The 251,932-nt window shown below is 45.6% G+C and overlaps 10 protein-coding genes and 1 pseudogene across 26 annotated transcripts; 10 read left to right on the top strand and 1 right to left on the bottom strand.

Annotated features, from left to right (window-relative positions):
• The first annotated feature begins 19,878 nt into the window (after positions 1-19,878).
• On the top strand, positions 19,879-29,038 carry LOC130297703 (probable N-acetyltransferase camello). Its single transcript, XM_056550509.1, has 2 exons — positions 19,879-20,261; positions 28,049-29,038. Exon 2 carries the CDS (start codon positions 28,051-28,053, stop codon positions 28,714-28,716), a length of 666 nt encoding a protein of 221 aa, XP_056406484.1. The 5' UTR covers positions 19,879-20,261; positions 28,049-28,050; the 3' UTR covers positions 28,717-29,038.
• A 17,040-nt stretch (positions 29,039-46,078) lies between these two features.
• On the top strand, positions 46,079-58,244 carry LOC130297451 (N-acetyltransferase 8-like). 3 transcript variants are annotated; one of them, XM_056550040.1, is made up of 2 exons: positions 46,079-46,198; positions 57,451-58,244. In XM_056550040.1, the coding sequence occupies exon 2, from the start codon at positions 57,460-57,462 to the stop codon at positions 58,129-58,131; it is 672 nt and encodes a 223-aa protein (XP_056406015.1). In that variant the 5' UTR covers positions 46,079-46,198; positions 57,451-57,459; the 3' UTR covers positions 58,132-58,244. The 3 variants fall into 3 exon arrangements, with proteins under 3 accessions (XP_056406015.1, XP_056405945.1, XP_056406080.1); XM_056549970.1 differs by lacking the exon at positions 46,079-46,198 and adding an exon at positions 46,269-46,583; XM_056550105.1 differs by lacking the exon at positions 46,079-46,198 and adding an exon at positions 53,750-53,885.
• A 2,663-nt stretch (positions 58,245-60,907) lies between these two features.
• LOC130297101 (probable N-acetyltransferase CML5) lies at positions 60,908-84,036 on the top strand. 6 transcript variants are annotated; one of them, XM_056549660.1, is made up of 2 exons: positions 60,908-60,928; positions 83,250-84,036. In XM_056549660.1, exon 2 carries the CDS (start codon positions 83,256-83,258, stop codon positions 83,913-83,915), a length of 660 nt encoding a protein of 219 aa, XP_056405635.1. In that variant the 5' UTR covers positions 60,908-60,928; positions 83,250-83,255; the 3' UTR covers positions 83,916-84,036. The 6 variants fall into 6 exon arrangements, with proteins under 6 accessions (XP_056405635.1, XP_056405714.1, XP_056405394.1 ...); XM_056549739.1 differs by lacking the exon at positions 60,908-60,928 and adding an exon at positions 77,013-77,037; XM_056549419.1 differs by lacking the exon at positions 60,908-60,928 and adding an exon at positions 77,941-77,973.
• Positions 71,795-75,360, top strand: LOC130297386 (N-acetyltransferase 8-like). The gene is made up of 2 exons (XM_056549850.1): positions 71,795-71,846; positions 73,467-75,360. The coding sequence occupies exon 2, from the start codon at positions 73,476-73,478 to the stop codon at positions 74,148-74,150; it is 675 nt and encodes a 224-aa protein (XP_056405825.1). The 5' UTR covers positions 71,795-71,846; positions 73,467-73,475; the 3' UTR covers positions 74,151-75,360.
• Positions 84,037-88,352: 4,316 nt separating the features above from the next.
• On the top strand, positions 88,353-93,553 carry LOC130297012 (probable N-acetyltransferase CML1). Of its 2 annotated transcripts, none has more exons than XM_056549193.1 (2): positions 88,353-88,417; positions 92,762-93,553. In XM_056549193.1, exon 2 carries the CDS (start codon positions 92,768-92,770, stop codon positions 93,431-93,433), a length of 666 nt encoding a protein of 221 aa, XP_056405168.1. In that variant the 5' UTR covers positions 88,353-88,417; positions 92,762-92,767; the 3' UTR covers positions 93,434-93,553. The 2 variants fall into 2 exon arrangements, with proteins under 2 accessions (XP_056405168.1, XP_056405252.1); XM_056549277.1 differs by having other exon boundaries at positions 88,377-88,424.
• A 5,131-nt stretch (positions 93,554-98,684) lies between these two features.
• Positions 98,685-121,346, top strand: LOC130296822 (probable N-acetyltransferase CML5). Of its 4 annotated transcripts, none has more exons than XM_056548855.1 (3): positions 98,685-98,899; positions 105,691-106,294; positions 107,227-107,374. In XM_056548855.1, the coding sequence occupies exons 2-3, from the start codon at positions 105,697-105,699 to the stop codon at positions 107,319-107,321; spliced, it is 693 nt and encodes a 230-aa protein (XP_056404830.1). In that variant the 5' UTR covers positions 98,685-98,899; positions 105,691-105,696; the 3' UTR covers positions 107,322-107,374. The 4 variants fall into 4 exon arrangements, with proteins under 4 accessions (XP_056404830.1, XP_056404978.1, XP_056405058.1 ...); XM_056548930.1 differs by lacking the exon at positions 98,685-98,899 and adding an exon at positions 102,338-102,375 and having other exon boundaries at positions 105,691-106,358; positions 107,227-107,362; XM_056549003.1 differs by lacking the exons at positions 105,691-106,294; positions 107,227-107,374 and adding an exon at positions 120,646-121,346.
• A 13,920-nt stretch (positions 121,347-135,266) lies between these two features.
• LOC130296463 (putative N-acetyltransferase 8B) lies at positions 135,267-193,584 on the top strand. 4 transcript variants are annotated; one of them, XM_056548207.1, is made up of 3 exons: positions 190,215-190,227; positions 190,856-191,021; positions 191,911-193,584. In XM_056548207.1, the coding sequence occupies exon 3, from the start codon at positions 191,920-191,922 to the stop codon at positions 192,580-192,582; it is 663 nt and encodes a 220-aa protein (XP_056404182.1). In that variant the 5' UTR covers positions 190,215-190,227; positions 190,856-191,021; positions 191,911-191,919; the 3' UTR covers positions 192,583-193,584. The 4 variants fall into 4 exon arrangements, with proteins under 4 accessions (XP_056404017.1, XP_056404269.1, XP_056404102.1 ...); XM_056548042.1 differs by lacking the exons at positions 190,215-190,227; positions 190,856-191,021 and adding an exon at positions 135,267-135,382; XM_056548294.1 differs by lacking the exons at positions 190,215-190,227; positions 190,856-191,021 and adding an exon at positions 167,505-167,598.
• Positions 152,989-157,202, top strand: LOC130296629 (probable N-acetyltransferase camello; annotated as a pseudogene).
• Positions 160,953-164,027, bottom strand: LOC130296368 (N-acetyltransferase 8-like). Of its 2 annotated transcripts, none has more exons than XM_056547926.1 (2): positions 164,000-164,027; positions 160,953-162,040 (listed from the first exon to the last, which is right to left on the bottom strand). In XM_056547926.1, exon 2 carries the CDS (start codon positions 162,026-162,028, stop codon positions 161,363-161,365), a length of 666 nt encoding a protein of 221 aa, XP_056403901.1. In that variant the 5' UTR covers positions 162,029-162,040; positions 164,000-164,027; the 3' UTR covers positions 160,953-161,362. The 2 variants fall into 2 exon arrangements, with proteins under 2 accessions (XP_056403901.1, XP_056403825.1); XM_056547850.1 differs by lacking the exon at positions 164,000-164,027 and adding an exon at positions 163,107-163,231.
• A 7,069-nt stretch (positions 193,585-200,653) lies between the features above and the next one.
• On the top strand, positions 200,654-222,447 carry LOC130296687 (probable N-acetyltransferase camello). 2 transcript variants are annotated; one of them, XM_056548616.1, is made up of 2 exons: positions 200,654-200,748; positions 221,440-222,447. In XM_056548616.1, exon 2 carries the CDS (start codon positions 221,463-221,465, stop codon positions 222,120-222,122), a length of 660 nt encoding a protein of 219 aa, XP_056404591.1. In that variant the 5' UTR covers positions 200,654-200,748; positions 221,440-221,462; the 3' UTR covers positions 222,123-222,447. The 2 variants fall into 2 exon arrangements, with proteins under 2 accessions (XP_056404591.1, XP_056404517.1); XM_056548542.1 differs by lacking the exon at positions 200,654-200,748 and adding an exon at positions 214,286-214,374.
• Positions 222,448-224,573: 2,126 nt separating this feature from the next.
• On the top strand, positions 224,574-247,494 carry LOC130300101 (probable N-acetyltransferase camello). The gene is made up of 3 exons (XM_056551519.1): positions 224,574-224,678; positions 229,900-230,029; positions 246,811-247,494. The coding sequence occupies exon 3, from the start codon at positions 246,835-246,837 to the stop codon at positions 247,492-247,494; it is 660 nt and encodes a 219-aa protein (XP_056407494.1). The 5' UTR covers positions 224,574-224,678; positions 229,900-230,029; positions 246,811-246,834.
• The last annotated feature ends 4,438 nt before the right edge of the window (positions 247,495-251,932 follow it).

The following is a 251,932-nucleotide window of genomic DNA, read 5'->3' as shown; positions in this document are numbered from 1 at the left end:
AAAAGTGAGCAGTGACCGCAATATGCATTATTTTATCAAAGAAGAATGTAAGCTTGATGAACAAAAAACTGGGTATGTTCAGGGGGCAGATGATCCCCTTTAATAGTGTTAAGGTCCTGTTCTGTGACATCAGCAGAGCCTGTCCATAAGATCCCATCCTGTGAAATCAGCAGAGCCTGTCCATGAAATCCCATCCTGTGACATCAGCAGAGCCTGTCCATAAGATCCCATCCTGTGACATCAGTAGAGCCTGTCCATAAGATCCCATCCTGTGACATCAGTAGAGCCTGTCCATAAGATCCCATCCTGTGACATCAGCAGAGCCTGTCCATAAGATCCCATCCTGTGACATCAGCAGAGCCTGTCCATAAGATCCCATCCTGTGAAATCAGCAGAGCCTGTCCATGAAATCCCATCCTGTGACATCAGCAGAGCCTGTCCATAAGATCCCATCCTGTGACATCAGTAGAGCCTGTCCATAAGATCCCATCCTGTGACATCAGTAGAGCCTGTCCATAAGATCCCATCCTGTGACATCAGCAGAGCCTGTCCATAAGATCCCATCCTGTGACATCAGTAGAGCCTGTCCATAAGATCCCATCCTGTGACATCAGTAGAGCCTGTCCATAAGATCTCATCCTGTGACATCAGCAGAGCCTGTCCATAAGATCCCATCCTGTGACATCAGCAGAGCCTGTCCATAAGATCCCATCCTGTGACATCAGCAGAGCCTGTCCATAAGATCCCATCCTGTGACATCAGCAGAGCCTGTCCATAAGATCCCATCCTGTGACATCAGCAGAGCCTGTCCATAAGATCCCATCCTGTGACATCAGTAGAGCCTGTCCATAAGATCCCATCCTGTGACATCAGTAGAGCCTGTCCATAAGATCCCATCCTGTGACATCAGCAGAGCCTGTCCATAAGATCCCATCCTGTGACATCAGCAGAGCCTGTCCATAAGATCCCATCCTGTGACATCAGTAGAGCCTGTCCATAAGATCTCATCCTGTGACATCAGCAGAGCCTGTCCATAAGATCCCATCCTGTGACATCAGCAGAGCCTGTCCATAAGATCCCATCCTGTGACATCAGCAGAGCCTGTCCATAAGATCCCATCCTGTGACATCAGCAGAGCCTGTCCATAAGATCCCATCCTGTGACATCAGTAGAGCCTGTCCATAAGATCCCATCCTGTGACATCAGCAGAGCCTGTCCATAAGATCCCATCCTGTGACAACAGCAGAGCTTGTCCATAAGATCCCATCCTGTGATATTAGCAGAGCCTGTCCATAAGATCCCATCCTGTGACATCAGCAGAGCCTGTCCATAAGATCCCATCCTGTGACATCAGCATAGCCTGTCCATAAGATCCCATCCTGTGACAACAGCATAGCCTGTCCATAAGATCCCATCCTGTGACATCAGATGATCCTGTAAGTGGGCACCATTTGTGCTCCACTCACTGGCCACTATCAGCTTTAGTTTTTCTTGTATCACTTTGTGTAGTTTAGACTCTTTGATCCCTTGTTATTTATTTTTTAGGGAAAGAGATGTGATGATGTGATCAAAAATCAGCAAGTGGGGGGGGGGGGGGTGTTAACCCCTTAAGGTTCATTTTTGTCCTTTCGTTAAGTCACCTAGACTCATATGAGGCTTAATTTTGGGGGCTTAATGGGAATGGTTGGTGATAACTTCCTGTTTCTGGCACATTTGTATATGTGAGGGGGGAAAACTTTTCAAGATGGGTGGTGACCATGGCGGCCATTTTGAAATTGGCCATTTTGAATCCAACTTTTGCTTTTTCAATAGGAAGAGGGTCATGTGACGCATCAAACTTATTGGGAATTTCACAAGAAAAACAATGATGTTCTTGGTTTTAACATAACTTTATTCTTTCATGAGTTATTTACAAGTTTCTGACCACTTATAAAATGTGTTCAATGTGCTGCCCATTGTGTTGGATTGTCAATGCAACCCTCTTCTCTATATACTGCTATATACTACTATATACACCGCAGGAGAAAAGCTAGCACAGGCTTCCAGTATCTGTATACACTGCTATATACTACTATATACACCGCAGGAGAAATGCTAGCACAGGCTTCCAGTATCCGTATATACTACTATATACACTGCAGGAGAAATGCTAGCACAGGCTTCCAGTATCCGTATACACCTCTATATACTACTATATACACCGCAGGAGAAATGCTAGCACAGGCTTCCAGTATCCGTATACACTGCTATATACTACTATATACACCGCAGGAGAAATGCTAGCACAGGCTTCCAGTATCCGTATACACTGCTATATACTACTATATACACCGCAGGAGAAATGCTAGCACAGGCTTCCAGTATCCGTATACACCGCTATATACTACTATATACACCGCAGGAGAAATGCTAGCACAGGCTTCCAGTATCCGTATACACTGCTATATACTACTATATACACCGCAGGAGAAATGCTAGCACTGGCTTCCAGTATCTGTATACACTACTATATACTACTATATACACCGCAGGAGAAATGCTAGCACAGGCTTCCGGTATCCGTATACACTGCTATATACTACTATATACACCGCAGGAGAAATGCTAGCACAGGCTTCCAGTATCTGTATACACTGCTATATACTACTATATACACCGCAGGAGAAATGCTAGCACAGGCTTCCAGTATCCGTATACACTGCTATATACTACTATATACACCACAGGAGAAATGCTAGCACAGGCTTCCAGTATCCGTATACACTGCTATATACTACTATATACACCACAGGAGAAATGCTAGCACAGGCTTCCAGTATCCGTATACACTGCTATATACTACTATATACACCACAGGAGAAATGGGAGCACAGGCTTCCAGTATCCGTATACACTGCTATATACTACTATATACACCGCAGGAGAAATGCTAGCACAGGCTTCCAGTATCCGTATACACTGCTATATACTACTATATACACCACAGGAGAAATGCTAGCACAGGCTTCCGGTATCCGTATACACTGCTATATACTACTATATACACCACAGGAGAAATGCTAGCACAGGCTTCCAGTATCCGTATACACTGCTATATACTACTATATACACCACAGGAGAAATGCTAGCACAGGCTTCCAGTATCCGTATACACTGCTATATACTACTATATACACCACAGGAGAAATGGGAGCACAGGCTTCCAGTATCCGTATACACTGCTATATACTACTATATACACTGCAGGAGAAATGCTAGCACAGGCTTCCTTCCAGTATCCGTAGTTTCAGGTGCTGCAGAATGGGCAAAACAAAAATTGGAACAGGACCCTCAGTTTACGCAGAAGATTTTGTTCAGTGATGAGGCAAACTTTGGTTTAAATAATTTTTATTAGATTTTTTTGAGAAATTTACAACAAAGGAAAGATTGGCCAAGGAAAACAACGTGGCCAAGGAACAATACATAACAAATATAACACAGTTATATAAATATTACTAAAGCGATCACTCAGCTGTATGTAGAAATATTAATTTGCAGAATGATGTCTTTGGATGTTGCGGATATTATAGACATATCCGGTAGATCATTATAGGTCATCTTGAAAAATAAAAACGTCACATAAGCAGTTTTATAAAGTATTTTATAGTCATACCTATAACTCTGCGGCGAAGAATAGGATTTTTCATGACTAGATCCCGTAGTCCTCCCCTCTCTCGTCACAGGAAGACTCACCGGAAATATGTGCAAAGTGTGACACCCAGTAATCATAAGTAGTAATGGGTAGTTAGAGTAGTACCATTTAATAATATAGGATGAACATAACTTAATGGAATGGATCCCAGAACAGCATGAAATCTAATAAAACCGCGATAGAAGTGATGTGAAGGGTTAATTAGCAACACCTAGGCCAGTGGATATTGCTTCGTCCAGGTCTTCCATCTCGACTCGCAGGTCCGTCTGTTGTTTAGCTTCCAAGCGTACGTCGTTTCGTAAAAACAATTGGACTTGACTGCTTCTAAAATGTCGGCTGTAGAAGGGACAGAAGAGGATATCCAAAGTTGGGATCTGTAGGTTATTAGGATATGGCATTAAGGTGTTCTATAAGTGGCGTCTGCTGTGTGACGGCCTTTTAAAAGTTCAAGTTTGCTGGATATAGATAATGACTTGTGTGAAACCAGTTGTACTAATTCCTCCACATCTTTCTTCAATGTGTGAAGTGCAGGACACGACCAGAAAATGTGACTTATGGTGCCTGTCAACCCGCATCCCCTCCAACATAGTTGGGAACATGAGGGGATCATGTAATGCAATTTGGCCGGGGTATAGTACCACATAGAGACCATCTTGAAAAGTAGTCCTCTATGGCCTAAACACGATGCGTGTTTATTTAAAGATTTAAGAGCCTGAGCCCATTCATAGTTAGAGATTGTCAGGTTTAATTCTTTTTCCCACTTAGAATGCTGTGTCCCATTATTTATATATAGGTCGTTATTGTAGAACTGATATAATGGCTTAAGGGTAATTTTCGAGATGGAGTCAGAGGATAGGTTCATGAGGTCTACAAGTGTTTGATATTAGAAGTAGAGCAGGAAAAAAACCCTCAGGTATGGCGCTGCAGACTCTTGTAGACAGATGAGGCGGATGCCAAAGGTAATAGGAAAGTCCTCAGCAGGACATTTTATAAAAAAAAAACTATAAAATGGACAAGATTACACGTTTCGGGAGGATCCCTCCCTTCCTCAGATCAAGATCAGGATCCTGATCTGAGGAAGGGAGGGATCCTCCTGAAACGCATAATCTTGTTCATTTTATTGTTTTTTTTTTAATAAAATGTCCTGCTGAGGACTTTCCTATTACCTTTGGCATCCGCCTCATCTGTCTACAAGAGTCTGCAGCGCCATACCTGAGGGGTTTTTCCTGCTCTACTTCTAATATTGACTCCTAGGACGACTTGTTTCCTCTGGCAACCCATTGGCATAGCAGCGACTCACACTACAGTACCCCGATTATATTGTGGGTGATATGCTTTTTTGCATAGATCTCAAGGTGAACGGCCATCTATAAGCCCCGTGGGATTGCCCCCCGCCCACCACCCGATCTATTGAGGGTAAATACACGAGGCGCCGTCCGTCGGTCCTTTCTTTTCTTTTCTCTACAGATTCTACAAGTGTTCGATTGGAGTTCTTCAAAAAGATATTAGTTTATTATCGCTGTACAAATGTTTCAGTAAAGTAATGCCTCTATCTGTCCAAGTTTGAAGGTCGGAGAGTGGAGTATAGAGTAGAACAGATTGTATGGTCAGGTTGATTGAGCAATCAGTAGCAGTATCATTGTTTGCAGTGGGCCTTATATTCCACATTTTTATGTTGTCCGAGACTATTTTGTTTATTCTAAGTTTAGTTTTGTTTATTTTATAAGCGTTTAATAATAATGGTGTCCAGTCTTCAATACCGCATAAAGATTCCTCTAGAAGTACCCATGGCTTTTTGTCAATGGGAGGCTTCAGCCACTCTAATGACTGTTTCAGTAGTGTGGCTTGAAGATATGCCGACAAGTTACGTAGCCCAGTTCCTCCGTTTTCACCTTTTTTAGTCATAAGTGATGGTGACAATCTCGGTTTAGATTTTTGCCAAACAAAGTCTGACATTTGTCTCCTAAATTTATTCAGTAAGCTCACGGGTAATGCCAGAGGAATGGTTCGCATAAGGTACAGAAGCTTTGGGAGGGTGAACATCTTGTAAATGCTAATCCTTCCAAACCAACTCCAAGAGTATCTACCAAATGATGTCAAGTCTTTCTGGATGGAAGAATAAAGCTCATGGTAATTTTCCGGTATCAAATTATTGATGTCTATTGTTAGGTTAATGCCTAAATAGGAAAGAGAAGTTGTTTCCCATTTATACGGAAATGATTGTTGGATGTGTGAAGTGAGTTGTTTGGAAGGATCTTGAGGATGTGAGATTTGGTAACGTTAACTTTGTAATAGGATACTGTACTGTAATTTTGCAGTTCTATAGAGAGTTCAGGAAGGGAATGTTGTGGGTCAGAGAGTAATAGTAGGATGTCGTCTGCGAAAAGGCTGATTTTTTTGATCCCGTGTTCTGATGCTAAACCATATATTGAATTGTTATTTCTAATTTTAATAGCAAGGGGTTCTACGACAAGTACAAATAGAAGTGGAGAAAGTGGGCTACCTTGCCTAGTCCCATTGGTTATGGGGAAGGGGTCGGAAAAATAGTTGTTTATGAACAGCCTAGCAGACGGGTTAGTATATAGAGCAAAAACTGAATTTATAAATTCTTCAGGGAATCCGTTATGGTGCAGGACTCTACTCATGAACGCCCAATTGACTCTGTCGAATGCCTTCTCTGTGTCCAGTGATAGGAGGCATACTTTTATGTGAACGGTGAAGTTAACAAACAAAACCACCGCTACTGGTCTGACACTAACCCACATTGGATAGATCCCTCCAAGACTGTGGGAACACAAAAATTGAAGGTATGGTGTGGTATATGGGGTGCAAAGATAGTGGGGCCATTCTTCATCAATGGAAACCCCAAGGCCACTGGATATGCGAAATTGCTACATGATGATGTGTTTCCCTCTTTATGCGTTGAAGCTGCACGTTCCCTGAGTTTTTCCAGCAAGATGGTGACCACCACATTATGGGTGTCAGGTCCGAGCATTCCTAGATGAACAGTTTCCTGGAAAGTGGATTAGTCGTCGTGGGCCAGTTGAATGGCCCCCAATGTCTCCCGATCTGACCCCCTTAGACTTTTATCTTTGGGGTCATCTGAAGGTAATTGTCTATGCTGTGAAGATACGAGATGTGCAGCACCTGAAACTACGGATACTGGAAGCCTGTGCTAGCATTTCTCCTGCGGTGTATATATAGTAGTATATAGCAGTGTATACAGATATTGGAAGCCTGTGCTAGCATTTCTCCTGCGGTGTATATAGTAGTATATAGCAGTGTATATGGATACTGGAAGCCTGTGCTAGCATTTCTCCTGCGGTGTATATAGTAGTATATAGCAATGTATACAGATACTGGAAGCCTGTGCTAGCATTTCTCCTGCGGTGTATATAGTAGTATATAGCAGTGTATACGGATACTGGAAGCCTGTGCTAGCATTTCTCCTGCGGTGTATATAGTAGTATATAGCAGTATATAGAGAAGAGGGTTGCATTGACAATCCAACACAATGGGCCGCACATTGAACACATTTTATAAGTGGTCAGAAACTTGTAAATAACTCATGAAAGAATAAAGTTACGTTAAAACCAAGCACATCATTGTTTTTCTTGTGAAATTCCCAAGAGGTTTGATGTGTCACATGACCCTCCTGCTATTGAAAAAAACTAAAAGTTGGATTCAAAATGTCCGACTTCAAAATGGCCGCCATGGTCACCACCCATCTTGAAAAGTCCCCCCCCCCCTCATATATACTAATGTGCCACAAACAGGAAGTTATTATCACCAACCATTCCCATTTTATTAAGGTGTATCCATATAAATGGCCCACCCTGTAGTTGTCTGGGCACAGCTCTTCCTCCTAGACAAAGCCACACTCCTGGACGGGGCGATGGTGCCGTTTTGCGCGCAGGGGCGCTACGACTGGCCGTTTGCATCATCACGTTAGTAGATACGTGTTATACGCTCCGAGCACCGGTAGCTATGGTGATGGATAAACAAATCACATATAAAGTGACGGCTGTACACAGAGAGAGAACATCTAAAAACCAAAAACGAGCTACAGAGAATTACAATAATACATTCATCTCATTGCGCTCGATGAGGCTCAATAGCCTCAAGCGCAAGATCCACCTAGCTTTTTTTTATTAGAGCTGATGTCTATCCACCCCCCCCCCCCCGCCAGCATGTTCGCCTCGTTCCAGATAGAGCGTTTGTATGACCATTATGCACGTCATTCATGTGCTTGATAAAGCATCAACTCCGATTTTAATGGATCGGTCATGCTCGCGGATACGATGGAACAACGGGCGCTTCGTTTTACCAGGTTCATACCAGGCTGTATACAATAAATGTGGATCTACATGTGATAAACTGTTGGTTGGTGATATTATGTCCGACCAATATGATATTTTTAGCTCCTGAATTTAAATGACGGAAGGCACAAGACCCACATTTAAAATTTCCCGTTGGTCCAGATTTGGAAAACCAATCTACTTATTTGCTGTTTTCCATCTAGTGTTTTTGTTTGTTTAAAAATCCTCTAATTGTAATGTTTCTTTTATATGTAATAATTGGCTTGGCTTTAGAGGGGTACTCCGGCGTTAAGATATCTTATCCCCTATCCAAAGGATAGGGGATAAGATGCCTGATCGCGGGGGTCCCCCGTAATCTTCCACGCTGCACCCCGTTAGAACCAGCCCCCGGAGCATGCTCGCTCCGGGTATGATTACTGGCGATCACGGGGATGGAGCATAGTGACATCACGGCTCCGCCCCCGTGTGACATCACGCTCTGCCCCCTCAATGCAAGCCTATGGGAGGGGGAGTGGCAGGCTCCGCCCCGTGTGACATCACACTCCGCCCCCTCAATGCAAGCCTATGGAGGGGGCGTCACGCATTGAGGGGGGCGGAGCGTGACATCACACGGGGGCGGAGCCGAGACGTCACTATACTCTGGTGAAAACCTTTTTTCTTTTAAATCAACTGGTGGCAAAAAGTTAAACATATTTGTATATTACTTCTATTAAAAAATCTTAACCCTTCCAGTACTTATTAGCTGCTGAAATCTCTGTCCATTTTAGCAACCATGCATAGCAGATGCATAGCAGATGTATGCTAAGGGCAGCATGGGGGCTCAGTGGTTAGCACTGCTGCCTTGCAGTGCTGGGGACTTGGGTTCAAATCCCACTAAGGACAACAATAAATAAAGTGTTGTTATTATTATTATAATAACGTCAGCAGAGAGAACTGTGGTCGTGATGTCATCAGAGAGCATTCCAAAAAGAAAATAATTTCCTCTGTACTATTCAGCAGCTAATAAGTACAGGAAGGATTAAGATTTTTTTAATAGAAGTAATTTACAAATATGTTTAACTTTCTGCCACCAGTTTGTTTAAAAGAAAAAATGTTTTCACTGGAGTACCCCTTTAATATCTTCATCTCCTTGTAGGATGTACCAATTGTTACACTTAGCATTACGTATAGTTTTATTTAGGGGGGGGTATTATTGAACGAGAAAATGAATCTGTTTTCAATCTCAGTTTTTTCTTTTTTTTCTCTTTTTTTTTTTCTGGCTTCCTGGATCACTTTTAGGGTGCGTTCCCACCTGGCGTAGACGCAGCGTATTTGACGCTGCGCAAAATTTACGGCAGCAGCGGGAAATACGCTGCGTATTCCTCGCTCACTATACACACAGGGCTTTCCGGCGGCAGCCCAATGTGTACAGTGAGTCTTGGAGGCGGAGCCGCGCGTCACAGACACGCCGGCACATGGCCCCGCCTCCAAAACTCACTATACACATAGGGCTGCTGCCGGAAAGCCCTGTGTGTATAGTGAGCGAGGAATACGCAGCGTATTTCCCGCTGCTGCCATAAATTTTGCGCAGCGTCAAATACGCTGCGTATACGCCCTGTGGGAACGCACCCTTAAAGGGTACCCTTGCTGGAGCAAGCGGTCTTGTAATTCATTGACTTGAGTCAGGTAAGTTCCATCCTTATTTTTAACCCTTTTAAGTCGCAACATCTGACTAAAAGGGATACTCTGCTTGACGTGGGTGGGGTGGGAGGAGTTAAAGTGTAAAATAGAATTTTTAGAAATATTCTTTCTGTACCCCGAAGTAACAATTTCATTATTCTTGATGTCAATTTGGACATCAAGAAACTCCAAGTGATCTCCCCCAAATTGGGAAGTGAACCTCATGTTCACGTTATTCACTTGGTTAAAGGGGTACTCCGGTGAAAACCTTTTTTCTTTTAAATCAACTGGTGGCAGAAAGTTAAACATATTTGTAAATTACTTCTATTAAAAAATCTTAATCCTTCCAGTACTTATTAGTTGCTGAATGCTACAGAGGAAATTCCTTTCTTTTTGGAACACTGATGACATCACGAGCACAGTGCTCTCTGCTGACATCTCTGTCCATTTTAGCATCCGTGCATAGCAGATGTATGCTAAGGGCAGCATGGTGGCTCAGTGGTTAGTACTGCTGCCTTGCAGTGCTGGGGACTTGGGTTCAAATCCCACTAAGGACAACAATAAATAAAGTGTTATTATTATTATAATAACGTCAGCAGAGAGATCTGTGGTCGTGATGTCATCAGAGAGCATTCCAAAAAGAAAAGAATTTCCTCTGTAGTATTCAGCAGCTAATAAGTACAGGAAGGATTAAGATTTTTTTAATAGAAGTAATTTACAAATATGTTTAACTTTCTGCCACCAGTTGATTTAAAAGAAAAAAGGTTTTCACCGGAGTACCCCTTTAAGGCAATCAACAAAATTGTAAACTTCTTCCTCACTCCCGTCCCACACGACGAACAGATCGTCAACGAACCTTAAAAATAACCTTATTTTACTGATAAATGGATTTGGTGACGTAAAAATGAAGTTTCTTTAGAACACGGCGAGGAATAGCTTAGTGTACGAGCAAGATGTGGGCGTTCCCATTGCTGTACCACTCCCCGCCATGTTCAAAAGCGTTGTTGTTCAGGATAAATAGAGCATCAGGGTGTACAGGCTCTCAACATCTATAGAAGTAGGGCTGGGCGGTAGAGATGAGCGAACTTACAGTAAATTTGATTCGTCACGAACTTCTCGGCTCGGCGGTTGATGACTTATCCTGCATAAATTAGTTCAGTTTTCAGGTGCTTCCGTGGGCTGGAAAAGGTGGATACAGTCCTAGGAGACTCTTTCCTAGGATTGTATCCACCTTTTCCAGCCCACCGGCGCACCGGAAAGCTGAACTAATTTATGCAGGAAAAGTCATCAACTGCCGAGCCGAGAAGTTCGTGACGAATCGAATTTACTGTAAGTTCGCTCATCTCTACTGGGCGGTATACCGGTTCATACCGAATACCAAATTTTTTGGGCTGCACGATATGGATTTTCCCCCATACCGCAATACCGGTTGGGCCCCTCCCCCTCGGGAATGTATTATCAGCCTAGCGCTGCGTTGGCCCCACATCGGGGAACTAATCCTATGTTACCCGCCAGCACTGTTCTGCCCAGCCCAGCGGGGTACTACTCACAGATGCCACCCGCAAGCACTGCCCTCCTCCTCTTTGTTGGGGGCCACCGGCGCTGGAACTCTATACTGTACGCCAATGGTCTCCAACCTGCGGACCTCCAGATGTTGCAAAACTACAACTCCCAGCATGCCCGGACAGCCAACGGCTGTCCGGGCATGCTGGGAGTTGTAGTTTTGCAACAACTGGAGGTCCACAGGTTTGAGACCACTGCTGTACACTGTATCCCTATGCCCGGGTTGCAAAAGATAAACAAAATAAACTGTAACTCTTTTACCTACGTCGGCCACACGCTGGGGACGGGAACGTCGGACAGCCATCAGCCTATCACCGGCCGCAGCGATGCCCCGCCCCGGCCAGTGATAGGCTGAGCCCACTGTCATGTAAGGAGCTCTGGACGGCTTCTTACATGATAGTGGGCTCAGCCTATCACTGGCCGGGGCGGGACATCGCTGCGGCCGGTGATAGGCTGGCGGCTGTCCGACGTTCTAGCCCCAAGGAACAGCGTGTGGCCGGCGTAGGTAAGTTAAAGGGGTATTCCAGGCAAAACCTTTTTATATATATATATATATATATATATTAACTGGCTCTGGAAAGTTAAACAGATTTGTAAATTACTTCTATTAAAAAATCTTAATCCTTCCAATAGTTATTAGCTTCTGAAGTTTTCTATCTAACTGCTCAATGATGATGTCACGTCCCGGGAGCTGTGCATGATGGGAAAATATCCCCATAGGAACTGCACAGCTCCCGGGACGTGAGTCATCAGAGAGCAGTTAGACAGAAAACAATGACTCAACTTCAGAAGCTAATAACTATTGGAAGGGTTAAGATTTTTTAATAGAAGTAATTTACAAATCTGTTTAACTTTCTTGAGCCAGTTGATATATAAAAAAAAAAAGTTTTGGCCTGGAATACCCCTTTAAAGGAGTAGTCCAGTGGTGACTCAGTGGTTTACAACTTATCCCCTATCTTAAGGATAGGGGATAAGTTGCAGATCGCAGGGGGTCCGACCCCTGGGGCCCCCCGCGATCTCCTGTATGGAGCCCCGACAGCCCGCACGAGGCGGCAGCCGACACTCCCCCATCAATACAAGTCTATGGCAGAGCCGAAGCCCTGCCTTCGGCAATCTCCGGCTCTGCCATTGAGATGTATTGAGGGGGCGTGTCGGCCGCCGCCACGTGCGGGGGTCGACACCCGCTATCTCGGCGGAGAGCCGGGGCCCCATACAGAGAGATCGCAGGGGGCCCCAGCAGTCGGACCCCCCGCGATCTCAAACTTATCCCCTATCCTTAGGATAGGGGATAAGTTTTTCACCACTGGACTACCCCTTTAAAGTTTTTCTGTATCTTTTGCTGCCAGGGCATAGGGATACAGCGTACAGCAGTGGTCTCCAACCTGCGGACCTCCAGCTGTTGCAAAACTACAACTCCCAGCATGGTCCGCAGGTTGGAGACCATTGGCGTACAGTATAGAGTTCCAGCGCCCGGCGGCTCCCAACAAAGAGGAGGAGGGCAGTGCTTGCGGGTGACATATGTGAGTAGTACCCCGCTGGGCTGATCATTAATTGGGGGGAGCAGAACAGTGCTGGCGGGTCACATGATTTGGGGGGGAAGCCGAACACCGCGCACGGGTCACATGATTGGGGCGGGGGGACGGGCAGAACAGCGCTGGCGGGTCACATGATTTGGGGGGGGGGGGTGAAAATACCGTTATATACCGTGGAACCGCTGTAAGTTAAAAAAAAATACTGTGATACACATATTTGGTCATACCGCCCAGCCCTATATAGAAGTGAGATTGTATCCAGGTCGTCACTCAAATCCTGCAAGGATCCCCAGTATCTCTCATAGAAGAGGGAACATATTTAAAGAGTACCTGTCATCAACTAAACTTTCCCTGATCCCCCTCCCCATCTGTCCCTTACTCTCCCTGTGTTTATTGAGGTTTAAAATGCTGTGGAAATACCTTTTTTTATCCCTCTTCATTAGCTCGGGAGCACTGTCTTTCTGAGGGGTGGAAGGAGGCGGGTCCCGGCAGGCATGATGTCACATGAAGCCTGGCCGGGACTCTGCTTCTGCCAGTCTTCCTGTATGCTGCTCTCCCTCTGCAGCAGTGTTTCCCAACCAGGGTACCTCCAGCTGTTGCAAAACTACAACTCCCAGCATGCCCAGACAGCCAACAGCTGTCCAGGCCTGCTGGGAGTTGTAGTTTTGCAACAGCTGGAGGCACCCTGGTTGGGAAACACTGCTCTGCTCAGTGTGCATACAGACTAAGTACAGGGGAGGGACAGCAGCCTCTGTCTCTCTCTCTCTCCTGTGTCTCTCCACTAAAAAGGTCAATTCTGAGAACCAGGGGCGGTGGGAGCAATTAGAGAGGCAGTAATGAAGATGAATGTCAGGGGGGGGGGGGGGACACAGAGCAGGGTGTGCAGTGAGATAATACAATGTATAAGATAACGTGTGGTGAGGGGCAGGGAGAACACAGAGCAGGGGGGAGGGGGAGGTGACTGGCCTCTGTTATATGAGAGGCATGTGCAGGCTTGTAGCTCACAGTGCTGCTCCAGGCTGGGAGCGAGTCCTGAGCTGAGAGGACTGAACTTCCGGTGGAAGGACCAGAGCCCTTCAGCATTAGTCCTAAAAGCTGTACACTTACTATGAAAAGCATAGAAAGCTGCCTGCAGACCAGGCATAGAAGAGTGACCCCTAGTGGCCAAAAGTATAAAATGAAAAAACTGGTATAAATATTAATATTTTTTAATGAAGATATATTACAATATGTCTTCATTAATGATTATGAACAACATATTACAAGTTTTTGTTGATGACAGGTAATCTTTAAGTAAAGGAGAAATTAACCAATCGATGAAACTAGACAAAAATTCAGTAGGTTTTCCTATACCCGCTACTATTGGGCAATCTGGAGGCTGTTTAGTGGTCTTGTGGATTTTTGGCAATATATACCATGTTGGCTTTTTAGGGGACTTAGAGATAACATTATTTTCTGTGGATTTTCTCTTCCGGCTTCTCAACTTTCCAATAATTTTACTTGCTGGATCAGATTTAAATTTTTCATAAACCATAACGTTCCCTGGTTGATTATTTGCTTCAAAATCATGGGCCTAGATTTATCAAAGTTTGTAGAGCTTATGTTTCCATATATTTGGCGCAACTTTGGCGCAACTCTGCTTCCTTGCGACTTTTTCTTTGTTTACATCCCACCGCAGCAACGATGATAAATGTCCCCCATGGTCTTTGCGGCTCCTCACTACCGCTGCGCCCCCTTTTTCGGCCTTGGTAACAATGATGTCATCTCTTTTACTCGATCTTGTTAAAGCAGCTTTTTCTGCCCCAGAAATATTACTTTTGGATGAATAAGGACTTTATAACCTCTTTTTCATCTGCTTTCATGAAGATATCAATGTTACCACCCGGTACCAAAGGGGGACAGAGTGTAGATGGATTAACCCCCCTGAAAGCGCTTATCTATGTTGGTGCTACCAAAATCATTGTCTGCGCATTCCATCAGGGCTATTCAATCCCTCTGTTTCTTCTCTGTCAAATTCCTTGGGGATAAATAAAAATATATAAAATACCTAACGGGCCAACACTGCAGGGGGAATCACTTTCATTTTTTGTCTGCTCATATTTATTTTCAGTGTGATTGGGAAAAATGTTTTTTTTTAACTTATTCCCTTGTATAGATCTTCCTAGAACCTGGTGAAATTAAAGGAGTTATCCAGGAAAAACATAAAAACATAAAAACATATATATATATATATATCTCTCAACTGGTTCCAGAAAGTTAAACAGATTTGTAAATGACTTCTATTAAAAAATCTTAATCCTTTCAGTACTTATGAGCTGCTGAAGTTGAGTTGTTCTTTTCTGTCTAAGTGCTCTCTGATGACACCTGTCTCGGGAACTGTCCAGAGTAGAAGCAAATCCCCATAGCAAACCTCTTCTACTCTGTGCAGTTCCTGAGACAAGCAGAGATGTCAGCAGAGAGCACTATGGCCAGACAGAAAAGAACAACTCTACTTCAGCAGCTGATAATTATTGAAAGGATTAAGATTTTTTTTAATAGAAGTAATTTACTTTCTGGACCCAGTTGATATATTAAAAAAAAAAGTTTTTTTTCCTGGAAGTCCTCAGAGAGTCCAAAACTAAGTCCCCTATTCAGTACTGCCGTCTCTGTATCATCCAGAGGTTTGTCCGTAAGATTTAGGACGACGTTCACATTGCTCACTTGCGCCAGGTCACTGACTTCTTCCGAGGGGTGCGTCTTCTGGTTTTATTTTTCTCCCTCTGCCTCTCCTTTTTTGTTTCCTAAAGGGAGTGCAGGTTGAGGATTAGGTTCGCCTGTAGATTTTTGCGGTCTCTCATAAAAGAGACTACTGTCTGACTCTGTGGTCATAAAATCGGAACTTTTAAGTGTTTTTTTCGGAGTCGCTATTTTTTTTTCTTCCATATCTTTGGTTCTTGTTACTGTTGGATTTATTCTTATTTTTTTTGTCAGGTGAAAATTTGTCCCGATTCAAAATCCCTCTTGTGGCTTAGAAACTGGTCTCGTTTCACGTCTTTGATGGTAGCTGGTTTTCTCTCTGTGTACAGCCGTCACTTTAAATGTGATTTGTTTATCCATCACCATAGCTACCGGTGCTCGGAGTGTATAACACGTATCTTCTAACTAGGGATCGACCGATATCGGTTTTTTAGGGCCGATACCGATAAGGGTGGGTTCACACCACGATTTTCTATACAGTTTTTGGATACGGTTTAAAAAAAACAAAACAAAAAAACGTACGCAACTGTACAGAAGCCCGTGCGTATAGACTTCCCATTCAAAACCGTATGCACCATATTGCATACTGTTGTCTCCGTTTTTCACACCACACGGTTTTTTACTTTTTTTTCTGGACAAAAAAAACGTGGCCTACCACAGTTTTTGGTCCAGGTAAAAAACCGTATAGACCTGTATACGTTTTTTTTTTTTTTTTACATGGGAGTCAATGGGAACCGTACAGAACTATAAGTGCGTACGGTTCCATCCAGTTTTTACCGTACGGTTTTGGACTTTGCACAGTTTTTTTTCTTGGAATTTCAATCAAACAAGTGAAACTTTATTCATAATGGAATGAAAAGTTCAAAACGTATACGTTTTTTTTCTTAAAAAACGGATGCAACCGGACATCACTTTTCAAACCGAATACAGATATAACTTTGTACACACGTTTTGATACAGTTTAGTCAGGTTTTGAGAAATCCGTTCTTTTATCAAAAACCTGAAAAAAAAAACTGTATTGCAAAAACGTGGTGTGAACCCAGCCTAAGGCTGGGTTCACACTACGTTTTTGCCATACTGTTTTCAATCCGTTTTTCTAAAGAAAACCGTATGGCAAAAAAACGGATGGAACAGTATGGAAAAAAGTAAACCGTGTGCGTTTTTAAACAGTATACAGTTTTTAAAAGTGCATACAGTTCCCTCAGTTTTTATTTAAAAAAAAACATAAGTTTTTGAAAATGTTGTCCATTTTTAATGGGAGGGGTCTTGGGTGGGGACTTAAGGATTCAAATGCGCATGTGCAAAGTAAAAACGTATACGTTTTTCCCGTATGGAACCGTATACATGTGCGTTTCCCATTGACGTCCATGTTAAAAAAAACGTATGCGGTTGCAGTACGGTTTTTAAACCGGAGTCAAAACCGTGGTTGACCACAATTTTGTCTCCGGTTTAAAAATCGTACTGCAACCGCATAAGTTTTTTTTAACATGGACGTCAATGGGAAACGCACATGGATACGGTTCCATACGGGAAAAACGTATACGTTTTTACTTTGCACATGCGCATTTGAATCCTTAAGTCCCCACCCAAGACCCCGCCCATTAAAAATGGACAACATTTTCAAAAACTTATGTTTTTTTTAAATAAAAACTGACGGAACTGTATGTACTTTTAAAAACAATATACTGTTTAAAAACGCATACGGTTTACTTTTTTCCATACTGTTCCATCCGTTTTTTTGCCATACGATTTTCTTTAGAAAAACGGATTGAAAACAGTATGGCAAAAACGTGATGTGAACCCTGCCTAATCTGTGGTGGTTAGGGCCGATAGCCGATAACTTATACCGATATTCCGGTATAAGTTATCGGCTATTTATCTCCCCCCCCCCCCCTCCAGCACTGTGCTGCAGATCATTGATTTAAAGCGGGCGCCTTAAATCAATGAACTGCAGCGGCTTTTGCGGGGCCAGAGACCGCCGCCGCCGCCACCCGCTTCTGTCACCCTGCCTGTCCGGGGGTCCTCCTGAGTCCTATCACCGCCACTGCCCCCCCCCCCCCCATCCCCAGTTTTATAATTACCTGTTCCCGGGGTCCACGCTACATCTGGCTCCGGTGGCGTCATCCTGAGCTGTCACTGTGCGCACTGACAGTGACGTCGCGTTGAGTACGTCACTCGTCATTGCGCAGCGCACAGCATAACACAGGACGCCGCAGGAGCCAGAAGTAGCGCGGACCCTGGGAACAGGTAATTATAAAACCGGGGATGGGGGAGGCAATGGGGCTGGGGCGGTAAGGTGGGTTGGTGGGGCAGTCGTGGTGCGGTGGGTCGGTGGGGCAGTCGCGGTGCGGTGGGTGGTGCGGGGCATTATCGGATTATCAGCAAGGTAATTGCCGATAACACCCAAAATCGTGAATATCGGCCGATCCCTACTTCTAACGTGATGACGCAAAGGGCCAGTCGAAGCGCCACTGCGTGCGAAACGGCACCGTCGCCCGCCCAGGTAGCCCTGCTGCTGCTCACCTGTCCGTCCTGCACTGAAGTTCTGTAAGCTGTTTATGAAAAGTCTTTAATAAAGTTATCCGCTTTACGACCAGCCTGGCGAGTACGCATAAAGGGGTATTCCAGGAAAAACTTTTTTTTATATATCAACTGGCTCCAGAAAGTTAAACAGATTTGTAAATTATTTCTATTTAAAAAATCTTAATCCTTTCAGTTAGGGATCGACCGATTATCGGTATGGCCGATATTATCGGCCGATAATCACGATTTTGGGCATTATCGGTATCGGCAATTATCTTGCCGATAATGCCCCCCCGCCGCACCGCGACCGCCACCCCCTCGACCCGCCGCACCGCCGACCCACCGCACCACGTTGAAACCCCCCACCGTGATGCTAGGCGGTATACCGGTATGGATTTTTTACCATAACGCTATACCGGTCGGGCCCCTCCCCCACCCTCCCAGTCAATAAAAAAATTAAACTTACCCGTAATGGGGGTGGTCCGGGTCATCCATCCATCGTTCCTGTAGCATCCGGGGGCGTTCCGGGTGGAGGGTGGTCCGCTGCGGGCTGTCCTTCTTCTCCCACGGTCTTCTTCTCCACTCCGGGCAGGCTCCGGCCTAGTACGCTGCATAGACGCCGCTATGCCGTGACGTCAGGTGCGTCGCTGCGCACGGGCGTCACTGCGCAGCGGCGTCTATGCAGCGTACTAGGCCGGAGCCTGCCCGGAGTGGAGAAGAAGACCGTGGGAGAAGAAGGACAGCCCGGACCGGACCACCCTCCACCCGGAACGCCCCCGGACACTACAGGAACGATGGATGGATGGCCCGGACCAGCCTGACAGGTAAGGGGAGAGAAGCGGGTGGTGGCGGCGGCCTATGGCACCGCAAAAGCCACTGCAGATCATTGATTTAAAGCTCCCGCTTTAGGGGGTTAAATAGCCGATAACTTATACCGGAATATCGGTATAAGTTATCGGCTATCGGCCATAACCTCCACCGATTATCGGTATCGGCCCTAAAAAACCGATATCGGTCGATCCCTACTTTCAGTACTTATGAGCTTCTGAAGTTAAGGTTGTTCTTTTCTGTCTAAGTGCTCTCTGATGACACCTGTCTCGGGAACCGCCCAGTTTAGAAGAGGTTTGCTATGGGGATTTGCTTCTAAACTGGGCGGTTCCCGAGACACGTGTCATCAGAGAGCACTTAGACAGAAAAGGACAACCTTAACTTCAGAAGCTCATAAGTACTGAAGGGATTAAGATTTTTTTTTATAGAAATAATTTACAAATCTGTTTAACTTTCTGGAGCCAGTTGATATATAAAAAAAAAAAAGTTTTTCCTGGAATACCCCTTTAATAAAGTTATCTGCTTTACGACCAGCCTGGCGAGTGCGCTTAAATTGTCATCTACGGCGCTATATGAGAGATCATTTCTTGCGCCGTTTAGTTTTTATATGGAACATTTTTTTGTTTTGATGGGACTGTTTTGATCGCTTTTAAATATATATTTTTTTTCCTGGTATATGAAGTGACCAAAAATTCTGGATTTGCCACCGGCCAAAAAATAATAATTCCTTTGAAGGGCGACGTCATCTGAAAAAGTAACAGGCGGTAGAAAAAATGGTGGAAAAGACGGAAACCGTCTACAATGTGAGACACCAGTGCAGTGTTTCCCAACCAGGGTGCCTCCAGCTGTTTCAAAACTACAACTCCCAGCATGCCCGGACAGCCTTCGGCTGTCCGGGCATGCTGGGAGTTGTAGTTTTGAAACTGCTGGAGGCACCCTGGTTGGGAACTACTGCTCTAGTGTGAACAGTCACCAGCATCTCATGGGATTCATTTAACCCATAATAGATGGCATAGGACCCTTACTGTGTAGTGCTGCCCCCCTGTATTGTGCGGCCCTAAGGTAACACCACAACCCCCAGTACCGACCACCACCGTCTCCTGTACGCGCGGGATCTGCACACGTGATCAAGTCACCCGTTGCTAAGCAACGACAGAATACAGGCGTCCCCCGCCGTTCTAACTCATTACACCGCTCACGTGACCACACCGTCACAATCTAATACACCTGGGGGATATATAGCGATAATACACAGGCAGCGCCTCGGTACACAGCGCCCGCTACCGGTCACTAAGAGGATTGCAGGGCCTGACGACAAGCAACGCCCGCAGTTCCGTCCAGTAACCACGTGACGTCACTAGTGACGTGTATGTGCCGCGCCGGAAGTGAAGAGGCAGTAGAGGAGCGCAGGTGAGAGAGGGTGTAGTGTATAGTGTGCACTGTCCTCTATGTGTCCTGTATATAACATACATCCACCTGTGTACAGTACTGTATACTCTCCTCCCTGTATACTATATACCTCCTCATATATACTGTATACTCTCCTCCCTGTATACTATATACCTCCTCATATATACTGTATACTCTCCTCCCTGTATACTATATACCTCCTCATATATACTGTATACTCTCCTCCCTGTATACTATATACCTCCTCATATATACTGTATACTCTCCTCCCTGTATACTATATACCTCCTCATATATACTGTATACTCTCCTCCCTGTATACCTCCTCATATACTGTATACTCTCCTCCCTGTATACTATATACCTCCTCATATACTGTATACTCTCCTCCCTGTATGCTATATACCTCCTCATATATACTGTATACTCTCCTCCCTGTATACTATATACCTCCTCATATATACTGTATACTCTCCTCCCTGTATACTATATACCTCCTCATATACTGTATACTCTCCTCCCTGTATACTATATACTCTCCTCCCTGTATACTATATACCTCCTCATATATACTGTATACTCTCCTCCCTGTATACTATATACCTCCTCATATATACTGTATACTCTCCTCCCTGTATACTATATACTTCCTAATATATACTGTATACTCTCCTCCCTGTATACTATATACCTCCTCATATATACTGTATACTCTCCTCCCTGTATACCTCCTCATATACTGTATACTCTCCTCCCTGTATACCTCCTCATATACTGTATACTCTCCTCCCTGTATACCTCCTCATATACTGTATACTCTCCTCCCTGTATACCTCCTCATATACTGTATACTCTCCTCCCTGTATACTATATACCTCCTCATATATACTGTATACTCTCCTCCCTGTATACTATATACCTCCTCATATATACTGTATACTCTCCTCCCTGTATACTATATACCTCCTCATATATACTGTATACTCTCCTCCCTGTATACTATATACCTCCTCATATACTGTATACTCTCCTCCCTGTATACTATATACTCTCCTCCCTGTATACTATATACCTCCTCATATATACTGTATACTCTCCTCCCTGTATACTATATACCTCCTCATATATACTGTAGACTCTCCTCCCTGTATACTATATACTTCCTAATATATACTGTATACTCTCCTCCCTGTATACTATATACCTCCTAATATATACTGTATACTCTCCTCCCTGTATACCTCCTCATATACTGTATACTCTCCTCCCTGTATACCTCCTCATATACTGTATACTCTCCTCCCTGTATACCTCCTCATATACTGTATACTCTCCTCCCTGTATACCTCCTCATATACTGTATACTCTCCTCCCTGTATACTATATACCTCCTCATATACACTGTATACTCTCCTCCCTGTATACTATATACCTCCTCATATATACTGTATACTCTCCTCCCTGTATACTATATACCTCCTCATATATACTGTATACTCTCCTCCCTGTATACTATATACCTCCTCATATACTGTATACTCTCCTCCCTGTATACCTCCTCATATATACTGTATACTCTCCTCCCTGTATACTATATACCTACTCATATATACTGTATACTCTCCTCCCTGTATACTATATACCTCCTCATATATACTGTATACTCTCCTCCCTGTATACTATATACCTCCTCATATACTGTATACTCTCCTCCCTGTATACCTCCTCATATATACTGTATACTCTCCTCCCTGTATACTATATACTTCCTCATATATACTGTATACTCTCCTCCCTGTATACTATATACCTCCTCATATATACTGTATACTCTCCTCCCTGTATACCTCCTCATATATACTGTATACTCTCCTCCCTGTATACTATATACCTCCTCATATACTGTATACTCTCCTCCCTGTATACCTCCTCATATATACTGTATACTCTCCTCCCTGTATACTATATACTTCCTCATATATACTGTATACTCTCCTCCATGTATACTATATACCTCCTCATATATACTGTATACTCTCCTCCCTGTATACTATATACCTCCTAATATATACTGTATACTCTCCTCCCTGTATACTATATACCTCCTAATATATACTGTATTCTCTCCTCCCTGTATAACTCCTCATACTGTATACTCTCCTCCCTGTATACTATATACCTCCTCATATATACTGTATACTCTCCTCCCTGTATACTATATACCTCCTCATATATACTGTATACTCTCCTCCCTGTATACTATATACCTCCTCATATATACTGTATACTCTCCTCCCTGTATACTATATACTTCCTCATATATACTGTATACTCTCCTCCCTGTATACTATATACCTCCTCATATATACTGTATACTCTCCTCCCTGTATACTATATACCTCCTAATATATACTGTATACTCTCCTCCCTGTATACTATATACCTCCTAATATATACTGTATTCTCTCCTCCCTGTATAACTCCTCATACTGTATACTCTCCTCCCTGTATACTATATACCTCCTCATATATACTGTATACACTCATCCCTGTATACTATATACCTCCTCATATATACTGTATACTCTCCTCCCTGTATACTATATACCTCCTCATATATACTGTATACTCTCCTCCCTGTATACTATATACTTCCTAATATATACTGTATACTTTCCTCCCTGTATAACTCCTCATATATACTGTATACTCTCCTCCCTGTATACTATATACCTCCTCATATATACTGTATACTCTCCTCCCTGTATACTATATACCTCCTCATATATACTGTATACTCTCCTCCCTGTATACTATATACCTCCTCATATATACTGTATACTCTCCTCCCTGTATACTATATACCTCCTCATATATACTGTATACTCTCCTCCCTGTATACTATATACCTCCTCATATATACTGTATACTCTCCTCCCTGTATACCTCCTCATATACTGTATACTCTCCTCCCTGTATACTATATACCTCCTCATATATACTGTATACTCTCCTCCCTGTATACTATATACCTCCTCATATACTGTATACTCTCCTCCCTGTATACTATATACCTCCTCATATACTGTATACTCTCCTCCCTGTATACCTCCTCATATATACTGTATACTCTCCTCCCTGTATACTATATACCTCCTCATATATACTGTATACTCTCCTCCCTGTATACTATATACTTCCTAATATATACTGTATTCTCTCCTCCCTGTATAACTCCTCATATATACTGTATACTCTCCTCCCTGTATACTATATACCTCCTCATATATACTGTATACTCTCCTCCCTGTATACTATATACCTCCTCATATATACTGTATACTCTCCTCCCTGTATACTATATACCTCCTCATATACTGTATACTCTCCTCCCTGTATAACTCCTCATATATACTGTATACTCTCCTCCCTGTATACTATATACCTCCTCATATACTGTATACCTCCTCATATACTGTATACTCTCCTCCCTGTATACTATATACCGCCTCATATACTGTATACTCTCCTCCCTATATACTGTATACTCTCCTCCCTGTATACTATATACTTCCTCATATATACTGTATACTCTCCTCCCTGTATAACTCCTCATATATACTGTATACTCTCCTCCCTGTATACTATAGCTCCTCATATATACTGTATACTCTCCTCCCTGTATACTATAGCTCCTCATATATACTGTATACTCTCCTCCCTGTATACTATAGCTCCTCATATATACTGTATACTCTCCTCCCTGTATACCTCCTCATATATACTGTATACTCTCCTCCCTGTATACTATAAACCTCGTCATATATACTGTATACACTCCTCCATGTATACTATATACCTCCTCATATACTGTATACTCTCCTCCCTGTATACTATATACCTCCTCATATATACTGTATACTCTCCTCCCTGTATACTATATACCTCCTCATATATACTGTATACTCTCCTCCCTGTATACTATATACCTCCTCATATACTGTATACCTCCTCATATATACACAAGAAAAAAGAAAGATAGCCGGCACAACAGCCTAATACATGGGTGCACATTCCTCATATATACTGTATACTCTCCTCCCTGTATACCTCCTCATATACTGTATACTCTCCTCCCTGTATACCTCCTCATATACTGTATACTCTCCTCCCTGTATACTATATACCGCCTCATATACTGTATACTCTCCTCCCTGTATACTATATACCTCCTCATATATACTGTATACTCTCCTCCCTGTATACTATATACTTCCTCATATATACTGTATACTCTCCTCCCTGTATACCTCCTCATATATACTGTATACTCTCCTCCCTGTATACTATATACCTACTCATATATACTGTATACTCTCCTCCCTGTATACTATATACCTCCTCATATATACTGTATACTCTCCTCCCTGTATACCTCCTCATATATACTGTATACTCTCCTCCCTGTATACTATATACCTCCTCATATATACTGTATACTCTCCTCCCTGTATACTATATACTTCCTCATATATACTGTATACTCTCCTCCATGTATACCTCCTCATATATACTGTATACTCTCCTCCCTGTATACTATATACTTCCTAATATATACTGTATACTCTCCTCCCTGTATACTCTCCTCCCTGTATACTATATACTTCCTAATATATACTGTATTCTCTCCTCCCTGTATACTATATACTTCCTAATATATACTGTATTCTCTCCTCCCTGTATAACTCCTCATACTGTATACTCTCCTCCCTGTATACTATATACCTCCTCATATATACTGTATACTCTCCTCCCTGTATACTATATACTTCCTAATATATACTGTATACTCTCCTCCCTGTATAACTCCTCATATATACTGTATACTCTCCTCCCTGTATACTATATACCTCCTCATATACTGTATACTCTCCTCCCTGTATACTATATACCGCCTCATATACTGTATACTCTCCTCCCTGTATACTATATACTTCCTCATATATACTGTATACTTTCCTCCCTGTATAACTCCTCATATATACTGTATACTCTCCTCCCTGTATACTATAGCTCCTCATATATACTGTATACTCTCCTCCCTGTATACCTCCTCATATATACTGTATACTCTCCTCCCTGTATACTATATACCTCCTCATATATACTGTATACTCTCCTCCATGTATACCTCCTCATATATACTGTATACTCTCCTCCATGTATACTATATACTTCCTCATATATACTGTATACTCTCCTCCATGTATACTATATACCTCCTCATATATACTGTATACTCTCCTCCATGTATACTATATACCTCCTCATATACTGTATACTCTCCTCCCTGTATAACTCCTCATATATACTGTATACTCTCCTCCCTGTATACTATATACCTCCTCATATACTGTATACCTCCTCATATATACACAAGAAAAAAGAAAGATAGCCGGCACAACAGCCTAATACATGGGTGCACATTCCTCATATATACTGTATACTCTCCTCCCTGTATACCTCCTCATATACTGTATACTCTCCTCCCTGTATACTATATACCGCCTCATATACTGTATACTCTCCTCCCTGTATACTATATACCTCCTCATATATACTGTATACTCTCCTCCCTGTATACTATATACCTCCTCATATATACTGTATACTCTCCTTCCTGTATACTATATACCTCCTCATATATACTGTATACTCTCCTCCCTGTATACTATATACTTCCTCATATATACTGTATACTCTCCTCCCTGTATACTATATACTTCCTCATATATACTGTATACTCTCCTCCCTGTATACTATATACCTCCTCATATACTGTATACTCTCCTCACTGTATACCTCCTCATATACTGTATACTCTCCTCCCTGTATACTACATACCTCCTCCTGTATACTCTCCTCTCTGTATACTATATACCTCCCCCATATACTCTCCTCCTTGTATATTATATACCTCCTCCTGTATACTTTCCTTCCTTTATATTATATACCTCTTCCTATATACTGTATACTCTCCTCCCTTTAGGAACAGAATATTTGACAGTATCTGTGTAGTATACTACATGTTCCTATTTCTATGGATTGAGTAGAGCTGGGCGGTATGACCAAATATGTGTATCACTGTATTTTTGTAACTTATGGCGGATCCGCGGTATATAACAGTATTTCTTTCACCCCCACCCCAAATCATGTTACCCGCCAGCGCTGTTCTGCTCCCCCCCCCAATTATCAGCCCAGCAGGGTACTACTCACATGTCACCCGCAAGCACTGCCCTCCTCCTCTTTGTTGGGGGCCGCTGGCGCTGGAACTCTATACTGTACGCCAGTGGTCTCCAACCTGCGGACCTCCAGCTGTTGCAAAACTACAACTCCCAGCATGCCCGGACAGCCGTTGTTTGTCCGGGCATTCTGGGAGTTGTAGTTTTGCAACAGCTGGAGGTCCGCAGGTTGGAGACCCCTGCTGTACGCTGTATCCCTATGCCCTGGCTGCAAAAGATAAACAAAATAAACTTTAACTTACCTATGTTGGCCTCACACTGTTCCTGGGGACTGGAACGTTGGACAGCCGTCAGCCCCGGCCGGTGATAGGCTGAGCCCACTGTCATGTAAGGAGCTCTGTCCGGCTTCTTACATGACAGTGCGTTTAACCTATCACTGGCCGGGGCGGGACATTACTGCGGCTGGTGATAGGCTGACGGCTGTCCGATGTTCCAGTCCCCAGGAACAGCGTAAGGATGACGTAGGTAAGTTAAAGTTTATTTTGTTTATCTTTTGCAGCCCGGGCATAGGGATACAGCATTGGTCTCCAACCTGCGGACCTCCAGCTGTAGCAAAACTACAACTCCCAGCATGCTAGGAGTTGTAGTTTTGCAACAGCTGGAGGTCCACAGGTTGGAGACCACTGGCGTACAGTATAGAGTTCCAGTGCCAGCAGCCCCCAACAAAGAGGAGGAGGGCAGTGCTTGCGGGTGACATATGTGAGTAGTACCCTGCTGGGCTGATCATTAATTGGGGGGGGGGAGTAGAACAGCGCTGGCGGGTCACATGACTTGGGGGGGGAGCAGAACAGCGCTCGCAGGTAACATGATTTGGGGGGAGCAGAACAGCGCTGGCTGGTCACATATGATTAGTTCCCCGATGTGGGGACAGTGCAGCGCTGGGCTGATAATTCATTCATTCCCAAGGGGGAGGGGCCCAACCGGTATTGCGGTATGGGGAAAAATTCATATCGTGCAGCACAAAAATTTTGGTATTCAGTATGAACCAGTATACTGCCCAGCCCTAGGATTGAGTATTAATAATTCCCCCTCATTAGGGTCCTATGATTCTCCCATTGTTCCAACACTAGGTTGTTGATTAAAACACAGTCTTTAGTAACCCCGCGACGTTTTGCCGGAAAGAACCGGCTTTCTCAAGGTGCAGGACGCTAATGCGGAAACTATGATGCTATGAAAATACCTCCAACTTATTAGAGGTCCAGAAGGACCTAAAACCAACACTAAGGTTGTGTTTTTAATGCTCTTTTTTTTTTATTTTTTTTTTATTTATTTTTTTTGCACTTTCTTTGGGGAATTTTTTAAAGTAAAACAATAAAAGTAATATTTTCAGGGGTAACCCTAGTAAAGGGCTTAGTCCTGGAGGGGTTTTTATGCCCTGAAGGGAATTGTAATAGAAATTGTATACCCTGGGTACTCTATGGGATAACTTAATAAACATTGTTCTCCATACGTCACCCTAACCTCCTCTAATCTTTCTTCATACAGTAATGGTGGAGTACAAGATACGCAGTTATGTTGGCCCTGACTACGAGGTGGTGCGGGATCTGTTCTCTCACGGGATGAGCGAGTACGTCCCTGCCGTCTGTATCCACGTGGTGACGCGCCCCTGGGTCCTGTTCGTCATGGCCTGTATGTTCCTGTCCCTGCTCGTCAGCTCTAAGTCTATCATCCTTCCGATCTTGGCCATCACCCTCTCCCTGGCCTTGGGCCGCCAACTCCTCGGCTACATCTGGAACATGTACATTGACCATTGCTTGAAGGAAGATCTGCAGGACATCCAGAAGACCTACATGGAGGACCAGGGCTCCCACTTCTGGGTGGCGGAGGTCGAGGACAATGTGGTTGGGACAGTGGCGGCCAAACCTTGCGACGAGAACCCAGATGAGCTCGTGCTGAAGCGAATGTCTGTGAGGAAAGATTTCCGGGGTCACGGCATCGCCAAGGCCTTGTCCCGGGAGGTGATCGGGTTCGCTCGGCAGCGAGGTTACAGGCGGGTCATACTGAACACACTGATGGTTCAGCACGAGGCGCAGAGGATGTACGAGAGCGTCGGCTTCAGAAAGTACACGGAGTTTGTGCTGCCCACCGTGTACGGTCAACTGGTCAACTTCACCATTTCCAAGTATTGTTACGATATATTACCAATAAACTGACGCTGCCTCAAGACGCTGCCGCAATTCTGGAACTCAGGGGACTGGCGGGCTATGCCGCCATTACATGTCCTAGTGTGAGCCTGTATAGAGCTGTATATGATTTATTTTATGGACTTCTGTTTTTTTTTTTATCTATCGATGTGATTAAATGCACAGAACTGTCCACATCTGTTATAGAGATGCTATATTGGAGTATCTCAGCGAAAATAAATGTATGACTCCATATCACATGGCTTTATGAGGGATCGGTCCTGTAAAACTAACCTGATCAGCTTTTATGAGGAGGGGAGCTCCAGACTGGACCAGGGGCAATCGCTGGATATCGTATATCTGGATTTTTCTAAAGTATTTGATACTTTATACACATAAAAGATTGGTGCATAAAATGAGAAGGATCGGGCTGGGGGAGAATGTGTGTAAGTAACTGGCTCAGTGATAGGAAATAGGGGGTGGTTATTAAAGGGGTACTCCGGTGGAAAACTTTTTTTTTTTTTTTTTTTTTTAATCAACTGGTGCCAGAAAGTTAAAGGGGTACTCCTGCCCCAATACATCTTTTCACCTATACAAAGGATAGGGGATAAGATGTCTGATCGCGGGGTCCCATCGCTGGGGACCCCACGATACTCCGTCCCCGTGTCGGGAGGCATAACCCTGAGAGCCTGCAGGGCTTACAGGTGGGGGCTGCATGCTAGATTACGGGGGTCCCCAGCGGCGGGACCCCACGATCAGACATCTTATCCCCTATCCTTTGTATAGGTGATAAGATGTCTTGGGGCCGGAGTACCCCTTTAACCCCTTAAGGACCAAGGACGTACCGGTACGTCCTTGGTCCTGCTCTCCTGATATAACGCGGGGTTACACAGTAACCCCGCATCATATCAGGGCGGGCCCGGCGTCATAGTGAATCCGGGACCCGCCGCTAATAACGTGCAGCGCCAATCGCGGCGCCGCGCGCTATTAACCCTTTAGCCGCGCGCTCAGGTTTCGGCTAAAACCGAAAGTGAAAGCTGCAGGTTAACTCTGGGCTGTTCGGGATAGCCGCGGCGAAATCGCAGCATCCCGAACAGCTTACAGGACAGCGGGAGGGCCCCTACCTGCCTCCTCGCGGTCCGATCGCCGAATGACTGCTCGGTGCCTGAGATCCATGCGGCAGAATCATCGATCACTGGTTTCCTTTGAGAAACCAGGGATCAATGATGAAGATCAGTGTGCGCAGTGTTATAGGTCCCTATGGGAGCTATAACATTGCAAAAAAAAAGTGAATAAAGATCATTTAACCCCTCCCATATTAAAAGTTTGAATCACCCCCCTTTTCCCATAAAAAAAAAAAAAACTGTGTAAATAAAAATAAACATATGTGGTATCACCGCGTGCAGAAATGTCCGAATTATAAAAATATATCATTAATTAAACCGCACGGTCAATGGCGTGCGCGCAAAAAAATTCCAAAGTCCAAAATAGTGCATTTTTGGTCACTTTTTATATCATTTAAAAATGAATAAAAAGCGATCAATAAGTCCTATCAATGCAAAAATGGTACCGTTAAAAACTTCAGATCACGGCGCAAAAAATTAGCCCCATACTGCCCCATACACAGAAAAATAAAAAGTTATAGGGGTCAGAAGATGACAATTTTAAATGTATTAATTTTCATGCATGTAGTTATGATTTTTTCCAGAAGTGCGACAAAATCACCTATATAAGTAGGGTATCATTTTAATCGTATGGACCTACAGAATAATGATAAGGTGTCATTTTTACCCAAAAATGTACTATGTAGAAATGGAAGCCCCCAAAAGTTACAAAACAGCGTTTTTTTTTTTTCAATTTTGTCGCACAATGATTTTTTTTCCGTTTCACCGTAGATTTTTGGGCAAAATGACTGACGTCATTACAAAGTAGAATTGGTGGCGCAAAAAAATAAGCCATATGGATTTTTAGGTGCAAAATTGAAAGTTATGATTTTTTAAAGGCAAGGAGCAAAAAACGAAAATGCAAAAACGGAAAAAACCCCGGTCCTTAAGGGGTTAAACAGATTTGTAAATTACTTCTATTAAAAAATATTAGTCCTTCCAGTACTTATTAGCTGCTGAATACTACAGAGGAAATTATTTTCTTTTTGCAACACAGAGCTCTCTGCTGACATCTCTGTCCATTTTAGGAACTGTCAAGGGTAGGAGAAAATCCCCATAGCAAACATAAGTTGCTCTGGACAGTTCCTAAAATGGACAGAGATGTCAGCAGAGAGCACTGTGTTCCAAAAAGAAAATAATTTCCTCTGTAGTATTCAGCAGCTAATATGTACAGGAAGGATTAAGGTTTTTTTTTTTAATAGAAGTCATTTACAAATCATCTGTTTTAACTTTTGGCACCAGTTGATTTAAAAAAAAAAAAAAAAAAAATTTTTTACCCCTTTAATGGTACATACTCTGAGTGGGTGACTGTTGTTAGGAGGGCAGAACTGGGTCCTATTCTTTTTAATACATTTATTAAAAGAGAACTCCAGCTAAAATGAACCTATCTCTATCCACATGATGGGGGATAAGTAGCTGATTGTGGGGGGGGGGCGACCGCTGGGACCTCCCGCAAGCACCAGAATGGGACCCTGCTGTCAGTGAGCAGCGCGTGAGGTAGAAAGCATGCACTATATTCATTTCTATAGGAGCGCCGAAGAGACTCGAGTACAGAACTTCAACATCATCGGCAATCCCATAGAAATGAATGGAGCAAGGGCCGTCTAGCAAAGGGATGAAGCTGTCTGCTCTATACCAAGGACCTGCGATGCACAACTGCGCAACCGGTCCCGCCCCGGCTTCACAGAAGCAATCCAAAGAAGAAAAGATGTCCAGTGCTGGGACTGCACTTAAAACTTGCTTTATTTGCCTGACAGGAGTCACAGTACAGGTAAGGAACGTCTGACGCGTGCCGTCTAGCAGTAGATAACACACGCTCCTCACTAAACGAGTCAGGGTCCCGTTCCGGAGATGGTAAGGGAGGGGGTCCCCGCAGTTCCAGAGATGGTAAGGGAGGGGGTCCCAGTGGTCGGAGCCCACGCAATCAGCTACTTATCCCCTATCGTGGATAGGGGATAGGTTAATTTTGGCTGGAGTTCTCACTTAATGCCCTTGTAGAGGGCCTTGTATATAACTTTGTATAGTAAAGTATCAATCTTTGCAGATGATGCCAAGGTCTGCAAAGTTAACACTATAGAGGACAGTGCACTGTGTATAGTAGATAACACACTAGAGGACAGTGTATAGTAGATAACACAGTAGAGGACAGTGCACTGTATATAGTAGATAACACATTAGAGCCTGGTTTCTCAACCCAGGGTACGCCATGGGTTGTTTGGGGGGGTACGCGAAAGTGCTGACAAATACCGGCCATGCATTGGCCAGTATTTGTCAGCGCATGGCCGTGGTAGCTCACTGTACAGTAGCTCGGCCCGAACTGCAGCCACGGCTACTGTAAGTGAGTTGCGTGGTTGCCGGGTAGATGTGTGACCTCCCCTGACGTTGCGCGGAGTTGCCGTACAGCGCAGGGGAATGTCGCACGTCAGTGCAGCCCCACCAAACGGCATGCGCTGCGTGAAGGAACACCTAACGGGACCGCAGGACGCCAGGTAAAAAAAAAAGTTAAAAACTACTGTATGGGATGGAGCACAAGGCATTAAGATGGAGGGGGAGAGGGATAATGGCGGAGGGGGATGGGGAGTAATAAAGCACAAGGCATTAAAATGAAATGCCTTGTGCTTTATTACTCCTCATCCCCCCCCCTCCGCCATTATCCCTCTCCACTTCCATCTCAATCTCTTGCGCCATTTCCCCTCCCTCCATCTTAATCCCCTATTGCCATTATCCCCCCTCCATCTTAATCCCCTTGTGCGATTATTCCCCCCATCCATATTCTTCCCCTTGTGCCTTTATTTCTACCTCCCTCTGATCCTCTTGTGCCATTGTTCCATCCTCCATTTTAATCCTCTTGCGCCATTCCTCCTTCCTCTGATAACCCTTTTGCCATATCAGATAATACTGGCAAAAGGGTATTAGAGGAAGGGGGGAATATTGACACAAGGGGATTAATATGGAGGGGAGGGGGGGGGGGTTGTTTCCCTTTCGCCATTATTCCCCCCCCCCCCCCCATCTTAATCCCCTTGTGCCATTCCCCCTTCCTCTGATCCCCTTTTGCCATATCGGATAATAATGGAACAAGGTGATTAAGATGGAGGGGGGAAAATGGCAAAAGGGGATTCATATGGAGGGGCGGGGGGTTGATTATTCCCCTCCATCTTAATCCCCTTGTGCCATTATTATCCAATATGGCAAAAGGGGATCAGAGGAAGGGGGAATGGCACAAGGGGATTAAGATGGGGGGGGGGGATAATGGCACAAGGGGATTAAGATGGAGGGGGGAATGCATTAGTATAAAGGTAAGAACACGCCTTTTGTCCGTGGGTACCCCTCGCGTGCAAGTTCCGCGCGAGGGGGTACTCGCGAACATACTTTAGCCTTTGGGGGTACAGTCGCCAAAAAGAACCACTGCAATAGAGGACAGTGCACTGTGTATAGTAGATAACACTATAGAGGACAGTGCACTGTTACAAATGGATCTGGATAGGTTGGAAGTTTGGGCTGGGAAGTGGAAGATGAGGTTCAACACTGATAAATGTAAGGTAATGCACATGTGGAAGAAAAATCAGGGCTGGGATTATGTATTAAATGGGAGAACACTTGGGACGACTGACTTGGAAAAGGACTTGGGAGTCTTAGTTAATAATAAATTTAGCTGTAGTGACCAGTGTCGGGCAACTGCTGCCAAGGCTAATAAAATCATGGGGTGCATCAATAGGGGCATAGATGCTCACGACAAGGAAATAATTCTACCACTGTACATATCCCTAGTCAGGCCACACATAGAATACTGTGTACAGTACTGGTCAGACCACACATAGAATACTGTGTACAGTACTGGTCAGACCACACATAGAATACTGTGTACAGTACTGGTCAGACCACACATGGAATACTGTGTACAGTACTGGTCAGACCACACATAGAATACTGTGTACAGTACTGGGCACCAGTGTACAAGAAAGATATAGTGGAGCTGGAGAGGGTTCAAAGACGGGCAACCAGAGTAATATGGGGAATGGGAGGACTACATATATCAGTATAATGGCTGGGTAGGTCACTGTGAGCTCTCATTAGTGTACAAGTAATGACCTCATGTTGATGAGCTTTGTATACAATTGCAAAGAAAAAGTAAGTGAACCCTTTCAATTTCCCTACATTTCTTCTTTGGCCTCTAATAAAGGGTGGATATAATCATTGTGTAAGTGACAATTATAGACAAACACAAAGTAACTAAACTAATAACACACCGGAAAACATCCTATCCCCCATAGACATGAATGGAGGAGTCTGTGGTCGCCGGTCATCCGACACAGAGCGGAGTTCGCTCCGTGCTTTGGATGACTGGGGTGCCGCAGTCACCCTTTGGATAGGGGATAAGATGTCTAGGGGTGGAGTACCCCTTTATGCCCATTATTTTCTTTTCTTTTAGTAATCACTACTGGATGTAAGAAGACGACTGTTCCTAGAGATCTGGTTTGTCAGCCTTGGTTGACGATTCTGTGTGAGTTTCATAAATGTATCTATTGTAAATTATTTCATTTTTGTTCTTTGATCTGTTTAAAGGAGTATTCCAGGTATCAGAAAATTGTTTTTATATGAAAACAATCACCCCAAGATATATAACCTACTAATATAGTGTTATCACTCATTATACTGTCTTCAGCATATTTTTGCTTGTTGTACCCCTGACAATAAGTTGTGTAGTCCTTTCATTGTCAGTTTGGTGTTGTCTCAGGAATTTGTGTAGTCCTCTCGTCAATTTGGTGTTGTCTTAGCAGCTCCCGGCCCCTCCCTTTTCTCCTGGCAGGATGTTGTGTAGTCCTTTCATTGTCAGTCTGGTGATGTCTCAGCAGCTCACTGGCTCCTCCCTCTCTCCTGAAAGGAAGTTGTGTAGTTTTCTCCTTTTCAGTGATGTGCTGTGTCAAATTCCTGTAGTCCTTTCTTTGTCAATATGGTAGTGTCTCAGCAGCTCCGTGGCTTCTCCCTTTCTACTGACTGGAAGTTGTGTAGTCCTCTCATTGTTAGTGTGGTGTTGTCTCAGCAGCTTCCTGGCTCCAACTTCTCTCCTTTATTGGGACAGGTATAAGGTGTGGTTACAGGATGCTGCGTTGTGCGGGACAATATCCAGGCAGAGGAGTAGACGAAATGAATACAGCAGATGCTGCAGCCTGTTCTGCTCTGTAGTGCAATGTTCTGAAGCAGCTATGGACAGGGAACTGGCAGGAGTGCTGTGGGAAAGGAGTAGGCTGGGTGGACTGTGATGAAGAGCTTAGAGAAACCAGTGCATTCTGGTAATTGTAGTACTTTTTTTTAATTTTACCTGATGTCATAGTAATTATTTTTATTATTATTATTATTATTTTTTAAAGGAATGCATCTTATTTGTTGTGGCTCCATAATAAAATAAAGCCCTGATGCTAAATCCAATAGACCAATGAGGTCAATAGGAGTCCTCCTTATATCCCTTCTACCCTGTGTGACCCTGGGAATCCTCATATCTTGCATGTGGCACTGTCACTTTAAGAATGTTTGACCTAGTCCAAGGAAAGAGTTTTAGCCTCAGTGCATAGACCCCCACCTATTGTTAGAAGTAGTGAGGATTAGTGATCTCCAAGCGCATTCTGTCCCGGCAGGAGAAGGACTTCTATAAAAGTCTACGGGACTATCTCCTGCACAGAGACAAGGGCTAAGTCATGCTCCCTGCTGGCTCCACCCATCGGCGGTGTGGGAATCAGTCTAAAACCCCCAGACCCCGACTGCACTTCTGAATTAATTAATTAAAGGGGTACTCCGCTGCTCAGCGTTTGGAACAAACTGTTCCGAATGCTGGAGCCAGCGCCGGGAGCTTGTGACGTCCTAGCCCCCCGCCCCCTCATGATGTCACACCCCACACCCTCAATGCAAGTCTATGTGAGGGGGCGTGACAGCCGTCACGCCCCCTCCCATAGACTTGCATTGATGGGGCGGGGCTATGACGTCACTAGCTACCGCCTCCAGCGTTTGGAACGGTTTGTTTCAAACACTGAGCAACGGAGTACTCCTTTAAAGCCCATAGACTGGTAGAGAAGGATCTGGGTGACCTGTAGATCATAGACTACAGAATAGCACAATGTCAGGCTGCTGCTTCTAAGGCCAGCCAGGATGTTGTCCTGTATCAAAAGAGGCATGGACTCAAGGGACATAATACTCCCCCTTTTATAAAGCATTGGTACGGCCTCACCTGGAATATGCTGTTCAGTTCTGGGCACCAGTTCATAAATGGGACGTTGTGGAGCTGGAGAAGGTGCAGAGACGCGCGACTAAACTAATATGGGGCATGGAACATCTTAGCTATGAGGAAAGATTAAAAGAATTTAAGGTGGGGATATGATCAGACGTTTAAGGGGGGGGGGGGATATGATCAACGTATATAAATGGCCCAAACGAAAATATAGGAAAAACTGTTTCAGGTTAAACCCCCCTCAAAAGACCCAAGGGGAAGGTAGGGAAAAAATCCGGGTTCTCTGGCGCGTGCCGCAAGAAAGGAAGGGTATCAGGTATTAGGATAAATATTCTTTATTGTGCCGGTTTAGGCGCGTTTCTAGGCTTCTGCCTCTTTCTCAGTGAACAATGGCTTTGTTCATTGAGAAAGAGGCGGAAGCCTAGAAACGCGTCTGAACCGGCACAATAAAGATATTTATCCTAATACCTGATACCCTTCCTTTCTTGCGGCACGCGCCAGAGAACCCGGATTTTTTCCCTACCTTCCACTTGATGTCCAAGATCAACCGAGAGACTCCGAGACTGATCCCCGGGAGGCAGCTCCGCAATTGTATATTTGCAAGCGCTGTATGGTGGTTGTGTCTGGCACACAACCCAATAAGGTGAGCACACATCTGTTACATGCTACCTCAGCTGTCTGCTACTTACCGTATTTTTCGCCGTATAAGACGCACTTTTTCTTCCCCAAAACTGGGGGGAAAAAGTCGGTGCGTCTTATACGGCGAATACACCCCTATCGCGGCGGTCCCTGTGGCCATCAACGGCCGGGACCCGCGGCTAATACAGGACATCACCGATCGCGGTGATGCCCTGTATTAACCCTTCAGACGCGGCAATCAAAGCTGACCGCCGCGTCTGAAGGGAAAGTGACACTAACCCGGCTGTTCAGTCGGGCTGTTCGGGACCGCCGCGATCTCACCGCGGCGGTCCCGAATAGCCTGACTGAATAGCCGGGTTAGTGCTTACAGGACACCGGGAGGGACCTTACCTGCCGCCTCGGTGTCTTCTCCATTAAGGGATCCCCTATATGGCCGGCGCTCTCCTTCCTCGTCGTCGCGTACGTGCGTCGGCGTGCGTAACAACGTGATGGCGGCGACGGAGAGCGAGGATACCCGGCCGGCAGCAGAGACGTTCCGGAGCGATGGCGACAGCGATGGAGCGACATCCAGGGCAGCGGTGACGGGTCCGGAGCGGCGGGGACACGTATTACCTCCTATACCAGTGGTCTTCAATCTGCGGACCTCCAGATGTTGCAAAACTACAACTCCCAGCATGCACGGCGACAGCGATGGAGCGACATCCAGGGCAGCGGTGACAGGTCCAGAGTGGCGGGGACACGTGAGTATTACCTCCTATGCAGTGGTCTTCAATCTGCGGACCTCCAGATGTTGCAAAACTACGACTCCCAGCATGCCCGGACAGCCAACGGCTGTCCGGGCATGCTGGGAGTTGTAGTTTTGCAACATCTGGAGGTCCGCAGGTTGAAGACCACTATTGGGTTCAAAATCTTTTTTTTTTTTAGATTTTGCACCTATAAATTGGGTGCGTCTTATACGCCGGTGCGTCCTATAGGGCGAAAAATACGGTATCTTCGCAAACTACTGCCCTTAGAGGAAGCTTTGCTCTTTCTTTTTCCCTTGCATTAGATACATCAAAGGACGAGGGGGCACTCCCTCCATCTGGAGAAGAAAAGGTTTGGTCTCAATGGGCGACACGCCTTCTTTACCATAAGAACTGTGAATTTATGGAACAGTCTACCTCAGGAACTGGTCACAGCAGAAACAGTTGAAAGCTTTAAAACAGGGTTAGATACATTCCTAGAACAAAATAACATTAATGCTTATGCAGAAATATAGTCACATCCCTTCCCCTTCATCCCACCATACCCTTTCCCTTCAATTCCTTGGTTGAACTTTGATGGACATATGTCTATTTTCGACCACGTAGTTCCATTCACACTTTTAAATTTCCGTTTGCAGAATTCCACTTTAAATTTAAGCCCATAGACTTTTATGGGATTCCGCACTCCCATTCACACTTCTCAATTTCCGCTTGCGGAATTCTGCCTTAACCCCTTCCCTCTTTGGCGATTTTTAATTTTTGCACTTTTAAAAATCATAACTTTTAAAATGTTCCCACCTAAAAATCCATATGAGGGCTTGTTCTTTGCGCAAACAATTTTACTTTGTAATACCATTAAGAAATCTCACTACAAAATCTACGGCGAAACCAGAAAAAAAATTATTTGTGGGGCTAAATTGAAAAATAAAAAGCCATTTTGTAATTTTTAGCGGCTTCCGTTTCTACGCAGTACAGTTTTCGGTAAAAATTGTACCATATATTTATTCTGTAGGTCCATACGGTTGCAACTTATATACTGTATTTTCCAGGGAATAAGAAAACTGGGCGTATAAGACGACCCCACACTTTTAAAGTTAAAATATAGAGTTTGGGATATACTCGCCGTATAAGACTGCCCCTCTACCGCGATGTACTTTGCTCCCCCACACTAGATAGGCAGCATAGTTCCCCCACATTAGGTTGGCAGTATAGTTCCCCCACATTAGGTTGTAGTTGCCCCACATTAGGTTGGCAGTACAGTTCCCCCACATTAGGTTGGCAGTATAGTTCCCCCACATTAGGTTGGCAGTATAGTTCCCCCACATTAGGTGTAGTATAGTCCCCCACATTAGGTTGGCAGTATAGTTCCCCCACATTAGGTGTAGTATAGTCCCCCACATTAGGTTGGCAGTATAGTTCTCCCACATTGGGCTGGCAGTATAGTTCCCTCACATTAGGTGTAGTATAGTCCCCCACATTAGGTTGGCAGTATAGTTCCCCACATTAGGTTGTAGTTCCCCCACATTAGGTTGGCAGTATATGGTAGTTCCCCCACATTAGGTTGGCAGTATATGGTAGTTCCCCCACATTAGGTTGGCAGTATAGTTCCCCTACATTAGGTTGTAGTTCCCCCACATTAGGTTGGCAGCATATGGTAGTTCCCCCACATTAGGTTGGCAGTATAGTTCTTCCACATTAGGTTGTAGTTCCCACACATTAGGTTGGCAGTATAGTTCCCCCCACATTATGTTGTCAGTATAGGTCCCCCACATTAGGTTGGCAGTATAGGTCCCCCACATTAGGTAGGCAGTATAGTTCCCCCACATTAGGTTGGCAGTATAGGTCCCCCACATTAGGTTTGCAATACAGTTCCCCCACATTAGGTTGTAGTTCCCACACATTAGGTTGGCAGTATAGTTCCCCCCACATTATGTTGGCAGTATAGATCCCCCACATTAGGTTTGCAGTACAGTTCCCCCACATTAGGTGGTAGTTCCCCCACATTAGGTTGGCAGTATAGTTCCCCCCACATTAGGTTGTAGTTCCCCCACATTAGGTTGGCAGTATAGTTCCCCCCCATTAGGTGCAGTATAGTTCCCCCACATTAGGTTGGCAGTATAGTTCCCCCACATTAGGTTGGCAGTATAGTTCCCCCACATTAGGTTGGCAGTATAGTTCCCTCAAATTAGGTTGGCAGTATAGTTCCCCCACAGCAGTGGGTCACGCGATCGTAGGAGCGGTGATTTGAGCTATAACACTGCAAAAAAAAAAAAAGTGGAAAAAAAAGTTAACAAAGGTCATTTAATAATACAAAAATGGTCCCGCTAAAAACTTCAGATCATGGCGCAAAAAATTAGTCCTCATACCGGCCCGTACGCAGAAAAATAAAAACGTTATAGGGGTCAGAAGATGAGAATTTTTAACGTATACATGACTAGGGGATCCGCTACCTGCGCTGTGACCCATACCACCCAACATCTTACTTAACAACCACACTACAAAACGTTTTGGTGGAAAAGGCAACAGCGGCCGCATTTATTAAATAACCATCATAAAATAAATATAAATACTTTTTAACTTTACAAAAACCAAAGTCGGGTAAACGTTACCCATTAACATTGCAACATTTTAAGACATAGTGCATAAACAGTGCAAACAATTTTTTCACTCTCCCAAACATAAGGGGACCTGAAGGCAACCTGAGATATTCCCCGGGCTTTTACTTTGCCCTTGGCCGTAAATCAACGGCCCAAGGACACCCCCTTCGGAGCCCACCATTTTGCAACCTCAACCGCTGAGGTATCACCAGTGACTGGGGCACCGCCCCAGCCCTACCACCATTCTGTTTGAACCTCCACTCCAATTCTCCATCAAGTGCCTCCAAGTCCCCCAACCCCCCCCCCCCCAATACCTGCCGCTGCGACAAAACCCAGCTACAAAGACCCCGGGGTGGGCGGGCAACTTCTTCCTTCCAACTTCTTCCTCGTGGGTCCCGGTCAGAAAGGAACCTTTTCTGGTTCCGGACCCTTTTAAACCCCCTTTAGCCCCCCCCCCTCCCTCTTTCCCCTCCGTTTGCCCTATCCTTCCTCCCCTCGCTACCTGTTAACCCTTTCCTCCTAGCTGAGCTGCCCCCTGTCATGGGCCCCTTCCTCTCCCACTTCATGTCCGATCCGTGGGCTTTCTTTTTCCTGCATGTAGTTATGATTTTTTTCCGAAGTACGACAATATCCAACCTATATAAGTAGGGGATCATTTTAACCGTATGGACCTACAGAATAAAGATAAGGTGTTATTTTTACTGAAAAATGCACTGCGTAGAAACGGAAGCCCCCAAAAGTTACAAAATGACATTTTTTCTTCAATTTTGTCGCACAATTAATTTTTTTTCCGTTTCGCTGTGGATTTTTTGGTAAAATGACTAATGTCACTGCAAAGTAGAATTGGTGGCGCAAAAAATAAGCCATCGGATGGAATGTTATGTGCACAATTGAAAGTGTTATGATTTTTAGAAGGTGATGAGGCATGGACTCGAGGGGCAGGGACATAATACTCCCCCTTTATAAAGCATTGGTACGGCCTCACCTGGAATATGCTGTTCAGTTTTTGTCGCCTGTTCATAAAAGGGACACTGCGGAGTTGGAAAGGGTGCAGAGACGCGCGACTAAACTAATATGGGGCATGGAACATCTTAGCTATGAGGAGCGATTAAGGGAGTTACAATTGTTTAGTCTTGAGAAGAGACGTTTAAGGGGGGATATGATAAACGTATATAAGTATATAAATGGCCCATACAAAAAATATGGAGAAAAACTGTTCCAGGTTAAACCCCCCCAAAGGACGAGGGGGCACTCCCTCCGCCTGGAGAAGAAAAGGTTTAGTCTAAAGGGGCGACACGCCTTCTTTACCGTGAGGACTGTGAATTTATGGAACGGTCTACCTCAGGAACTGGTCACAGCAGGAACAATTAACAGCTTTAAAGCAGGGTTAGATACATTCCTGGAACAAAATAACATTAATGCTTATGCAGAATTATAAAACTACATCCCTTTCCCTTATCCCCTTACACCCTTCCCTTCAATTCCCTGGTTGGACTTGATGGACGTATGTCTTTTTTCAACCATACTAACTATGTAACTATGTAACTATGAGGAAAAAATGAAAATGCAAAAACTGAAAAACCCTGCGTCCTTAAGGGGTTAAAGTCTATAGAATTCTATGGGATTCCGCACTCCCATTCACACTTCTGAATTTCCGCTTGCGGAATTCCGACTTAAATTAAAGCCCCTAGACTTCTGTGGGATTCCGCACTCCCATTCACACTTCTGAATTTCCGCAAGCGGAAATTCAGAAGTGTGAATGGGAGTGCGGAATCCCATAGAAGTCTATGGGCTTTAATGTGATGCGGAATTCCGCAATTTCAAAGCAGAATTGCAGGCAGAAATTCCGTAGTGCGAACCTAGCCTTAGTGGAGCCCTTTTACTGCAACTCAATGGAGATCCTATGTGTACGGCTAGCTTTTAGGCTAAGTTTCCACTTGTTTTTTTTTCTGGCAGTTTTTGTAAAACTGCCACTGCAATTTTTGAGCCAAAGCCAGAAATGTATTCAAAAGGAATAGGACATATAAAGGAAGGACTTACACTTCTCCTCTCTTATGGATCCACTTCTGACTTTGGCTCAAAAACTGCAGTGGCAGTATTCCAAAAACTGAGAGAGAAAAAAAACAAGTGAAAGGGTCGATAATCATAAATGGGTGCAGATAGTGGACCTTGTGATCAGGACGCAGGTCACTACATAATTAATCGTTAATTTCTAACGATAATTTGTTTTCCCTTAGTCCTAACAGTAGCACAGATGGGGTATTCCACCCCCCGCGAACTGGTGAGGACAGATGGAAGTTTTATTGAACTATATTAATTAATCAGTGAAAACACACCCACAATACCCTGTATAAGTAAGAGGGTCACCCTCTGTCCCCTTGTGTAGTAACAAGAAGAACTAAAAACAAAAGAATAGTAAAATAAAATAATAACTTAACTAGGGAGGGAAAGTTGTGCTACTGTTAGGACTAAGGGAAAACAAATTATCGTTAGAAATTAACGATTCCCTTACGTCCTAACCAGTAGCACAGATGGGGAAATGGCAAGCAGAAACCCTATGAGGGAGGGCTCTCATGCCTAACGGCAGATAATACTGTCCGTCTAAAAGAGGAGAAATCGGCCAATCTACTGTCAAGTCTGTAGTGGGTGATAAATGTGGAGAGTGAACTCCAGGATGCAGCTTTGCATATATGTTCCAAGGGAACAAGACTCCTTTCCGCAAAGGAGGTAGATACAGACCTGGTGGAATGAGCCTTTACAAACTCAGGAGGCTCTTTACCTTGGGATACCATGGAAATACGAATGGCATCCTTTACCCATCTACTGATGGAGGGCTTTGAAGCTTTAAGATCTCTCTTGGGTCCTGCAAAGAGAATTAGCAGATTTTCATCCTTCCTAAACTCCAAAGATCTCCTTATATAGATCTGGAGGCATCTCGAGATATCTAGGCAATGAAGAGCACTATCTTCATCAGAGGATGGATGAGGAGAAAATACTGGCAGGGATATCACTTGATTTATATTTTGGAATGATGGAACCTTAGGTATAAAGAATGGCATAAATCTGAGTAACACTCGATCCGGCAAAAATTTAGTATACGGTTCAAGTGCCGAGAGCGCTTGAAGTTCCCCAATCCTCTTGGCTGACGTAATTGCCAGTAAAAAAGTTATTTTAATGGTAACAAATTTCATGTCCACCTCCTCCAAGGGCCTTAAAGGGGGGAGATGCCAACCCCTTGAGCACCACCGATAAGTCCCATGCTGGGACAGGTTGTATAATTGTAGGTTTTAATCGTGAGGATCCCCTCAAGAATGTTTTGACTAGTGGGTCTTGAGACAACGGTTTATTGAGAAAGGCAGAGATGGCTGACACTTGAACTCTGAGTGTGGAAGGGGATAGATTCTTGTCTAATCCATCCTGAAGAAAGATGAGAATTGTGGCAACAGCTGGATTCTGTCCAGGAAGTTGTTTCTTGGAGCACCAAGACTGAAAGATTGTCCAGATTCTTTTATAGGCTTTGTTAGTGGACTCCGCTCTGGAATGCGAGAGAGTATTCAAGACGGCACTAGAAAGCCCTTCTAGATGTGGAAGGGACTGGTCAACCTCCAGGCTGTCAGGTTGAACATTTGAAGATTTGAGCAGCTGTGAGTGTCCCCCGACACTAGTGCTTGCTCTGGGGGAAGCCTCCAGAATTGTCCCTGACTCATTTGCAAGAGTTGGGTAAACCAAGCTCTCGGGCCAAAATGGAATTATGGCTATGACAGAGGCTTGGTCCTGCCTGATTTTCATCAATACCCTTGGGATCAAGGAAATTGGAGGGAAGATGTAGGCCAGCCTGAACCTCCATGGGATTGAGAGAGCATCGATTGCTACTGGGTTGTCTTCCCTGTACAGGGAGCAAAATCTCACCACTTTGGTGTTGAACCTTGTTGCCATAAGATCTATTTCTGGCATACCCCACCTGAGTGTTATTTGTTTGAATATCTCTGGATGGAGAGACCATTCTCCAGTTGAAAGTCCTCTGCTCAGGCGGTCGGCGATCACATTGAGAGATCCCCGAATGTGAACTGCCGGCAGATGGGCATACCGGATGAATAGGAATATGAAGGTAAGCATCCTTTAGATCCAGAGTAGCCAGGTAATCCCTTGGTGAGATGAGGTTGACTACAGATTGAATAGTTTCCATACGAAAGCATTTGTGCTTTACGTACTGATTGAGATATCTCAGATCTATAATCATCCGCCAGTCTCCTGTTACCTTGGGAACTAGGAAGACTGGAAAATAAATTCCTGACCCCCGGTCCGCAAGAGGAACTTCCTCTAAGGCATTCTTCTGAATGTATTCCAGAATGTAAGTTTCTAGCGCCACCTGTTTGATTGGTGGAAGAACTCTTGTCTTCACATATTTGGATGGAGGAATTGATTCGAGGTCTATCAAATAACCATCCGAGATTAATCTCAGGACCCAAGGGTCCTGAATGTGGAGGGACCAGGCGCTTAAAAAATGGTGAAGACGACCACCAACCGGAATCTGGGGGGCAGGATGAGAAACTGGAAAGGTCACCTCGGGAGGGAACCCAGAGCTTAGTAGAAGCCCGTAGTCAGAGCTTTCTGTTGTCTTTGGGGCCACGGAGCATTTTCCGCCCAGGCGTTGATTACCCCAGTCTCTCTGAGGTTTAGGCTGGGGGGCTGATCCGCCCCCAGAACGCCGCCCCCGTCCAAGAAAGGAGGAATAAGGAAGGGATTTGCCTTTCTTATCCGAAAGTCCCTCCATAATGCGGTCCAACTCCGCTCCGAAAAGAATGCCGGGTTCGTAAGGCATAGCACATAAGGTGTTCTTGGAAGAGTTGTCGACCTTCCAAGGTTTTAACCACAGAGGACGTCGTCCAGCGGAAGCCAGGGCCATAGACTTGGAGGCCAACTTAAGATGCTGGGTGGAAGCATCACACAAAAAAATCAACAGCCAGATTGGCCGTCTTGAAGGATGAAAGGATTTCATCCCTAGGAACCCCCTGGTCCAAATCCGACTGGATGTTAGAAAGGCGGGTCTTTAAAAAGTTTGCTACCTCTGAGCAAGCTATCGCCACTGATGCAGACGCAGAAGCAGTGGAGTAGGAGCGCCTCATGGCACAGTCAGCCTTCCGATCCATTGGATCCTGCAAGGAAGACCCATCCTCAGCAGAGACCACTGTCCTCTTGGATAGTTTGGCAACTGCCATGTCAACTTTCGGGACAGGGCCCCAGGAAGAAAGCTGAGATTCCTGTATAGGAAACATGGTCTTAAATCTTTTGGTTAAGACCGGACCCTTTTCTGTTTTTTTCCACTCCCTTCTAAGTACGGACAGAAGGGTATCATCAGCTTTAAAGACCCTAGGTCCCTTAGAGGTGGAGGTAGAGGCTTCCCCAGGATCAACATCCTGGTCCCCCAACCAGATGGATCTCAGAAGACGCTGGGTCTTTTCCAAAGGAAAAAAATAGGAGGCAGCGACCTCCTCATCCGAAGAGGAGGACTTGGAATCTTCTCTCTCTTGATCCACAGACGTCTCCATTCTGGGAGGTGAAGAAGGTCTGGCGCGTTTCTGAGAGACAACGTGTTTCAGCTCCTGAATAGAGGCTTGCATGGCCGACATATTAGAGGAGACCCACACATACATGTCTTGGACTGTAGGCTCAGTTTGGTGGGAAGGTAGAGCTTTAGCCCTACAAGGAGGGCACCTGGAAAATTCATAACTATCCTCACACACACACTCATATAACAGGAGTAAGGGGGTCACCATCTGTCCCACTGTCCGGGAGGACAGAAAATAACACAAGGGGACAGAGGGTGACCCTCTTACTTATACAGGGTATTGTGGGTGTGTTTCACTGATTAATTAATTAAGTTTAATAAAACTTCCATCTGTCCTAACCAGTTCGCGGGGGGTGGAATACCCCATCTGTGCTACTGGTTAGGACGTAAGGGAATAGAGCTTTACAAGCTGCTGCCTAACCTGTATGATTGGAGAGGAAGTGAGGAGGGATCAAGGAAGAGGCTGAGCCCTGCAGGATGGAAACTCTCCGGATATAGATAAGGGGCCTCTGGTATACGGTGGCCCCTACAGAAAGACTCCCCTTCCTATGTAAACGTATTCGCCTCAGCTCAGAAGCCGGGTAAATACTTTTCTGCCTCTGGCTACACTTAGTTTTAACTATTGAGTGACTGCTGTAGTCTACAAGTTTGCAGACGACTTAAATGTATTTCCCTGGAAGTTTCAATTAGTTGTGCAATAAAGTATCAGTAGGTGCCAGCAGAGTCAGCAGAATTCTGTGATTAACCCCTTTACTGCTCCGTATAGCAACGTTATAGGGAAGGACATTGTCTATTGAGACTTTGTGTGTTACCATAGACGTGCACCAAATACCAACCAGTGGAACGACAGGAGGTAGTGAATGTCCCCAGTTAACCTTTGATCAGTTTGCGTTTTAATCTCAGAGGGTACAACGTATGCAACGGTCCGCATTTTATCGAGGGGAATCACTAGGAGCACCTTGTCAGGTACAGAAGATCAACAAGAGACTTATATCTACTCTCATGAGCTGCAAAATGTATCCCCATAGGTACCAAGTATTACAGGGTAACTAGAATGTTGCTGTGGCAGAATACACATTCAAACTCTTGGATACTTAGTAGACTGCTCGCTTAGCTGATTTAGGTGGTGACAGTGTTGGGGAGATGATGTAGGTGGTGACAGTGTTCAGGAGATGATGTATATGGTGCAGTGTTGAGGAGCTGATGTATGTGGTGACAGTGTTGAGGAGCTGATGTATGTGGTGACAGTGTTGAGGAGCTGATGTAGGTGGTGACAGTGTTGAGGAGCTGATGTAGGTGGTGACAGTGTTGAGGAGCTGATGTAGGTAGTGGCAGTGTTGAGGAGCTGATGTAGGTGGTGACAGTGTTGAGGAGCTGATTTAGGTGGTGACCGTGTTGAGGAGCTGATGTATGTGGTGACAGTGTTGAGGAGTTGATGTATGTGGTGACAGTGTTGAGGAGCTGATGTAGATGGTGACAGTGTTGAGGAGCTGATGTAGGTAACGGCAGTGTTGAGGAGCTAATGTAGGTGGTGACAGTGTTGAGGAGTTGATGTATGTGGTGACAGTGTTGAGGAGCTGATGTAGTTGGTGCTGGTGCTGAGGAGCTGATGTAGTTGGTGCTGGTGCTGAGGAGCTGATTTAGTTGGTGATGGTGTTGAGGAGCTGATGTAGGTGGGGCAAGTGTTGGGGAGATTATGTTGTTAGTGCAGGTGTTGAGGAGCTGACGTAGGTGGTGGCAGTGTTGAGGAGCTGACGTAGGTGGTGACAGTATTGAGGAGCTGGTGAAGATGGTGGCAGTTTTGAGGAGCTGACGAAGGTGATGGCAGTGTTGAGAAGCTGATGTAGGTAGTGGCAGTGTTGAGGAGCTGATGTAGATGGTGGCAGTGTTGAGGAGCTGATGTAGTTGGTGCCGGTGTTGAGGAGCTGACATAGGTTGTGGCAGTGTTGAGGAGCTGACATAGTTGGTGGCAGTGTTGAGGAGCTGATGTAGGTGGGGCAAGTGTTGGGGTGATGATGTTGTTGGTGCAGGTGTTGAGGAGCTAATGTAGGTGGTGGCAGTGTTGAGGAGCTGATGTAGGTAGTGGCAGTGTTGAGGAGCTGACAAAGGTGATGGCAGTGTTGAGAAGCTGATGTAGGTAGTGGCAGTAATGAAAAGCTGATGTAGGTAGTGGCAGTGTTGAGGAGCTGATGTAGGTGGTGGCAGTGTTAAGAAGCTGATGTAGGTGGGGGCAGTGTTGAGAAGATGATGTAGGTGTTGGCAGTGTTGAGAAGCTGATGTAGGTGGTGGCAGTGTTGAGAAGCTGATGTAGGTGGTGGCAGTGTTGAGGAGCTGATGTAGGTGGGGGCAGTGTTGAGAAGCTGATGTAGGTGGTGGCAGTGTTGAGAAGCTGATGTAGGTGTTGGCAGTGTTGAGATGCTGATATAGGTGGGGCTGGTGTTGAGCTACTGATGATGATGATGGCAGTGTTGAGGTGCTGTTATAGATGGCACTAGTGTTGAGGAGCTGATGTAGGTGGAGGCAGTGTTGAGAAGCTGATGTAGGTAGTGGCAGTGTTGAGAAGCTGATGTAGGTGGTGACAGTGTTGAGGAGCTGATGTAGTTGGTGCTGGTGCTGAGGAGCTGATGTAGTTGGTGCTGGTGCTGAGGAGCTGATTTAGTTGGTGATGGTGTTGAGGAGCTGATGTAGGTGGGGCAAGTGTTGGGGAGATTATGTTGTTAGTGCAGGTGTTGAGGAGCTGACGTAGGTGGTGGCAGTGTTGAGGAGCTGACGTAGGTGGTGACAGTATTGAGGAGCTGGTGAAGATGGTGGCAGTTTTGAGGAGCTGACGAAGGTGATGGCAGTGTTGAGAAGCTGATGTAGGTAGTGGCAGTGTTGAGGAGCTGATGTAGATGGTGGCAGTGTTGAGGAGCTGATGTAGTTGGTGCCGGTGTTGAGGAGCTGACATAGGTTGTGGCAGTGTTGAGGAGCTGACATAGTTGGTGGCAGTGTTGAGGAGCTGATGTAGGTGGGGCAAGTGTTGGGGTGATGATGTTGTTGGTGCAGGTGTTGAGGAGCTAATGTAGGTGGTGGCAGTGTTGAGGAGCTGATGTAGGTAGTGGCAGTGTTGAGGAGCTGACAAAGGTGATGGCAGTGTTGAGAAGCTGATGTAGGTAGTGGCAGTAATGAAAAGCTGATGTAGGTAGTGGCAGTGTTGAGGAGCTGATGTAGGTGGTGGCAGTGTTAAGAAGCTGATGTAGGTGGGGGCAGTGTTGAGAAGATGATGTAGGTGTTGGCAGTGTTGAGAAGCTGATGTAGGTGGTGGCAGTGTTGAGAAGCTGATGTAGGTGGTGGCAGTGTTGAGGAGCTGATGTAGGTGGGGGCAGTGTTGAGAAGCTGATGTAGGTGGTGGCAGTGTTGAGAAGCTGATGTAGGTGTTGGCAGTGTTGAGATGCTGATATAGGTGGGGCTGGTGTTGAGCTACTGATGATGATGATGGCAGTGTTGAGGTGCTGTTATAGATGGCACTAGTGTTGAGGAGCTGATGTAGGTGGAGGCAGTGTTGAGAAGCTGATGTAGGTAGTGGCAGTGTTGAGAAGCTGATGTAGGTGGTGACAGTGTTGAGGAGCTGATGTAGGTGGTGACAGTGTTGAGAAGCTGATGTAGTTGGTGGCAGTGTTGAGAAGCTGATGTAGGTGGTGACAGTGTTGAGGAGCTGATGTAGGTGGGGGTAGTGTTGAGAAGCTGATGTAGGTGATGGCAGTGTTGAGAAGCTGATGTAGGTGGTGACAGTGTTGAGAAGCTGATGTAGTTGTTGGCAGTGTTGAGATGCTGATATAGGTGGGGCTGGTGTTGAGCTACTGATGATGATGATGGCAGTGTTGAGGTGCTGTTATAGATGGCACTAGTGTTGAGGAGCTGATGTAGGTGGAGGCAGTGTTGAGAAGCTGATGTAGGTAGTGGCAGTGTTGAGAAGCTGATGTAGGTGGTGACAGTGTTGAGGAGCTGATGTAGGTGGTGACAGTGTTGAGAAGCTGATGTAGTTGGTGGCAGTGTTGAGAAGCTGATGTAGGTGTTGGCAGTGTTGAGGAGCTGACGAAGGTGATGGCAGTGTTGAGAAGCTGATGTAGGTGGTGACAGTGTTGAGCAGCTGATATAGGTGGTGGCAGTTTTGAGATGCTGATATAGGTTAAGCTGGTGTTGAGCTACTGATGAAGATGATGGCAGTGTTGAGGTGCTGATATAGATGGCACTAGTGTTGAGGAGCTGGGGTTAGTGGTGACGGTGTTGAGGAGCTGATGTAGGTGGGGGCAGTGTTGAGAAGCTGATGTAGATGGTGGCAGTCTTGAGGAGCTGATGAAGGTAGTGGCAGTGTTGAGGAGCTGATGTATGTGGTGGCAGTGTTGAGGAGCTGATGTATGTGGTGACAGTGTTGAGGAGCTGATGTAGGTGTTGGCAGTGTTGAGGAGCTGACGAAGGTGATGGCAGTGTTGAGAAGCTGATGTAGGTATTGGCAGTGTTGAGGAGCTGACGAAGGTGATGGCAGTGTTGAGAAGCTGATGTAGGTAGTGGCAGTGTTGAGAAGCTGATGTAGGTGGTGACAGTGTTTAGGAGCTGACATAGTTGGTGGCAGTGCTGAGGAACTGATGTAGGTGGGGCAAGTGTTGGGGTGATGATGTTGTTGGTGCAGGAGTTGAGGAGCTGAAGTAGGTGGTGGCAGTGTTGAGGAGCTGACGTAGGTGGTGGCAGCGTTGAGGAGCTGACTTAGGTGGTGGCAGTGTTGAAGAGCTTATGTAGGTGCTACCAGTGTTGAGATGCTGATATAGGTGGGGCTGGTGTTGAGGTACTGATGAAGATGATGGCAGTGTTGAGGTGCTGATATAGGTGGCACTAGTGTTGAGGAGCTGGGGTTAGTGGTGCCGGTGTTGAGGAGCTGATGTAGGTGGGGGCAGTGTTGAGAAGCTGATGTAGGTGGGGGCAGTGTTGAGAAGCTGATGTAGGTGGTGGCAGTGTTGAGGAGCTGATGAAGATGGTGGGAGTGTTGAGGAGCTGACGAAGGTGATGGCAGTGTTGAGGAGCTGATTTAGGTGGTGGCAGTGTTGAGGAGCTGACATAGTTGGTGGCAGTGTTCAGGGGCTGATGTAAGTGGTGGCAGTGTTGAGGAGCTGACACAGGTGGTGGCAGTGTTGAAGAGCTGATGTAGGTGCTACCAGTGTTGAGATGCCGATATAGGTGGGGCTGATGTTGAGGTACTGATGATGATGGCAGTGTTGAGGTGCTGATATAGGTGGCACTAGTGTTGAGGAGCTGGGGTTGGTGGTGTCAGTGTTGAGGAGCTGATGTAGGTGGGGGCAGTGTTGAGAAGCTGATGTAGGTAGTGGCAGTGTTGAGAAGCTGATGTAGGTGGGGGCAGTGTTGAGGAGCTGATGTAGGTGGGGGCTGTGTTGAGAAGCTGATGTAGGTGGGGGCTGTGTTGAGAAGCTGATGTAGGTGGTGGCAGTGTTGAGAAGCTGATGTAGGTGGTGGCAGTGTTCAGAGGCTGATGTAGGTGGTGGCAGAGTTGAGAAGCTGATGTAGGTGGGGGCAGTGTTGAGAAGCAGCTGATGTAGGTGGTGGCAGTGTTGAGAAGCTGATGTAGGTGGGGGATGTGTTGAGAAGCTGATGTAGGTGGTGGCAGTGTCGAGAAGCTGATGTAGATAGTGGCAGTGTCGAGAAGCTGATGTAGGTGGTGGCAGTGTCGAGAAGCTGATGTAGGGGGTGGCAGTGTTGAGAAGCTGATGTAGGTGGTGGCTGTGTTGAGAAGCTGATGTAGGTGGTGGCAGTGTTGAGAAGCTGATGTAGGTGGTGGCAGTGTTTAGAAGCTGATGTAGGTGAGGGCAGTGTTTAGAAGCTGATGTAGGTGGTGGCAGCGTTGAGAAGCTGATGTAGGTGGTGGCAGCGTTGAGAAGCTGATGTAGGGTGTGGCAGTGTTGAGAAGCTGATGTAGGTGGTGGCAGTGTTGAGAAGCTGATGTAGATGGTGGCAGTGTTGAGAAGCTGATGTAGATGGTGGCAGTGTTTAGAAGCTGATGTAGGTGGTGGCAGTGTTGAGAAGCTGATGTAGGGTGTGGCAGTGTTTAGAAGCTGATGTAGATGGTGGCAGTGTTGAGAAGCTGATGTACGTGGGGGCAGTGTTGAGGAGCTGATGTAGGTGGGGGCTGTGTTGAGAAGCTGATGTAGGTGGGGGCAGTGTTGAGAAGCTGACATGGGTGGTTGCAGTGTTGAAGAGCTGATGTAGGTGCTACCAGTGTTGAGATGCCGATATAGGTGAGGCTGATGTTGAGGTACTGATGAAGATGATGGCAGTGTTGAGGTGCTGATATAGGTGGCACTAGTGTTGAGGAGCTGGGCTTGGTGGTGTCAGTGTTGAGGAGCTGATGTAGGTGGGGGCGGTGTTGAGAAGCTGATGTATGTAGTGGCATTGTTGAGAAGCTGATGTACGTGGGGGCAGTGTTGAGGAGCTGATGTAGGTGGTGGCAGTGTTGAGAAGCTGATGTAGGTGGGGGCAGTGTTGAGAAGCTGATGTAGGTGGTGGCAGTGTTGAGAAGCTGATGTAGGTGGGGCAGTGTTGAGAAGCTGATGTAGGTGGTGGCAGTGTTTAGAAGCTGATGTAGGGGGTGGCAGTGTTGAGAAGCTGATGTAGGTGGTGGCAGTGTTGAGAAGCTGATGTAGGTGGTGGCAGTGTTGAGAAGCTGATGTAGGTGGTGGCAGTGTTGAGAAGCTGATGTAGGTGGTGGCAGTGTTGAGAAGCTGATGTACGTGGGGGCAGTGTTGAGGAGCGGATGTAGGTGGGGGCTGTGTTGAGAAGCTGATGTAGGTGGTGGCAGTGTTTAGAACCTTATGTAGGTGGTAGCAGCGTTGAGAAGCTGATGTAGGTGGTGGCAGTGTTGAGAAGCTGATGTAGGTGGGGGCAGTGTTGAGAAGCTGATGTAGGTGGTGGCAGTGTTTAGAACCTTATGTAGGTGGTGGCAGCGTTGAGAAGCTGATGTAGGGGGTGGCAGTGTTGAGAAGCTTATGTAGGGGGTGGCAGTGTTGAGAAGCTGATGTAGGTGGTGACAGTGTTGAGGAGCTGATGTAGGTGGTGGCGGTGTTGAGGAGCTGATGTAGGTGGTGGCAGTGTTGAGAAGCTGATGTAGGGGGTGGCAGTGTTGAGAAGCTGATGTAGGGGGTGGCAGTGTTAAGAAGCTGATGTAGGGGGTGGCAGTGATGAGAAGCTGATGTAGGGGGTGGCAGTGATGAGAAGCTGATGTAGATGGTGGCAGTGTTGAGAAGCTGATGTAGGGGGTGGCAGTGTTGAGAAGCTGATGTAGGGGGTGGCAGTGATGAGAAGCTGATGTAGATGGTGGCAGTGTTGAGAAGCTGATGTAGGGGGTGGCAGTGTTGAGAAGCTGATGTAGGGGGTGGCAGTGTTGAGAAGCTGATGTAGGGGGTGGCAGTGTTGAGAAGCTGATGTAGGTGGTGACAGTGTCGAGAAGCTGATGTAGGTGGTGGCAGTGTTGAGGAGCTGATGTAGGTGGTGGCAGTGTTGAGGAGCTGATGTAGGTGGTGACAGTGTTGAGAAGCTGATGTAGGTGGTGACAGTGTTGAGAAGCTGATGTAGGTGGTGACAGTGTTGAGAAGCTGATGTATGTGGTGACAGTGTTGAGGAGCTGATGTAGGTGGTGGCAGTGTTGAGAAGCTGATGTAGGTGGTGACAGTGTTGAGAAGCTGATGTAGGTGGTGATGGTGCTAGTGATGAGTAGATGTATATTGTGCCAGTGCAGAGGAGATGATGTAGGTCTTGCCAGTGTTGAGTTGAAGTAGGTGGTGCCAGTGCCGAGAAGCTTCTGTAGGTGGTGCAAGTGTTGAGGAACTATCAGACCCTGAGGAATAGAAATAGGACATATAAAGGAAGGACTTACACTTCTCCTCTCTTATGGATCCACTTCTGACTTTGGCTCAAAAACTGCAGTGGCAGTATTCCAAAAACTGAGAGAGAAAAAAAAACAAGTGAAAGGGTTAATAATCATAAATGGGTGCAGATAGTGGACTTTGTGATCAGGACACAGGTCACTACATAATTAATAGAGCTTTACAAGCTGCTGCCTGACCTGTACGATTGGAGAGGAAGTGAGGAGGGATCAAGGAAGAGGCTGAGCCCTGCAGGATGGAAACTCTCCGGATATAGATAAGGGGCCTCTGGTATACGGTGGCCCCTACAGACAGACTTCCCTTCCTATGTAAATGTATTTCGCCTCAGCTCAGGAGCCGGGTAAATACTTTTCTTCCTCTCGCTACGCTTAGTTTTAACTATTGAGTGACTGCTGCAGTCTACAAGTTTGCAGACGACTTAAATGTATTTCCCTGGAAGTTTCAATCAGTTGTGCTACAAAGTATCAGTAGGTGCCAGCAGAGTGAGGACTATTCGGTTATTAACCCCTTTACTGCTCCGTATAGCAACGTTATAGGGAAGGACATTGTCTATTGTAGTGGTATGATGAGATTTTGTGTGTTACTGTAGACGTGCACCAAATACCAACCAGTGGAATGAGAAGAGGTAGTGAATGTCCCCAGTTAACCTTTGATCAGTTTGCGTTTTAATCTCAGAGGGTACAACGTATGCGGCGGTCCGCATTTTATCGAGGGGAATCACTAGGAGCACCTTGTTGTCAGATACAGAAGATCAACAAGAGACTTATATCTACTCTCATGAACTGCAAAATGTATCCCCATAGGTACCAAGTATTACAGGGTAACTAGAATGTTGCGGTGGCAGAATACACATTCAAACTCCTGGCAACTTGGTAGACCGCTCGCTTTAGCTGATGTAGGTGTTGGCAGTGTTGAGGAAGCAATGTAGGTGTTGACAGTGTTGAGGAGCTGATGTAGGTGGTGCCGGTGTTGAGGAGCTGATGTAGGTGGTGCCAGTGTTGAGTAGCTGATGTAGTTGGTGACAGTGTTGAGGAGCTGATGTAGGTGGTGACAGTGTTGAGGAGCTGATGTATGTGGTGCCGGTGTTGAGGAGCTGATGTAGGTGGTGACAGTGTTGAGAAGCTGATGTAGGTGGTGACAGTGTTGAGGAGCTGATGTATGTGGTGACAGTGTTGAGGAGCTGATGTAGGTGGTGACAGTGTTGAGGAGCTGATGTAGGTGGTGACAGTGTTGAGAAGCTGATGTAGGTGGTGACAGTGTTGAGGAGCTGATGTATGTGGTGACAGTGTTGAGGAGCTGATGTATGTGGTGACAGTGTGGAGGAGCTGATGTATGTGGTGACAGTGTTGAGGAGCTGATGTAGGTGGTGACAGTGTTGAGGAGCTGATGTAGGTGGTGACAGTGTTGAGGAGCTGATGTATGTGGTGATAGTGTTGAGGAGCTGATGTAGGTGGTGACAGTGTTGAGGAGCTGATGTAGGTGGTGACAGTGTTGAGGAGCTGATGTAGGTGGTGACAGTGTTGAGGAGCTGATGTAGGTGGTGACAGTGTTGAGGAGCTGATGTAGGTGGTGACAGTGTTGAGGAGCTGATGTAGGTGGTGACAGTGTTGAGAAGCTGATGTAGGTGGTGACAGTGTTGAGGAGCTGATGTATGTGGTGACAGTGTTGAGGAGCTGATGTATGTGGTGACAGTGTGGAGGAGCTGATGTATGTGGTGACAGTGTTGAGGAGCTGATGTAGGTGGTGACAGTGTTGAGGAGCTGATGTAGGTGGTGACAGTGTTGAGGAGCTGATGTATGTGGTGATAGTGTTGAGGAGCTGATGTAGGTGGTGACAGTGTTGAGGAGCTGATGTAGGTGGTGACAGTGTTGAGGAGCTGATGTAGGTGGTGACAGTGTTGAGGAGCTGATGTAGGTGGTGACAGTGTTGAGGAGCTGGTGTAGGTGGTGACAGTGTTGAGGAGCTGATGTAGGTGGTGACAGTGTTGAGGAGTAGTGTTGAGTGGCATAGGCCATATTCGAGTTTGCGATATTTCACGAATATATGGACGAATATTCGTCATATATTTGCTTAATTCGCATATTCGTAATATTCACGTTTTATTTTCGCATATGCAAAAATTCGCGTATGCGAAAATTAGCATAAGCGAAAATTAGCATATCCCAAAACTTGTATATGCAAAAATTTGCACGCCAGTCTCACACAGTAGTATTAGAGCCTTCTTTACACCACACAAGCTGGAAGCAAAGAGGGATGATCACTGTGATGTGTACTGTGAAAAAAAAAAAAGAATATTCGTAATTACGAATATATAGTGCTATATTCGCGAATATGCAATATTCGCAAATAAAATTTGCATTGCGAATATTCGCGAGCAACACTATTGAGGAGCTGATGTAGTTGGTGCAGGTGTTGAGGAGCTGACGTAGGTGGTGACAGTGTTGAGGAGCTGATGAAGATGGTGGCAGTGTTGAGGAGCTGATTTAGGTGGTGGCAGTGTTGAGGAGCTGACATAGTTGGTGGCAGTGTTGAGGAGCTGATTTAGGTGGTGGCAGTGTTGAGGAGCTGACATAGGTGGTGGCAGTGTTGAGGAGCTGACATAGGTGGTGGCAGTGTTGAGGAGCTGATGTAGGTGGTGGCAGTGTTGAGGAGCTCACATAGGTGGTGGCAGTGTTGAGGAGCTGATTTAGGTGGGGCAAGTGTTGGGGAGATGATGTTGTTGGTTCAGGTGTTGAGGAGCTGACGTAGGCGGTGGCAGTGTTGAGGAGCTGACATAGGTGGTGGCAGTGTTGAGGAGCTGATGTAGATGGTGGCAGTGTTGAGGAGCTCACATAGGTGGTGGCAGTGTTGAGGAGCTGATTTAGGTGGGGCAAATGTTGGGGAGATGATGTTGGTGCAGGTGTTGAGGAGCTGACGTAGGTTGTGGCAGTGTTGAGGAGCTGACATAGGTGGTGGCAGTGTTGAGGAGCTGATGTAGGTAGTGGCAGTGTTGAGGAGCTGATGTAGGTGGTGGCAGTGTTGAGGAGCTGACATAGGTGGTGGCAGTGTTAAGGAGCTGATGTAGGTGTTGGCAGTGTTGAGATGCTGATATAGGTGGGGCTGGTGTTGAGGTACTGATGAAGATGATGGCAGTGTTGAGGTGCTGATATAGGTGGCACTAGTGTTGAGGAGCTGGGGTTGGTGGTGTCGGTGTTGAGGAGCTGATGTAGGTGGTGGCAGTGTTGAGAAGCTGATGTAGGTGGTGGCAGTGTTGAGAAGCTGATGTAGGTGGTGGCAGTGTTGAGAAGCTGATGTAGGTGGTGGCAGTGTTGAGAAGCTGATGTAGGTGGTGGCAGTGTTGAGAAGCTAATGTAGGTGGGGGCTGTGTTGAGAAGCTGATGTAGGTGGTACTGCTGCTAGTGATGAGTTAATGTATATTGTGCCAGTGTTGAGAAGCTGATGTAGGTGGTGATGGTGCTAGTGATGAGTAGATGTATATTGTGCCAGTGCAGAGGATGTGATGTAGGTCTTGCCAGTGTTGAGTTGAAGTAGGTGGTGCCAGTGCCATAGAAGCTTCTGTAGGTGGTGCAAGTGTTGAGAAACTATCAGACCCCGAAGGTTCTTCACTGTTAGATCTGTAAATCTGTAGAAGTCATCTCAGAATTGGTCACAGCAGAAACAGGTTTAGATGACTTTTCCTTTTTTAGGGCAGATTGGTTTATGCTGGTGTTTTTTTTTTTTTTAACTTTAACACACCCTGGATCAATAAAGAAGTTACCAATAACCATCACCTTCATCCACATCTTCTCCCCACCCTTGGTTCATTTGTTGGTTCCTCAATAGTGGCTTTACCCAAATCAGACCTGTCTTTTTTTTTTTTTTTAGCTATGTAACTGTGTAAGATTCCATGTTGCTCTTTTTTACAGAGCGCCAACATGTCTGACTACGTTATCCGACTCTACAAGGACTCCGACTACGATGTGTCCAGGGACCTGTTCGCTGAGGGACTCGTAGAGCACACCAATAAAGCCTTTCAACACGCCATACGACTGCCCCACATCTGGCTCCCAGTATTGGCGGTGTTACTCCTTCCTGCACTAAACCTTTTGTCTATCGCAATGTCCATTCTGATGGCTGTCACAGCTATAGTTGTTGTGTATTATTGTTCCCGTTACATGTACACATCCTACATAGATTACTCTCTCTCCGATGACATGCTGGACATTCGTAAATATTACCTGCAGCGGGAGGGCTACAGCTTCTGGGTGGCCGAGTCAACAAGCGGTGAAGTCATGGGTACGATCGCTGCTCTGCCTTCTTCTGACCCCGGAGGAGAAAAACATCTGGAACTGAGACGACTATCGGTGGCCAAACATCACAGAGGGAAAGGGATTGGCTCAGTGTTATGCAGAACGCTCATTGACTTTGCCCGGAAGAGAGGTTACGAGGCCGTGGTCCTGACCACCACCTTATCACAAGTTAATGCTCAAAAAATGTACGAGAAGCTCGGCTTCAGGCATACACAAACCTTGTACCTACTGGGTCCCCTGAGTAAGGTCCTGGGCTTCAGTTTCCTTGCCTATAAATATGACATCCCAGCGGCTTAGTGGTACTTAGTGGTAATCTCGGTTATAGTATCTAATTCACATTAGTTGATTTAAGTCTTGCTGATTTCACTGTTACCTCAGATTGTACTTCATAAATAATGTTAATATTTAAAGGGTATACTTGGAGTATTTCACTCTATAATTCTTCATACTAGTGTAGTTGTGAGGTTGTGGAGTTCTCATACAATTTAACCCGGAGTCAGAATCCCAGCAGGGCTAGTGGTTTAAATAGTATCCTTGATAGTGTAGCAGTGGTGGCTAGTTTTCCAAATATTCCTGGTAGCCCAGATATATTTATAATTTCCCTGGTGGTCTAATGATATTTATAATGACCCTGATGGTCCAGTAATATTTACAATGTCCCTGGTGGTCCAGTGGTATTTATAATGTCCCTGGTGGTCTAATGATATTTATAATGACCCTGATTGTCCAGTGGTAATAATAATGCCCCTGTTGTTCCAGCTGTCCTAATAATATCCCTGGTGGTCCAGCTGTCATTATAATGTCCCTGGTGGTCCAGTGATATTTATAATGTTCCTAGTGGTCCAGTAATATTTATAATGTCCCTGGTGATCCAGTGGTATTTATAATGTCCCTGGTGATCCATTAGTATTTATAATGTCCCTTGTGATCCAGTGATATTTATAATATCCCTGGTGATCCATTGGTATTTATAATGTCCCTGGTGATCCAGTGGTATTTATAATGTCCCTGGTGATCCATTGGTATTTATAATGTCCCTTGTGATCCATTGGTATTTATAATGTCTCTGGTGATCCATTGGTATTTATAATGTACCACTTGATCCAGTGATATTTATAATGTCCCTGGTGATCCATTGGTATTTATAATATCCCTGGTGATCCAGTGGTATTTATAATGTCTCTGGTGATCTAGTGATATTTATACTGTCCTTGGTGATCCAGTGGTATTAATAATGTCCCTGGTGATCCAGTGATATTTTTAATGACCACTATAGTCCATGTGGTATTTATTTGCCTTTCGTTGGTCATGTGATAACAGTTCTCATCCCTGGTGCAGTAATAAACATTATGAAAGCAAAAGTTTTGGCCCCCCCTCGAAATCATCTAATCTTTAAAAGTTCATGCTCTAAGGCAATGTTTATGTGTCCTTTTTGGCCTTCATAAGGCTGCTATGCTTGGAGACCTGCAGGTGCAGGACAGGCTGCCCAGGTATGCCGTAGGACCCACCATGTTTTAAAAAAATAATAATATGGTGCTAGGGGTGGAAATCGAAAAAAAGGCATATTTAACCAGCCCTAGTTGCTCCCGTATACCTTCATCTGGTCCCCCAATCTTATGTCTTTCTGCTTCCAAACAAACCTGTTTTTCAGGACCTTACCACTTAGCCAATCACTGGCCAAGACAAGACACCTCTGCAGCCAGTGATTGGCTGAGCTGGCAGGTCCTGCACCGAGTGCCTGTCTAGCCCCCCAAAAAGTTCCATATCACACTTCAACATGTAGACCACATTTGTGGAACCACATGTAAAGGGGCTAAAGTCATAAGATACATTTCCAAACATTTATTGCTCCAAGCAGTTATAAAACTTAGGAGGTCAGGTCACTTACCAGTCTACGTTTCATGGCGATGCTTTCCTTTGGCGGTTGCGTGTCCATACTTAAAGGTGTACTCCGCCCCTAGAGATGTTATACCTTATCAAAAGTATAGGAGATAAGATATCTGATCACGGGGGACCCCAGCGATCTTGGCTGTGCCCCCCCCCCCAGACATCCGGTGCACGGAGCGAAGTGCACCGGATGTCAGGGGGGGGCGCAGCCATGATGTACGGGTTAGTGGCAATGCGGGGCGGAGGCTCGTGAAATCACGGTCACGCCCCTTCAATGCAAGTCTATGGAAGGGGGCATGGCGGCCTCCCATAGACTTGCATTGAGGGGGCATGGCCATGGCATCACGAGCAGGGCGCGACCTCTGGAACTGCGACCGATGCTCTAAACGAATGCCAGGTGCAACAGGGAGATCGTGGGGTCCCACCCCTGGGGATGAGACATTTTATCCCCTATTCAAAGGATGTCTAGGGGCGGAGTACCCCATTAACACTGTAGGCCACAACAATACCTAGAAGTTGTTCTTTAAATTAACTCAACATGACAATCATAAAATTTCTAATCTTGTTTTTGTGACCCTCCACCTATTGTACATGCTCCCTAGGTACGGGCACAAAGGGGTTATCAGGGAATAGAAAAACAGCTAATTTATTTAAAAAAGAAAAACAACTGCACGTCTTTCCCCAGGTCGTGTGTCTCCTCAAACAAGGCCAATAAAGATATTGGCAAGACGTGGACTCCGTCGAAGTCCCCCGGTAGTCCTCCCCATATCTGAAGCCTTTCATTTTCTGGCCCAGGCTTTGGGCCGGCCCTGCATCTACTCAAGTTGTGTTTCCATGTGTTGCTAAGGGAAGGTTTTTTCCATGTTCTACATTCCTTGGGACTTTGGTGCCTATAAGAAGATTATCTGATGAATATTATTAAGAAGTTATTAGCTAGGATAGCTGTGTACTGATGGGTTTATACTATCAGTTCCCTCCCCTCTGGGGCATGAACCAGGTGTGAAGTGGCTCATCCTTGAGAGAACCTTGTCACCTCACCAGCCATGCTTCATATCCACCACTCCACGGGCTGGAAGTTTATATCATCGTAAATCATTTGCTGTATGCAACAATATATAATGTATGTATTTATGGCCTGAAGTAGTCCGAAGGGCAGCAGTATTGAAGTGCGGAGTATCATACACAGTGGAGTCCGGGCTCTGGTTAGGTAAGTGAAGAATATTATACAATGCTGGGCCCGGGGTCTAATGTGGGGACTATAGAGTATTATACAGAGTGGAGCCCAGCGCACTGTGCAGTGTATGGAGGGGCACTCTGTCTGGTAGTAAGTATTGGGCACTTTCTGGCTGGTAGTATGTATGGTGGACTCTATTGGTATGTATGGAGTCATTTCTGTCTGGTAGTCTCTAGTAGTATAAATGGGACACTCTATAGCTGACAGTGTGCATGAAAGGGTAATATCTGACTGGCAGTGTGTATGAGGGGCACTCTCTGGATGACCTTGTGCATGAGAGACACCCTTTGGCTGGCATTGTTGATGGGGCACTCTCTGGCTGCTAGTGGGTATGGGACAATCTCAGGCTGGTATTTTTTTTGAGGCTCCTCTCTGATGGATTCTGTGTATGAGTGGTCCTTTCTCACTGGTAGTGGGTATGGGGCACTCTCTGGCACTTTGTATGGGGGGTACTCTCTGGTTGGTAGTGGATATGGAGCAGTCTCTGGCACTGTGCATGAGGGGCACTCTCTGACTGCTAGTGGGTATGGGACAGTCTCTGAAACTGTGTATGGGGGTCACTCTGGCTGGAAGTGTGTATGGGACAGTCTCTGGCACTGTGTATGTGGGGCACTTTCTGGTAAGGGGTATGGGAAGCTCTCTGGCTCTCATTCTGTGTGGGGCACTCTTTATCTTGCACAGTAAATGGGCTTACTCTCTGACTGATATCAGATATGAACACTAATGTATAGCAATCAGATCCTTTTCTGCATCTTAAATTTTCGCTGGTCCCACAATTCTGACATGTTCCAACACGTTGATTATAATCTATAGGGTGCAGAGAACGTCCACCATGCTTTCTGTATTCTTAGTTATGAAGCCTTTTCGGGGGTGATCTACAGTCCAGGAGAGATGATCTGCAGAGATTAGATTGTTACCTGTAAACCATTAGCTGATCGCTGACACCCACATGGAGATAAGGGATTTATGGTGCTCATCCTCTTGTTTAATATGTAGGCACTGAGGACCCTTCATTTCAGCTGAAGGTCAGACGAGCTAAAGCTCCTGACATACATGCTGAATGTGTCTATAGGCTTACATTAGGCCATGGAGGTCAGAAGACTGTCTATAGGCCTACATTAGGCCATGGAGTCCAGAAGACTGTCTATAGGCTTACATTAGGCCATGGAGTCCAGAAGACTGTCTATAGGCTTACATTAGGTCATGGAGGCCAGAAGACTGTCTATAGGTTTACATTAGGCCAGGGAGGCTAGAAGACTGTCTATAGGCTTACATTAGACCATGGAGTCCAGAAGACTGTCTATAGGCTTACATTAGGCCATGGAGGCCAGAAGACTGTCTATAAGCTTTCATTAGGCCATGGAGGCCAGGAGATTGTCTATAGGCTAACATTAGGCCATGGAGGCCAGAAGACGGTCTATAAGCTTACATTAAGCCAGGGAGTCCAGAAGACTGTCTATAGGCTTACATTAGGCCATGGAGTCCAGAAGACGGTCTATAGGCTTACATTAGGCCATGGAGTCCAGAAGACTGTCTATAGGCTTACATTAGGCCATGGAGTCCAGAAGACTGTCTATAGGCTTACATTAGGTCATGGAGGCCAGAAGACTGTCTATAGGCTTACATTAGGCGAGGAAGGCTAGAAGACTGTCTATAGGCTTACATTAGACCATGGAGTCCAGAAGACTGTCTATAGGCTTACATTAGGCCATGGCGGCCAGAAGACTGTCTATAAGCTTACATTAGGCCATGGAGGCCAGGAGACTGTCTATGAGCTTACATTAGGCCTTGGAGTCCAGGAGACTGTCTATAAGTTTACATTAGGCCCGGGAGGCCAGAAGACTGTCTTTATGCTTACGTTAGGCCATGGAGGCCAGAAGACTGTTTATAGGCCTACATTAGGCCATGGTGTCCAGGAGACTGTCTAAAGGCTTACATTAGGCCATGGAGTACAAGAGACTGTCTATAAGTTTACATTAGGCCCGGGAGGCCAGAAGACTGTCTATATGCTTAGGTTAGGCCATGGAGGCCAGAAGACTGTTTATAGGCTTACATTAGGCCATGGTGTCCAGGAGACTGTCTATAGGCTTACATTAGGCCATGGAGGCCAGAAGACTGTCTATAGGCTTACATTAGGCCAAGGAGTCCAGAAGACTGCCTATAGGCTTACATTAGGCCATGGAGTACAGGAGACTGTCTATAGGCTTACATTAGGCCATGGAGTCCAGAATACTGTCTATAGGCTTACATTAGGCCATGGAGGCATGAAGACTGTCTATAGGCTTACATTAGGCCATGGGGGCCAGAAGACTGTCTATAAGCTTACATTAGGCCATGAAGGCATGAAGACTGTCTATAGGCTTACATTAGGCCATGGAGGCCAGAAGACTGTCTATAGGCTTACATTAGGCCATGGAGTCCAGAAGACTGTGTATAGGTTTACATTAGGCCATGGAGGCCAGAAGGCTCTCTATAGGCTTACATTAGGCCAAGGAGTCCAGAAAACTGTCTATAGGCTTACATTAGGCCATGGAGTCCAGAAGACTGTCTATAGGCTTACATTAGGTCATGGAGGCCAGAAGACTGTCTATAGGCTTACATTAGCCGAGGAAGGCTAGAAGACTGTCTATAGGCTTACATTAGACCATGGAGTCCAGAAGACTGTCTATAGGCTTACATTAGGCCATGGAGGCCAGAAGACTGTCTATAAGCTTACATTAGGCCATGGAGGCCAGGAGACTGTCTATGAGCTTACATTAGGCCTTGGAGTCCAGGAGACTGTCTATAAGTTTACATTAGGCCATGGAGGCCAGAAGACTGTTTATAGGCCTACATTAGGCCATGGTGTCCAGGAGACTGTCTATAGGCTTACATTAGGCCATGGAGTACAAGAGACTGTCTATAAGTTTACATTAGGCCCGGGAGGCCAGAAGACTGTCTTTATGCTTAGGTTAGGCCATGGAGGCCAGAAGACTGTTTATAGGCTTACATTAGGCCATGGTGTCCAGGAGACTGTCTATAGGCTTACATTAGGCCATAGAGGCCAGAAGACAGTCTATAGGCTTACATTAGGCCATGGAGGCCAGAAGACTGTCTATTGGCTTACATTAGGCCATGGAGTCCAGGAGAATGTCTATAGGCTAACATTAGACCATGGAGGCCAGAAGACGGTCTATAAGCTTACATTAAGCCAGGGAGTCCTGAAGACTGTCTATAGGCTTACATTAGGCCATGGAGTCCAGAAGACGGTCTATAGGCTTACATTAGGCCATGGAGTCCAGAAGACAGTCTATAGGCTTACATTAGGCCATGGAGGCCAGAAGACGGTCTATAAGCTTACATTAAGCCAGGGAGTCCAGAAGACTGTCTATAGGCTTACAATAGGCCATGGAGGCCAGAAGGCTGTCTATGGGCTTACATTAGGCCAAGGAGTCCAGAAGACTGTCTATAGGCTTACATTAGGCCATGGAGGCCAGAAGGCTGTCTATGGGCTTACATTAGGCCAAGGAGTCCAGAAGACTGTCTATAGGCTTACATTAGGCCATGGAGTCCAGAAGACGGTCTATAGGCTTACATTAGGCCGTGGAGGCAAGAAGATTGTCTATTGGCTTACATTAGGCCATGGAGGCCAGAAGACTGACTATTGGCTTACATTAGGCCATCGAGTCCAGAAGAATATCTATAGGCTTACATTAGGCCATGGAGGCCAGAAGACGTTCTATAAGCTTATATTAGGCCAGGGAGTCCAGAAGACTGTCTATAGGCTTACATTAGGCCATGGAGTCCAGAAGACTGTCTATAGGCTTACATTAGGCCATGGAGTCCAGAAGACGGTCTATAGGCTTACAATAGGCCATGGAGGCCAGAAGGCTGTCTATGGGCTTACATTAGGCCAAGGAGTCCAGAAGACTGTCTACAGGCTTACATTAGGCCATGGAGTCCAGAAGACGGTCTATAGGCTTACATTAGGCCATGGAGGCCAGAAGACTGTCTATATGCTTACAATAGGCCATGGAGGCCAGAAGACGGTCTATAAGCTTATATTTGGCCAGGGAGTCCAGAAGACTGTCTATAGGCTTGCATTAGGCCATGGAGTACAGAAGATGGTCTATAGGCTTACATTAGGCCATGGAGTCTAGGAGGCTGTCTATAGGCTTAGATTAGGCCATGGAGTCCAGAAGACGGTCTATAGGCTTACATTAGGCCATGGAGTCTAGGAGGCTGTCTATAGGCTTACATTAGGCCATGGAGTCCAGAAGACGGTCTATAGGCTTACATTAGGCCAAGGAGTCCAGAAGACTGTCTATAGGCTTACATTAGGCCATGGAGGCATGAAGACTGTCTATAGGCTTACATTAGGCCATGGAGTCCAGAAGACTGTCTATAGGCTAACATTAGGCCATGGAGGCCAGAAGACGGTCTATAAGCTTACATTAGGCCAGGGAGTCCAGAAGACTGTCTATAGGCTTACATTAGGCCATGGAGTCCAGAAGACGGTCTATAGGCTTACATTAGGCCATGGAGTCCAGAAGACGGTCTTTAGGCTTACATTAGGCCATGGAGTCCAGAACACTGTTTATAGGCTTCCATTAGGCCATGGAGGCCAGAAGACTGTCTATAGGCTTACATTAGGCCATGGAGTCCAGAAGACGGTCTATAGGCTTACATTAGGCCATGGAGTCCAGAACACTGTTTATAGGCTTACAATAGGCCATGGAGTCCAGAAGACGGTCTATAGGCTTACATTAGGCCATGGAGTCCAGAACACTGTTTATAGGCTTACATTAGGCCATGGAGGCCAGAAGACTGTCTATAGGTCTACATTAGGCCATGGAGTCCAGAAGACTGTCTATAGGCTTACATTAGGCCATGGAAGCCAGAAGGCTGTCTATAGGCTTACATTAGGCCATGGAGTCCAGAAGACTGTCTATTGGCTTACATTAGGCCATGGAGGCAAGAAGACTGTCTATAGGCTTACATTAGGCCATGAAGGCCAGAAGAAGGTCTATGAGCTTACATTAGGCCACTGAGTCCAGAAGACTGTCTATAGGCTTACATTAGGCCACTGAGTCCAGAAGACTGTCTATAGGCTTACATTAGGTCATGGAGGCCAGAAGACTGTATATAGGCTTACATTAGGCCATGGAGGCCAGAAGACGGTCTATGAGCTTACATTATGCCACTGAGTCCAGAAGACTGTCTATAGGCTTACATTAGGCCATGGAGGCCAGAAGAATGTCTATAGGCTTACATTAGGCCATGGAGTCCAGAATACTGTCTATAGGCTTACATTAGGCCATGGGGTCCAGAAGACGGTCTATAGGCTTACATTAGGCCATGGAGGCCAGAAGGCTGTCTATAGGCTTACATTAGACCATGGAGGCCAGAAGACTGTCTATAGGCTTACATTTGGCCAAGGAGTCCAGAAGACTGTCTATAGGCTTACATTAGGCCATGGAATCCAGAAGACGGTCTATAAGCTTACATTAGGCAAGGGAGTCCAGAAGACTATCTATAGGCTTACATTAGGCCATGGAGGCCAGAAGACTGTCTATAGGCTTACATTAGGCCATGGAGGCATGAAGACTGTATATAGGCTTACATTAGGCCATGGAGGCCAGAAGACGGTCTATGAGCTTAAATTAGGCCACTAAGTCCAGAAGACTGTCTATAGGCTTACATTAGGCCATGGAGGCCAGAAGACTGTCTATAGGCTTACATTAGGCCATGGAGTCCAGAATACTGTCTATAGGCTTACATTAGGCCATGGGGTCCAGAAGACGGTCTATAGGCTTACATTAGGCCATGGAGGCCAGAAGGCTGTCTATAGGCTTACATTTGGCCAAGGAGTCCAGAAGACTGTCTATAGGCTTACATTAGGCTATGAAATCCAGAAGACGGTCTATAAGCTTACATTAGGCCAGGGAGTCCAGAAGACTATCTATAGGCTTACATTAGGCCATGGAGGCCAGAAGACTGTCTATAGGCTTACATTAGGCCATGGAGGCCAGAAGACTGTCTATAGGCTTACATTAGGCCATGGAGTCCAGAAGACGGTCTATAGGCTTACAATAGGCCATGAAGGCCAGAAGGCTGTCTATAGGCTTACATTAGGCCATGGAGTCCAGAAGACGGTCTATAGGCTTACATTAGGCCGTGGAGGCAAGAAGACTGTCTATAGGCTTACATTAGGCCATGGAATCCAGAAGGCTGTCTATAGGCTTACATTAAGCCATGGAGGCATGAAGACTGTCTATAAGATTACATTAGGCCATGGAGGCCAGGAGACTGTCTATAGGCTTACATTAGGCCATGGTGCCAAGGAGACTGTCTATAGGCTTACATTAGGCCATGGAGTCCAGAAGACGGTCTATAGGCTTACATTAGGCCAGGGAGGCCAGAAGACGGTCTATAAGCTTACATTAGGCCAGGGAGTCCAGAAGACTGTCTATAGGCTTACATTAGGCCATGGAGTCCAGAAGACGGTCTATAGGCTTACATTAGGCCATGGAGTCCAGAACACTGTTTATAGGCTTACATTAGGCCATGGAGGCCAGAAGACTGTCTATAGGCTTACATTAGGCCATGGAGTCCAGAACACTGTTTATAGGCTTACATTAGGCCATGGAGTCCGGAATACTGTCTATAGGCTTACATTAGGCCATGGAGGCCAGAAGAAGGTCTATGAGCTTACATTAGGCCACTGAGTCCAGAAGACTGTCTATAGGCTTACATTAGGCCATGGAGGCCAGAAGACTGTCTATAGGCTTACATTAGGCCATGGAGGCATGAAGACTGTATATAGGCTTACAATAGACCATGGAGGCCAGAAGACGGTCCATGAGCTTACATTAGGCCACTGAGTCCAGAAGACTGTCTATAGGCTTACATTAGGCCATGGAGGCCAGAAGACTTTCTATAGGCTTACATTAGGCCATGGAGGCTAAAAGACTGTCTATAGGCTTACATTAGACCATGGAGGCCAGAAGACTGTCTATAGGCTAACATTAGGCCATGGAGGCCAGAAGACTGTCTATAGGCTTACATTAGGCCATGGAGGCCAGAAGACTGTCTATAGGCTTACATTAGGCCATGGAGGCATGAAGACTGTCTATAGGCTTACAATAGGCCACGGAGGCCAGAAGACTGTCAATAGGCTTACATTAGGCCACAGAGGCCAGAAGACTGTCTATAGGCTTACATTAGGCCATGGAGTCCAGAATACTGTCTATAGGCTTACATTAGGCCATGGAGTCCAGATGACGGTCTATAGGCTTACATTAGGCCATGGAGGCCAGAAGGCTGTCTATAGGCTTACATTAGGCCATGGAGGCCAGAAGACTGTCTATAGGTTTACATTAGGCCATGGAGTCCAGAAGACTGTGTATGGGCTTGCATTAGGCCATGGAGGCCAGAAGGCTGTCTATAGGCTTACATTAGGCCAAGGAGTCCAGAAGACTGCCTATAGGCTTACATTAGGCCATGGAGTACAGGAGACTGTCTATAGGCTTACATTAGGCCATGGAGTCCAGAATACTGTCTATAGGCTTACATTAGGCCATGGAGGCATGAAGACTGTCTATAGGCTTACATTAGGCCATGGAGGCCAGAAGACTATCTATAAGCTTACATTAGGCCATGAAGGCATGAAGACTGTCTATAGGCTTACATTAGGCCATGGAGGCCAGAAGACTGTCTATAGGCTTACATTAGGCCATGGAGTCCAGAAGACTGTGTATAGGCTTACATTAGGCCATGGAGGCCAGAAGGCTCTCTATAGGCTTACATTAGGCCAAGGAGTCCAGAAAACTGTCTATAGGCTTACATTAGGCCATGGAGTACAGGAGACTGTCTATTGGCTTACATTAGGCCATGGAGGCCAGAAGACTGTCTATAGGCTTACATTAGGCCATGGAGTCCAGAATACTGTCTATAGGATTACATTAGGCCATGGAGGCATGAAGACTGTCTATAGGCTTACATTAGGCCATGGAGTACAGAAGACTGTCTATAGGCTTACATTAGGCCATGGAGTCCAGGAGAATGTCTATAGGCTTACATTAGGCCATGGAGGCCAGAAGACTGTCTATAGGCTTACATTAGGCCATGGAGGCCAGAAGACTGTCTATAGGCTTACATTAGGCCATGGAGGCCAGAAGACTGTCTATAGGCTTACATTAGGCCATGGAGGCCAGAAGACTGTCTTTTTGGTCTTCATGGGGCTGATATGCATCAGTATATGTTAAAAAATATAGAATAGTGTATCTGTAATTGGATAGTGTAGCATCCAGTGTCCTACTGTGTGGACTCCATTTAACGTATAGATCCTGAGGTTAGAACAAGGCCTAACAATACACGTAGGAATGAATTGTGAAAACCAAAGGTCGCAGTGTGACTACCGCAACACTGACAGCTGGGTCACCTGCACTAAACCGAAATGTGTCTAATCTTTCCACCACAATGGGCATACGAACCAGAGCATGAAGCAGTGGAGGCGTACGGGTCACGTTTTCCATCATATGGACAGACTGGTGCATGTGCATCACTTACCTGGGAAAGTAATGGCACCAGGATGCATTACACCCCTCACACCCCATATACTCCTTACACCCCTCACACCCCATATCCTCCTTACACCCCTCACACCCTATATCCTCCTTACACCCCTCCCACCCCATATCCTCCTTACCCCACTCACACCCCATATCCTCCTTACACCCCTCACACCCCATATCCTCCTTACACCCCTCACACCCCATATCCTCCTTACACCCCTCACACCCCATATCCTCCTCACACCCCATATCCTCCTTACACCCCTCCCACCCCATATCCTCCTTACACCCCTCACACCCCATATCCTCCTTACATCCCTCACACCCCATATCCTCTTACACCCCTCCCACCCCATATCCTCCTTACACCCCTCACACCCCATATCCTCCTTACACCCCTCACACCCCATATCCTCCTTACACCCCTCACACCCCATATCCTCCTTACACCCCTCACACCCCATATCCTCCTTACACCCCTCACACCCCATATCCTCCTTACACCCCTCCCACCCCATATCCTCCTTACACCCCTCCCACCCCATATCCTCCTTACACCCCTCACACCCCATATCCTCTTTACACCCCTCACACCCCATATCCTCCTTACACCCCTCCCACCCTATATCCTCCTTACACCCCTCACACCCCATATCCTCTTTACACCCTTCACACCCCATATCCTCCTTACATCCCTCACACCCCATATCCTCCTTACACCCCTCACACCCCATATCCTCCTTACACCCCATATCCTCCTTACACCCCTCACACCCCATATCCTCCTTACACCCCTCCCACCCCATGTGACTATAAGAATCAATGTAAACAAACCACGTGTCATAACATGGACATAGATCTGTGTAATGGGAGCACACTATAGGGAGAGATCTGCGCACTATAGGGAGAGATCTGCGCACTATAGGGAGAGATCTGCGCACTATAGGGAGAGATCTGCGCACTATAGGGAGAGATCTGCGCACTATACGGAGAGATCTGCGCACTATAGGGAGAGATCTGCGCACTATAGGGAGAGATCTGCGCACTATAGGGAGAGATCTGCGCACTATACGGAGAGATCTGCGCACTATACGGAGAGATCTGCGCACTATACAGAGAGATCTGCGCACTATACGGAGAGATCTGCGCACTATACGGAGAGATCTGCACACTATAGGGAGAGATCTGCGCACTATAGGGAGAGATCTGCGCACTATACGGAGAGATCTGCGCACTATAGGGAGAGATCTGCGCACTATAGGGAGAGATCTGCGCACTATACGGAGAGATCTGCGCACTATAGGGAGAGATCTGCGCACTATACGGAGAGATCTGCTTTACACCAAGTATGAGGTGCAGGTAGTAGGCGGTGTGGTCCGCCCCCAGACACTACTTGGTTAATGGAGCTTAACAAGCATGGGGTTGACCTCTGTCCTTCTGCCATTTATATAAGAGTCATAGAGAGGAAGTAGAACACAAGCAGGGAAGAGGCTCAGGGTACGTGTGGAATCAGATATAGGACAGGGACCCTCAGGCCTGGCCCAGGGACTTATGTGACCCCCCCAGCCCTTGGTTACCTACATGTATTTGCTCAGAGCTCAGGAGCCAAAGAAGGGAAGAGGTTAAATAGTCGGGCGGAGCAGAGACTTTCTGCAGAGAAGCTGACTGAGTTGAACTATTCAGTGACCGCTGCAGTCTATAGGATTGTATACAACTGCAGCTGTAGACATTGATGTAGTCTATAGTGCCACAAGCAGTAATAATGCTCCCCTTGGTGCCCCACGGATTGGGTAGATTAGTGGGTTGAGGAAGGGTTGGAAGGGCCCCCACATTAGGTAGTTAGGTTGCTCCAGTCAGTATAAAGGTTCCTTCCCGTAGTTGTCCCCCTGTAAGCAAAACACCCTAGAACCCCCTAGATAGTTGTCCCCCTGTAGGAAGATCCCCCCATATAGTTGTCCCCATGTAGGAAGATCCCCCTATATAGTTGTCCCCATGTAGGTAGAACCCCATAGCTAGTCGCCCTCCTGTAGGTAGCAGCCCCCTGTAGACAGTTAACCCCCTGTAGGTGGCAGCCCCCTCAAAATTAATAAAAAACATTAAAAAAAACATGCCATCCTTGCTGGCTCCTGCATAGTCCACAGCATGGCCGCTCCTCTTCTTCTTCTGCTCTATGCTTTGGCGCAAGATGACGTCAGAGGAAAGTGGCCTACTGTGACTGCCAGTGACAATACAGTTGGCAGCCACAAGAGAGACTGACAGTGCGAGGAGCCAGTGGCTCTTCACTCTCTCAAAGCTGTGCGCCACAAAGCAGGACAGTGCCAGGTACAAGCAGGACGGTAGGTGGGAGTCCCAAAATCAGGACTGTTCCCAAGATCAGGACAGTTGGGGTGGGTATGGGGGAGGGGGGGGGCATAGTATAGTAGTTAGGCCCCCACGCTGACCTCATATAGTAATTATGATCCCACATTGCCTCCATATAGTATTCAGGACCTTCACAATGCTCCATATAGTAATAAAGCCCCTACACAGTCCCTATATAGTAGATAGATCCCCTCTCTGCCTTCACACTGCCCCATATAGTAGTTTATTCCCCATGCTACTCCCATATACAAGTTAAGCCACCTTTGTGCCCTTGACATGATAGCTCCCCACACTGCCCACATATAGTGCTTAGGTCCCCATACCACCCTCATATAGTAGTTAGGTCCCCATACCGCCCTCATATAGTAGTTAGATCACCACACTGTCTCCATACAGTACTGTAGTTAGTTCCCCACACTGCCCGCATATAGAAGTTAGGTCCCCACATTGCCCGTATATAGAAGTTAGGTCCCCACACTGCCCGTATATAGAAGTTAGGTCCCTACACAGCCCGTATATAGAAGTTAGGTCCCCACACTGCCTTTGTATAGAAGTTAGGTCCCTACACTGCCCCCATATAGTAGTTAGGTCCCCATACTGCCCCCATATAGTAGTTAGGTCCCCATACTGCCCCATATAGTAGTTAGGTCCCCATACTGCCCCCATATAGTAGTTAGGTCACCACACTGTCTCCATACAGTACAGTAGTTAGTTCCCCACACTGCCCGTATATAGAAGTTAGGTCCCCTCACTGCCCGTATATAGAAGTTAGGTCCCCACACTGCCCCCATATAGTAGTTAGCTCCCACACTACCCCCAAATATTAGTTTCCCACCCTGCCTTCATACAGTAATTAGGTCCCTACATTGCCCTCATATAGTGGTTAGACCCTACACTTGATAGGCCTCACACTGCACCTAAATAATATCTAGAATCCTTGGGTTCTCTCTCCTATTCTCTCCATACCCCATTAGGTCTTCTCTGATAGCCCCTGAAGTGACAGAACAGGGAACCGCTGTGTCTCTGTTTTGCTGTCTTATGCGTTACGACTGTTCCCCCATTCCCCTGTGGACATGGTACTGATCGCACCCTTGTGACTGTGGTCATAACATCCCTGGCTGTAGCTCAATAGTTAAAACCAATCATTTGTTCCCCAAAGATGCAGTGTATATTAGTAGAGGGCAAGAAAAGTTACAGAACACTTCTTAATACAATGGTGAAGCTTTAGGATGGGTTCATAGTAGGTTTTGATGATACGGTCACCGGATCCGGCTGGGGGGGAGTGAAAACCGGGCACTCTCGTATCTCTCCCGGACCCGATCATTTGAATGAGCGGACCGGAGTCAGATAGTGACTCCGATTGGTCATTTTTGCCCCGTATCCGGTGCTCTGACCAGACCTAAAACCACTGTATGCCACGGTTTTAGGTCTGGCCAGAAAACCGGATACGGGGCAACAAATGTCACTGTTTGACTCTGGTCGGCTCATTCAAATGAGCGGTTTTCACTCCCCCCAGCCGGATCTGGTGACATCAAAACGTAGTGTGACCCCACCCTTACTCACACGCGCCTTTCATAGTTTGCTCTTTCTTACAGAGCGCCAACATGTCTGACTACTTTATCCGTCTCTACAAGGACTCTGACTACCGTGATGCCAGGGACCTGTTTGCCTGCGGAATTATAGAGCACAAAGACAAAGCCTTCCACCACGCCATACGGCTGCCCCACATCTGGCTCCCAGCATTGGCGGTGTTGACCCTTCCTGCACTAAACCTTTTGTCTCTCACAGTTTCCATTCTTACAGTTTCTATAGGTTTAGTCACTGTATGGTTTTGTGCCCGTCACATGTACACGTCCTACGTAGATTACACCCTCTCCGATGACATGTTGGACATTGGTAAATATTACCTGCAGCGGGACGGCTACAGCTTCTGGGTGGCGGAGTCAACAAGCGGTGAAGTCATGGGCACGATCGCTGCTCTGCCTTCTTCTGACCCCGGAGGAGAAAAACATCTGGAACTGAGACGACTATCGGTGGCCAAACATCACAGAGGAAAAGGGATCGCCAAAGCTTTATACAGGACGCTCATTGACTTTGCCCGAAAGAGAAGCTGTGACGCCGTGGTCCTGACCACCACATTATCACAAAAGACTGCTTGGAAGATGTACGAGAAGCTCGGCTTCAGGCAGACACGCACCTTTAACCCTCCAGGTCTCCTTGGTAAAGTCCTGGACTTCAGGATCCTGGTCTATAGATATGATATCCCATCCCAGGAGTAGGAGACTCTATAATATCTGCCCAAGTCTGCTCAGTGAAAGATCTGCTCAGTGAAAGATCTGCTCAGTGAAAGATCTGCTCAGTGAAAGACAGTTCAATTGTAAATCCAAGTGATAAGAAGTAAAAAAAAAATGGCACTCACCATCATCCATTTTCTTCTCTTTATAATATCAAAAAGTGAAGTTATACATTCGACATTTTCACCCGGCAAGGTGCGCCGTGCTCAGTGAAAGATCAGCTCAGTGAAAGACAGTTCAATTGTAAATCCAAGTGATAAGAAGTAAAAAAAAATGGCACTCACCATCATCCATTTTCTTCTCTTTATAATATCAAAAAGTGAAGTTATACATTCGACATTTTCACCCGGCAAGGTGCGCCGTGCTCAGTGAAAGATCTGCTCAGTGAAAGACAGTTCAATTGTAAATCCAAGTGATAAGAAGTAAAAAAAAAATGGCACTCACCATCATCCATTTTCTTCTCTTTATAATATCAAAAAGTGCAGGTATACATTCGACATTTTCACCCGGCAAGGTGCGCCGTGCTCAGTGAAAGATCTGCTCAGTGAAAGACAGTTCAATTGTAAATCCAAGTGATAAGAAGTAAAAAAAAAATGGCACTCACCATCATCCATTTTCTTCTCTTTATAATATCAAAAAGTGCAGGTATACATTCGACATTTTCACCCGGCAAGGTGCGCCGTGCTCAGTGAAAGATCTGCTCAGTGAAAGACAGTTCAATTGTAAATCCAAGTGATAAGAAGTAAAAAAAATGGCACTCACCATCATCCATTTTCTTCTCTTTATAAAATCAAAAAGTGCAGGTATACATTCGACATTTTCACCCGGCAAGGTGCGCCGTGCTCAGTGAAAGATCTGCTCAGTGAAAGACAGTTCAATTGTAAATCCAAGTGATAAGAAGTAAAAAAAATGGCACTCACCATCATCCATTTTCTTCTCTTTATAAAATCAAAAAGTGCAGGTATACATTCGACATTTTCACCCGGCAAGGTGCGCCGTGCTCAGTGAAAGATCTGCTCAGTGAAAGACAGTTCAATTGTAAATCCAAGTGATAAGAAGTAAAAAAAAAAAATGGCACTCACCATCATCCATTTTCTTCTCTTTATAATATCAAAAAGTGCAGGTATACATTCGACATTTTCACCCGGCAAGGTGCGCTGTGCTCAGTGAAAGATCTGCTCAGTGAAAGACAGTTCAATTGTAAATCCAAGTGATAAGAAGTAAAAAAAAAATGGCACTCACCATCATCCATTTTCTTCTCTTTATAATATCAAAAAGTGCAGGTATACATTCGACATTTTCACCCGGCAAGGTGCGCCGTGCGCACTTGGCCGGGTGAAAATGCCGAATGTATACCTGCACTTTTTGATATTATAACGAGAAGAAAATGGATGATGGTGAGTGCCATTTTTTTTTTACCTCTTATCACTTGGATTTATAATTGAACTGTCTTTCACTGAAATTGAGCACCTGAAGTGTACCCCGTTCAGATCCCCTCAGTGCCGACCGCCTATTTTCTATTTCTTATCTATAATTTCTTCTTCACATTGGTGGTTTACGTCTTGCTGACATCTTTGTTGGCTCCGACTTTATCTCATGAATAAAATGTTATAAAAAAAAATCAAATTTTTTTTTTTGCGTTTTCACAATTCACATTATTATTTATACTGGTGTACTCGCGTCATCGGGAAGTTCTCGCACAGCTGAACATAGAGCCAGAAACCTTGGTTGTCTGTAGTTTTTAAAGGGGTATTCCAGTGAAAAACAATTTTTTTCATATCAGCTGGCTCCAGAAAGTAAAAGGGGTACTCCGGTGGAAATTTATTTATTTATTTATTTTTTTAAATCAACTGGTGCCAGAAAGTTTTGTAAATTGCTTCTATTAAAAAAAATCTTAATCCTTCCAGTACTTATTAGCTGCTGAATACTACAGAGGAAATTATTTTCTTTTTGCTCTCTGCTGACATCATGATCACAGTGCTCTCTGCTGACATCATGACCACAGTGCTCTCTGCTGTCCATTTTAGGAACTGTCCAGAGCAGCATATGTTTTCTATGGGGATTTTCTCCTACTCTGGACAGTTCGTAAAATGGACAGAGATGTCAGCAGAGAGCACTGTGGTCATGATGTCAGCAGAGAGCTCTGTGTTCCAAAAAGTAAAGAATTTCCTCTGCAGTATTCAGCAGCTAATAAGTACTGGAAGGATTAAAAAATGTTTAATAGAAGTCATTTACAAATCTGTTTAACTTTCGGGCACCAGTTGATGAAAAAAAAAAAAAAAAGGTTTCCACTGGAGTATCCCTTTAAATAGATTTGTAAATTACTTCTATTAAAAAATCTTAATCCTTCCAGTACTTATCAGCTGCTGTATGCTCCACAGTCTGTGTCACGAACTGTCCAGAGCAGGAGAGATTTGCTATGAAGATTTGCTCCTACTCTGTGCAGTTCCTGAGACAGACAGAGGTGTCAGCAGAGAGCACTGGTGTCCGACAGAAAAGAAATACACAACTTCAGCAGCTGATAAGTACTGGAAGGATTAAGATTTTTTAATAGAAGTAATTTACAAATCTGTTTCATTTTCTGGCGCCAGTTGATATGAAAAAAAAAATGTTTTACCCCTTTAATATTCTAGGCGATCTAGTAGTCATGGTTAGGTAGTTTACCCAATATGCCTTGTGGTACAGAGGTAAATTTAAATACAATAGGTTTCATTCTTGGTGACGTAGAATTTTTATCTTTGGGCATCTGTAATATAAGACTTGGTCGGACCGCTGGCATCTCTACTATTACTAAAAACAAAGGGACATAAGGGCACTCCTGGCATAACGGGGCAGGAGAAAACAAACAACTCCATCCTAAATAAAGATTGGGGTATAAATTGTCGGCAGAGAAAAGGATAGGGGATAAGATGTCTGATCGCAGGGGTGCTGCCGCTGGGGACCCCCTCGATCTTGGGTGCGGCACCCCAGACATCCGCTACACGGAGCGAACTCACTCCATGCCGGATGACAGGCGATGTGGGGCGGAGGCTCATGACGTGGCGGTCAGACCCGCTGGTGGCGTCACGGCCACGCCCCCTCAATGCAAGTCTATGGGAGGGGGGCGTGAAGACCACGGGTCCTGGCTGCAGGTAGCCGCCAGGACCACCCCACTATGACCCGTGGTCAGCTCATGAATGCACGTCATAGAAGGGGAGCGGAACAAGGGTTCGCCCAGTGTCCTCATGAGGTTAAAGGGGGTACTCCAGTGGAAAACATTTTTTTTTTCATCATGTGGTTCCAAAAAGTTATACAGATTTGTAAATTACTTCAATCAAAAAAAGCTTAATCCTTCCAGTACTTATCAGCTGCTGTATGCTCCTGTAGTTCTTTCCAGTCTGACCACAGTGCTCTCTGCTGACACCTCTGTCCATGTCAGGAACTGTCCGGAGCAGGAGAGGTTTGCTGTGGGGATTTGCTCCTACTCTGAACAGTTCCTGACATGGACAGAGGTGGCAGCCGAGAGCACTGTGGTCAGACTGGAAAGAACAACTAGTAGTATACAGCAGCTGATGGAAGTTCTGGAAGGATTACGTTTTTTTAACTGAAGTAATTTACAAATCTGTTTAAAGGGGTACTCCTAAGACATCTTATCTCCTATATGAAGGGGATAGGGGATAAGATGTCTGCCGTCACGCCCCCTCCCATAAACTTGCATTGCGGGGGCGGGGCGTCACACGGGATGGAGTCGTGACATCACGATACTCTGGCCCCCATATTCGTGACCAGGCAGACTCGGAGCCTGCAGTGTTGCATGCAGCTCCCACAGGTGGGTGCTGCATGTGAGATTGTGGGGGTCCCCAGCGGCGGATAGGGGATAAGATGTCTTAGGGCCAGAGTGCCCCTTTAACTTTCTGGCACCAGTTGATTTGAAAAATATTTTTTTCCACCGGAGTTTCCCTTTAAAGGAGTACGCCGGTGGAAAACTTTTCAACTGGTGCCATAAAGTTATACAGATTTGTAAATTACTTCTATTAAAAAATCTTAATCCTTCCAGTACTATTTAGGGGCTGTATACTACAGAGGAAATGCTTTTCTTTTTGGATTTATCTTCTATCACAACCACGGTGCTCTCTGCTGATCGCTGCTGGAACTGTCCAGAGCAGCATATGTTTGCTATGGGGATTTTCTACTGCTCTGGACAGTTCCTAAAATGGACAGCAGAGGTCAGCAGAGAGCAGAAGAGAAATCCAAAAAGCAAAGAATTTCCTCTGTAGTATACAGGCACTAATAATTACTGGAAGGATAAAGATTTTCTAATAGAAGTAATTTACAAATCTTTAGACATCTTTATCTGTATGTATCCTGCTGTGGCATAAATAAAGACAAGCCTTTTTTACCTCATACCTTGGTGCCGGACGGAGTTCTTTCAACTAATTTACAAATCTGTTTAACTTTCTGGCACCAGTTGATTTAAAAAAAAGTTTTACACCGGAGTACCCCTTTAACCCCTTAAGGACTTAGGACGTGTGAGTACGTCCTAAGTCCGGTCCCTGTCTATAATGCGGGGTCCCAGCGTCATAGTGGGATGGTCCTGGCGCCTTTATACAGCCGGGGCCCGCGGCTAATAGCGCGTGGCCGCGATCGCTCGGCCACGCGCTATTAACCCTTACGGATTTTTTTTCTGTTTCGTCGTGGTTTTTTCGGTAAAATGACTAATGTCACGGAAAAGTAGAATTGGTGGCGCAAAAAAGAAGCCATAATACAGATTTTTAGGTGCAAAATTGAAAGGTTTATGATTTTTTTAAAGGCAAGGAGGAAAAAACGAAAGTGCGAAAACGTGAAATCGCTCAGTCCTTAAGGGGTTAAGCAGGAAACATCTATTGAATGGATTAGTACAAGTCAGATACGTTTCCTTCCCACTCCCTGTAGTGTTCATAGACCATATAATGTATATTCCAGATTAATCTTTCACTATGTTCCTTGGAGCGAAAAGTAAAATGGAGGAAACCCCTGCAAACACAGGGACAACGTATGGCGGTATCAGGGTATGGCTGTGCAAGGTGTCGGGAATGTTTTCCCCTACGTGGGCAGTGAATGGATCTCTCTGGGAAGTGTTTGGCACTAGGGGGAGATTTATCAAAACCTGTCCAGAGAAAAAGTTGCCCAGTTGCCCATAGCAACCAATCAGATCGCTTCTTTCATTTTGCAGAGGCCTATTTCAAAAGTGAAAGAAGCGATCTGATTGGTTGCTATGGGCAACTCAGCAACTTTTCCTCTGGACAGGTTTTCATAAATCTCCCCCTATGTGTGGACTATATGGTAACGTGTGTTACCGCATATAAACACAATGGGGGAGATGTATCAAAACCTGTCCAGAGGATTGGAAAAGTTGCCCAGTTGCCCATAGCAACCAATCAGATCGCTGCTTTCATTTTGCAGAGGCCTATTTCAAAAGTGAAAGAAGCGATCTGATTGGTTGCTATGGGCAACTCGGCAACCTTTCCTCTGGACAGGTTTTGATAAATCTCCCCCTATGTGTGGACTATATGGTAACGTGTGTTACCGCATATAAACACAATGGGGGAGATGTATCAAAACCTGTCCAGAGGATTTGAAAAGTTGCCCAGTTGCCCATAGCAACCAATCAGATCGCTGCTTTCATTTTGCAGAGGCCTATTTCAAAAGTGAAAGAAGCAATGTGATTGGTTGCTATGGGCAACTCGGCAACTTTTCCTCTGGAGAGGTTTTGATAAATCTTCCCCAATATGGAATTAGGCTGCATTCACACCACGCTTTTGCAATATAAGTTCCCGTATACTTTTTCAATTTGAAAACCGTACGGAACCGTATTGAAAACCGTACGGAACCGTATTGAAAACCGCACGGAACCGTATTGAAAACCGTACGGAACCGTATTGAAAACCGTACAGAACCGTATTGAAAACCGTATGCATTGACTCTCCATTGAAAACCGTATGCCAAAAGATGCATCAGGCTGTGTCCGTTTTGCATCCTGTACGGTTTTGTCCGTTTTTTTCCCGTACCCAAAACCGCAGCCCACCGCGGTTTTTGGTCAGGGTGAAAAACCGTATTGAAACGTATACATTTTTTTTTTTTCAACATGGGAGTCAATGAGAACCGTACAGAACCGTATGTGCCTATGGTTCCATACGGTTTTCACCATACGGCTTTTTGACTTTGCACAGTTTTTTCTTCATGGAATTTCAATCAAACAAGTGAAACTTTATTCATAAAATGGAATGAAAAGTTAAAACCGTATACATTTTTTTTCTCTTAAAAAACAGAGGCAACCGGACGTCATTTTTCAAATCGTATACGGATTAAAATGTGTAAACACGTTTTGATACAGTTTAGTCCGATTTTGAGGGGTCCGTTTTTCATTCAAAAACCTGATACGGGAACTGTATTGCAAAAACGCGGTGTGAACCCGGCCACATGGGTAACACTGTAGACGGTGGCCATATAGTTGTATAGTTTTACTGAATATACGGAGGAATATTTGTCTGTCTGTCCGTTCGCTTGTGCGTATGTCTCTTGTCTGCGTGAACTTCTTTATATTTTGAAGACTATAGAACTGGTCAATGTAAAGTGTTTGAGCCCTGACTTTTGGAATTGTTTATGCGGATATCTTATACCAGTGTTTCCCAACCAGGATGCCTCCAGCTGTTGCAAAACTACAACTCCCAGCATGCCTGGACAGCCGAAGGCTGTCCAGGCATGCTGGGAGTTGTAGTTTTGCAACAGCTGGAGGCACCCTAGTTGGGAAACACTGTTATCCAAGGACTCTGACAATAATGAGGCCAGAGACTTTGACCACCACGCCATACATGTGGCTTCCAGCATTGGCTATGTTGACCCTTCCTGTACAATGTCCATCCTTGCAGTTGTTGTACAGTGTGAATCAAAAGTTTGGGCACCCCAGGTAAAAATTTGTATTAATGTGCATAAAGAAGCCAAGGAAAGATGGAAAAATCTCCAAAAGGCATCAAATTACAGATTAGACATTCTTAGAATATGTCAACAAAAGTTACATTTTATTTCCATCATTTACACTTTCAAAATAACAGAAAACAAAAAAAAAATGGCGTCTGAAAAAGTTTGGGCACCCTGCAGAGTTAATATCTTGTACTGCCCCCTTTGGCAAGTGTCACAGCTTGTAAACGCTTTTTATAGCCAGCCAAGAGTCTTTCAATTCTTGTTTGAGGTATCTTTGCCCATTCTTCCTTACAAAAGTCTTCCAGTTCTTTGAGATTTCTGGGCTGTCTGTCACGCTCTGCTCTTTTAAGGTCTATCCATAGATTTTCAATTATGTTGAGGTCAGGAGATTGTGAAGGCCATGGCAAAACCTTCAGTTTACGCCTCTTTGATGTAATCCCCTGTGGATTTCGAGGTGTGATTAGGATCATTTTCCATTTGTAGAAGCCATCCTCTCTTTAACTTCCGCTTTTTCACAGGTGGCATGAAGTTCGCATCAAAATTTGCTGAAGTTTTATTGAATCCATTTTTCCTTCTATTCATGAGATGTTCCCTGTGCCACTGGCTGCAATACAACCCCAAAGCATGATTGATCCACCCCCATGCTTAACAGTTGGACAGAGGCTCATTAAATTCTGTTCCCCTTCTTCTCCAAACGTACCTTTGCTCATTCCGGACAAAAAGTTAAATTTTAACCTCATCGGTCCACAGAACTTGTTTCCAAAATGCATCAGGCTTGTCTATATGTTCATTTGTAAAGTTCAAATGCTGATTTTTGTGGTGAGGACGTAGAAGAGGTTTTCTTCTGATGACTCTTCCATGAAGACCATATTTGTACAAGTATCTCTTTATAGTGGAATAGTGTACCACAACTCCAGTGTCTGCCAGATCTTTCTGGAGGGATTGTGCAGTCCAACGTGGGTTTTGAATAGATTTTCTCACAATCCTGCGAGCTGTTCTGTCTGATATTTTTCTTGGTCTTCCAGATCTTGCTTTAACTTCCAGTGTTCCTGATGACTGCCATTTCTTAATTACATTCCGAACAGAGGATATTGACATCTGAAATAATTTTGCCATCTTCTTATAGCCTTCTCCAGCTTTGTGAGCGTCAACTATTTTCAGTTTCAGATTTCTAGACAACTGCTTAAAAGAACCCATGGTGCTGATTGTTGGGGCAAGGTCAGATGAGTCTGGGCATTTAAAACTAGTGTTGAGCGGCATAGGCCATATTCAAATTTGCGATATTTCGCGAATATATGGACGAATATTTGTCATATATTCGCTAAATTCGCATATTCGTAATATTCGCGTTTTTTCGCATATGTGTAAATTAGCATATGCGAAAATTTGCATATGTGAAAATGTATTAACTTTATAGCAAGTATACCAGTGTAACTTGATAGAAGCAGCATAAGGGAGGGATCAATATTCGCGAATATTCGCATATGCGAATATTCGCACACCAGTCTCACACAGTAGTATTAGAGCCTTCTTTACACCACACAAGCTGGAAGCAGAGAGGGATGATCACTGTGATGTGTACTGTGAAAAAAATATATTCTTAATTTCGATTATATAGTGCTATATTCGCGAATATTAGCGAATTCGCGAATATACGATATTCGCGAATAAAATTCGAATTGCGAATATTCGCGAGCAACACTATTTAAAACCTGTGAGACTGACATCACCTGGTCCTCCCAGATGATGATTGAGAACAATCCATGACACTGACAGGTCTCAGCTTTGCAAAGGGGGCAGTGCATGCTATAAATTCTGCAGGGTGCCCAAACTTTTGCAGACGCCATTTTTTTGTTTTCTGTTATTTTGAAAGTGTAAATGATGGAAATAAAATGTAACTTTTGTTGACATATTATAAGAATGTCTAATCTGTAATTTGATGCCTTTTGGAGATTTTTTCCATCTTTCCTTGGCTTCTTTATGCACATTAATACAAATTTTTACCTGGTGTTCCCAAACTGTTGATCCCCACTGTAGCTTTAGTCACTGAGGGCAGAGGGGGCGACAGCTGTTTCTTACGGGGAACATACTTCTACTGGCTATACAACACCAGTTGTGTAAGTCATAATTCTTTTCTTCTTGCAGGAAAACATGTACCAGATCAGGCTCTACAAGGACTCTGACTATGAGAGGGTTCGAGAGATCTTCGCCCTTGGTTTAATAGAACATACCGGAAAAGCTTTCCATTTCTCCCTCCGTCTCCCACGAGTCTGGACATTTCTCCTGTTGACGTTCTTTCTTCTCTTCTATATCACTGGGTCATTCCTGATGTCCTCTCTCGGTGTGGTCATTGATATAGGGCTCTTGTATCTGATCCATTGGGGCATCTACTGGTTCTACGTCTCACACTCTCTATCCGACGACATGTTGGATATTCAGAAATATTATCTCCAGCGGGACGGTTACTGCTTTTGGGTGGCAGAGTCATCAGGAGAGGTGGCAGGGATGGTAGCTGCTGTCCCACCACATCAACCTGGAGGAGAGAGACAAGTTGAACTTATGAGGCTGTCAGTTCCCAAAAAACACCGGGGGAAGGGAATTGCTAAGGCCTTGTGCAGGACAGTCATTGACTATGCCCGGAGGAGAGGCTGTGAGGCGGTGGTCTTGGAAACCTCATACCCTCAAGTTGATGCCCGGAAGATGTATGAGAAGATGGGTTTTAGGAGAACGAGAACTGCCTATGCCCCCGGTCTGATAACCAAAATCCTTGCCTTCAAAATATTGTTCTACCAGTACAACCTCCATAGGTGAAATATACAGAAACCAAGTCTCAGGTCTCACAAGTGTCAAATTTGTATTCTGGTTGACCAAGATCGATAAGACGGCAACTGAGCTTCCATAAAGTTTTTCTTATTCACCTATTAAAAAGAACCTGGAAATATTAGATCACATGTTATCCTTGTATTTGTCACTTATAAGATGTATCAGTTTACTGAGGGATAAGGCTACAGCTACTTATACAAATCTATGAAGAGAGGAGTAGAGGGGAGTAGGTAACTGTAGCGTCAGAAGGACAGAGAGGAGATCCTGAGAGTTCTAGTAAGCGTTATGCATCTTGAGCACCTCCCCCCCCCCTCCCCAAGTGCTGGCTCAAAAAGTTTACACTGCCTTCTACTACTCTATAATGTCCTCTTTGTTGCTCCTCCCGCTGCCGTTAAGGGTGTACTATAGAAATATAATAGGTAACTGCAGCGTGAGAAGGACAGAGAGAAGATCCTCAGGGTTATAGTAAGTGTTATGCATCTTGAGCTCCCCTGCCCCCTCCCCAAGTGCTGGCTCAAAAAGCTTACACTGCCTACTATTACTCTATAATGTCCTTTTTTGTTTCTCCTTCCGCTGCCGTTAAGGGTGTACTATAGATATATAGGGGAGTAAGATCCCCTCTTTTGTGTGTGCAGTGTATGGGAGACATCATAGCAGCTGGTCTATACCCACTAGCTCAGGAACAACTTATAACTATAGATGGAGCCTGCAGAGAGAAAAACTGGTGGAAAATGCTATATACAATTATATAATGCCAAAAGTGCCAAATAAAATGTTTCCAAAGCCTCTGAAGAGATAATGGCAGCCTGCAACAAGAGCTGCTCTGCAGAGATAGAGACAGACTGCTACAAGAGCCGTTCTGTGGAGATAGAGACAGCCTGCTACAAGAGCTGCTCTGCAGACATATACAGCCTGTTACAACAGCTACTCTGCAGAGATAGAGACAGCCTGCTACAAGAGCTGCTCTGCAGAGATAGAGACAGCCTGCTACAAGAGCTGCTCTGCAGAGATAGAGACAGCCTGCTACAAGAGCTGCTCTGCAGAGATAGAGACAGCCTGCTACAAGAGCTACTCTGTAGAGATAGACAGCCTGTTACAACAGCTAATCTGCAGAGACAGAAACAGCCTGCTATAAGAGCTGCTCTGCAGAGATAGAGACAGCCTGCAACCAGAGCTGCTCTTCAGAGATAGAGACAGCCTGCTACAAGAGCTGCTTTCCAGAGAGAAAGAGACAGCTTTGCTGAAAAGGAGATAGGCTTTAGCAAGAGCTGCTCTGCAGAGACTCTCCGTAGGGAGAGAAATAGCTTGTCACAGAAGCTGTATCACACAGGGAGATATCTAATAGGCCCAGTGTAGATTCTAGTCAAAGTGAGTACTGAGGCAAAACAGAGACTGAGCCCCAAACTAGTCTACAGCAACCAGACCAAAGTAAAAATATACCCTGTGAAAAACACATAGGAGGAAATACAGACATTAAATATTTCAGATTCTGTTCTATACCTCCCACCCCATATTCTTTTTAGGTCCTTCCCACCCTGTATCTTTATTACATCCCTCAATCTTTTATCTCACTTGCATCCCTCCCCCACCCCATATCCTACTAACATTCCTCCCACCCCATATCCTACTAACATTCCTCCCACCCCATATCCTAACATTCCTCCCACCCCATATCCTACTAACATTCCTCCCACCCCATATCCTACTAACATTCCTCCCACCCCATATCCTGCTAACATTCCTCCCACCCCATATCCTAACATTCCTCCCACCCCATATCCTACTAACATTCCTCCCACCCCATATCCTAACATTCCTCCCACCCCATATCCTACTAACATTCCTCCCACCCCATATCCTAACATTCCTCCCACCCCATATCCTACTAACATTCCTCCCACCCCATATCCTACTAACATTTCTCCCACCCCATATCCTACTAACATTCCTCCCACCCCATATCCTACTACTACTAACATTCCTCCCACCCCATATCCTACTAACATTCCTCCCACCCCATATCCTACTAACATTCCTCCCACCCCATATCCTACTAACATTCCTCCCACCCCATATCCTACTAACATTCCTCCCACCCCATATCCTTCTAACATTCCTCCCACCCCATATCCTACTAACATTCCTCCCACCCCATATCCTACTAACATTCCTCCCACCCCATATCCTATTAACATTCCTCCCACCCCATATCCTACTAACATTCCTCCCACCCCATATCCTACTAACTTCCCTCCCACCCCATATCCTACTAACATTCCTCCCACCCCATATCCTACTAACATTCCTCCCACCCCATATCCTACTAACATTCCTCCCACCCCATATCCTACTAACATTCCTCCCACCCCATATCCTACTAACATTCCTCCCACCCCATATCCTTTTAACATTCCTCCCACCCCATATCCTAACATTCCTCCCACCCCATATCCTACAGACATTCCTCCCACCCCATATCCTACTAACTTCCCTCCCACCCCATATCCTACTAACATTCCTCCCACCCCATATCCTACTAACTTTCCTCCCACCCCATATCCTACTAACATTCCTCCCACCCCATATCCTACTAACATTCCTCCCACCCCATATCCTACTAACATTCCTCCCACCCCATATCCTACTTACATTCCTCCCACCCCATATTCTACAGACATTCCTCCCACCCCATATCCTACTAACATTCCTCCCACCCCATATCCTACTAACATTCCTCCAACCCCATATCCTACTAACATTCCTCCCACCCCATATCCTACTAACATTCCTCCCACCCCATATCCTACTAACATTCCTCCCATCCCATATCCTACTAACATTCCTCCCACCCCATATCCTACTAACATTCCTCCCACCCCATATCCTACTAACATTCCTCCCACCCCATATCCTACTAACATTCCTCCCATCCCATCCCATATCCTATTTTTGTTTTTCCCACAAAATATTGTCCATACATCCCTCCCACCCCATATTCTCCTTATGTTCCTCTCACTCTATATCCTCCTTACATTCCTCCCACCCCATATCCTACTAACATTCCTCCCACCCCATATCCTACTAACATTCCTCCAACCCCATATCCTACTAACATTCCTCCCACCCCATATCCTACTAACATTCCTCCCATCCCATATCCTACTAACATTCCTCCCACCCCATATCCTACCAACATTCCTCCCACCCCATATCCTACTAACATTCCTCCCACCCCATATCCTACTAACATTCCTCCCATCCCATCCCATATCCTATTTTTGTTTTTCCCACAAAATATTGTCCATACATCCCTCCCACCCCATATTCTCCTTATGTTCCTCTCACTCTATATCCTCCTTACATTCCTCCCACCCCATATCCTACTAACATTCCTCCCACCCCATATCCTACTAACATTCCTCCAACCCCATATCCTACTAACATTCCTCCCACCCCATATCCTACTAACATTCCTCCCATCCCATATCCTACTAACATTCCTCCCACCCCATATCCTACCAACATTCCTCCCACCCCATATCCTACTAACATTCCTCCCACCCCATATCCTACTAACATTCCTCCCATCCCATCCCATATCCTATTTTTGTTTTTCCCACAAAATATTGTCCATACATCCCTCCCACCCCATATTCTCCTTATGTTCCTCTCACCCTATATCCTCCTTACACCCCCCCACTCAATGTCCTAATGACAACATCCCTCCCACCCAATATTCTCTTTACATCCCTCCCACTGCATATCTTCCACTGATCCCTCCCACCATATATCCCCCTTACGTCCCTCCTACCTTATATTTAAAAAAAATTAAATAAACACCTTTGACCCAAGGATAAACCTTGGGTCACTAATACCCTTATTAGGTCCCACCCCTAAAACTTAGCTTTTATTAAGCATTTTATAAAAAATGTATGAAAATTATAACTGTGAGAAATCTTAAAACCACAGTCTCTAGTGGTGTGTTGTCAGAAATCCCTTCCTGTCACTGACAGTGCTCAGCCGTATAGAAATAGTATGTCCAGTGGTCTGCAGCCCCACTAGAATCAATTACACCACAAGATTATGCCCCCTCTACATGTTTCACCACAGCAGTGGCGTCCTCAGGAGAAACGGGCATGCCCGGGAATCCATGTAAACAAACTTTATGTGGAGGCAATGTCATAGTATGGGCATAGATCTGTGTAATGGGAGCACACTATACAGAGAGATCTTCTTCATGCAAGTAATTCCCTGGTTGGACTTGATGGACGTATGTCTTTTTTCAACCGTACTAACTATGTAACTATGTAACTATGTAAGTCACTCAATATAAGTATAAGGTGCAGGTAGTAGACCGTGTGATCAGCCTCCAGAACACTATTGGTTAATAGAGCTTTATAAGTCTCAGATTGACCTCTGTCCTCACAGCTCCAAAACTGCACTGAGAAGACAAAGACAGTGAAGAGGCTGAGCCCCACAGGACTCCTAGGGTACGTGGTATGTGTGGGTTAGAACAGGAACCCCAGGGTGTTATATGATCCCCTCCTCCCCATCACACACAGCAGGGTCGGGGTTACCTACATGTATTAGATCAGGAGCCAAAGGAGCGGAAGAGGCTGAATAGTCGGGCGGAGCAGAGACTTTCTGTAGAGAAGCTGACTGATTTTAACCATTCAGTGACCACTGCAGTGTAGAGGATTGTAGCTGCCCTCACCACAGCTGTTGAGATCATTTTGATTCAAATCATTGATGAATTCCCAAAGTTCCTCCGATGTTCCTTTCCACATAAAGATGATGTCATCAATTAATATAGCCCAAAATTGGACCCTGTCGATGAGACGGTGAGTCTCAGTAAGAAAAATCCTACGTTCCCAGGCACCCAAAAATAGGTTGGCATATGAGGGCGCACTTGCCGCCCCCATAGCTGTACCCTATACATGCTAATGAAAGGTCTGCTGGAACAGGAAGTAGTTATGAGTTAAAGTAAACAACAAAATATTAACTTTAAACTCACCAATATTAACTATAAACTCATCAGAAAGGTCTGGACTGTGTGTATCCCGTCAGTGAGGTGTATAGAAGTATACAATGGTTATATCTTTTTCATCTTGTTATGGCCATCACGCCCAGGGTGAGGGCTTCTCAATAAAGCTTTTCCTACCGCCGCCCTTCCCACTAACGATAGGGAGGTAGATGATACTGAGTTTAAGTAGTGAGTAATAATGGATTGTCCACAACCGGAAAGCTTCTGTAAACAGCGTTAACTTTACTGAAGATTTTCTGTACACTTCAACAACATAACAGTCTCTCATCAATACAACTTCCTTTTGGAGATTGACAATGGTTGGGACTTTAGCTTTAAGAGTCTCTAGACTATTGCGCTGCTCCACTGGATTTGGAGAATTTGTTGCAGTCCAGTAGTCACGCTAGTATTAGCAGGAATTAGAGTAAGACTCACGATTTTTGGTTCTGCTGAGGCCGGTAGGTTTTGAGGCCTAGCGTGTCTTTGAAAGTTGCGTAGCACCATCCTGTTAATCCGGCATCCACGAGAGCAGCAACCCAAGAGAGCGATAATTGGACGCAGCTCCCTTATTTGGGCAGGGGCTGGACTAACGCTAATTGGTCCAAACGGATGTCAATCACCTTTACAGAGAATGCTGGGTAACACGTGACCCAAGGACCTCCTAAGGTCCTGCAACATATCATAGAGGTTACTAGCATGGTCACATGACTGAAGGTCCTGCGACGCAGAACAAGGTAAGTACTATACATTCCTAAATAATATAGATAGAATTACTAATATATACATTTATTAATATAAAAGTTAAACTTAAGGAGAGGGGACTAGGGGCTGTTCCACCTGAGGAACCCTACCTGAACGTAGTTAATCTGACTTTGGGGACCTCTACACTAGGTACTGGATGCAATGCGGTACCGGGACACCACAACAACATGTGAAATAGTCTCATTTCCAAATGCACTATGGTTAGACCCTCACACTGCTGGATATAGTAGTGAGGCTGCCACAATGCCCTCATTTAGTAGTTAGACTCACAAAATGCCCTCATTTAGTAGTTAGACTCACAAAATGCCTTAATTTAGTAGTTAGACTCCCACACTGCTTTTAAATAGTAGTGAGACCCCCACACTGCCCTCATATAGTAGTTAACTCCCCAAATTGCTCTCATATAGTAGTTAGCTCCCCAAACTGCTTTCATATAGTGGTTAGAACCCTCCTCCCCCACTGCTCCCATATAGTAGTAAGGTCCCCATACTGTCCTCATATAGTAGTTAGACCCCCACACTGCTCCCATATAGTAGTTAGGTCCCCACACTACTGTAATATAGTAGTAAGACCCCCGCACTGCTCTAATATAGTAGTTAGGCCTCCACACTGCTCTAATATAGTAATTAGGTCCCCACAGTGCTCTCATATAGTAGTAAGACCCCCACACCACTCTCATATAGAATTAGGCTGACAAACTGCTCTCATATAGTAATTAGGTCCCCACATTGCCCTTATGTAGTAGTTAGATGCCCTAACCGGTCTGATATAGTAGTTAGACCTCCACACTGCTCTCATATAGTAATTAGAACCCCACACTTCCCCTGAATAGTAGTTACGTTCCCACAGTGCCCTCCTATAGTACTTAGGTCCCCACACTGCTCCTATATAGTAGTTAGGCCCCCACAGTTCCCCCATATAGCAGTTAGGCCCTCACACTGCTTTCATATAGTAGTTAGGTCCACACACTGCTCTCATATAGTGGTTAGGTTCCCACACTGCTCTCTTATAGTAGTTAGGGCCCCACACAGCTCTCATGTAGTAGTTAGGTCCCCACACTGCTCTTATATAGTAGTTAGGTCTCCACACTGCTCTCATATAGTAGTTAGGCCCCAACAGCTCCCCCATAAAGTAGTTAAGCCCCACACTTCCCCCATATAGCAATTAGTCCCCCCCCCCCCCCCACACTGCTCTTATATAGTTGTTATGTCCCCACACTGCTCTTATATAGTAGTTAGGCCCCCCACACTGCTTTCATATAGTAGTAAGACCCCCACACTGCTCTAATATAGTAGTTAGGTCCCCACAGTGCTCTCATATAGTGGTAAGACCCCCACACCGCTCTCATATAGAATTAGGCTGCCAAACTGCTCTCATACAGTAATTAGGTCCCCACATTGCTCCCATATTGCCATATTGTAGTTAGACCCCCACACTGCCCTTATGTAGTAGTTGGATGCCCAAACCGGTCTGATATAGTAGTCAGACCTCCACACTGCTCTCATATAGTAATTAGAGCCCCACACTTCCCCTATATAGTTGTTTGGTTCCCACAGTGCCCTCCTATATTAGTTAGGTCCCCACACTGCTCCCATATAGTAGTTAGGCCCCCGCACTTCCCCCATATAGAAGTTAGGCCCCCACACTGCTTTCATATAGTAGTTAGGCCCCTACAGTTCCCCCATATAGTAGTTAGGCCCCCACACTTCCCCCATATAGCAGTTAGGCCCCCACACTGCTTTCATATAGTAGTTAGGCCCCTACAGTTCCACCATATAGTAGTTAGGCCCCCACACATCTCCCATATAGCAGTTAGGCCCACACACTGCTCTCATATAGTTGTTAGGTCCCCACACTGCTCTTATATAGTAGTTAGGCCCCCACACTGCTCTCATATAGTAGTAAGGCCCCCACACTGCTCTCATATAGTTGTTAGGTCCCCACACTGCTCTTATATAGTAGTTAGGCCCCCACACTGCTTTCATATAGGAGTTAGGCCCCCACACTGCTCTCATATAGTAGTTAGGCCTCCACACTGCTCTCATATAGTAGTTAGGCCCCCACACTGCTCTCATATAGTTGTTAGGTCCCCACACTGCTCTTATATAGTAGTTAGGCCCCCACACTGCTCTCATATAGTAGTTAGGCTCCCACACTGCTCTCATATAGTAGTAAGGCCCCCACACTGCTCTCATATAGTAGTAAGGCCCCCACACTGCTCTCATATAGTTGTTAGGTCCCCACACTGCTCTTATATAGTAGTTAGGCCCCCACACTGCTTTCATATAGGAGTTAGGCCCCCACACTGCTCTCATATAGTAGTTAGGCCCCCACACTGCTCTCATATAGTAGTTAGGCCCCCACACTGCTCTCATTTAGTTGTTAGGTCCCCACACTGCTTTTATATAGTAGTTAGGCCCCCACACTGCTCTCATATAGTAGTTAGGCTCCCACACTGCTCTCATATAGTAGTAAGGCCCCCACACTGCTCTCATATAGTAGTTAGGCCCCCACAATTCCTTCATTTTGTAAGTTATGATGATATTTCTGTTATTAAACCTTTTTAGTTAGCTTACTTGCACTAACTGTATTTACAGGTGTGTGCCTTTTATTAAGCTTACTCCACAAACCAATTTACACTAGCCCATGAAAAACCACTCTTAATAAATCGCTCTAACAGTATATTAGAAAATTTCTGAATATTACTTGATGCAATGATGAAGCTGTACTTACAGAAGTCTTTAATAGTTACATTCCTTTGGGTAGTTTGCACTTTTTTTTTTGCAGAGTACCTGGTCTATGTCTGACTATTTTATCCAAGGACTCTTACTATAATAAGGCCAGGGACTTCTACCACGCCATACGGCTGCCCCACATGTGGTTTCCAGCATTGGCTATGTTGACCCTTCCTGCACAATGTCCATCCTTGCAGTTGTTGTAGCTTTAGTCATTGAGGGCAGAGGGGGCGACAGCTGTTTCTTACGGTGAACATACTTCTACTGGCTATACGACACCAGTTGTGTAAGTCATAATTCTTTTCTTCTTGCAGGAAAACATGTACCAGATCAGGCTCTACAAGGACTCTGACTATGAAAGGGTTCGAGAGATCTTCGCCCTTGGTATAACAGAACATACCGGAAAAGCTTTCCATTTCTCCCTCCGTCTCCCACGAGTCTGGACATTTCTCCTGGTGACGTTCTTTCTTCTCTTCTATATCACTGGGTCATTCCTGATGTCCTCTCTCGGTGTGGTCATTGATATAGGGCTCTTATATCTTATCCATTGGGGCATATACTGGTTCTACGTCTCACACTCTCTATCCGACGACATGTTGGATATTCAGAAATATTATCTCCAGCGGGACGGTTACTGCTTTTGGGTGGCAGAGTCATCAGGAGAGGTGGCAGGGATGGTAGCTGCTGTCCCACCACATCAACCTGGAGGAGAGAGACAAGCGGAACTTATGAGGCTGTCAGTTCCCAAAAAACACCGGGGGAAGGGAATTGCTAAGGCCTTGTGCAGGACAGTCATTGACTATGCCCGGAGGAGAGGCTGTGAGGCGGTGGTCTTGGAAACCTCATACCCTCAAGTTGATGCCTGGAAGATGTATGTGAAGATGGGTTTTAGGAGAACGAGAACTGCCTATGCCCCAGCTCTAATAACCAAAATCCTTGCCTTCAAAATATTTTTCTACCAGTACAACCTTCACCTCCATAGGTGAAATATACAGAAACCAAGTCTCAGGTCTCACAAGTGTCAAATTTGTATTCTGGTTGACCAAGATCGATAAGACGGCAACTGAGCTTCCATAAAGTTTTTCTTATTCACCAATTAAAAAGAACCTGGAAATATCAGATTACATGTCATCCTTGTATTTGTCACTTATAAGATGTATCAGTTTTCTGAGGGATTAGGTTGTAACACTCACGTTTCTGAAGACAGGAACTCTGGTGTATGTGGATCTGCTGGACCTGTGTGGCAGATGACTCGGACCGTACCAGGGAGCAGAGTCTAAGGTGCCGCTGGTCTTCACCAGAGCCCGCAGCAAAGCAGGATGGGCTTGCAGCTGTAGGCGACACCCAAGTCGCTACCCCTGGCACGGCTCGACCACACAGGCGGCTGAGGAGATGCGTGGCACAGGAGGGATGAGGCAACTCGTAGTCAAGATAGCAGTAGGTCAGGGCAGGCGGCACAGTAGCGTAGTCAGGACATAGCAGGAGTTCAGTAGGCAGGCAGCAGAGGAGCAAGGTCAAGTCACAAGAGCAGGAGGTCTGGTACACGGCAAGGCAATACAATGGAATGCTTTCTCTAGGGCACAAGGCAACAAAGATCCGGCGTACTGGCCCTTTAAATCTTAAAGCTCCAGTGTAAGCACGCCCTAAGGGACGGGGACACGCGCCGGAGCAGAGAGGTGGAGGCAGAGGCAGGAGAAACACCTGGAGAGTGACGGACTGGGGCTCGCATGCGGGCGCGTCCCGGGATGCGAGTCCCTGCCCCATCGGCAGCAGAAGGTAAGGGGACCATGCGCTCACGGCCAGCGTGTGAGGCCGGAGCGCATAGTGTAACAAAGGTTACAGCTACTTATACAAATCTATGAAGAGGGGAGGAGAGGGGAGTAGGTAACTGCAGCGTGAGAGGGACAGAGAGGAGATCCTGAGAGTTCTAGTAAGTGCTATTCATCTTGAGAACCACCCCATATCCTATTAACATTCCTCCCACCCCATATCCTACTAACATTCCTCCCACCCCATATCCTATTAACATTCCTCCCACTCCATATACTACTAACATTCCTCCCACCCCATATCCTACTAACATTCCTCCCACCCCATATCCTATTAACATTCCTCCCACCCCATATCCTATTAACATTCCTCCCACCCCATATCCTACTAACATTCCTCCCATCCCATAATATCCTATTAACATTCCTCCCACCCCATATCCTACTAACATTCCTCCCACCCCATATCCTATTAACATCCTTCCCACCCCATATCCTACTAACTTCCCTCCCATCCCATATCCTATTAACATTCCTCCCACCCCATATCCTACTAACTTCCCTCCCATCCCATATACCATTAACATTCCTCCCATCCCATATCCTATTATCGTTTTTCCTACAAAATATCATCCATATATATCCCTCCCACCCCATATTCTCCTTATGTTCCTCCCACCCTATATCCTCCTTACACCCCCCACTCAATGTCCTAATATTCTCTTTACATCCCTCCCACTGCATATCTTCCCCTGATCCCTCCCACCATATATCCCCCTTACATCCCTCCTACCTTATATTTTTCCCACATACCTCCCATCCCTCTTTGTATCCATACCACCCTATATCCTCCTTACATCCTCCCATCCCATAGGTTCCTTCCACCCTTCCACCCAATATCTTTCTTACATTCATCCCGCCCCATATCCCCCTTACATTCCCCTACTCCATATCTTCCTTAGATTCCTTCCACCCCATATCCTCTTTACATTCTTCCGAACCTATATACATCCCTTCTTACATCCCTCATACTCCATATCCTTCTTACATCCCTCCTACTCCATATACATAGCATCCACCCCATATCCTCCTTACATCCCTCCCATCTCATGTGACTATGAGAATCCATGTAAACAAACTCCATGTGGAGGCAATGTCATAGTATGGGCATAGATCTGTGTAATGGGAGCACACTATACAGAGAGATCTTCTTCACGCAAGTCACTCAATATAAGTATAAGGTGCAGGTAGTAGACCGTGTGATCAGCCTCCAGAACACTATTGGTTAATAGAGCTTTATAAGTCTCAGATTGACCTCTGTCCTCACAGCTCCGAAACTGCACTGAGAGGACAAAGACAGTGAAGAGGCTGAGCCCCACAGGACTCCTAGGATACGTGGTATGTGTGGGTTAGAACAGGAACCCCAGGGTGTTATATGATCCCCTCCTCCCCATCACACACAGCAGGGTCGGGGTTACCCACATGTATTAGCTCAGGAGCCAAAGGAGCGGAAGAGGCTGAATAGTCGGGCGGAGCAGAGACTTTCTGTAGAGAAGCTGACTGATTTTAACCATTCAGTGACCACTGCAGTGTAGAGGATTGTAGCTGCCCTCACCACAGCTGTTGAGATCATTTTGATTCAAATCATTGATGAATTCACAAAGTTCCTCCGATGTTCCTTTCCACATAAAAATGATGTCATCAATTAATATAGCCCAAAATTGGACCCTGTCGATGAGACGGTGAGTGTCAGTAAGAAAAATCCTACGTTCCAGGCACCCAAAAATAGGTTGGCATATGAGGGCGCACTTGCCGGCCCCATAGCCGTACCCTATACATGCTAATGAAAGGTCTGCTGGAACAGGAAGTAGTTATGAATTAAAGCAAACAACAAAATATTAACTATAAACTCACCAATATTAACTATAAACTCAACAGAAAGGTCTGGACTGCGTGTATCCCATCAGTGTGGCGTATAGAAGTAAATAGCGATCCAACGTCACACGGGACAATGGTCATATCATCTAAGAAAATCTTTAATGCATGATAATACTGTATACCTCTAAATAAAAGTCATTCAGCTACCGAATAATGCTACTATACAAGGAACAAGTAACACCCAGTAACTACAGGGGGCATCTTCTCTAAACTGAGTTATTTGCTTTTCCTTGTCTTCTCCATCCTTACCTCTATGCAAATACCCCATCTGTATTGTTCCACAGAGCAATTAGGCCCCTTCTGTGCCCCCATATAGAAGTAAACACCCTTTGTACCCCCATATAGTATTTAGACCACATCTGTGCCCAATATAGTATTTAGGCCCCATCTGTGTCCCATATAGTAATTAGGCTTCAAGACAGCCCCTTATAGTAGTAAGGTCTCCCTTGTGTCCCCATATAGGAGTTAAAAGGTTATCCAGGATTAGAAAAACAGTGCTAATTAAGAAAAATAAATAAAAACAGCTCCACATTGGTCTTCAGGTTGCATGTGGTAATGCAGCTCAGTTTCATTTAAGTGAATGGGGCCATGTAGTAATACCACACATAACCTGAGGGCAGGGGTGGTGCTGTTTTTTTAAGAAATCAGCTATGTTTTTCTAATCCTGGATAACCCTAATACAACTCTCAATACAATATCAGATTACATGTTATCCTTGTATTTGTCACTTATAAGATGTATCAGTTTTCTGAGGGATTAGGTTGTAACACTCACGTTTCTGAAGACAGGAACTCTGGTGTATGTGGATCTGCTGGACCTGTGTGGCAGATGACTCGGACCGTACCAGGGAGCAGAGTCTAAGGTGCCGCTCTTCACCAGAGCCCGCTGCAAAGCAGGATGGGCTTGCAGCTGCAGGCGACACCCAAGTCGCTACCCCTGGCACGGCTCGACCACACAGGCGGCTGAGGAGATGCGTGGCACAGGAGGGATGAGGCAACTCGTAGTCAGGATAGCAGTAGGTCAGGGCAGGCGGCACAGTAGCGTAGTCAGGACATAGCAGGAGTTCAGTAGGCAGGCAGCAGAGGAGCAAGGTCAAGTCACAAGAGCAGGAGGTCTGGTACACGGCAAGGCAATACAATGGAATGCTTTCTCTAGGGCACAAGGCAACAAAGATCCGGCGTACTGGCCCTTTAAATCTTAAAGCTCCAGTGTAAGCACGCCCTAAGGGACGGGGACACGCGCCGGAGCAGAGAGGTGGAGGCAGAGGCAGGAGAAACACCTGGAGAGTGACGGACTGGGGCTCGCATGCGGGCGCGTCCCGGGATGCGAGTCCCTGCCCCATCGGCAGCAGAAGGTAAGGGGACCATGCGCTCACGGCCAGCGTGTGAGGCCGGAGCGCATAGTGTAACAAAGGTTACAGCTACTTATACAAATCTATGAAGAGGGGAGGAGAGGGGAGTAGGTAACTGCAGCGTGAGAGGGACAGAGAGGAGATCCTGAGAGTTCTAGTAAGTGCTATTCATCTTGAGAACCACCCCATATCCTATTAACATTCCTCCCACCCCATATCCTACTAACATTCCTCCCACCCCATATCCTATTAACATTCCTCCCACTCCATATACTACTAACATTCCTCCCACCCCATATCCTACTAACATTCCTCCCACCCCATATCCTATTAACATTCCTCCCACCCCATATCCTATTAACATTCCTCCCACCCCATATCCTACTAACATTCCTCCCATCCCATAATATCCTATTAACATTCCTCCCACCCCATATCCTACTAACATTCCTCCCACCCCATATCCTATTAACATCCTTCCCACCCCATATCCTACTAACTTCCCTCCCATCCCATATCCTATTAACATTCCTCCCACCCCATATCCTACTAACTTCCCTCCCATCCCATATACCATTAACATTCCTCCCATCCCATATCCTATTATCGTTTTTCCTACAAAATATCATCCATATATATCCCTCCCACCCCATATTCTCCTTATGTTCCTCCCACCCTATATCCTCCTTACACCCCCCACTCAATGTCCTAATATTCTCTTTACATCCCTCCCACTGCATATCTTCCCCTGATCCCTCCCACCATATATCCCCCTTACATCCCTCCTACCTTATATTTTTCCCACATACCTCCCATCCCTCTTTGTATCCATACCACCCTATATCCTCCTTACATCCTCCCATCCCATAGGTTCCTTCCACCCTTCCACCCAATATCTTTCTTACATTCATCCCGCCCCATATCCCCCTTACATTCCCCTACTCCATATCTTCCTTAGATTCCTTCCACCCCATATCCTCTTTACATTCTTCCGAACCTATATACATCCCTTCTTACATCCCTCATACTCCATATCCTTCTTACATCCCTCCTACTCCATATACATAGCATCCACCCCATATCCTCCTTACATCCCTCCCATCTCATGTGACTATGAGAATCCATGTAAACAAACTCCATGTGGAGGCAATGTCATAGTATGGGCATAGATCTGTGTAATGGGAGCACACTATACAGAGAGATCTTCTTCACGCAAGTCACTCAATATAAGTATAAGGTGCAGGTAGTAGACCGTGTGATCAGCCTCCAGAACACTATTGGTTAATAGAGCTTTATAAGTCTCAGATTGACCTCTGTCCTCACAGCTCCGAAACTGCACTGAGAGGACAAAGACAGTGAAGAGGCTGAGCCCCACAGGACTCCTAGGATACGTGGTATGTGTGGGTTAGAACAGGAACCCCAGGGTGTTATATGATCCCCTCCTCCCCATCACACACAGCAGGGTCGGGGTTACCCACATGTATTAGCTCAGGAGCCAAAGGAGCGGAAGAGGCTGAATAGTCGGGCGGAGCAGAGACTTTCTGTAGAGAAGCTGACTGATTTTAACCATTCAGTGACCACTGCAGTGTAGAGGATTGTAGCTGCCCTCACCACAGCTGTTGAGATCATTTTGATTCAAATCATTGATGAATTCACAAAGTTCCTCCGATGTTCCTTTCCACATAAAAATGATGTCATCAATTAATATAGCCCAAAATTGGACCCTGTCGATGAGACGGTGAGTGTCAGTAAGAAAAATCCTACGTTCCAGGCACCCAAAAATAGGTTGGCATATGAGGGCGCACTTGCCGCCCCCATAGCCGTACCCTATACATGCTAATGAAAGGTCTGCTGGAACAGGAAGTAGTTATGAATTAAAGCAAACAACAAAATATTAACTATAAACTCACCAATATTAACTATAAACTCAACAGAAAGGTCTGGACTGCGTGTATCCCATCAGTGTGGCGTATAGAAGTAAATAGCGATCCAACGTCACACGGGACAATGGTCATATCATCTAAGAAAATCTTTAATGCATGATAATACTGTATACCTCTAAATAAAAGTCATTCAGCTACCGAATAATGCTACTATACAAGGAACAAGTAACACCCAGTAACTACAGGGGGCATCTTCTCTAAACTGAGTTATTTGCTTTTCCTTGTCTTCTCCATCCTTACCTCTATGCAAATACCCCATCTGTATTGTTCCACAGAGCAATTAGGCCCCTTCTGTGCCCCCATATAGAAGTAAACACCCTTTGTACCCCCATATAGTATTTAGACCACATCTGTGCCCAATATAGTATTTAGGCCCCATCTGTGTCCCATATAGTAATTAGGCTTCAAGACAGCCCCTTATAGTAGTAAGGTCTCCCTTGTGTCCCCATATAGGAGTTAAAAGGTTATCCAGGATTAGAAAAACAGTGCTAATTAAGAAAAATAAATAAAAACAGCTCCACATTGGTCTTCAGGTTGCATGTGGTAATGCAGCTCAGTTTCATTTAAGTGAATGGGGCCATGTAGTAATACCACACATAACCTGAGGGCAGGGGTGGTGCTGTTTTTTTTAAGAAATCAGCTATGTTTTTCTAATCCTGGATAACCCTAATACAACTCTCAATACAATATCAGATTACATGTTATCCTTGTATTTGTCACTTATAAGATGTATCAGTTTTCTGAGGGATTAGGTTGTAACACTCATGTTTCTGAAGACAGGAACTCTGGTGTATGTGGATCTGCTGGACCTGTGTGGCAGATGACTCGGACCGTACCAGGGAGCAGAGTCTAAGGTGCCGCTCTTCACCAGAGCCCGCCGCAAAGCAGGATGGGCTTGCAGCTGCAGGCGACACCCAAGTCGCTACCCCTGGCACGGCTCGACCACACAGGCGGCTGAGGAGATGCGTGGCACAGGAGGGATGAGGCAACTCGTAGTCAGGATAGCAGTAGGTCAGGGCAGGCGGCACAGTAGCGTAGTCAGGACATAGCAGGAGTTCAGTAGGCAGGCAGCAGAGGAGCAAGGTCAAGTCACAAGAGCAGGAGGTCTGGTACACGGCAAGGCAATACAATGGAACGCTTTCTCTAGGGCACAAGGCAACAAAGATCCGGCGTACTGGCCCTTTAAATCTTAAAGCTCCAGCAGCAGAAGGTAAGTGGACCATGCGCTCACGGCCAGCGTGTGAGGCCGGAGCGCATAGTGTAACAAAGGTTACAGCTACTTATACAAATCTATGAAGAGGGGAGGAGAGGGGAGTAGGTAACTGCAGCTTGAGAGGGACAGAGAGGAGATCCTGAGAGTTCTAGTAAGTGCTATGCATCTTGAGAACCACCCCATATCCTATTAACATTCCTCCCACCCCATATCCTATTAACATTCCTCCCACTCCATATACTACTAACATTCCTCCCACCCCATATCCTATTAACATTCCTCCCACCCCATATCCTATTAACATTCCTCCCACTCCATATACTACTAACATTCCTCCCACCCCATATCCTATTAACATTCCTCCCACCCCATATCCTATTAACATTCCTCCCACTCCATATACTACTAACATTCCTCCCACCCCATATCCTACTAACATTCCTCCCACCCCATATCCTATTAACATTCCTCCCACCCCATATCCTATTAACATTCCTCCCACCCCATATCCTCTTAACATTCCTCCCACCCCATATCCTACTAACATTCCTCCCACCCCATATCCTACTAACATTCCTCCCCCCCCATATCCTATTAACATCCTTCCCACCCCATATCCTACTAACTTCCCTCCCATCCCATATCCTATTAACATTCCTCCCACCCCATATCCTACTAACATTCCACCCACCCCATATCCTATTAACATCCTTACCACCCCATATCCTACTAACTTCCCTCCCATCCCATATCCTATTAACATTCCTCCCACCCCATATCCTACTAACATTCCACCCACCCCATATCCTATTAACATCCTTACCACCCCATATCCTACTAACTTCCCTCCCATCCCATATCCTATTAACATTCCTCCCTCCCCATATCCTACTAACTTCCCTCCCATCCCATATACCATTAACATTCCTCCCATCCCATATCCTATTTTCGTTTTTCCTACAAAATATTATCCATATATCCCTCCCACCCCATATTCTCCTTATGTTCCTCCCACCCTATATCCTCCATACATCCCCCACTCAATGTCCTAATATTCTCTTTACATCCCTCCCACTGCATATCTTCCACTGATCCCTCCCACCATATATCCCCCTTACATCCCTCCTACCTTATATTTTTCCCACATACCTCCCATCCCTCTTTGTATCCATACCACCCTATATCCTCCTTACATCCTCCCATCCCATAGGTTCCTTCCACCCTTCCACCCAATATCTTTCTTACATTCATCCCGCCCCATATCCCCCTTACATTCCCCTACTCCATATCTTCCTTAGATTCCTTCCACCCCATATCCTCTTTACATTCTTCCGAACCTATATACATCCCTCACACTCCATATCCTTCTTACATCCCTCCTACTCCATATACATAGCATCCACCCCATATCCTCCTTACATCCCTCCCATCTCATGTGACTATGAGAATCCATGTAAACAAACTCCATGTGGAGGCAATGTCATAGTATGGGCATAGATCTGTGTAATGGGAGCACACTATACAGAGAGATCTTCTTCACGCAAGTCACTCAATATAAGTATAAGGTGCAGGTAGTAGACGTGTGATCAGCCTCCAGAACACTATTGGTTAATAGAGCTTTATAAGTCTCAGATTGACCTCTGTCCTCACAGCTCCGAAACTGCACTGAGAGGACAAAGACAGTGAAGAGGCTGAGCCCCACAGGACTCCTAGGGTATGTGGTATGTGTGGGTTAGAACAGGAACCCCAGGGTGTTATATGATCCCCTACTCCCCATCACACACAGCAGGGGCGGGGTTATCTACATGTATTAGCTCAGGAGCCAAAGGAGCGGAAGAGGCTGAATAGTCGGGCGGAGCAGAGACTTTCTGTAGAGAAGCTGACTGATTTTAACCATTCAGTGACCACTGCAGTGTAGAGGATTGTAGCTGCCCTCACCACAGCTGTTGAGATCATTTTGATTCAAATCATTGATGAATTCACAAAGTTCCTCCGATGTTCCTTTCCACATAAAAATGATGTCATCAATTAATATAGCCCAAAATTGGACCCTGTCGATGAGACGGTGAGTCTCAGTAAGAAAAATCCTACGTTCCAGGCACCCAAAAATAGGTTGGGATATGAGGGCGCACTTGCCGCCCCCATAGCCGTACCCTATACATGCTAATGAAAGGTCTGCTGGAACAGGAAGTAGTTATGAGTTAAAGCAAACAACAAAATATTAACTATAAACTCACCAATATTAACTATAAACTCAACAGAAAGGTCTGGACTGCGTGTATCCCATCAGTGTGGCGTATAGAAGTAAATAGCGATCCAACGTCACATGGGACAATGGTCATATCATCTAAGAAAATCTTTAATGCATGATAATACTGTATACCTCTAAATAAAAGTCATTCAGCTACCGAATAATGCTACTATACAAGGAACAAGTAACACCCAGTAACTACAGGGGGCATCTTCTCTAAACTGAGTTATTTGCTTTTCCTTGTCTTCTCCATCCTTACCTCTATGCAAATACCCCATCTGTATTGTCCCACAGAGCAATTATGCCCCTTCTGTGCCCCCCATATAGAAGTAAACACCCTTTGTACCCCCATATAGTATTTAGACCACATCTGTGCCCAATATAGTATTTAGGCCCCATCTGTGTCCCATATAGTAATTAGGCTTCAAGACAGCCCCTTATAGTAGTAAGGTCTCCCTTGTGTCCCCATATAGGAGTTAAAAGGTTATCCAGGATTAGAAAAACAGTGCTAATTAAGAAAAATAAATAAAAACAGCTCCACATTGGTCTTCAGATTGCATGTGGTAATGCAGCTCAGTTTCATTTAAGTGAATGGGGCCATGTAGTAATACCACACATAACCTGAGGGCAGGGGTGGTGCTGTTTTTTTAAGAAATCAGCTATGTTTTTCTAATCCTGGATAACCCTAATACAACTCTCTGTGCCCCCAATATAGTAATTAGGCCCTGTCTGTGCCCCACACAATGTCTCCAGTTTGTCCCCCATGTTTCCCCATATAACAGTTAGGCCCCCCGGTGCCTTTGACATGTTAGACCCACCACTGTCATATAGTACAAGACATCTGGAAAGTCTTCAGACCTTTTTACTTTATTACACTTTCACATTTTGTTATGTCGTTGCATTGTATACATGTAGTAAGACCCCCCCCACACCGCTCTTATATAGTAGTTAGGCTGCCAAACTGCTCACATATAGTAATTAGGTCCCAACACTGCTCTCATATTGTAATTAGGTCCCAACACTGCTCTCATATTGTAATTAGACCCCCACACTGTAGTGGTTGGACGCCCAAACCGCTCTGATATAGTAGTTAGACCTCCACACTGCTCTCATATAGTAATTAGAGCCCAACACTAACCCTATATAGTAGTTTGGTTCCCACAGTACCCTCATATAATAGTTAGGTCCCCCACACTTCCCCCATATAGCAGTTAGGCCCCCACACTGCTTTCGTAGAGTAGTTAGATCCCCACACTGCTCTTATATAGTAGTTAGCTTCCCACACTGCTCTCATATAGTAGTTAGGTCCCCACACTGCTCTCATATAGTAGTTAGGTCCCCACACAGCTCTCATATAGTAGTTAGACCCCCACACTGCTCTCATATAGTAGTTAGGCCCCCACACTGCTCTCATATAGTAGTAAGGCCCCCACACTGCTCTCATATAGTAGTTAGGCCCCCACACTGCTCTTATATAGTAGTTAGCTCCCCACACTGCTCTCATATAGTAGTTAGGTCCCCACACAGCTCTCATATAGTAGTTAGACCCCTACAGTTCCCCCATATAGTAGTTAGGCCCCCACACTTCCCCATATAGCAGTTAGGCCCCCACACTGCTCTCATATAGTAGTTAGGCCCCCACACTGCTCTCATATAGTAGTTAGGTCCCCACACTGATCTTATATAGTAGTTATGTCCCCACACTGCTCTCATATAGTAGTAAGGCCCCCACACTGCTCTCATATAGTAGTTAGGTCCCCACACTGATCTTATATAGTAGTTATGTCCCCACACTGCTCTCATATAGTAGTAAGGCCCCCACACTGCTCTCATATAGTAGTTATGTCCCCACACTACTCTCATATAGTAGTAAGGCCCCCACACTGCTCTCATATAGTAGTTAGGCCCCCACACTGCTCTCATATAGTAGTTAGGTCCCCACACTGATCTCATATAGTAGTTAGGTCCCCAAACTGATCTCATATAGTAGTTAGGTCCCCACACTGATCTTATATAGTAGTTATGTCCCCACACTGATCTCATATAGTAGTTAGGCCCCCACACTTCCCCATATAGTAGTTAGTCCCCCACTCTTCCCCCATATAGTAGTTAGGCCCCTACACTTCCCACATATAGAAGTTAGGCCCCCACACTTCCCCCATTTATAAGTTAGGCCCTTACACTGCTCTCATATAGTAGTTAGGCCCCCACACTTCCCCCATATATAAGTTAGGCCCCCACACTGCTCTCATATAGTAGTTAGGCCCCCACAATTCCCTCATTTTGAAAGTTATGATGGCATTTTTTTTGTTATTAAACATTTTTAGTTAGCTTACACATACAAACTGTATTTACAAACCAATTTACACTGTCCCATGAAAAAACATTCTTAATAAATCTCTCTAACAGTATATTAGAAAGTTTCTGAATATTACTTGATGCAATGATGAAGCTGTACGTAGACAAGTCTTTAATAGTTACATTCCTTTGGGTAGTTTGCACTTTCTTTTTTGCAGAGAGCCAGGTCTATGTCTGACTATTTTATCCAAGGACTCTGACTATGATGAGGCCAGGGACTTTGACCACGCCCTACGGCTGCCCCACATGTGGCTTCCAGCATTGGCTATGTTGACTCTTCCTGCACAATGGCCTTCCTTGCAGTTGTCGTAGCTTTAGTCACTGAGGGCAGAGGGGGCGACAGCTGTTTCTTACGGTGAACATACTTCTACTGGCTATACAATACCAGTTGTGTAAGTCATAATTCCTTTCTTCTTGCAGGAAAACATGTACCAGATCAGGCTCTACAAGGACTCTGATTATGATAGGGTTCGAGAGATCTTCGCTCTTGGAATGATGGAACATACGGGAAAAGCTTTCCATATTTCACTACGTCTCCCGCGTGTCTGGACATTTCTCCTGCTGACGTTCTTTCTTCTCTTCTATATCACTGGGTCATTCCTGATGTCCTCTCTCGGTGTGGTCATTGATATAGGGCTCTTATATCTCATCCACTGGGGCATCTACTGGTTCTATGTCTCACACTGTCTATCCGACGACATGTTGGATATTCAGAAATATTATCTCCAGCGGGACGGTTACTGCTTTTGGGTGGCAGAGTCATCAGGAGAGGTGGCAGGGATGGTAGCTGCTGTCCCACCACATGAACCTGGAGGAGAGAGACAAGTGGAACTTGTGAGGCTGTCAATTCCCAAAAAACACCGGGGGAAGGGTATTGCTAAGGCCTTGTGCAGGACAGTCATTGACTATGCCCGGAGGAGAGGCTGTGAGGCGGTGGTCTTGGGAACCTCATACCCTCAAGGTGATGCCAGGAAGATGTATGAGAAGATGGGTTTTAGGAGAACCAGAACTGCCTATGCCCCAGGTCTGATAACAAAAATCCTTGCCTTTAAAATGTTGTTCTACCAGTACAACCTTCCCCTCCATAGGTAAAAATATAAAGAAACTAAGTCTCAAGTCTTTGTATCGTGATTGACCAAGATCAATAAGACGGCAACTGAGCTTCCTTAAAGATTTTATTAAGCACAAAACACCACTAAAATAAAAATCTAATTTCCAATTGAACAATTGCATAATAAGGAATTCTCTTGGACTTTAGTATTGTTGGCTTCTCCATAGCTATACACTATACCACATGCTACACTAACATTCCGCTCCATCACTAGTTATTAACACATTACAGTCTGTGATTGAGGAGGGGTGTGGCATCTATGGGGGTAGGGAGAAGCGGATTACAGGCCAAACTTCTCGTTAAACATATGGGGCGGTTGGGGAAGTAGAGGGGCGTTAGTCCATTGTGCCTGTGTGAACATTATATCTTAAGCAGAGCACAATGCCCTTATTGTCTGGGGTTCCAGGAGTCAGATACCATTGATCATAAGGAGAGAACATCATATTCAAGGCCCAGAGAACTCCTTCAAGTCAGATGATTGTATATTATAGTCCTTTAGTCCTCCTATTTAATAGGAGACCATTTTTTCACCCGCAGAGGGTATTGCCTAAAGCATCCACCACCCCGTACCTACAATATGTAGATCTAGACTTCCCCGATTACAACTCATCAGTATTTTTTGTCATTCCACCAGATGTATTATTTACAAGCTATATCTTGCAAACAACATCTAACACCGCATCTATTTTATGGGCATGCCTAGATGACATTGTTATATAGGCACCTACGTTTACCATGGTTTGGCACTATTTTTTTCCTGGAGAATTGTGAAAGTATATTAGTATAGTCCTGACCAAGAGACAGATGCTCTCGTAAGAGTCTTTCTCCACATGCTCTGTCTTTAGGTGATCCCCATCTACTGATTAATTCACATCATACAGAAGCCGGACTGATGAATAGAAGTTTCAATGGTCACCCCACTTTTTGTTTACATTATTAAAGAAAATCGAATAATTCCTTAAATATTTCTTCAATAAAAATATAAAGACTCTTGCCTGACTTATCAATCTCCTTACTTTATTCTACTCCTCCCGAACCCACCGTTCACTTTGAAAAACTGCTAGAAGTCTGTCACTAATGAGATGGAGAGGGCTCACTGAGGGATCAGGTTACAGCTGCTCATACAAATCTGTGGAGAGAGGAAAAGGGAGGAATAACTACAGAGTAAACGAAGCAGAAGGACAGACGGTTCTGCTTCATACACACAAAGTATTTACCTTTGATCAGTTTATAGTAAATCATTTAATAATTCCCTTGTTGTAATCTCCTGACCCATATGAATAGTTTTTTTAGGTGTCTTTTTTTTTGCCCTCCTCTGGATCAACTTGGTACGGACTCATTAGGGTTACAGGTTGAACTTGATGGACTCATAGCTAAGACCCTTGACCTATAGGACTTTTAACTGAGACCCCCCTGACCTACTGTACATGGCTCATAGTTGAGACCTCCTAACCTATATGAATAATAGCTAAGACCCCCATACCTTTATGACTCATAGCTAAGACCCCCCTGACCTCAATGACTAATAGCTGAGACTCACTAACCTTTTTGACTCATAGATATTACCCCCAGACCTTTAAGACTAATAGCTGAGACCCCCCAACCTACATGACTCATAGCTAAGATCCCCTGACCCATATGGCTCATAGCTCAGACCTCTGAATTATATGACTCATAGCTGGGATCCCCTGACTCATATGGCTCATAGTTAAAGAGTACCTGTCACCGAATAAAACGTTTAATATAGTGTTCCTTATGTAATTAGCAAACACTTTCCCATTCACTTGCTTTTAAAATTATCAACATAAATATGTATAAAATGTAATAGAAAAATCAGCCACTAGGTGGCGCTGTTCTGTTCCCTGCCACAATTAATACAGTGAGTTTGGTCTTGGCAGGAGACCAAACTCAGGAAGTGTTACTCTGCACTGAGCTTGATTGACAGCGGTACAGAGCCTCACTGAAAGCTGAAAAGAGCCTCACAGAAACACACTCACTGCACTGCAAAGATGCGAGGGCAGAAGTTGTCCCCCAGCAGGCTTCAGTGATGTCTTGCCTGCTGGGAAAAGCCCACTTTTTCCTGCTATGAGATTGCTCTACGTGAGCAAGAATAAAGGTATGATACACAGTTATTTAAAGCTCTGAATTTTTTTAAAGGGTGGGACGGGTGTTAGGAGTAGTTAGGGAACATAGCCTGAGTTAGTTTAGAAATGTTTATTTGGTGACAGGTATTCTTTAAGACCCTCTGACATATATGACTTATAGCTGAGATCTTTTATAACTATAACTCATAGTTGAGAACCCCTAACCTATATGAATAATAGCTTAGACCTCTAACCTTTATCACTCATAGCTTAGGTCCCATAAGCCTCTACCAGTCCACACTGAAGAGATATCATCTCAATTCTGCATTCCAACTCCGAGAGGGAGATGTGCTTATAGCCAGAAGAGAAAAGTTTCTATTCTGCAACTACTAGACTCCTAGTGGGCCTCCGGCCGTAGCCGCTGTTGCTTATTAACCATGCTACAAACCTTACAGCCCTACGCCCTGCTACAGGGAATTGCAGCACACCCAATCATGAGTAACAAAAGACTTCTAAGCAGTCCCATATACCATAGGAACCCAACCTGTGAAGATCCCTTACAGCAGAGTATAGACAGGTTCTTCTCAAAAAATTAGCATATTGTGCTAAAGTTCATTATTTTCCATAATGTAATGATAAAAATTTAACTTTCATATATTTTTGATTCATTGCACACCAACTGAAATATTTCAGGTCTTTTATTGTTTTAATACTGATGATTTTGGCATACAGCTCATGAAAACCCAAAATTCCTATCTAAAAAAATTTGCATATCATGAAAAGGTTCTCTAAACGAGCTATTAACCTAATCCTCTGAATCAACTTATTAACTCTAAACACCTGCAAAAGTTTCCTGTGGCTTTTAAAAACTCCCAGCCTGGTTCATTACTCAAAACCGCAATCATGGGTAAGACTGCCGACCTGACTGATGTCCAGAAGGCCATCATTGACACCCTCAAGCGAGAGGGTAAGACACAGAAATAAATTTCTGAACAAATAGGCTGTTCCCAGAGTGCTGTATCAAGGCGCCTCAATGCGAAGTCTGTGGGAAGGAAAAAATGTGGCAGAAAACGCTCCACAACGAGAAGAGGTGACCGGACCCTGAGGAAGATTTTGGAGAAGGACCAATTCCAGACCTTGGGGGACCTGCGGAAACAGTGGACTGAGTCTGGAGTAGAAACATCCAGAGCCCCCGTGCACAGGTGTGTGCAGCAAATGGGCTACAGGTGTCGCATTCCCCAGGTCAAGACACTTTTGAACCAGAAACATGTCAGCTGCCACTTTTGAACATGCCATGTCAGCTGCTGGTGTTGGCCCACTGTGTTTTATCAAGGGCAGCGTCAATGCAGCTGCCATCAGGAGATTTTGGAGCACTTCATGCTTCCATCTGCTGAAAAGCTTTATGGAGATGAAGATTTCATTTTTCAGCACGACCTGGCACCTGCTCACAGCGCCAAAACCAATGGTAAATGGTTTACTGACCATGGTATTACTGTGCTCAATTGGCCTGCCAACTCTCCTGACCTGAACCCCATAGAGAATCTGTTGGATATTGGAAAGAGAAAGTTGAGAGACGCAAGACCCAACACTCTGGATGAGCTTAAGGCCGCTATCGAAGCATCCTGGGCCTCCACAACACCTCAGCAGTGCCACAGGCTGATCGCCTCCAGGCCGCGCCGCATTGAAGCAGTCATTTCTGCAAAAGGATTCCCAACCAAGTATTGAGTGCATATCTGAACAGAATTATTTGAAGGTTGACTTTTTTTGTATTAAAAACACTTTTCTTTTATTGGTCGGATGAAATATGCAAATTTTTTGAGCTAGGAATTTTGGGTTTTCATGAGCTGTATGCCAAAATCATCAGTATTAAAACAATAAAAAGACCTGAAATATTTCAGTTGGTGTGCAATGAATCTAAAATATATGAAAGTTTAATTTTTATCATTACATTATGGAAAATAATGAACTTTAGCACAATATGCAAATTTTTTGAGAAGAACCTGTACCCTTATATGCCCCTAAACTATTTCCAAATTTGTACTCAAGCTACCAAGGGGAATCTTACCTCATCTCATAAGACAAAGCATGTATAAACTACCGAAATCCTGTATTAATCAAAAAGCAATGCGAGTCCTCACCTTGGCATAAAACTATAACTTTATTAGAATTTTTTTTTTATATTACAATTACAATAGGACAGACATAAACAGGAACAAATCCACATGAGAAAATACTAAAACTGTTGAATTTCAAATCCCTTCTTATGGTATTCTATACTAAAAATGTGTGAACTGACCTTTATATAGTAACCTATTATGTCACCCGATAAGCATAATGAATATAGTTTAGCCCAAATAAACATAAAATAACAATCGGCGTACCGTATCAATAGTTCAGAATCTCAATGCTGATTTGGGCCATTGCGGGTGGACGCTGTCAGCAGAGGCGGCTCCCTAATTAGGCAAGTTAGTCAGCCGCCTAAGGCCTTGCTCTTTTGGGGGCCTTGTTGCAGCCTAACTCACCCCCTAACAATGTAAAATGAATAGTGATGCATACAAAATGCAATTGAAATAGTTCTTTTTTACTATCACTTGCCTCTCTTTTGTATTAATGAGTGTCTGTGAGGGCCTCATGTCGAGTTTTGACCAAGGCCTCACAAAGTCTGGAGCTGCCTCTGGCTGTCAGACAGGAACATCCATTGTGTCTCCCGGCAGAGTAACACACCGCCTCCTGTCTCTGCGCCGACACGGCCGACTCATGCTATCATTACCAACGAAAAACCATAGATGAAATATCTCCTGTATGTTCTTAGCTGAAATGTCTGGAAACATTTGAGAAATTCCACATAGAATCATCATTGACATCATCTCTCAGTGCCTCAGTGGTGTAAGACTGGAGTTTGGGTCCAGGTTTTGGGAGTGACTGAAGGTTCTGGCCATAAAGTCACTTCCATACTTCAGTTTTTGGTGTTTTGTAAGACTAGGACCTGGTCTCCCAGATATAAGTGAGCACTTAGAGAGAGCAGCAGGGAGGGTTTGGCCTTAAGCCAAGATGAGCTTGTGTGTTTTTTTGACTTAGAGGGCTACTCCTCCCCTAGAAATCTTACCCCCTATAGCGGGGGTCCCGTCACTGGAGACCCCCACGATCTCCCTGCTGCATCCAGCGTTGGTTTAGAGTGTCGGGTGCTGCGCTGGAGGCTCTGGACGTCACAGCTATGCCATTCAATACAAGTCTATGGAAGGAGGGGTGATGGCCGTCATGCCCCCTCCCATAGATTTGCATTGAGGGGGCATGGCCGTGACATCACGAGCATCGCCAGTCATCTGGCACAGAGCTAACTTTGCCCTGTTCACCGGATGTCTGGGGTGCCCCAGCCAAGAATGCGGGAGTCCCCAGTGGCGGGACCCCTGCAATCAAACATCTTATCACCTATCCTTTGGATCGGGGATAAGATGTCTAGGGGAGGAGTACCCCTTTAACCTGCAAAGTTGGGTGAGAAGCTCAGAAGTTTATGTTTTATGGATAACCCTATGTGAAGGACTTTGGCTTTCTGTTTTACTGTTTTACGACATGCTGCACAATGAATACATTACGTTCACAGGATTTTCTGCCATAATCCTATACCACTGAACCTTAACACCTGCCTCTTTGTGTCTATTTGCCTGGCTTGCACAACCTTTTTGGAGGGTCCCGTTCTACAAAAGCTTTAGAAACTCTCTTCATCATGTATGGTGGGAGATACGATGAAACAGCTACCAAGAAAGTCATTGTTGGCTTTAGACAGTTTTTGACTTTTCTATATATCAGGGCTATCTTTTAGCTGGAACCGCAAAGTGATGTTGGGCGCAACCAAGCTGTATAAGGAAGGTGTGAGAAGGTGAAAGGCATCGTGCTGGATGGGCGATATGTGTCACCAAGGCTCCTGGCCTTGGTGAAGTAAGAGCCGGTATTAATTCAGTGTCAGTGCTGCAATGCAGACTGACACTATGGCCGTAGTATGGCTGGAAGGCCAATCCGGGATGGCTCTTACTGGGAATGATCAAGTGTAGGGTGGTGGCCATTCCCCACAATCCAGGCCGCCTTTTGTTGGCCTTAAAGGCAGCCTGCTTCACCAACTGGCGGGGGGGGGGGGGGGGGGGGGATTTGCTAGTTGCAGCTCACAGTGCCAGAGAGAGCTGAGGGTGGAGTTCTTCCCTGAGAGTTTGGAAGCTGGCGAGCAGCCTGCCTGTAGGCTTCGAAAAGACCTGCTTGATGCAGCATGGCATGGACTCAGGTGTGAACAAATACCTAAGGATTACAGGTGGACTTTTGTTAGGTGGGAATAAAACACTGAACTTTGATTTGAAAAGTACTGTTTCCTTGCCTCTATACTGCAACCGCACCTGTCTGCAAGAGCGAGTCATCACAAAGGGTTCTACAAAGGCCCCTGAGTTCATCTGGAAGGTAGTTCAGATCAGAGTGTTTGTGCTCCACAGGCTTCTGAGGAACATCGAAGATACTTTTCTAACTTTGGTATTTTTTGTACCACTATTTGTGTAGACTTTGCACTATAGTCGGCCATGATTGAAGGGGACTCCTCTTTACTCACAAACCTCACCGGGGCCTTCTCCCTGCCCCACCAGTCTTGATTAGAGAGAGAGAAAAAAGTGGAGAGAGGACAGCGCCTCGTGTGATACCGTAAAACAACGGACCCCAGTTGGAAACCCTGGCAGGGTAAACTCTCACCTGGTGACCCTCTTGAGGGTTATGCGTATCTCCCCGTTTCCAGGGGTGTTGGAAGTGTCCGTGCTGCAGCCGAGGTGCCTTGACTGGTATCCTGTGCAGGAACCCGTAGGATAATGGATTGTGGAGAAAAAAGGAGGCCCTTAGGTCCGGCGCTGCTTGGTCCACACAGGTTAAGTCGAAATAGTGGTGGAGGTTAAAAGTGGTTTATTTAAAATTAATAAATAAAATAATTTTCCAAATGCATGCTCGCATGCATTTGGAAAATTGTTTTATTTATTAATTTTAAATAAACCACTTTTAACCTCCACCACTATTTCGACTTAACCTGTGTGGACCAAGCAGCGCCGGACCTAAGGGCCTCCTTTTTTCTCCACAATCCACCAGTCTTGATGGATAGATGTCTACATGTTTGGGTTAGGGAAAAAAATCTATCCATCAGGGCTGGTGGAACAGGCAGAAGCCACAAAGGATTGTCCCGATGACTGGAGGTTCAGGCAGCCTAAAAGTGATGACAGATTCCTTTTAAATGAGCACTGTCATTAAAACTAATTTTTGATATTGCACTCCTTATGGTCAATAAAAATCTTTCTAATATACTTTGTTTAAAAAAAATCACATTTCCCCCATCTCTTGCACAGACTTTGGACTCCTGCTGGCCTGGCAGAAGTCCAAAATCAGGAAATGCAGTCTTGAATGCTGAGGGGGGGGGGAGGGGGGAGTGTGCTGTCTTATACAATAATAGCTCATCTCACAGGGCTGTGTGTAGAGTAAGGGAGGACGTTCTCCCCTGTATGGCTTCAGATGATGTCACGCCTGCTGGGGAACGCCCCCTTCCCAGTCTGTGAATCTGACTGAGAATGAACAGAAAATACAGAAGAATATCAAGGTAGAAAACTAAAAAAAAATAATAAAAATAAAGGCAGGGGGTGGGTTATCATGATGGGGGCAGTAAACTGGGAGGATTGTAAAATTTTACAAGATCATGACAGGTACTCTTTAAGTGTACCTGCTTGAAATGCATTGGTGGCTTAATGTCAGGAGCAATGTATGCTACCGTGTGTATGGACCTGGACTACTCACCATCATCTTGGATAATATTTGTATAGTGATTTCTTCTGTAGTAAACCATCATTTAGTCTTCTGGTTGATGTATGTGCATGAATAAAATTAGAATAAAATATTCTGCACAACAAGAACAATAGGTAACGCTATTTTTTCTGTTAATAAACACAATATATGGTATTCTGTGATACAAAATTATATTACAAAATTTCACTAGCTAGCTCCTTCCCCGCTTGGCATGCGCCAAGCCATCAGCCAAGTGTGGGTGGTGGTGGCAGGGCAGTAACCAGCAATCTATATGTTACGCCGAGCGCTCCGGGTCCCCGCTCCTCCCCGGAGCGCTCGCTACACTCTCGCTACTGCAGCGCTCCGGTCAGATCCACTGACCCGGTGCGCTGCGATTCCGCCTCCAGCCGGGATGCGATTCGCGATGCGGGTGGCGCCCGCTCGCGATGCGCACCCCAGCTCCCGTACCTGACTCGCTCTCCGTCGGTCCTGTCCCGGCGCGCGCGGCCCCGCTCCCTAGGGCGCGCGCGTGCCGGGTCTCTGCGATTTAAAGGGCCACTGCGCCGCTGATTGGCGCAAGTGGTTCTAATTAGTGTGTTCACCTGTGCACTCCCTATGTATACCTCACTTCCCCTGCAATCCCTCGCCGGATCTTGTTGCCATTGTGCCAGTGAAAGCGTTTCCTTGTGTGTTCCTAGCCTGTGTTCCAGACCTCCTGCCGTTGCCCCTGACTACGATCCTTGCTGCCTGCCCCGACCTTCTGCTACGTCCGACCTTGCTTCTGTCTACTCCCTTGTACCGCGCCTATCTTCAGCAGTCAGAGAGGTTGAGCCGTTGCTAGTGGATACGACCTGGTCACTACCGCCGCAGCAAGACCATCCCGCTTTGCGGCGGGCTCTGGTGAATACCAGTAGTGACTTAGAACCGGTCCACTAGCACGGTCCACGCCAATCCCTCTCTGGCACAGAGGATCCACCTCCTGCCAGCCGGCATCGTGACAGTAGATCCGGCCATGGATCCCGCTGAAGTTCCTCTGCCAGTTGTCGCCGACCTCACCACGGTGGTCGCCCAGCAGTCACAACAGATAGCGCAACAAGGCCACCAGCTGTCTCAACTGACCGTGATGCTACAGCAGCTACTACCACAGCTTCAGCAATCATCTCCTCCGCCAGCTCCTGCACCTCCTCCGCAGCGAGTGGCCGCTTCAGGCCTACGACTATCCTTGCCGGATAAATTTGATGGGGACTCTAAATTTTGCCGTGGCTTTCTTTCTCAATGTTCCCTGCACTTGGAGATGATGTCGGACCAGTTTCCTACTGAAAGGTCTAAGGTGGCTTTCGTAGTCAGCCTTCTGTCTGGAAAAGCTCTGTCATGGGCCACACCGCTCTGGGACCGCAATGACCCCGTCACTGCCTCTGTACACTCCTTCTTCTCGGAAATTCGAAGTGTCTTTGAGGAACCTGCCCGAGCCTCTTCTGCTGAGACTGCCCTGTTGAACCTGGTCCAGGGTAATTCTTCCGTTGGCGAGTACGTCGTACAATTCCGTACTCTTGCTTCAGAACTATCCTGGAATAATGAGGCCCTCTGCGCGACCTTTAAAAAAGGCCTATCCAGCAACATTAAAGATGTTCTGGCCGCACGAGAAATCCCTGCTAACCTACATAAACTCATTCATCTAGCCACTCGCATTGACATGCGTTTTTCCGAAAGGCGTCAGGAGCTCCGCCAGGATATGGACTTTGTTCGCACGAGGCGTTTTTTCTCCCCGGCTCCTCTCTCCTCTGGTCCCCTGCAATCCGTTCCTGTGCCTCCCGCCGTGGAGGCTATGCAGGTCGACCGCTCTCGCCTGACACCTCAAGAGAGGACACGACGCCGCATGGAGAATCTCTGCCTGTACTGTGCCGGTACCGAACACTTCCTGAAGGATTGTCCTATCCGTCCTCCCCGCCTGGAAAGACGTACGCTGACTCCGCACAAGGGTGAGACAGTCCTTGATGTCAACTCTGCTTCTCCACGTCTTACTGTGCCTGTGCGGATATCTGCCTCTACCTTCTCCTTCTCTACTATGGCCTTCTTGGATTCCGGATCTGCAGGAAATTTTATTTTGGCCTCTCTCATCAACAGGTTCAACATCCCGGTGACCAGTCTCGCCAGACCCCTCTACATCAATTGTGTTAACAATGAAAGATTGGACTGTACCATACGTTTCCGCACGGAGCCCCTCCTAATGTGCATCGGACCTCATCACGAAAAAATTGAGTTTTTGGTCCTCCCCAATTGTACTTCCGAAATTCTCCTTGGACTACCCTGGCTTCAACACCATTCCCCAACCCTGGATTGGTCCACTGGGGAGATCAAGAGTTGGGGTACCTCTTGTTTCAAGGACTGCCTTAAACCGGTTCCCAGTACTCCTTGCCGTGACCCTGTGGTTTCCCCTGTAACCGGTCTCCCTAAGGCCTATATGGACTTTGCGGATGTATTTTGCAAAAAACGAGCTGAGACTCTACCTCCTCACAGGCCTTATGACTGTCCTATTGACCTCCTCCCGGGCACTACTCCACCCCGGGGCAGAATTTATCCTCTCTCCGCCCCAGAGACTCTTGCTATGTCTGAGTACATCCAGGAAAATTTAAAAAAGGGCTTTATCCGCAAATCCTCCTCTCCTGCCGGAGCCGGATTTTTCTTTGTGTCCAAAAAAGATGGCTCCCTACGTCCTTGCATTGACTACCGCGGTCTTAATAAAATCACGGTAAAGAACCGCTACCCTCTACCTCTTATCTCTGAACTCTTTGATCGCCTCCAAGGTGCCCACATCTTTACCAAACTGGACTTAAGAGGTGCTTATAATCTCATCCGCATCAGAGAGGGGGATGAATGGAAAACGGCATTTAACACTAGAGATGGACACTTTGAGTATCTGGTCATGCCCTTTGGCCTGTGCAACGCCCCTGCCGTCTTCCAAGACTTTGTTAATGAAATTTTTCGTGATCTCTTATATTCCTTTGTTGTTGTGTATCTGGACGATATCCTGATTTTTTCTGCCAACCTAGAAGAACACCGCCAGCATGTCCGCATGGTTCTTCAGAGACTTCGTGACAATCAACTTTATGCCAAGATGGAGAAATGTCTATTTGAATGTCAATCTCTTCCTTTCCTAGGATACTTGGTCTCTGGCCAGGGACTACAAATGGATCCAGACAAACTCTCTGCCGTCTTAGATTGGCCACGCCCCTCCGGACTCCGTGCTATCCAACGTTTTTTGGGGTTCGCCAATTATTACAGACAATTTAGTCCACATTTTTCCACCATTGTGGCTCCTATCGTGGCTTTAACCAAAAAGAATGCCAATCCTAAGTCATGGCCTCCTCAAGCGGAAGACGCCTTTTAACAGCTCAAGTCTGCCTTTTCTTCTGCTCCCGTGCTCTCCAGACCTGACCCATCTAAACCCTTCCTATTGGAGGTAGATGCCTCCTCAGTAGGAGCGGGAGCTGTCCTTCTACAAAAAAATTCTTCCGGGCATGCTGTTACTTGTGGTTTTTTTTCTAGGACCTTCTCTCCGGCGGAGAGGAACTACTCCATCGGGGATCGAGAGCTACTAGCCATTAAATTAGCACTTGAGGAATGGAGGCATCTGCTGGAGGGATCAAGATTTCCAGTTATTATTTACACCGATCACAAGAATCTCTCCTATCTCCAGTCTGCCCAACGGCTGAATCCTCGCCAGGCCAGGTGGTCTCTGTTCTTTGCCCGATTTAATTTTGAAATTCACTTTCGGCCTGCCGATAAGAACATTAGGGCCGATGCTCTCTCTCATTCCTCGGATGCCTCGGAAGTAGAGCTCTCTCCGCAACACATCATTCCTCCTGACTGCCTGATCTCCACTTCTCCAGCCTCCATCAGGCAAACTCCTCCAGGGAAGACCTTCGTCACTCCACGCCAACGCCTCGGAATCCTCAAATGGGGTCACTCCTCCCATCTCGCAGGCCATGCGGGCATTAAGAAATCCGTGCAACTCATCTCTCGTTTCTATTGGTGGCCGACTCTGGAGACGGATGTTGTTGATTTTGTGCGGGCCTGCACTGTCTGTGCCCGGGATAAGACTCCTCGCCAGAAGCCCGCTGGTCTTCTTCATCCTCTGCCTGTCCCCGAACAGCCTTGGTCTCTGATTGGTATGGACTTTATTACAGACTTACCCCCATCCCGTGGCAACACTGTTGTTTGGGTGGTCGTTGATCGATTCTCCAAGATGGCACATTTCATCCCTCTTCCTGGTCTTCCTTCTGCGCCTCAGTTGGCAAAACAATTTTTTGTACACATTTTTCGTCTTCACGGGTTGCCCACGCAGATCGTCTCGGATAGAGGCGTCCAATTCGTGTCAAAATTCTGGAGGGCTCTCTGTAAACAACTCAAAATTAAATTAAACTTTTCTTCTGCTTATCATCCTCAATCCAATGGGCAAGTAGAAAGAATTAACCAGGTCCTGGGTGATTATTTACGGCATTTTGTTTCCTCCCGCCAGGATGACTGGGCAGATCTTCTACCATGGGCCGAATTCTCGTATAACTTCAGAGTTTCTGAATCTTCTTCCAAATCCCCATTTTTCGTGGTGTACGGCCGTCACCCTCTTCCCCCCCTCCCTACTCCCTTGCCCTCTGGTTTGCCCGCTGTGGATGAAGTGACTCGTGATCTTTCCACCATATGGAAAGAAACCCAAAATTCTCTCTTACAGGCTTCATCACGCATGAAGAAGTTTGCTGATAAGAAAAGAAGAGCTCCCCCCATTTTTTCTCCAGGAGACAAGGTATGGCTCTCCGCTAAATATGTCCGCTTCCGTGTTCCTAGCTACAAATTGGGACCACGCTATCTTGGTCCTTTCAAAATTTTGTGCCAGATTAATCCTGTCTCTTACAAACTTCTTCTTCCTCCTTCTCTTCGTATTCCTAATGCCTTTCACGTTTCTCTTCTTAAACCACTCATCATCAACCGTTTCTCTCCCAAACTTGTTTCTCCCACTCCTGTTTCCGGCTCCTCGGACATCTTCTCAGAAAAGGAGATACTGGCCTCCAAGAAGGTCAGAGGGAAAACCTTTTTTTTGGTCGATTGGGAGGGCTGTGGTCCTGAAGAGAGATCCTGGGAACCTGAGGACAATATCCTAGACAAAAGTCTGCTCCTCAGGTTCTCAGGCTCTAAGAAGAGGGGGAGACCCAAGGGGGGGGGTACTGTTACGCCGAGCGCTCCGGGTCCCCGCTCCTCCCCGGAGCGCTCGCTACACTCTCGCTACTGCAGCGCTCCGGTCAGATCCACTGACCCGGTGCGCTGCGATTCCGCCTCCAGCCGGGATGCGATTCGCGATGCGGGTGGCGCCCGCTCGCGATGCGCACCCCGGCTCACGTACCTGACTCGCTCTCCGTCGGTCCTGTCCCGGCGCGCGCGGCCCCGCTCCCTAGGGCGCGCGCGCGCGCCGGGTCTCTGCGATTTAAAGGGCCACTGCGCCGCTGATTGGCGCAAGTGGTTCTAATTAGTGTGTTCACCTGTGCACTCCCTATGTATACCTCACTTCCCCTGCACTCCCTCGCCGGATCTTGTTGCCATTGTGCCAGTGAAAGCGTTTCCTTGTGTGTTCCTAGCCTGTGTTCCAGGCCTCCTGCCGTTGCCCCTGACTACGATCCTTGCTGCCTGCCCCGACCTTCTGCTACGTCCGACCTTGCTTCTGTCTACTCCCTTGTACCGCGCCTATCTTCAGCAGTCAGAGAGGTTGAGCCGTTGCTAGTGGATACGACCTGGTCACTACCGCCGCAGCAAGACCATCCCGCTTTGCGGCGGGCTCTGGTGAATACCAGTAGTGACTTAGAACCGGTCCACTAGCACGGTCCACGCCAATCCCTCTCTGGCACAGAGGATCCACCTCCTGCCAGCCGGCATCGTGACACTATATAGATTGCTGTTTACTGTCTGTTCCTATGGTACAGTTAAGGTGCAATGCACGGCTTTACTGGTTACAATGTATGCCTCCTGCCCTTTCTGAGCTGTACCTGGCTCTGTAGACGTGAGCACAGCTCAGATCAGGGTCTCCACCCTTGTATATCGTACCTCACAGTGCACCACTACATGACACTTTACACTCTGTGAGCCGGGCATGCTGTACCCGACCCATGGACAGTCACTGTTGACCACTTACACTAGCCTTCATGTATAAAGAGGCTCATACCTGCTCATACATTCAGGCCGGCCTCACACGGTGCTGACCAGGTGTGCACGTGGTGCAGCCGACACCAAAAGTCACAGGGACTGATGCATGGCCCCCTTAGTCTCTCATTATGTCTCACATTTTCTATTCCTTCAAGTCAATACCTCAGTCTTCATCCTGTAATTTTTTTCTTTTTTTAGGTAATCACTATGTTCTCGCAAAACGTGCGATTGTACAAGGACTCCGACTATCATAAGGTTCGGGAGATGTTCACCTCTGGCTGTTTTGAACACACGACTGCCGCCTTCTGCCACGCCCTAAGACTTCCCCATAATTATCTTGCTCTTCTCATAGTCTTCCTTCTCCCCCTACTGACCACCGGATCTTTTGTAATATCCATTGTGGGTGTAGTCGGTGTCGTGGTTGCCCTCTGGTTCTCCATTACAAACGTAATCTCTTTCTGTGTTAAAATAGCTCTGGAGGGGGACCTAAAGGACATTGAGAGATATTACACGAGAGAAGACCATTGTTTTTGGGTGGCCGAATCAGCAGGGGAGGTGGTGGGCACTGTGGCTGCTGTCCCTCTACACAAAGGTGGGAAGACCATGGAGCTGAAGAGGATGTCGGTGGCCAGCACATACCGAGGCAAGGGAGTCGGCAAGGTTCTATGCAGGACAATGATTGACTTTGCTCAACAACGTGGGTGTAATGCGGTCATCCTCTTCACCACATCAATACAGGCTGATGCCGTACGACTGTATGAGAAGATGGGGTTCCGGCATGTGGACACCTCATACCAAGGGTCATTGAGAAATTGGCTCCTTGGTTTTATATGGGTGACTTACAGATATGACATTCCGGCACATAAATAAAGCTTTTTTAACCCCTTAAAGGGGTTATCCAGGAAAATCCTTTTTTGTATATATCAACTGGCTCCAGAAAGTTAAACAGATTTGTAAATTACTTCTATTAAAAAATCTTAATCCTTTCAGTACTTATGAGCTTCTGAAGTTTAGGTTGTTCTTTTCTGTCTAAGTAATCTCTGATGACACCTGTCTCGGGAAACGCCCAGTTTAGAAGAGGTTTGCTATAGGAATTTGCTTCTAAACTGGGCGGTTCCCGAGACACGTGTCATCAGAGATTACTTAGACAGAAAAGAACAACCTTAACTTCAGAAGCTTATAAGTACTGAAAGGATTAAGATTTTATAATAGAAGTAATTTACAAATCTGTTTAACTTTCTGGAACCAGTTGATATATATAAAAAAGTTTTTTCCTGGAATACCCCTTTAATCCCTTAAGGACTCAGCCCATTTTGGCCTTAAGGACTCAGACAATTTAATTTTTACGTTTTCATTTTTTCCTCCTCGCCTTCTAAAAATCATAACTCTTTTATATTTTCATCCATAGACTAGTATGAGGGCTTGTTTTTTGCGCGACCAGTTGTCCTTCATAATGACATCACTCATTATATCATAAAATGTATGGCGCAACCAAAAAACACAATTTTTGTGGGGAAATTAAAACGAAAAATGCAATTTTGCTAATTTTGGAAGGTTTTGTTTTCACGCCGTACAATTTATGGTAAAAATGACATGTGTTCTTTATTCTGAGGGTCAATACGATTAAAATGATACCCATTATTATATACTTTTATATTATTGTTGCGCTTAAAAAAAATCACAAACTTTTTAACCAAATTAGTACGTTTATAATCCCTTTATTTTGATGACCTATAACTTTTTTATTTTTCCGTATAAGTGGCGGTATGGGGGCTCATTTTTTGTGCCATGATCTGTACTTTTTTTTGATACCACATTTGCATATAAAAAACTTTTAATAAATTTTTTATAATTTTTTTTAAATAAAATGTATTAAAAAAGTAGGAATTTTGGACTTTTTTTTTTTCGTTCACGCCGTTCACCGTACGGGATCATTAACATTTTATTTTAATAGTTCGGACATTTACGCACGCGACGATACCAAATATGTCTATAAAAAATGTTTTTTACGCTTTTTGGGGGTAAAATAGGAAAAAACGGACGTTTTACTTTTTTATTGGGGGAGGGGATTTATCACTTTTTTTTTTACTTTTACTTTTACATTTTTTTTTACACTTGAATAGTCCCCATAGGGGACTATTCATAGCAATACCATGATTGCTAATACTGATCTGTTCTATGTATAGGACATAGAACAGATCAGTATTATCGGTCATCTCCTGCTCTGGTCTGCTCGATCTCAGACCAGAGCAGGAGACGCCGGGAGCCGGACGGAGGAAGGAGAGGGGACCTCCGTGCGGCGTTATGAATGATCGGATCCCCGCAGCAGCGCTGCGGGCGATCCGATCGTTCATTTAAATCGCGAACTGCCGCAGATGCCGGGATCTGTATTGATGCCCGCGGTTATGCACAGGACGTAAATGTACGTCCTGGTGCGTTAAGTACCACCTCACCAGGACGTACATTTACGTCCTGCGTCCTTAAGGGGTTAAGGACTGAGCCCGTTTTTACCTTAAGGACTGAGCCCTTTTTTCAATTCTGACCACCGTCACTTGATGCATTAATAACTCTGGGATGCTTTTACCGTTAATTCTGATTCCGAGATTACTTTTTCGTGACATATTCTACTTTAACATAGTGGTAAATTTTGGTTGTTACTTGCATCTTTTCTTGGTGAAAAATCCCAAAATTTCATGAAAATTTTGAACATTTAGCATTTTTTTTATTTTGAAGCTCTCTGCTTGTAATGAAAAAGGAAATTCCAAATAAATTATATATTGATTCACATATACAATATGTCTACTTTATTTTGGCATCATAAAATTTACGTGTTTTAACTTTTGGAAGACATTAGAGGCCTTCAAAGTTCAGCAGCAATTTTCCAATTTTTCACGAACATTTCAAAATTGGAATTTTTCAGGGACCAGTTCAGTTTTGAAGTGGATTTGAGGTTAGAAATACCCCATAAAATTCCCCATTATAAAAACTGCTCCCCTCAAAGTATTTAAAATGACATTCAGAAAGTTTGTTAACCCTTTAGGTGTTTCACAGGAATAGCAGCAAAGTGAAGGAGAAAAATCAAAATCTTCATTTTTTACACTTGCATGTTCTTGTAGAGCCATTTTTTTGAAATTCTACAAGGGGTAAAAGGAGAGACATCCAAAAGGAGAGTAAGGAAATACCTCATATGTGTATGTAAAGTGCTCTGTGCTATCCAGGTTTAGACTCGGCCCTCTGACTACGTATTTTTGTGGGTGCGTGTTTAGGTTTGTTTTCTGTTAGTCGTGTACCTCCAGCCTTTCCCGACCTTTTCTCAGTTTTGTAGTTTATTGTTTTAACTTTTTGAATGTCCCTCACTTATTTAGGAAGGGACTGTCACCGTGGTTATGGACCTGATGTCTAGGGCAGGTAAGTAAGTAGGCAGGGACAGGGGAGTTGGCGAGAATAGTGTGCACTCCTTCCCTGCCCAGACGTGACAATCCCACTACAGGGGTTTCCATTGTGTTATCTGAGCTGTAGGACATATAACTCCAACACTGGCATTTAAAGAAATAAAGCAGACATGTCAGCGTGAAATCATGGGTGTTAATAAGAACATGGCTAAATATGGCTAGTCATCAGGATTCCAGGAATACATTTTTTTTTTTTTTTTTTATCTCTTCCAACTTTTTGTTAGTATGAAAATGAGGCTCAAAAGCCAAGTGCATTTCCCAGCACAGCAGGAGTCCAGAGATAACATGTCTGAAAAGAATTAAAAAAAGAAAAGAAAATAATTTCCTCTGTAATATACAGCCACCACTAAGTACTGGAAGGATTAATATTTTTTAATAGAAGTAATTTACAAATCTGTTTAACTTTCTGGCATCAGTTGATTTAAAAAAAAAAAAAAATAAAATAAAATATATATATATATATATATATATATATATATATATATATATAAAGATAAGTGTAGTTTTCTTTAGGGTTATATTTTCTGCCTTTTTGCTTTTGTTAAGTTTTAGTATGATACCAGGTGGGATCTGGGTTAGGTGGGCCGGGCTGATCGGCCCTGTTTGATCACTTTGCTCGCCTTTTGTATTTTTGGTTTTTCCTTTTTCTTCCTTTTTCTTTCGTCATTGAGAATAGGAGTTAGATAGGAAGCCATAATATAGCCGGTTTAGCCAGTACTGTATATGGTTTGCAAGAGGGAAATTGCGAAACCCCCAAAAAGGGGCTTAGGGGTAAGCCCCATAAAATTGTGTGTATTAGTTTTGATAATTAATAAATCAATGATCCTTGTAGATATGAATGTTTTTTTTTTTTTGAGTGTGTTTGATCACCTTCTGTTCCTTTTCTTTAGCCAGCCAGGAAAGGTAACCCTATGTTCAGAAATGTGGCAAGTAACAGCGGACCAACACCCTGACTTACATATATAAATGACATTAAGGTTAGTGTCGATAAACTGTAAAGGTTTAAAAGAAATATGGTCTGGAGGGAAGCAGAGAACTTGAGAGCAGACCTCCTTTGCCTCCAGGACCCCCTTGAACGAAAAGGACGTCTTCAGACTCCAGCATAAGGCATATTCAGTTATAGCAGCCTCACGTGCCATGGGGAAAAGGGCAGGAGGGGTGGCACTGATAGTAAATAAGAATGTTAATATTACAGAATCAATAGTTAAATTAGATGAAGAGGGAAGATATTTAATAGTGCGATGTAAAATAAATAGAGAACCCGTGATCCTGATAGGCTCATATGCCCCTAACGTTAAACAAGACCGATTCTTGCGTAGAGTCCTCCGTAAAGCAGCTTTTTCTCCTGAGGAGAATGTAATTATCATGGGGGACTTTAATCAAGCAATCTGGCCCTCTGTGGATACTACATCAAAGACTTCACGTACGGAACCCGCATAAATATCAAATATAATAGCACAATATGAGATGTATGACGTGTGGAGGATCCAACATCCTACAGAGTCTGATTTTGCTTTTTTTTTCGAACCCTCATAAGGTCTATTCCCGTAACGATTTCTTCTTGGTCTCGAATTCTATATTAAATAATGCTATATCTACTGAAATTAAAAATATTACTTGGACAGACCATGCACCTGTTGCTTTAGTTATTAAAAATGTGGGTGAGCGACTACCTGAACCATGGCGTGCGACTGCGCACATTATTAAAAATGTCCAAATGAGAGAAGATATAGCTTCTTGGATACCTTCCTTTTTTGAAGTGAACAGGGACTCCGTCTCATCTGAAGCGACTATTTGGTGTGCTTTTAAAGCTACTTTGAGAGGGAAAATTATTTCACAAACGGCATATTATAGAAAACAGACACATAGTAGAAAATTGGAGTTGTAAAAAGAATTGGCAGCTTTACATAGGAAAAATAAATTAAAATACGATTCTCAACTAGCCGCCTCTATAAAACGGGTGACAACTGAGTTACATAATATTAACTTATATAAATTTGATTTAGCCATGAAGAACTTAAAGTTAGATCTTTACTGGTTAGGGAATAAGGCTGGGTTCACACCACGTTTTTCAAATACGGTTACCGTCAGTGGCGTTGCGACCCGGGTGCGGGGGGTGCGGCCCGCACCGGGTGACACCAACCTAATGGGGTGACACCAAGACGCTCCGCAGCACCCACACCCCCTCCCCAGCTACACTGACACCCCCCTATGTGCCCGACCGGCCTCCCATCCGTCAGCACACCCCCCCCTGTGCTGTGTGTGCGGTGCGCCCGTCCGTTAGCACCCCCCCCCCCTTCAGTGCGCCCGTCCGTCATCACGCCCCCCACCTTCACCAGTACTGTGCCCGGCCTCCGCTCCCACGTCTGCGCCGGCCTGACGTCATACCGCGTGGCCGCGCAGGGGGACGTCAGTTACGTCACTTCGCATTGCGCCCGGTGAGAAGGATCGCTGCGCTGGATGGGTGAGTGTGTGTGTGTCTGTCTCTATCTATGTTTGTGTGTGACTCTGTGTGTGTGACTCTGTGTGTGTGTGTGACTGTGTGTGTTTGTGTGACTCTCTGAGTGTGTGTGTGACTCTGTGTATTTGTTGACTCTGTGTGTGTGTGTGACTCTGTGTGTGTGTGTGTGTGTGACTCTGTGTGTGACTCTGTGTGTGTGTGACTGTGTGACTCTGTGTGTCTGTCTGTGAGTGTGTGTCTCTCGGACTGTGTGTGTGTGTGTCTCTCTGTGTTGTATGTGTTTTTTTTTGTGTGTGTGCATGTGTGTGTGTGTGAGAGGGGAGACTTTGACGCATTGTGGGGAACCTGCAAGGGAACCTGCGGCCTAATGTGGGGAGTCTATGCTACCTAATGTGCGGAGTATATGCTACCTAATGTGCGGAGTATATGCTACCTAATGTGCGGAGTCTATGCTACCTAATGTGGGGAGTCTGTGCTAGCTAATGTGGGGAGTCTGTGCTAGCTAATGTGGGGAATCTGTGCTAGCTAATGTGGGGAAACTGCTACCTAATGTGGGGAATCTGTGCTACCTAATGTGGGGTAACTGGTACCTACCTAATGTGGGGAAACTGGTACCAAATGTGGGGAATCTATGCTGCCTAATGTGGGGAAAAGATGCTACCTAATGTGGGGAAACTGCTACCTACCTAATGTGGGGGAACTGCTGCCTACCTAATGCTCCCCCCCCTGGCAGTAGCACCCTCATCATCCGCCAGCAACTACCCCCCCCCCCCCCCCCACAGCAGCAGATCCTGGTGGTGGATGATGGCGGGGTGCTCCTGCCAGGAGGATGATCCTGCCGATGGATGATGGGGGTGATACCAGGGGGGATGGCCAGTAGCACCCTCATCCTTCAGCAACACCCCCCCCCCCCCCCAGTAGTAGCACCCCGATCATCCACTAGCAACACCACCAATACCCCCCTCCCGTGGTAATAGCATCAGCTAACGGATGTTGAGGGGTGTTACTGCGGTTGTGGTATTATATTCAGAGGGTGCACTGTATGGCAACGTTATATTCAGAGGGCGCAGTTTGTGGTAGTATTATATTCATGGGGTGCAGTGTGTGGTAGTATTATATTCAGAGGGCACAGTGGGTGGTAGTATTATATTCAGAGGGCGCAGTTTGTGGTAGTATTATTAGAGATGAGCGAACTTACAGTAAATTCGATTCGTCACGAACTTGTCGGCTCAGCAGTTGATGACTTATCCTGCGTAAATTAGTTCAGCCTTCAGGTGCTCCGGTGGGCTGGAAAAGGTGGATACATTCATAGGAAAGATTCTCCTAGGACTGTATCCACCTTTTCCAGCCCACGGGAGCACCTGAAAGCTGAACTAATTTATGCAGGAAAAGACATCAACTGCCGAGCCGAGAAGTTTGTGACGAGTTGAATTTACTGTAGTTTGCACATCTCTAAGTATTATATTCAGAGGGCGCAGTGGGTGGTAGTAATATATTCAGAGTGTACAGTATGTGATAGTATTATATTCAGGGGTACAGTATGTGATAGTATTATATTCAGGGGTACAGTATGTGATAGTATTATATTCAGGGGTACAGTATGTGGCAGATTTATATTCAGAGGGTACAGTATATGGTAGTATTATATTCAGAGGGTACAGTATGTGATAGTATTATATTCAGGGGTACAGTATGTGGCAGATTTATATTCAGAGTGTACAGTATGTGTTGGTATTATATTCAGAATGTACAGTGTGTGGTATTATATTCAGTGGGTATGGTGTATGGAAGGTTTATAATCAGAGTATAGTGTATAGTAGTATTATATTTAGAGGATACAGTGTCTGGCAGGTTTATAATAATAATTGTTTTCATATAGAGGATGAGAATGCGCTGACATAGTGAGGAGACGTCTGGGCGTCACATTCTGCAGAGAGAAGTTTTAGCTGGACCAGGCGGTATGTACCATCTGAATTAGATAAGGGAAGACTATAGAGAAGACGTCACTGATATCATTGTACATTCTCCTCTCTGTGTCCTATCAGAGCTGTAGTCGCTTGTCAGTTCTACAGTTATGGTCAGTGAAACCACAACTCCCAGCATAACCTCACCACTGCATAAAGGGGTACTCTACTGGAAAACATTTTTTTTAATCAACTGGTGCTACAAAGTTAAACAGATTTGTAAATTACTTCTATTTAAAAATCTTAATCCTTCCAGTACTTATTAGCTGCTGTATAAGCGATTCACAGGAAGTTATTTTCTTTTTTAATTTCTTTTCTGTCTGACCACAGTGCTCTGTGCTGACACCTCTGTCCATGTCAATAACTGTCCATAGTAGGAGCAAATCCCCATAGCAAACCTATCCTGCTCTGGACAGTTCCTGACATGGACAGAGGTGTCAGCAAATAGCACTGTGGTCAGATTGGAAAGAACTACGCAACTTCCTGTGGAGCATACACCAGCTTATAAGTACTGTAAGTATTAAGTACTATTTTAAATAGAAGTAATTTAAAAATCTGTTTAACTTTCTGGCACCAGTTGATATAAAAGTAAATGTTTTCCAGTGGAGTACCCCTTTAAGTAATTCTGGGAGCTGTATATTTCAATGGTGAAAACTTCTTTAACACTTTCCCATTCTGTGGCAACTGGTATATCTGATTATTATACTGGAATTTCTCACAATGCGCTACAACAGTGGTGTCCGTCACAACAGGCTAAAAACTTACTGGGGGGAGGGGGGAGGTATGGGGGTGACACCATTTTCTACCGCACCGGGTGACACCAACCCTAGCAACGCCACTGGTTACCGTATACGGTTTTCCGCTAAAAAAACGTATGGCAAAAACCATATGCAACCTTATACAACCGTATGACTCCAAATTAAAACGTATACGGTTTTTCCCCATATGGTTCTATCCGTTTGCATCAGTTTTTGCCAACGGTTTTGCTATTTTGTTGGAATTAGTTTTCCAGCAGTTTAATAAAGTTACTATTGTTCTATTGAAATTCCAATCTGCGCATCTGTCAACTCCAAGAACGGATTAGAAAAAACGTGTGAAACCGTATTCTGAAATTCTGTGTACGGTTCCCATAGACGACAATGTTAAAAGAACCGCATACGGTTCGCATACGGTTTTCCAACCGGAGGCAAAAACGTGGTCGACAGCGTTTTTGCCTACGGTTGAAAAATCGGCAAAACCGTATCCGAGGCAAAACGGATGCAACCGTACACAACATTTGGAATACGGTTTACAATGCATTCTCTATGCATACGGTTTCGGATACGGTCGTATACGTTTTTTGGCGGAAAACCGTATACGGTTACCATATTTGAAAAACGTGGTGTGAACCCAGCCTAAGCCAGGCGCACATTTAGCCCGCCAAGTTAAAGCAAAAAATATTACAAAGTAAAATCACATATTTAAAATTGCCAACGGGAGAGAGAGCTCAAGATCCTAGGGGAATCGCAAACGGCTTTGCACAATACTACCAAGAATTACCGTATTTTTCGCCCTATAGGACGCACCGGCGTATAAGACGCACCCAATTTTTAGGGGCAAAATCTAAAAAAAATAAAGATTTTGAACCCAATAGTGATCTTCAATCTGAGGACCTCCAGATGTTGCAAAACTACAACTCCCAGCATGCCCGGACAGCCGTTGGCTGTCCGGGCATGCTGGAAGTTGTAGTTTTGCAACATCTGGAGGTCCGCAGATTGAAGACCACTGCAGGAGATGGTAATACTCACGTGTCCCCGCCGCTCCGGACCCGTCACCGCTGCCCTGGATGTCGCTCCATCGCTGTCGCCGCGTCCCCGTCGCTCCGGAACGTCTCTGCTGCCGGCCGGGTATCCGCGCTCTCTGTCGCCGCCATCACGTCGTTACGCACGCCGACGCACGTACGCGACGACGTGATGACGAGGAAGGAGAGCGCCGGCCATACAGGGGATCCCTGAACGGAGAAGACACCGAGGAGGCAGGTAAGGTCCCCCCCGGTGTCCTGTAAGCACTAACCCGGCTATTCAGTCAGGCTGTTCGGGACCGCCGCGGTGAAATCGCTGAACAGCCGGGTTAGTGTCACTTTCCCTTCAGACGCGGCGGTCAGCTTTGATCGCCGCGTCTGAAGGGTTAATACAGGGCATCACCGCGATCGGTGATGTCCTGTATTAGCCGCGGGTCCCGGCCGTTGATGGCCGCAGGGACCGCCGCGATAGGGGTGTATTCGCCGTATAAGACGCACCGACTTTTCCCCCCCCAGTTTTGGGGAAGAAAAAGTGCGTCTTATACGGCGAAAAATACGGTATATAACTTAGCGAATAACCCTAATATTGTCCATCCAACAACTAAAATAATAAATAACTTTTTAAGCAAGGTTACATTACCCTCCATATCAGAGGAGGAAAGCGTATTGCTCATGGCCCCAATCGAAACAGAAGAAGTGAGAAAAATGATAAAACTACTAAAATCTAAGAAGGCACCAGGACCAGATGGTATAATAAATGATTTTTATAAAGTACATATAACAAAAATAGTACCATACCTAACAGATTTATTTAATAATGTACTTAACTCAGGAGCTCTGGCCAAAGAAATGCTGGAGGCCACGATAATAACTATACCTAAGCCAGGGAAAACTGCAGAGGAACCATCCCAATTTAGACCAATCTCGTTATTAAATAGCGACATTAAAATATATGCAAAAAATTTTAGTGACGAGATTAAATAGAGTTTTGTCAAAACTAATAGATCCTGACCAGGTAGGTTTCGTCCAGGGACGTCAATCCCTGGACGGAACAAGGCGCTTTCTAAATATCCTCTCATGCGCAGTGGCCAATCGGAAGCCTTCTCTGCTAATATCTTTAGATGCGGAGAAGGCTTTTCGATCGAGTCCATTGGGGCTATTTAGAGCAAGTCTTAGAAAATTTCAAAATCCCCCCAAAAACTAATCGCAGCAATTATGGCACTATCTTATAAACCATCAGCAAGGGTGTGTATTGAAGGCCGGAAATCAGAATGAATAAATATCTCAAATGGCACCCGGCAGGGGTGTCCCCTCTCGCCTATTTTGTTCGTAATGCTGATTGATCCTCTGGCCTAGAGGATAAGAATGTCTCAAGAGATTAGAGGAGTAGAAATAGGCGCTAAAACGCATAAGATAGGTCTTTTTGCGGATGATATTTTATTGGCCATAACACATCCCCATCAGTCTATTCCCCCTTCGTTACGTATTTTGGATCAGTTTTCAGAAATAAGTTATTACAAATCGAATATGCAGAAATCATTGGTGTTACCGTTGGTATTAGACACCCAGACAAAAATGGATTTGATGGAGACGTTCCCTTTTAAATGGACAGAGAATTATTTAACGTATTTGGGAATAGCCCTAAGCCCCTCCCCAAGGAAATTATTATTAATAAATATAGAATGATTAACTAATAAACTGCAGGCGGATATTAAGAGATTTGCTAAACTTCCAATTTCCTGGATAGGGAGGATCGCGGTGATAAAAATGATTTTATTACCTAAAATACTATTTGTATTTAGTAATCTCCCAATAAAGTTTCCAATACTTATTATAAAAAAAATTACAAACTATTCTATTAAGTATATATGGAAAAATAGAATAACAAGAGTCACAACACGACTACTGTATAAAGAGGTTAAAGAGGGAGGAGTGGGGTGTCCGGACTTATTGACATAGTAAGTATGGAGGTTTGGAGGCTCGCCATATCTAAACATCTTATTAAAGGTATAAATCCCCAAGATATTAACATAAACGTAATTCAGGAGTTCGTACCGGCCATTGATTTTTCGCAGAGGAAAGGAATTACAGATTTGAATCAAATAAGTAGTAATGGTTCTCTACTACCCTTTGAACGGATATGTGAAAAATTTTTTTTTTAAGTATTTACAGCTACGCCATTTTTTAAGTTCGATAAAAACGAAACCACAGGGAATGCCCACAATGTATGAAAATCACTTTAAGTCAGCTAAAAGCGGCAGAGGTGCAATTTCTATGGCGTATAAAGCGCGGCGTGGGTTTAGCTCAAGAAGTAAAAGCAGATTTTCAGATAAAATGGGAAAACGAGTTAAGAATACAATTAACCCCAGAAAATTGGTCTAAAATATTCATAATGCCGACACAATTATCCCATTGCGCCTCTCATCTCGAAAATTCCAGAAAGCTTTTATACCGATGGCACCGAACACCGCGGCAGATAGCAAGCGTGCACCCTAATGAAAACATCTCGCCTCTATGCTGGAGGTGTGGGGCGGAGGAGGGTACTTTACTGCATATGTGGTGGTTTTGTGCTCAGATACAGCCGATTTGGAAAAAAGTTAAAACATTTTTGAGAATATTATTGGAGAAAGATATAAAATGGGATTTAAAAGTTGCCCTTTTAACCCCTTAAGGACTCAGGGTTTTTCCGTTTTTGCACTTTCGTTTTTTCCTCCTTACGTTTTAAAAATCATAACCCTTTCAATTTTCCACCTAAAAATCCATATTATGGCTTATTTTTTGCGTCGCCAATTCTACTTTGCAGTGACATTAGTCATTTTACCCAAAAATGCACGGCGAAACGGGAAAAAAAATCATTGTGCGACAAAATAGAAAAAAAAATGCCATTTTGTAACTTTTGGGGGCTTTCGTTTCTACGCAGGGCATATTTCGGTAAAAATTACACCTTATCATTATTCTGTAGGTCCATACGGTTAAAATGATACCCTACTTATATAGGTTTGATTTTGTCGCACTTCTGGCAAAAATCATAACTACATGCAGGAAAATTTATACGTTTAAAAATGTCATCTTCTGACCCCTATAACTTTTTTATTTTTCCACGTACAGGGCGGTATGAAGACTCATTTTTTGCGCCGTGATCTGAAGTTTTTATCGGTATGATTTTTGTTTTGATCGGACTTTTTGATCACTTTTTATTCATTTTTTAATGGTATAAAAAGTGACCAAAATACGCTTTTTTGGACTTTGGAATTTTTTTGCGCGTACGCCATTGACCGTACGGCTTAATTAATGATATATTTTTATAGTTCGGACATTTACGCACGCGGCGATACTACATATGTTTATTTTTTATTTTTTTTACACTGTTTTATTTTTTTTTATGGGAAAAGGGGGGTGATTCAAACTTTTATTAGGGAAGGGGTTAAATGACTTTTATTAACACTTTTTTTTTACATTTTTTTTGCAGTGTTATAGGTCCCATAGGGACCTATAACACTGCACACACTGATCTCTTATACTGATCATTGTTATCCCATAGGGACCTATAACACTGCACACACTGATCTCTTATACTGATCATTGTTATCCCATAGGGACCTATAACACTGCACACACTGATCTCTTATACTGATCATTGTTATCCCATAGGGACCTATAACACTGCACACACTGATCTCTTATACTGATCATTGTTATCCCATAGGGACCTATAACACTTCACACACTGATCTCTTATACTGATCATTGTTATCCCATAGGGACCTATAACACTGCACACACTGATCTCCTATGCTGATCACTGGCGTGCATTAACACGCCTGTGATCAGCATTATCGGTGCTTGACTGCTCCTGCCTGGATCTCAGGCACGGAGCAGTCATTCGTCGATCGGACACCGGGGAGGCAGGTAAGAGCCCTCCCGGTGTCCGATCAGCTGTTCGGGACGCCGCGATTTCACCGCGGCGGTCCCGAACAGCCCGACTGAGCAGCCGGGTCACTTTCACTTTCAGCTTTGACCGCCGCTTCTAAAGGGTTAATACCGCACATCGCCGCGATCGGCGATGTGTGGTATTAGCCGCGGGTCCCGGCCGTTGATTAGCGCCGGGACCGACGCGATATGATGCGGGATCGCGGCACGATCCCGCTTCATATCGCGGGAGCCGGCGCAGGACGTAAATATACGTCCTGCGTCGTTAAGGGGTTAAACATGGGTTTAGAGTCATTAGTATATAGGGATAGAGCGTTAGCTTTTATTTTGTTATCAGTGGTACGAACAGAAATAGCAAAAAATTGGAAAAGTGCACAAGTGCCAACCTTGGTAACAGTAATGAGTTTTGTCAGTCAGGCATGTACACTGGAGACGCTTAGATGAGATAAAATAGAAAATATACCTTTATATGACAAACAGTGCAGTATGTGGGATCATTGGATAAAAAGAATATAAGAAGTCAGCATAACTGGATTATAGTAATTGAGAAAGTAATAGTTAAGGAAAGGTGGGAATGTTACTTCTTTATTTATTTCGGAGAATTTCGCTATGAAAAGATAAAGGATAGGAAGGTGAATATAAGGGAGATAGTTGAGGAATATGAAGGTGATCATAGAACAAGTTTTAAGGTATCTATGAATGAATGTGGAATACCTAGCTCACCCATGTTATTCATTTACTGTTAGTTAAAAAATGCTAACGTTTTTGTCTTTATGTGGGTTGGATTGTACCATAACAGATGAATATGAGTTACGGTTGTTTGGTTGTTTTAAGATGTAATGTCTTTTAACCTCTTAAGGACGCAGGGCGTATGGATACGCCCTGCATTCCGAGACCTTAAGGACCGAGGGCGTATCCATACGCCCGTGGGAATTCCGGTCCCCGCCGCTAGCAGGCATTCATCATTCAGCAGGCACCCTGGCACATCGCCCAGGGGGGTCCTGAGACCCCCCCCATGTCGGCGATCGGAGAAAATCGCATATCAATTCAGACATGCGATTTTCTCCAATTCCGGGCTGATCGGGTCTCTGGTGCCCCGATCACCCGGAAAATAGGGCTGATCGGAGTTGTCAGCAACAGCCCCGATCAGCCTAAAGGATTGGAGTGAGATCGCAAAGCTGCGATCTACTCCTATCCCCTGCCATTACTCAGAACGGAGTTCTGACCAATGGCAGCGCAGGACAGGGGGTTGCCATGGCAACCCCCCGTTCTGCCCGCCCCTGGATGTCAAGGGGCTCTGGGAAGAAGATGGAGGCCGTACCTGCAGGAGAAGATGCCTGGGGACCAGGTAGGGAATTGACAGTGGGCGGGGGGGTGGAATTGAAAGTGAAAGTAAATCGATCTTTACTGTGGCAACCACTAGGGGGGCCAAACTGCAACTCCCAGCATGCCCAGAGAGCCAAAGGCTTTCTGGGCATGCTGGGAGTTGTAGTTTTGCAACATCTGGAGGGTCACAGTTTGGAGATCACTGTTACAGTGGTGCCCAAACAGTAGCCCTCCAGATGTTGCCAAACTACAACTCTCAGCATGCCTCGACTGCCCAGGCATGCTGGGAGTTGTAGTTCTGTAACATCTGTCCCTTCAGATTTAGCAATTTTCATGACATTTTTGAAAATTGCTGCTCTACTTTGAAGCAAAAGTATGTCCATTTTATGATGCAAACATAAAGTAGACATATTGTATATATGAAGAAAAATTAAAATTATTTGGAATATCCATTTTCCTTACAAGCAGAGAGCTTCAAAGTTAGAAAAATCCAAAATTTTCTAAATTTTCATGAAATTTGGGGATTTTTCACCAAAAAAGGATGCAAGTAATGCCAAAAATTTACCACCAAAATAAAGTAGAATATGTCACGAAAAAACTATCTCAGAATCAGAATATTCGGTAAAAGCGTTTTCGCATTATTAATTCGTAAAGCGACGGTGGTCAGAATTGCGAAAAAGGGCTCAGTCCTTAAGGTGAAAAAGGGCTGCATCCTTAAGGGGTTAAAATACAATAAAAAAATAAAAAAAAGTTTTCCAGCTGTAGAGTCCCCTTCGTGCACAGAAGGACCAGGGTGCCGCAGCAGAGATCGCGGGGGTCCCCAGCAGAAGGATGGGGGATAACATGTATAGGGGCGGAGTACCCCTAATCAATCCTGCAGCATTTTAGGGCACCGAGTACATTGTTTCTGACATCAGATTTTGCTCAGCTACTAGAACATAATTGCATAGTTACAACATAGTTCTTAAAGGGGTACTCCACTGATGTTATCCCCGTGCAGTGCCGGATAACTGGCGAACACAGCTTCCACGCCCCCTCCATTCATGTCTATTGGAGGAGGCGTGATGGCCATGTACTAGCCACCATGCCCCCTCTAATAGACTTCTGCGACTGTAATGCCACAGCGGCGGCCCGGAGATAGTGCGAGGTGGGGTGGGGGGTTCCCACTGTCGGACCCCCCCCCCCCCCCCGTGATAAGACATTTAAAGGGGTATTCCAATATAAATATTTTTTTATATATCAACTGGCTCCAGAAAGTTAAACAGATTGGCGAATTACTTCTATTACAAAATATTATTCCTTCCAATAATTATCAGCTGCTGAAGTTGAGTTGTTCTTTTCTGTCTAACTGACATCATCATTGAGCAGTTAGACAGAAAACTTCAGAAGCTAATAACTATTGGAAGGATTAAGATTTTTTTAATAGAAGTAATTTACAAATCTGTTTAACTTTCCTGAGCCAGTTGACATATAAAAAAAAGTTTTTGTCTGGAATACCCCTTTAAAGATTACCTGTCATCAACAAAAACTTTTAATATGTTGTTCATAATCATTAATGAAGAGATATTGTAATATATCTTCATTAAAAAATATTAATATTTATACCAGTTTTTTCATTTTATACTTTTGGCCACTAGGGGTCACTCTTCTATGCCTGGTCTGCAGGCAGCTTTCTATGCTTTTCATAGTAAGTGTACAGCTTTTAGGACTAATGCTGAAGGGCTCTGGTCCTTCCACAGGAAGTTCAATGCTCTCAGCTCAGGACTCGCTCCCAGCCTGTTAGCTACAAGCCTGCACATACCTCTCATATAACAGCCAGTCACCTCCCCCTGCTCTGTATTCTCCCTGCCCCTCACCACACGTTATCTTATACATTGTATTATCTCACTGCACTCCCTGCTCTGTGTAATTGCTCCCTCAGCCCCTGGTTCTCAGCATTGACTTTTTAGTGCAGAGAGACACAGGAGAGAGAGAGACAGGCTGCCGTCTCTCCCTTGTACTTAGTCTGTATGCACACTGCAGAGCAGTGTTTCCCAACCAGGGTGCCTCCAGCTGTTGCAAAACTACAACTCCCAGCATGCCCGGACAGCTGTTGGCTGTCTGGGCATGCTGGGAGTTGTAGTTTTGCAACAGCTGGAGGTACCTAGGTTGGGAAACACTGCTGCAGAGGGAGAGCAGCATACAGGAAGACTGGCAGAAGCAGAGCCCCAGCCAGGCTTCATGTGACATCATGCCTGCCGGGACCCGCCTCCTTCCACCCCTCAGAAAGACAGTTCTCCTTAGCTAATGAAGAGCGATGAAAAAAGGTATTTCCACAGCGATTTAAACCTCAATAAACACAGGGATAGGCATAGTTAGAGAAAGGGACAGATGGGGAGGGGGATCAGGGAAAGTTTAGATGATGACAGGTACTCTTTAAGGACTCAGGGTTTTTCAGTTTTCGCCATTTTGTAACTTTTGGGGGCTTCCGTTTCTACGCAGTGCATATTTCGGTAAAAATGACACCTTATCATTATTCTGTAGGTCCATTCGGTTAAAATGATCCCCTACTTATATAGGTGATTTTGTCGCACTTCTGGAAAAAATCATAACTACATGCAGGAAAATGTATACGTTTAAAATTGTCATCTTCTGACCCCTATAACTTTTTTATTTTCCACCTACAGGGCGGTATGAGGACTCATTTTTTGCGCCGTGATCTGAAGATTTTATCGGTATGATTTTTGTTTTGATCTGACTTTTTGATCACTTTTTATTCATTTTTTAATGGTATAAAAAGTGACCAAAAATACGCTTTTTTGGACTTTGGAATTTTTAGGGATTCTTCAAAAAGACGTTGGATTGTTACTGCTGGCGACCTACCTGCACCTGTTACTGCTTATGACTATAGGATTTGTGTTGTTTTATTTTCATCTAGTAGGCAAAATAGTCAAAACCGCCAGTGTCAAAAATCAAGGGGAAATTTGCACAAATCAATTTGCACCAAAAACAAGGTTTACATCACTTGTACCACATTTTCAATGTGTGCTGGGCACTTAACAGATACTTGGCCCCGCACTCCACAAGGGGGGGGGGGATGGCATTACTGGACATTTGGCATGTCTTGACATGGAAAGGGTATGTGGCCATAAGCCCGCTGCTCAGTACCAGTTACCCCATGATTATCTAGCCACAGGGTCTCCAGCTCAGAAGCAGAAAATGTACCAGATTGGGTTGCACGATCCCCATGCAGCACAGGGATCATGTGCCAAAGCTTGGCACCCATCTGCTCTAGCTGAGGAAACCCTATAGAGAGTGGGGACCCCAGTCATTTTGACAGGAGCCCCTGCTCTTATACTGTGAATAGTAATGCTCTAGGCATCACTGTTTATTGTATGGCCCATAGAGGTACAGAAAGCTGTGATGCAATACATCGTTACTTCTACACCAATGGCCTCCTGTTCTGCACCAGACCCATGAAGTATTGGGCACAATCCAACTTGACCATAAAATCCAAAATTGTTCTGCATTTTCCTATCATTTTTATAGTAAATGATTAAACAGGTCACTAGGACATTGACTTAATAATGAGGCGCAGCGGCTGTTGACCCGGTGTCTACGGACATTTTCCTGTCTATTATCTCATTGACTGGTACCAGACCACCAGGACGTTCACAGGATCCCCTGAAGGTTTGTAATCTATGGTGTTTCCGGGTATATACATACAGTTATCATCCTAGGCTTTGGTGTTGGATCCATCTGACCATTTATTGTCACTTTAGTCTTTATGTTCTTCAACAATTGCATGCATTAAAGCACTAACCTGTACCTACTTATTCTGTCTATCTTCTACCTACTAATTCTGTCCTAACCTCTACCTACATATTCTGTCTATCTTCTACCTACTAATTCTGTCCTAACCTCTACCTACATATTCTGTCTATCTTCTACCTACTAATTCTGTCCTAACCTCTACCTACGTATTCTGTATATACTTTACCTACTTATTCAGTCCTAACCTGTACCGACTTATTCTGTCCTATACTTTATCTACTTATTCTGTCCTAACCTCTACCTACTTATTCTGTCCTAACTTGTACCTACTTATTCTGTCTAACCTCTACCTACTTATTCTGTCCTAACCTCTACCTACTTATTCTGTCCTAACCTATACCTACTTATTCTGTCCTAACCTCTACCTACATATTCTGTCCTAACCTGTACCTACTTATTCTGTCCTAACCTGTACCTACTTATTCTGTCCTAACCTGTGCCTACTTATTCTGTCCTAACCTCTACCTACTTATTCTGTCCTAACCTGTACCTACTTATTCTGTCTATCCTCTACCTACTTATTCTGTCCTAACCTGTACCTACTTATTCTGTACTAACCTGTACCTACTTATTCTGTCCTAACCTGTAACTACTTATTCTGTTCTAACCTGTACCTACTTATTCTGTACTAACCTGTACCTACTTATTCTGTCCTAACCTCTACCTACTTATTCTGTCTATCCTCTACCTACTTATTCTGTCCTAACCTGTACCTACTTATTCTGTACTAACCTGTACCTACTTATTCTGTCCTAACCTGTAACTACTTATTCTGTTCTAACCTGTACCTACTTATTCTGTACTAACCTGTACCTACTTATTCTGTCCTAACCTCTACCTACTTATTCTGTCTATCCTCTACCTACTTATTCTGTCCTAACCTGTACCTACTTATTCTGTACTAACCTGTACCTACTTATTCTGTCCTAACCTCTACTTACTTATTCTGTCTATACTCTACCTACCTCTACCTACTTATTCTGTCCTAACCTGTACCTACTTATACTGTCTTAACCTGTACCTACTTATTCTGTCCTAAGCTGTACCTACTTATTCTGTCTATCCTCTACCTACCTCTACCTACTTATGCTGCCCTAACCTGTACCTACTTATAGTGTCCTAACCTGTACCTACTTATTCTGTCCCAACTTGTGCCTACTGATTCTGTCCTAACCTGTACCTACTTATTCTGTCCAAACCTTTTCCTACTTATACTGTCCTAACCGGTACCTACTTATTCTGTCCTAACCTGTACCTACTTATTCTGTCCTAACCTGTGCCTACTTATACTGTACTAACCTGTACCTACTCGGAAGTAACTTTAAGCTTCTGGTTACTGTACCAGGGATTCCCCCTGCTATGTGCTTTATAATATTGGGGTCTTATTATATGGTAGAATGGACTTTTGGGACTTCTCAAGCACCACAGCCCTGTTGTGACTGTTACCTCTGCTCCCCCTTAGGCTACACTGCTGACTCTGACCTTCTTAGATAAATAGAAAGTAGTACAGTAAAGGTGACTGGTTTGTGACTTAGACCACCTAACAGTATGGGATAAAAGTCTTAGGACCTCCTATGCACAGTTAGGTTGTCCCCAAGCAGTGAACCCCATCACGAAAAATGGGAACAATCAGATTTATAACCCCTCCCCCATGACATCCTTTTCTTGTCCCACTGGGCAAGTATATATCACCTGTAGCAAAATATTGGTCTCCACAATGTTCCCAGACCCATTATGACTGCAGCCACAATGTGACTAATACCCTGGTTCTAAAACCCCCCAACCCATCTATCTCATAGCTAAGACCCCCTGATCTATATGACTCATAACAAACCCCCTGACCCATTTGAATCCCAGCTAAGACCCTCTAATCTATATGACTCATAACAAACCCCCAGACCCATATGACTCACAGCTAAGACCCCCTGATCAATATGACTCATAACAAACCCCCAGACCCATATGACTCCCAGCTAAGACCCTCTGATCTATATGAATCATAACAACCCCCCCAGACCCATATGACTCCCAGCTGAGACCCCCTTATCTATATGACTCATAACAAACCCCACAGACCCATATGACTCCCAGCTAAGACCCCCTGATCTATATGACTCATAACAAACCCCCAGACCCATATGATTCCCAACTAAGATCCTCTGATCTATATAAATCATAACAACCCCCCCCAGACCCATATGACTCCCAGCTAAGACCCCATGATCTATATGAATCATAACAAACCCCCAGACCCATATGACTCCCAGCTAAGACCCCCTGATCAATATGACTCATGACAAACCCCCAGACCCATATGACTCCCAGCTAAGACCCTCTGATCTATATGAATCATAACAACCCCCCCAGACCCATATGACTCCCAGCTAAGACCCCCTTATCTATATGACTCATAACAAACCCCCAGACCCATATGACTCCCAGCTAAGACCCCCTGATCTATATGACTCATAACAAACCCCCAGACCCATATGACTCCTAGCTAAGACCCCCTGACTTACTATATGTCTAAAAGAGCCATGCAGTTTAACCCATTGGACATTGGACGTTAATGTACATCTTGGTACCCTGGTACTTAATGCACCAAATCGTATATTTTCGTCCTGTACATGAATGGAGCACAGGAGCTGCGATTGCTTTGTGCATGGTGGGTCTGCTACTATCAGCATCCAGGGACCCACTGCGAATGGCGGACCTCAGCGTAATTGCGGAATCTAAAGCATTATCGGGGCATTGTGAGACTCATCGGACCACCCACAGCGCGATTGTAGGGGTCCGATGGGTCAAGATGGCAGCCTGAGATCTCCCTGTCTCCTGATGCTCTGCTGCAATCCTCTGGTATGGTTGGCCTTCTATCCCTATGGACATCACTGAATAGTATTAGCAATTAAATAATTGCTATAAATAGTCCCCAATGGAGACAAATGGGAAAAAAAGTAAGGTCTGTAAAAAAAAAGTATTTTAAAATATGACTAAACCCCCTCCCCAATAAGAAATTTTAATTACCCTCTATTACCATTTTAAAACAAAAGTGTAAAAATAAATAAACATATTTGGTATTGGCTTGTGCGAAAATGTGCGAAGATGTTACACGTTCTTGGTGGTCGGGCAAAGTTCATGCTTATTCTGTCTTGGGTGGTGACAATCCATATGTCGCAGGGACTGTTACTTCTTCCTGCGGTAGTGGATACTATTGAAAGAGAATTTCCTGCCGGATGCACAGGGGTCGCCCCTTTAAGAGCGGGCAGATTATAAGATATAGGGGGAGATTTATCAAAACCTGTCCAGAGGAAAAGTGGATGAGTTGCCCAATCAGATCGCTTCTTTCATTTTTCAGAGGTCTTTTCAAAAATGAAAGAAGCGATCTGATTGGTTGCAATGGGCCACTCAGCAACTTTTCCACTGGACAGGTTTTGATAAATCTCCCCCATTATATTTACTCCTAAGGGGGAATTTTGGAAGACTCATATCCCGCCCTCATATCTCAATCTCATATCCCATCCTCATATCCCATCCTCATAGCCCGACCCCATATCCCGGCCTCTTATCCCAACCTCATATCCCATCCCCATATCCCCTCCTCATATCTCGACCTCCTATCCTGTCCTCATATCCCGTCCTCCTATTTTGTCATCATATCCCAACCTCATATCCCGTCCTCATATCCCGACCTCACATCCCATCTTCATATCCTGACCTCATATCCCATCCTCATATCACAACCTCATATCCCGTCCTCATAACCCAACCTCATATCCCTTCCTTATGTCCCATTCTCATAGCCCGACCCCATATCCTGTCCCCATATCCCAACCTCATATCCCGTCCCCATATCCCCTCCTCATATCTCGACCTCCTATCCTGTCCTCATATCCCCTCCTTCTATTTTGTCATCATATCCTGACCTCATATCCCAACCTCATATCCCGTCCTCATATCCTGACCTCACATCCCATCTTCATATCCTGACCTCATATCCCATCCTCATATCACAACCTCATATCCCGTCCTCATAACTCAACCTCATATCCCGTCCTTATGTCCCATCCTCATATCCTGACCTCATGTGGTGCTGATTTGTGATAAAGATATTGTAAGCTGAAAATAGAAGGGGACGTGGCTTTGTGGGACGGGGCATGATTTTGCAAGCCAGACCAATGTACAAAAAGGGTAGATAATAAAAGGGGTGGGGCTTAAACTGTGGGCGTGTCTTTATGGGATGGGGTGTGTTTTGCAAGACGATTGACACATTCACCAGGAGATGCAGAGCGGAGCTTGTGTTGTAAGGTACTGGAAGTCCCATATACTTGCATGGGACTTGAAGCAAAAAACCATCTTTTGTATAAGGGTGTAGATAAGGGTTAAATTTAACTATAATATATTTTTATTTGACATATAAGTAATATGTGTACCAGGTATCAATGCAATATCTCCAGCCGTGCGGAAGTTATGTGAGAACATACATTTCCCATAGATTTTCATGGGACTTTAAACAAAAATTCCGACCCTTACAAATAGGGGGAGGTAAGGGTTAAATTAACTATCCTATATTTTAAGTGGACATATAAGTAACATGTGACCAAGTATTATCAAAAATATCTCCAGCCGTTTGGAACTTATGCCGTAACATATGTTTCCCATAGACTTGTATGGGACTTTAAACAAAAACCCTGACCCTGGCATATGGGGGTGAGTAAGGGTTAAATCACCTATCCTATGTTTGTTGTTGCCATATAAGTAACATGTGACCAAGTTTCATGTTAATATCTTTAGTCGTTTAGACGTGATGCTTGAACATACACACACACAGTGGCCCTGATTTACTAAGAGTGTTGTGTAGGTTTCTTTGTGGGTTTTAATTCCCTCCAATGTTACGCCGAGCGCTCCGGCTCCCCCTCCTCCTCTGGAGCGCTCGCAGCATTTCCTGCCCTGCAGCGCTCCGGTCGGCAGTGCTGACCGGAGACGCTGCTCAGCTGTGCCCGGCGGGGATGCGATCCGCCTAGCGGGACGTGCCCGCTCGCGGATCGCACCCCGTCCCTCTCACCTGCCCCGTCCTCCTGCTGTCCCGGCATGCGCGGCCCCGCTCTCTAGGGCGGGCGCGCGTGCGCCGGCTCTCAGAGATTTAAAGGGCCACTAATTGGTGCCTGGCACAATCAGTGTTAATTAGCTCCTACCTGCTCCATGCATATAAAAACCCACTTCCCCTTCCTGTCCTTGCCGGATCTTGTTGCCTTAGTGCCCTGAGAAAGCGTTTAGTGTGTTCCCAAGCCTGTGTACCCAGACCTTCTGCTGTTGCCCCTGACTACGACTCTTGCTGCCTGCCCTGACCTTCTGCTACGTCCGACCTTGCTCTTGCATTGTCCCTTGTACCGCGCCTGTTTCAGCTGTCAGTGGGGTTGAGTCGCTATCGGGTGGAATGACCTGGGGGTTACGTGCCGCTGCAAGTCCATCCCGCTTTGCGGCGGGCTCTGGTGAAAACCAGTAACCCCTTAGACTCCGTTCCCCTGGTACGGCCCACGCCATCACCCCACTGACACAGAGGATCCACCTCCAGTGTCCTCTCTGCATACCAGTCCGGATCCTGACATCCAATTTCTTTTCCACAATATTTACTAAGGTTTCCCTACATTTTCTACTTTCCATACATTTTCCTTTTTTTACACTGCGTTCACACCTCGTTTTTACACTACGGGTGAGGGATCCGGCTGGGGGATGGGCAAACCGGGCTCTCTTGTACCCCAGCTGGACCAGCGCTGAAATCCATTCACTGAGCCGACCCGATGAAAACGGTGACTCCGGTTGGCTCATTTTTGACCCTTATGATGTTTCCTGACCGGACCTAAAACCATAGTATACTACGGTTTTAGGTCCGGTCATAAAACTGGATACGGGTCAAAAAGGAGCCGACCGGAGTAACCGTTTTCATGGGGTCGGCTCAGTGAATGGATTTCAGCGCTGGTCCGGCTGGGGTACAGGAGAGCCCGGTTTGCCCATCCCCCAGCCGGATCCCTCACCTGTAGTGTAAAAACGAGATGTGAATACAGTTTTACACCTGCTCTGATCTGTAGGGTTTTCCTCAGCTGAAATACACCACATTTTCTGTGGAAACCTTAGTAAATATGTTGGGTTTTTGTGCAAATGTTGGGAACACCCCCCCCCCCCCCTTTTCCCGACGGCCATGCCCATTTTTCTTAGTAAAATGGAGAGTTAGTCAGGGTTTTTTTTTCATTCTGGTGCAACACGCCAGAATCTGGCGCACAACCCGACTAAACATGTCGGGTTGTCAATAGTAAATGAGGGCCATTGAGTTATATATATATATATATATATATATATATATATATATATATATTGTAAAATAAAGATTGGCGTCTTTTTTTTTTCAAAGTAAAAGTTTTTTTATTTTGCAATATAATTAAGCATTAACAGCAAGGAGCAGTCAACATGAACAATGGAATATGTCAGCAGAAACATTACGTAAGCCTACATAACACAAGAGCCTCTACAGGCAATCACTGAGCGTGACAAGACAGGTGTAATAGAGGCGCAAACTGCCAACAAAAACAGAGACTGACAAGCAATCAATTTTGGGTTGAAAAGAAATGTAGTCACGTGGTGTGAGGAGGGTCCATGTGTCACAGGTCATTCTCAGAATGGTCCCAATGAGCACCTGTACACTTCCTTTCATCGATTCCATGAGAAAAAAGATAAAATAAAGGAAAGGAAAGGAAAAGAAAGGAAAAGCCAAGGGGAAAGCTGCAGAAGGAGAGAAAGAAAGGGAGGCATGGAGGGGAAGAGGTCTAGGAAGATGGGAGGACGAGCAGGGAATGGGGTGGGGAGCGGGAAAGGTAGCAGGTATGGTGGATCAGGTATCGGCTTGGAGCTGGTCAGTCTCTCCGTGCTGCACACAGGCGAGGTCCCCTATACGTGACAGGTCGGCTGGGAAGGGCAGTCAAAATGTCAGAGTTGCTCCTGGGGGTTGTGGAGCTGCAGGTGGAGGGTCCTATAGGTGTCAGAGGATAGGAAGGTGGTCCATGGGCTCCAGATGAGGTGGTGTTTTGTTACCTGTCGCCTAGAATCTGCTAATAACTCTTCCATCCTATGTAAGTGAGAAAGCTCTTGGAACCAGGAAGATAGCGTGGGTGGGGAGGTGGATTTCCAGTTCCTGGGGATGACCGTTCTTGCCGCTAGAACCATAAATCCAGCATGACGAGCCTGCCATTTGGGTAGATGGGGTGGGAACATGGAGAGTAAGAGTGGTCTTGGAAGTTTGGGGAGTCGGATGGAAGTCAGTGTATGGATAATATCAAGCACTTGGGACCAAAATGAGTGCAGGCCCGTACAGGTCAGCCAAATGTGAGACATGGTACCTCCAGGCTCACCACATGTCCAGCAAGTGTCAGGAAGTCCTGGGTAGAATTTGGACAGGAGGGAGGGAACTCAATACCACCTAGTTAAAATGTTATAGTTTGTTTCCTGGGCCTTACAAGAGATAGACATTTTGTGGCAGAGGCGTATCGCCTTCTCTCAGTGCTCATCGAAAAAGCACAAAGATTGGCGTTTTTATCATATTATGCTGTTAGTGTACTAATATTTCAGTGTTTCCATGTACGCTAATATTAGGCATACCTGTCACGATGCCGGCTGGCAGGTAGTGGACCCTCTGTGCCAGAGAGGGATTGGCGTGGACCGTGCTAGTGGACCGGTTCTAAGCCACTACTGGTTTTCACCAGAGCCCGCCGCAAAGCGGGATGGTCTTGCTGCGGCGGTAGTGACCAGGTCGTATCCACTAGCAACGGCTCACCTCTCTGGCTGCTGAAGATAGGCGCGGTACAAGGGAGTAGGCAGAAGCAAGGTCGGACGTAGCAGAAGGTCGGGGCAGGCAGCAAGGATCGTAGTCAGGGGCAACGGCAGAAGGTCTGGAAACACAGGCAAGGAACACACAAGGAACGCTTTCACTGGCACTAAGGCAACAAGATCCGGCAAGGGAGTGCAAGGGAAGTGAGGTAATATAGGGAAGTGCACAGGTGATTACCCTAATTGGAACCACTGCGCCAATCAGCGGCGCAGTGGCCCTTTAAATCGCAGAGACCCGGCGCGCGCGCGCCCTAGGGAGCGGGGCCGCGCGCGCCGGGACAGAACAGACGGGGAGCGAGTCAGGTAGGGGAGCCGGGGTGCGCATCGCGAGCGGGCGCTACCCGCATCGCGAATCGCATCCCGGCTGGCAGCGGGATCGCAGCGCCCCGGGTCAGAGGACGTGACCGGAGCGCTGCAGCGGAGAGAGTGAAGCGAGCGCTCCGGGGAGGAGCGGGGACCCGGAGCGCTCGGCGTAACAGTACCCCCCCCCTTGGGTCTCCCCCTCTTCTTGGAGCCTGAGAACCTGAGGAGCAGACTTTTGTCAAGGATGTTGTCCTCAGGTTCCCAGGATCTCTCTTCAGGACCACAACCCTCCCAGTCTACTAAAAAAAAATTTTTTCCTCTGACCTTTTTGGCAGCCAAAATTTCCTTGACCGAGAAGACGTCCGAGGAGCCGGAAACAGGAGTGGGAGGAACAGATTTGGGAGAAAAACGGTTGAGGATGAGTGGTTTGAGAAGAGAGACGTGAAAGGCATTAGGGATACGAAGAGAAGGAGGAAGAAGAAGTTTATAAGAGACAGGATTAATTTGACACAAAATTTTGAAAGGACCAAGATAGCGTGGTCCCAACTTGTAGCTAGGGACACGGAAGCGGACATATTTAGCGGAGAGCCATACCTTGTCTCCAGGGGAAAAAACGGGGGGAGCTCTTCTTTTCTTATCCGCGAACCTCTTCATGCGTGAAGAAGCCTGTAAGAGAGAATTTTGGGTCTCTCTCCATATAATGGAAAGGTCACGAGAAATTTCATCCACAGCGGGCAGACCAGAGGGCAAGGGGGTAGGGAGGGGGGGAAGAGGGTGACGGCCGTACACCACGAAAAATGGGGATTTGGAGGAAGATTCAGAGACCCTGAAGTTATACGAGAATTCGGCCCATGGAAGGAGATCTGCCCAGTCATCCTGGCGGGAGGAAACAAAATGTCGCAAATAATCACCCAAGATCTGGTTAATTCTTTCTACTTGTCCATTGGACTGGGGATGATATGCAGAGGAAAAATTTAATTTAATCTTGAGTTGTTTACAGAGAGCCCTCCAGAATTTAGACACGAATTGGACACCTCTATCCGAGACAATCTGCGTAGGCAACCCGTGAAGACGAAAAATATGTACAAAAAATTGTTTAGCCAACTGAGGCGCAGAAGGAAGACCAGGAAGAGGGATGAAATGTGCCATTTTGGAGAATCGATCACAACGACCACCCAAATAACAGTGTTGCCACGGGAAGGGGGTAAATCAGTAATAAAATCCATACCAATCAGAGACCATGGCTGTTCGGGGACAGGCAGAGGATGAAGAAAACCAGCGGGCTTCTGGCGAGGAGTCTTATCCCGGGCACAGATAGTGCAGGCTCGCACAAAGTCCCCAACATCCGTCTCCAGAGTCGGCCACCAATAGAAGCGGGAGATGAGTTGCACAGATTTCTTGATGCCCGCATGACCTGCGAGATGGGAGGAGTGACCCCATTTGAGGATTCCGAGGCGTTGGCGTGGAGAAACAAAAGTCTTTCCTGGAGGAGTCTGCCTGATGGAGGCAGGAGAAGTGGAGATCAGGCAGTCAGGTGGAATGATGTGTTGCGGAGGGAGATCAACTTCTGAGGCATCCGAGGAACGAGAGAGAGCATCGGCCCTAATGTTCTTATCGGCAGGACGAAAGTGAATCTCAAAATTAAATCGGGCAAAGAACAGAGACCACCGGGCCTGGCGAGGATTCAGCCGTTGGGCAGACTGGAGGTAGGAGAGGTTCTTGTGGTCGGTGTAGATATTAACAGGAAATCTTGATCCCTCCAGCAGATGCCTCCATTCCTCAAGTGCTAATTTAATGGCTAGAAGCTCTCGATCCCCGATGGAGTAGTTCCTCTCCGCTGGAGAGAAGGTCCTAGAGAAAAAACCACAAGTGACAGCATGCCCGGAAGAATTTTTTTGTAGAAGAACAGCTCCAGCTCCCACTGAGGAGGCATCAACCTCCAATAGGAAGGGTTTGGAAGGGTCAGGTCTGGAGAGCACGGGAGCCGAAGAAAAGGCAGACTTGAGTCGTTTAAAGGCGTCTTCTGCTTGAGGAGGCCAGGACTTGGGATCAGCATTTTTTTTGGTTAAAGCCACGATAGGAGCCACAATGGTAGAAAAATGTGGAATAAATTGCCTGTAATAATTGGCGAACCCCAAAAAGCGTTGGATAGCACGGAGTCCGGAGGGGCGTGGCCAATCTAAGACGGCAGAGAGTTTGTCTGGATCCATCTGTAGTCCCTGGCCAGAGACCAAATATCCTAGAAAAGGAAGAGATTGGCATTCAAACAGACATTTCTCAATTTTGGCATAGAGTTGGTTGTCACGAAGTCTCTGAAGAACCATACGGACATGCGGCGGTGTTCTTCTAGATTGGCAGAAAAAATTAGGATATCGTCCAGATATACAACAACACAAGAGTATAACAGATCACGAAAATTTCATTGACAAAGTCTTGGAAGACGGCAGGGGCATTGCACAGTCCAAAGGGCATGACCAGATACTCAAAGTGTCCATCTCTGGTGTTAAATGCCGTTTTCCATTCATCCCCCTCTCTGATGCGGATGAGGTTATAGGCGCCTCTTAAGTCCAATTTAGTGAAGATGTGGGCACCTTGGAGGCGATCAAAGAGTTCAGAGATGAGGGGTAAGGGGTAGCGGTTCTTAACCGTGATTTTATTAAGACCGCGGTAGTCAATGCAAGGACGTAGGGAACCATCTTTTTTGGACACAAAGAAAAATCCGGCTCCGGCAGGGAGAGGAGGATTTACGGATAAAGCCCTTTTTAGATTCTCCTGGACGTATTCGGACATGGCAAGAGTCTCTGGGGCAGAGAGAGGATAAATTCTGCCCCGGGGTGGAGTAGTACCCGGAGGAGGTCGATAGGGCAATCATAAGGCCTGTGAGGAGGGTAGAGTCTCAGCTTGTTTTTTGCAGAAAACATCCGCGAAGTCCATATAGGCCTTAGGGAGACCGGTTACTGGAGGAACCACAGAGTTACGGCAAGGGTTACTGGGAACCGGTTTTAGACAGTTCTTGGAACAAGAGGACCCCCAACTCTTGATCTCCCCAGTGGACCAATCCAGGGTTGGGGAATGAAGTTGAAGCCAGGGAAGTCCAAGGAGAATTTCTGAGGTGCAATTGGGGAGGACCAAAAGTTCAATCCTCTCATGATGAGATCCGATGCTCATAAGAAGGGGCTCCGTGCGGAAACGTATGGTACAGTCCAATCTTTCATTATTTACACAATTGATGTAGAGGGGTCTGGCGAGACTGGTCACCGGGATGTTGAACCTGTAGACGAGAGAGGCCAAAATAAAATTTCCTGCAGATCCAGAGTCCAAGAAGGCCACCGTAGAGAAGGAGAAGGCAGAGGCAGACATCCGCACAGGCACAGTAAGACGTGGAGAAGCAGAGAAGACATCAAGGACTGTCTCACCTTTGTGCGGAGTCAGCGTACGTCTTTCCAGGCGGGGAGGACGGATAGGACAATCCCTCAGGAAGTGTTCGGTACTAGCACAGTACAGGCAGAGGTTCTCCATACGGCGTCGTGTCCTCTCTTGAGGTGTCAGGCGAGAGACCGGTCGACCTGCATAGCCTCCACGGCGGGAGGCACAGGAACAGATTGCATGGGACCAGAGGAGAGAGGAGCCGAGGAGATGAAACGCCTCGTGCGAACAGAGTCCATATCTTGGCGGAGTTCCTGACGCCTTTCAGAAAAACGCATGTCAATGCGAGTGGCTAGGTGAATAAGTTCATGTAGATTAGCAGGAATTTCTCGTGCGGCCAGAACATCTTTAATGTTGCTGGATAGGCCTTTTTTGAAGGTCGCGCAGAGGGCCTCATTATTCCAGGACAATTCTGAAGCAAGTGTACGGAACTGTACGGCATACTCGCCAACGGAAGAATTACCCTGGACCAGGTTCAACAGGGCAGTCTCAGCAGAAGAGGCTCGGGCAGGTTCCTCAAAGACACTTCGGATTTCCGAGAAGAAGGAGTGTACAGAGGCAGTGACGGGGTCATTGCGGTCCCAGAGCGGTGTGGCCCATGACAGGGCTTTTCCGGACAGAAGACTGACTACGAAAGCCACCTTAGACCTTTCAGTGGGAAACAGGTCTGACATCATCTCCAGATGCAGGGAACATTGGGAAAGAAAGCCACGGCAAAACTTAGAGTCCCCATCAAATTTATCCGGCAAGGATAAGCGTATCCCAGGAGCGGCCACTCGCTGCGGAGGAGGTGCAGGAGCTGGCGGAGGAGATGACTGCTGAAGCTGTGGTAGTAACTGTTGTAGCATAACGGTCAGTTGAGACAGCTGTTGGCCTTGTTGCGCTATCTGTTGTGACTGCTGGGCGACCACCGTGGTGAGGTCAGCGACAACTGGCAGAGGAACTTCAGCGGATCCATGGCCGGATCTACTGTCACGATGCCGGCTGGCAGGTAGTGGACCCTCTGTGCCAGAGAGGGATTGGCGTGGACCGTGCTAGTGGACCGGTTCTAAGCCACTACTGGTTTTCACCAGAGCCCGCCGCAAAGCGGGATGGTCTTGCTGCGGCGGTAGTGACCAGGTCGTATCCACTAGCAACGGCTCACCTCTCTGGCTGCTGAAGATAGGCGCGGTACAAGGGAGTAGGCAGAAGCAAGGTCGGACGTAGCAGAAGGTCGGGGCAGGCAGCAAGGATCGTAGTCAGGGGCAACGGCAGAAGGTCTGGAAACACAGGCAAGGAACACACAAGGAACGCTTTCACTGGCACTAAGGCAACAAGATCCGGCAAGGGAGTGCAAGGGAAGTGAGGTAATATAGGGAAGTGCACAGGTGATTACCCTAATTGGAACCACTGCGCCAATCAGCGGCGCAGTGGCCCTTTAAATCGCAGAGACCCGGCGCGCGCGCGCCCTAGGGAGCGGGGCCGCGCGCGCCGGGACAGAACAGACGGGGAGCGAGTCAGGTAGGGGAGCCGGGGTGCGCATCGCGAGCGGGCGCTACCCGCATCGCGAATCGCATCCCGGCTGGCAGCGGGATCGCAGCGCCCCGGGTCAGAGGACGTGACCGGAGCGCTGCAGCGGAGAGAGTGAAGCGAGCGCTCCGGGGAGGAGCGGGGACCCGGAGCGCTCGGCGTAACAATACCTATATGGTAGTGTATTGTTTCAGTAACATATTTGAGGTGCGTTCAACTTATAGTTTTACCTCTTTATATCTCCTCTATAATTTTCTTTTTCCTCATCTTCTTGTATCCTCTCTTTCCGACTCTTCTCATTTTTCTTTCTTAGGGTGCATTCACACCACGTTTTGTTCATTCGGGTGCCGGATCCGGCGGGGGGAGGGGCAAACTGGGCGCTCCCGCACCCTGGCCGGATCAACCTGTGACTCAATTTACTTTAATGACCCGACCGGAGTCAAATGGTGACTCCGTTTGGCTCAGTTTTGACCCGTATGCGGTTTTGGACCGGACCTGAAACTGTAGTAAACTACGGTTTTCGGTCCGGTCCAAAACCGCATACGGGTCAAAACTGAGCCGAACGGAGTCACCGTTTGACTCCGGACAGGTCATTAAAGTAAATTGAGTCACGGGCTGATCCGGCCAGGGTACGGGAGCGCCCGGTTTGCCCCTCCCCCCACCGGATCCGGCACCCGAATGAACAAAACGTGGTGTGAATGCTTAGTCATATCATTTTTTTACACCCACCCGATCCAACCTCATTTTATCTTGTCTTACAGGACACACACCATGTCCAGTTACATCATCCGTCTTTACAAGGCCTCGGATTACTATATAGTTAGAGACATCTTTGCTCGTGGTATAATAGAACACACTGGTGCTGCCTTCCATAACACCCTGAGGCTTCCTCACATTTGGATCTCCTCCCTGGTGGTGACCGGGCTTCCTCTCCTGATCACAGGATCTCTTCCTACTTCTATACTGGCAGGGGCCATATTCCTAGGCCTCATCTGGTACATCAGTAGTCGTATACGTATAGTCGCTACGCTAACTTTAGCTTGAGAGATGACATGTTAGACATTGAGAAGTATTATCTACAAAGTGAAGACCGCTGCTTCTGGGTGGCAGAGTCAGATGGAGAGATCGTAGGGATAGTGGTGGCAGCTCCATTCCTACAGGCCAGAGGAGAGAAGCAAATGGAGCTGAGAAGATTATCAGTTCCCAGAAGACACCGGGGAAAAGGGATAGCGAAAGCCTTATGTAGGACGGTCATTGACTTCACCCGAAAGAGAGGATACAAGGCGGTGATGCTAGAAGCCACACTGCACGAGACCACCTCCTGTTATCTCTATGAAAAGATGGGATTCAGGAAAACTCACTCTTTCTACCCAGATTACTTCTGTACAAGATACATAGATTTTATAGATATTTATTATCAGTACGATATCCAGGAATAAAATCATCTGATGTCTCCTACTATGAGGATCAGTAAGATCTAAAATGACTCTGGCCCTCATTTACTTAGAAAATCGGGTTGTAAGTGTATCTTGCTTTCTTACCCGACTGCTTTTTCCCCCTGGTATTTATTATTATGTCGCATCCTGTTTGCCGCACGTGGGTTTTGTTGGTTTTGGTTTCCAACTCCTCTTAGTTGTCGGGAAAAAATCCACAACAATTCAACATATTCGGGTTGGAAACCTTTATAAATACGTGGGAAAGCTCAGAAATGTCGGGTTACGCCCCTTTTTTCGGGTTTGGGAGAATCCACATCGGGTCTGTCGAGAAACAATGTTGCATCGTGTCACAGACTGGGACACGATGTTTGCGACATGTCGCAGACAAAGATGCGCCAAAAAAAACAGACAAAACAAGTCGGGTTTAGAATAGTAAATGAGGGCCTCTGTGTGGTCAATTCCAACTTGTACATAAGAGCAGTGTAGGATGGTACATCAAGGTCCAAATCGGTATGTGAAGGGATAGTCAGTGGCAGGTCCAAGAGTCAAAGTCCAGGGTGAGACATGGAGGAATAGTCAAGGACAGGTTCGAGCATCGAAGAGAAGGATGGGTCATCAAGGTCTAAATCAGGATGTGGTGGGATGGTCAATAACAGGTCTGAGAGTCAAAGAGCAGGATGGTACATCAAGGTCCAAATCAGTATCTGAAGGGACAGTCACTGACAGGTCCAAGAGTAAAAGTCCAGGGTGAGACGTGTAGGGATAGTCAAGGACAGGTTCGAGTGTTGATGAGAAGGATGGGTCATCAAGGTCCAAATCAGTATGTGGTGGGATGGTCAATAACAGGTCTGAGAGTCAAAGACCAGGATGGTATGTCAAGGTCCAGATCAGTATGTGAAGGGACAGTCAGTGACAGGTCCAAGAGTCAAAGTCCAGAATGAGACATGGAGGGATAGTCAAGGACAGGTTCAAGTGTCGAAGAGCAGGATGGGTCATCAAGGTCCAAATCAGTATGTGGAAGGCCTCAATGCAGTGCCGATTGGCCTGAGAGTTAAATGCAAGCAATAATTAGCTAACCTGTTGTCTAACCATGTGCTATTAGCTGCAAAGTATGCTGGGCTACCTTGACATTAGTGCTCCTGATTCCCCATCCTAAGCTGACATGTGTTCCTCATACCTTCTCCTGTCATAAAGCAGCTGTCAGGCTCGCGGTAGCTAAATCTGGCAAAGTTCTAAAGTTTGGCAAGCCTCATTTTGCCCGAAGTTTTGAGCGCGACTGGGTTTGCCAGGCTTGGCTCTCTCATCTATGGGAGGGGGCTATCACACTCCCTCCTATAGACATGACTGGAGGGGGCAGGGTGGCGTGAGACCATGAGACTGTACCCTCCAAGAAGTACATTTATTCACTGAAGACGTGTCAGTCACCAGAACTGAGGAACAGGAGCTCACTGACTGAACAGGAACAGTGACCTATCAAAGTCAACCATTGCTCAGGCTGTAGATCCTCCAAGCAGAAGACTTCATGGAGTGGAAATATAGTTTATGTGACTGCGGAACAATGGCAACAAGGTAATTGCTACAAGATCACTGGTTACAGGAGATCGTGGTCACCATGGGAACATTCACGAGGCTTGGGGGGTGGAAGTTTGAGCAGATTGTGATGACTGAGACGTCATACATTTCTCACTTTACAAGGGATGTTTATTGCAGTGGGGGCACAATGTTTATTACATATGGCACAATCCATGGAATACCGAACACTAGTCCATAACAGTCCAGATATTTCTTCCACCATCTTCCGGTGACACATTGCCCTGGCAGCCCAGGCTTTGGTTTTCAGCCCAATAGAAGTCAGTAACAGAATCCCAAGAATGTTTCCATTCAGGCCAATGAAACATCCAAAGCTCCATAGAGGCCGACCATGTGGATGACATGGGGTCCCAGTGTAGCCCATGGGTCAACTGAGAGTAGTAGTCCTTTAGATGTTATATCACATGGCATTGTGTTGCAGCGAACCTCATGCCCCCGCGTGAACCCATCTAGCTTTGTCACACGAGTTGTCCCTGAAGGGCAAAGTGCAGGGATGAGACCTCTGAATCTCCAGAATTCTGTGAAACTACTTTATTACTTTACTTACATTTTTTTGCAAATCCAATATGGTACAATTACTATAGCACAGCTCTGAATGTTACAGCTTTTAAGCCAGATGAATGAGTATTCGGTCACTGTCCTTTTAGATGCTTTTGCAGCAGATCTACTGAATCTGGACGTCCCTGAGATGCTACTAGGATGTAAAATGACAGCGACTAATTCAGATGTAAATGTAGGCAGATGATCTCCAATCTACACAGGTTGGTTCACTGTGGTGTTTTACCTTTACTCAAAACTAGTTTCGGCACATTACCCAGAAAGGCTTGCACAGGAAAACTTTCCATGAAGGTCACTCAAGAAGTGTATGTAGAGGAAACCTTGTTAAGTGCCAGTTTCCTCTGACTAAGATGGAAAAGTCTTTCTTGGAGATGAAGACTTGAGCACTTTATCCTTACAACATGGACTGGAACAGGAAGAGTGAGTTGGTTTACCTAGAAATGACACATGTGGCCTTGGTTTAGGGATGTCTAGAAAGAGTTGGGTTCTGGAAAAAAACAGGCCTAGATTTGTAAACAAACTGGTTTGGGTCCAGCCCTTCTTCTAGGAGAGGGAGCTTGGACTAGGGATGTCTCCCATAATCATTGGCTCTGGGAGGATCATGTGACCAAGGCATCATTCATCTGATACTGTAATGTAGATTTTAACCTGTTACACTTCTTGCAATATCTTAGAGCATGCAATCAGTACCTTTGCATGTAAACATAAAGTACCCCATACACATATATACATTACACAGAACCCAATGGGTTAGAGGTATAATAGTGTTGCCCTACACAAGAAGGGGAGATAATGTTTCCATTTTTTTTTGGTAGCTCATTAATATGTATGTCCTGACTGAAGACTCAATTGTCAGTGTTTACCTGGAGACTTTATAAGAGATATATCTGTATAGAGGATGTCCCCTCATTTACCAAAACAACTCAATTCTAGATGTATAGGAAACGTATGGTACATGAGCTGGTGACCACTCGCTCGATTTCTTATCAGATGCTCCCGATCTGCTGAAAGTTTGTTTCAAGTTTCTACTTCTCTTGTAGGCCTTCTTTGAACTCCTTTCTATTTTACCAATGTCCCTCTTTTGCCAAACAAATCTACACATTCCATTGGCCAAACATCTCTCAAGGGAAACTATAGAATAGGTTGGTAAAACGGAATGTGACCCAAGTTTCCTTGAAGAGCAGACGTAAGACGGTCTACAAGTGTTCATCTATACCACGAGATGATGACTGGCGTATGGACGGGTTCAGGGGCGGACATATCGCCTGTGCAGCCGGTTCAGCTGCACAGGGGCCCAGCGTGGGAGGGGGCCCGGCCCGCCCTCACACACTGGGCCGGTCCTACCATCGGACCCAGTGCACAGGGCCGCCATCAGGGGGTAAACCCATACACTTGTATGGGGCCCGGAGCTTCAGGGAGGCCCGGACGTCCCTGTACTTTTTTCCGGCTAGTCAGTGAGTGACTGCGACTGTCACTCACTGACTCCTGGCTGGGTAACCGTCAGAACTATGACCGGGCCTCATAGTCTGGGGGGCCCGCAGGACTATGAGGCCCGCTCTTTCTAGGGCGCGGGCCCCTTAAGAACTACGGCAGGGCCGGACAGGCCAGGGGCTGATGGGAGTCGACGTGCCCCGCGCAGGCACGCACGTCTACTCCAGTCACCTGACCTGTCCCGGCGCGATCTCCAGTCCAGCAGCCTCCCGACGGATCCTCCCCGTGCAGTGACACTCTGACAGGAGCAGCAGCTGCACCGAACCCCGGCAGAGTAAGTGAACGGGGTGTGTGTGTGTGTGTGTGGGGGGGGGGGGGGGTTGGATGGGGGCTATGTTGTTTGCAGACTACAATGGTGATGAGAGGTGCAGGGGAACTGGTGCTTGGGGTGTTATAGGGGTGATGAGAGGGGGGGGGGTTATGGGGGTAATGAGAGGTGCAGGGGGTGTTATGGGGGGATGAGAGGTGCAGGGGGTGTTATGGGGGGATGAAAGGTGCATGGGGAGGTTATGGGGGTGATGAGAGGTGCAGGGGGTTATGGGGGTAATGAGAGGTGCAGGGGGTGTTATGGGGGTAATGAGAGGTGCAGGGGGGTGTTATGGGGGGGATGAGAGGTGCAGGGGGTGTTATGGGGGGGATGAAAGGTGCATGGGGAGGTTATGGGGGTGATGAGAGGTGCAGGGGAACTGGTGCTTGGGGTGTTATAGGGGTGATGAGAGGGGGGGGGGTTATGGGGGTAATGAGAGGTGCAGGGGGTGTTATGGGGGGATGAGAGGTGCAGGGGGTGTTATGGGGGGATGAAAGGTGCATGGGGAGGTTATGGGGGTGATGAGAGGTGCAGGGGGTTATGGGGGTAATGAGAGGTGCAGGGGGTGTTATGGGGGTAATGAGAGGTGCAGGGGGGTGTTATGGGGGGGATGAGAGGTGCAGGGGGTGTTATGGGGGGGATGAAAGGTGCATGGGGAGGTTATGGGGGTGATGAGAGGTGCAGGGGGGGTTATGGGGGTGATGAGAGATGCAGGGGGTGTTATGAGGGTGATGAGGGGGGGGGGGTGTTATGGGGTGATGAGAGGTGCAGGGGGGGTTATGGGGGTGATAAGAGGTGCAGGAGGGTGTTATGGGGGTGAAGAGAGGTGCAGGGGGTTGTTATGGGGGTGGTGAGATATGCAGGGGGCATTATAATAGTGTTGAGGAGAGGTGCGGGGGTTATAATAGTGATGAGGAGAGGTGCGGGGGTTATAGTAGTGATGAGGAGAGGTGTGTGGGGGGGTTATAGTAGTGATGAGGAGAGGTGCGGGGGTTATAATAGTGATGAGGAGAGGTGCGGGGGTTATAGTAGTGATGAGGAGAGGTGTGTGGGGGGGTTATAGTAGTGATGAGGAGAGGTGCGGGGGTTATAGTAGTGATGAGGAGAGGTGTGGGGGGGGGGTTATAGTAGTGATGAGAGGTGCCTGGGGGGGGTTATAGTAGTGATGAGGAGAGGTGTGGGGGGGTTATAGTAATGATGAGGAGAGGTGCGGGGGTGGTTATAGTAGTGTTGAGGAGAGGTTTGGCAGGGGTTATGGGGGTGATGAGGAATGATGAGGACACAGAGGATAAGAGGTATTATATTTAGTGGGTATAGTGTGTGGCAGGATTATATTTAGTGGGTACAGTGTATAGCAGTATTATATTCAGGGTACAGTGTGTGGCAGGATTATATTTAGTGGGTACAGTGTATAGCAGTATTATACTCAGGTTACAGTGTATAGCATTATTATATTCAGGGTACGGTGTGTGGCAGGATTATATTTAGTGGGCACAGTGTGTAGCAGTATTATATTCAGGGTACAGTGTATAGTATTATTATATTCAGGGTACAGTGTATAGCAGTATTATATTCAGGGTACAGTGTGTGGCAGTATTATATTTAGTGGGTACAATGTGTGGCAGTATTATATTCGGAGTACAGTGTGTGGCAGTATTATATTCAGGTTACAGTGTGTAGCAGGATTATATTTAGTGGATACAGTGTATAGCAGTATTATATTTAGTGGGTACAGTGTACAGCAGTATTGTATTCAGGTTACAGTGTCTGGCAATATTATATTTAGGGTACAGTGTGGGGCAGTATTTTATTTAGGGTACAGTGTGTGACAGTATTTTATTTAGGGTACTGTGTGGGGCAGTATTATATTTAGTGGGTACAGTGAATAGCAGTATTATATTTAGTGGGTACAGTGTGGGGCAGTATTTTATTTAGGTTACACTTTCTGGCATGGTTATAATGATTACTGTCTTCATGCAGAGGATGAGGATCTGCTGACAGTGAGGAGCCAATGATGTCTGCATGTCAGACTCTGCAGAGAAGATGGAGCTGGGGGAAGACCTGGTCTCTGGACGAGATGAAGAAGAAAAGAAGACGTCACTCAGGTCACTGACATCATTGTGTGTTCTTATGACTGTCCCATCAGAGCTGTAGTCACTTGTAAGTTCTGCAGTGATGATGGGTAAAACTGTGTCCAATCTGTGTCTCTTCAGCTGTTACAAAACTACAACTCCCATTGCCTGAGGCTCTCCAGACATGATGGGAGTTTTAGCTTTCCAACAGCTGGAGAACCACTTCAACCGAGGTGATCGGTGGGGGTCTCAGGCCTTGAGTTGTGTAAGGGGCCCCGAAATTTCTGATGGCAGCCCTGCCAGTGCACATATGACAGGGAAACCAGTCTTGCCCAGTCACTAAACTGCTACTTACATCTGCCCATGGGGACTTCCTGGCTGAGGTGCGTGCAGTGAGTGACGTCATCGCAAGCACCTGGACGCTGACGTCCAGCGCAGAGCGTGCGATGATGTCACTTATAGCGCGCACCTCTGCCAGGAAGTCCCCATGGGCAAATGTAAGTAGTGCAGGCCAGGTAAGAGTGTGTGGGTGAGTGAGAGTGTGTGTGTGTGTTTGTTTGTTGGGGTTATGCTACGCTACCTTATGTGGGGAATCTATGCTACCTAATGTGGGGAATATATGCTATGCTACCTAATGTGGGGAATCTATGCTACCTAATGTGGGGAATATATGCTATGCTACCTAATGTGGGGAATCTATGCTACCTAATGTGGGGAATATATGCTATGCTACCTAATGTGTGGAATCTTTGCTACACTACCTAATGTGGGGAATATATGCTACGCTACCTAATGTGGGGAATCTATGCCATGCTACCTAATGTGGGGAATATATGCTATGCTACGCTACCTAATGTGGGGCTACGCTACCTAATGTAGGGAATCTATGCTACGCTACCTAATGTGGGGAATATATGCTGCGCTACCTAATGTGGGGAATATATGCTACGCTACCTAATGTGGGGAAATTATGCTACGTTACCTAATGTGGGGAAACTATGCAATGCTACCTAATGTGGGGAATATATGCTACCTAATGTGGGGAATCTATGCTACCTAATGTGGGGGAACTGCTGCCTATCTAATGCAGATTAATGTGAGTTGCAGTGCAATTTTATGGCATATTACTTTTTTTTTTTGGGGGGGGGGGGGGGGCCCAGGCACATTCTTTGCACAGGGGCCCTCTGTTGTCTGTGTCCGCCCCTGGACGGGTTAGAGCCTGGAGGCACAGCTCTCAACATCTCAAGAACATGTAGACTTTCCTTATAGGTGCAGATATCAGCCCAGATTGATCAATCTTCCTGAGACCCAACAACCAATCATAGCTCAGCTTTCATTTTACAACAGTTCCTTAAGATATAAAAGAGCTGTGATTGGTTGTTATGGGCAAAACAGGACAGTTTTGGTCTCAAGCAGATTGATAAATCTAGGCCAATCTCTACGAAAGTCTACATGTTCTTGAGATGTTGAGTATCTTATTATTTGCCTCCATGCACTTACCCGTCCATGCACCAGTCTGGGGCAATCATCTGGGCCGTTGTCTTTCTTAGACCTTACAGATCAAGAGTGAACATACCAAAAAGAACAAACAACAACCATCCAAAGTAGACAACTGTAGAGGATCATCTATGGGAGGAGATATCGTATCTGAACCCAACCCAAAACATTCCGATGAGTTGGAGTACACTATTGTGTATACCTGGGTCTGAAGGCTTGAAGCCCATCGTCTCATACAACCGCATTGCGGTAAACTGTACTGAAGTGGTGGACAGGACGACCGCATTACACCCGCTTTTCCGTGCATAGTCAATCACCGTCCTACATAACAATTTAGAGATCCCTTTGCCTCGGTGGTGACCGGCTACTAACATCCTCTTCAGCTCCACGTTCTTCTCATGGAGGGTAATATAAGGGATAGCAGCCACCGCGCCCACAACTTCTTCTCCTAACTCCACCACCCAGAAGCAGTAACCTTCCCTCTCGAGATAATATTTTTTGATGTCCTTCAGATCTCTGACCAGACCCCGAACAGCATGAAAAATGAAGAAAACACCACCGGGAATCCATAACACAAGCAAGGCACCGATCCCACCTAAGATGGAGAAGGCAAAGGATCCGGTAGTGACCAAAGGAAGGAACAGTCCGGCCATAAGGAGGAGCCAGCACTGAGGCTGCCTTAGGGCACAGTAGAGAGTTGCAGGGATGTATTCATAACAACCAGACGCGAACATCTGCCGCACCGTATGTCGGTCGGATTCCTGGTAAAGTCGAATGTTGTAAGCAAACATGTTGTCTCTCGTCTGAAAAATAAACAAAATCAATGCACTTAGGCTCCGTTCATACTACAGAATTTCCGAGCAGAATTCTGTTTTAAAATAATAATAATGGTTTATAGCAAACACCACTAGGGGTCCCCATACCCTCCAGAATATATTCCTGTCAGGCCGCAGCATCATCTTTGTCCCAACTGAAGCACAAGCTGGGGCAAAGTCCAGGAATTAAGAGTGGGGCTAGCACTCCTCTGTGCTCACTCCTGTCCTATCAGACTGCAGCATGAGAACAGAGAGGAGAAGGCCACAGAGCAGCCTGCAGTGATTGGGTGAATAGACAAAGCACAGCACAGCAGGTTCAGGGAGGAAGTGAATGCATTGAGAGTGAGGACAGCTTAGTGGTTGCATTGGACTTGACCCTTCCTGAGCAGTGGATGGCAGAATGAGTGAGCAGCAGAACAGAGGGAGTTGTGAGCCTAATACAGAAGATAGAGACATAAAAAAAAGACATGTAAAGCATCTGCACGACCTAGTGAGTAACATTTAGGAGCATAAATTTATTTTCTGTAAAATAATGTATATTCAGAAATTCTAATAGTATAATAAAATGTAATTTTTTTTCCAAATCTTTTGCGACGAAAAATATATATTCAACAAAATTCTTCAAATCATTGTTGGAATGTTCTAGAAGCCGAATCCGAAGCAACGTACAAGATTGTGTTCTGTGTCACCTATCCATGGAATTCAGACATGCTCACAAACGGTTAAGAAAGGAACAAATTGCCCCAACCTTTTTTGTGTTTTAATTATTTTTTTTTGTCTTTTTCTGTCTCTCTCAGTTTTTGCTACATTATATTCTGTAGCAATATATTCTTTTTTATGTTTTTGTGTTGTTTTGTGTTCTTTGTATTTTTGTGTGTTTTTTGTGTTTTTGCTGGTTATCTTTCTATTTTTGCTACATTTTATTCTGTAACAATACATTTTTTTGTGGGTTTTTTTGTGTTATTTGTGGCTATCTCTCTGTTTTTGCTGCGTTATATTCTGTATCTATACATTCTGCATATCCATACACAGAAAAGAAGACTATCGGGGGTACCTGGTATGGAACGTCCATGAAGAGGATATAAACGCCCCCCAGCTGCCTCCTCGGGGGTCTCAGCGATCGATGGACGGGGAAGTAAATATGTAAACCACGCCGAATAGGAAACAAAATCTTGGGACCGATCGGCTAAGAACTTCTTTATAGAGGATCCGAGTAATACGGGGGGGGGGGGGGGGGGGGGGGGGTTATGGACATCGCTTCTCTCTCCAATCACCTCTTCTGCCCGTCTCCTCCTCCCTTCATATGATTAACTCTTCGGAACCCTACAAACTTTTGGATCACCACTAAGTCTTGGTGCACCTTTCCTGGTAGGTGCAGAGTCCCTGAACTCACGTAACCTGTGTATTGGAAGAGTGGTGCAGTTGCCCATAGCAACCAATTAGATTTCTTCTTTAATTTTTAACCCCTTAACCCCGTGTATGCCCTGCTTCCGCTCCTGGTCTTTGAAGTGCACTCATAGCCATTGGACCTGATTGCTGTCAGCAGCAGGGACCCGGGCTAATGTTGGACATTGCTGATCAGGGTCATTTCCGGCATCAACCCTTTAGATGCTGCAGTCAAAGATGTGTTTTTTTAACTCCTTAAGGGCGCAGTGATTTTACATTTTTGTGTTCTCCTTCTTTCCTCCTCATATTCTTATAGCAATAACACTTTCAGTTTTCCACCTACAGACCCATATGAGGGCTTAGAGTGCCAATCGGACGGGAAGGAGGCATGTAGGCACCCTCCAGCCCATATCCCAGCTGATCGGGAGCCGATTTAACACATTTAAAGGGGTACTCCGGCCCTAAGACATCTTATCCCCTATCCAAAGGATAGGGGATTAGATGTCTGACCGCAGGGGTCCCACCGCTGGGGACCCCCACAATCTTGCATACGGCACCCACCTCTTAGAGCTGCACGCCGCGCTGCCAGTTCACCAACTGCCGGGTGCCGACCTCGGGGCCGCAGTATCGTGACGTCAAGACTCCGCCCCCGTGTGACATCACCCCCCCGCCCCCGCTATGCAAGTCTATGGGAGGGAGCGTGATGGCCGTAACACCCCCTCCCATGGACTTGCATAGCGGGGGTGGGGCGTGACGTCACACGGCCCCCTCCCATAGACTTGCATAGTGGGGGTGGGGTATGACGTCACATGGCCCCCTCCCATACACTTGCATAGCGGGGGTGGGGCGGGAAGTCACACGGCCCCCTCCCATAGACTAGCATAGCGGGGGCAGAGTCATGAAATCACGATACTCTGGCCCCGAGGTCGGCACCCGGCAGTTTGTGAGCTGGCAGCGTGGCGTGCAGCTCTAAGAGGTAGGTGCCAAATGCAAGATTGTGGGGGTCCCCATCGGCGTGACCCCCGCTGTCAGACATCTTATCCCCTATACTTTGGATAGGGGATAAGATGTCTTGAGGCCAGTGTACCCCTTTAAATGTGTTAAATCGGGTCCTGATCAGCTGGGATACGGGCTGGAGGGTGCCTACCTACCTCCTTCCCGTCCGATTGGCACTCTAAGCCCTCATATGGGTCTGTAGGTGGAAAAGTGAAAGCATTATGGCTATAAGAACATGAGGAGGAAAGGAGGAAAACACAAAAATGTTAAATCGCTGAGTCCTTAAGGAGTTAAAAAATCCAAAGTATGTATGTATGGAGACAGAGCCCCTGTGTCCCCCTCTCCCTCCCAGCTCTGATCATGGAGAAACTTCTCCAGTCATACAGCTCGCCGTGCACTGCTAGCACCCTGGAGACTGGCGCAATTTAACCCTCTCCTGACTGACACAATGACTGGAGGATGTGTAATACAGCAGCACACAAAGTACACTGTCACTGAGGTCCTGCCATTATTATATAAAAGGGAGGGGAGGATACTGGGGGGCTCGGGAGGCTGCATATCACAATGGTGGAGAGTTATCCAAACCTGTGTAGAGGAAGAGTGGTGCAGTTGCCCATGCTTCTTTCATTTTTTTAACCCCTTTTCACGTTTTATATAAGTTCTGAATTGATTTGCATATTAGTCAGTGAAATAAGTATTTGATCCCCTATCAATTAGAAGAAAAAAAAATGGCTCCCAGAAATCATACAGGTAAGGAGCTGAGATTAGGAGCACGATCTTAAAGGGAGTGCTCCTAATCTCAGCTCGTTACCTGTCTATAAGGCACCTTTTCACAGAATCGAACAATCAGATTCCAAACTCTCCTCCATGGCCAAGACCAAAGATCTGTCCAAGGATGTCAGGGATCAGACTGAAGACCTACACAAGACTGGAATAGGCTACAAGACCATCGCCGAGCAGCATGGTGAGAGGTTTAGAATAGTTGGTGCCATTGTTCACACGTGGAAGAAACACAAAGTAATTGCCAATCTCCCTCGGTTGGGGGCTCCTTGTAAGACCTCACCTCATGGAGAGTCAATGATCATGGGGTCGGTGAGGAATCATCCCAGAACTACATGGGAGCATCTTGTCAATTAACTTAAGGCAACTGGGACTGTAGTCCCCAAGAAAATATTTGATAAAACACTATGCCACGAAGGACTAAAATCCTGTAGTGCCCGCAAGGTCCCTCTGCTTAAGAAAGCACATGGACAGGCCCGTTTGAAGTTTGCCGAACATCTGATTTACCCAGCCTTGTGTAGGTCTACAATCTTGTCCCTGACATCCTTGGTCAGCTCTCTGGTCTTGGCTATGGTCGAGAGGTTGTAATTTGATTGATTCTGTAGACAGGTGTCTTTTATACAGGTAACAAGCTGCGATTAGGAGCACTTCCTTTCAGAGAGTGCTCCTAATCTCAGCTCCTTACCTTTATAACAGACACCTGGGAGCCTGAAACTTTGCTGTTTTATAGGGGATCAAATACTTATGGAAATCATTTCATGACTTATTTGAAATGCATTTTTCCTGGATTTTGTTGATGTTATTCTGAATTATAGACTAATCATTTCTTTGTGGCTTTGTGAGCGCCATAAATTCATACTCACTGGGAAAGGTGCACCAAGATTAAAGGGGTACTCCAGCCCTAAGACATCTTATCCCCTATCCAAAGGATAGGGGATAAGATGTCTGATCGCGGGGGTCCCGCCGCTGGGGACCCCCGCAATCTTGCATTCGGCACCCACCTCTTTGAGCTGCAAGCCGCGCTGCCAGCTCACAAACTGCCGGGTGCCGACCACGGGGCCGGAGTATCATGATGTCATGACTCCTCCCCCATGTGAAATCACCCCCACCTTCGCTATGCAAGTCTATGGGAGGGAGCGTGACGTGAATAGTGGGGGTGATGTCACACGGGGGGCCGAGTCGTGGGTGCCGAATGCAAGATTGCGGGGGTCCCCAGCGGCGGGACCCCCGCAGTCAGACATCTTGTCCCCTATCCTTTGGATAGGGGATAAGATGTCTTAGGGCTGGAGTACCCCTTTAATAAAGAACATAATGGTGAGACAAAAGTTCTTGCAGGACCCCAATGAGTTAACCCCAAGAACCAACCTCCCATGCTGCGGCTCTCTTGCTGTTTGCACTCCCCACCCCTGTATTCCCAGGTTCTTCAATAATACAGGAGACTATAGCAGTCATGTTAGTCCAGTGATGCGAATGTAAAGCCATTAAATGTTGCAGAATCTTTTAATCCTATGTAATCCTTGTAATCCTTTTGGTAAAGACAAACTTCATAGAATTCATCCTTACACCCTTCCTCAGCTTCAACAGCGACTTGTGTCTGAAGATGATGGGCACTGCAGTGGGGACCAGGACGGCACCCCAATATGCCAATCTATTCACGGCTGACCTAGGAGAGCAATTTCTAGACACACAACATTATCAACCGTACAGACACTACCGCTATATTGTGGATATTATCCGCATACGCTCCATGCACAGCACGCAGGTGTCTCGGCACTCCAGTGTATGGAGCATGTGCAGTCCGTCACTCCATGAGACAAACATAGCCGGGGACCCATTCGGGAAATTGCGAGTGGACCCACTAAAATCACAAAAAAAAAACTAGATCTGTATAGATCTGAGACACTTTTTTGGGACAAATCATTAGGGCACTGGTCTTCTGTGGACCTCCAGATGTGTCCCGGTACAGAACAAAGTCCCCTCAGGTAGAGCCCCTCAAGTCCACAGGGCTCTCCTGCAGAATCCCCCTAGGTCATTATTATGGTTTCTATTGTTTGTATGTTTATTTTAGGTATTGTACAGTGAATACAAGCTATGTGCAAAGGTTATTAGGATGTTTAAACTGTATAGGACCTTCCTATGGTCATGTGTTATGGTCATGTGATATGTAATCACCTGATACCCAGAGTTCCAGAGACAGAGGTAACCACAGGCAACCAGCTACCAATGGGCTTTAGTCCAGCCCCTGATATATAAAGGGCTGTAGTCTCCGCACTTGCTCTCTTGGTTCCTGCTCTTAGTTCCTGGACAGTAAAGCACAAGTCCTGTACAAGTTCAGTCCAGTCCAGCTAGGCCAATGCCTACAAGTCTGCAGCCACATCTAATCTGTAAGTCTCATCTATGTCTACAAGTCAAGTCTCTACTGTCCCTACCCAAGTCGTAACAGTAGTACAGTGGCCTCCATCATCATTATTACCACTACAAATCCAAGCAAGCCTGAGAGGTTCCCTGTGTCCCGGTCACCTCTGTGGAAGTTGGAATCTGTACGGACTGTTATACTGCCTTCTTCAGTAAAGTTCCAGTTGCATCAAAACCTGCTTTGGACTCTCATTTAATATATGCCGTTTTGGGGATGGTTGTCGGCGGTACCCTACACCATACAACCACATTCTGGCATCACGAACGCTATAAGGGATTATAATACCATCTGTCTCTGGGCTATTACCACCTGCCCCTACTACTACCTGCACTACACCACCCAGGTACCACAACCATGTTTGGCATCCACGAACAGGATACGGGTGTGCCATTGCCACAAAGCCACTAGTCCTCCCCCTAGTCAGAACTGTACTCAAGGAATTGTCTCAAGCTGCGACAGAGATTGTGCCCAAATGCTGAAAAAGGTAAGGGAGGAGGTGAAGAACACTGTATATGGTGCTTAAATTTGTGACTGCTGAGGTCACCATGTGTAAGATTCGGGCCGAAGCCATGCTACGCACTCCATTGCGAATTGTAACTGCAAGGGTTAAGGAAGAGCCCGAGAAGCGCGCGAAGATGTCCTGCACTGGTCAACGTCCCGCCCCTGGGCGTGGACATCATGTAGTCGTCTCCATGCTGAAGTGGAACTGCCTGTATTTGCATGGGATAGATGATAGATAGATAGATAGATAGATAGATAGATGATAGATAGATAGATGATAGATAGATAGATGATAGATAGATAGATGATAGATAGATAGATGATAGATAGATAGATGATAGATAGATAGATAGATAGATATGAGATAGATAGATAGATAGATAGATATGAGATAGATAGATAGATAGATATCTGTAACAGACCTGGGAGTTTTCCCTATGAGATCCGTCCTGTAGACTCAGGACTGGATGAGACTCTACAGCCTGGAATAAAATATTCATGTAAAAAACCTTGGAATATCTGAGTGTCCTCTCCTGTATACAGCACACAGCTCTATTACTGTGTGAACTATGTCCTAATAATGACAAGGTCACATACATGAGGTCATCTACCTTACAACTGGTAAGTACAGTGGGGATCAAAAGTTTGGGCACCCAGGTAAAAATTTGTATTAATGTGTATAAAGAAAGATGGAAACATTTCCAAAAGGCATCAAATTACAGATTAGACATTCTTATAATATGTCAACAAAAGTTACATTTTATTTCCATCATTTACACTTTCAAAATAACAGAAAACAAAAAAATGGCGTCTGCCAAACTTTTTGGCTGCCCTGCAGAGTTAATATCTTGTACTGCCCCCTTTGGCATGTATCACAGCTTGTAAACACTTTTTGTAGCCAGCCAAGAGTCTTTCAATTCTTGTTTGAGGTATCTTTTCCCATTCTTCCTTACAAAAGTCTTCCAGTTCTTTGAGATTTCTGGGCTGTCTGTCACGCACTGCTCTTTTAAGGTCTATCCATAGATTTTCAATTATGAAGGAGATTGTGAAGGTCATGGCAAGACCTTCAGTTTACGCCTCTTGATGTAATCCCCCGTGGATTTCGAGGTGTGTTTAGGATCATTATCCATTTGTAGAAGCCATCCTCTCTTTACCTTCAGCTTTTTCACAGATGGCATCAAGTGAGCATCCAAAATTTGCTGACATTTTATTGAATCCATTTTTACCTGGGGTGCCCAAACTTTTGATCCCCACTGGAGGTGATGCTGCCTACAATGTATGCCTCCATAAGGTAGCAGCACTGTACTCCTTCGTCCTTACTGGAAAAGAAGGACTACTGTATATGGACCACTCTACATTCTTTTAAATCCTTAAAAAATAGGAGTGTGCAGTGTATACCAAGGGGCCCAGTAATGACAACTAGCATAGGGCCCCTATCTACTTTGGCCACTATTAAACAGTAGTTGATTTCAGATATATAAAAAAAATATATATTAATTAAAAGATTTTATGAAGCTCTTGGCCACTTAGCATTGTGCATTCAAGTATCTGTTGCTCTTCCTACTTCAGAGCCCGCCCCTGAGGTTCTAGTAACAATGGTTTAGACCCCTTGAAATGAGGTTATTCTAGGTTATTGGGTATTTGGAGACTGGGCAGGACAAGGAAGTGTTACAATCTGGTGGAGACATTCCTGGGAAACTATTATCTTATCCATAAGAGGTGTCACGTGACCACAGGACGTCCTGCAGATATCACTCAGCTGTTATTGTCCCTAATATCACTACTATGGGTGGCTCCCCAAATCATCACACTATCAGGGGGCAGTGTGTCGTTCCAAAGGAAAGCAGGATTGAAGAGTTCACCACGAGGCCTCCATACTCCAACCCAACCATCGTCCGATCCCAAACAGAACTTGGATTCTTTCCTAAAGATGATACGGTTCCAGTAGTCCAGGTTTCTCATCCACAACACCATGACAAGCAAGATGGTGGCTGTTGTTAATGTTGGGATATGTAATGGGCGCCATGACACCAAACTTCCTTCTGTTAAGCTCCTGGAAATGGTCCGGGCAGAGATGGGGTGTAATAAAGGTGCCATCTTTGCTGGTGTGGTGGACAAGAAAACTGTAGGAGCTGCTTGTCCTTGTCATTGGATCAAACTCTAGTGGTGATCTGTGGGTTGTACAGAGCCTGTCCACCATCTGTGCCCTCACAGCTTGATCAGAACAGTCTATATGGTGGGCAATTAGTCAACATGACCGTCCTGATTCTCTCAGCCCAGTACTGCATATCCTCTAAAGGTCTGTTAACTGGGCAAAATGTCTGTATGCGTGTTGTAAAGGCATGTCTAGGATTCACTGATCTCTTAAGAATTGCATCACCGAAAAGTAACCTTTGAGAGCCATTTTATAGCTCAGCACAGGAAACACTTTAACACCCTCTTGTGACAAGACTCAGTGTCCAATTAGACCCCACCTGTAATCATTTACATATCTGACTGATTCAGAATTGAACTGTTTCTACTGTGGTGTCCCGGTACTGCATCTTATGCGGTCCCTTTATGTGTATGGGTCCCCATAGCCAGAGTCCCTAGGACGTAGGGGTCCATGTTGTATAGTCTACCCCTTGCCACCTCTATTCCATCTAGTAAACCAGTAACTTATGCAAGGTTTATGTAAATATAGTTATATAAATGTAAATGAATAGTTAATTACCAGCACGTAGCGTACCAGGACCTGCGGGTCATGTGACTAGGTGAACTCTTTGGTATTTCTGCTTGAGGACCTGTGGAGGTCCCTATGACGTATGCAATCCCATCATTCTGTGTACGAGTGAATGACAGGTATTCGGACCAATCAGATTCACCCCGCCCCTGCCCATATAAGGAAGCGGCGGCCATTATTCTCTCTCTTGTTCCTGGGCTGTCAACCGAGAAGGACCTGTGCACCTATTCTCACAGTGAGTTAGGCCTGAGCCTTGCGGCGATGGCTGATCAATGCTAAATCGAGAGTGTATCAATCCCCAGACACTCTGCAGCATCACCGGACCTAATCTAACCCCTAAATCCGGACGGATCTGCAATATCTAGCCTAAATTCAGAGACTTTCTAAATACCTCAAGGTCCGCAACAACTGTCAGTCTCTAAGCAATATAAGGACTGTTATATTAGACTGTTACTGTGCCTTGGATGTACCGTAAGCACTTAAGTAAAGCTGTTCAAGTTAAATCTCCTTGTGGACCTTCAGTCATTTCATGCACCTATCGTTACTGGGAAGAGCGGCGATAGGCCGGAGAATTACCTCAGCATACTAGCCCTCAGCCTGCCGTCACAAACTATAGGGTTAACATTAACCCCTCAAATACCGATACAACATCCCCACGACTATACACCCCCCAAGGGCTACCACAGTACCATCTGTTTGCAATTGTTCAAGTAAAGTATTCAGTGGTTTCCCTAGCATTCTTTACCTGGCGCTTGGCACCAGCATTCGGTTTAGTGTGGTGGATTAACACTCGTGGCGTTATGAACATTCACCTTAGTCACATCACTCTACAGTGTACATACAGGCCATTACACCCCAGCTCACCACACTTACCTTGCTGACAGACATTTATGCAGGTGTGTGTGAGGTATGTTGTCATTTCTTGGGGGCTTTCCCAAATAAGCCCACTCCTTAGCCCACACCTTCTCACCAGTAGCCTACCGGGTGTGGATACGCTGTGCACCTTACCGGTTCGGCCTTGGGCTAAACTTGAGAGCGGTGTCTGAGAATCTGCCTGGTTTTCATTCTGAAGCTGGTCTTAGCTGCAGGGGAATTTCAGGTTGCTGCAACAAGAGTGGTCCCGGTAAAGTGGCAGCACCTGGGATACAGGCAGGTGGGGCTAGCTGAGGCTAGTGGAGTCAGTACATCAGCAGAGTCTGTAGAGACCAGAGAGGCTAGATGTTATAGCGGAGTTGGAGTTTGGGACGACAGAGCTGAATAGCACAGGTGCAGATGGTATTTAGCTCATTGGGCAGAGGCGTAGTCCAGCAGTCTAAAGTCTGTACCAGGAAAGTCAGGAAAGTACTAGAGGGTAAGGCAAGGTAACTGTGACAAAACGGTTGGAACACCCTTAAATAGGAGATGGTAGTCAGGGAATGGAGGGGGTATAGATTCAGAGGCACGCACAAACCCTTAAAGGGATACTCTACCCGTAGACATCTTATCTCCTATCCAAAGGATAGGGGATAAGATGTCTGATCGTGGGGGTCCCGCCGCTGGGACGGCCGTCACGTCCCCTCCCATAGACTTGCATTGAGGGGACAGGGCGTGACGTCACACGGGGGCGGAGTCTTGACATCACGGACTTCCGTTCCTGTGGTCGGGACCCAGACCCCCAGCGCTTCCGGAACAGGTGGGTGCCGCATGCTATATTGCGGGAGTCCCCAGCGGCGGGACCCCCACGATCAGACATCTTATCCCCTATCCTTTGGATAGGGGATAAGATGTCTAGGGGTGGAGTACCCATTTAAATAGACAGGCCTCGTGTGGCCCCTGCTAGATAGACCAGACACTGTCGCTGGGTGAGAGACTGCAGAGGAAACAGTTCAGAACCTGCAGCAAGAAGGGGGAGCCGTGCATGCTGTTCAGCCAAGGTAGACAGCATAATGTGGTACACGCTGGCGGCTGCCAACTACCAGCGTTACAGCCTGCCTTTGGAGTACCTGGAGGATTTGGGAAGTTGTACTTGCTGCCTGCAGGCTGTGTCAGGGCTCTGGGTATTTGGATGGCTGCCATCTTTGACCATGGCCTCCTTTTTTGGCCTCCATCAGTTCTTTTACAGCATTCTTTATAGGCTTACACTGGGAGTTCAAGAAGGTCGCTCTAGCTTATCCATATAGGGCAATAAAGTCATACCTGCAGTCAGTGTAAACATTAACATTATCACCTTTGGCCAGTGTACATATTTCTGTGTCCGGGGCTGATATCCCTGGAGAGAGTGGTTTGGCTATCATCACTTTAGATCCATCGCCTACAGCCTACCTGGTGGGATACTAACCCAACTGGAAAAATCCAGAACCATCTGCAAAATACTGAAAATTGGGGTTACCCACAGGTAACAGGTAAGTTCCAATTTAAATAAGAGACATTGGGCCTCATTTACTAAGAGTGGAGTGGAGTTTTCTTTGTGGGTTTTTGTTTCCGACAGGTATTTTTCCATGGTATTTACTATTGTGTCTTGTATTTGACCATTTCCCCTACGTTTTGCTCTTTTTACATGTGTTCTGAGCTGTGGGGTTTTCCAGAGCTCAAATCCACCACATTTTATGTGGAAACATTAGTACATTTGTAGGTTTCTTTCCAAAATGTAGTTTTTTTTTTTTTGGACACACCCCTTTTCCCTAAGGACCACACCCCCTTGTAGGGTTTTATGAGTAAAGTGGAAAGTTAGCAGGGTTTTTGGGATTTTTTGTTTGAAATTCTGGCGCATGACACATGGGACACAATAACCTCTACAAAATCTACTTAGAAAAGTATTTGTAAATTACATAGAATTGTGTTCATGCGTCATATCAATTCCACCCCTTCCCCCCTCTGAACCCAGGGAAAGTAGTGTAGCTGGATTCAGAGGAGAAAGTGTGTGCACTGCACAGAGCCCTGTTTTTCGGAGAACAAGCAGGGCTCTAAACAGTGAGGACAGGCAGGGCTCTGTACACTGAGGACAAGCAGGGCTCTGTGCACTGAGGACAAGTAGGGCTCTGTACACTGAGACAAGCAGGGCTCTGTATACTGAGGACAAGCAGGGTTCTGTACACTGAGGACAAGCAGGGCTCTGTACACTGAGGACAAGCTGGGCTCTGTACACTGAGGAACTGAGGACAAGCAGGACTCTATACATGGAAGGCTCTATGACATGCTTGTGGCTCACACAGTAAGATGATTGACAACCCAGGAGCCTGCACAGAGCCCTGATTATCCTCAGTGTACACAGCCCTCACTGCTTGTCCTCAGTGTACAGAGCCCTGCTTGTCCTCAGTGTACAGAGCCCTGCTTATCCTCAGTGTACAGAGCCCTGCTTTTCCTCAGTGTACAGAGCCCTGCTTGTCCTCAGTGTACAGAACCCTGCTTGTCCTCAGTGTACAGAGGCCTGCTTGTCCTCAGTGTACAGAGCCCTGCTTGTCCTCAGTGTACAGAACTTTGCTTGTCCTCAGTGTACAGAGGCCTGCTTGTCCTCAGTGTACAGAGCCCTGATTATCCTCAGTGTACAGAACTTTGCTTGTCCTCAGTGTACAGAGCCCTGCTTGTCCTCAGTGTACAGAGCCCTGCTTGTTCTCAGTGTACAGAGCCCTGCTTGTCCTCAGTGTACAGAACCCTGCTTGTCCTCAGTGTACAGAGCCCTGCTTGTCCTCAGTGTACAGAGCCCTGCTTGTCCTCAGTGTACAGAACTTTGCTTGTCCTCAGTGTACAGAGCCCTGCTTGTCCTCAGTGTACAGAGCCCTGATTGTCCTCAGTGTACAGAGCCCTGCTTGTCCTCAGTGTACAGAGCCCTGCTTGTCCTGCCCTCGCTTCCTGTATTTAGTCTTCTCACAGAGAAACACAGACAATAGCTGCAGGGACAGAATTTTTACCAAAAATATTGAAATTTTTTTAACCAATGTATAGTACACATATACATATAATAGTATTATCTACATTATGTAAAAAGTTTTTGCTAATGACAAGTTCACTTTAATATCAATATACTACAAAAGAGAAAGGGAAAAGTGTTGAATTTGGAAAGGATGGTGGCCCCCCATTTAACACTGATCCGACAAGACAACTGTGAATGTGACAATGCTCCTGCACAATTTAAACACTTTAATTCCCTCCTGGTTAAAAATGTATTATGGGTCGCACCCCTGATACCTACTTCTTGGTCTGGTTAGACCAATGTCAAACTCTCTCTGCACCTGCACAGCTTTCTTACAAGCCATTCACACTGTATGATGTCCCATCACTTGTCTCTGGGTAACTTACTCTTTATCACATACTTACGCTGTGTTCACACGGCAGAAATTCTCCATAGATTTGCGAATTCCTCGGATGCATTAATTTGGCACGAACTTTGGCCATGAATCCACATTGCACGTTATAAAAAGTGCCTTTATTCACTGCAAATTTTTAATTTTGTGCTAAAAAAAAAGCCCCATTGACTTCAATAGGATTCTGCAGCCAAACTCAATGTGAGCTTTTCACCACTTCCTGATATTAAAAGGCCCCAAAAAGTGGTGAAACGGCCAAATATCTTAAATAAATACCTTTAAATTTAACTTGGAAAAGGTGATTGGTCTTCTATAGTCACACTGTGATTGGTCTTCTATAGTCACACTGTGATTGGTCTTCTATAGTCACATTTTGATTGTTCTATAGCCACACTGTGATTGGTTGTCTATTGTCACAATGTGATTGGTCTTCTATAGTCACAATGTGATTGGTCTTCTATAGCCACACTGTGATTGGTTGTCTATTGTCACAATGTGATTGGTCTTCTGTAGTCACATTTTGATTGGTCTTCTATAGTCACACTGTGATTGGTTGTCTATTGTCACAATGTGATTGGTCTTCTATAGCCACACTGTGATTGGTCTTCTATAGTACAAAGTGGAATTGACCACACAGAGTCATTTTAGATTTCATTGCTCCTTATGTTTCGATACATTGGATGACTTATTCCTGGATATCTTATTGATAATAAACATCTATAAAATCTTTCAATCTTGTACAGAAGTAATCTGGGTAGCAGGAGTGGGTTCTCCTAAATGCCATCTTCTCATAAAGTTTCCAGGAACTGGTCTGGTGCAGTGATTTGTCTGGCACCACCGCCTTGTAGCGTCTCCTCTTAGCAAAGTCAATGACCGTCCTACATAAGGCTTTGGCTATCCTTTTTCCCCGGTGTCTTCTGGGAAATGATCATCTTTTTCAGCTCCATGTGCTTCTCTCCTCTGGCCTGTAGGAATGGAGCTGCTGCCTACGATTATAATTTTTTTAATGTTATTTATTTATATAGTGCCTACAGATTCCGCAGCGTTTACAATTATGGGGTACGATCTCTCCATCTGACTCTGCCACCCAGAAGCAGCGGTCTTCACTCTGTAGATAATACTCCTTAATGTCCAACATGTAATCTCTCAAGGTAAGGTCAACATAGATTGTGAAAATTCGTCTATTGATGTACCAGATATTGCCTAAGAATATGGCCCCCACCAGTATAGAAGTAGGAAGAGATCCTGTGATCAGGAGAGGAAGCCCGGTCACCACCAGGGAGGAGATCCAAATGTGAGGAAGCCTCAGGGTATTACGGAAGGCAGCAACAGTGTGTTCTATTATACCACAAGCAAAGATGTCTCTAACAATATGGTAATCCGAGGCCTTGTAGAGACGGATGTCATAAGCAGACATGGTATGTGTCCTGTAAGACAAGATAAAATGAGGTCAGGTCAGGCGGGTGTAATAAGAAATTATATTACTGAGAAAGATGGAAAGAGAGAAAAATGGAGCAGATGGAGGAAAAGAGATGCAAAGAGGAAGAAGAAAATGGTGAAGGAGAAGATAAAGAGCAACACAAAGATTATATGGAAGAAGAAAAAGAAGAGCAAAAATGAAAAGAGACAAAGGAGAAAAGGAAGAAGAAGATGCAGAATGAAAGAAAAAAATACCTCAAAAGAGAAAAAGAATGGAAAGGAAAGAGGAAAAAAAGGAAGAAAAAGAACTCGATGGAGCAGAAGAGGAAGGAGGAGGAGAAGAAGATGAGAGGAGGAGACAGGAAGAGAAGAGAGGAGGTGAGAGATAGGAGAAGAAAAGAGTAAGAGAAAGAGAGATGAGGAAAAGCAGAGAGTAGGGAGAGAGGAGAAAGAGGAGGAGAAGAGACTGACATCGAGAGAGAGAAAGAGAGAGAGAGAGAAGAGAGGAGAAAAAAAGAAAGAGAGAAGGAGAAGAGAGAGACAGAGAAAGAGAGAGAAGATAGGAGGAGAAAGAAAGAAAGAGGGAGTGGGGAGAAGGAGGTGGGGATGAGGAGAGAAGGTAAAGAGAGGAGGAGGAGGAGAGATGTGAAGGAGGGAGGAGGAGAAAAGAGGAGGAAGAGGTTGGAAGAGTAGAGGAAAGAGGAGGAGAAGAGGGGAGAAGGAGGTCAGAAGAGGAGAAGGAAAGAGGAGGAGAGAGCAGAGGGGAGGAAGAGGAGGAGAGAGGAGAAGGAGGTCAGAAGAGAAGGAGGAGGAGGAGAGAGGAGGAGAGAGAAAGGAGGAGGAGGGAGGAGGAGAGAGGATCAGGAGGAGAGAGGAGGAAGAGAAGGTTAGATCAGAAGGAGGTCAGAAGAGTAGAAGGAAAAAGGAGAGCAATGATGTAGTAGTGATGGTAAACAAGGTTGGAAGCAGAGGAGGAATTAAAAGGAAGAAATAATGGAAGAAGAGGCAGAAAACAAAGAATAGAATAAATCATAAAATAGGAAGAATGCAGAAGGAGAATAAGAAGATATGTGACATGATGGGCATAACTGGAGACATCCTGTTACATTCCTGCTGTGGACTGCACATAGTAACCTGATATATGGCTCCTCTGGGGGTGGAGAGACGTGGACTGCACATAGTAACCTGAAATGTGGCTCCTCTGGGGGTGGAGAGACGTGGACTGCACATAGTAACCTGAAATGTGGCTCCTCTGGAGGTGGAGAGACGTGGACTGCACATAGTAACCTGATATATGGCTCCTCTGGAGGTGGATAGATGTGGACTGCATATAGTAACCTGATATATGGCTCCTCTGGGGGTGTAGAGACATGGACTGCATATAGTAACCTGATATATGGCTCCTCTGGGGGTGGAGAGACGTGGACTATTGTAGTATTATTATATTATTGCCCCTCCTTACACATTCCCTATGGTGTAAATCTGGAAGACTTTAGCAGTGCAAGATGTCTCCATGTGGTACCAGCCCTTAGGAGATACATTAGATGACCGGTCATTGTTGGCCACCACTGGTGACACGCTCCTGTGACTCGTGACATATTCATGGCTTTGGGTTTCAGGTTTGTCAGAGACTTTTACCTACATTATTATTAACAAACCCGATGCAGATTGGACTTAGTCCCTTGTTTGTCCTCAGATTTTCATGTCGTTGGTTGAGAATTTCTTTCCTTCAATGAGATGCGAAAGAGTAAGAGAAACACATAAGTCGGACCCTATACAAAGTATAGAGCGAGAAAAGGGGCTTCACAGAGAACAGTGGTCCGCTACATGACTCATTCCACCCCAACGCCCTTGTTCTTCTGTATGACCTAAATAATTCTGTGCTCAGGTTTTTCTTTAATAATACATAGTAAGTCAGAGATCAGGGGGTCTTAGCTGGGAGTCATATAGGTCTGGTGGGGGTTGTTATAAGTCATATAGATCAGGGGGTCTTAGCTGAGAGTCATATGGGTCAGTGGGATTGTTGTGGTAGCCTGGGGGTGTAGGGTATATGGGGTGTAGCTGTGCGGTAACTAAAGGGTGCTTGTTTAACCCTTATCACTCATGGCCGTGGCATGGCGGCGCTCTAAAGGCTTCTCCCTTTCTCAGGGACAGTCCCACATACGAATAAAGAGTGCTTCCAATTCCTTGGTATTTTGTTGGTAACGGATCCTCTCCTCATGGGACAGCTGAACATGCTTGGGGGCATAAAGTTATTGGTGTCGGGCCTTTAGTTTTGCCATCAATTCGATGGCCTCCTGACGGGCCCTTTCCCTCTGCACTGTGGGAACCGGTGGGAGTGGCCTCCCAGGCAGGGGTTGAAGAACATCATGCATAAATTGAATCAACTCTGGTTCATCCCCGAATGTCTATTTAGGCAAACGTGGCATGCGCGGTTGTGCACTCGGCAAATTTAAATCAAACAGGGGTACTTCTGGCTCTGGGCTGGAGGAGGAAGAGAAGGCAGCTTATGGTGGGGTACTTACAGAAGATTCCTCCGTCAGGATCTCAGCCCACGAACCCCATGTCCGGTGGTGAGGGGACAATCTCACCGGTGAAGATGCTCCAGGTGTCCCAGCAAATTCTCCTGGAGGGGTGTCCGGCCAGTCGTCAGCATCGTCGTGCAGCGGAGGAAAATTGCAGGCCCCCTCCGGATCCAACGATAACTGCTGCAGACAGTTGGCAAGGTCTTGGAATAGTTGGGCTGCGACCGCCACAACTTTCCTCTGCTCCGGCGCCATCTTGGAACTCTCACTGCATGGAACGCTGGGCTAGGAGCTATCCCACCAGGAGGACCCTACTGGAACGAAGTAACTGACTTTGGGGACCACCATACAAGGTACGGTATACCATACGGTACCGGGACACCACATTGTTATGAGACATATAGATCAGGCAGTCTTAGCTGGGAGTCATATGGGTCAGGGGGATTGTTATGAGTCATATAGATCAGGGGGTCTTAGCTGGGAGTCATATGGGTCTGGGGGTTTGTTATGAGTCAAATAGACCAGGGGGTCCTAGCTGTCAGTCATATGGGTCGGGGGGTTTCAGAACCATGGTATTAGATGCAGTTTTATACATTGTGGCTGCAGTCATGATGGGTCTGGGGACATTGTGAGAACCAATATTTTGCTACAGGCAATCCATACATGACCCAGTAGGGTGAGAAAGACCCCAATAATGAAAAGGGTGTCGTGTGGAGTGAACTTGAGGAAGTACAGCACAGATCAGTGCTGGCAGAAAAGAGATATAACACTAAAATGGTGTGTGACAGCTGGTAAACACAGAATATAAGCACAGGGGCACAAAAACATAAGTCACATTTAACCCAGGCATTTATTCAATGTTAATTAAAAACTTACATAAACTTTAAAGGGGGTTATCATATTTTTTTTCATCATACATAAATGTATGTTTTTTTTATACAAAGAGCTCACTCCCTCCATGGTCAGACCGGGTTATAATTTAGTGTTCCGGTTATATTTAACTTTGCCGTCTTGGTGTACACGTCTGTGTGCCGTCTTGGTGTACACGTCTGTGTGCCGTCTTGGTGTACACGTCTGTTTGCCGTCTTGGGGTACACGTCTGTTTGCCGTCTTGGTGTACACGTCTGTGTGCCGTCTTGGTGTACACGTCTGTGTGCCGTCTTGGTGTACACGTCTGTGTGCCGTCTTCGTGTACACGTCTGTGTGCCGTCTTCGTGTACACGTTGTTACGCCGAGCACTCTGGGTCCCTGCTCCTCCCTGGAGCGCTCGCGGCGTTCGTCTCCGTGCAGCGCCTTGGTCAGACCCACTGACTGGGAGCGCTGCACTAGTGTCACCGGCGGGGATGCGATCCGCGTAGCGGGACGTGCCCGCCCGCGGGTCGCATCCCAATCTCCTCACCTGCCCCGTCCTCTGTCTGCTCAGTCCCGTCGCGCGCGGCCCCGCTCCCTAGGGCGCGCGCGTGCCAGCTCTTTGAGATTTAAAGGGTCAGTGCGCCATTGATTGGTGCCTGGCCAAATCAGTACCTGCACCTGTGCCTTGTGTTTTTAAACCCACTTCCCCTTCCTGTCCTCGCCGGATCTTGTTGCCTTGTGCCCTGTGAAAGTGTTTAGTGTGTTCCCAAGCCTGTGTACCCAGACCTTCTGCTGTTGCCCCTGACTACAACTCCTGCTGCCTGCCCTAACCTTCTGCTACGTCCGACCTTGCTCTTGCCTTATCCCTGTGTACCGCACCTGTCTCAGCTGTCAGCTGGGGTTGAGTCGCTATCGGGTGGAACGGCCTGGGGGTTACCTGCCGCTGCAAGTCCATCCCGCTTTGCGGCGGGCTCTGGTGAAAACCAGTAACCCCTTAGACTCCGTTCCCCTGGTACGGCCCACGTCATCACCCCACTGACACAGAGGATCCACCACCAGTGTCAGTTTATTCCCCATTTCTCCACCATTGTGGCCTCTATTGTGGCCCTGACCAGGAAGAATGCCAACCCTAAGTCATGGCCTCCTCAAGCTGATGAGGCCTTCAATCGTCTCAAAACTGCCTTCGCTTCTGCACCAGTGCTGTCCAGACCTGATCCATCGAAACCTTTCTTTCTGGAAGTTGACGCCTCCTCAGTCGGAGCCAAAAAAACTCTACCGGACGTAACATTACTTGTGGTTTCTTCTCTAAAACTTTCTCTCCGGCAGAAAAGAATTACTCCATTGGAGATCGTGAACTTCTGGCCATCAAGTTAGCACTCGAAGAGTGGAGGCATCTATTGGAAGGTTCCAAACATCTCATAGTCATTTACACTGACCACAAGAATCTCTCGTATCTCCAGTCTGCTCAGCGTCTGAATCCTCGCCAGGCTAGATGGTCGTTGTTTTATGCCCGCTTTAACTTTGAGATACACTTCCGTCCCGCAGACAAAAATGTCAGAGCTGATGCCCTTTCTCGTTCCTCTGATGCCACCGAATCTGAAGCCCCTCTGCAGCATATCGTACCGCCTGAGTGCCTGGTCTCCTCTGCTCCAGCTTCACTGGGACAAACTCCCCCTGGAAAGACTTTTGTTCCTCCACGCCTTCGCCTCAAGATCCTCAAATGGGGGCATTCCTCTCACCTGGCTGGTCATGCTGGCATTAAAAAGTCCATTCAGCTCATTTCCAGTTTGTATTGGTGGCCTACAATAGAGGGTGACGTTACTGATTTCGTTTGGGCCTGTACTATTTGTGCCCGGGATAAAACCCCTCGCCAGAAGCCTGCTGGACTCCTTCCTTTACCCGTCCCCGAGCAACCATGGTCCCAAATTGCCATGGATTTTATTACGGATCTGCCCGTATCCCATGGCAACACCGTCATCTGGGTGGTCATTGATCGTTTCTCCAAAATGGCACACTTCATTCCACTTCCAGGTCTTCCTTCTGCGCCACAATTGGCGAAGCAATTTTTTCTGAATATTTTTTGCCTTCACGCATATCGTCTCGGATAGAGGCGTTCAATTTATGTTGAAATTTTGGAGAGCTCTCTGTAACCAATGTCACGATCCCGGCTGGTAGGAGGTGGATTCTCTGTGCCAGAGAGGGATTGGCGAGGACCGTGCTAGTGGACCGGTTCTAAGTCACTACTGGTTTTCACCAGAGCCCGCCGCAAAGCGGGATGGTCTTGCTGCGGCGGTAGTGACCAGGTCGTATCCACTAGCAACGGCTCAACCTCTCTGGCTGCTGAAGATAGGCGCGGTACAAGGGAGTAGACAAAGGCAAGGTCGGACGTAGCAGAAGGTCGGGGCAGGCAGCAAGGATCGTAGTCAGGGGCAACGGCAGGAGGTCTGGAACACAGGCTAGGAACAAACAAGGGAACGCTTTCACTAGGCACAAGGGCAACAAGATCCGGCAAGGGAGTGCAGGGGAAGTGAGGTATAAGTAGGGAGTGCACAGGTGGAAACTAATCAAGGTAATTGGGAAGATTGGACCAGGCACCATCATTGGTGCACTGGCCCTTTAAATCGCAGAGACCCGGCGCGCGCGCGCCCTAGGGAGCGGGGCCGCGCGCGCCGGGACAGGACCGACGGAGAGCGAGTCAGGTACGGGAGCCGGGGTGCGCATCGCGAGCGGGCGCCACCCGCATCGCGAATCGCATCCCGGCTGGAGGCGGTACCGCAGCGCACCCGGTCAGTGGATCTGACCGGGGCGCTGCAGCAACGAGGATGAGGCGAGCGCTCCGGGGAGGAACGGGGACCCGGAGCGCTCGGCGTAACAGTACCCCCCCCCCCCTTGGGTCTCCCCCTCTTCTTGGGGCCAAAGAACCTGAGGACCAAAAACTCAATTTTTCCGTGATGAGGTCCGAGGCACATTAGGAGGGGTTCCGTGCGGTAACGCACGGCACAGTCCAATCTTTCATTGTTAACACAATTGATGTAGAGGGGTCTGGCGAGACTGGTCACAGGGACGTTGAACCTGTTGATAAGAGAGGCCAAAAAAAAATTTCCTGCAGATCCGGAATCCAAGAAGGCCATAGTAGAGAAGGAGAAGGTAGAGGCAGATATCCGCACAGGCACAGTAAGGCGTGGAGAAGCAGAGTTGACATCAAGAACTGTGTCACCTTTGTGCGGAGTCAGCGTACGTCTTTCCAGGCGGGGAGGACGGATAGGACAATCCTTCAGGAAGTGTTCGGTACCGGCATAGTACAGGCAAAGATTCTCCATGCGGCGTCGTGTCCTCTCTTGAGGTGTCAAGCGAGACCGGTCAACTTGCATAGCCTCCACGGCGGGAGGCACAGGAACGGTTTGCAGAGGACCAGAGGAGAGAGGAGCCGGGGAGAAAAAACGCCTCGTGCGAACAAAGTCCATATCCAGGCGGAGCTCCAGACGCCATCCGGAAAAACGCATGTCAATGCGAGTGGCAAGATGAATGAGTTCATGTAGGTTAGCAGGAGTTTCTCGTGCGGCCAGAACATCTTTAATGTTGCTGGATAGGCCTTTTTTAAAGGTCGCGCAGAGAGCCTCACTATTCCAGGACAACTCGGAAGCAAGAGCACGGAACTGAATGGCGTATTCGCCAACGGAAGAAACACCCTGGGCCAGGTTCAGCAGGGCAGTCTCGGCAGAAGAAGCTCGGGCAGGCTCCTCGAAGACACCACGGACCTCAGCGAAGAAAGACTGGACTGTGGCTGTGGCAGGATCATTGCGGTCCCAGAGTGGTGTGGCCCCAGACAAGGCCTTTCCAGAAAGGAGACCACGGCAGAGTCTAGAGTCCTCATCAAATTTGTCCGGCAGGGACAAGCAGGGGTTAGGAGCGGCCGGTTGCTGCGGAGGAGTTGCAGGAGCCAGCGGAGGAGATGGTTGTTGCAGCTGCTGTGTCTGTGACTGAAGTTGCTGTATCTGCGGCAGCAGCTGCTGTATCTGTGACTGAAGTTGCAGTGTCACGGTGGTCAAGTATGCCAGCTGGTGATTTCGTTGGGCAATCTGTCGGGCTTGCTGGGCGACCAGTGTGGGGAGGTCGGCGACAAGTGGCAGAGGAACTTCAGCGGAATCCATGGCCGGATCTACTGTCACGATCCCGGCTGGTAGGAGGTGGATTCTCTGTGCCAGAGAGGGATTGGCGAGGACCGTGCTAGTGGACCGGTTCTAAGTCACTACTGGTTTTCACCAGAGCCCGCCGCAAAGCGGGATGGTCTTGCTGCGGCGGTAGTGACCAGGTCGTATCCACTAGCAACGGCTCAACCTCTCTGGCTGCTGAAGATAGGCACGGTACAAGGGAGTAGACAAAGGCAAGGTCGGACGTAGCAGAAGGTCGGGGCAGGCAGCAAGGATCGTAGTCAGGGGCAACGGCAGGAGGTCTGGAACACAGGCTAGGAACAAACAAGGGAACGCTTTCACTAGGCACAAGGGCAACAAGATCCGGCAAGGGAGTGCAGGGGAAGTGAGGTATAAGTAGGGAGTGCACAGGTGGAAACTAATCAAGGTAATTGGGAAGATTGGACCAGGCACCATCATTGGTGCACTGGCCCTTTAAATCGCAGAGACCCGGCGCGCGCGCGCCCTAGGGAGCGGGGCCGCGCGCGCCGGGACAGGACCGACGGAGAGCGAGTCAGGTACGGGAGCCGGGGTGCGCATCGCGAGCGGGCGCCACCCGCATCGCGAATCGCATCCCGGCTGGAGGCGGTATCGCAGTGCACCCGGTCAGTGGATCTGACCGGGGCGCTGCAGCAACGAGGATGAGGCGAGCGCTCCGGGGAGGAACGGGGACCCGGAGCGCTCGGCGTAACAACCAATTAAAAATCAAATTAAATTTCTCGTCCTCCTATCACCCCCAATCCAATGGACAAGTAGAGAGAGTAAACCAGATTCTTGGTGACTATTTGCAACATTTTGTCTCCTCCCGCCAAGACGATTGGGTCGACCTTCTGCCCTGGGCTCAATTCTCGTACAATTTCAAAATTTCGGAATCCTCTGCCAAATCCCCATTCTTTGTGGTGTACGGCCATCGCCCTCTGCCCCCCCTTCCCATTCCCAATTCTTCTGGACTGCCTGCTGTAGATGAAGTTACTCGGGACTTCTCTGTTAACTGGAAGGAGACTCAAAAGTCGCTCCTACTGGCTCGTCTCGTATGAAGAGACATGCAGATATGAAGAGAAGAACTCCTCCTCTCTTCACCCCTGGGGACAAAGTGTGGCTCTCTGCCAAATATATCCGCTTTCGTGTTCCTAGCTACAAGCTGGGTCCACATTACCTTTGACCATTTAAAATCAAGAGTCAAATCAATCCTGTCTTCTACAAACTTCTTCTTCCTCCTTCTCTTCGTATTCCTAACTCCTTTCATGTTTCCCTTCTCAAACCTCTCGTTCTTAACCGCTTTTCCCTCAAGGTCACCGCTCCTGCTCCTGTCTCTGGCTCCTTTGATGTCTTCACGTTAAAGGAAATCCTCACCTCCAAGATAGTCAGAGGTAAAAAAAAAAATTCTCGTTGACTGGGAGAATTGTGGCCCCGAAGAGAGGTCTTGGGAACCCGAAAATAATATCCTCGACAAGGAGCTCATCCATAAGTTCCTGGGCTCCAAAAAGGGGGGGATACCAAAGGGGGGGGGGGTACTGTTACGCCGAGCGATCCGGGTCCCTGCTCCTCCCCGGAGCGCTCGCGGCGTTCGTCTCCGTGCAGCGCCGGTCAGACCCGCTGACCGGGAGTGCTGCACTAGTGTCACCGGCGGGGATGCGATCCGCGTAGCGGGACGCGCCCGCCCGCGGGTCGCATCCCAATCTCCTCACCTGCCCCGTCCTCTGTCTGCTCAGTCCCGGCACGCGCGGCCCCGCTCCCTAGGGCGCGCCCGTGCCGGCTCTTTGAGATTTAAAGGGCCAGTGCTACATTGATTGGTGCCTGGCCCAATCAGTACCTGCACCTGTGCCTTGTGTTTTTAAACCCACTTCCCCTTCCTGTCCTCGCCGGATCCTGTTGCCTTGTGCCCTGTGAAAGCGTTTAGTGTGTTCCCAAGCCTGTTTACCCAGACCTTCTGCTGTTGCCCCTGACTACGACTCCTGCTGCCTGCCCTGACCTTCTGCTACGTCCGACCTTGCTCTTGCCTAATCCCTTGTACCGCGCCTGTCTCAGCTGTCAGCTAGGGTTGAGTCGCTATCGGGTGGAACGACCTGGGGGTTACCTGCCGCTGCAAGTCCATCCCGCTTTGCGGCGGGCTCTGGTGAAAACCAGTAACCCCTTAGACTCCGTTCCCTTGGTACGGCCCACATCATCACCCCACTGACACAGAGGATCCACCAGTGTCCTCGCTGCATACCAGTCCGGATCCTGACACACGTCCGTGTGCCGTCTTGGTGTACATGTCTGTGTGCCGTCTTGGTGTACATGTCTGTGTGCCGTCTTGGTGTACACGTCTGTGTGCTGTCTTGGTGTACACTTCTGTGTGCCGTCTTGGTGTACACTTCTGTGTGCCGTCTTGGTGTACACGTTTGTGTGTGCCGTCTTGGTGTACACGTTTGTGTGTGCCGTCTTGGTGTACACGTTTGTGTGTGCCGTCTTGGTGTACACGTTTGTGTGTGCCGTCTTGGTGTACACGTTTGTGTGTGCCGTCTTGGTGTACACGTCTGTGTGCCGTCTTGGTGTACACATATGTGTGCCGTCTTGGTGTACACGTCTGTGTACACGTCTGTGTGCCGTCTTGGTGTACACGTCTGTGTGCTGTCTTGGTGTACACGTCTGTGTGCCGTCTTGGTGTACACGTCTGTGTGCCGTCTTGGTGTACACGTCTGTGTGCCGTCTTGTGTCATCAGTGGCCTCTGGTGAGAGGAGCTTTTCAGCTTTTCAGCTGATAAAAAATTACATGAAAAATTACATGAAAAAAAAAAAGACAGTGGTAGCCAGAGGACTGGGGCTATGGGCCTGAGACCAGGGGCTACAGCCCTGTTAGCCCCCCTCTAGCAACACCACTGACATGTCTTTTCTTTCTGCAGAATCCGCTCGGAAATGCTTTGCCGTCTATGAGATAATGCATTTCCTAGTGGTTCTAGTGCCCACAATAGCATTCAATGCGTGGATTGTCCACCCGTGTTTCCGCACATTTTTGGCCACAACTTCAGCTTGGAAATTCAGCAAAATTGAATGCACGTTGTGTTCTATTCACATGTAGCTAAGTTTCCTCTGCGGAAATTCCGCCTACCGGATTCTGCGAAAACATTAAACCTGTCAACAGTTTTTGCAGAGTTCCTCGCAGAGCCCCATGGAAGTCAGTGGGATTCTGAATTCCGGCCTAGAAGCGAACCCATAGAGTCTGTAGGACCCGCTCGTTAGGGACAAATTTGTTTCAGGTGTAACCAAATAGAATACTGGATACATTGTAGCAACAGTCGCAATAGCTGCTGCTTAGTTTGTCTTGCTGCATGCAACACCTACTTTCTTCAGTAGGTAGGTCGTACGAGCAGGTTCTGGCGACATCTAGTGGACATGAATACTAGTGCAGTTGATGACTCTAATCTGAGCCGTCACTTCAGGGAGGTACGGTCAGGCGAGGACACTGGTCTCTCCGTTTCTGGTATTGAAAGACTGTCGCGAGCTACTAGAGCCGGTAATATAAAAACTCACTAAGCGTGAAACATATTGCATTGATGTTCTGGACCAGTGTTTCCAAACCAGGGTGCTTTAAGCTGGTGCAAAACTACAACTCCCAGCCTGCCCGGACAGCCGAAGGCTGTCCGGGCAGGCTGGGAGTTGTAGTTTTGCAACAGCTGAAAGCAGCCTGGTTGGAAAGCTGGAAAGCTGGTTGACTTAAATTGGAGGTTAGACCTAATTTTTACATACTAAACAGCTTCTATTAGTTACAGTTCACAACAGCTGGTAGTGAACTGTTCATGTCTTTGCCTTAAAGGGGTACTCCACTGGAAACATTTTTTAATTAAATCAACTGGTGCCAGAAAGTTAAACAGATTAGTAAATTACTTCTATTTAAAAATCTTAATCCTTCCAGTACTTATCAGCTGCTGTATGCTCCACAGGAAGTTCTTTTCTTTTTGAATTTCCTTTCTGTCTGACCACAGTGCTCTCTGCTGACACCTCTGTCCAGAGCAGGAATAAATCCCCATAGCAAATCTATCCTGCTCCGGACAGTTCCTAAAATGGGCAGAGGTGTCAACAGAGAGCACTGCGGTCTGATAGAAAGGAATTCAAAAAAAGAAAAGAACTTCCTGTGGAGCATACAGCAGCTGATAAGTACTGGAAGGATTACGATTTCTAAAAAGAAGTACATTTAAAGGATCTATTCAACTTTTTGTCACCAGTTGGTTAAAAAAAAATCTGTTTTCCAGTGCGGTGTTGTTTTTTTGGTTCAAGTTTTGCCATATGTTTAAATTGCCTTATCTCCGGTTGTGAGACACGTTGTGTTGTGTGTGCACGTGGCCTGTTTGCTGCAATTCTATCATGATAACGTCTAATAAATATAGCAATGTGCAGACCACCCATCTGTCCTATCAGATACAAGCGCAAGAGGTTACTTTTTATACATATGTTGTATTCATTTGCATATGTTGTATTTTCACTTTAGTTTTTTTAGTGTTTAAATAAGAGTCGTCCAATTATGTGTCCTGCATTAAATGCTTTTGTAATGGTGCTAGAAGTGGATCCACTGACCTGAGTGGCTGATGACATGGGCCGTATCGGGGAGCGGAGTCTAAGGTGCCGCTGGTCTTCGCCAGAGCCCGCCGCAAGGCAGGATGGACTTGCTGCAGCAGACGACACCTGACGACATGTAGTGTCAGGTGTTTCACATAATTATGGGCATACTGGCCCTTTAAATTTCAGAGCTCCGGCGCTCGCGCGCCCTAGGAGACGGGGATGCGTGCCCCGGAGCTGAGAGGCGGAGGAAGAAGCAGCAGAGGAGCGTGGTAAGTGACGGACTGGGATTCGTATGAGGGCGCATCCAAGCCCCGCCGGCAGCAGGGGAGAAGGGGACAGTGCGCTCACGGCCAGGGGAAGTGGCTGGACAGCTTTAATTAACATCGAAGCCAAATTACTGTTGTTTTCTATATACTAAGTCAGAAGTGATCTCTGTGTCATGTGACAGAAAATTGAGCAGCTGGTGGTATAGAAAAACTAGGTCGGTAAACCAACCCACTCTTACTGTTCCAGTCAATGCTGTGAGGAAAAAGTGCTCAAGTTTTCATCTCCAAGAAGGACTTTTCCCTCTAAGACAGAGTAGAATACAACTGGACAAGGGTCCCTCTACATACACTAATCTCTTTAGTGACCTATGGTTGGAGTTAGGCCTTCATTGAAAGTCTTGCTGTGAAAGTCCCTCTTGGTATTGTGCCAAAACTAGAGTTTTGAGTAAAGGTACTGCATCACGGACTGAGAACATCTGTCTACATCTACATCTGCACTGGTCACTACAAGTTCACGCCCTAGTATGATCTCAGGGACTTCCAAATTCAGTAGATCTGCTTCAAAAGCATAATTTAAAAGGACAGTGACCAAGTACCTTTATAGTACCATACATGTACTACAAATCCCAGCATTGTGACTACAGAACAAGCCCATAGAAAGCTATCATACTACAATACACAGCAAGTTGAGCACAGCATTGTGCAGAAGGTTGAGGTGTATTTTAACATAAATCTGCATTCTAGAGTTATTTAGAGGGTGAGTAACAAATCACCACAGAGGAGAGAACACCCCTGCCATGTCCTCTATCAGTCGGAATGTTGGAGGCAGTAGCAGCACCAGTACAGGAAGGAACAGCAGCCAGGTGTCTGGTGGTAGTAGTAGCAGCTGCGTTAGCAAGCAAAACTTCTTACTGTCTTTCAAGGGTAGTGTGCTTTTCGCAGGTTGTACGGATGTATAAAGTGGACTATTTATTCAAAACAGTGGATTCCAGTATTCAGCATTCAAGATATTCTATCCTATAGGGGCCACACATTGGCTGCAATATCACCTACTTACCTACCTACCTGCTGTTATGTAAATGATCTCATGTAGAGCTAGTTGAAAGTGGACACATGAGGATATAGTGGGTCAGAGTTCCCAGCATTCTCCTCTCTGCTGACCGTGCTGGTAGGTGACCTTAGTTCCCTTGTATTAGGACACAGTTAATAGATTAATGGAACTGTGTATAAAGGAGAGGACGCAAGGTCTATTACATGAATATTTTACTCCAGGCTGAAGAGATCTCATAGGGACAACTCCCAGGTCTGTTACATCTATCTATCTATCTATCTATCTCATATCTATCTATCTCATATCTATCTATCTATCTCATATCTATCTATATCTATCTCTATCTATCTCATATCTATCTATCTATCAACAGGAGAATACAGCAGCACACTGTTAGCACAAAGATATAGATAAAACATGAGTATATAGATAGAACATGAAAAGCTATATAGCTGTAGTGCAATAAATGAAAATATGAAATTATGAGGCACTTAGCTTGCAAATTTGGCGGCCAAATAGCTTGGACCGTCCCACCACGGTAAGGTGACCTCATTCTGGGACGGACCCTACACTGTGAATATACCTCTGTGTGAACAGTACAACAGGCATTGCAGGATCTGAAACATCCAAGGCACCTTATATACACCTAATAGAGGTGGGTGGGGTGCAAGAGCCATTTAGCCGAGCAGCCTGCACCTGTAAGCCAGGTCTATATAATTGTTTGGAATCAATAGTGCTGGCTAACTTATTCTTTGGTTGTATCTATCTATCTATCTATCTATGCAACTATCTCATATCTATCTATCTATCTATGCTAATTACCATATGATGGGAGGTTGTACGGCATCTACATGAGCTTGGCACTTTTCCCTTATTTAAGATGGCGCTGAATGCTCTAGCTCGGTTCTTTGAGCATGCGCGGGTTACAGCAACAGACCACATGACCGGTCACATGACACAGTACGCTGACGTCACATCCGGTTTGCGCTCCGCAACGCAGACGTGTCTGGCGTCTCAGCGTTCATCACAACGATGCCTGCTGCCGGGTGAGTGATACTGTCCCCCACCCACGTCTTTATGATATTATATGCCATTCATACACTGTATCATGTGACTTAATCTGTATAATAGGATGTACAGACTATATGTGCACTAGATGAATGTCGATAAGCCTAAGAAGTTGTATAAAGTGACATTCCATATATTATGTTTTTTTTGCAATATCACCAATCACATGACCTTTGTATCACATGACTGTTTTAATTGATGGGTGGGCCCTGCGTGGCCTTAAATACTCACCATCATTGTTTGCTTGAAAAGGGCAACGTGAGGTTGCTGAAACGTAGCTACACCATGGAGTGAATGAAGAACACTTTTCTTCACCTATTGGAGTGCCACCGCTTCATCTGTGAATATTGTTTTGGATCCCTGACCCGGATCAATAGCAGCAGGCGCCCGGGCACATCTCATATCTATCTATCTGTGTATCTTATATCTATCTATCTATCTATCTGATATGACTGACTGTATGGAATGATATGTGACCCCAGAGAGTGAAAAGGTGGAGAGTAATATTAAAAGGAAACCAATAATCATATTTTACTTTATATAACTTGTTGCCCCCATCCTCACCATCCCTGAGAGATATTCCTGCTCGCAGGGATGGTGAGGATATGAAGTAAGAAAGTCTCTCCATAGGCCCCATAAGTAGCCCTCTGGGCGGGGAGTTATACTTACCTAGTCCTGTAGGCTGCGCTATTATCATGACCCCTCAGAGTGATTGACGCGGAGAGGGCGTGGTTAGAGATGGAATTAGGTAAGTTTAGCTCACCCCCTCTGAAACGTTTCCAAAAAAAATAAAAATAAATTGTAACATTACTATAAGAACGTCTCCATATATCTCCATGTATTCATTTTGTTTCTTTCTGGTTCCAGGGAGACAATATGTCTACTTACAACATCCGTCTTTACAAGGAATCCGACCGCCGTATGGTCCGGGAGATCTTTCTGTCCGGTTGTTACGAGCACATCCCTGCAACTTTCTACTGTGCCCTAAGGCAGCCTCAGTGCTGGCTCCTCCTGATGGCCGGACTCTTCCTTCCTCTGGTCACTACCGGATCCTTTGCCTACTCCATCTTGGGTGGGATTGGTGCCTTGCTTATGTTATGGATCCCCGGTGGTGTTTTCTTCATTGCTCATGCCAAGTGGGGTCTGGCCGGAGATCTGATGGACATAAGAAAATATTATCTTGAGAGGGAAGGTTACTGCTTCTGGGTGGCAGAGTTAGAAGGAGAAGTTGTGGGCACAGTGGCCGCCATTCCATATATTACTCCCTATGAGAAGAACGTGGAGCTGAAGAGGATGTTTGTAGCCAGTCACCACCGAGGCAAAGGGATCTCGAAATTGTTATGCAGGACGCTGATTGACTATGCACGGAAAAGTGGGTGTAATGCGATCATCCTTTCCACCACTTCAGTACAGTCTACCGCAATGAGGATGTATGAAACAATGGGCTTCAAGCCTTCAGACCCAGGTATACACAATAGTGTACTCCAACTCATCGGAATGTTTTGGGTTGGGTTCAGATACGATATCTCCTCCCGTTAATGATCCTCTACAGTTGTCTTCCTCGTTCAGATATTGCAAAAAAATTTAAAGGGTTGAAATCTACATTACTGTATCAGATGAATGATGCCAAGGTCACATGAACTTCCCAGAGTCAATGGTTATGGGAGACATCCGTAGTCCAGCCACCCTCTACCAGGAGAAGGGCTGGACCCAAACCAGTTTGTTTACCAGGCCTGGCTTTTGCCAAAACACCATCTCATAACCCATCTTTTCTAGACATTCCTATATCAAGAAGTGTCATTTCTAGGTAAACCAACGCACTCTTACTGTTCCAGTCAATGCTGTGAGAATAAAGTGCTCAAGTCTTCATCTCCAAGAAGGACTTTTCCATCTAAGACAGAGTAGAATATGTGGTAGCCTGGTGGGGGTGTAGGGTAGTTGGGGTGTTGCTGTAGTATATGAGGGGTTCATTTAACCCTTGTCACTCGTGACGCCAGGGTGGGGGTTAAAACTCTGTAGTGATGCTGGGCCTATCGCCACCCTTCCCAACAGCAATAGGTAAGTGTAAAATAAATGGACTGTCCACCGCAGTGCTGAACTTAAAACTTGCAGGAACTTTACTGAAGATTTTCTGTACATGCAGTATCGATAACAGTCCATATAACAGAGTCTACATAGACAGCACAGCAGTGACTGACAGTTTCTTGGGACCGGGAAGTTCTCTTAAGATTAGGAGGATTGTCTTTGCATAGATCCACTGGATTTAGGGGTTGGATTAGGTCCAGTAGATAGCGGGGAATTTTACGAACTATCCATCTCTAGCGCAGGCCTAGGCCGCAAGGCTTTGGCCTAGTAATTGTCTTGAAAGCTGCGGAGGTCCTACCTCGTCCAGAGTCAGCAACCCAAGAGCAATGATGCTGCTTGCTTGGCAGCGCAGGAACAAGAGAGAGAGATAAAATGGCGCAGCTCCCTTATATTGGCATGGGCTGGCTGTTTTGCATTGGTCCATATCAGCTGTCACTCACCGTTACAATGGATTGGGGGTGATCACCTGACTAGAACCATCAAAGGTCCTTTAGCAAACCATAGAGTTCTGTGAACCGGGTCAAATGACCCGCAGGTCCTGCGACGCTAAAACAAGTGAGTAACACCATATACATATATCTATATAGATATTTATAAATATCAAGTTACTAAGGGGTGACTAGGGGTCAATTAGGGAAGCGAACCCCGACAGTCCTAGGGACTCTAACTTTGGGGACTAAGGCACAGTATGAAATACAGTGCCGGGACACCACAAATACAACTGGACAAGGGTCCCTCTACATACACTAATCTCTTTAGTGACCTATGTTTGGAGTTAGGCCTTCATTGAAAGCCTTTCTGTGAAAGTCCCTCTTGGTATTGTGCCAAAACTAGAGTTTTGAGTAAAGGTACTGCATCACAGTGTAGATCCTCATCAGCAGAGAACAAGCTAACTGGACTGAGAACATCTGTCTACATCTACATCTGCACTAGTCACTACAAGTTCACATCCCTAGGGACTTCCAAATTCAGTAAATCTGCTGCGAAAGTATAATTTAAAGGGACAGTGACCAAATACTCATTAATCTGGCTTAAAAGCTGTAACATTTCAAGCTGTGCTACAGAAACTGTTCTGTATTGTGTTGGATTTGGCCAAGAAGTTTATGTAAAGCGATAAATTAATTTCACAGAATCCTAGAGGTCCAGAGGTCTTATCCCTGCACTTTACACTACAGGAACAACTTATGTGACAAAAGCTAGATGGGCCCACAGGGGACATCAGGTTACCTGCACCACCCTGCCTTGTGATAGGAAATCTAAAGGACTACTACTCCCAGCTGACCTGCAGTATTCCACTGATTGTGCCATATGTAATATCCATTGTGCCCCTACTTTCCTTGTAAAGAGAGACGTTTATGACATCCCATTCTTGACAATCTTCTAAAACGTTCATCCACCTGAGCCTTGTGACTGATCCCAGAAAGCCTTTACAAATATAGTACAAAGCAATAACTGCCTGCAGACCTCTATAGTACCATACAGGACAGGTAAAAACACTGCGGAGGATCCAGGAGCTGTACAGATCAGATAAATAACCCATAACTGCCTGCAGACCTCTATAGTACCATACAGGACAGGTAGAGACACTGCAGAGGAGCCAGGAGCTGTACAGATCAGATAAATAACCTATAACTGCCTTAAGATCTCTATAGTACCATACAGGACAGGTAGGGACACTGCAGAGGAGCCAGGAGCTGTACAGATCAGATTACCCATAAATGCCAGCAGACCTCTGTAGTACCATACAGGACAAGTAATGACACTGCAGAGGAGCCAGGAGCTGTACAGATCACATACATAACCTATAACTGACTGCAGACTTCTATGATGCCATACAGGACAGGTAGGGACACTGCAGGGGAGACAGGTGCTGTACAGATCAGATAAATAACCTATAACTGACTGCAGACTTCTAGGATGCCATACAGGACAGGTAGGGACACTGCAGGGGAGACAGGTGCTGTACAGATCAGATAACTAACCTATAACTGCCTGCAGACCTCTATTGTCCTATATAGGACAGGTAAAGGTAATACAGAGAGGAGCCAGGAGCTGTACTGATCATATACATAACCCATAACTGCCTGAAGACTTCTATAGTGCTATAAAGGACAGGAGAGGACACTGCAGATGAGACAGGAGCTGTGCAGATCAGATCTATAACCCATAACTTCCTGCAGACTTCTATGGTGCCATACAGGACAGGTGAGGAATACTGTAGAGGAGCCAAGATCTTTACAGAACAGATATATCACCCATAAGTGCCTGAAGACTTCTATAGTGCTATACAGTACAGGGGAGGACACTGCAATGAGCCAGGAGCTGTACAGATCAGATACATAACTCATAACTGCCTGAAGACTTTTATAGTGCTATACAGGACAGGAGAGGACACGCAGATGAGCTAGGAGCTGTGCAGATCAAATATATAACCCATAACTGCCTGAAGGCTTCTATGGTGCCATGCAGAACAGGAGAGGACACTGCAGAGGAGCCAGGAGCTGTACAGATCAGATATATAACCCATAACTGCCTGAAGGGTTCTATGGTGCCATACAGGACAGGAGAGGACACTGCAGATGAGCCAGGAGCTGTACAGATCAGATATATAACCCATAACTGCCTGAAGGCTTCTATGGTGCCATACAGGACAGGAGAGGACACTACAGATGAGCCAGGAGCTGTACAGATCAGATTTATAACCCATAACTGCCTGAAGGGTTCTACGGTGCCATACAGGACAGGAGAGGACACTGCAGAGGAGCCAGGAGCTGTACAGATCAGATATATAACCCATAACTGCCTGAAGGCTTCTATGGTGCCATACAGGACAGGAGAGGACACTGCAGATGAGCCAGGAGCTGTACAGATCAGATATATAACCCATAACTGCCTGAAGGCTTCTATGGTGCCATACAGGACAGGAGAGGACACTACAGATGAGCCAGGAGCTGTACAGATCAGATTTATAACCCATAACTGCCTGAAGGGTTCTACGGTGCCATACAGGATAAAGGAGGGCACTGCAGAGGAGCCAGGAGCTGTACAGATCAGATATATAACCCATAACTGCCTGAAGGGTTCTACGGTGCCATACAGGACAGGAGAGGACACTGCAGAGGAGCCAGGAGCTGTACAGATCAGATATATAACCCATAACTGCCTGAAGGCTTCTATGGTGCTATACAGGACAGGACAGGACACTGCAGATGAGCCAGGAGCTGTACAGATCAGATATATAACCCATAACTGCTTGAAGGCTTCTATGGTGCCATACAGGACAGGAGAGGACACTGCAGATGAGCCAGGAGCTGTACAGATCAGATATATAACCCATAACTGCCTGAAGGCTTCTATGGTGCCATACAGGACAGGACAGGACACTGCAGATGAGCCAGGAGCTGTACAGATCAGATATATAACCCATAACTGCCTGAAGGCTTCTATGGTGCCATACAGGATAAGGGAGGACACGCAGATGAGCCAGGAGCTGTACAGATCAGATATATAACCCATAACTGCCTGAAGGGTTCTACGGTGCCATACAGGACAGGACAGGACACTGCAGAGGAGCCAGAAGTTGCAGGATTCACCTAGTGCACCCCCATCCAGCCAGGCTATCACAGCTTCCAGACCTCCTCCTTCTCCTCATTCAGAGTAGTGGAGAAGCTCAGGGAATTTAGTGCACTTCCACCAGTCTGAGGAGGGTGGCGCTCCCTCTAATACAGATGGCAGCCGTAATGTAAGTCAAGCAGATGGAGAGATGTACAGCGCTTTCTCTTTCTCCCTGCTGTATTCGGAGAACAGGCCATGGATCTTCCTAATTAAATTCCTGCCAGGGAAAAAGGGCACCTCAAGGAGGGGCAGTAAAAGGGCAGGGGTTCAAGCCCTCTATTTAGTCAACCTGTGCACGACCTTATGCATTACCATGTCTAGTTGCTGTACTACAAATCCCAGCATTGTGACTGCAGAATAAGCCAATAGAAAGCTATCACACTACAATACAAAGCAAGGTGAGCACAGCATTGTGCAGTGGGTTAAGGTGTATTTTTTATTTTAAGTTGACTAGAAGGTGAGTGACAAATCACCTCAAAAACATAAAAAAATAACCTCAAAATCTTTTTTTTTTTTTATAAAAAAAAATATGTCTGGTAAAGGAATTGTTGGACGGGCAGGGAGCAGAACTCCCTGCCACGTCCTCCCCCAGTCGGAATGTTGGTGGGAGTATCAGCACAGGATACACAGCAGCACAGGACACACAGCACAGGACACACAACACAGGACACACAACACAGGACACACAACACAGGACACACAACACAGGACACACAACACAGGACACACAACACAGGACACACAACACAGGACACACAACACAGGATACACAGCCCAGGACACACAGCACAGGACACACAGCACAGGACACACAACGTAGGATACACAGCCATAGGATACACAGCCATAGGATACACAGCCATAGGATACACAGCCATAGGATACACAGCATTGGATACACAGCATTGGATACACAACATAGGATACACAACATAGGATACACAACATAGGATACACAACATAGGATACACAACATAGGATACACAACATAGGATACACAACAAAGGATACACAACAAAGGATACATATATATATATATATGCTTTCTCTATATGTTTTATGTTTATCTTTATATAAGTTTACTCTATATATTTTATTGTCGGGGGTTAATAACTCATGTATGAATTATGAATTATTAATTATGGTCAACAAAAATATGAAAAATATTATGACCCTTATGTATTGCCAAAAATATACAAACAATGCAATTCACCACATCTGGGCCCGACTATTTTCCCAGATATGAGTTCTATAGTAGTGGTAAAGTAACTTTTAATATAATAAAATAATAATGCAGGTATAAAAAAAAAATGATATATACATTTATTGGTTACATAAAGGAATAATAAAAAAAAGACCATGATATCAATAAAAAGATATAAAGAAAATATCAATGACACAATGTCAGATATAAAACAATGATATACCGTATATACTCGAGTATAAGCCGAGTTTTTCAGCACGATTTTTCGTGCTGAAAACACCCCCCTCGGCTTATACTCGAGTGAACTCTCCACCCGCAGTGGTCTTCAACCTGCGGACCTCCAGAGGTTTCAAAACTACAACTCCCAGCAAGCCCGGGCAGCCATCGGCGGCCTTCGACATCATCCAGCCCCCTCTCACCCCCCTTTAGTTCTGTACAGTACTCACCTCCGCTCGGCGCTGGTCCGGTGCTGCAGGGCTGTCCGGTGAGGAGGTGGTCCGGTGGGATACTGGTTCCGGGCTGCTATCTTCACCGGGGAGGCCTCTTCTAAGCGCTTCGGGCCCGGCCCCAGAATAGTCACGTTGCCTTGACAACAACGCAGAGGTATGTTCATTGCCAACGTACTTCTGCGTCATTGTCAAGGCAACGCCTCTATTCCGGGCCGGAAGCGCGGAGAAGAGGCGCCCCCAGTGATGGCTGCCCGGGCTTGCTGGGAGTTGTAGTTTTGAAACCTCTGGAGGTCCGCAGGTTGAAGACCACTGCGGGCAGATGATGACAAGAGGATGATGAAGGGGGGGGTGTGGGATGATGAAGGGGGGGGATGATGTATTTCCCACCCTAGGCTTATACTCGAGTCAATAACTTTTCCTGGGATTTTGGGTTGAAATTAGGGGTCTTGGCTTATACTCGGGTCGGCTTATACTCGAGTATATACGGTATTATTAAGTTATTAAAAGATTAAACCTAATCGCAGAAGTGGGTTAGTTCAGATATCAGTAGATTACTATGTGTAGAGAACATCATATTATATGATATCCTATGGGCATATTGTCTCTAGATATATAAAATGGGAATAAACCCCGTCCAGTCCTAACCCCAGCTTTTCCCTGGTAAGATACAGTATAAAAAATATACTTTATTAGGAAAACTTAAAATAAGTTCTCTCGGGGTAATTATTATTATGATGTCATGTATATAAGCAGTGTTATGATTCGGCAAGCTGGAGGTGGATCCTCTGTGTCAGAGAGGGATTGGCGTGGACCGTGTCGGTGGATCGGTTCTAAGTTGTCCACATAAAATGAGATATTTTATTCAAATAATAAACCAGTGTATCTTACCAAGGGCACTTCTGGATAAAAGAAAGATGGCTGCCTGGATCCCATGGGAACGCCTGAAGTCAATAACCGGTGAGAAATGGGCATATGGACTGAAGTATTTCTCCCTGACTCTTCATGGCTCCGCCCCTTCAGGTAGCCTTTGTGATCAGGATGGGTCCCTCTGTATCTGGATCTCCCTCTGGATGTCTGTGTGCCTGGATGTGTATGGAGATCAAGGCAAGTCACATGTCTAAGCTCATGACATCACAGCTAATCATTAATTATAGCCAGTATGATTAAATTCACCACAAGTGATATATATATATATACATATACATATACATCATGGCTACTATATTTTCATAGTACGTTATATTATTCCTGAGATTAATAATCATGAATTAATCCATCAGGCAACACCAATTATATGATTAAACATCTGAATACAGCATTTAGTTATATAGCTGTATACACAATCCTACTAAAAGTTATAAGGCCACTATCTACCATTTATACATACATACACATATATATATATATATATATATATATATATATATACACACACACATACATACATATTGTTACATATATCAATATTGTATGATAGGGCCAGATTCATGCTATAAGGATTATACCATAAGGATGCTTTTTAAGAAGACATTGGCCCTCATTTACTATTGCAAACCCGACATGTTTTGTAGGGTTGTGCGCCAGATTCTGTCGCATTGCGCCAGAAATTCTGTCTGCGCCAGAATCTGTCTCACAAATTCTGTCTGCGCCAGAATTTGCGCCAGAATTGAAGAAACCCCGACTAACTCTCCATTTTGCTAAGAAAACCCAAAAAAGGGTGGCCGCCGGGAAAAGGGGGCGTGATCTCCGAAAAGGGGCGTGTTCCTGACATTTTCACAAAAAAACAACATATTTACTAAGGTTTCCACATAAAATGTGGTGGATTTGAGCTGAGGAAAACCCTACAGATCAGAGTGGGTGTAAAAAAAAAAAGCAAAATGTAGGGAAAGTGGAAACTGTAGGGAAACCTTAGTAAATACTGTGGAAAATAAATTGTAGGGAATTAAAACCCACAAAGAAACCTACACAACACTCTTAGTAAATCAGGGTCATTATATTTTAGCCTTCAATTCACCTGGCTGAAACTATTCATGTTGACTGACTTCTCTTCAGGGACAATGGGGGAGATTTAGCAAAACCTGTGCAGAGGAAGAGTGGTGCAGTTGCCCATAGCAGCCAATCAGATCGCTTCTTTCATTTTCCACAGGCCTCTAAAGAGGCCTGTGGAAAATGAAAGAAGCAATCTGATTGGTTGCTATGGGCAACTGCACCACTCTTCCTCTGCACAGGTTTTGATAAATCTCCCCCAGTAGCACTCAGCTCAATACACATGAGAGCCATTGTACTGAAATCTCGACTAACAAGGTTATTCTGTGGAGCCTCTTCTTCTCCCAAGACTTCTGCCATTGTTTGGTAAGGAACCTACCAATAAACTATTGTTTGGCTTATTTGAGATTTGTCAATAAACCCTTAGAAGAGATACACATTTCTTAGAGATGGACTTTTGGTGTCCCATAGGCTCCATTTTAGGCCTTCTGAAAATTCACACAAAATGGTGGATCATATTGCCATGTTATATTAGAAATAGTGATTCATATTTGGGGCTTATAGCATGACATTATGTATATGCTTATATATATGCTTCCTTTCTATGTTTTATGTATATGTTTATATATGTTTACTCTGTTTTATGTATATGTTTATATATGTTTATATAGGTTTACTATATATTTTATGTATATGCTTATATATGTTTACTATATGTTTTATGTATATGCTTATATATGTTTACTATGTTTTATGTATATGCTTATATATGTTTACTATGTTTTATGTATATGCTTATATATGTTTACTATATATGTTATGTATATATAAATATGCTTCCTTTCTATGTTTTATGTATATGTTTATATATATATATATATGCTTTTGTTTTATGTATATGTTTATATATATGCTTTTGTTTTATGTATATGCTTATATATGTTTACTATATATGTTTTATGTATATGCTTATATATGTTTACTATATATGTTTTATGTATGTTTATATATATATATATGCTTTTGTTTTATGTATGTTTATATATGTTTATATATGTTTACTATATATGTTTTATGTATATGTTTATATATGTTTACTATATATGTTTTATGTATGTTTATATATGTTTACTATATATGTTTTATGTATATGTTTATATATGTTTACTATATATGTTTTATGTATATGTTTATATATGTTTTATGTATATGTTTATATATGTTTACTATATATGTTTTATGTATATGTTTATATATGTTTACTATATATGTTTTATGTATATGTTTATTATATATGCTTTTGTTTTATGTATGTTTATTTCCCTTACGTCCTAACAGCAGCACAAGTGGGGAATATCTGCCCCTGTGAACTGGTAGGACAGACGGAATGTTAATGAAGTCAAGCAAATAAAATAGCAATTAATGCCTAATTAGCCCCCACCTCCTACCTATAAGAGGGGACGCTCCCAACAGTGCTTTTTTTTTTCTTTCTGTCCTGTCGGACTGATGGACTGATGGTGCAGCCTCCATAGGCGGCTGTACACATTACTAACCTTTGTCTCCCTCTTGTAGATCAGCTGTTCTGCCGACTCTCTGCATTCTGATCTCTGCAGGTTATGGAGGATTATTCTGTCGGTTTGTTGTAGGAGCCGTGTGTCGCTCCATGCTCTGCTTCTTTATGTTGTATACTCTGTATACTCTGTTACTGCTCTTGTATACTCTGTATACTTTGTTACTGCTCTTGTATACTCTGTATACTCTGTTACTGCTCTTGTATACTCTGTATACTTTCTTGACTGTTACTGCTCTTGTATACTTTGTATACTGTCACTACTTCCATATACTCTGTTACTGTGTCTGTATTCTCTGTATACTTTCTTGGCTGTTACTGCTCCTATATACTCCGTATACTGTCGTTGCTTCTATGTACACTCTGTCTGCTCCATCCTCCTCACTGCTCTGTGTGTTTGCAGTTTATAAAGTTATCCTGTTTGATTTCCCTCAGCTGGCGTCTGATGTCACTCTGGGGGCGGGGCCTAACTCCAATGGCGCCAAATTCAAATCGGAAAGCTCCACTCTGCTGCCGGCTGCCTCTAAGTTGCAGCCTGGTTTGTTTAGGAGCAGCACAGTGGTCAGTGACTAGTCTGCAGTCTGTATATACAGCACTGTGGTCAGTGACCAGTCTGCAGTCTGTGTATATACAGCACAGTGGTCGGTGACTAGTCTGCAGTCTGTGTATATACAGCACTGTGGTCAGTGACCAGTCTGTGTATATACAGCACAGTGGTCAGTGACCAGTCTGCAGTCTGTGTATATACAGTACAGTGGTCGGTGACTAGTCTGCAGTCTGTGTATATACAGCACAGTGGTCAGTGACTAGTCTGCAGTCTGTGTATATACAGCACTGTGGTCAGTGACTAGTCTGCAGTCTGTATATACAGCACAGCAGTCAGTGACTAGTCTGCAGTCTGTGTATATACAGCACTGTGGTCAGTGACCAGTCTGCAGTCTGTGTATATACAGTACAGTGGTCGGTGACTAGTCTGCAGTCTGTGTATATACAGCACAGTGGTCAGTGACTAGTCTGCAGTCTGTATATACAGCACTGTGGTCAGTGACTAGTCTGCAGTCTGTGTATATACAGCACAGTGGTCAGTGACTAGTCTGCACTCTGTATATACAGCACTGTGGTCAGTGACTAGTCTGCAGTCTGTGCATATACAGCACAGTGGTCAGTGACTAGTCTGCAGTTTGTATATACAGCACTGTGGTCAGTGACTAGTCTGCAGTCTGTATATATACAGTACTGTGGTCAGTGACTAGTCTGCAGTCTGTGCATATACAGCACAGTGGTCGGTGACTAGTCTGCAGTCTGTGTATATACAGCACAGTGGTCGGTGACTAGTCTGCAGTCTGTATATATACAGTACAGTGGTCAGTGACTAGTCTGCAGTCTGTATATACAGCACAGTGGTCGGTGACTAGTCTGCAGTCTGTGTATATACAGCACTGTGGTCAGTGACTAATCTGCAGTGTGTGTATATACAGCACAGTAGTCAGTGACTAGTCTGCAGTCTGTGTATATACAGTACTGTGGTCAGTGACTAGTCTGCAGTCTGTGTATATACAGCACAGTGGTCAGTGACTAGTCTGCAGTCTGTGTATGTACAGCAAAGTGGTCAGTGACTAGTCTGCAGTCTGTGTATATACAGCACAGTGGTCAGTGACTAGTCTGCAGTCTGTGTATATACAGCACAGTGGTCAGTGACTAGTCTGCAGTCTGGGCTCCAGGTTCAGATCCCACCTGGACATCTTCCGTAAGGAGCCATCAGTAACACCCATGTGTTCGGGCAGCACAGTAGTCAGTGACTAGCTCCGCCCATCAGTAACATCCATGTGTCCGGGCAGCACAGTGGTCAGTGACTAGCTCCGCCCATCAGTAACATCCATGTGTCCGGACAGCACAGTGGTCAGTGACTAGCTCCGCCCATCAGTAACATCCATGTGTCCGGGCAGCACAGTGGTCAGTGACTAGCTCCGCCCATCAGTAACATCCATGTGTTCGGGCAGCACAGTCGTCAGTAACTAGCTCCGCCCATCAGTAACGTCCATGTGTCCGGACAGCACAGTCGTCAGTGACTAGCTCCGCCCATCAGTAACATCCCTGTGTCCGGGCAGCACAGTGGTCAGTGACTAGCTCCGCCCATCAGTAACATCCATGTGTTCGGGCAGCACAGTCGTCAGTGACTAGCTCCGCCCATCAGTAACATCCATGTGTCCGGACAGCACAGTGGTCAGTGACTAGCTCCACCCATCAGTAACGTCCATGTGTCCGGACAGCACAGTGGTCAGTGACTAGCTCCGCCCATCAGTAACATCCATGTGTCCGGGCAGCACAGTGGTCAGTGACTAGCTCCGCCCATCAGTAACATCCATGTGTCCGGGCAGCACAGTGGTCAGTGACTAGCTCCGCCCATCAGTAACATCCATGTGTTCGGGCAGCACAGTCGTCAGTGACTAGCTCCGCCCATCAGTAACGTCCATGTGTCCGGACAGCACAGTCGTCAGTGACTAGCTCCGCCCATCAGTAACATCCATGTGTCCGGGCAGCACAGTGGTCAGTGACTAGCTCCGCCCATCAGTAACATCCATGTGTTCGGGCAGCACAGTCGTCAGTGACTAGCTCCGCCCATCAGTAACGTCCATGTGTCCGGACAGCACAGTCGTCAGTGACTAGCTCCGCCCATCAGTAACATCCATGTGTCCGGGCAGCACAGTGGTCAGTGACTAGCTCCGCCCATCAGTAACATCCATGTGTCCGGGCAGCACAGTGGTCAGTGACTAGCTCCGCCCATCAGTAACATCCATGTGTTCGGGCAGCACAGTCGTCAGTGACTAGCTCCGCCCATCAGTAACATACATACTTTGTGGATTATAGAGAAGCTTTACTGTGATAGTAATCTTGATGTACAGATTTTTAGTGATCTTTTTGGGTACGTTCCGGCCTCCGCCTTCCCTCCTAGTAGAGGATTTGCATTTATATTTACTTGTTTTCTCTTCTAGATAATGTCGTCTGCTGTGACGGTGACCGTTCTGGGTGCCAGGTGACGTCTCACCACAGACATCTGTGACCCCCATCTGGCGGACACCTATGAATAATCCCAGGTGTCCTTCATGCCGTCCTGCTCTTCTGCCTGAGGCCGAACCATTAGGACGCTGTAATACGGGTAAAGACCTTTGGAGTCTTCAGTCTGCGCCCAGCAGTGAGGACGCCATCACACAGCGGATGAACTTCACTCTTCTGAATCTAGGGGGCAGTGAAATATTTCTTCTCAATTGAAGAAGACCCAGAGACTACTTAATCCATCCGGTCGGGGGACCAGGATGTTGATCTTGGGGAAGCTCCAGAAGCCACCTCTAGGGGCCATGGGGTCCCAAAGTGGACGAGTCTCTCCTCATATGAAGCTAAAGTAAGGCATCCTGAGAAGGTGCCGCTAACCAAAGTGGTTTTACTCCATGTTCCCGATTGCGAGGACTCACTTGGAATGAAGTTCTGCGTCTAAGGTTGACTTAGCGTTTGCATGATTGCCTAAAAGGACCTTGGTCCCTGCTGTGCACAGGACGAACTTGCAGAACCCTAGGGATTAAGGTGTAGAATGCACCTTAAGAAGATCCTACTCTGCCGCTTCTGATTCATTCAGACATTGGTTCCGGCCTCTCAGGATGATAGCCGAGCACAATTTTATTCCATCTTGTAGTGGATTTCTTATGATGCTGCTCTGCAAGGAATGTAAGATTGGCCTTTAAATCTAGGCCTATATCCTGCCAGGAGAAGGCCATCGTGGCTTAAACCTTGGATGCCTCCAAGTATAACGTATGTGCCTCCCTTACAAGCCAGGTCGGCTATTGGGCAGAACTTAATATATATGTAGGGCCTTGCTGATAAAAGCAATGCCCCCCTCAAAACCTTTAGGTGTTGGGGTAACCAAGCTCTAGGATCTAATCCTTTCTTGGCCAATCTAAGCCTCTAAGTGGCCATGGACCTCAGAAAGCGGTCAAGACCGTTTTTTTCTGTGGGACAAGGGACAAGTAGTCCAGCTTATGACTTCCCTCTCATTCCGCTAACACTTCCAAGTGTATTTCCTCCTATTATTCGGACCTCCCATTGGAGGCCATGTAATTTTTTTTCTGGGTACCTGGACAGTTTGTTCCAGATCCCTGGGTCCTTAATGTTATAGGATGGAGTACAACATAGACTTTTATTTCTTTTCCCCAGGAAAAATTTATTTCCACGAAGTTACTTCTGAGAGAAGCATATAGGTTTGTAGGATTCTATCCTGGTATTCAGGAGGAAAGGGGAGGGTCCTCTAGGCGTTTATTCGCCAGTTTTTTTCTTGTCCCAAAGTCTACCGATTCATAAGTAATGATAGTTTTGGATGAAACCATCAAATTCGTATCAGCGTCCTGAGACCAGGAGCCCTGATGGTCACACCAGATTGGTAGGATGCCCACCATCTCATCCCGGTGTGCCAGGTTCACAGGAAATATTCTGAGTGGCATGGAGCCTGGGCGGATGAAGTTCTTCAGTTGGCCACTTTGTCCTTCAGCATCACCTCAGCTCTACATCTTAACCAAGATGGTCATAGCTGTAGTATTCCTCTATAAGAGGTTTGGATATCGTCCTGTTCTTGGACGATTGACTCTTCATGATGCCTTCAGAGGAAATTCTTCATCTTCTCTTCTGCTAGCTCAGTCTTTCTCCAGCAATTTGGCTGGATAATAAAGTGGCATAAATCAGAGATCACCCTCCACACCAGGAGGTTTCTGGGCTTCATAGTAGATCTGCCAATATGACTTTCTCATTCTCCAGGAAGGAAGATGCGTTCCAGAGCAGCAGAGTTTCTCAGGTACCTCGTCGGGTAACCATCTGATGAAGATGTTTGGCCTAATGTCTGCGGCTGTGGACATAGTCCGTGGGCCTTGTGGCATATTCACCCTCTTTTATGGAAGTTCTAAGTATATGGAATCGCCCTCCCAGAGGGCTAGAGATAAGTGCTCCCTGTCATCACAAAGTCTCCACTTCCTGAAGTGGTGGAAGCAGGTCTAAGATGGTGGAAGCAGGTCTTTGATCCAACCCATTTGGATCTTATTGACGACGGATATATCCCTTCTAGGCTGGGGTGCCTATCCACAAGAGGATCTTGGGGTTCTCAAGAGCTGTGATGTCATCCTACCTGAGGAGCTCAGGGTAATCTGGATGGCTCTTTTCTTTTTCCCCCCTTATCAGAAGAAGGCTGTAAGGGTTCGCTCAGTCAACTCTGCGGTTTCCTCCATGAACAGACAGGGAGGCACCAGGTCTCATTTCCTACTCTCAGAGGTAGGTCTAATTCTGTCTTGGGCAGAGCAGAATCTTTTCTCACCCTGGCAGTCCACATTTAGGGGTCCTGAATGCAGCTGTGGATCATAGGATCTGAGGTCTCAGTCCAAAGGGAATTGTCCCTGAGTCAGAAGGTCTTTCATCAGATCACTCTCCGGTGAGGTCGCCCAGACTTAGATCTTATGGCGACAAGATTCAATGCCAAAGTGGAAACATTCTTCCCTGTTTGGGATGACAATCCTCTGGCACTAGACGCTCTGTACATGGAAGTTCAGGCTGGCCTACAACTTTTCCTTCCACTGCCATGATACCAAGGTATTGATGGAAATCCGGCAGTACCATGCCTCAGAGGTCTTGGTTTACCCAGCTCATGTAGATGAGCACGAGGGCACTATTGGAGACTTCCCCCAATGCAGAACCTGGTGTCCCGGGGCACTCAGCTCTGCCTGGATCCAACTCATTCTGACAGCCTGAAGATTGAGGCGTCCCTTCTAGACTCTAGAGGGCTATCATTGGTGGTCTTAAGAACGATCTCACACTCTAGAGCTCCTTCCACAGTCAAGGCCTATGGAGTCAAGCTAACGTTTCTTCAGTGGTGTTCGTCATGAAGTTCCTCAGGACCCTCCACTGTCTGCTATTCTACAGTTTATGCAGGACGGGCTGGATAAGGCCTCAGCCCTTTCTACACTTTAAGGTGAAAATTTCAGCTCTTTCTGAAGCCTTCGGTAGATCGTTACTTTATGAGCGTCTGATTAAGAAGTTCCTTAAGGGAACCAGATGTTTTAAACCTAGTTTCTCAAGACCTAGTCCGTGGTGGGATCTCTCAGCAGCACTTAAGGGGGTGAGTGGTCCCCCCTCTGAGCCCCTGGGAAGAGGTGGAGTTCAGTTTTATTCCTTGGAAAGTGACCTTCTTATTGGCGCTGACATTGGAGAGCTACAATGCCAAGCACTTAGGAAAACGACAGAACCTTTTAGCGTTTGAGCCATGTACTCCATTCCTTCCATTATGCTTTTTGCTCACCTTTCTACCTAAGGTGCCTATAGTATATAAGTCAGTAAGTTGTTACTTACCTGTTTTTATGTCTTTCTCCATCCTCTCCAGGAGTAGGATCCCTCCATGCCCTGAATGTGCCCAGGGGTGAAGAATTATATTGAGCGATCCAGGGAGTTCAGAAGATCGGGGAATCTTCTAATATTTTTTCCTTGGCAGGAATAAGGTATGATGGCCTCCAAGCCTTCCCTGAGTAGGTGGATTAAGGAGGCTATAAAGGAGTCATTTACTTCCAGGATCAGCCTCTTCCCGCCGCTGTCACTGCTCATTCCGGAGCAGTGTCTACTAGCTGGGCCTGTCAGGCCCTTATTCCCTTGGAACAAGTTGTTCCGTAGCCTCCTGCACTCACACTCCACTTTGTGAGTCATTGCAGGATTGACCTCAGGGGTTCGGAAGACACTGCCTTGTGTGGTCTGTTCTGAATTCCATTCAGCCTGAAGTCCCTACCCAATAGGATTACTTCTTGCTAAGTCCCCACTTGTGCTGCTGGTTAGGACGTAAGGGAAGCGTTAATTTCTTAACGTAAATTTGTTTTCTCTTAGTCCTAACAGCAGCACACAAACTTCCCTCCCTTATGTTTCCTTTTTTCCTTTTTTCCTTGTTATATAACGCACTGTTGTTGGGGGAGTGTCCCTTCTTATAGGTAGGAGGTGGGGGCTAATTAGGCATTAATTGCTATTTTATTTGCTTGACTTCATTAACATTCTGTCTGTCCTACCAGTTCACAGGGGCAGATATTCCCCACTTGGGCTGCTGTTAGGACTAAGGGAAAACTAATTTACGTTAATAAATTAACGCATATATGCTTCCTTTATGTTTATATATATATATATATATATATATATATATATATATATATATATATATGCATTTTCTGTTATATATATATATATATATATATATATATATATATATATATGCTTTATGTTTTATGCATGTGTGTGTATATATATATATATATATATATATATATATATATATGCATTTTCTATGTTATGTGCTTTCTCAATATGTTTTATGTATATGTTTATATATATATGTTTACTATATGTTGTATGTATATGCATATATATATATATATATATATATATATATATATATATATATATGCGCTTTATATGTTTTATATATATACACACACACAGCAACAGAAGAATGCAGCAGCACACTGCCAGCACAAAGATCTAGGTGAAACATGAACATGCAGATAAAACATGGAGAGCTATACAGCTATCGTGTAATAGATGCAAATGTGAAACTATGAGATAGTGAGGTACTTAACTCGCAAATTTGTCTCCGCCGGCGGTCAAATAGCTTGGACCGTCCCACCGCGATAAGGTGGCCTCATTGGGATGGACCCTACACTGTGAATATGCCTCTGTGTGAACAGTTCAGTAAGCATGGCAGGATCTGGAACATCCAAGACACCTTATATACACACCTGATAGAGGTGGGTGGGGTGCAAGGCCAACATGGAGGTAGCCACTCCCCCGTATGTGCAATACAGACAAAGAATAAGTCAGCCAGCACTTTAGTTGATACCAAACTATTATATGGACCTGGCCTACAGGTGCACGCTACTAGGCTAAATATACAGCAACAGAAGAATGCAGCAGCACACTGCCAGCACAAGGATATAGGTGAAACATGAACATGCAGATAAAACATGGAGAGCTATACAGCTATGGGTCCGTCCCAATGAGGCCACCTTATCGCGGTGGGATGGTCCAAGCTATTTGTCCGCCTCGCTAAGTGCCTCACTATCTCATAGTTTCACATTTGCATCTATTACACCATAGCTGTATAGCTCTCCATGTTTTATCTGCACGTTCATGTTTCACCTATATCTTTGTGCTGGCAGTGTGCTGCTGCATTCTTCTGTTGCTGTATATTTAGCCTAGTAGCGTGCACCTGTAGGCCAGGTCCATATAATAGTTTGGTATCAACTAAAGTGCTGGCTGACTTATTCTTTGTCTATATATATATATATATATATATATATATATATATATATACTTTCTCTATATGTTTTATGTATATGCTTATATATGTTTACTAAATATGTTTGATGTATATGCTTATATATATGCTTTCTTTATATGTTTATATAGATGCTTTTTCTATATGATATATGCTTTCTCTGTATGTTTTATGTATATGTTTAATGTTTATCTATTACTTTTAGCTTCTAGGCTCTGGGCTCCTATGCAGAATCAGCAACAGTTGATACATAGGTCCCAAAATCAGTGTAACGGTCTACGCCCAGACCACTGCTAACAAGAAACTTACAAAATAAGGCATATAACGACCAAATAAAGATGCAAAAAATCTATTTTATTGAACATATATGCACAACAATACAGACATTTAAAAAACACCTAAAAAGGACAAAATATAACCGGTAGCAAAGTGCAGGAGGACCGACTAAGAGGAGGCTGCACACTTAGCAAGTTATAGCTATGTAGCTGAGGTAAGTAAGATTCAGAGTATTTCATAAAACATAAGGTGGTTGTAACATTAAAGTGCAAATAATACAATACTCAAAGGTTGCCATCCATGGTGCATAAGTAAAGCGCAAAATGCAGAGGTAGAAATACAACAAATACTCTAAACACATGAAAAAAGAAATAAATGACCACAGTGGGACTTGGTCTGAGCGTGTCCCCCCCCCCCACCACCCGACGTTTCGCTGAGGAGCTTCTTCCGGGGTGTGTTTTTCTATAACTTTTTTAGCTTCTGGGCTCCTATGCAGAATCTGCAACAGGGCCCCATGTGCCATTAATAATACTGGTCTCTTATGGGGCAGATGTGTCTTGGGCCCCCTTAGGCACCAGGGCCCTGATGTGACTGATATCTCTGCACCCCCTATAGTTACACCACTAATTTATGTATATGTTTATATATGATTTGGTTATATGTTTTAAGTATTTTGTTTATGAATGTTTTTGTATATGTTCATCTATGTTTTATGTATATATTTATTATCTATGCATATGCTTGTTTTATGTATACCAGTGTGTATATATATATATATCTGTATAAATATTTATGCATATGTTTATGTTTTATTACATTTCCAAAATAAACTTCTTTCATTCCCATCTTTGACCACTCTAAGGGCTAATTTATTTATAGTTTGTATGGAGATCTGTAATATCCTGTAGTATAATTGTGGGATATATTTGTCCTTTATATCGTGGAGGTTTTAGTGACCATAGAACAACTATTCTGGCAAAGTTCTTTATTTCTTTACACAAGATTTATCAATGTGAAGGCAGAAAAAGGTACTAAAAGGCTACTGACCTTACCTACACACAGGACACTCAGGACACACTCACAACTTATGCACAGCTCACACACAGGACACACTCGCAGCTCACACACAGGACACACTCGCAGCTCACACACAGGACACACTCGCAGCTCACACACAGGACACACTCACAGCTCACACACAGGACACACTCACAGCTCACACACAGGACACACTCACAGCTCACACACAGGACACACTCACAGCTCACACACAGGACACACTCGCAGCTCACACACAGGACACACTCGCAGCTCACACACAGGACACACTCACAGCTCACACACAGGACACACTCATAACTTATGCACAGCTCACACACAGGACACACTCACAGCTCACACACAGGACACACTCGCAGCTCACACACAGGACACACTCACAGCTCACACACAGGACACACTCACAGCTCACACACAGGACACACTCAGCTCACACACAGGACACACTCATAACTTATGCACAGCTCACACACAGGACACACTCACAGCTCACACACAGGACACACTCACAGCTCACACACAGGACACACTCACAGCTCACACACAGGACACACTCACCGCTCACACACAGGACACACTCATAACTTATGCACAGCTCACACACAGGACACACTCACAGCTCACACACAGGACACACTCACAGCTCACACACAGGACACACTCACAGCTCACACACAGGACACACTCACAGCTCACACACAGGACACACTCATAACTTATGCACAGCTCACACACAGGACACACTCACAGCTCACACACAGGACACACTCACAGCTCACACACAGGACACACTCACAGCTCACACACAGGACACGCTCACACACAGGACACACTCACAGCTCACAGAGGACACACTCACAGCTCACACACAGGACATGCTCACAGCTCACACACAGGACACGCTCTCGGCTCACACAGAGGACACACTCACAGCTCACACACAGGACACACTTACAGGACACGCTCACAGCTCACACACAGGACACACTCACAGCTCACACACAGGACATGCTCACAGCTCACACACAGGACACGCTCTCGGCTCACACAGAGGACACACTCACAGCTCACACACAGGACACACTTACAGGACACGCTCACAGCTCACACACAGGACACACTCACAGCTCACACACAGGACACACTCACAGCTCACACACAGGACACACTCATAACTTATGCACAGCTCACACACAGGACACACTCACAGCTCACACACAGGACACACTCACAGCTCACACACAGGACACACTCACAGCTCACACAGGACACGCTCACAGAGGACACACTCACAGCTCACAGAGGACACACTCACAGCTCACAGAGGACACACTCACAGCTCACACACAGGACACGCTCACAGCTCACACACAGGACACACTCACAGCTCACACACAGGACACACAACTTCTGCACAGCTCACACACAGGACACACTCACAGCTCACACAGGACACACAGCTCACACAGGACACACTCACAGCTCACAGAGGACACACTCACACACAGGACACACTCACACACAGGACACACTCACAGCTCACACACAGGACACACTCACAGCTCACACACAGGACACACTCACAGCTCACAGAGGACACACTCACAGCTCACACACAGGACACGCTCACAGCTCACACACAGGACACGCTCACAGAGGACACACTCACAGCTCACACACAGGACACGCTCACAGCTCACACACAGGACACTCTCACAGCACACACTCACAACTCACACACTCACAGCTCACACACAGGACACACTCACAGCTCACAGACAGGACACACTCACAGGTCACACAGAGGACACACACAGGACACACTCACAGCTCACACACAGCACACACTCACAGCTCACACACAGGACACACTCACAGGTCACACACAGGACACTCTCACAGCACACACTCACAGCTCACACACAGCACACACTCACAGCTCACACACAGGACACACTCACAGCTCACAGAGGACACACTCACAGCTCACAAACAGGACACACAGCTCACAAACAGCACACACTCACAGCTCACACACAGGACACACTCACAGCTCACACACAGGACACACTCACAGCTCACACACAGGACACACTCACAGCTCACACACAGGACACACTCACAGCTCACACACAGGACACACTCACAGCTCACACAGAGGACACGCTCACAGCTCACACACAGGACACACTCACAGCTCACACACAGGACACGCTCACAGCTCACACACAGGACACACTCACAGCTCACACACAGCACACACTCACAGCTCACACACAGGACACACTCACAGCTCACAGAGGACACACTCACAGCTCACACACAGGACACACAGCTCACAAACAGCACACACTCACAGCTCACACACAGGACACACTCACAGCTCACACAGAGGACACGCTCACAGCTCACACAGAGGACACGCTCACAGCTCACACAGAGGACACGCTCACAGCTCACACACAGGACACACTCACAGCTCACACACAGGACACACTCACAGCTCACAGACAGGACACACTCACAGCTCACAGACAGGACTCTCTCTCTCACAGCTCACACACGGGAGAGGGAGAGAGAGAGAGAGAGATGTCTGTGTACAGTATATAGAGAGGGGAGGGGCTGACTGTCACTTCTCCCTCCCCTATATGGCTTCACAGCAGCTGCAGGATGACAGTAGGGGGAGCAAGGAATTGTGGGTAAGGAACACGCTGCATCCTGGGAAGAGCTGGAGATAGAAGGATCTCAGGTTTGGATACATTATTATTATTATTGTATACTCTGTATTATATTTGATAATGTCTGCAGATGATCTCACCTGAGATGTGCTGTATACATAGTATCACTGTACTCCATGTATATACATCCCCTGCAGATGATCTCACCTGAGATGTGCTGTATATATAACATTATCACTATACTCCATGTATATACATCCCATGCAGATGATCTCACCTGAGATGTGCTGTATACATATTATCACTATACCACATGTATATACGTCCCCTGCAGATGATCTCACCTGAGATGTGTTGTATACATAATATTATCACTGTACTCCATGTATATACATCCCCTGCAGATGATCTCACCTGAGATGTGCTGTATATATATTATCACTATACTCCATGTATATACATCCCCTGCAGATGATCTCACCTGAGATGTGCTGTATACATAATATTATCACTATACTCCATGTATATACATCCCCTGCAGATGATCTCACCTGAGATGTGCTGTATATATATTATCACTATACTCCATGTATATACATTCCCTGCAGATGATCTCACCTGAGATGTGCTGTATATATAATATTATCACTATACTCCGTGTATATACATCCCCTGCAGATGATCTCACCTGAGATGTGCTGTATACATAATATCACTGTACTCCATGTATATACATCCCCTGCAGATGATCTCACCTGAGATGTGCTGTATACATAATATTATCACTATACTCCATGTATATACATCCCCTGCAGATGATCTCACCTGAGATGTGCTGTATACATAATATCACTGTACTCCATGTATATACATCCCCTGCAGATGATCTCACCTGAGATGTGCTGTATACATAATATCACTGTACTCCATGTATATACACCCCCTGCAGATGATCCCACCTGAGATGTGCTGTATACATAATATTATCACTATACTCCATGTATATACATTCCCTGCAGATGATCTCACCTGAGATTTGCTGTATAAAAAATATTATCACTATACTCCATGTATATACATCCCCTGCAGATGATCTCACCTGAGATGTGCTGTATACATAGTATCACTGTACTCCATGTATATACACCCCCTGCAGATTATCTCACCTGAGATGTGCTGTATACATAATATTATCACTATACTCCATGTATATACATTCCCTGCAGATGATCTCACCTGAAATTTGCTGTATATATAATATAATCACTATTCTCCATATATATACTTCCCCTGCAGATGATCTCACCTGAGATGTGCTGTATATATATTATCCCTATACCCCATGTATATACATCCCCTGCAGATGATCTCACCTGAGATGTGCTGTATATATAATATTATCACTATACTTCATGTATATACATCCCCTGCAGATGATCTCACCTGAGATGTGCTGTATACATAATATCACTATAGTCCATGTATATACATCCCCTGCAGATGATCTCACCTGAGATGTTCTGTATACATAATATCACTGTACTCCATGTATATACTTCCCCTGCAGATGATCTCACCTGAGATGTGCTGTATACATAATATTATCACTATACTCCATGTATATACATCCCCTGCAGATGATCTCACCTGAAATTTGCTCGATACATATTATCACTATACTCCGTGTATATACGTCCCCTGCAGATGATCTCACCTGAGATGAGCTGTATACATAATATCAGTATACCCCATGTATATACATCCCCTGCAGATGATCTCACCTGAGATGTGCTGTATACATAATATTATCACTATACTCCATGTATATACATCCCCTGCAGATGATCTCACCTGAAATTTGCTCGATACATAATATTATCACTATACTCGGTGTATATACTTCCCCTGCAGATGATCTCACCTGAGATGAGCTGTATACATAATATCACTATACCCCATGTATATACATCCCCTGCAGATGATCTCACCTGACATGTGCTGTATACATAATATTATCACTATACTCCATGTATTTACATCCCCTGCAGATGATCTCACCTGAGATGTGCTGTATATATAATATTTTCACTATTCTCTATGTATATACATCCCCTGCAGATGATCTCACCTAAAATGTGCTGTATACATAATATTATCACTATTCTCCATGTATATACATCCCCTGCAGATGATCTCACCTGAGTTGTGCTGGATACATAATATCACTGTACTCCAGGTATGTACATCCCCTGCAGATGATCTCACCTGAGTTGGGTTTGTACTATTTCTCCATGACCCCTGTACATCCGGTGTAGCGCAGATAACAGTCCCCTCTTCCCTAGTCACATCTACATGAATTTTTCTCCGTCTCGTTATTGAACATTATTTTTTCTGGATAGAAGGAATGTCCAACGCAGATAGATCAGACAAATTCTTTATTATATCTTGCTTCAGCACATGACAAAGTGACACGTTTCGGCCCTAACGTCGGGCCTTAGTCATACCTAATTAATTTTTCTGTATGAGTAACGGAGAGCCTGGAGGAGACACAGTCCTGACCCCACAGCCACAGCCCTGACCCCACAGTCCTGACCCCACAGCCACAGCCCTGACCCCACAGTCCTGACCCCACAGCCACAGCCCTGACCCCACAGTCCTGACCCCACAGCCACAGCCCTGACCCCACAGTCCTGACCCCACAGCCACAGCCCTGACCCCACAGTCCTGACCCCACAGCCACAGCCCTGACCCCACAGTCCTGACCCCACAGCCACAGCCCTGACCCCACAGTCCTGACCCCACAGCCACAGCCCTGACCCCACAGTCCTGACCCCACAGCCACAGCCCTGACCCCACAGTCCTGACCCCACAGTCACATCCCTGACCCCACAGTCCTGACCCCACGGCCACAGCCCTGACCCCACAGTCCTGACCCCACAGCCCTGACCCCACAGTCCTGACCCCACAGCCACAGCCTTGTCCCCACAGTCGTGACCCTACGTCCACAGCCCTGACCCCACAGTCCTGACCCTACGTCCACAGCCCTGACCCCACAGTCCTGACCCCACGGCCACAGCCCTGACCCCACAGTCCTGACCCCATGTCCACAGTCCTGACCCTACGTCCACAGCCCTGACCCCACAGTCCTGACCCCACGGCCACAGCCCTGACCCCACAGTCCTGACCCCACAGCCACAGCCCTGTCCCCACAGTCCTGACCCCATGTCCACAGTCCTGACCCCACGTCCACAGTCCTGACCCCACGTCCACATTCCTGACCCCACGTCCACAGTCCTGACCCCGCAGTCACAGTCCCCACCCCATAGTCACAGTCCTGACCCCACGTCCACAGTCCCGACCCCACAGTCACAGTCCTGACCCCACAGCCACAGCTGGTAATAGTCTTTCCTGCAGGATGATGGGGGTTATCTCTCACCATGTACAGCTGTGACCCGTGTAGGAAGTTCTTGGAGTCAGATATGTGAGAGAGGAGCTACTCACTGAATTCCGTCTGCAATTCCGGCGCTAGCGGGGTAGTTGTGTTACCAAGTAAGGCACGGATACCAGCCGTAGTAAGACCAATAGGTTTATTTCAGAAGATAGGTAAAACAAACAGGTAGACAACGCGTTTCACGCGTTCCTTCGCTTCATCAGGTCTGAGATGCTAAATAAATGACACTCCTTTTATATCTAAAAAGTATTTGGAAAGTGCGGGAGATAGCCCCGGTCGGTGACGTCACCTGCGGGCCCGAAGTGTATAAACACATGGGCATGTAAATAAATATATAAAAACTAAAATTAAACACATCTAAAATAGGTTAAAAACTCTGTTCTGTTATAACTTATTGCACGTTCAGACAGGATGGTCTGTTTATGATGAGTTTTGATATTTTATAGTAGCGGGGCTGGTGAGATTTGGCGGAGCTGTTGATCGCACTCCCCGAAGTTGCACTGTCCTCCTGGCAAGAGTCAGTGATTGTGCACATGGGCTCGCAGCGCTGACAAGTGGAACAAGCTATCCGGATGCCACTCAGGTTTTAGTTTTGTATGGGGGGCCTGCGATGATAAGCGGAACAAGCTATCTGGATGCCACTCAGGTTTTAGTTTTGTATGGGGGACCTGAGATGATAAGCGGAACAAGCTATCTGGATGCCACTCAGGTTTTAGTTTTGTATGGGGGACCTGAGATGATAAGCGGAACAAGCTATCCCGATGCCGCTCAGGTTTTAGTTTTGTATGGGGGACCTGCGATGATAAGCAGAACAAGCTATCCGGATGCCGCTCAGGTTTTAGTTTTGTATGGGGTACCTGCGATGATAAGCAGAACAAGCTATCTGGATGCCACTCAGGTATTAGTTTTGTATGGGGGACCTGCGATGACAAGCGGAACAAGCTATCCGGATGCCGCTCAGGTTTTAGTTTTGTATGGGGGACCTGCGATGACAAGCGGAACAAGCTATCCGGATGCCGCTCAGGTTTTAGTTTTGTATGGGGGACCTGCGATGACAAGCGGGACAAGCGGAACAAGCTATCCGTATGCTGCTCGGGTTTTAGTTTTGTATGGGGGACCTGTGATGACAAGCGGAACAAGCTATCTGGATGCTGCTAAGGTTTTAGTTTTGTATGAGGGACCTGCGATGCGGTCTAGGGCTTTTTGCTAGTAATCAAACAACATTATTTGGAAAGACTAGCGCATGCCGCGTATATCTAGGTATACAATGATTTTACAGTATAAACAAGTGTATAGGGCAGATGCTATTAGCAAGGGTATAATCTAGAAAGAAGAAGCAGGGATAGTGGAGTGATATAAAACAAGGTCCAGCTCAACTCTCCATGCTCAGTGCTCGGACCGGTGCCCATCTTGGCACCCAACAAGACTAAAACCTGAGAGGCATCCGGATAGCTTGTTCCGCTCGTCATCGCAGGTCTCCCATACAAAACTAAAACCTGAGTGGCATCCGGATAGCTTGTTCTGCTTATTATCGCAGGTCTCCCATACAAAACTAAAACCTGAGAGGCATCCGGATAGCTTGTTCTGCTTATTATCGCAGGTCTCCCATACAAAACTAAAACCTGAGCGGCATCCGGATAGCTTGTTCCGCTTGTCATCACAGGTCCCCCATGCAAAACTAAAACCTGAGCAGCATCCGGATAGCTTGTTCCACTTGTCATCACAGGTCCCCCATACAAAACTAAAACATGGGCGGCATCCGTATAGCTTGTTCCGCTTGTCATCGCAAGTCCCCCATACAAAACTGAACCCGAGCGGCATCCGGATAGCTTGTTCCACTTGTCATCGCAGGTCCCCCATACAAAAATAAAGCATGAGCTTCAGCTGGATAGCTTGTTCCGCTTGTCATCGCAGGTCCCCCATACAAAACTAAAACATGAGCGGCATCCGGATAGCTTGTTTCGCTTGTCAGCGCTGTGAGCCCATGTGCACAATCACTGACTCTTGCCAGGAGGACAGCGCGACATCGGGGAGTGAGATCCGCAGAATCACTCCAGCCCCGCTACTATAAAATATCAAAACTCATCATAAACAGACCATCCTGTCTGAATGTACAATAAGTTATACCATAGCAGAATTTGTAACCTATTTTAGATGTGTTTAATGTTAGATATGTTTGGTTTTATATATTTATTTACATGTCCGTGTGTTTATGTACACTTCTGGCCTGCACTTTTCCATATACTTTTTAGACATAAAAGGAGTGTCATTTGTTTAGTATTTCAGACCTAATGAAGCGAAACGCGTTGTCTACCTGTTTATTTGACCTATCTTCTGAAATAATCCTATTGGTTTTACTATTGCTGGTATCCGTGCCTTACTTGGTACCACAGCTCCCCCGCTAGCACCGGAATTGCAGACGTAATTAAGTGAGTAGCTCCTCTCTCACATATCTGACTCGAGCAAACACACCGCCATCTCTGATAACCGGGAACGGATGCAGTGCTGCAGCGGGGATATCCTTGAGTTTTAACTCATATATGTGACCAACAGTGTTGTGCCTGCAGCGCAACAGTGATAGGTGAGTGCAATATCTCACTATTTCCTCTATAGGTGAAACTGATAGATTCTAAACAGATAATCTTTTCACAATTTTGGATTTAACGGCACTTAGATAGTTTAGGAAGTAATGACATAAATTGACCAGAGATTTGACTACAGCCGTTCCTCTGACCTCTTCTCCCTCATCTTCCTACATCTTATTTATGGCCAAGTAACAGGACACCTATTGTTATCACTCAGATTTTTATTATTATTTCTCCACCTTTTTTACATTCCTGTAATAACCCCGTTACTCCAATGATTATTATTTCTTCTTCTTTTCCATTCTCATCTTCTACTCCTCTTCCTCCTCCTCTTCCTCCTCCTCTTCCTCCTCTTCTTCCTCCTCTTCCTCCTCCTCTTCTTCCTCCTCTTCCTCCTCTTCTTCCTCCTCTTCCTCCTCCTCTTCTTCCTCCTCTTCTTCCTCCTCTTCTTCCTCTTCTTCCTCTTCCTCCTCCTCTTCTTCTCCATTTTTCTCTCCTTTCCTTTACTGTTCATATCTTTTTGTCCTTTTTTCCTGTTTTCCTTTTTTGTCTTTTCCTTCTCCAGTTTCCTCTTCTTCTTTTCCTCCTCCTCCATTTTTTTTCTTCTCCTTCTTCTCCATTTTTCTTCTTTTTCTTCTTTTTTTTCTTCTTTTTCTTCTGCTATTTCTTTCTCCTTTTTCTTCTTTTTCTTTCTCCTTCTCCTCCCTCTTTTTCCTTCTCCTTCTCCTCCCTCTTTTTCTTCCTCCTTCTCCTCCCTCTTTTTCCTTCTCCTTGTCCTCCCTCTTTTTCTTTCTCCTCCCTCTTTTTCTTCTTCTTTTTATTTCTCCTTCTCCTCCCTCCTTTTTCCCCCTCCTATTACTTGGTACACAAAATGTTGCATCTTTTTTTCTCATTGTTTAAAAATCTGCCATTTTCTTACACACACACCAAAAAGTTAAGCCATGTCTGGGCTGGTGTGTGTTTGTGACTTTTAGGAGGTGTTCGCTCAAAAATATGTGCCAAAAACTGTGACTTTTGCAAACCACACTTTTGACAAATGTTCTTTATCAAAGACAGTTTTACCTTTATATTGTTGTTCTCGCTGTCTCCTCTCTACGCAGGCTCTTCCATCGGCTGAGGGACCATGGCTGACTACACCATCCGGGTCTACAAGAACAGGGACTACAATGCGGTCCGTATGCTGTTTGCAGAAGGCATGCTGGAGTACATCCCTGCTACCTGTGCCTATGTGCTGAAGCTCCCCCGGGCCCAGTTTGTCCTCTTCATATCATTCATCACCCTGCTCCTAATATCCAGGTCCTACCTACTATCTCTGGTGAGTCTGGCCATTGTGTTCACCGCAGGCAGGCGCCAACTGAACTCCGAGTATCACCAGTATGTGGAGATGTGTCAGAGAGAAGACTTACTGGACATTGAGGAGTCATACATGGCCAGTAACAACTCTTGTTTCTGGGTGGTTGAGTGTAACAGCAGGGTCATCGGCATGGTGGGTGCCCAGCCGGTCCCCCGCTCTACTGAGGTCATGGTGTTGAGGCGTTTGTCGGTGGCCAAGGACAAGAGACACCAGGGCCTCGCCAGCGCTTTGTGCCACAAGGTTAAAGACTTCGCACGTCAACGGGGCTTCAAAGTGGTGACCTTGGAGACGTCCATGATACAAGTCGCTGCCCATAAATTATATGAAAAATTGGGTTTTCAGAACACGGATGTCAAGATCGTTCCATCTCTTTTGGGAAGATTTGCCAATTTCTCCATCCTGACCTACGAATACAGGATTAAAGAATAGTGGGATGGAGGAGCCCCCACCGCCTCGTGGACTGGACCATGGACAATAACAAGAGTCACCTCACCATGTTACCATAGGCCAGAGAAGGAAGACACTATAGACACTATAGTGGCCGACGAGATCCATCTCATCCTTTGTTTTTATCTTTTTATGTCCACTGGGAAGATAAACTTTTTGGGAAAACCCAAACACTAACTCATATAAGAGATCAGGTCCTCATGAATCCATCAGAGCCGGGGGTGGGTGGCCCTTCTTATTATACAAATGGTTTATTTTTCACAGAGAATGTAATAACTTATCTTAATAAAACACCTACAAATTGTAATTGTCTTGTGAGGAGACTCCTTTGTGGTAGTCTATGGTCGTCAAATGTTGATGGGCTTTCTGGTCATATACAGGTCAATGGTGTGAGGATGAGGCCATGATGGGTGAGATAATAATGGGGTCTTTTTATGATATAAAAAAAAAAACTATGAGATGTAAATCTCTTAAGCTATTGACCATCCATGTTTGGTGATCTAATGCTGCCCACACCAACACCCATGATCCCAGGGTTCCACCATAACCATTTACATTGGTCACTAATAGAACAGATAATAAACCAGAAACATTTTTTGTAACACATCGGGGACCCTTGTTAGATAGTTGATGGACTTCACTGAGACCTTCGATCTCTCCCGACCTTCCCCTACACATGGGTGGTCAGCTTGGTCAAATGTTTCTGTCTTGCCTATGGGGAAGGAAGCGGTAAGCCACAGCCAGACAGCTCTTGCCTCGGCTTATCTCTGGCGGCAGCTTATCTCTCCCAGAATAAAAAGGTTGCACAACAAAAAGCCAGTACACCCCGACCCTTCTCTCCACCAAATCATCTGTCTCTGTGGAAGCCATACATCTTGGACCAGAGGTCTACACACTGTGGACCTCCAGACCTCCAGAACTACAACTCCTGGGAGGTCCACAGTTTGGAGACCCCTGCCTCAGACAGTTGGTTAGTATAAGGGCATCTTTAGATTCAGTAGACCATCTAAGTGTTAACAGCGTCCAATGAAAAGAAGGCAACTCCACTCCATCAATGACTTCACCCCGGGGTCCACTCCTGGAGTTTATATTCTGCATGGAGTGGAGGCAGAACCTTGTTTGCACCTCTCCATGAGGCAACGGTATATGCTGGAGGTCTCTGTTGAGTCTATGGTGCTCTCTAGGTTTTTGTCTCTGCTGCCCCCTTCCTAAAGCAGGGGTATATGTTGGGGGTCTCTGTTAAGTCTATGGTGCTCTCTAGGTTTTTGTCTCTTTTGCCCCCATCTCTGGGGCAGGGGTATATATTGGGGGTCTCTGTTGAGTCTATGGTGCTCTCTAGGTTTTTGTCTTTTCTGTCCCCCTTCCTGAGGCACAGGTATATGTTGGGGGTCTCTGTTGGGTCTATGGTGCTCTCTAGGTTTCTATCTCTCCCCTCCCTTCCCTGAGGCAGGGGTATATGTTGGGGGTCTCTGTTGGGTCTATGGCGCTCACTAGGTTTCTATCTCTTTCCTCTCCTCCCCTCCCCGAGGCAGTGGTATATGTTGGGGTCTCTGTTGGGTCTATGGTGCTCTCTAGGTTTCTATCTCTCCCCTCCTCTACCGGAGGCAGGAGTATATATTGGGGGTCTCTGTTGGTTCTATAGGGCTGTATAGGTTTCTATCTTTCCCCTCCCTGAGGCAGGGGTATATATTGGGGGTCTCTGTTGGTTCTATAGGGCTGTATAGGTTTCTATCTCTCCCCTCCCTGAGGCAGGCTTATATATTGGGGGTCTCTGTTGGTTCTATAGGGCTGTATAGGTTTCTATCTCTCCCCTCCCCTCCTTGAGGCAGGGGTATATATTGGGGGTCTCTGTTAGGTCTATAGGGCTCTCTAGGTTTCTATCCCTCCCCTCCCTGAGGCGGGGGTATATGTTGGGGGTCTCTGTTATGTCTATAGGGCTCACTAGGTTTCTATCTCTCCCCTCCCCTCCCTGAGGCAGGGGTATATGTTGGGGGTCTCTGTTAGGTCTATGGTCCTCTCTAGGTTTCGGTCTCTTTTGAAGCTCCTTTACAGACCGCCCACACAATACTCACACCTTCCAGTTTCAGTATCATCTTCACATGTCATCTATATATACTGTATACTGCTCCTCTGCTACACGTGGAGGACGCCCATGGCCCCACACTTGTTCCAGTTCCTGTTTACAGCCACGTGCATCATCAACAACGCCTAAGACTGTGGTGTTGCTAAGCAACAGCGCTAACCATTGAGCCACCATGCTGACATCTAGTGGCTAACACATGACATTACATCACATCGCATTCAGCACACGGAAATATTGGCACAACCACTGTGTCTTTTCAGGTCTCCTATCTTAGAACAGGTTTCAAAAGTTCAGAGATGTAAAAGGGGGTCTCCGACTTTATGGGAGAATTAACCCTTTGCCTATAATTCACTCTCTGCAACGTTTTTCCAAGTCCAATCATAAATGACTGTTTCCAGGCGCAACGTTGCGATGTGATGCGCTGGTGCGTTTCCCTCCAACAGTGACACCTACAGGTGACTTACCTGCATTGCTCGTACTACTTGTAGGTGGTTGAGGAGGATGCCCCAGACTTATTGACATATTTAACCCTTCGGCTTCCAGGTCACACTGAAACACTGCTATGCAACAACAACATTGCGGCTGAGGTTTCCTCCAGATATTGCAAAACTACAGCTCCCAGCATGCCCGGACAGCCAACGGCTGTCCGGGCATGCTGGGAGTTGTAGTTTTGCAACAGCTAGAGGTCCCCAGTTTGGAGACGGCTGCATTAAAGTATTGGTTTTGATGCTATATACAGTGTTACAGTGTGAACTCTCACCTATCGTTACTCCTACATCTACACGTTCATCCTTATCACAATATGGTCTTATTTTAGGGCAGATGCTGAAGTCCACCTGAACGTTCACTTATAGGTAAAGATCCTACTTAAAGGGGTACTCCGGCGGAAAACATTTGTGTTTTTAAATCAACTGGTGCCAGAAAGTTAAACAGATTTGTAAATGACTTCCATAAAAAAAAAATCTTAATCCTTCCAGTACTTTTTAGCAGCTGTATGCTACAGAGGAAATTCTTTTCTTTTTGAATTTCTCTTTCGTCTTGTCCACAGTGCTCTCTCTGCTGACACCTGCTGCCCGTGTCAGGAACTGTCCAGAGCAGCATAGGTTTGCTATGGGGATTTTCTCCTGCTCTGGACAGTTCCTTATACGGGCATCGGGTGTCAGCAGAGAGCACCGTGGACAAGACAAAAAAAGAAATTCCTCTGCATACAGCTGCTAATAGGTACTGGAAGGATAAAGATTTTTTTTATAATTTACAAATCTGTTTAACTTTCTGGCACCAGTTGATTAAAAAAAAATATTGTTTTCCCCCGGAGTACCCCTTTAAAGAAGCACTCCAGGAACATTTTATTATTATTATTATTTATTTATTTATTTATTTATTTATTTATTTATTTATTTATTTATTTTTTGCCCATATCAGGATCCTATATCTATGCACAGTAGCTCAATGGTTACCATTATGGCCTAACAGTGCCGAAGTCCTGGGTTCAAATCCCACCAAGGACAACATCTGCAAGGAGTTTGTATGTTCTCTGCGATGGCGGGGGTTTCCCTTGCGCACTCCAAAAACATACAGATAGGGGAATTTGGAAATTATATTGTGAGCCCCAATGGGGACAGGGACTGGTTTGAACGATTCGGTATATGTCAGCGCTACATCATTAAATGGAATTATTATTAGGACCAATTCTAACAAATTTTACATAGATATTTCCAGAGGAATATGGCTTCAAAGAACCTACAGTTCCGCCTGCAGAGAGGTCTTAAAGGGGCACTCCGGTGGAAAAAATATGTTTCCGAATCAGCTGGCGCTAGAAAGCTAAACAGATTTGTAAATTACTTCTATTTGAAAATCTTAATCCTTCCAGTACTTTTCAGCTGCTGTATGGTTCAGAGGAAGTTGTGTACTTCTTGACAGTCTGACCACAAGTGCTCTCTGCTGACACCTCTGTCCATGTCAGGAACTGTCCAGAGCAGGAGCAAAGCCCTTTAGCAATTTAGCAAACATCTCTAGCTCCGGACAGATGTGTCAGCAGAGAGCACTGGAAAGAACTACACAACTTCCTGCGGAGCATACAGAAGCTTATAAGTACTGGAAGGATTAAGATCTTTAAATAGAAGTAATTAGCAAATTTGTAAAACTTTCTGACATCTGTTGACTTGAAAACATTTTTGTTCCTCGGGGGTACCCCTTTAAAGAGACCTAGTAATGTCACTGGCAGTAAAGGGGGGGGGGGGGCAGAGAAGCATAGACAACTAGAAAATTCCCGGCTTCGGGCCTATGATATGGGTGATTATCAGCCAAACAGGATTTGATTTGGGATGCAAATTGCCCTTTACCTTGTTGTCTTGTAGTGTAAGGGTTAAAACCTGCATGTACTGTCGTATCAGATGAATGATGCCTTGGTCACGTGATGCTCCCTAGCCTATGGTTTTTCACAGAAACCTCTAGAAGGCTGTGGGAAGAGTCTCAGGTCCAGTCCTGGTCTGGCACCCAAAACCAGTCTAAGTCTGACATCTGCCGAAGCCACATGTCTCCCAGCTATGTGCCTGCTGGGCAGACCGGTCAGGTCAGTGCCCTTGCTAGGCATGCCAACACTTAGGCCAAAGTGTTACTTCTAGGTGAAATTCTGTTTAATATAGGAGGTCACTGTCCTGTTCAGTTCCACACTGTGAGGATAACGTTTTCAGCTCCATTAAGGAGTTTAGTTTTATTCAGAGAGGAGAATGACACTGTACAAGGACCCCTCTGCATACATAAATCTATGGTTGTAGTTAGTGCATATCATATGGATATTTCCTGCGTACCTCCCTTCAATTATTGTTCGGCAGCAAGAGTTTGTGGGTAAGAATGGAAATATTGCACCACATTTGGCCAACCTTTGTAGATTGTAACTCCCCACGTTGTGGATCCACTGTGCCACAAGAGGCAGGCAGAATGGGGCAAACTTACACTATAGATACCATGCAGAAGAATAATGAAAAAGAGAAGCAGAGATACAGGCGCAATCATGTGCCGTTACCCTTGGCAACAGGAAAATAGGCAGCAACGTTTTCCAAAATTTGTGCTCACTTTTCGGTGTTGTACTGTAGGTACAACACTATGAAGCGCCTTTCGCCAAAGCAGTATGGGGATAGTCTTATATTGGGACCCGGGAGTACTGCCGGCACCACTCCATCCTGGAGGCCTCCGGGGCGGTCAGGAACGTGGGATAAAGGTGACCACAGAATGCGGACAAAAACAGGTGCGATCGGCGCTCTTCTCCGGCGGGGTGGGATTCTTCTCTCAATCACTCAATCACAGAGGAAGAGAGTGGTAAGTAATCCAAAATATTCTTTTATTTGATAAAACACGATAAGACAGGTACCAAATAGACAACGCGTTTCGAGGGACGTGACCCCCTCTTCGTCAGGTCAGAACTGATCTCACCTGATGAAGAGGGGGTCATGCCCCTCGAAACACATCGTCTATTTGGTACCTGTTTAATCGTGTTTCATCAAATAAAAGAATATTTTGGATTACTTACCACTCTCTTCCTCTGTGATTGAGTGATTGAGAGAAGAATTCCACCCCACCGGAGAAGAGCGCCAGTCACACCTGTTTTTGTCCGCATTCCGCGGTCACCTTTATCCCACTATAAATACCATCAGATGCAGCAGAGATGAAGCTGTGAGAACAGCAATCCAAGAGGGCTACAGGTGCAGGCTGGCTGGAAAAAGCTGCATACACAGGAGATGCAGGTCAGAGTCCAAGGGATTAGACAAAGGTGAAGTCCAGTGTACAGGCCGGATCCGCAACACAGGAACAGCAGACAGACAGGCTACGGAGACATAGCAATGCAGAATACACAACCTTGCTGAGGCCAGGAACCACAGGTGAGGCAGACTTATATATGTAGTGCCTGGCTGGGATTGGAGGAATATCCATTAGGGAGTGCACACTGGCTCTATAAAACTCAGCCATTGCTCGCGTGCAGCCTCTAGTGGACAGAGTGTAAACTGCAGTGAGAGACATACTATAGCAGGAAGACCAGGACAGTGACCAAATATCCATTCATCTGCACTCAGAGCTGTAACATTCCATGGTTGGTTGTATTGGATTTGCACAAGAAGTTTCAGTAAAGATGTCTCGGAGGTCTCATTCCTGCACTTTACACTACAGGGACAACTAAGGGACTTACTGGGGAACATGTTGTTAGCTACATCTGAAGGACTACTACTTCCATACAGGGACTTGCACAGACATTATGGGGGCCAGGGCTGAACTTGAAAAAAAAGGGCACTTCTCCTAATTATTTATAGAAATGGCCACATAATAATGCCAGACTTTCCAGCACAGCCCAAAGCACTTTTTAGCAGGAACAGCAGACAGACAGGCTCTAGTGACCTATCAATGCAGAATACACAACCTCGCTGAGGACAGGAACCACAGGTGAGGCAGACTTATATATGCAGTGCCTGGCTGGGATTGGAGGAGAATCCATTAGGAAGTATTGGATTTGCACAAGAAGTTTCAGTAAAGATGTCTCGGAGGTCTCATTCCTGCACTTTACACTACGGGGACAACTCAGGGGGCTTACAGGGGAACATGTGGTTAGCTAAACTAACCTGCAATTTGACATGACATCTGAAGGACTACTACTTCCATACAGGGACGTGCACAGACATTTTGGGGGGCAGGGGCTGAACTTTAAAAAAAAAGGGGCACTTCTCCTAATTATTTATAGAAATGGCCACTTAATAATGCCAGACTTTCCAGCACAGCTCAGGGCACCTTTAGGAGGAACATCAAAAGGACAGGGGCTTAAAGGGGTACTCCGGTGAAAACCTTTTTCAACTGGTGGCAGAAAGTTAAACATATTTGTAAATTACTTCTATTAAAAAAATCTTAATCCTTCCTGTACTTATTAGCTGCTGAATTCTACAGAGGAAATTCTTTTCTTTTTGGAATGCTCTCTGATGACATCACGACCACAGTTCTCTCTGCTGACGTTATTATAATAATAATAATGCTTTACTTATTGTTGTCCTTAGTGGGATTTGAACCCAAGTCCCCAGCACTGCAAGGCAACAGTGCTAAGCACTGAGCCACCATGCTGCCCTTAGCATACATCTGCTATGCACGGTTGCTAAAATGGACAGAGATGTCAGCAGAGAGCACTGTGCTCGTGATGTCATCAGTGTTCCAAAAAGAAAGGAATTTCCTCTGTAGCATTCAGCAGCTAATAAGTACTGGAAGGATTAAGATTTTTTAATAGAAGTAATTTACAAATATGTTAAACTTTCTGCCACCAGTTGATTTAAAAGAAAAAAGGTTTTCACCGGAGTACCCCTTTAAGCCCCATTTCTAGTCAACCTGTGCATGTCCCTGATTCCGTACGACCTACATTGTCTCCCAGTCTAATATTAGGAAATACAGTATATAGCAGTGGTCTTCAAACTGTGGCCCTCCAGATGTTGCAGAACTACAATTCCCAGCATGCCCGGACAGCCGTTGGCTGTCCGGGCATGCTGGGAGTTGTAGTTTTGCAACATCTGGAGGGCCACAGTTTGAAGACCGCTGGTATATAGGTATAAGGTTACAATGTCAGAGCTCATGGAGGTGCAAAGTCTCGCCCCGTGATTGATCACCTACCTGTCACTGCAATAACCTGCATTATATTTGTGTCTTCAGCTGCGGAGGAGGAGTCAGGGAAGCTCCTCAGGTCCTGGAGGGAACTGTGATAAGGATTATACTGTCACTCTACGCTGCCTGCAGGAACGACTGAGGTGAAGACGTAGAAGACGGTCACCGCCACCACCAGGTCAGTCTGATCATCTCCCCCACAGGACATGGAGGGTCCGGTCCTCATGTACTAGTTATTAAAGGGGTTATCCAGGCAAAAACTTTATATATATATATATATATATATATATATATATATATATATTGGATCCAGAAAGTTAAACAGATTTGTAAATGACTTCTATAAAAAAAAAATCGTAATCCTTTCAGTACTTATGAGCTGCTGAAGTTGAGTTGTTCTTTTCTTTCTAAGTGATGACACATGTCTCGGGAACCATCCAGAGTAGAAGCAAATCCCCATAGCAAACCTCTTCTACTCTGTGCAGTTCCCGAGACAGACAGAGATGTCAGCAGAGAGCACTCTTGCCAGTCAGCCAAAAGAACTGAACTTCAGCAGCTGATAATTATTGGAAGGATTAAGATTTTTTAATAGAAGTCATTTACAAATCTGTTTAACTTTCTGGAGCCAGTTGATATGTAAATATATATTTTTTTTCCTGGTGGAATACCCCTTTAAGGTTGTGTAAAGTCTGGGGGAAGACATCAGAGTAGTTGTTCCGTCACTTCCCCGACCGGTTACCACCCATGTAGTAGACATAGTAGGGCAGGTAGGACAAGACAAGTCCAAGGGCACCGGATATGGTACCACCAATTCCTCCACCATCACAACACATCACCACCAGGCAGGCCGGGTGCAAGGATTATTGCCACCCTAGGAAAAAAATCATTTTGCCGCCTTTTGACCCCACCCATTGGCTCCGCCCTTTGACCTGCCCCACCTTATTACTGAGGTGACACACTGTAACAAACCCATCCTTGTGTAATCTCCTTAAAGGGGTACTCTGGTGGAAAACTTCTATTGTTTTTTAAATCAACTGGTACCAGAAAGATAAACAGATTTGTAAATTACTTCTATAAAAAATAAAATAAAAAATAAAATAAAAAAATCTTTATCCTTCCAGTACTTATTAGCAGCTGTATGCTACAGAAGAAATTTTTTGATTTTTGAATTTCTTTTTTGTCTTATCCACAGTGCTCTCTGCTGACACCTGATGCCCGTATCAGGAACTGTCTAGAGCAGGAGAAAATCCCCAGCAGAGAGCGCTGTGGACAAGACAAAAAAGAAATTCAAAAATCAAAGAATTTCTTCTGTAGTATACAGCTGCTAATAACAACTGGAAGGATAAAGATTTTTTAACAGAAGTAACTTACAAATCTGTTTAACTTTCTGGCACCAATTCATTTAAAAAAAAAAAGTTTTTCACCGGAGTACCCCTTTAATACTGGGGTGACACACTGTAACAAACCTCCTCCTCATGTAATCTCCATACTACTGGGGTGGCACACTGTAACAAACCTCCTCCACATGTAATCTCCTTACTACTGGGGTGACACACTGTAACAAACCTCCTCCTCCTGCAATCTCCTTACTACTGGGGTGACACACTGTAACAAACCTCCTCCTCATGTAATCTCCTTACTACTGGGGTGACACACTGTAACAAACCCCCTCCTAATGTAATCTCCATACTACTGGGGTGACACACTGTAACAAATTTCCTTCCATGTAATTACCTTTCTGGGGTGACACACTGTAACAAACCTCCTTCTCATGTAATCTCCTTACTACTGGGGTGACACACTGTAACAAACCTCCTTCTCATGTAATCTTCTTACTACTGGGGTGACACACTGTAACAAACCTCCTCCTCATGTAATCTCCTTACTACTGGGGTGACACACTGTAACAAACCTCCTCCTCCTGTAATCTCCTTACTACTGGGGTGACACACTGTAACAAACCTCCTCCTCATGTAATCTCCTTACTACTGGGGTGACACACTGTAACAAATCTCCTTCCATGTAATTACCTTTCTGGGGTGACACACTGTAACAAACCTCCTCCTCATGTAATCTCCTTACTACTGGGGTGACACACTGGAACAAACCCCCTCCTCATGTAATCTCCATACTACTGGGGTGACACACTGTAACAAATCTCCTTCCATGTAATTACCTTTCTGGGGTGACACACTGTAACAAACCTCCTTCTCATGTAATCTCCTTACTACTGGGGTGACACACTGTAACAAACCTCCTTCTCATGTAATCTTCTTACTACTGGGGTGACACACTGTAACAAACCTCCTCCTCATGTAATCTCCATACTACTGGGGTGACACACTGTAACAAACCCCCTCCTCATGTAATCTCCTTAATACTGGGGTGACACACTGTAACAAACCTCCTCCCCATATAATCTCCATACTACTGAGTTGACACACTGTAACAAACCTCCTCCTCATGTAATCTCCTTTCTACTGGGGTGACACACTGGAACAAACCTCCTCCTCATGTAATCTCTTTACTACTGGGGTGACACACTGTAACAAACCCCCTCCTCATGTAATCTCCTTACTACTGGGGTGACACACTGTAACAAACCTCCTCATCATGTAATCACCTTACTACTGGGGTGATACACTGCAACAAACCTATTCCTCATGTAATCTCCTTACTCCTGGGGTGACACACTGTAACAAACCTCCTCCTCATGTAATCTCCTTACTACTGGGGTGATACACTGTAACAAACCTCCTCCTCATGTAATCTCCTTACTACTGGGGTGACACACAGTAACAAACCTCCACCACATGTAATCTCCTTACTACTGGGGTGACACACTGTAACAAACCTGCTTCTCATGTAATCTCCTTACTACTGGGGTGACACACTGTAACAAACCTCCACCACATGTAATCTCCTTACTACTGGGGTGACACACTGTAACAAACCTGCTTCTCATGTAATCTCCTTACGACTGGGGTGACACACTGTAACAAACCTCCTCCTCATGTAATCTCCTTACTACTGGGGTGACACACTGTAACAAACCTCCTCCTCCTGTAATCTCCTTACTACTGGGGTGACACACTGTAACAAACCTCCTCCTCATGTAATCTCCTTACTACTGGGGTGACACACTGTAACAAACCCCCTCCTAATGTAATCTCCATACTACTGGGGTGACACACTGTAACAAATCTCCTTCCATGTAATTACCTTTCTGGGGTGACACACTGTAACAAACCTCCTTCTCATGTAATCTCCTTACTACTGGGGTGACACACTGTAACAAACCTCCTTCTCATGTAATCTTCTTACTACTGGGGTGACACACTGTAACAAACCTCCTCCTCATGTAATCTCCTTACTACTGGGGTGACACACTGTAACAAACCTCCTCCTCCTGTAATCTCCTTACTACTGGGGTGACACACTGTAACAAACCTCCTCCTCATGTAATCTCCTTACTACTGGGGTGACACACTGTAACAAATCTCCTTCCATGTAATTACCTTTCTGGGGTGACACACTGTAACAAACCTCCTCCTCATGTAATCTCCTTACTACTGGGGTGACACACTGGAACAAACCCCCTCCTCATGTAATCTCCATACTACTGGGGTGACACACTGTAACAAATCTCCTTCCATGTAATTACCTTTCTAGGGTGACACACTGTAACAAACCTCCTTCTCATGTAATCTCCTTACTACTGGGGTGACACACTGTAACAAACCTCCTTCTCATATAATCTTCTTACTACTGGGGTGACACACTGTAACAAACCTCCTCCTCATGTAATCTCCATACTACTGGGGTGACACACTGTAACAAACCCCCTCCTCATGTAATCTCCTTAATACTGGGGTGACACACTGTAACAAACCTCCTCCCCATATAATCTCCATACTACTGAGTTGACACACTGTAACAAACCTCCTCCTTATGTAATCTCCTTTCTACTGGGGTGACACACTGGAACAAACCTCCTCCTCATGTAATCTCTTTACTACTGGGGTGACACACTGTAACAAACCCCCTCCTCATGTAATCTCCTTACTACTGGGGTGACACACTGTAACAAACCTCCTCATCATGTAATCACCTTACTACTGGGGTGATACACTGCAACAAACCTATTCCTCATGTAATCTCCTTACTCCTGGGGTGACACACTGTAACAAACCTCCTCCTCATGTAATCTCCTTACTACTGGGGTGATACACTGTAACAAACCTCCTCCTCATGTAATCTCCTTACTACTGGGGTGACACACAGTAACAAACCTCCACCACATGTAATCTCCTTACTACTGGGGTGACACACTGTAACAAACCTGCTTCTCATGTAATCTCCTTACTACTGGGGTGACACACTGTAACAAACCTCCACCACATGTAATCTCCTTACTACTGGGGTGACACACTGTAACAAACCTGCTTCTCATGTAATCTCCTTACTACTGGGGTGACACACTGTAACAAACCTCCTCCTCATGTAATCTCCTTACTACTGGGGTGACACACTGTAACAAACCTCCTCCTCATGTAATCTCCTTACTACTGGGGTGACACACTGTAACAAACCTCCTCCTCATGTAATCTCCTTTCTACTGGGGTGACACACTGGAACAAACCTCCTCCTCATGTAATCTCCTTACTACTGGGGTGACACACTGTAACAAACCTCCTCCTCATGTAATCTCCTTACTACTGGGGTGACGCACTGTAACAAACCCCCTCCTCATGTAATCTCCTTTCTACTGGGGTGACACACTGTAACAAACCTCCTCCTCATGTAATCTCCTTACTACTGGGGTGACACACTGTAACAAACCTCCTCCTCATGTAATCTCCTTACTACTGAGGTGACACACTGTAACAAACCCCCTCCTCATGTAATCTCCTTTCTACTGGGGTGACACACTGGAACAAACCTCCTCCTCATGTAATCTCCTTAATACTGGGGTGACACACTGTAACAAACCTCCTCCTCATGTAATCTCCTTACTACTGTTGTGACACACTGTAACAAACCTCCTCCTCATGTAATCTCCTTTCTACTGGGGTGACACACTGGAACAAACCTCCTCCTCATGTAATCTCTTTACTACTGGGGTGACACACTGTAACAAACCCCCTCCTCATGTAATCTCCTTACTACTGGGGTGATACACTGTAACAAACCTCCTCCTCGTGTAATCTCCTTACTACTGGGGTGACACACAGTAACAAACCTCCACCACATGTAATCTCCTTACTACTGGGGTGACACACTGTAACAAACCTCCTCATGTAATCTCCTTACTACTGGGGTGACACACTGTAACAAACCCCCTCCTCATGTAATCTCCTTAATACTGGGGTGACACACTGTAACAAACCTCCTCCTCATGTAATCTCCTTAGTACTGTTGTGACACACTGTAACAAACCCCTTCCTCATGTAATCTCCTTACTACTGGGGTGACACACTGTAACAAACCCCCTCCTCATGTAATCTCCTTACTACTGGGGTGACACACTGTAACAAACCTCCTCCCCATATAATCTCCATACTACTGAGTTGACACACTGTAACAAACCTCCTCCTCATGTAATCTTCTTACTACTGGGGTGACACACTGTAACAAACCTCCTCATGTAATCACCTTACTACTGGGGTGACACACTGGAACAAACCTCCTCCTCATGTAATTTCCTTACTACTGGGGTGACACACTGTAACAAACCTCCTCCTCATGTAATCTCCTTACTACTGGGGTGACACACTGTAACAAACCTCCTCCTCATGTAATCTCCTTACTACTGGGGTGACACACTGTAACAAACCTCCTCCTCATGTAATCTCCCTACTACTGGGGTGACACACTCTAACAAACCTCCTTCTCATGTAATCTCCTTACTACTGGGGTGACACACTGTAACAAACCTCCTTCTCATGTAATCTTCTTACTACTGGGGTGACACACTGTAACAAACCTCCTCCTCATGTAATCTCCATACTACTGGGGTGACACACTGTAACAAACCCCCTCCTCATGTAATCTCCTTAATACTGGGGTGACACACTGTAACAAACCTCCTCCCCATATAATCTCCATACTACTGAGTTGACACACTGTAACAAACCTCCTCCTCATGTAATCTTCTTACTACTGGGGTGACACACTGTAACAAACCTCCTCATGTAATCACCTTACTACTGGGGTGACACACTGGAACAAACCTCCTCCTCATGTAATCTCCTTACTACTGGGGTGATACACTGTAACAAACCTCCTCCTCATGTAATCTCCTTACTACTGGGGTGACACACTGTAACAAACCTCCTCCTCATGTAATCTCCTTACTACTGGGGTGACACACTGTAACAAACCTCCTCCTCATGTAATCTCCTTACTACAGAGGTGACCATGGGGGTCCCTTGACAACACCCAAAGGAAGGGTCTTCTGACAACCAATGAAAATCCACCTGTCTCTTCGGTACAAGAAGAGCGAAGAGCAAAACAACACACAAAGTGAACGCGCCGGCTCCTGGTCACACGCTGCAGCGCAAACACATAAAATGTCACAACACAACATGACAACACATCACATGATTATCACACACAGATTACTAAAGTGTCCTCCAAACTGAGGACCTCCAGCTGTTGCAAAACTACAACTCCCAGCATGCCCGGACAGCCGTTGGCTGTCCGGGCATGCTGGGAGTTGTAGTTTTGCAACAGCTGGAGGTCCAAGGTTTGGAGGCTGCTGATTTTTGACACTTTATGCAGTGTGAACTGTCACCTATTTATACTCTTATCACAAAATAGTCTTATCTGAGGGCAGACGCTGAAGTCCACCTGAACCTTCACTTATGTGCTGTGAAGAGGAGATTGACCTGGTATAAATTCTATTCCAGCTCTATCTGTATACTGCTGCTATCTCTATGGGATCAGGATATATAGTAGTTATACACTTCCCCTCCAGCTCTATCTGTATACTGCTGCTATCTCTATGGGATCAGGATATATAGTAGTTAAACACCTCCCCTCCAGCTCTATCTGTATACTGCTGCTATCTCTATGGGATCAGGATATATATTAGTTATACACCTCCCCTCCACCTCTATCTGTATACTGCTGCTATCTCTATGGGATCAGGATATATATTAGTTATACACCTCCCCTCCACCTCTATCTGTTTACTGCTGCTATCTCTATGGGATCAGGATATATAGTAGTTATGCACCTCCCCTTCAGCTCTATCTATATACTGCTGCTGCCTCTATGGGATCAGGATATTTAGTTATTATACACTTCCCCTTCAGCTCTAGCTGTATACTGCTGCTATCTCTATGGAATCAGGATATATAGTAGTTATACACCTTCCCTCCAGCTCTATCTGTATACTGCTGCTGCCTCTATGGGATCAGGATATATAATTATTATACACTTCCCCTTCAGCTCTATCTTTATACTGCTGCTATCTCTATGGGATCAGGATATATAGAAATTATACACTTCCCCTTCAGCTCTATTTGTATACTGCTGCAATCTCTATGGGATCAGTATATATAGTAGTTCTACACCTCCCCTCCAGGTCTATCTGTATACTGCTGCTATCTCTCTGGGATTAGGATACATTGTAGTTTTACACCTCCCCTCCAGCTCTATCTGCATACTGCTGCTGCTATCTCTATGGGATCAGGATATATAGTATTTATAATCCTTCCCTCCAGCTCTATCTGTGTACTGCTGCTATCTCTATGGGATCAAGATATGAAGTCTATTGGCTGAATTTGTGTGAGGGGCGGGAGTATCTCCCCCCCCCCCACCACACGTCCAGATGGGGTGTCTTGTAGTGGAAGGTAGGCGCAGGGGTATATAACGCCTCTGCTCCTACGGGAGGGGCGTTCGAGATGTTCGGCGGATGCCACGAGTTCTTCACTGCCAGACGATCAGCTGACTAGTCTAGTCAGCTGACTGGAACTAATAGTCAGAGTGAGCGGCAGCGAGAGAGGGGTAAGTGGCCGGGACTGATCGGGGGTTGTGTAGCTTTGTTATCCTCGGCTCTGGAGGTGAGCTGGAGACCGAGGGGGCCCCCGATCAGCCCGGTCCTGGTTAATCATGTGGCCGGCTAGCGTCACGCTGCACAAACAGAGTACGGGCCGTTCATTCACACAGGGGGATGCCAGCTCGAGCCACGCCATAAGTTATCAGGAGGGGCCGCAGCAGTGCAGGGTTGTCAGCCAGCCAGGCAACTCCACAGCTAACCCATTCACTTACTCTGGATTCAGCCTGCCCCCCTCTGTTCGTGGCTGATGGGGAGCTGGGGAATCCTTGGGGTCACAGTGGAGGCCTGGCGCCGGTACTGTTTGTGGGGACACGCTACAACTCACGGCACTCAGGGATTCCCCCTCCCCTCAAACCTACTTCTCTCCCTCCTCTCCTGATATGTCGCTTTATTTTGTATAAATTCGCTCAGTACATCCGCCCGCTTCATTCTCACGCTTCATCTGCTTAGCTAATTTACATTATATCGCTTTCTGCTCAGGGGTTAATGCATTTATCATATCATCTGACTGTCATCATGCATGTGTGTGTACAACTACACTATGTGTGGTGTCCCAGTACCGTATTGCATCATATTGTTTAACACGCGCATGGCATTCATACTGTTCATACATTCATGGCATTCATACTGTTCACACATTCATGGCATTCATACTGTTCACACATTCATGGCATTCATACTGTTCATACATTCATGGCATTTATACTGTTCATACATTCATGGCATTCATACTGTTCATACATTCATGGCATTCATACTGTTCATACATTTATGGCATTCATACTGTTCATACATTCATGGCATTTATACTGTTCATACATTTATGACATTCATACTGTTCATACATTCATGGCATTCAGACTGTTCATACATTCATGGCATTCATACTGTTCATACATTTATGGCATTCATACTGTTCATACATTCATGGCATTCATACTGTTCATACATTTATGGCATTCATACTGTTCATACATTCATGGCATTTATACTGTTCACACATTCATGGCATTTATACTGTTCATACATTTATGGCATTTATACTGTTCATACATTCATGGCATTTATACTGTTCATACATTCATGGCATTCATACTGTTCATACATTCATGGCATTTATACTGTTCACACATTCATGGCATTCATACTGTTCATACATTCATGGCATTCATACTGTTCATACATTCATGGCATTCATACTGTTCATACATTCATGGCATTCATACTGTTCATACATTCATGGCATTTATACTGTTCATACGCTCATGGCATTCATACTGTTCATACGCTCATGGCATTCATACTGTTCATACATTCATGGCATTCATACTGTTCATACATTCATGGCATTTATACTGTTCATACATTCATGGCATTCATACTGTTCATACGCTCATGGCATTCATACTGTTCACACATTCATGGCATTCATACTGTTCATACATTCATGGCATTTATACTGTTCATACATTCATGTCATTCATACTGTTCATACGCTCATGGCATTCATACTGTTCACACATTCATGGCATTCATACTGTTCATACATTCATGGCATTCAAAATGTTCATACATTCATGGCATTCATACTGTTCACACATTCATGGCATTCATACTGTTCATACATTCATGGCATTCATACTGTTCATACATTCATGGCATTCATACTGTTCATGCATTCATGGCATTCATACTGTTCATACATTCATGGCATTTATACTGTTCATACGCTCATGGCATTTATACTGTTCATACATTTATGGCATTTATACTGTTCATACATTCATGGCATTCATACTGTTCATACATTCATGGCATTTATACTGTTCATACATTCATGGCATTCATACTGTTCATACATTCATGGCATTTCTACTGTGCATACATTCATGGCATTTATACTGTTCATACATTCATGGCATTCATACTGTTCATACATTCATGGCATTCATATTGTTCATACATTCATGGCATTCATACTGTTCATACGCTCAAGGCATTCATACTGTTCATACATTCATGGCATTCATACTGTTCATACATTCATACTGTTCATACATTCATGGCATTCATACTGTTCATACATTCATGGCATTTATACTGTTCATACATTCATGGCATTCATACTGTTCATACGCTCATGGCATTCATACTGTTCATACATTCATGGTATTCATACTGTTCATACATTCATGCCATTTATACTGTTCATACATTCATGGCATTCATACTGTTCATACGCTCATGGCATTCATACTGTTCACACATTCATGGCATTCATACTGTTCATACATTCATGGCATTCATACTGTTCATACATTCATGGCATTTATACTGTTCATACATTCATGGCATTCATACTGTTCATACGCTCATGGCTTTCTTTTCACTCATGGCTTGTATGGTGTTCATACGCTCACAGCATTTCACTCGATTCACACGCTCATTGCTTTATACCGTCCTCACGTTTATGGCATTTATACTGTGTATACGCTCTTGGCTTACTGTACACACAATCATAACATTTCGTGCTCTTGACATTCAAACTATCTATATGATCAAGTCATTTATACCGCACGCATCCATACTGTTTTACCGGACATCCATACTGTTTTACCGGACATCCATACTGTTTTACCGGACATCCATACTGTTTTACCGGACATCCTTACTGTTTTATCGGACATCCTTACTGTTTTACCGGACATCCATACTGTTTTATTGGACATCCATACTGTTTTATCGGACATCCATACTGTTTTATTGGTCATCCATATTGTTTTACCGGACATCCATACTGTTTTATCGGACATCCATACTGTTTTATCGGACATCCATACTGTTTTATTGGACATCCATATTGTTTTATCGGACATCCTTACTGTTTTATCGGACATCCATACTGTTTTATTGGACATCCATACTGTTTTATCGGATATCCATACTGTTTTATCGGACATCCATATTGTTTTATCGGACATCCATACTGTTTTATCGGACATCCATACTGTTTTATTGGACATCCATACTGTTTTATCGGACATCCATACTGTTTTACCGGACATCCATTCGGTTTTATCGGACATCCTTACTGTTTTATCGGACATCCATACTGTTTTACTGGACATCCATACTGTTTTACTGGACATCCATACTGTTTTACTGGACATCCATACTGTTTTATCGGACATCCTTACTGTTTTATCGGACATCCATACTGTTTTACTGGACATCCATACTGTTTTACTGGACATCCATACTGTTTTACCGGACATCCATACTGTTTTACTGGACATCCATACTGTTTTATCGGACATCCATACTGTTTTACCGGACATCCATACTGTTTTACTGGACATCCATACTGTTTTACCGGACATCCTTACTGTTTTATCGGACATCCATACTGTTTTATCGGACATCATTACTGTTTTATCGGACATCCATACTGTTTTATCGGACATCCATACTGTTTTATCGGACATCCATACTGTTTTATCGGACATCCTTACTGTTTTATCGGACATCCATACTGTTTTAACGGACATCCATACTGTTTTACTGGACATCCATACTGTTTTATCGGACATCCATACTGTTTTATTGGACATCCATACTGTTTTACCGGACATCCATACTGTTTTATTGGACATCCATACTGTTTTTGGGACATCCTTACTGTTTTATCGGACATCCATATTATTTTATCGGACATCCATACTGTTTTATCGGACATCCATACTGTTTTACCGGACATTCATACTGTTCATACATTCATGGCATTCATACTGTTCATACATTTATGGCTTTTATACTGTTCATACATTCATGGCATTCATACTGTTCATACGCTCATGGCATTCATACTGTTTTATTGGGCATTCATACTGTTTTACCGGACATCCATACTGTTTTATTGGACATCCATACTGTTTTTGGGACATCCTTACTGTTTTATCGGACATCCATATTGTTTTATCGGACATCCATACTGTTTTATCGGACATCCATACTGTTTTATCGGACATCCTTACTATTTTATCGGACATCCATACTGTTTTATGTTCAGGACATCTACACTGTTTCATGCTGTTCATACATGACATTTACAAAGTTCTTACATTCATGACATTCCATGTATAGGCTTGTGGAACACACACTGGGAGGGCGCACATAGTATTCATGCTGTTCTACGCTTATGCCACTGGCATTGCTCGCTCTGTTTATGGCATTCATGCTGTGCGTATGCTCAGGGTTTTACAATCATTGCATTTACAGTCTGTATGTCATGGCTATACATTGTTAAGTACTCATGGTATTCATTCACTCAAGGAACATATTGTCGATATGATTGTGGCATTCATACTGGTGGTGAGACATAGTAGTTATACTGTCGTTACACTCGTGCCAGTTATACTCTGCATGGCATTCATTCTGCACATAGGTTCCTGGCATTCATACTGATCGCGTGCTCATAGTGTTCATACTGTTCGGGTTTCACACACTCGGGGGTTTTAGACGGTTCACACACATAGTATCATTCTGGTTCATACACGCATTACACGGTTCATACGCTCTTTTGTTCACACGTTCATAGCATTATGTGGCACATGCATCCTTGGCGGTTGGTGCTACGCTTGCACTCCTGGCTTTGTGTTTCATGCCCATGGCAGTGGTGCTGCATGTGTGCTTGTGGCATTGTGGCATCCTGTGTTTGTGCGCCTGTGGAGTCGGTTCTGTTCGAATGCTCATACACGCTCATTGTAGTGCTATGCACAGTGATCGGCATCTATGCTCTGTATACATTCACATAATTATAATGTACATGTGCCCGTTGAATACGGCTCATACACTCATAGTCATACCATGCACACGCTACAGCATTTACATGGTACACACGGTCATAGCTGATACGGTACTTCACGCATCTCGGTACACATGTCCATAGCATTACACGGTACATACGCTCATACCATGCTATGTTATAGATTTGTAGTATTCATCTTATGTAACTGCACAGCATTCTCTCAGGGCATACATACTTTAGATATAATACTATAATGTAAGTTTGATTGCAGCACGTTACACAGGTCATTAGCTTGCATCAGTCGCACGTTCACGACCACGTATGATGCTTAGTTCGGTTACACACAGACGTCGATGCTAGAATTTACAGAACAGTACACTCGCACTACTATAGCAGTCACCCTGCGCGTGTGTTAGACGTTGTAACCATGCACGTGTCCACTACACGTCTGTTAGTTCACCGGAAGTTCCGAATACAACCACTTTCTAATGGTGTTATGTACGCCACCAAGTCAGTCTCACTCATTGCCACCACACAGTTAGTATCACGGGCATATGCCACCACGCAGTTATATTGGTTTCCTGCAGCTGATAGGTCATACAGGTTACTGGAGTAGTTGCACCCTGGTAGTCACCAAGTCAGTATCACAATCACATGTTAGCACTATATGTCGACATCTGATAGTCAGTCTCTTTAATAAGTTGTTGTCGCAGACACATCTCCAGCAAATAACATCATGACACATAAGCGGTTTCCCAACATACGATACACCTTCAGAGCAACAACATCTCGACAGACAGATGGTTGTTCACCCATGATGCCTGCCACGTCCGCTGGGGGTGGCACCATGCAGGTAATTGCTACCGACACGTCTTCAAAGCAATAACTATACGACACATAGGTGGTTATTTAACCTTTATGCCTGCCACGTTGGCAGGGGTCGGTATCACGCAGTTAGTTGCTACTGACATGTCTTCAGAGCAATAAGTGTACGACACTTAGGTGGTTGTTTACCTGTTATACCTGCCACCTCTGCAGGGGTCGGTATGATGTAAATAATTGCTACTGACACGTCTTCAGAGCAATAACTTTACGACACATAGGTGGTTGTTTAGCCGTCATGCCTGCCACGTCCGCAGGGGTCGGTATCACGTAGTTAGTTGCTACTGAAACGTCTTCAGAGCAAGAACTATACGACACAGAGGTGGTTGGTTTACCTGTTATGCCTGCCACGTCTGCAGGGGTCGTTATGATGTAAATAATTGCTACTGACACGTATTAAGAGCAATAACTATATGACACATAGGTGGTTGTTTACCCGTCATGCCTGCCACGTCTGCAGGGGGAGGCACTACACAAGTTATTGTTACTGACACAACTTCAGAGCAATAATATTTCAACACGTAGGTGGTTGTTTACCCGTTAAGCCTGCCACGTCTGCAGGGGGAGGCACCACATTGGATATTGTTACTGACACATCTCAGAGCAATAACATTACGACACACAGGTGGTTGTTTACCCTTTATGCCTGCCACATCTGCAGGGGGAGGCACCAGACAGGTTATTGTTACTGACACATCTTCAGAGCAATAACATCTCGACTCATAGGCTGTTGTATACCCGTTATACCTGCCATGTCTGCAGAGGGATGCACCACGTAATTGTTGCTACTGACACGTCTTCAGAGCAACCACATCACGCTTCACAGGCTGTTGTATACCCGTTCTACCTGCCACGTCTGCAGGGGAGGGCACTGCGCAATTGTTATTACTGACATGTCTTCATACCTGCTTTGTACGCTTCATACCTGCCACGCCTGCAGGATAATACACTGCGAAGGTATTGTCATGGACACGTTTTTTCACAGAAATAATTTCATGACACACAGGTGGTTGCAAAGAACGGAAATATAATAAATAAGCTAAAGTTAAAGAGCCTCAGGTCCATAGCCACAATGGTTGCGTAGGATCTGACACGTCCATAGTCACAATGGTACGCGGGATCTGTTTAGTCCGCAGGCATGATGGTTCGCTTACAGAACCCTAGCGACTATGGGCATATTGGTTGCGCGGGGACTGGTCATGTCTGCAGGCATGATGGCCATGTAAGGATCGGTAAATCGCAGTGGGACGTCACTCTCAAGATCACTAAGGGGGCAGCTTGTCAGTTGAAGGTATGGTTTAGTCAGGCAAGTTGCTTATTCGATGGTAGTTGATTACAAGAGATATGGCTCCACAAGGTTATCATCACCAGGTCAGGTAGCATGCTGTGTGTCACTTTCTAACAGTTTAATTTTTGCCCCCCCCCCCTTTTTTTTTATTTCTACCAGGTTCATTTTTGCCCACTAAAGGCATGCCCTCTGTCGCGGTCATTGGGCACAAATCTGACCGTTAGGTTTAGTGTAATGTTTCCATACAGGTACGTATGTATTACTATAGCCACAAGCACGAGTGTGAAGCCCCGAACACAAGTGGGAAGCATATTGGCTGAATTTGTGTGAGGGGCGGGAGTATCTCCGCCTCCCCCCCCCCCCACACGTCCAGGCGGGGCATCTAGTAGAGATAGGTAGGGACAGGGGTATATAAGCCGCGGCTCCTACGGGAGGGGCGTTCGGGATGTTCGGCGGACCCCTCCCAACCCTCCCTCTTTTAAAACATTCTACTACAGGGCATGCCCACTAAAGGCGTGCCCTCCGTCGCGGTCATTGGGCACAAATCTGACCGTTAGGTTTAGTGTAATGTTTCTATATAGGTACTTATGTATTACTATAACCACGAGCACAAGTGTGAAGCTTCCAACACAAACAGTAGTTATACACCTCCCCTCCAGCTCTATCTGTATACTGCTGCTATTTCTATGTGATCGAGATATATAGTAGTTGTACCCTTCCCCTCCAGCTCTATCTGTATACTGCTGCTATCTCTATGGAATCAGGATATATAGTAGTTATACACCTCCCCTCCAGCTCTCTCTGTATACTGCTGCTGTCTCTATGGGATCAGGATATATAGTTCTTATACACTTCCACTTCAGCTCTAGCTGTATACTGCTGCTATCTCCATGGGATCAGGACATATATTAGTTATACACCTCTACTTCAGCTCTAGCTGTATACTGCTGCTATCTCTATGGGATCAGGATATATAGTAGTTTTTTACCTCCCCTCCAGCCCTATCTGTATACTGCCGCTATCTATCTGGGATTAGGATACATTGTAGTTTTGCAACTCACCTCCAGCTCTATCTGTATACTGCTGCGGCTGTCTCCATGGGATCAGGACATATAGTATTTATAATCCTCCCGTCCAGCTCTATCTGTATACTGCTGCTATCTTTATGGGATCAAGAGGTATAGTAGTTATACACCTCCCCTCCATCTCTATCTGTATACTGCTGCTATACCTATGGGATCAGGATATATAGTAGTTAAACCCCTCCCCTCCAGCTCTATCTGTATACTGCTGCTATTTCTATGGGATCGAGATATATATCTGTTGTACCCTTCCTCCTCCAGCTCTATCTGTATACTGCTGCTATCTCTATGGGATCAGGATATATAGTAATTATACACTCCCCCTTCAGCTCTACCTGTATACTGCTGCTATCTCTATGGGATCAGGAAATATAGTAGTTATAAACCTCCCTCCAGCTCTATCTGTATACTGCTGCTATCTCCATGGGATCAGTATATATAGTAGTTATACAACTCCCCTCTAGCTCTATCTGTACACTGCTGCTATCTCTATCAGATCTAGATATATAGTAGTTATGCACCTCCTCTCCAGCTCTATCTGTACAATGCTGCTATCTCCATGGGATCAGTATATATAGTAGTTATACAACTCCCCTCTAGCTCTATCTGTATACTGCTGCTACCTCTATCGGATCTAGATATATAGTAGTTATACACCTCCCCTCCAGCTCTATCTGTATACTGTTGCTATCTCTATGGGATCAGGATATATAGTAGTTATACCCCTCCAGCTCTATCTGTATAACATTTAGAAGATCTTTTCCTTCTCTTTTTAGTTGTTTTGGTTTCTGAGTTCTCATATACATTGACTGTCTTTTCTTGTCTATGATTCCAGCGCTTGGTGTCCAGGCAGCAGACGATGGCGGACTTCTTTATAAGACCTTACGAGAGCAGAGACTATGACGTTGTCCGTGCGTTATTTGCTGAAGGAGTGATGGACTATCGCCCCAGTACTTTCATGTACTTACTGAGGCTCCGCCCCATTCAGGTTACGGTGCTCGTGTCATTCGTGGCCTTATATTTGGTTTTCAGGTCCTTCCTTGTGTCTTGGTTGGGTTTAGTGGCTCTTTTGGCCTTAGGTTACCTCTGCGTTATCATTGCCTTTCAGAAGATTGTAACCAAAGCCTACAATATGGACTTACAGAACATAGAGGAATCCTACACGGCGAGGCCAAACTCCACCTTCTTTGTGGCAGAATCCAATGGTAGAGTGGTTGGCATGGTGGGTGTCCAACCTGTCCAAGGGTCCCACCGGGAAGTAGAGCTGAGACGTCTATGTGTTGCCAAGGACCAGCGGCACAAAGGGATCGCCAAAACCCTCTGTTGGCACGTCATTGACTTTGCTCGCCAACGCGGATTCCATCATGTGACTCTAAATACGTCAACAATACAACACGCGGCTCATAAGCTTTACCGGAACATGGGCTTTCGGGTAACGAAGTCCAAGCCGGTCTCTCATCCAATCGGAAGATACCTAAATGTCACCGTCACCTATTACTCGTATGATATAAAGTCATAACTTGTGTCTAGAATGTTCTTAGAATATTTTTTTTATCACCGATGGATCCAGAGAATGATACAAAGGATCTGCTCCGGGGTCCGTATGTTCACATTAAACGTTGGTGGAAACTTGTTCTGGACCTTGACTGTTCTGTAATCTGGGTCCTAAACCAGTTCTAAAACCTGAAGGTAGAAAGTTCTGACTCACATGTTCCCCATTCACATAGCAGTGAATGGTAGATTCCAGTCTAAGGCAGAAGAAGAACTTCCCAGTCAAGGATACACTTAAAGCGGTACTCTGGTGGAAAACTTTTTCTTTTTTTTTAAATCAATTGGTGCCAGAAAGCTAAACAGATTTGTAAATTAGAAAACAACAAGTAATGCCGCTCACTCCTTCAAACGAATCCGGAGCACCTGCGCAAGGACACGCCGGTCCCGCCCTTGGCTTTGTACAACAGTAGAAAGAAGAATTGTCCAGCGCTGGGCTTGCAGATAAAAGCTTGCTTTTATTTAGAAAATCCGACAGAAAACACTTGACAGAGGACAATGTCTGACGCGTTTCGCACCTAAGTGCTTAATCCTAGACTACACTACAGAGTCTACGATTAAGCACTTAGGTGCGAAACGCGTCAGACATTGTTCTCTGTCAAGTGTTTTCTGTGATTTTCTAAATAAAAGCAAGCTTTTTTCTGCAAGCCCAGCACTGGACAATTCTTCTTTCTAGATTTGTAAATTAATTCTATTAAAAAATCTTAATCCTTCCAGTACTTATCACCTGCTGTATACTACAGAGGAAGTTTTTTTCTTTTTGGATTTCCTATCTGTCACAACCACAGTGCTCTCTGCTGACACTCTTTTTTATTATAAAAGTACAAAACTTTACAAAACATAAAACAAGTTCATTTCACTGTAACAAAATTAACAAAACTGAACATAAAAACAAACTATCCGTCTCAAAATAACAACTTAAACCTTCCTAACTGGCCAGCCCAGATAAACCAAAAATAAATGAATAAATAAATCATTACCTACTATACTCCAACACACACACACACACACACACATACCTAATGAACATAAATAAAGCTTTCCACGCTGGGATCAAAAACTAAAAATATCCAAACTAGGAAACATAATCACACTGCTTCTCCCCCCAATAACAAAACAAAAATATGGCTAGCTGCCGTAACAAAAATAATCCAACTTGGATAACAAAATATATACATATATATATATATATATATATATATATATATATATATATATATATATATATATACATATATACATATATATACATACATACATATATATATATACATATATATATATATATATATATATACACATATATATATATATATATATACACATATACAAATACACTTTTTTTTTTTTCCTTTTTTCTTTTTTTTTTCTATACATATATATATATATACATACATATATACATACACATACACATACACACACACATATATATATATGTATACACATACACATACATACACATATACACATACATACACATATACATACACACACACACATATATATACATATATATATATGTACATACATATATACATACACCCTTTTTTTTTTTTTTTTTTTTTTATATGTTTTTTTTAACCTCCCCTACCCCCACCACACACACACATACATATACCCACAAACAAAAACGAATCCACACTGGGACACAAACATAAACACAAACATAAATATAGTGTACTCTTAACACTATACTATAATAACTGAAAACTGGTCCGACTGCCTTTCTCTCCCAAATAATTATTACATTGTACAAATAAAAAAATAAAAAAATAAATAAATAAAAAAATTAAATGTAAAATAAAATAAAAAATATTACAAAAAAAAATAAAAAATAAGGTGTATACATAAAACTATACAGATTATACATAACAAACAACTCAATAACACAGAAAAACAACCTATACTAAACTATCCCATCACCCACCACCCCTTCTGGACATGGGTCAGAGTCCATAGGTCACAGTTTTTGTCCACAACTGACCCATACCAGACCCCCAAAATAGTACCCACTGCAACAGTCCAGTCCTGGGTACAGACCACCACCACCCCCTGAAAAAACCCCACCCAACCTAAAATACACCCCTACCCACCTAATGTAAACAGAACAATATATATACAAAACAATATTTACATACTCTACAACAAGCAATATTAACAGTACAATACACCAAAACCACAAGGCTCAAGTTTGGTTGCCTGCAAGCCCTTTACAATCCATCCATAGAAAACAAAACAAAAGGCTAAGGTGACATGCATAGCCCCCCACCAGGAAGAAGGATGGCAATCCTGATAAAATTAAATTTAAATTCCTCTCCCTATCAACCTCTAACCCTATCACTATCCCTTCATGAAACTGACCCTATACTCACCCTAAGATATATACACTATCCCTGGCCAAAATAAGGTACTTCACCTTAAGGGCCTAGTACCTAGGGCACATCAAAAGAAAAACCTCTCCATAGGAGAGAAGCCCTACTGGTACCAAGACTGCCATACTCCAAAGACCTGATCTTCCCAAGGTCACCGGTGATATTCCTACAGACCTCCACCTCGGAGAGGATTTTCTGTTGGGTCGACACTAAACACCGTGCACTCCACGTGTAGTACCTAACCACTAAGCTAACTAAGAATAAAGTGCCCCGGTCTCGGCCACCCAGGGACCTGAATGCCCCATAAGCCCACTCCGGATAGGTAAGGCCGGCAAGTTGACTCCAGACGATGGAAGCGCCCACCCGGTTGTAAACCCCTATATTAAAGGGACAATGAAGCAGGAAGTGGTCCATGCTTTCCAGCGTGTCCCCGCACTCTTCTCGGGGACATCCCCGGTCATCAGAGTTCCTACACTTCAGGTTGTCCCTTACATATAGCTTCCCCTGAAAGCAGCGCCAGGCCAAGTCCCAAAACTTCTGGGGGATCCTTTTCATGTTCAAAAGATACAACCCCACCCTCAGATCCCGACCTGGGCAGTCCCTGAGCGCCAGAGGCTTCTGAAAGTGGGTCAACAGAACCCGTTTGTCAAGGAACTGCCTTGACTGGGTCCTGATCTCCCACACTCCCAGACCCCACCGACGTATCGCCTTCAGAGTCGGGGTAGCGTAAGCCGGAAGATATCCATGGGGCGTACGGAGGTCCTTCACTTGCCCTCCTGTCTCCCATTCCTGGAAGAAAGGCCGAAACCATTCCCTGCAGGAGAGTACCCACGGAGGAGCCCTCTCTGACCAGAGGTTTGCGATGTTGGCTTTCAAGAAGGTGTTCGTAAAGAACACCACAGGGTTTACCATAGATAAACCCCCTAGTCTCCTCGTGCGGTACGTAACCTCCCTCTTGACTAGGTTCATCCTGTTCCCCCATAACAGTTGGAAAAACAGGCTGTAGATCCTAGTATAGTAAGCCTCTGGCAAGATACATACGCTGCCCAGATAGATAAACAAGGGGAGCAGGTACGATTTGATCAGGTGTACCCTTTCCCTGAGGGTCATAGACCAACCCTTCCACTGGTTCACCTTCTGAGTGGCATCCTGGAGCTTACCATCCCAGTTTTTGGTGGGATAATCATCCTGGCCGAATGTGATGCCTAAGACTTTTGCTGATTCTTGGGGCCCTGGAAGGGTGTCCGGGAGATCAAACGTGGGATCCCCCCCTCCCAGCCAGAGACTCTCACACTTATCCCGGTTGATCTTAGACCCGGATGCCTCCGAGTAGCGTTCCACCTCCGACATCACCACATCGACCTCCTCTCTCGAGGAGACGAAAATAGTGACATCATCAGCGTACGCCACCACTCTCTGGGTGACAGCCGGCTCCGCCAGACTCATCCCGACTCCCGCCAACGGCCCACAATCTACCCTCCAGACGAAGGGATCGATTGCGAACACGTATAAAAGCGGGCTCAAAGGACAACCCTGACGGACTCCGGACCCCACCTCAAAAGAGCGGCCAGACCACCCGTTCACAAGCGGGAAACTCTCTGCCCCTGCATACAAGATCTTAAGCCAATTAACAAAAGTAGTTGGTAAGCCATATCTCAGGAGGACGGACCAGAGGTACTCGTGGTTCACCCGATCAAATGCTTTGGCCTGATCCAAGGACAGCAAGTACCCCTTCCAGAGACCTGCACTACTCCGCTCCACTGCCTCCCTGATACTAAGGACAGCACTTAAGGTGCTTCGGCCTGGAACAGAGCAGTGCTGAGCCCCCGAAAGGAGCCGGGGTGCAAACTTCACCAGCCGATTAAACAATATCTTGGCCAGAAGCTTCCTGTCCGTATTGAGAAGAGCTATGGGCCTCCAATTCTCAACACGGCTAGGATCTTTACCCTTTGACAGAAGAATCAGGGCTGACCTCCTCATTGACTTCGGCAGAGTGCCCGAGGAGAGACACTCATTAAATACCTCAGTCAAGAG

This window comes from Hyla sarda, chromosome 1, assembly GCF_029499605.1.
Source record: "Hyla sarda isolate aHylSar1 chromosome 1, aHylSar1.hap1, whole genome shotgun sequence".
NCBI classification, from domain to species: domain Eukaryota; kingdom Metazoa; phylum Chordata; class Amphibia; order Anura; family Hylidae; genus Hyla; species Hyla sarda.
This window is presented reverse-complemented; position numbering and strand designations above follow the sequence as displayed.

Bases quoted from the DNA above. Each gene is read 5' to 3' on its own strand.
- LOC130297703 (XM_056550509.1), top strand. From the start codon at position 28,051: ATGGTGGAGTACAAGATACGCAGTTATGTTGGCCCTGACTACGAGGTG.
- LOC130297451 (XM_056549970.1), top strand. From the start codon at position 46,533: ATGCAACGGTCCGCATTTTATCGAGGGGAATCACTAGGAGCACCTTGT. The intron at 46,584-57,450 runs GTACAGAAGATC...TCTTTTTTACAG, and splicing joins CACTAGGAGCACCTTGTCAG to AGCGCCAACATGTCTGACTA.
- LOC130297386 (XM_056549850.1), top strand. From the start codon at position 73,476: ATGTCTGACTACTTTATCCGTCTCTACAAGGACTCTGACTACCGTGAT.
- LOC130297101 (XM_056549398.1), top strand. From the start codon at position 79,121: ATGTTCCTTGGAGCGAAAAGTAAAATGGAGGAAACCCCTGCAAACACA. The intron at 79,193-83,249 runs GTATGGCTGTGC...TTCTTCTTGCAG, and splicing joins CAACGTATGGCGGTATCAGG to GAAAACATGTACCAGATCAG.
- LOC130297012 (XM_056549193.1), top strand. From the start codon at position 92,768: ATGTACCAGATCAGGCTCTACAAGGACTCTGACTATGAAAGGGTTCGA.
- LOC130296822 (XM_056548855.1), top strand. From the start codon at position 105,697: ATGTACCAGATCAGGCTCTACAAGGACTCTGATTATGATAGGGTTCGA. The intron at 106,295-107,226 runs GTCTGATAACAA...CTCTGTCTTTAG, and splicing joins CAGAACTGCCTATGCCCCAG to GTGATCCCCATCTACTGATT.
- LOC130296687 (XM_056548616.1), top strand. From the start codon at position 221,463: ATGGCTGACTACACCATCCGGGTCTACAAGAACAGGGACTACAATGCG.
- LOC130300101 (XM_056551519.1), top strand. From the start codon at position 246,835: ATGGCGGACTTCTTTATAAGACCTTACGAGAGCAGAGACTATGACGTT.